This window comes from Phragmites australis, chromosome 6 (assembly GCF_958298935.1).
Source record: "Phragmites australis chromosome 6, lpPhrAust1.1, whole genome shotgun sequence".
Lineage (NCBI taxonomy): Eukaryota > Viridiplantae > Streptophyta > Magnoliopsida > Poales > Poaceae > Phragmites > Phragmites australis.
Window position 1 is genome coordinate 484,167 of NC_084926.1, and position 263,930 is coordinate 748,096.

The following is a 263,930-nucleotide window of genomic DNA, read 5'->3' on the forward strand; positions in this document are numbered from 1 at the left end:
TCGCGTCGCGTGCGCGTTCGTGCCGTAAAACTAGGGCAAGGAAAGGCAGAGGCGGGCGGGAAGGGGGCGATGGGAGAGGAGGGAGCAACCGTTTCCTTACCTTTGAGACGTCGTGGTTGATCGCTTCCCGTCAATTTGAGAGATGGGGAGCTTTCTCGTCTGATTGGAGAGTGGAGATTCCACTCCAGAGCACGGTTCAAAAAACCGACGGTAACCCCTCAAAAACTGCGATAACCGAACTTCTCGGTCCGGTCCGGTTTCAGAAACCGAACGATAACTGAATTTGAATTCAAAATTCAAAAAAAATCTTTAAAAAAACTAGACACAATTCTAAGACCTTTTGTGAATTTTTTTTTTCAAAAATAATGTCGTTTGCATCATATTCTATAGGGAGGAAGTTTGAAAAAAAATGAAAAAAATTGAAGCGTGCGGCTTAGTTATTAACTCATGTTAAGGAAAAGTGTAACATGCAAACACATATTTTTCTTGTGTAAAACGTATTTTAAGAGAATCTTTAAAATTGATTTCACTTTATTTAGAGTTTTATTAATTTCTCTATGATTTTTACAAAGTTTACAAGCATAAAGTGAATATGTTAAGAAACAGCACTATAATTAACTTTTTCATGTCTACTATTATTTTTACTACGTAAATCATAGTATAAATAAGCTAATGAAAGTGATTTCACTAATTTTTTAGGTGTGATGGGTCAGTTATGAATTAATCTAGTCGCAACACATTTACACAATCATACATGTTACAATAACTAATTCATGAGTTCATGTATTTTTAAAATACATAATATCATGTAAGAAGACTAAAAAAAATTAGTTTTAGGATTTTTGAATTAGCAAAGAGTAAACTATGCATTTAACTTGGTTTAAAAAAAATACAATTTCTCACAGAAAATTTTGAACTTTTTTATGAATATAAATACTTTTATCATGTAGATCATGTTACAAGAAAACCAACAAAAAAATGTTTCACTTGATTTGAAGCTCAGATGAATTAGTTATTGATTTTACAAGATTGAGATAATTTTTAGGTTTTTTTGTTGAACTTCACTGAAAATCGAGAAAGCCGCTCGATAAATCGAGAAAACCGAGTGGTTACCGACAATGCGGAAAATTTGATAAAACAGCTCGATAAATCGCAAAAACCGCTCGGTAACCGGTCCAAACCGACTAGTTACCGAACGGCTAAAATCGCGAATTTTTTTCCAAATTTCAAATTTTGTCAAATGAATTTTGTCCGATCTTTTTTTGAATTTTTGACCAATTACTATGATAACTGTGAATTTTTGTTACCGTCGGAACTCGATAACCCAGCTCTGATCGGTAAGGTTAATCCTGCTCCGTTTTGCATTGGGCGGCGGTGGGGTGGGCCATCTTGTCGGAGGCCCAAACGAGGTTTCATTTTCATCTTTACTCTCACCTGCATCACTGCTCTCTCTCTCTCACCTGCGGACGTGGATCTTCTGCCGTAACGACACGCTCACTGCATAGGGGCTCAGCCCCGTGTGTTAGCGGCCGAGAGGAACTACAGAGGATCCATGCCCCTCACCTGCACTCCCTGCACCTGCTCTCTGCACCAGGCGTCCAGGCCACAAGTTGACGATCGACGAGTGCAGAACCACTCAAGTCAAGTAAACGCACCAGACCACAACATATATGTAAAGGTGGTGGTGGCGCCTATGTGTTTGACTGTCTGAGGCCACAAGTGATTGCTTTCGAGTGCACAAGATGCATCCATGCTGATGCTATTATACGTGTACGCAGACAGCAGAGGCCAGAGAGACGGCTCAAGTGAAGTAGAGCAGCTTCTCAAAAGTGGTTTGAGAGAGTGAGTGAGTGTAAGGGATCGGTTGCAGCGTCGCCGTCAGGTCAGGATCCAAACGCTCTGCTCTGGTGTCGCCACCGAATTCACAGGCGAGGCGGCCTTCGTCCCAGCATCAGCTCTCTGAAAATAATAATAATAGTAAAAAGGCTTCCTTTTCCTTTCCGTTCCCTCCCCAAGCTGCTCGATGATCGCTGGCTCACTCCAGTCCTCTCCACAGCTACGCTGCCTCTGCTACCTTTTTTTTGAAGCCCTGGCCTCTGCTACCTGTTGCTGTCCTTTGCTGCATTCCTTTGCTCGCTACTTATCGACAGGTAGCAGTTGCTGCTACTACTAGTGGCACACAGACACAGCCACTTTATTTCAGTCTTCAGTGCGTGCCACTCCAGTCCAGTCCAGTACCTGCCTCACTATGTATGTGTGGCCATATGACACTCTATGCTTTCTCTGTGGCCACCAAAATGGAGACACATACTTGTGGATATTTGAATTTCCCTGTCTCACCACGTCGAGGTCTCGTTATAATAATTCTAGTAATATGTTTGATAGCTATGAGTGGAAGGATAAAGACATGGATTTTCTCTTTTACTTGCGACGACGAAGATAGTACTGCACTACTGCTACTTTCGGTTGGCAGATTTCTAGATATGAACGAGCGGCATATGATAAGCGTGTGACGAATAGGGACTGGATAGCTACCACACTTGCTAATTTTGGAAGCATCGTTTAGGTCGGAGCTGAAAGTAGGCCATGGATGAGGATGATGCCCCCAATCACCAGTCGTTTTCAGTGAGCAATAGCGATTAACCAACTTGCCTGACAGTGGCCAGTTACTGAACTAAGTATAGTCTGGCTAGTTAGGCATGAAACTTGGTGAAAATCTGGATTTAATCTTCATCGTAAGATATATAAAGATATTCACTGTGTCAACCTTTGAAGAATGCTATATCAGTGTGGTTTTGAGATCACGCATGGGGACTGATCTAGCCAACTTGTATATATACTCAAAAAGGGTATATGAATGGTCGTTTTAACAAAATCTCGATCCTACCTTTCCAGAAAGAAGAAAGTAAGAAAAAGAAAGGCCATGGATTTTTCATCTGGTTATATATTTAGCAGATTATACATCTGGTACTCATTTCTCGTGTCGTAATCAGGGGCCCAGTGTCGAGGGAGAGAGATCTAGGTAGGTTCTTTTTGTGGAATCTGTTTCTCGATGTTCTTGGATAAGAGACGCACTGAGCAGGGATACCTACTATTAGATAGGAATTTATTTTTCAAAGATCTTTTACTGGTTGGTTATTTTGGAGTTAGTAAGCTCTCTCTATACTTTGTCTTGTGGGCATCATATATCCTGCTCTCTCTCTCTAACATCTTTTTTATTCTCTTTCCCCGTTCTCTCTATTGAGTTTTACCTGTCTCGTATAGGTAGGAGAATGTTGACATGTGGTTAACATTTGTCCACTACTTATCGGTGGTTACATGATCAAGTCCATTTTGATATAAGATTGTTTTTGGAGCTGCTGATCTCCTCTACCAATAGGAGTATCTTTAGAAGATGGAGAACCTCATCAACTAATAGTAAGTTGACTAAAGCAAAGTATTATTGGGCGGAGAAGCATTCACAAGTTTGGTACGTGTCACCACTAGGCAGTTCCCTGAACTGATCACCAGCAACTTGTATGAAGCAAATCTTGTTTAGACGTGTGAAGTTTGTGAACGTGAGTGTGTGCGTGTCGGACTTGTCCTTAATAAACATGCAGGAAACAAATTAAGAGGGATGCATGACTTGAGAAGGAACAAAAGATGATTCTAGCACATGGCATGGCAGTGCAGGAATAACAAGCTAGGTTGCCCACCAATCAGTGAGAGTTGTGTGCAGACTGAGCCAGCCAGGGATCGAGAGGGTGGTTGGCTGCCTGCCCATGAGCAAAACCAAACACTCGCCGCACTCTTCCTCAAGGTGGCAGGCCGCTAAGCTGCTGATGAAGCACGCATGCATTCCCAGCATCCACACTCTCCCTCCACTCCACGCCACTACTTCTGGACTAGTGACGAGAATGCAACTCCTTCAGAAAGGCAAGGCATAATCTCTCAGCAAGCTAGGCTTATTATTCCTAGCATTATCCTAGCCACTATGTATGTACAAGTGTCGCTGCGTAGAGAAGGGATCTTTAACTTTACAAAGTCTTTGTTGCAAACCCCAAATATATATTATATAATATAATGGTGCATGGACCAGGTTGGCTTACTGATGCTTATGCTAGGAGGACATGCCTGTCAAGTAAGGCATGCATCGTGATTAACGGCGGAAACGTGTCCCTCTCTGAGCATGACAGCATGATACAGGCTGCTTCAATCCTTAATCTCGGAGCAAGCACAATACTTGTCGAGTTGCTGTGAACTGTAATCATGTCATGTGAATCCCCTCTCGCGATTCTGTTAATTTGCTGAGTTTTTCTCATCCTAATTTCTGGACAATATTTTACGCAAAACTTTCTCTAGGATTAAGATAGGTGATTAGAGTGGTTAAATATATGTGTTATAAATTTCTTACGAAATAGATTACTTACCTTTTTTTTTTCATTCAACGTACCTCAAAAAGAAATTACTATAAAGAGCAATGCAGCAGAAATTCAGTCTCAATCCGGAAGTTTCAATTCAAAAATCAAATTTAAAAATCCAACAAAAGTTGGATCTCATGGTTGAACTCGAACCCTAGGTTCCACAATAAACCTATCCATTACTTAACCCCACACAAAAATTAGATTTTTAGGAGAAATACCAAAAACTCAAGAAGATAATTATCGAGTGAAGAAAAACCTCAAGTTGATGGATTAGAAGCAAAAGAATTCAATATCCAATTGTGTATCTTTGTACATAAATTTTATATTTCTAGCAACTAGAAGAATAATTCCAACCAGGTGAAAAATTTAGTTGAAGCACAAAAACGAATATCGCAACCGATATCAAAAACTTGTAAAAAAAAAGGAAATTAATAGAGAGTAACTAGAAGAATAAGAATTCAAGCATATCCAAAAATATAAACTTCATTGCTCAAAGAGGTTAACCCTATTGTAAATAAATTATAAATATTTTTCTCTCAAAACTTACACCTATTATATAGGTTAAGCACTCATTCTTTCTCTCCTCTAAAACTCTAGCACAAGATTCTTAAATGGATGGCACAAGAGGCTTAAGTAGCTGATTCAAACTCTGTCACAGCCATGTCCCTCTATTTATAGACTTAGGAAACTTGACCTCTAAATTTCCTAAGTTGTTAACAAGATACTTCTCTCTTATAGTACACTCCTACCTACCACTAATAATACTTTGTCAATTTTTTGCTCTGCCTATCGAACGGCCACAACGCCTTCATGACTTAGCTTCGTCTCAACGCAAGATTCACGATGGTGACACATACTCCTCCAATCCTCTCACGTTTTTAAAGCTAACAGTGAAATCATTTGCACGCTTCTCAAAGCATGACTTGCCACTTGCTTACACCTTAAGCAAGCGCTCTGACGTTGACACGTGTACTCTGTCTTGCAATCCTAATTGTCGGTAAGTCTCTCTCGCTCTCGATCCATCGGGCCGCCTTATCACTTGCACCGGCATCCACTTATACCGAGAAATACAAGTATTAAGAACTAGCCAAGTTCAATCTCAAACTAGGCAAACAAGCATATGACAGTAGGTTTTGCAAACGCTCACATATAAAATCAAGACTTAGTTAAATCAAGTGATTAAAATAAAATTGATCTTTTAGGCATATTTCTTTCATTTTTATCCTCGAGTTGCCTCTTATCCAAATGAAGTGTCGCGCAACTGAGTACGACAAACACCTCGAGGCTTTAAGACAACCGTATTGGATCATATTTTTACACAAGGAACTTTATTTTTACAAGATTATTTAAATTTCACAAGTTACCAAATTTTCACAAGATCAAGTCAAGTAGTGTCTTTATGACACAAGGAACACATGTTCCCCTAAGGTTACATCATGAGCTAAACATTTGATAAAGATAGAAAATATAGTATAATATTCTCCAATCCACTGACTTAGACCAAGAAGCCTAGAGTAAGATATTCATCAAACTAGTCTTAACACAAGCATTGACTAAACCAAAGCAATTACGAACATAGTATTCAAGAATGTAGCATTTTATCTTAAGAAAAGCTAGCTTACTTGAAATGCTTCGTGTCAAAGCATCAAAAAGAACCTAAGATTAAAAGCTTGCTCTGCATAACTTCTCAACTTAATCCAAATTCAAGTCTAGCAATCCAAAGTGCATCTAGCCACTAGGTGTGATTTTGGTAATTAATTATAATACCTATGGACTAACATTGCTGTTAAATGTTTTTAGTATTTTGTTCCATAAGTGATGCATGGAGAAGAGATATGTATCAAGATGATGAGCTCTAAGTGATGCTTGGGTAAGTAAATGATAATACCTATAGACTAACAATTATGTTGAAAATTGTTATTAGGTTATTTATAGGAGATGCATAAATAATGGAGGATGGATTAGCTGAGAAATATCATGAGTTTAAAGAATTGCATCAAAGCCATTGAGATATTAGTGATGCTCGCAAGAAGAAATAAAAGCTCATTTAAGATTGGTGATAAGCATGAATGCTAAGTTACTTGTGGAAATCAAGTAACTAAAGGTTTGCCATTATCAATTGAGTTTATGGACTAACCCATGTGCTTTTTGCTTGAGAGCGAGTTAGTGTTATAATCCATAAGAAACATAAGTTAAATAGAAATCATATATGCCAAGAGCGAAGAATAATATTAGACTCTATTTATGATAAAGTGAATTTATTGAAGATATCGGATACAAAATGGTTTTCTATAGCAAGATGGTGAAGGGCAAACAAGATTTGGCTGCGATCCTGTGGTGAAGGGAAAGCAAATGGCTTGGAGCCGAAGGACTAAGGCGGTGATGAAGAGTGAGTGAAGGCTTTGCGCCAATACCGTGCGAGGCCATGGGAAGCTACGGGTGATTCATATTAATCACATGAAGAATCAAGAAGAGATGAAGTGATGACGATATAAAAGTTGGCAACCCTCTAAAGTTTGAAGGAAATAAATAATACTTAAAGGTATTAAAAGGCTTAAAGTGATTCAAATGTGTTTTATCTTTGAAGTTGAGTATAGGTATGCCACACTATTAAGAGAGATGCAACGTTGAACAACTTATCATGTCTCAGTGTTCAAGAGTTTCTAACCAAACCCAAAGTGTGGAAGTGCCCGAATTGGGTTCTAGAGATTTCCTAGTTTGATCCTATGGGTTTAATATCGTGAACTCAATTGGGATGTGTAGTCCTCTGAATAAGCGCTATGCTCTCCAATAGATGATATAAAGGGCTCAAGTGGTTGGTTTAAACTCTCCTATAACCATACATCTCTATTTATAGGGTTAGAAAATTTGACCCCTAAGTTTTCTAATTTGTTACCAAAATACTCCTCTATTATAGTATACTCCTACTGTAGGTGACATGGGAACCAGGGGTCCCCGAGTCCCGAGGCCAGGACAGCAGAATGCCACGTGGCGCCTTCCCTCGGGGACCATCTCCCCGAGGGCCGAGAAGAGCGAGTTCCGGGAGGGGTGCTCGGGGCCATGAACAGTGGTCCCCGAGTACCTGTAGTTCCCCGAGGACCCAAGAAGAGCCAGTTCCAGGAGGGGTGCTCGGGGCCATGAACAGTGGTCCCCTAGTAACCGTAGTTCCCTGAGGACCCGAGAGGAGCTAGTTTCGGAAGGTGTGCTCGGGGCCATGAACAGTTGGCCCCCAAGCACCGAAGTTCCCCGAGGATACGAGAAGCCCCTTGCTGGTGGACCCCACAAGGGCTCAACGGTGAGGTGTCAATTGGTGAGAGGCCTGATGCTGCATTTAAGGGGGAGCGTGGCCTATCACTTCCAACCACTCCCCCCCCCCACGCCTGTCATACTGAGTACGTCAGGCCCTGCCACCGCCTGGCTGAAAAGCGTGGGGACATTTAATGCAACGGGTCCCATCGCGCGTCACTCTGCGGGGCCCGTAAAGGAAACGGCTTGGAGATATCATCGCTGGGCTCGAGACGTATCGCCTGCCCCCCTGCTGTGTTAGACCTGCTCTGACCGAGCCAGCATTTGGGGCTGTTCGGCGGCTGCCCGGTGGGCCCCCTGCACCTGCTAAAGTTGGGCGTAATGAGCGACAGGACCGGTCGAAGGCGCATTTTCAACCCCCTGTAACATCAACTGCAGCCTCATGACGGTTGCTTTCCATTTATGGCTTATGGGAACTCGTGCCCCCGTTCTGGGCACGCCGAGCCGCCCCCGACAGGATAAAAGGGGACTGCACTCCGAAGAAGGACGGGTCTGAGAAGTCTGAGAAGCTTTCTGAGAAGTCAACCCGGAAGCAAGGAGCAAGACCGGAGTTTAGGACTTAGACAAAAAAAACCTTGTAACATAGAGATCCAGAGATAAGCATTCCAAGAGCATTAATAGCATACACACAAGATTAGGGTATTACGCTCCGTGCGGTCCGAACCTGTCTAAAATCCCTTGAGCATTTACTCTCACTAGCCGACGATCATCCGTCCCTCCTAGATCTCACATATTCGCATTAAATTCACGTACGAGGTAGATCCAGAATCAACCTTCCGGCCGAATCTCAAAGGGGGTCCCTCAGGATCCCCGCTTGCGGTGTTCATCCACCGACACCTACCTAATACCGAGGGTATTTTTCAATTTCTTGCTCTGTCCATTGAATGGTCACGACGCATTTACGATTTAGCGTCGTCTCGATGCAAGTTTCGCGATGGTGCCATATATTCCTCTAGTCCTCCCACAATTATGAGACTTAACCGTGAAACCCTCTACACGCTTCTCAAAGCGTGACTCGCCACTTGCTTACACCGGTAAATCTCTCCCGCTTCCGATCTCTCGGGCCGCCTTGTCACTTGCACCAGCATCTCTTTCGCTTGGCCTTGTCAATACGTTGTCTTCATCCTCCGTTTCATGATTTACTTGACCTTCACATATACAGTTAGGATCGTCCTTGACTCCCCCGGGCCTCATTGATCGTCTGACACTAAGCACCCGTTTAGCCTTGATCACCCGATGTCGATCACCAAGTTATATACGTCGCTTGCACACCATAAAACAAGCAAATACATTTTTCCAACTCCAATTAGTCCATAATCAAAATGCTCAAACCAAGCTCAAGCAATCTAAAATTTGACAAACCAAATCGACAACCTTATCAACCACTCATTACATATAAACCAAGGTACAAAGATGACCAAATGGGCCAATCGGGCCGGCCTGGCACGGGCCCAACTCGGCACGGCCCGAAATCGGCACGGCCCGATTGGCCCATTTACTGTTACGGGCCGTGCCGTGCTGGCCCGCGTGCCGAGTCGTCGGCCCACGGCACGGCCCAACGGTCACCGTGCCGTGCCGGGTCGGCCCACGGCACGGTCGGCACGACGGGCCCGACCGGCACGACGGGCCCAGTCGGCACGATGGAGGCACGATGGGTCCGACCGGCACGATGGAGGCACGACGGGCCAGGTCGGCACGGGAAGGCACGACGGGCCCAGCTAGCACGGTGGAGGCACGTTCGGCCCGTCAGCACTCCGAAAAATGGGAAAAAATAAAAAATAATAGCTAAAAAAATCCAAAAAATAAAAATATAGAAAATAAATACATAAGATCTTTATTGATTGGTTGCCTCATTAAAAACCTTTCTACTAGAAGGAAAAAAGAGTACAACCTATGATTATGCTCCGAAAATTACATGGTTTCATTAGATACCCTAGAATTTTGCTTGCAATATTTAATATGCTTCCTCAAGTGTCCCGTTCCATTTGGAGATCTGGCACCTATTTCTTTGCTGCATATATTACACTTAGCAAATCTTACCTGTTCCCTGTTAATTTCTCTGAAGACCTTTTCAAATGTTGCCACACCCATGACCATGCACGCGAGTTCTCGGCGTCCTGATCCATGAATTGAAATATGGAATTGGTTTCTTGATGTGAAGTGGCTACTGGCTACTTGGCTAGCAACTAGGAAAAGAGAGATGGGTGGCCGATGAGATCACATGGATTTTGAGATGGAGTAGATGGTATTTATAGGCCACGATGAGAGGAGAGGTGGGTGGGGGTGGGGCCGTGGGGGTTATTTTAAAAAAATAAACAAAAAATATGAATAAAAATAAAAAAAAAACTTAGAAATAATAGGGGCACATGATTAATTCTAAAAATGAGCTTTATTGATAGGTTGCCTCATTAAAAACCTTTCTAGCAAAGGAAAAAAGAGTACAACCTAGCTTAGAAAATTTGAAATTACACGTTCTCATCAGCATCTAGATACAAATTTTGGAATGATTCTTCAATCTCAGTATTTTCTGCAGTGTGTTACATTCGTGCTTCAGCTTGTTCCCAATCCTTTACTATGGTGAGTATTTCAACCATCTCACTTGACAGATTTGTTCTTCTCTCTTCGATTATCCTTCCTGTCAGACTGAAGACAACCTCAGAAGAAACTGTAGATATAGGAACCGTTAACAAATCTCGCACTAACAGTGAAAGCACTGGATAATTTGTCTTGTGCTCATGCCACCATTGCAGTATGTTGAAGTTTTCTTGTTCGTGGCTGATAACGTCACTGTCGATGAAGGTAGTTAGCTCCCCTCCGGATGTTAAAATTCCGGTGCCCGTAGACGATCGTGACGAAGAGTCTGAACTTCTTGATGAAGAACCTGCACCAAATATTTTCCCCCATGTTGTCGTCTTCTTACTTGTTGTGGGTGCTAGTGGAGGTCGTTGTAGGCGAACTTCGCCATACTTTGTTTCATATTTACTATAAACTTCGAATAACTTAGAACAAATATTAGTATAATAATTAGAATAATCGTGGTCGTGGCCAGGAGCATCACCTAGAATTGCGAGAACTCTACAGAAAGCTGTAATTTTAGCTCTAGGATCTAAAATAAAGGCAAAGGCGTACAACAAAGGAATTTCTTTCCAATACTTTAAGAATTTAGATTTCATAGGAACTACATAATCTCTTAGAAGATTGTCATTTTCATAGTTGTTTAAATGAGTAGCAATTTCAACAATATTATGCACTACTAAACAAGATGTTGGATAATAAACTCCTGATAAACTCACAGTTGAATCATAAAAAAATTCAAGATAATCCTCTCTAGCCCTACTGCCCATATATCCGAGGTCAAAGCAACTAAAAATGTCCATATTTGCAATATTTCTTTAAGCTTGTTACAACACGTATTGTAGTATTTTTACCATATCCCTACTATTTGTCTGTCTAAAAATATGCGTGAACCTAGGATTATGAGCTTGCTTAATGTAATCTTCAAATGCAGCAGACTCACCGATATTGAGTGGTACATCCGCTCTTGCAATGAAGCAACATAGCTCTTTTCGAGCATTGGCAGAGTCGTACTCCCAATGACGAACAGAGCCGTCGGGGTTGTACTGCAACACCGTCTGCTTTATGGCTGCTCCACTCTTTTGCTTGCAACTTGTGACGTGCCTCTTCAAGTGCCCCGTTCCACCCGAGGGCTTTGCAGATAATTCATATTTACAAATATAACACCTAGCATACCTGACACTTACCCCATCTTCCTCTTTGTAGAACCTTTCAAAGTCTTGCCAAACTTCGGAAGTACCAGCTCTTGATCTTTTAGACCCGGTGTTTGCTAATGTGTGCGTACTTGTAGAGCCTGACGATGGAACTGCTGCTGCATCACCTGCATGTAAACCAACCGGAGGTTCACCGTTGGGTCCATCATCACCTGCAGCACTGGTATCAAATGGGTCGTAGTCCCCTGTGAGTCCTTGGAGAAAAAAATCATGATCTATGAATGTATTATGATCACCGGCATCCATGATCAATGTCGAATGACACTAAAAAATTGCAAATATTCAGAGTTAGAAATAATCAAGTAATAAAACTAATAATAAAAAAAGACTCAACAACGATGCAAAAAAAATCACCAAGATTTCTTCAACTTCAAGATAGCAAGTCAGCAGGATGACGGTTTTGGAATTGCTCGGATTTTTTTTGCAACAATTCAAACTAATTTTGCCAAATTATCGCTAATTCTCAAGAACTTTGAGACAAGAATGAGAAAAGGAAACAAGAGAGAAAATGGTGTTGCTGGTGTGAAATGGAAGGGCAGGGTGCTCCTATATTTATAGGTGAAAAATGGTGATTTTTGCATTTTTTTTCGAATTTTTTGGAGCTCAAACGGCCCGTTTAACCCGTTAACCCGCGTGCCCCCACGTGCCGGCCGGGCCGTGCCCCCCGCGGTGGGCCGTGCCGTGCCGTGCCGTGACGGGCCGGCCGTGCCGTGATGGGCCGGCCGTGCCGTGCGGGCCGCCGCGTTCCCGGGCCGTGTCGTGCCGGCCCGGCCCGGCCGTGCCTCCTGGGCCGCTCGTGCCCGTGCCAGCCCGACTCGGCTGGGCCGTGCTGTGCCGGCCCGCCGTGCCGCGCGCTCGGCCCAGGCACGGCCCATGACCTCATGCCGTGCCGACCCGGCCCATCTCGGCTAGGGCCGAGTCGTGCCTGGGTTGTGCCTACAGTGCCGTGCCTCGGGCCGGCCCAGTAGACACGGCCCATATGGACATCTTTACCAAGGTACATTTCAATTTATTTTTTCACTCTAATATATTTAGTATGAGTATGAACTTAGGAGTGGTGGCCCACTCACTAATCTATGAGTACCGGTCGAATACTGATCTACCTTGCACATTATGAGAGTAATGGTAGTACCTACTATAGTGTCTCACTCTTTCACTCATCTAATTACTCTTCGATCATAAATATTTACTACTTTATCTAAAAATATTTTTATAATATTATATTTTTATTAGGTAATATAACTATATTCTAATAAAAATAATAGTCAAAATTACATGTCAAATATTATAGAAAATTAAAAGTCACAAATATTTATTATGAGTATATTTGAGGCAACTCCCTCCTAACATATATCGTTGAATGATCAAAATCAAACACAGGCCACCACTCTCGCTGGCACAGAGACAGATGCATCAGGCATGGTGGGTTGGGTGTCCATGAACTGCTACGCCACATGTTCTCTCCCAATAATATTGTCCCGTCCAAACAATCGCACACCACCACCCCACGCCAAAAAAAAATTCTCTTTCTTTCTTTCTTTCTCTCAACAAGCAGATTCCCTACCTAGCTTGCCCCCTGTTAACTGGATTGTGCAATTTCTGTTCCTTCTAATTGGCGCTTGTCCCAAATCATGATTATCTTTAAAAACATACATTTCTCTCCCTTTTTCTTCAATAAACTGAAGAGACCACGATAAATCAAAAAAAAAAAATCAATATGTCTGAATTTAGCTAGTTAAAATCTGGCCAATGCGCAGCTTGTTTTTGCCAGTATCTTATATATAATTGCGTAGCTGGCTACGTGCTAGCATGCACAAGCTTTAATTTGTTCGTTTGTAACTGAGTGGCGAAACAGAGGGCCGGCCGGCCAAATCTTGGCTAAAGAAAGCTTGCTGAGTGGAGTAGCATACACTTTCAACTCGACCGATGATGGGTATATAACTTGATGAAGCAATGACATCGATCAGTCCGTAATCCTCACATCTACATCTACACTCGTTGATCACATTTTTTATGTGGACTCTAGAGATGGTGCCTTGGCATGTAGATGGTCTAGTACTGGGGGTTATTAGGGTACAAAAACATTTCTTAATTGTCTTTGGATTGGTTAATAATGATCTGATCACATTCAGCAGGGTATATGCATGTTCTAGCTGCCTAGTGTGATGAATTGGACGCGCCAATAAAATATATGGTTAATAGGGTAGGATCCATCCTTAAAGCTAATCAATCATAGGCAGGATCATGCAATGTCAGCCTCAAGGGCTCTCATCTTTTGTGCGAGTGATGAGTGAGCATCCAGTGTGTACATGTGTCATGTGTGTGTTGGGGATGAGAGATCTCATTTAGTAGCTAGCCTAGAGAGAGAGGAATCCAAGTGGCTTAATTAGATAGAGAAAGGTACTTAGGAAGCAGCAATTCCTCACGTCAAGAATCATTAGCCACCACCCCTCTTGTACTCCTAGCTCCTCTTGATAGTTCGTTGACTTATCTCTTACCAATAGGGTTTAACTTATCAACTGTTATCGTTCAAAAATTATAATAATTGAACTTATCGCTCCACATCGATAATAGAAACTGACCGATTTTCAAATTTAAATTCAAAAAAAATAAAAATAAAAAAATCATAAAAAACTAGAGACAATTCTGAGACATTCTGTAATAGGGAGGGAGTTTGAAAAAAAAGTTAAAGTGTGCATCTCATTTATTAACTTATGTTAAAGAAAATCTTAACATATAATTTTTTTTATTATCTTAAAAGGATCTTTAAAATTGGTTTCACTTTATTTAGAGTTTTATTAATTTTTTCATAGTTTTTACAAAGTTCACAAGTATAAAGTGAATATGTTAAGAAACAATACTGTAATTAACTTTTTCATGTCTACCATTATTTTTTCTACATAAAACATAGTACAAATAAACTAATAAAAGTGATTTAACTAATTTTAGAGGTGTAATGGGTTAGTTATGAATTAATCTAGTTGCAACAAATTTACACAATCCTGCATATAACAATAACTATTTCATAAGTTTTCATGATTTTTGGATTAGCATAGAGTAAACTATGCATTTAACTAGATTTAGCAAATACATTTTCTCACAGAAAATATTCAACTTTTTTATGAATATAAATATTTTTATCATGTAGATCATCTTACAAGGAAACTAGAAAATTTTGGTTCACTGATTTGAAGCTCAGATGAACCAGTTATTGATTTTATAAGATTGAGCCATTTTTTAGTTTTTTTTGCTGAACTTCACTAAAATTAGAGAAAACCGCTCGATAAATCGCTAAAACCGAACGATTACCAACAAATTTGAATGGTTACTGACAATTCGAAAAGTACGGAAAACCCGCTCGATAAATCGCTAAATGCAGTCAGTAATTGTAGCAAACCGATCGGTTACTGTTTAGTTAATTCGGTCTGAATTCTTGTCGAATTTCAAAATTGACCGAGTGAGTTTTGAACGAATTCTCGCCGTTTTACCCGGTTATCACAATCACTATGATTTTCTGGTAACCATCGGCTAGCGAGTTTTGAGATCCAAACGGTTTTATGAACCTTGCTCACAAGTCGCAACACATCGCTTCTTCAACTTAGTTCCCCTTTTGCACGTCATGGAATGATTAATTAATTAATTGTTTTGCTCTGACATATAGACCTATTCTGAAATTTGAAATGTGGGAATTTTGCGTGATTCTTGAAGGAATATTAGCTTTTTTATGAACAATTATGCTATTACATTACTGATCTAGAATTAATTTTTACTAGAATTTCGCATCAGATGTGTGTATGGTACTAAGTGATCGATACATCGTGTATACGTACGTACGTACGGGAGCGGTGGTTGAGGTGTGACCCGATTCATTAATTTTAAGAAGATGACACCCATTTGATTGAGACCGACAGTGTAGCCATAGCATAGCAGCTTCGATCTACAAGCATCACCAAACCCAAGTCCAGTGTGATCATATCAGACTTCGAAATAGTAATAAAAACAAACAAAATGCGACCACTAACTAATTATTAGTGTCAGTGAGAACGAAGAGAGAACGAAGTGGCACTATACGAAATGCATGGGAGGGTTTAGCTTAGAAGGCAATTAACTATTATTATTATAATTATTAGCAATGCAGTAACAGGTGATCGGTGAGAGAGAAACATGCATTTGTAGGCTCGAGACTGAACAAATTGCATGTATTTTTGCCAGGCTAGCCACTGGCTATTAGCTAGGCACACCTGCACCACCACTACCTCACTACCTCCTCCTAATTTTAGTTGCCAACCGCCAAGCAAGCTAGCTGTTCATGATCAATCAGTACTTCAAAAGGGAGAAAAAAAGAAGCTGTTCATGATCAATGGAAATTGCTAAAGACAACTGTCTAAGATTTCACTACTATTAAATTAGTAGTGGAAACAAGACCCCCATCACAGAATACGTCAAATTGGTTAAACTAGGAGATGGAAATATATATACCAAACAAACATAAGTTTACTATTAACTGGAATAATTATTGTGGAAACAAGAAGCCATCACGAAATGCGTAAAATTAATTAAACTATGAGCTGAACATGTATCAAATATAATGTTCAGTTGAACATACATACGGTGCAGTGTAGTATGCATGCATAGTAAGAGTAAACATGCAGCAGCTCAAAATTGAAGTGGAGAAAAGCAGAGAAGGAATATAATAGACCGGAGGGCATTTTTTTTCCTGTGGTTCCAGCCTTGCAGCGTAACACTATCACCCCAAGAATCTACTCTATCACATAATGCATGGAGTGGACGGACACACCATCATACTCCCAGGGAATATTGAGCTTCCTTCCTTTCCTTTCTCTCTTGGCTTCTTCTTGCTGCCTGCTACTATTACTCGCTCGCCACTCCTGCCCCTAGATCCCTTTCTCCCACACACACACAAACTCCAAACAATTTGCAGAAATTTTATTTGTTAGTGCACCTTGCTTCATCAGGGGTAAAAATGGTGGGAGTCCTCACAGTCACAGCATTAATCCACAATTAAATTTAAAGTTAATTTGTTAAGCAATTGGAAATTAGGAAATGCCTAAATTAAGGCTACCTATTGATGAAGTAATTAGCACACATGTTTTACACATTTTGGTAGCCAGAATTGAGAGTTCCAGCCACGCATGGCCATTAATTGTCCACAAGTTATATTAAGAGAGGAATTAGCTAGGCAGGCAGGCAGCTTTAACACACCCGGCCGGTAATCCTATTTTTCACCTGGCAGCGTGCGCCTTCCTTGGCCACCAATTAACCGTCCCGGCCACTATTACTATTGCTATCTAGCTTTAGCTTCCCCTCTCTCTCTCTCTAACAATAGTACTGCTAGTAATTAACCACCAAAACACCTTTCTCTCTCTCTCCAACAAGGAGGAGGTTATAAGAGTTGGAAGCAGGCAGGTGTCAAAGATTGGAGGCATCCAAGAGAGACAGGTAGAGAAAGCAAGCCGGCAAGGTTTTGCCATACATACTACTACTAGCTAGTACACATTTCTCTCTCTCCTCTTTCTCTCTCTATCTTGATATATGGTGTATTAATAAACCAAAGGAAACTTCCATCCTTTACATTGATTACAGTAGTCGATCGATCCAGCTAGGCAATTGTACATGCAAAAGCAAAACGCCCCCCCCCCCCCCACTCCTCCCTCCCAATAAAAAGGTAGCCTAGCACACACAACATACTCCTCCTCAAGCCACTCTCTCTCTCTCTCTCTCTCTCTCTCTCTCTCCCCGCCTTTCTTGCTTCGGCGACATGCAAGCGGAGGTGACCCACAGAGAGAGCAAGCCGAAGCTGGCGCTCATGGTGCCCACGTCCTCCACGGAGCACTCCGGCAAGGTGGACAGGCACCAGCCCCTCGTCGGTGCCGGCGCCGTCGTGAAGCGCAAGCGCACCAAGAGGCCGCGCCACCACCCGCCGGCGTCGTCCGCGTCGTCATCGGAGAGCACGACCACCGAGGAGGAGGACATGGCCCACTGCCTTATCCTCCTGGCCCAGAGCGGCGCTGGGACCCAAGCCGCCGTCGACTCCAGGCCACCGCCGGCGACGCAGCCGCCGGCGGTGTTAACGGTGAAGCAGCAGGCACAGCCATCGCTGGCGACCGCCGCTGCTCCGGCGGTGGTTAAGAGCGAGAGGTACACGAGCCGAAAGTACACGGAGGCGGCGACCACAGCGGACGGAGTCAAGGCCGGGTTCTACGTGTACGAGTGCAAGACGTGCAACAAGTGCTTCCCCACCTTCCAAGCGCTCGGCGGCCACCGCGCCAGCCACAAGAAGCCACGCGTCGTCGGCCCCGACGAGGAGAACACCATCGCCAGCAACGTCATCACCACCACAAAGCAGAAGCCACCGATTGCGACAGCGTCGCCACTGCCTCCGCCGCCTCCCCCTCAGGTCGACGTCGTCGCCGTCTTCCCGGATGTCACCACGGCGCTGAGCCTCAACAACGTTATTGGCGCCGGAAGCAGCAGCAAGCTGAGGGTGCACGAGTGCTCGATATGCGGCGCCGAGTTCGCATCGGGGCAGGCGCTGGGCGGGCACATGCGGCGCCACCGGCCGCTGAACGCACCGGAGCGCGCGGTGACGGCGATCACCACGGACACGAAGAAAGAGGCGAGCGCAAGCATCAACCTGGAGCTCGACCTCAACCTGCCGGCGCCGTCCGACGAGGAGGCCGTGTCGCTTCCGCCACCGCCGCCGGTGGTGCTCGGTCTCGGGCAGTTCAACGACGGCAAGAAGGCTGGCCTTATGCTGACAGCGTCAGCACTGGTGGATTGCCATTATTGACATGAGCGCCCCGGCCTAGCTCATGAATTCTTTTCTTAACACTGATTGATCCTTTCTTTTTCTTCTGGGAGATTTGATCGAGCATATACACACAATTTCTTACTTACAGTACAATTTATTCTTATTCTTATTGGAATATGTCAAGGAAGCTGTAACATATATACAATACAATTGATTCTTTCAATTCTTTGGTGTAACATACATACTGTACGTACGTAGTTATTAACATTTACTACATATATATTGGTGATGGAATTGGAATTAAAATTCCATATTTGCTTGAGGGAGAAAGTTTGGCCACTTGGAGTGAGTGTGTACATGTGTGGGAGTGGCTAGTGAGTGGTGGGTGTTGCCTGAAATGTGATGAAAAGGAGGTGGAGGGGTGACAATGCCATCTTCTCAACGAAGAAATTAAGGGAGTGGGTGCAATGTTATGGCCTGCTGCTATCCACCTTTTCTGCATGTCCTAGTGTAGTACTTCAGTTCAGTGGCAATCCATGATTTGTATATATGTGTAAAAAATATATTAATCGAATTCCCTTCATGACTTTCTCTCTTTTTTAAAAAAGAAGAAGAAGAAGAAGAAGAAGTTAAATTATTACCCGGCCCGGAGATTGTTACTGTGTGAGATAAATAGCAAGTGATTTAATTTTCTATATGCAGTTTGGTGTGAGTGAATTAGTTGTATTCTACATCGAGATAGCCGATTCTGGTTGACAAATAAATCGCACTGTTCGCTATCAGTTTTAGAGTCAGCTTTTATGAACTTTGTTGTTTCAAGTGGTGTGTACGTTTCCTTTTGAGCTAGCTTGGCTTGTGGCTGCATTAATAAATAAAGTCGGATAGATGGTGAAGTGGGCAAAGTTGGGTTGCCAGCATGGGATCGGAATTGAGAGGGTTCGTTGCAAGCAAGAAAGACAATTGGAAGATATAGCTGAAGCTGCTGCTACTGCGTTCTACTCCATTCAGTAGTAGAGTAGTGATGCCTGCATGCATCAGTAGTAGAGAGGACGTTGTTTGTTGCCTAGCCTCCAATCCAATATATCTTGCTTAATTTGGATGTTTTGGTGGTTTGGTTTCTCCACCACCAAGTAAATTAAGCAGGCTAATATAAGGGCAATCCATCCAGATATGCATGCATGGCCGGGTAGAGATGAGCTTCCTTCAATTTTGTGCTAGCTAGCTGATGGAGCTTGTTTTGTTTGCAAGCTAGCTACCTCGCTACCCAGAGCCTGTCCCTGCCAAGGAAGAGCTAATATAAGGAAGGAGTTTACTAGGCAATAAGCCTAGCTAATAAACCTCTCAAGCTCCAATCAGAATTAGCCTCCTGCTTTGCTCTGCTGTCTACCAACTCATTTGTTTGAGACCCTCAGCCAGCTGGAGCTGCATGCTAGCACCTGAGATCGATAGGACAACCAGCATTAGCAATCTTTTAGTAGACATTAAAATTATTGTACCTTACACCGATAACAACTTCCCTCCCATTATCTGCATAAATCAACCCTATATATATGGTTTCTCTTAATTTCTTCTTGGCATGCATGGTTATCATGGTCCTCCTATATTTTGAGAGAGATCCATGCAAGAAAGATTTTTGAAAATGCACAATATATATAGTCCTTCCTCGAAGGCTATCTTTGACCTAGCTGTAACATGAACCGAGCTGCAGGTGTACTCCATGAACATATGCGCCTACTTTTTTCCCCCTGACGGTACGTGTGCACGCACGCACGTACCAGCTAGGTAGCTGCTGCAGCAGGGAAGAAGAAAAGGTAGGCAGGCAGGCAGGCAATACTTTCCGTGACTAGATGCATGCACTTAGCTTTGACGGCAGATAGATCGAGGTGAGAGGAGAATACATAACATGATCGGCATGGCATCTGGGCTGCCGATCGATCGTATCGCCCTCACCTGCAGTGGTCGGCATGACATGCTTCCCAATTAGTAATTTGTATCGATCGGCCGATATATCATGGATCCATCGATGGGACCGGCCGGCCGGTGTGATCGGTCGAATTGCTTGATTGCTTGCTTCATATATAAATAATTGTATATAAGTCAGTCAAGTGATGATGCATGTCGATCGGTGATGTATGCATATGTATATGATCGATGAACGTGAGTATATATAGTTGTTGCGTTGTGATATGTTAATGTACGTCTTGTGCTGCATGACTCGACCCATCCATCGGCCAACGACTTGTTTGTGAGGTGTCAGTGCAGTGCACGTATGCGCGCAATGACCAATAGGCCGTGATAACAATCAATTTGTACGGCCGCCCAACTCCTAGTTGGAGACTTGCAGCTGCCATTGCCTTCCATTGATCACACTCAACACTCGAATATGCATCTACAAATACTTCACAAATGACCATATAAAACGCACGTGTCAAATCGCGCTTCTATTCCACTGTCAAAGAGATTGAATATTGTTAGGAAATGGAAGAGCTAGTATTTGAAATTATATATTTTACAATAATCCTAAGATTCTGCATCATCGATAGCTATCTTGCAAGAAATCGGAAATCAACCTAACTCCTGAAGCTCTTGAAGTAAAAAAAAAAAAACTCGATCCGATCATTTTCATAGTACATGATCAGCTGAGAGAGATTACGTGTGCGCTATGGAGAATGTCTCCGTCGGAAAAGCAGGTACGAAAGAGCTTTGCTGCGTACTTGGTTTACTTTCAACTTTTCAAACCAAGATGAAGCGTATCATGTTGCCGTAAGCATATTACTAGTACACCGATGATTTTTCTCTCTTATGCGCGTCAAAAAATACGGATGTATATATCCGTAGCAGTTACGCAATAAATTAAGGTGGAGGTTTCTTGTGAGATCATACTAGTCAAGCCTCTGACAGAGTACTTAGGGTCTGAATATAAACACTAGTGCTAAGCCGAGGCAAGGATACACGTGAACACTGCCTGCCTGCCGGCCTAATCCATGAGCAGAGATATTTTTGTAGTTGTTGGCACACTGTGTGAAGCATATGATATCTGCATATGTATCAGGAGGGGGTACAGTACAAGAGCTGTAGCCAAGCTCGACATCACATCTGAGCCTGGTTGCCCTGGATTCAGGGTCTTGCATCATCATCATCACATGCTCGTCTTGTGCGACTACGAGACATGACAACATATGAAAGAAAACTCAGGTCAGATCATGTGACAAGAGCCCAACTCTCTCATCAGATCATACACTGGACTGGATCCATGCTTTTGATCTCAGCCGTTGATTATTTGGATACTTAGCCACAAGGCCCTGAAGCTGCTCCATACATACATGACAGGGCACATCAAACCTACCGAATAAATAGAGAACAGGTACTTACCAACAAAACAGTTGTTGAGATCAGAGTTTCCTGCAGGAGGAAGGAAGGAAGGGCTCTCCTCTCCGGACTGTTACCATCAGCTGCTTGCACTTACTTGGAATGTTGGTGCCTGAACCAATCAGCTGCATGCATTTACTGTGACTTTCATCAATCCGGTAGGGGAGAGTTCAAGTTCAAGTCCAAGTCAGTTATCGACGAGGCAAAGATTAGGTAGAACAGCACAGCTGCTTGTCCAACCAGCCGGTACTTCACTGATTGGACAATGGAGAAACACACAAGAAAGAGTGATGAGTTAACCAACGTGTCAGGCTTGGAACAGCTGAGTGAATGCCATTCTGGAATGATTCAGATCACGTGGAAACGCTTGTTTTGCAGGTGAAAAAAAGGCAGACTTGGACGCACCATCAGCACAAGAGGCTCGCTGTGATCTCATCACCTTTTGGCGACTTTACACATGTCAAACAGGAGTTGTTCATGCGTTTCCTTCCAGGTTCAACATTCTCGAGTTTCCAGGCTACCAGAAGCAGCCGCTGCTGCCAACCGGGAGCTTCCACATTCCAACAAAAGTTTGATATGAGAAAAAAAAATCGGTTATCGATTCACTTTTCAAACCCATCCTTTTTCCAAGGCTGCAAGAAATTCCTGTACGGCGTACAAGGGATACAGGTAAATCAGTCAAGATTAAGAAAAGTACAAAATCATTCCAAGCAACAACTTTCTATAATACATCATTCAGAAATTCCTTTTCTTGATCTATAATCCAAGGTAAGATTTCCTAACATGCCTAGCAATAAGACAACACTTCAGCTGTCTAAAACATAGCACAGCTGACCTCGGCTAATTATTGGTACAAAAATTTCCAGTGCAAAAGCAATAAGTCAAGGAATCTGATTTATCCATCGATCCTCAAGAAAATAAAGCCGACGTCACCAGCTATACTTTACCTGGCACCTATTAATGTACAGGACACGCACTGTATGATTACCTGCATCAATAACACATATTGTGGTTAGTAATGAACTAGCTATACCATACACTGCGGCATAAAACTAAAACGGTGAAAAATACAGAACTATCAATTAGTACCTGTGCGTCTGTCTCCCTCTGGGCAGCATTCATATGGTCATCAGGCAAACTTCCATTTCCCAAAGCATGAAGCACAGTGAAAGGAAACTAAAGTTATATCAGCAGCTTGGCAGCATAAGTCTGGGTGTAGAAGCAAAACCTCAGTCAGGAATGTAACCACCCTGCGTAAATTTCACCAACAAGAGAACAGAAATTCAATACTTGAGTGCTGCAAACTAAGGAAACAGAAGTGAGTAAATTTTGTAGTGAAGAGAATGGAAAAAGGCAAAAAGCAATAATTATCATCTCACCGAAAGCACATCACTGAATGTCTGAATGTGAATATAATACACTTGAACCGACAAAGATTTAGATCCCATTTTTTCCTCACACAGTATTGGTCTCTTTCTCAGTGATATTCCCTACTGATACAATTTGCAAAGCTGTGCCTCCAACGAGCCATGCTGTGAGCTCTGGTTGTTGCTCAAAGTGTTTGAGGGGAAATATACTCCCCTCTCTTGTCTCAACACCATAGACAAATGGAAGCCTCATGGTAAGAAAGCTCTCAGGTGGGAGGATAACTCGATATCCAATACTGAATAATCCTTGTCGTTCATGATCAGCGACATTTGATGGTAAACATGACCCCTGATGTCAAAAAAAAGGAGAAAATAGATGAGTAATTTATATATGCTTGATGCTAAATATAGAGGATATAGCAGAAGTAGTGAATCACTGTGCTTGCCTCAAACTGTATAATTGGGCAGCTTGCCAACAGGACAGGGAAATCAGGTGTCACCTACATTAGAGAGAACCCATACATTAGTGGAAAGACGATATAAAATCTTATTTCCTGCTGTGGAAGACTGAAGAATGATCCTTCATCATATCTAACTATGACATAAAACTTTAGTTCGGACATAATAACTTACAATAAAAATCCGTTGAAGTTGTGACACGGCACCAGCAAACTTTACATCTTGATGTCCCTTCCTTTCTGAGCTCTTGCAATGTGGGCAGTGCATATATATTGGCAAGTTTCTGTTCATGAGTGAAAATGCTTCTCCACCGTCATCAATTGTAATACATCGAAAAGAATGCTCTACCTTTTTATCATTATGTGGATCTGAAAGCCAAGGAGAAGGCTGCGAGATCTCTGAATCAAGCCTGAGCTGCACCGGTTGTTGCTGGCTGTTTCTCCCTGATGACTCCAATGGCTTACTGTTTTTCCTTCCATTGTTTACATCCACTATAGTTGCTGTTAAACCAGATGCATTTTGGAGCAACTTTTGTGCATGCTTGCTTTCTGCTTCTTTCTTAAGAAAAGGTCTTTGATACTGCGAACATGATGAATCAATCTCCTTCAGATGTTTCTCTGACAGTAAAAAACGATGCCCATAGGAACACTCATGCTCAAATCCAACATACACAACAAACTGCTGAATGGGTTGATTAGTTCCTCTAGTTTCGTTTCCAACAATCATTGGTACTATATTACTCCCTATCTGTAAAAGGGGCTTCCCATCAGCATTTTCACTACTCCTGTTTCTGCTCACTTTCTCAGGTTCACTTTCAGCTAGAGGCCCTTGACTGAAGGCTGCATGACCTCGGCCATTAGTCTGGTCTGCTATACTTATATGCCGCTCATCCTTTCGACCACCAGGTTTCGGTGGTCTTGTCTGCTGAAGAGCAGGAAACTCGGAATCTTTGGTTGTGGTCCCAGCAACAACTTCAGCAAACGGCTTCTTCATAGTAAAATTTGGAAGACCTTTGCCGAAACTAATACCTGAGTTGTTCATTGGATCCATTTCAGGTGGTTTTCTAGAATTTTCAAGCTTTGAGGATTTAATTTGTGGCGCGCCTTGGCTTGCGGCAGACTTTACTTCATTAGCAACTACTGGGGGAGTCTGAGGGTCCATATTAGATCTTGTGGATGAACTTATAGTATTAGAACAGATGCCATTTTTAACTTGACCCTTACCAACAGATATCGTCCACCTTAAAAGATACTTCTCTCTGGAGCTAAAACCACTTTGGAGCAAACCTTTTGTTGGCTTGTAATATCTTGCTCCTCCAAGTCGCACCAAACGCCAAGAGGATTCTGAAAATGAACCAGTATTGCTTCCTCTCGGAAGCACAAGGGTAGGCAGTAGATCTTCACAATTAGAGAAACAACTGAAAGATATGTTGGCTGCCTGAAAGTCAAAAGGATCGTCTCTAAGGTGACGTGACCGGCCACAGGCACACGCATGGAGGAAGACATATCCACTAGAATGCTGCTCCACTGCAGCTGATGAAGAGAAATCAGCATGCCTCCGGTGCTTGCATGGTCTGCCAGTAAGACTGACAGCATCGCACTGCTGCCTTCCAGATTCCCAGATTGTCCGGCACTCATCTTCCAGCTTCTTTGAGAATACCTGGACAGCTGGTCCTTTAACCATCGAGTGAAAGGATTGCAATGCCTTTTGTAGCTGCATTCCATGCATGCTGGTTGGGTAAAAGGCAGGTAAACCTTTCAAATACACCTCTTTAGCAGCCGGAAGCACCCTTTGGCACCATGATGAAGAAAATTTCATGTTTAGCCCCTTGCTGCTTTCCAAGCAAGATAAAGCAATCTCAATAGCATTAGATCCTGCAGCAAGAAGTTGATCATTCTTCTCACTTGGACTTGTATGAGTCTTGCTTTCAGACTGACCACTCAGCACATTTCTTTCACTAAGCATTGCAGCTAGAATAGAAGTACTTATGGACAACCATTTATCAAAACTAGGCAAATCAGGAGTGTTAACTGGCTTCCCAGATGCTGCTGACGCTGCTGCTGCTGCTGCAGCAGCAGCTACCATGCCGACACCAGCAACAGACCCAGCAGTTGCATTGCTAGAATATCCTCCTCTCCCTCTCAGGGCATCAGACTGCCGAAATATAAAATCCTTGATTAACTGAACATCGTCATGGTTTGTTGGGTGGCAGTTGTTTTCCAGTGAAAGAATATCCAATGATGATTTGGAGTTCAAAGAATCTTCAAATAATCCTGCAATGATATCCAATGGCTCCCGTTTCTTGTTAATAGACCGATTCAACAGTGCGACAGCCTTTGAGGTATCAAGTGAGAACAGAGGAACATGATGACTCACATTACTGACACCCCTTGGACCAATATGCCCTGGCTCCATGCCAGCAAGTACCCTACACTTCTTAAGCAAGATACGAATCTGTCCCTCTAAAGAGGAGTGCAGCTTTTTGCCTGAAACACCCTCGGATTTGTTTGCTGCCCGGGCAAGCATAACCACTGAACCAGAACCTTTTGTAGCTAAGCTCTGTTTTGACAAGCCATCAGTGCTAGAAGCCTGATTTGATGAAGATGCATCGACCGTATCATCTGAACTTGTCGCAGCACTTGAAACATCAACTACATCATCCTCGAAGACAAAGAGCAAAACAGGAACGCATTGTCCTGGCAACACAGAAGGATGTGAACCAGTTCCTGACATAAGTGAGATAGCCGAGGACTGGCGACCAGAGTGACCTCCACGACGCGCTGGAGGGGAGATGGAAGAAGCCCTGCGGGTTGCTCGTGTTGGGCTGTCAGAGGGAACAGCTTTGGGAGGCATTGCAGGTGCTACCAATGACCTCACAAATGGTGCAAAAGCATGCTTTGAAGATTGCAGCAGTCGAAATTTCTTCAAGGTTTGCGTGTCGAATCTGAAGCCTTCTTGGAGAAATATTATTATGTTGCAGACCTAGAATTTTCCCAAAGGAAACCCAAATTAATCCTCATTGTCAAAATTCAAAGCAAACCAACAAACAGAACAGTAGCCATTTGTGCACCCAAAGGCATCCATTGTTAGCAAGGTAACGACAGAATAATAGTCTAGTAAATATGGCACTGAACTCTATGATGTCTGATCAGAGCACCAGACCTTAGTCACATTTAAACACAGGCAAGCAACACCGTTACAAATTGAGCTGTAAGATGGCATCTCAACATGTGCTGATAGATGTCTAAAAGAAAAGGAGCAGATAAAGCAGAGAACGTTATAGGCTAGGTTCTGGAATCTAACCGCAAACATAGAGAAGGAAGAAAAACCCTTAACAGCGAGATTACCATCTAACCTAATCGGCAAAAGCACAGTAAGAATCTGGACTCACGGAGAACATGAAGAGCATCTCCGGGAGGTCGCCGCCGACGCTACCTCCTTCCGCCTCCAGCGGCGTGAGCGGCGGCGTGAGGTGCAGGAACACCATCCTCTTCTCCCTGTCGCGGTGGTACCTGACACTCCCGGCGAGGATCCTCGCCGAGCCGCCGGGGGAGAACACGTGGGCGTCGAGGATCCGGTCGGCGAGGCGGGCGCTCCCCGCGCCGCCCACGAAACCGACGGTGACGACGCCGTCATTGGAGGGCGTCGCCGCGCCGGCGCCGGGGCCGGTGGCGGGCGCAGGAGAGGGGGATTTGGGAGGAAGAGCGCGGGAGAGGACTCGGACGGCGGGCGAGGGGGTCGCCTGAGGCGGTGGCTCCATCGCCGGCGGCGAGGAGGTCGTCCTTGTAGACTTTCTCTAGGAGGTGGTTTCGTTTGGTACTGCGTTTGGGGTTGGAGGCTTTGAGGAAGTGGAATTAGTGGGCTTTTTTCTTGGGCCGAATTTGTGCTGGATGATTGAGTTCGGCCCAATTCCAGCTGCGAATCACATGCTCCTAGGACTGGAAAAAAGCTCAAACTCACGAGTTAGCCTACCTTGTGTCTAGCTCGACTCAACTTAGCTTGGGTCGTTTACAAATCTAACGAGTTAAATCAGAGTTTTAACTTATTTAAATAATAAGCCAGTACGTGGGTTAAATGAGTTAGGATCATCGTCTATATCGCATCGCTCTCTTTTACTGTGATCATCAATTTGCTCATTAGTCATCTTCATCTTCAATGAAGAGGCTCCTCGCCAGTCTACTTGGATTTTTATTGGTCAGCTCCTCATTACGATATAGCTCTTATCTTTTTCCTTCTTCCGTCGATTATTCCTTCAGGCTTTGCATGTATAAACGGATGTGTGGGGAATTTATTTCATTTTTTTAAGGAATATTTTTGTTTTGAAAGTGCATCTAGCCTTTATATATAGTTTTGGTAATTAATAATAATACATAAGGACTACCAATATCGTTGAGTTTGTTAGTAAGTTATTCTATAGGTGATGTATGAAGGAGACATATGCATCAAAATGAATGAGCTCTTATTGATGCTTAGAAGAAAAACTTATCTAAGATTGACGATAAGCGTGAATGATAAATTACTTATAGAGATCAAGTAACTGAAGGTATGATATTATCAATAGAGTTTATAGACTAACTTGTGTGATTTATGCTTAAGAGTGAATAGAGTTAGAATACATAAGAAGAAATAAGTTGAATTAAAATTCAATATACCAAGGGTGAAGAACAAGATTAGACTCTATATATGATAAAATAAATTTATTAAAGATATCGGATACAAAATCTCTTACTAGTCTCAATCCCGTCGCATTAACATGAACCGTTGGATATGTATCAAATGTCTAGAATGAGCCGTCTCCCTCCCTCCCTCCACTCAACGGCGTTGCCGCTCTCTGCCCTGTCCCCTCCACCTCCCTACCTCTCCTCTCCCCTATTTGCGACTGCCGCGCCCGACAGCATGATGACTTTGTGCAGAGGAGGAGAACAACCTTGTGTGTGGAGCTAGCCCGCGCCGTCCTCCTCGGCCATGCCCACAACAGATTCATCGCCGCCAAGTTCGTCCGCTACTTCGCAGGCCACGGCCACCTCCGCCGCCTGGTGGAGCGCAGGAGCTCCGGCACCGGCGCCGGGTGGCCGGTGGTGGAGGAGGAGGGCACGGCTACGGCGCTAGAGAAATGGAGATTGGGTGGCCCACTGACATCCGCCATGTCACCAACATCACCTTCGACCACTTCCATGGCTTCCTCGGCCTCCCCGTCGAGTTCGAGGTCGAGATGCCCTAGCGTGTCCCCAGCGCCAGGTGAGCAACCACGGCCACCACCAGCCTCCCCTTCCTCCTCCTTGAGATTCCAGTTGAAGCTTCCATGCAGAATCGGGTTTCGGAGCCCAAATCATGGTGAAAGTTTTGAACTTTTTGTTAAGAGATGGTTGCTGACTTTCAGTGGTCCCAATTTTGAGCAGCTCCTTGATCTGAGGATGCAGTTTCTTCAGATAACTCACTCAAGCAGCTTCATTTTCTGTAGCAATATGCCTATATTTGAATTTTGATATGCTTAATTTGAATTTTCCTCTGAGCTTCCACTAATATATTGTTGATATGCTTAATTGTATTTTACTCTAAGCTTCCACTGCTATCGCAAAACATTGATGAATTAACAAAACAAACCAAAAAAATCCAAAAAACTTATATTAATTCCTCTGTCCAACTATGCTATATAATCTCAAATGATAGTTACTCTTCAATTTTTGTTCTTACGAACCACATAACATCACTTATTAATATGATCTGATATGTGTATTGAAAATTCTTTTATAACTCATGGTGCACTGGAATGACACTCGACCTGGACTTTGCCTCTGGGAAGGCAAATTGATGTCTCATCATATAGTGGAAAGCACGTACCTTTAATGTTATTTTGTAGAACTGTGCCTTTAATGTAGATAGAATTGCTCCGTAATTATATGTAGTATTATGCTACTGAATCCTTTTTTATGTTCATAGAAAAAAGAGTGTGTGTATTTCACATGTTTCGCCATTTTTTTTGTTTTGGTAGGTTATCCCAAGAGAGTGCTTTTTACCTTGCAGTAGATTGATTCAACGGGGAAGAAAAATTGGGAGAGAAAGATGCCTAAGGTCAAGAATATGAAAGTTGCAGGTATGGTACACATTGCATGCTTACCATGATCTGTGTATCTAGAGCATGCTTACATCTGAATATGTGATATCTATCTGAGTCAAATTTGTTGTAAAGATAAGTTATAAAGACAATTACATGTAAATTGTGATACTTATACACCTTAAGTGCCAAGGCTTCAGATGTATGTCCGGTTGATGCTTACAAAAATGGTTGATTCTCAATTACTACTACCTGCTGCACTAATCTTCAACACTTCCTATTTTAGCTAACCTATTTTGCTAATTTTACAGGTGTCACACTATTCTGTTGAATTTGTACATTGATAGCTCCAGATCTATACAATGATCTCATATAAATTCAGACATCCATCAGCATTTTTCACATTAGCTTATTAGGCATCACTGTAATCATTGAATATGTTAGCTGATCTTCATGTCAGTTCCATGGCTTTATGAACTCATCAATTTTATATGCTGTGTGTGAGAGGCTGCTCAAATGCTCAACAAAGTGTATCAAGGTATTGCTATTTTTATTTCCATACCCAAACCTAAATTGGTAGCATATTGGTGAAAAGCAGCTGCATCTCCACTGTCGGTGTATCAAGAACCAGGGGTCCCTGAGTCCCGAGACCGGGCCGGCCATCCACCACGTGTCACCATCCCGCGAGGACCCCCCTACACGATGAGAAGAACTTAAGTTCCGGGAGAAGGCGCTCGGGGCCGCAGCCTCCGGTTTCCGAGCACCCCAGTCCCCCGATGACCCACAGAGTCCAAGTACCGGGAAGAAAGTGCTCGGGAGAGGGTGCTCGGGGCTGCACGTGGCAGCCCCCGAGGACTCGGTTCCCCGAAGGTCTCACCGGAGTGCTCGGGAGAGGGTGCTCGGGGCTGCACGTGGCAGCCCCCGAGGACTCGGTTCCCCGAAGGTCTCACCGGAGTGCTCGGAAGAGGGTGCTCGGGGGCTGCACGTGGCAGCCCCCGAGCGCCTGGTTCCCCGAAGGTTCACGCAAGATCGCCCGACGACCCGAAGGGTCCCATCGGCGGGGTGTCAGCCAGTCAAAGGTCCAATACCGCATTCAATAGTCACGCGCGGCCTGACATCCTGACATCCTGACATTCTCAGCTGCCCACGCCATAGTGTCAGACCCTGCCATGCTTTGGCAGAGGGGCGTGGGTCCATTAAATGCACGGGTCCCGTCCCGTTTCATCCGGGTGCCTCGGGATAACATTGCCAGAATCGAAGCGCTCCGCCTGCCACCCTGCCCCGGCAGAAGAACAAGACAGGGTGGGCGCACCGGGCACCTCTATGGCTGCCCGATGGGCCCTCTTAATGGCGCCGGAGGACATCCACAGTGGCGGGTGGTCAGATGCACGCCACATTTTTCCACCGCCCCTGTCACTTCGTCAAGACAGAATGATGGCACCTTTCTCCGTAGCACCTTGGCACTCGCGCCCCCTCTTTCCCATTCAGGATAAGTCGAGGTCGGCGCGCCTATAAAAGGAAAGGATGGAGAACACATAAAGAACACATCAGACAAGACAGCATAAACAGGAGACATAGAAGAAGCGCGACGAACACGATAGAACAAGAACATCGCAGACAAGCTCGAGCAGAGCTAGAACACGGGAGCCTCAAGCTCTCTGTAGACAACACACCCTTGTAACCAGGCACATCCTTGAAGAATTCCCTTCAAGGAAAGATATTGCACTCACACAGGAGTAGGGTGTTATGCCCCCGTGCGGCCCGAACCTGTCTAAACCCCGGTGCATCTATCTCTTTTGCACTAGGTCGATCTTCCCCCACCACCAGCCGCTGCATTTATTTTTGTTTTCATTTATTTCCCCGACGAGCTCGTTCAGGATCATCCCCCCGGCCGAATCTTTAAAAAGGGGTCTCTCGGGATCCCTGCGACAGGAGTTCACTCTCCGACAGCTGGCGCGCCAGGTAGGGGGGAATATCCCTGGATTTGTTTATTTGCTTTTTTCCACAGGAAAAGATGGCTGGTGGGCACCGTCTCCAGCGTTCCGGCTCCACTTCCAGTGACGGAGTGCTGCCCGACGCTCGGGAGAGCCCAGTCGCTGCTGCGTTCCATCTGCAGCCGCTATCCACGTGCGCGGTTTTTCCCGCTCAAGGGGATCAAGGCGCTGGGCCCAGCAGGGCCACTGCCGCCGCTGCTGATGCACTTTCCGACCCCTAGCAAGAGGTCGGGACCCCGGCCGCTAGGTCCGCCTCTGGACTGCGTCGGGTGCCATCCCGGCGCAGGCTCGCGTTCAGCGAGGCCGGCCCGGGGAGCGCGCTGCTTGCAGCGCATGCTCTCCTCAGGCACCCGCCCGTTCAGGCCACGCCGAATACTCCGGAAGGTCGGTGGATCCGAGATGTCGTCACTTTGGTTGGCACTACTCGTCGCCAGGTGCAGGTCGGGAGTCCTCGCACCACCTCTCAGGGTGGCGCCGCCAGAGCTGGCTCCTCAACGGGCAACGTCCACACGGGCCGAGGGGCCTCCAGGCGGAGTGCCATCCCCCTGGCCGTGTCCGAAGCCCGGGACCTCCGCTTGCGTCTTGACGAGCGGAGAGGCCACGAGGATGCCCGAGTTACTCTCGAGCGCCAGCGGGAGACCCGGTAGGAGGTCGGGGCAGAGGACCAGGCTTCTTCTCTCCCGGCCCAAGGCCACCGGGAATCCCCGGCTCGCCGCCACTCGCCACCAAGGACCCCCGCTCGCGCTGCAGGGTACGGCACCGACTGCCGTGCCTTCACCGCTGAGCTCCGCCGGGTCAGGTGGCTTTTCAAGTTCCGTCCCGAGCTGCCGGAGAAGTACGACAGGTCCATCGACCCCGTCGAGTTCCTCCAGATCTACACAACGGCCGTCCAAGCGGCCGGAGGCAGCGAAAAGGTGATGGCAAACTACTTTCATGTTGCCTTGAGGGGCTCTGCCCGCTCTTGGCTTATAAACTTACCCCTAGGGTCTATTAGCTCCTGGGATGACCTTTGCCACCAGTTCGTGGCCAATTTTCAGGGCACGTTTACGCGCCCCTGGCTTGGAGTGCGACCTCCACGCCGTCCAACAGCAGGAAGGGGAGACGCTGCGGCGCTTTATACAGCGTTTCAGCCAGGTTCGCAACACTATTCCGCGAGTAGCCCCCCATGCTGTTATTGTTGCTTTCCGGCAGGGCGTCCGCGATGAGCGGATGCTCGAAAAGCTGGGTACGCACGAGATCGAGACCACTGCGGAGCTCTTCGCACTGGCCGATAAGTGCGCCAAGGCTGCGGAGGCCAGGGCGTGGCATGCTCCTCGCCCCGCCACCGACCAGCCAAGTTCTTCCCGCTCCGACAAGCGGGAAAAGAAGAAGAGAAGAAAGCGCGAGGCCGCTCCTGTCGAGCCGACCCAGGGCCCCGCCCATAGGGCGCCGCAAGAGCCCGACCGCCGGCAAGAGCGCCGGCCGGGCGTCGACCGACGTCCCGCAAGGGCCCCTGCTAGGGCTCCTCCTCGGGCCTCCGGGCCCACGAGGGCCTCGGCACCAGCTAGGGCATCGACTCCCGCAAGAGCCCCGGCCCCCGGCCGGGCTCCTGTTCCAGCAAGGGCCCCCGCTCCCGCGGGGCCCGAGCCAGGTAAATGGTGTCCCATACACCAGACCAGATGGCACGACCTCACGGAGTGTCGTACGGTCAAAGGACTCGTGGAGCAGCGCCAGAGGGAGTGCGACGAGTCCCGCGGAGGAGGCGATGCTGAGGTCGCCCCCGACAACGCCGAGCTCGGTTTCCAGGAGCCCGAGCACGCCGTCGCCTTCATTGACGGAGGCGCGTACACGCCTTCCTCGCGCCGTGGCATCAAGGTCATACGACGCGAGGTGTGCTCGGCAACCCCGAGCGAGGAGGCCGCAAGGCCCCTGAGGTGGTCGGACGCTCCGATCACGTTCAGCATGGCTGATCACCCCGCCAGTACTGCAGCCGTGGGGCGACTACCTCTGGTAGTGTCCCCCACTGTCTGCAATGTTAAGGTCGGTAAAGTGCTGATCGACGGTGGTGTCGGCCTCAACCTCCTTTCCAAGGAGGCCTTTGAGAAGCTGCAGGTGTCCTCCAGGCGCCTAAAGCCGTCGCTCCCCTTCTGCGGAGTGACCCCTGGGCACTCCCTGCCCCTCGGGCAGGTCGAGTTGCCCGTGACGTTCGGGAGCCGGGATAACTTCCGCACAGAGTGCGTCCTCTTCGACGTCGCGGAGCTCCCTCTCCCCTACAACGCCATCCTCGGGCGTCCGGCGCTCGCCAAGTTTATGATGGCCGTGCACTACGCATACCTCACGGTTAAGATGCCGAGTCCCGCGGGCCCCATCTCCGCGCAGTCATACATGGCTCTGGTCTCAGCGCAGGCCGAGGTCGATGGCTCTCCAGGGGGCCCGGGACCCTCTCCATCCAAACCCCGACTCGCTGCCGACGCCTCTGTTCCGACGAAGGAGGTCGTGGTGGGCGAAGGCGCTACCCAGGTCGTCCGAATCAGCGGTGACCTGGGCAGCAAATAGGAAAGCGCGCTCGTCGCCTTCCTCCGGGCTAACGCAGACGTGTTTGCCTGGCAACCGTCCGACATGCCCGGGATCCCTAGGGAGGTGATCGAGCATCACTTGGCGGTGCGTCCGGACGCCCGCCCGGTGAAGCAGAAGGTCCGGCGGCAGGCGCCTGAGCGCCAGGAATTTATCCGCGAGCAGGTCAGCAAGCTCCTCGACGCCGGATTTATCCGAGAAGTCCTCCACCCCGACTGGCTAGCAAACCCAGTCATCGTCCCGAAGGCCAACGGCAAGCTCCGCATGTGCGTGGACTACACCGACCTAAATAAGGCTTGCCCTAAAGATCCCTTCCCCTTACCTCGCATTGATCAAATTGTAGATGCAACTGCGGGATGCGATCTTTTATGCTTTTTAGATGCAAACTCTGGGTATCACCAGATTCGCATGGCCGTAGGGGACGAGGAAAAAACTGCTTTTACCACTCCGGTGGGGACTTATTGCTACATGTCAATGCCTTTTGGCCTGCGCAACGCTGGATCCTCCTTCCAGCGCGCTATTCGTATTACCCTTGACTCGCAGGTTGGCCGCAACGTCGAAGCTTACATCGACGATCTCGTGGTCAAAACCCGAGACCGCGCCACCCTACTCGAGGACCTTGCCGAGACTTTCAACAGTCTCTGCTCTACCCGCCTCAAGCTCAACCCAGAGAAGTGTGTCTTCGGGGTGCCGGCGGGCAAGCTCCTTGGTTTCTTGGTTTCTGGCCGAGGAATCGAGGTCAATCCAGAGAAGATCCGGGCCATCGAGCAGATGCAACCCCCGGCTCGACTCAAGGAAGTCCAGCGTCTCGCCAGCTGCATGGCAGCCCTCGGGCGCTTCATCTCTAAGCTCGGGGAGCGAGGGCTCCCCCTCTTCAAGCTTCTGAAGAAATCCGATCGTTTCGACTGGACGCCGGAGGCCGAGCAGGCCTTCCGCGATCTAAAGAAGTACCTCACTTCGCCACCCGTGCTGGTGGCTCCCTCTCAAGGTGAGCCCCTGCTGCTCTACGTTTCGGCCACACCTCAGGTCGTGAGCATAGTGCTGGTGGTGGAGCGCGACGAGTGTTCAGGGCCGGGTGCTGGGTCCCAGCTCCCAGAGGCCCCCGCCACTCACCTGTCCTCGCGACTCCCCCTGGGCAGGGGGTCGAGCCCGAGCACACTGTTCCTCCCGACCAGGGAGTCGAGCCCGAGTGCCCGGCCAGCCCCAACCGTGCCGCCGAGAATGGGGGCTGCGGCAGCCCCCCGGGTGGAGCCGCCGTCCGGGCCCGCCGGGTGCAGCGACCGGTGTACTTCGTCAGTGAAGTCCTCCGGGAAGCCAAGACAAGATATCCCCAGGCTCAGAAGCTGCTCTATGCCATGCTCGTTGCTTCCCGAAAGCTGCGCCACTAGTTCCAGGCGCACAAGGTCTCGGTGGTTACCACGTATCCACTGGGACCCATTCTCCGGAACCGGGAAGGCACTGGGCACGTCGTCAAATGGGCAGTTGAGCTGGCGGAGTTCGACCTACACTTCGTCAGTCGCCAGGCAGTCAAGAGCCAGGCACTCTCTGACTTCTTGGCAGAGTGGACGCCCGTCCCCTACATCATCCCAGAAGAGATCTCTGCCTATCCCGGGCACGACGCGCCCGGGTACTGGGTCATGTACTTCGACGGCTCCCTCTCCCTGAAAGGCGCAGGGGCCGGAGTGGTTCTCACCTCCCCAACAGGTGAAGAGCTCCGGTACATCGTGCAGTTGCAGTTCCGCGCATCCAACAACATGGTTGTCAACCAGGTGTCCAAGGAGTACCAGTGCACGGATCCTCAAATGGCGGCGTACGTGGCTGCGGTCAGGAAGCTCGAGAGGCGCTTCGATGGCCTGGAGTTGCGGCACATTCCTCGCCGCGACAACACTCTGGCCGACGGGCTCTCCCGCCTGGCCTCCTCACGTGCGCGCGTTCCTACCGGGGTCTTTGAAGAAAGACTCACACGGCCTTCCGTCCTGCCTGCCGAACAGGATGAAGGGGAAACCTCGAACTCAATTCAGGGGACCCCGGCGGTGCCCTCAGTGAGAAGCCCCATCAGGGCGCCGCCGTCCGGCGAGTGTGCTGCGCTCGCCGAATGTTCTCAAGATGCCTCGTGGATGTCTGACATACGAGGGTACTTGAAAGAAAAGTTCCTACCCGGGGATGAGGCGTCTGCCGAAAGAGTTGCTCGGCAGTCCAGACGCTATTCCATAGTAGATGGGGATTTCTACCGGCGTAGCACAGGAGGTGTACTCCTGAAATGCATCTCCCGGGCAGAAGGCGGCGATCTTCTCACTGAGGTCCACGAGGGCGAGTGCGGTGGCCATTCATCGTTCCGCACGCTGGTCGGGAAGGCCTTCCGGCAAGGTTTCTACTGGCCTACAGCTTTCCAGGATGCTTCCGAGCTGGTTCGGCGCTGCAGGGCGTGCCAGTTCCATGCAAAGCAGATTCACCAGCCAGCTCAGGCTCTTCATTCTATTCCCCTGTCATGGCCTTTCGCGGTCTAGGGTCTGGACTTTCTGGGTCCATTCCCCCGAGCAATCGGGGGCTATGCATACCTATATGTCGCCATCGACAAGTTCACCAAGTGGCCGGAGGCGGTCCCCGTCATCAAGGTGACCAAAAACACGGCGCTCCAGTTTATCCGCGGTATCACCAGCCGCTTTGGCGTCCCGAACCGGATCATCACCGACAACGGCACCCAATTCTCCTTGGCAGCCCGCAGCTGCGCCTCAAGTCCCTGGTCCCCGGCTGGACCAGAAGAACCGCCAACTGCTGCGGGGCCGGCAGCCTGCTTCGTCTTGGACACCATCTCGGATAAGGCGCGTTCACGGGCGGTCAGTTCCGCCTCGTGCTTCGCGTTCTCCTCCGCCCTGGTAGCAGCGGCCGCTCCCGCCGCAGCAGTCTCGCCCTCTCGACGACTCAGCTCGCCCTCCCGCCGGGCCAGCGCGTCCTCCTGTTGGGCCACCGAATCCTCCCGGGCGCCAAGGTCTGCTGCCGACAACCCATTGTCCACCTCCCGAAGGGAGACATCCTCCTCCCAGCGGCAGATCTCTTCTCTGATTTTCCGGAGGTCGTCTTCCCAATGCTGGAGGTCAGCGCGCGTCTTCTCGGCCGCGCCCTCCCGGCGGGTCAGCTCGGCTCGCAGCACCTCCGCCGCCTGCTCGCGAGCTGCGACCGCCGCCTCCCTCTCCTGCGCCTGCCCCATCCTGGCAAGGGCCTCGGCAGCCTGCTGCCTCGACGCCTCAGCCAGGCGGGCGGCGTCTTCTCTTTCCCGCTCGGCTTCTGCCCGTGCGGCCTTCAAAATTTCTTGTTCCCGCACGACATCCGCGCGGGTGTCTTCTAGGAGCTTCTGCTCCCGCGCGGCCGCCGCGCGGGCCTCCTCCTGGGCGCCCGCCAGCTGCGTCTTCTCCAATGCCAGGCGGGTGCGCTCGGCCTCAAGCTCCTCCTTGGCGGCCAAGAAGCGATCGACGGGCTGGTCGGGCGCCGGTGGGGTCCAGGCCTCCCCACAGGTTGCCTCCGGGGGGTCCGAGCTCTCCGCGGGGCCCCGCACCACCAACCGCCCCGGGCACTGCCTGCCCGGGGTAGGCTCTGCCGGCGCCGAAGACTCGGACGGCGGTCGTATTCCTGCATCGGCCGCCACGTCCGCCGGCCCCGGCAAAACTTCCACCTCCACCGTCGTCCGCCTCGGGCTCTCCGCGCCCGGGGTAGGTTCCGCCGGCGCCAAGGGTTCGGACGGTTGCTCCGTCCTCCTCTCGGCCGCCGCCTCCGCCTCTCTCCCAGTGGCCGCCATGACAGTTGGCGCCTCCGTCGTTCCTGTGCCCGCCTCCGTCGACGCGGCCAGCAGGCTCGGCTCTGGCCTTGGCGCCCGCGCCTTTTCCGTCGCAGTAGCGCCCGCAGCCGGCCTACGGGAGATAGATAAAGAATGTCAAAGCCCAGTTCAGGCAAGAAACGCCCGGAAAGAGCAAGAAAAGAGACTCACCGGTACTGCCACTTGGCCGCTGGGAGCCTGAAGTCCGGGTCCGGTGGCGCCGGCCCGGATTCCTCCCGCCGCCTCTTTCGCTGGGGGTTCGGTGGGGCCACTGCGCGGGTCTCAGGTGCCGCTGCGCGGGTCTCAGGCGCCGGCGCAGGCCCCATCCGCACCAGCCGCGGCTCCAGCACCGGGAATGCCGCCGCTGCCGTCGGTGACGGCGGAGAATCCGGCACTAGAATGAGGGCTCGGGGACGCTTTCCCCGGTCCCCCGGTGCCACCTCCACGGCAATTTCGGAGGCGCCCTCCTTTCTGGCACGGCGGCTGCTGCATGCGGCGGCCCCGTCGCCAGCCCGCGCCGAGCTGATTGTGGCCTCCTCGCCGAGCAGCTCCTCCAATCCGGGGAGTTCGGAGGCCTCGGGACTCCGGCTCCTCGGCTGGTCCACGGGCCCCTGGGCGTCGAACTCCGGCAGCCGCGCCATGATTGCCACACGGTCGGGATTGGCGCAGAGCGCCATCTCCGGCCACGGGAGTTCCGCCCGGCCCATGTCCTCCACTCCGGCGATCACCCGCGTCATTCCCCGCAGCTCCGCCGGGCCCAGGTCCCAGCTCGCGCCGATCTGGGTCCTGGTGATGTCCTCCAGCCCGGTGTAGAACCAACTCGGTCGGGCCCGTTCTCGCAGAGGCGCCAGCCGACGGCGCAGGAAGTCCACCACCACCATGACAGAAGTCAGCCCGGACTCGCGCAGCTCCTGGATGCGCTCCAGCACCGTCTTCATCCTCGCGTCTTCTGAAGGCGGCGCCTCTCACGTCGACCTCCGGGGTTCCGTCGCCACCTCTGGCAGTTCGAGACGCTCGTGGGGGTCGACGTCGACGAAGAACCAGTCCCGTCGCCACTCCTCCCACTTGCTGCGCAGCACCTGGGGAATGTAATGATCCCCCAGGCCGTCTCGAAGCCGAAGGTTGCAGCACCCCGCGACGTCCACCGTGGAATGCCCCCTCTTCTTACCCACCGGCCGAAGGACGAAGAAATAGCGAAGCAGCGTTGCCGAAGGCGCCATCCCCACGAACATCTCGCAGAGGTGCACGAAGATCGCCAACACCACCACGGAGTTGGGGCTTAGGTGCACCAATTGAATGCCGTACGTCTCCAGCACTTGCAAGAAGAAGGTGGAGAACGGCGGCACCAACCCCGCCGCCACAAAAGATGTGAAGAGGACGATCCGCCCAGGGACGGTCGTCGCCGGCGTCAGGCTCGCTGGCGTCACTACCACAGCTCCTGCTTGCCCCTCCGGCACCAGCAGTTTCCTGATCTTGTCCGCCGCCTCCTCGTTCCTCAGACGAGACTCCGGCAAGATGCTGTCCAAAGTATTGTCCCGACGTCCTCCTCCAACCCTCGTCATCTCGGCAAGAATAGAAGGTGTTTTGGTGGTGGAGAGAGAGAGAAGGAAGAATGCTCTGATCGTCTGAGAATTTCCTAAGGGGCTTCGGAGCACGAAGAAAGCAAGAGCAGGAGTGCAAGAAGGCGTAAAGAGGGAGACGGGCCGATCCCTTCCCCCTTTTATATCTCAAAATTCAAAAATTGCCGCCCAACGGTTCGCTCGGCGAAGCGTCGCCTCGATCGACGCAAACGCCAGGCGAATCTCCCGTCGATCGTGCGGCATCAGCAACTGCCAGGCGTATTTTCCTCGATCTGCGCGACGGCCGTGCGTGCCGCCCGTACGGTCTTCATACCCTTCGGAAGTTGTATGGACACGCGTCCACTCGTTTTCCCGCTGGGTCGTACCTGAGGTCTGGGTCCGCAAGGGCCACCTCTTGAAAGCCTGCCATGTGGAGTCTGCACCAGCCTCGGCCTCGGCCGCGACGAAGGGCCCATCTGCAGTCTCCATCCCGTCTCCTACCAATGGGCCCGGGGGCTACTGTCGGTGTATCAGGAACCAGGGGTCCCTGAGTCCCGAGACCGGGCCGGCCATCCGCCACGTGTCACCATCCCGCGAGGACCCCCCTACACGATGAGAAGAACTTAAGTTCCGGGAGAAGGCGCTCGGGGCCGCAGCCTCCGGTTTCCGAGCACCCCAGTCCCCCGATGACCCACAGAGTCTAAGTACCGGGAAGCACGTGGCAGCCCCCGAGCGCCTGGTTCCCCGAAGGTTCATGCAAGATCGCCCGACGACCCGAAGGGTCCTATCGGCGGGGTGTCAGCCAGTCAAAGGTCCAATACCGCATTCAATAGTCACGCGCGGCCTGACATCCTGACATTCTCAGCTGCCCACGCCCTAGTGTCAGACCCTGCCATGCTTTGGCAGGGGGGCGTGGGTCCATTAAATGCACGGGTCCCGTCCCGTTTTATCCGGGTGCCTCGGGATAACGTTGCCAGAATCGAAGCGCTCCGCCTGCCACCCTGCCCCGGCAGAAGAACAAGACAGGGTGGGCGCACCGGGCACCTCTATGGCTGCCCGGTGGGCCCTCTTAATGGCGCCGGAGGACATCCACAGTGGCGGGTGGTCAGATGCACGCCGCATTTTTCCACCGCCCCTGTCACTTCACCAAGACAGAATGATGGCACCTTTCTCCGTGGCACCTTGGCACTCGCGCCCCCTCTTTCCCATTCAGGATAAGTCGAGGTCGGCGCGCCTATAAAAGGAAAGGATGGAGAACACATAAAGAACACGTCAGACAAGACAGCATAAACAGGAGACATAGAAGAAGCGCGACGAACACGATAGAACAAGAACATCGCAGACAAGCTCGAGCAGAGCTAGAACACGGGAGCCTCAAGCTTTCTGTAGACAACACACCCTTGTAACCAGGCACATCCTTGAAGAATTCCCTTCAAGGAAAGATATTGCACTCACACAGGAGTAGGGTGTTATGCCCCCGTGCGGCCCGAATCTGTCTAAACCCAGGTGCATCTATCTCTTTTGCACTAGGTCGATCTTCCCCCACCACCAGCCGCTGCATTTATTTCCGTTTTCATTTATTTCCCCGACGAGCTCGTTCAGGATCATCCCTCCGGCCGAATCTATAAAAAGGGGTCTCTCGGAATCCCTGCGACAGGAGTTCACTCTCCGACATCCACCTTATGCAACCATCATATTTGGATAGCTTACCTTTATTAGAGGCTACAGAGCAATATTAGGTACTAGATTTTGGACATCAACCCAATTGATGACGAGCATAAGACTATTTCATGTCTTCTTTTCAAAGCACACTAATAGATGGGAAATTTTAGCCATTTTCATGCATGCTGCTAAAGTATTTGGTTCTCCATTGCCACTGAAGGATAGCAGCAACAAAATTCTAATGTTTTTGAGCAGCCTCTGCTGCCTAGCTGTTCGATATTTGTGCCCATCCATAAGTCATAACACTTACCAGTCTTTCAATCTCAAATAAGAATACACAATTATAAATCAATTGATCAGTAGATATTAAGAGCATTAGTGCCTAGTGGTGTGCTCTAATTTATTTGCTTTTGTGGTTATGATACAAGAGTTGCTACTTTGTAGCAACTTTATACTTCTCTAATTGATTTGTAATAGATTTTTTTATGAAGACTTCAGAACTTGTATAGACTTCTTTACCTATGCATTTTTAAATGTTGAATTTACAAAAATAATATACTGCATCGATGACGGGTCATAGGGCGCGCCAATGGCGTGCCATTTTTCTAGTAGTTTTCTATGGCAAGACAATGAAGGGTAAGTAAGACTCGGCTGCAGTGGCCCATCTGGTGGTAAAGAGCGAGCAAATGGTTTAACGTCGAAGGACCAAGACAGTGGTGAAGAGCGAGTGAAGGGTTTGCGCCAATATCGTGTGAGCAATGGGTAGTTATGAGTGATTCGTATCAATAACATGAAAAATCAAGAAGAGATGGAACGAATACGATATAGAAGTTGGCAACCCCCATGTTTGAAAGAAAGAAACGGTAGTTGAAGGTATTCAAAGGCTCAAATTGGTACAAATGAGTTTACTTTTGAATTTAAGTATAGGTATACCACACTATTAAAAGGGAAGCAACGTAGAGCTATTTGTCGTGTCTCAGTGCTCAAGAGTTTCTAATCAACCCAAAGTGAGAGTTCGTTTTTAGAAATTCGGTGCGGGAAGTATGGAAGTGTCTAAATTAGGTTTTGAAATATTCCTAGTAGTTGATCAAATGTGATTGGGATCATGAATTCAGTTGAGATGTGTAGCCCTCTGAATAAGCTTTTCGTAGAGTCCAAAATCGTCGAAATTGAACTTCGGGATCAAAAGTTATCGCCGTTTTTAGATGATGAACTGTGCTAAACTCGGATGTTTCAGACTAACCTGGATACTCCAGGTTGGTCGGAGTCCCTGGGTTTAGCTCCTAGTCGGGTGGTTTGTTATTGCCTAAGTGTTTTATCCGGATGTTACGGGTTAACCCAGATACTTTAGGTTGCCAGAGTCTCCGAACTTTCCCTCCGACTAAGGATGCTTGGTTAAAGTCTAAATGTTTTAACCAGAAATTCTGGGTTGAACGCGGAGTATCCGGGTTATGCCAGACAAGCCTGTAATGGCTAGTTTTTTGGAAAGGTATAAATACACCCTCACTCCACCCTTGTTTGTTGCTGCTTAGGTATGAAAGAAAAATATTCTAGAGCCAAAAGAACTTCTATCTGCTCTATTTTAGTGAGATTTGAGAAGAAAAGTGAGTTGGGTTGAGAGATTGAAAGATTGAGTGCAAGTAAGCTATCCCATCTTAAGCGCTCGAGTTCATCGGCAAGAAGTTCACGAAATGTTTATTGCTCTTATAGATTCAACCTCCTAGACATCTTGGCGTCGCTGGCAAGTACCCAAGGTCGTGGTGTGCTGCGAAAAGTTTGTGAAAAAATCGATTTCGCCTCCGAAAGGGAAGAAATCAGAAGTGAAAACCTAAGCTCCAAGTGTGACCGAGCTTAGAGAAGAAAAAGGTTGAGAGACCCAGCTCAAGTGTGTGAACTTTGGGAAACCTCTAGAGGAGGTGTCTAAACTTCAAAAAACAAATTTTGCGTCTCCCCTCTTGTATCCATGTTCTTGAGTTCTTGCTTAACATTTATACATATTGCTCGATCTACTTGCTCGGGTGAAATTGATTATAGGTTCTCAGTGGATCTACTTTGAATCATCATTAGGAACATATGACTTCACTTAGTTTTAACTAGAACTCCTTAGACATCCTTTAATTTCAGTTTCAAGTTAATTCTCTGCTGAACCCAGAAGATCTAGATTTAACACGGAAACTCCGAATTATGTATAATCATATCTGAACTCAGAGGTTCTGGATTGAACCCGGAACCTCCGGTGAACAGTGTTTTCAGGATTTCCAACTAGAGCTTTTTTCATATTTTTTGCTAGTTTAGAATAATATTTGTCATCATCAGATTGTAACTTTTACACTTATTTAGCATGATTGTGCACTAGTTGGGTCTAGCATATTTAGGATTTTCATTTATGAAAAATCCGTTAGTTTATTTTCTGCTGTAAGTTTAGGTCAATGGTAAAAAGAGACAAATTTCTATAAAAATACCGATTCACTACCCTCTAGGTGACATCATTGTCTTTTCAATGGATATCAGAGATAAGTCTCTCTTTTAGGGCTTCACCGTCTAGAAAGTAAAAATATTGACTAGTGGATTAGTGCATATAAAACCACTCGTATTAGATGGATCTAATTATATTGAGTGGAGTACTCGCATGCTTCATAATTTTAGGACTATGGATCCTCAAATAGAGCGAGTTGTAGATGTAAAAATTTCTCTTCCTAGTGGCATCTTGCTAACACCTGAAGAGGAAGATAAATGTCTACATCTCAATGCTCAAGCCACTAATATTTTATTTAATACTTTGAGTATAAATATGGTTGAATCCATCATGCTGCTCGAGGACGCTCATCTCATTTGGACTACTATCAAAGAAAGATATAACAAGTCCAAATGTGATGGAGAAAATTTCTTCCGGAAATATAATTCGAGAAATGCTCTACTTCATCATCACATAATGAAGAACACCAAATGACTTCCTCACTTGTCTAAAAAGATGTCACTTTGTCATCCACCTCACAAAATATCAAATTCGAGCAAGGTAATGATATGATGAGTGGGATTAGTAAGTATTCAAACCTTCATTTGGACTTTAACAACACTACAAGTGAAAATTTTCATATCCACTTGTCTTGTTAACCCTTGCTTATCATCTAGTGTAACATTGCCTTATCATGATGATATGGTTAATTATCCTCATTGTAATGAATTTATTTCTATTAGTATTTATGAAGCTAATATTTTGAAGAAAATAGAAACTTACTTGAGACAAAGTTTAGTGGAAGAGCCTCAAGAAAAATCAAGAATAAAGGTCCATCCAATAGAAGATCAAGGAGGACATGCTATATATGTCATTGATATGGAAATTATAACATGGATAGTTCTCAACTTAGAATTGAAGCATCCACTTCTCCAAGATGCGCATCCTCTTGCTCCGATACTACATTATGTCTTATGATAAAAGATAACAAAATACGGTAAGTAAGGTTAATAATATCAATACTAGTTTTAATGCTAGTAATAGTGATGAGCTCGAGGTTGATCTTTTGAGGAAAAATGATATGTTTAAAAAGTTAAAATCATACGACTTTAATCTACTCCTTAAATCATCTATAATGACAAAATATCGATCTTTTCTCTAATTTATATCGATATTGGAGCTCTTGCTCATTCCAAAATTCAATACCAAGGAATAACCACCTAAATTCAAACTCTAGATTCTGTATAATCAGATCTAAACCTGGAGCCTCCGGTGAATAGTGTTTTTCAGGATTTTTAACTAGATTTTATTGCACATCTTTTGCTAGTTTTGAATAATCTTTATCACATTAGAATAGTAGCTTTTATACTTATTTAAGTGATTGTGCATTAGTTGAGCTTAGTATATTTAGGATTTTCACTTGTAAAAAATCCGTTAGTTTATTTTTTGCTACAAGTTTAGACAATGGTAAAAAGAATGATATTTTTTAAAAAACCTATTCACTCTTCTCTAAACGATATTATTGTCATTTCATATTTCTATAACAGAACATATATAGATAAAACTATTTGCTACTATACTACGTATGAATTTAAAAAACATTCAAAAGAGATACAGCTGACAGCAATTACACCTCTAATTAAACCATACAAACTTTACCGCACTGGATCGACATGTCAAGGTGTGATGTTTGGGCACCGACACAGGGCTATATGTGTCATACGCGTGTGAAAGCAAGCACCGTCACCACTACTTGTTAGTGCGCTGCAACTGCAAGAGGTCGTCGCCCCGGCCGATCCACTGCAAGGGATATGATGACATCGATGGCCCGCCCAGATCCACCCTTTTTCACCTGACCACCAATAAACCAACCATCATGGAATGAAAATTAAGTGCATGTGCAATTCGCTCTCAAAATTAAGAACCCAGCCTCCACAAATCACACCACCTTTTAGCATCATAGTACAACTTCACCACCCACTAAATTTAAATTCTAATATCTATGATTTACTTTTACATGAGTACTTTTAACGGTTTTATTTGTAGAGACGTATGATGATGCATGCATAGCGAGGTGTGCGTGGGTGTGGGATCTTGTAATCAGCTGAGGGGCTTGCCCTGCTGCCGGCCATCTATTTATCCCAAACCCACGGGTCACAGAGCTCGAAGAAACAAAGCTGCAGTCCGTGTCACACACTCATTGGCAATAATCCAGCTAGTCCCATCTAACATTGCAGCAGCTAGCGATGGCTGCTGGTACTCTGGCCTGCTTTGCTCGGCATGCACTATTGCTTCTAGCTGTGGTGCTGCAGCCGCTGCTTCCATGCTCCGTCGTGGTCGACGCGCAGCCCTCGCCGGGGTTCTACCCGAGCAAGAGGTTCCAGGCGCGGCCCTTTTACCGTGACTTCCGCAACCTATGGGGCGCGCAGCACCAGTCCGTGTCCGGCGGCGGCGACGTCACCATCTGGCTGGACTCCACCTCGGGGAGCGGCTTCAAGTCGCGCCGCGCCTTCCGCTCCGGCTACTTCGGCGCCTCCGTGAAGCTGCAGCCCGGGTACACCGCCGGCGTCATCACCGCTTTCTATGTGTGTACTCCGCCCTTGTTTCTTGTCATCAACACACTGCATATATTGAAGCAATGCTTGATGACGACTGGTCCTGGTGGCTCGATCGATGATGCAGCTGTCCAACAGCGAGGCGCACCCGGGGTTCCACGACGAGGTGGACATGGAGTTTCTGGGGACGACGCCGGGCCGGCCGTACACGCTGCAGACCAACGTGTACATCCGCGGCAGCGGCGACGGCGGCCCCGGCCGGGTCGTCGGCCGCGAGGTCAAGTTCCACCTCGACTGGTTCGACCCCACCGCCGACTTCCACCACTACGCCGTCCTCTGGAACCCCTCGCAGATCATGTACGTACCTACTAACATATGCCAGAAATTTAGGACGTCGGTGTGAAATCATGCACCGGAGCTGTTTACTGTTTTGCGCGTCATCTAGTAGTACAATCGTCCAAGAACGAGTAGGAGTACCATGCGATGACAGTGCAAATGCTTATTAACCTCTCCGTCATCATTATCCGGCTTTTTTTTCCATCGTAAACAGAGCTCCTAGCTACTCTTTGAAGAAAACTAGTGTAGGAGGATCGAAGGATTATTGCTCTTTGAAGCTTGAAGAAGTAAGCAAAATACAAATGATGGATGGTCCCTCCCAGATATATATCTGGAGCGTCGGCATATATTCCTGCCTAGATTGTTGCTACTTGTGTGCATCAACAGTGGCACACGGGTACGTACACGCCGCTACAGCATGCCGTACTACGACTGCTGCTTTGAACTGACACTTGCACGAGGTCCTCACTGACAATCCAGCAGTCGCATCTAATCATTCAGCTACCGGACCCAACCAACCGAGTCTTCATCCATCATTTATAATGGGCAAGCCGTAATACGTACATATATACATACGTGGTGAATATACATACAGTGTTGCCCATGTAATTTCGCAAGCTAGACGTACACGATTGTATTGTACGCACACCTGACTGAATAATGTATATATATTTGCGTGTACGTGGGCGCATCATGCAGCTTCTACGTGGACGACGTGCCGATCCGGCGGTACCCTCGTCGGAGCGCGGCGACGTTCCCGCGGCGGCCGATGTGGGTGTACGGCTCCATCTGGGACGCCTCCTCCTGGGCCACCGACGACGGCAGGTACAAGGCCGACTACCGGTTCAGCCCCTTCGTCGCCCGCTTCTCCGGCCTCATCCTCCGCGCCTGCTCCGTGCGCTCCCCGCCGCAGTGCCGCTCGCCCAGCCCCGGGCCGTCGGTCGACGACGCGCTGAGCCCGCGGCAGGAGGCGGCGATGCGGTGGGTGCAGCGCAACCACATGGTGTACAACTACTGCCTCGACCCCAAGAGAGACCACGCACGCACGCCAGAATGCATCCATCATGCAGGCGATAGCCAATAAATAAAGCTACCACAACAAATAATGTATATGCATCGTCATATATATACTCATATATCTATATATAATGTAGTTAATTTCAACCCCCACCCCCCATTTAGTGACTAAACAGTACTTAATAATCAAGCAGGCAAAATAGTAAGTACTGCTATGAAGGACAAGGATTGTTTGCAGCTGGTATTTTAATTTGTGAACACGGCGTCTGGATCATTGCTAGTAGAGCTTAGCTTGTCATTCGTGGTCGTCTGTCGTGTAGCTAGCTGGCTTTTTACATGCAGTGAGACTCTCTGTGTGTGCGCGTGCGCGTCATGCCTATTCTGTACGTGTTGCTGTGTATGTGGATTTCAGTTACGTTCTTTGAAGCGGTGAAGAATATACTAGAGTAATAAGTTGACCGAGTTTACTTTATTGCACACATGATGATATATATATAAGTCAAATCGATGATGGATGCATGAACGCATGGTGTATCTTATCTCTCTCCATCTACCGATCGAAACATGAACTCATGTGGTCAAGCATGCAGCTGCATCGATCCTCATTAATTTATTCTAGTCAGCTACTACATCGAGATCCAGTGCAGCTATCTACCGAGTGTTCCGTTTGATGCGAAGGATTGAGCAGCTGTTTGATTATCTGCAGCATGCAATAACTTGGTAGCTGCTGTTCCTATCGATTTTCCTTTTCAAGTAGTACTTGTATATATGTACAGTATGCATACGTACACCAGCTAGCTGCACTACTATGTGAATCTTGCGTTGCGCTCGTACGGACGGACGGTGAATTAATGGATGCTACTGTAACGCTAACGGCCTTCATTGTAGAGTGCTGTCTACATGCATGCATGCGCAGCACGATCCAACAGAAAGGCTCACCGGTCGCGGTGCTTGCAGACAGTCACCTTTTATTTTATTTTATTTTATTTTACATGGATTACAGTAAAATTATCTTAGTTGATATATCGAAGTTTTATCTTTTATAATACTATTATAGTATCTCCTAACACTATTATAACACCTTCTGTTTTTCATCTTTTAACAACTACCTTATTTTATATCTTCTATTCTCCTCTTTTTAAGTCCATGTTTATTCATGTATGAACAGCAATGCAGCCTCCTTCATCTGCCGCATTTTTTTCCATCCACAGTCTCCTCCTCGTTTCCCTGTAGCGCACATGCCCGAGCTGTTGGAGAGTGATACGGGGCGTTCGAGAAATCAAATGACGTTTGAACATAGATACAACAGGCTTTGTGGTCTCCGTTGGAGCTGCCCTAAGCAACTAGGACTGGATCGAGATTGCTGCGGCCGATCGAAGCATCAATCAGCAGCTGCTGCTGCTGCCCGGGGCCCGGAACGATGTGTCAAATATGACTCACGCGGTTCCTTCATTCATTTCATTTCTTGGATCCTAATATGGCACCGACACAACAGGTAAGTTGTGTGATACATGAGATGCATGTGAGTCCAAAGACAACTGTTTTGACTACAGCATGTGATGTCGTACTTACTTAGTAGTAGTATACCGTCGGTCGTATTCTAGTTTAAGCACTTAACGAGTCCGACTGATGCTTCTGTCGATACTACTCAGGGTATGTTTGTTTTACTTCACCTATATGGATCTTATATACAGGCTAAAAAGAACTGACTGAGCAGAGTCATATTTATTGAAAAGAAAAATATTAGTTGGTCGTATCTATCTGAATAGACTAAATTGAATTTATGTTTGGTTGGTAGAATCTAAAACCGCATAAAAAGATACTAGAGTTGATAATGTGATTAATTGTTCATATAAAGATGATTTTGTGATATTAATAAGTGTGTATGTTTGTATGTATATATTCACGGGGTAAGGATGAAGACATATATTTATATCCACTAATCAGACTGGAATAGTAGATGCGTCAATCAAACAAACTTTTTCTTAAAATTATACATATCAATAAAAACAGATCGAGACAAATTCAGACAATCGAAACACATCCTCACGCTACCGTGCGTGCATACATGTGAGTGACTTGCGGTAACATTCTAGGCTTTTTGGAATAGCAAGGTAGAGTCCAGTATAAGCGGGCCGGCACACCAAAAAGAGCCCACAAGCGGGCCGCGCAGTGTGTTATATGGGCTAGCTCGGAAGACAACCATCATCGTCTCCGTGTGTGCGCGTCTTCTCTTTTCCCCAATCGCATCGCACGCGCTTCAGATCGGCGACCTCCACACGACGACGAGGAGGAGACGAGGCAAGCAAGTGCAATCAAGGCGGCCGATTCTCTCTACTCCCGATCTCACGACATGGTGAGCTTTTACCCTATCTTCCGATTCCAACCGAGTCGCCTGTTGCTCGGCAAATTCTGATCCTAATGACCTCATGGCTGTATGTTGATTAGGTCTGCATCGCGTGCTTCCTGCCCCTGTTCTTGATCCCTGTGGTCAACGCCCTCCCTTACCTCTTCGACCTCATCCTCGTATGACTCTATCCCCGCTCTCCCTTTTCTTCCAGTCAGGTACTTTTCATTCTTGTAATGACTCCTCAGTTTTAATAAGATCCATCCATGGTTGGTATGATTCTTTCTATCGAGTGAATGGTGGGTTTTGGGGTTAATCTATCTAGTCTGCTACCCTGATGGACCGCAACCACACAATTTATTTACGACTTATGGATTCGTTGGAGCACGAAATCAGATACTCTAGGAACACCTGGTTGCCAACTGTTGATCGATTCGTGTGATTTGTTTGAGCCCGACGATTTGGTTAGGATTATTATAATTTATGATAAAGTTACTTACCAGCAGTTCGTGCCCTCCCAAATTCCCAGTCATAGCAAGTAGAGAATCCGATAAATTTGCCAATTGATGCCGGGTCCACAAGGATAACAAGACCTTGAAAATTATCACTCTCACAACTCACGAGGATGACAAAGCCACAGTGGTGATCCCGATTGTCATATGTGTTATGTTTCTCATGGCCATAGAATCAGCTCCTTGAACCAACTGACAGAATGAGATTAGCTAAAGAAGATACCCTCCTTCTGATAATTTATAACACTAGTGAAGTAACTTATGAGATTGTATCGGTCTTGATATGCAAGCATTGGACAGCATGGCTTCAAACTGTTTTTGCTTTCCCCAAGTGAGTAAACCGCTTCCCATTTCTCAAAGGAAGCATGTTTTTTAGTTAGATAGGGAACACGCCAGATTGTTAATATTTATGGGAAGTAATTTGTATCTTTACAAGATGATGGTTCGGTGTTGTAGGTCAGGTCTCACCATGCACTCATGCCTTAATCATGAAAAATAAGACATCTTTCAAACCCTGTTGTGAACCACTGAACCATAGCAAATTACCAATCTATCTCAATTCTAACTGACATAGTGGTGACCTTGCTAACTGCTTATAGCGCTGTAAGGCCTACATGGTTATACTACCATCCTGGGGATCACTTGCTTTTTCTTTCTACTACATTTTGTTACTCATATTATGGAAATTGATTCGTGTTTTGAATGATATTCCAGAGAAAGGTGTATCAGCTACTTGGATGGGAGTACAGGAGACCTGAAAGAGTCCCACCTGCTTGTCCTTATAAGCCTGCAGCAAAGAAGAAAGATGAAGTAAGCCTAAATCTTCACGCTACTTTTTCTGCCCTTGCGCTGTTGCACAATGCAGGTTCCCAACAATTACATGGCCTCCGGATTATTCAAGGAGTTAATAAAGTATAGCTAAAAACCTAAATATTTTATTGCTCTGCACCTAGTCAACACCTGCCTCATTTACTTGACACGTCATAAGTAGACTCATAGATAGTTTCACAGCTGCTCATTTATCCTTGACTGTAATATAATTTGTTTGGATTTAGCTCCAAAGGGCTTATGTTGCTCTGTCTCTCCAGGGTGCAAGTGAATCAAAACCCCTTGTTGAAGACCAAGGCGCTGCAGCAACCGCTGCAGAAGACAAGAAAGAGGAATGATGCATGCGTTCACTCAATCGATGTTAGCCGACCCTGAAAATAGGCACTTCCTCGCTATCTTGTGATCATATCATAACTAAGAAATAATTGTTGTCATGAAAATATGTTTGGATGATGGGTTGATGAATGTACTTCTAATTCTACTGCCAATCCTTACCAACTGCATGATTGTGATCTATCTTTACCGTTGGAGTTGAACTCGCAAATTGCAAATAGCTAAAGTGCATTGTGTTGTCAAAAAGTTTGTTAGAATGCTTGAAAGAGATGTTCTGGTTTCAGAAACTGAAGTACTTCCAACTTGAACTTCAACTCGGGCATTATTGTATGTTGTTATTCAACTCAATGGTCACAAGAGAGACACAATCTTTCACTCGAGAACTTGAGATCATTTCTTGTACTCCAGAAGAGCATAGAACGGGTCCGGGTAGATGGCACGGAAGCCGGTGAACCCTGCGGCGAGGCCGAGCTGCCGGAACTCCTCCTCGGACCGCTCCCTCCCTTGGGTCCGGTAGGTGGTCATGACGAAGATGTCGTTCTCCAGTAGCGCCCTCGTCCTCACGCTGGTGTCCGTCTTCTCCGGCACCACAGGTTCGCAGGCGATCAGCTTCCCTCCGTCCGGCAGTGCATTGTAGCAGTTGTTGAGGATCGCCGTGCACTCGTCGTTCGTCCATGTCGTCAGAACCCACTGCACGGGATAAGAAAAGGAAGGATGATGAAACTTGCTCGATTGGTTCCAACAATTTGGTGAAAATGGTGTGATCCTGATCACCTTCATAAAGATGGCGTCACCGGAGGGGATGGACTTGAACATGTCTCCACCAACATGCCTTACTCCTGTATTTGATTTGTTTGCAGGCATTTCCATCAGTATGGTCTTGTTGAATTTAATGACAAACAGATTGTGCCTGTGCTTGGCAATGTGTATGTATGGGGCAGGTAAGAATATAACTTTTTGTATAAATTGGGTCGATCTAAAACTTGAAAAAATAAATTTAAGATTCGCTCTCATCTAACTAAATTAAGAAAAAAATTAAACTAAATATTGACACAGAAACTATGCATTCCCGTAACCACTTGCATCACTAGCGGCAGGCAATCGAATAAACATCGAAAACCATTTCTCACGAGATCCAAGATTAGTTAACAAGTTTATCGAGACTTTGAGCATCTCTTTCCAGTCAACTTTTTTGCAAAGAGATTCGTGCAGAGTAAACGTACCCTCCCTGACAAAGTACCCAATCACGGAAAGATTATGAAGACGAAAGAGATACGACAGGGCGTGTTAGGGTCCGTCTGACTCACCGGCGATGGGCGGCGCGGCGGCGACGACGTCGGGCAGGTCGAAGTTGAGCCCCTCCTTGATGGTGCCGACCCTCCGCATTATCATCTCGAGGCACGCCCCGGAGCTGCCCCCGACGTCCACCAGCGTGCCCACGCCGTCGAAGCCGCCCGCGTAGCCGTCCAGCAGCGCCTCCATGAAGGGCTCCGACACCCCCCTCATCGCCCGGAGCATCACCTCGTTCGCCTCCCTGCCATCCCTCGACTGATAATTAATTGAGACGATTAACTAAGATCTGTTGAACTGAATTGAAACGCACCTGTCCTTGCCGTAGTAGGCGTATGCGGGGACGCCGCCATTGGCGCGTGCGAATGGCTCGGGGCCGGCAGGGTAGAGCACGGCCTCGTGGAGGCGCGGCCACGCCGCCACCAGCGCGTCCTGGTGGTGCTGCAGCACGTAGTCCGCGTACGACGCGCCCGAGGGGCCGGGCACCAGGGTGCGCCCCACCGCTGTCAGCGCGAACCGGCGCGGGGAGCCGGCGTGCTCGGAGAAGACGCCGCGGGAGGCGAGCAGGCGAAGGAGGCGCTCGAGGACGGAGGGGTCCGGGTGGTCCGCGGGGAGGATCTCGGCCGCTGAGAGCGGTGCGTTGGCTCCGCCGGCCCAGACGGTGGAGGGGACGCCGAGGCGGATGACGGCGGTGAGAGCCATGGGGACGGAAATCATGTTAGCGAGCTCCATCATGGCCAGGCGCGCCTCCGCCGGGGAGACGTCCCCGGCTGCGGCAGAGGCGGGGTCGTCCTTGGCGGTGGCCGGCGACATTTTTGTTGCGGTTTGGAGGAAACGGCGTGGGCGAGAGTGTGTATGGTACTGTAAGTCTTCTCTCTTTTTTTTTCCTCCTAGATTAAATAATATATAATTTGATTAAGATCTCAAGAAAATCTTTTATTCTAAATTCTTACAGAATTTATTTCCGGTGTCGATAGCCTCACCTCGCCTTGACTGCTAGTGACATTATTTGATTACAGAAACACGTGATGCTGACATGTAGGGGGCCCAAAGTAAGAATGGGACCACTTGTCATTGGTGGAGAAGGTACTGTGTCGACCGTGAGTAAATAGGAGTAAGGTTCCAGACCTAGAGAGAAACCGGGATTGGATCACCGATAAGCAGCAGCCATGATGATGAGGAGGTCGACAACTGGAATCTCCTGTGCCTTCCCCAAATCTCCGACCAAGCCTCCTGCGCCCCAAAGCCTATGCGCGTAGCTGCAGGGGCTCGTCCAATTAGAGCACCTCCAGTGTGATTCGAATAGAATCTTGTATCGATACAATCGAACCGAGTACAGAGCAGTCGATCGAAGGTGATAGGCTATCTATAACAGCTATTTTAAATTTTTATTCTTAAAACACTATTATAACATCCATATCACTATTACAGTATTTCTTTTTTTTTTTATCTTTAACAGCTACTCTATTTCTTACATTCTACTACTTTTTTTTCTTCTCTCCAGATCCAACGGCATCCTCTGTCTGCAGTATTCCTACAGTACTGGTACAGTAATCCGTCAGTGTTTTCCTCCCTTGGATCCACTGACAGTCTCTGTAAACAGTAATGCTACAGTATTTGCGGCTGCTGCAGTACTTCAGCAAATTCACAACCCTATATTCTCTCTCCGTGACACTCGAATCTGCAAATTACAGTAAAACCGTGCTGAATAAAAAATTATTTCCTATACATGGTTGTTGGCTGGTTGGCCGGCTTCACGCTACCCAAGTGAATGAGGACAATGAGAGAGGAGAAATTTTTTTACTGGCCTGTAAAACTCACACACATTATAGCAAACGAACTGTAAAACAATCGAACCGAACGTTCCCTCTCAAATCGAACATACACTGGAGGTGCTCTTAGTGACACTGACAAGTTGCAAGAAAAGCCAAAATCTGATATCATAGATTCTTATCGTGCTTTGGTGAGGGAGAGATGTTGGGTATATTTAGTTCTTTTCCACCCTTGTTATAGCCTTGCAGGCGAGCTTAAAGATAAACAAGCATGTTTTATTTTTTTATTTTGGTTTGAACTCAGGAAAGATGGTCAATAATTTTCTTGCTTTCAAGAGAGTTAAATAATTGACTCTTCTCTTCTAGCAAGATTTGTCTCGACTAACCTTCTAAGCAAGGCTAGTGAGTAAAGAAACTAAACATATCCGTTCTTGTATTCTTCTTTTAATCTTTGCCATATAAACTGAGGGAAAGCAGATTGAGCGGAGTTATATATTTTTTTAAAAAGATTGTTTGCTTGCTTGTATCTATCTAGACAGGCTGACATAAGTTTCTGTTTAGTTAATCAATTTTGAGGCCATATAAGTGAATGCATGAGTTAACATTGTGATTAGTTACTCGTATCAAGATAATTTTGTAACACTAATAAGTGGATCTGACTGTATCTGTCGGGCTGGACTGAAACAGTATATACAGACAATCAAACACTTTTTCTCTGAGATTATGTTATCAACTGAGATCAACAACTGATCAAGTTGTTTGGCAACTACCAACGGTTAGAGCATCTCTAACCGACTCTCTAAATCTCACTCCTTATATCTTCATATAGAGAGTCTCTACATAAGATTCTCTCTATTTCTCTCCGTGCTCCAACCGACTCACTGAATCTCGCTCTCCAAATTCCACTCACTTATATTTTATTAGTATTCTATAAACAGAAAATATTTACAACAGCTATATTTTCAATGACTAAATTTTTTATATGCTTGAATTTTATTTGAATTCAAATTGAATTAAAAGAAGAATATCACATTAAATGATAAAAATGTATATAAATGGATCATAACAAAGGAACTTGTTTCTCACCATATAACCTAGGACTGAAAATAATTTTATAAATTAGTCCATCACATAAGAAAAATATTATTGATTTTTTTTCAGATTTTCTGAGAATTTATTTGAGGCCCTAACAATGGTTAGAAATTATAAAAGTAGCTATTTGTTGAAGAATTTTAGTTCAAATTTTATATAGGATTTTTAGTGAATCCAATTAAAATGGGTTACACGTGGATTATAAAATACATATAAAAAGTTCTATAATTTTTTGAAGCAACAAAAGATTACTATTTTGAATAGAGAAGGTGAAAGGAAGATTGGGGCTGGCGAGTATCGTTCACAGCGGGTCTATAGGTCATGGTCTCTTCCTTCTTCAGAACGCGGAGTCAGCCCACTCTGGAGATGGCGAGCTGGTTTGCGGTCGATAAAAATAGCGAGCATCGGAAGGAGATGATGAGCCGAAAAATATAACGAGGAGAGAAGAAAGCCGGTTGGAGTCGTCCATCTGGGCCAATCGCTAAATCTAGCGACGCAGAGCGGGATGGCCAGTCGGTTGAAGATGCTCTTATCAATAATATATACTACGCGTGGAAGAAACGGCGAGCTATGAGCATGCTTGGGTACTGTGCACTGTACCTCCTTCAGCTCCGCCTATGACAGGAGGGTCCTGATGCCAGCGCCAGCTCCTGTCCGGCCTATGTCCAGAAAGGTCCAGTGTCTCCGTCCACTAACTCCAGCCACCGGCGGAAAAATCGTCGCTTGCACCTGCTCCCGCGTTTCGCTCGCCTCCTCACACCGCCCACGAGCTCCTCCATCGCCTCCCTGCCTTTCCCGAGCCGCTTCCCCAGCCGGAACTCCCACACGCCGACCGATTCTCCCACTCGATCCCGCGGCCAAGCACGCCGGCCGCGGCTGCCTTCGTCGCTTCTGGCCCCGACTTAGCCGTCAGGAACCTCGATATCGATCTCCCGGCTGCCAGACCCTTCCCTCAATCCTGAGCCACGGTGAGCTACGCCGTGCCCCCATCGAACCTCCCGCATGCGTCCCCTTCCTTCCTCCCTCGCCACAGCGCTCCACCGCCGTGCACCGAGCGGTTCCGCCCGCCATGGCCGCTGCCGAGCTAGCTCCCGCCTCTCCATGTTGCCTTCTCCATTGCAAACCGATTCCCCATCGTGGGCTGAAAGCTCCTGGTACCCACCGCTGGCCAAACCGTGGCTCAACTCACCATCGGGGAGCTCCCAAATACTGGCCTCCTTCGCTGTCTCTCTGTCTCTCTTTGCATGGAGGAAATGACGAGCTCGATCTTCTTCTTGCTTTAGTCGATTGTCCTCTAGGCGCTTCATGAATTGGTTGAGTTGGGAAAGTTGGGAATCCATGGATTCCATCTGATTTTGCTGAGTCGATTACAGCGGGGTTTGAGATACGGCTTTGCGTCGATCTCTTGGAGGACAATAGCTTAGGGAAAACTTTCGATGGATTGGTCCATTGATTTGGTTTGGGAAGTGGATTGAGATCTGGTGGAATTGATCAGAATGGGAGGAGGGCAAGGAGTCTCTCTCTCTATTTCGACTTGGTTACTACATCCAGGCTGGGATGCGCTGTCTTTTTTCCCTCCTCTACTTGCCGCTCGATGCAGTATCTCGCCGCCGGTCAGCATCTCCCACAAAAAAATAAAATAAAATAAAAATAGCAAAACCGGTTGCCCATAGCCTCCTCTTCTCTCCAGTGCTCTTTATTTTACTTATTTGTTGTCAAACCTCGATATTATTTTCCAGAGATTGGCTATATCGCTAATATGGAACTGTTTCTCTAGGCCAAGATTGCTCAAGCGTATGAGAAGACTAGGAGCTCCATGTTTGAACATCGTAACTGATGAGAAGCATTTTCAGTTGACTTTGGGATGTCTTCTCAGTGTTTATTGCGAGATGCTTAGCTCAATTTCTTGCACTGTATAGGAAGTTTTCAGTAACCTTGATGCTGGGACTAATGAATTATTTGTTCCCTGTTTTGTTGTTCCATCTTGAAATGAACCTGCTAATATTTGCATGGTACATTTGATCATTTTGCCTGTCATGTTGATTGTTGACCATCAGATGTAAGCGCCGCCCTCACTAAAGATTGTGTAACTCTCAGCAAACAAATAGTGTCAGCATTCTTGCACCATATAAGTGTAGAGATTATTAGTAAATAATAACATATACTATATCTTTGCAGGAGCTCTTCAACTTAGCTGTAACAAAAACAAAAGATTGGACAGAGGGAAAAAAGATAAGAACAAGGTAGTAACTCTTTAACATATCATAAATATATATTTGTGTGTTTCAGAGTAATACAGTTTTTGTAACTAATTGATCTATTTGATTTTTCCATGTTAAAGTGACCACTATTTTCCACCGAGACATCACAAGTTGCAAATTGGTATAAAAAAATGTTCGTAATAGAGATTCTGGTTTATTATTTTATTTTCCTTGAACAACTTAACATATATTATATATATCATACCTAAGTGTTCTAGAGCAATGCAATACCTATACTAACCAAAACGATTTCACTAGATAAATGATGCACATATTTAAAGATTTCTGGCTGTTTTTTAATGATAAATGTGCAAGTTATTGTTCATAGCTAAGGTACGTTGTGCTTCGCTCTAACTTTTGCTAGCAGAAAATATGCTGCTGACCACTATTCTTACAATATATCCAAATACATGTATCTTTACTTCAATATGATTTAGATTAATGTTTTGTGTGTGCAGGAGTTTACAGTTCGGAATTTGTGATTAATTTAATAGTTGATAGATGTTATGTGCGTATGGATATCGAGAACCATACCTTAAATATTGCAGAACATAACAAAATTTTCCTTTATGTTCCAAACTTAAGTTTCAAGTAATTATTTATTTTTGTTCTATGATACTTAGTTATATACATGTCATCAAGTCGTAGACCTCACATGCGAAGGCATGTGCGAAGCCACTCCCTTTCGCCTTCAATGAATGTACTAGCTATTGACAATCTAGGTATGATCTGATTACATTTTACACGCTACTAAATTATTTTTATGATTTGTACCCTCTAACATAAATCAATAATATATATAATTTATATATGCTAAAGCATATTCCTAAAAAAAAGACCAAATATATTTATGTAATAATGAAACAAGGAATGTATCAGTATATATTTGCTCAAACCTAATATCCAAAATCACAAGTGCCTGAAATCCTATGGTCTCTGCTACTGAACTCTAACATCTGCCTTACAACATCACTCTTGATTGCTCTATTCTACCCAAAAAATCCAAAATCACAAGTGCCTGAAATCCTATGGTCTCTGCTACTGAACTCTAACATCTGCCTTACAACATCACTCTTGATTGCTCTATTCTACCCAAAAAATATTTATAATGGCACATTCGTACATGTGTACATGCACATGTGTACATGTGTATCACTATGGTCGACATTGACCTAGCTAATTTTGATGAAGAGGACCCAAAAAACATTGAGATTGTTTTCTCAATGTTTTTTGGTGCCACTGGAGAAGAACTGACGGGTGTTCCAGCTTTAACACTCGCAGCATCTTCAGCAATAAATCCAGAGATAATACCTTCAGAAATTACACAATTATACGGAAACAAGTACACTTTGAAGATTAGTGTCCCTTTTTCCTCCATGCAGCGGGCAGATATATCATTTCAAGTAAAGTTCATAATAAATATAAGTGGCTCAATTGTTCCTGCGCTACTTACAACAAGCCAAGTACCACGTACATGCTAAGACATGAATAGTCTTTAAAAAGCCAGATAAACCGCTGATCTTTTCTCTTTCCCTCCCTACTTGACAAATATATACATTACTAAATTAGGAAATAGAACCAATGTATATCTACATCAATACTTACTAATCATACTTATGGTTTCACAGAAACTACCTTAGCTCAGGCATACAGTTCAGCACTTACAATTCCACAGGTACCATAAATTTCCTATTTCCATATTATATGTCCATAGAATAGATGTCAGAGGGAGTATAAATAACTGTAAGAACATGAAAAGGAAACAGAGAGCCCATTGTCTTTAGGTGAAACAACACGAGCAAAACACAGTGTAAGTATTATCATATATTCATTCCAACAATATTACCAAAAGCAAAAAAACCATAACAAACTAACTTTTTTTTTTGCATTATACAGGCTTTAGCCACAAATGTGAAAGAATCAGGTAAACACCACTTCACTGAACAAGACCCAGAGTCATCTGATCCTAAAAACATAATCAGGTTACAAATTTTTTTCTCACGGCACTGTTGCATTTCCTATTTCTAAACCCTGTAAAACACATGAATCATCTCATGCACTTAAACTCAATATACTTCACAGTAAAAGATCTGATGCAAAGAAACAACGGTTCAAAGACTAAGCTTTTCCCAAATGAACTTTTGATGAGGTAAGACCTTTACCAATGAATATACACATGTATTTCTTTTCAGTTCCTCCAAATACAAAAAAAAAAAAGAACAAATCCTAACTATTGCCCTCTTGCATCTTTTTTTTCGATATCAAGTATCACCGTCAATTACCAGCACCGGTTGTTTATCTAAGTCTTACTTTCCATGTACCTTCAAGCTCACAAATACGTAAACATAGCGTCTTGCTAAACAAATCGCACTACCAGAAAACCAACTACTACGTAGCATGTTACTATATACAGTTACTGTATACTTTGCCTTTTTAACTACGGAATCCAATTTCATGAAATACTGTTAAGTAGTTACTAATGCATCTCATCTATCAATACCTCTTCTGTAACCATCAAATTATACCCCTCATATGTTCCTTCATCAATATCCCTATACTATCTTTACAACTCCTATCTAATAAATATTTCACATATGTTTGTTACTATAAGTAACTCCAACATATATATTCAAAACAGGCGCAGCAACGCACGCAACACTGTCTAGTACATGCCTATTTACGGAAGGTTGCCCGTTCAAAAGTATGCCTTCCAAACGGGCACCAACGTTTCTCCTCATCCTGTATATATTTGTTAAAAAATCAATGGAATGGAATGTATCTCTCAATTCTTTGTTCTCTCAATCTCTGTTTACATTTTATACCAACAGATTATATGCATGCATCGAATAACCAACACACATACGAACCAACTCCACTGTTTGAAGACACTCTTAGTTTATTGAACCAGCACGAGCAGGCCCACCAAACGCGGTGCACGGCATCATGCATGCAAAGGTCGGTGTTAGCTCCGACTATTTTGTTGCGCCTGTAAAGTGCAAACGGCAACAAACTCACAAACCTAATAATACAACATATTCGACATTTTCATTCTCCGTGTAACAGATCACTCGTGATAGACCATCTGGTAATTAGTAATTAACTTCTCTCTCTCGTATTCTTTCTCAGATGTGAACAATGCAAGTTGATATGCATGCGTATGCCATTCGTGGCATGCCCATGCCTCGGCGAGAGGAAAAAAATAAAAACAAACTCGAGGAGCATGCGTGACTTTGGGCTCATTAATCGTAGCCATTTCCTGATGTGTGCATCCCGTAGCGTAGACCAGTAGTCAGTTGAACACAGCACCGAGCGTGGAGAAAGAAAAGGAACAAGCCATGGACCGGCGAAGCAGAAAGGCGACTCGATGGGAGTTGAAAGACAGACACGACTGATGTGATGACGAGTCAGCCTTGATGCATATGTAACGCACACGTGTTGGTCCGCATCGAACAGTAGTCATCACAGCTCAACTCTACCGCATCCCAAGTGCAAGTGCAGCCGCTCAACAGAGCCATACCCAGATCACAAGAGACACGAGTTCAGTCAGAAAGGGGAAAAGGATTGGGTTATGAACGAACCTTACATTGGATATCTCGTCGCTGCTACCCAACGCAAACTCTTTCAAAAATCAATGGCACGCCCTTAGCTGCTCGCCGCATCCGCAAGCAGCAAGGCAAAAAATATGCACGTAACCCTGTATACATAAGAAGAGAGAAGAGAGCGAAGAGAAAAGAGAGTTTTCTTTTCTGAACAAGCTTCTTGCAGCAAAACTTCACTTGCCGTTAACTTATTCCCTTTCCTAGTGTATATCCACCACTTCACATCACCGAATATGCACGAACCACCTCCACGATCGGAGCCCGGCAAAGCGGGCACTTGCCACCACTGCGCACTAGCTCATTTGCACATTTTGAGCAAGTACACATGTGCCCACATCTGCCACCATCACCAGAAGAGTTTAAGAGCATTCATCAGATATCATATAGAACATCTTGTTTAGGTATATCATACAAGGAACCCCGGATGCTAAACGTGGCCTCACCTGTACAATAGAGAATCGATTTGCGCATCGCAGCATACGCAGCAGGTTCCCTTCCTCACTTGATTCCATTTTGATCCATCATCAGACAGATCCATCGCAAATCCTAAGAAAATACAAAAGCAAACAATCAATACAAAGCATGCATACTTACACAATGAATGGCAACCACAAAAATTATTACAATACAAAACATGAAAACCCAACCAAACTGGAAACAAGAAAATTTCTGCCAATAGTAATGGTCACCTTGAATAGATACAGCACAAATACATAAAAGAATTTGACGATAGTAATGTCTGCCAGCGGGAATGGGAGTAATGAGAATACAACCTTCAGCTCCTGCAAATCGATTCAAGGCCGCTGACACCTCTTGTCTCACCGAACGTTGCAGCTCCAGCTGCATGTCCATGCATGCCTCCAACGTCCTCTGCATGCTGCTCAACCCTTGTTGAAGTTTACCCGTGTCAGCTCTCAAATCATTAATAGCATCCCATTCCTGCAAGAATACAGAGTCAAATGGATTCCTCCCCCATGAACTTCTATTTAACGTAAAGAACATAAGTTATTCAAGCAATTTTAGAGTTATGGTATGACAGAAAATATGATCCCACAGCTCATTAGTCACAGGATTGCATCATTTTTCACACAAAACACTCATGCAAGAGATGAAATAAAAAATTGAAACACAAACCAAAATTTTCCTTTCTATACAAAAGCTCCAAACATTCAATGAGAAGGTAACACACGAGATCTGCATGATGTACCCTGTGTCTAATGCTCCAGTTGCTATGACGCAGTTCTCTGTGCCATAGTGGCTGTCGCGGTGGCAAAGGCGGCGGAGGGATAACAAGGGCAGGTCTGTTGACAGGAACCTGGAATTGGCGAGTTTCAGTATTTCTTTCTTGTTCCTGATTTTCATTAGGTGAGTTGGAAGGGGGCATGCCCGTATCAAGATTCCAGTTGAGGGGACCATGACCACGCCGTTGAACATATGACCTTATTAATTGCTCCAAACTTTCACCAAATCCATTACTAAGAAGGTTGGACACACTTCGCCTGGCAAGTCGAATTGAAATAGCTTAAGAATAAGACAAGATAAAATTAAGAATAAAAACATTAAGAAAAGTTTCCACACTGAAGGCAAAATACCTGCTAAGTAGTTCTCTTAGTTCCATGCTGTACACGTTGTCATCATCAGGTGGGATAAACCTATTTTCGGTCCTAGGAATGGGACCTGTATCAAGTCTGGAATCTTGATAATCATCTCGCCAGTTCTCCACGGTACCATGAGACTCATCATCGTGCCATTCATCATGCTCTTCTTGGAGATGATCATGCTCCCTGTCATCATCCTCCAGAGTTTCACTGTGTAACTCCTCTGCGTTATCTTCCCAACTTCTTTCAGCACCCTCTTCAATCTCATCGGGCCACCTATCAAGCCTGCCTTCCAAAGATGGCTGCCAGAATCTTGAGTCATCTTCTGCGTCACCTTGCTGCCTAGTATCACCTTGAGCTAGAGACTCTTGCATCTCAACCATTCCATCCAATGTTATACTTGGTGAGTGTGCCTCAGCACGATCTACATCAGCCTCCTGTAAACCCACATCCTCGAGCGTAGTTTGGGCTGTATCCTCGCTACCAGTAAAAGCATTGACCTCAGCCCCTCGTTGAGATTCATCATTACCTAGTAACCTAACAATTTCAGCAACAGAATCATCAGATTGGCTAACATCTTGACTACTTACAACACTCTCTGACCTGAAACAAGCGCAACAGTTGACCTTCTATTAGTTTTATACAATATCCGAATCTACAAAGAGGTATCATATAACAAGAGCTTTAGTGGATAAGAAATTAAGGAAAGAACAAGCAACAAGGGATCTAAATTGTAAGGCAGTGGGCAATCTAAACAGGCAGACACATGTTGCCAATTTTCTGCTGTTCATGTTATTTGACCTCATTGAATTTTCACAGCACTCATGACGCAAGTTTGACCACTGATTTGTATAATACTACTATGTTAGCTAAATATTATATAATTACATAAAGTGGAAACAATTTTGAGGCCATATAGCATTCACATTTTAATGTTATTAAAATCATCGATGTTTCATGTATTAGCAGAAATAACTAACACTGCATACTACAAGAGTCAAAGATTTTGATTCTCAGATCTACTGTTGTCAAACCAACAGCAGTACAACCACAAACATATTATATTAGTCTTGTAGTCTTGAAGAAATAACAAGTCATAGGAACTGAGCCTAACTCAGTTGGTGGGAGGTGTGGGTGTACACCCCCCACCATCCAGGTTCAAGTCCTCTTCAACTCGAATTTGGATACCTATTTCTTCTTATATACAATGCCACCTAGTTCCTCCTAGGTTGGTTGAGTTTTTTGTAAGAAATAACAAGTCATGAGAATATAAACACCAAATGTAACTTCTGTCACCATTACTGATACAAATTATTTTTATATATTTCCATTTGTAACAATAGAAAAATATTCCCTCCAGCCACAGAAAAGTTCGACATGGGATGCAGCAGTAAAAAATTTACAACTTTAACCAATTACATCCTTGTAAATATCCAGATGAGCCAGATGAAAATGTCAAGTCGATTTCTCATCAAAAGATACTATCATAACATTACAATTTTGTAGATATTACACAGTGTCGTAATACAAACATAATGTCAAGATTGATTCTTTACGACCATGAAAATAAAGAAATGACACTTTCTTGTAGCAGGACTCTGGAAGCAGCAAGAAGTGAAGAATAACATGGGCAAGGAATCGGAGAACCGAATTAATATATATGGAACTGATATATGAGGATTGAGATCTGAAGTAATGAAAGACATGGCATCCCTTGTTTGCCTGAGTCAATTGCTTATCTTTTAAAAGCATGTTGCAATGAAAAGATGAACAGCTCTACTATTATAAATAAGGGCCATATCATCATGTAATGCTATCCATATTCTGAATAAAAGGAGTTTTTCAGCAGCAAAAGAAGGTAACTAAAACAGAACAAGAGATCTTGATGAGTGGGCATGATAGGTACAAAATAGTTGGTATCACCACAATAACTGCTAGAAGACATGAAGAGGTTGGATTCAATTCAGGGACCCTAACTTCCAGCGCATGCTAACCAATATCATCAATACATTTTGCAGTACCATTTAGGACCTACTTGGTTGGTGAACAGTCAATAACGTGTAGAACAAGAATGGCTTGCTATTGAAAGGACCAGAATACTTAGCAGCACTGGCACCTGAAACTTCGCCTTCAATCTTCCTTACGAGAACCATACTAAACGCTGAGCGGTTGATAAAGTTTCAATATTGCTGGTTACAGTACTTTTGTTGGACATGCATATAGCAAGTTAAGAGTTATTCGACCATGCGATATGTGCAGAGTTTCATAGTATTGTCAAACAAAAGTACTGTAACCAGCAATATTGAAACTTTATCAACTCTGCACATATCGCATGGTCGAATAACTCTTAACTTGATAAACTTGGATGCAAATCAATACTAGATCTCTGGTTTCTCTTTCACGATATTGAAATGGTTTGACCTACTCCCTTCCTCCCCAAAAGAGCGAACTCATGGCCATTGCCCTGAATTCAGACTTGACTCCTAAAAAATAGAGACATTCGCTAAAACAAACAATTCCTAATCCTCACTTTTCAAGACTTTGCTCAATATATGGTGTATACCGTTTCCTCAAAAAGAATATGGTGGTGCCATCAAAGAGCTATTTTTAGGAACAGCACTAATCTGGTTACTACACTACTAAAGATGCTTCAGACAAATGAAAACAAAGCTTCACATTTGCAAGAAATAGGTTCAGCAAATCAAAGGAAAGCTATGTTTCTGCCCTGGTAACACACATTTGCCACTTAAGATTAAAAAGGAAAAATGAGGCAAGCGAGCAATGTGCCTGTGGATTAATGGATGAAACACATAGAGACACACCAGAACGTTAAGGGACCACAAACACAGATGAAGCTGTACACGTGGGGTCGTAGGCAACATTATAATGGAAGAAAGCAGCAAGTAGTAACTGTTCTCTCTTCCAAATTTCATACATCAGAGTTATCAAAATATCATTAATAATGCTGTGCTTTCTCTCCCAACATTCTGCATTACATAACGGTGGAAAAGATGCCGTCGAACTATCCAACCAAGAGTTCCATTGGCATTGAAAGGATACATGGAGCACATACTAGCATGCATGTAGGTGATATAAATCAGATTATAGCTACTAGCCTACTATTACCATACAGAGTTGCAATTGAAACATCTGCTCACCTCAAGGTGGGCATACGATGGCTCTGCCTCAACTGCCCGAGCTCCATCGCTACCACAGATGGTGGTCGCTCCTCCTCAACCGGAAGCGCCACGTTCCTCAAGAACCTCCCCCTAAGCAATCCCTGCTAAACCACATATTTCAGTCATCAGCACGAACGACTTCACAGATAACTGGTTCCTGCAACGCAATACCATCGGTATCCCACCTGGATGCGGTTGTGACTGTGGCGAGGGAACTCTGACACAATGTGGTACCCTGATATCCCTTGCAGCTCGCGCTGGCGTTCCCGAGCCATCTGGGTGATGACATCCAAGCGCGCCTGTCGGCCGCGGAGCCGAGGAGGCTCCCCTCGCCTCTCCCTCTCGCCACCGCCAGGCTCATCCCTGCGGGAGCCTGCACGGGAGTCGCGCGGCTGGCTGGCCATCTGCACCCACTCTCTTACGAGTCTGACCCTCTGCCTCTCCGTCTCGCCGAGCCACTCCCCGGTGGCCGCTGCTGCGGCGGCGGTTGCACCGTCATTGGGGTCCGTGAGGCGGCGCGCGATCTGACGCACGCGCTCGCGGTCACGGTCGGCGGTATCCGGGGAGGGCTCGCGGTCGAAGGGCTGGTCGGCGTCGGTGCGGCGGTGCTCGAGCTCGCGCCACATCTGCAGGAGCGAGGGCGGCGCGGTGGGGGAGGGCGCCTGCGGGCGCGGCGGCGGGGTGGTTGGCGAGGTGAGGAGGAAGGAGGAGGGGTCGAGGGTGGACACGGGGTGGAGGCGCGCGAGCGCGAGGAGCTCGGTCTCGCGGTTCCGGCGCTCGACCTCGCGCTCCATGGAGGAGAGCACCTCCTCGGCCTGGCGCGCGACCCAGCGGCTGAGCAGGCGCGACTCCCGCCTCCGCCTCCGCGCCGCCGACGACTCCGCCTCGTCGGGCTCATGGCCCGCTCCCCCTCCTCCCCCCGAGGCGGAGCATGAGGAAGAGGAGGAGGGCGGGGAGAAGCAACCGCCGAGGTGGTCGCAGACGAGGTCCTCGAGGTCGCGGCGGAAGTCGGCGGCGGCGCCCATGCGGTGGCGGTACTCGTTCATGGCCTCCGGCGGGGGCTAATGCTAATATATTGGTAGCCCTAACCCTAAAAATGCCAAAAACTATGTGCAATCAGAGATTGAATGGGAAATGGTGGTGGAGGCTAATGCGGAGGGGATGGGGTGGGGATTAGGGCGGGATTGGGGACGCGATTAGGAGGCATTCGGGAGCAATTAGCAATTGGATTAGGAGAGCCTCCTCTTGGGAGGAGGACGGGAGGGGATTGGATTGGATAGGATTGGACTGGATTGGATGGGGAGGAGGAGACGCAACTCACGGAGGAAAGGAGGGAAGAAGAAGCAAGAAGAAGAAGAAGAAGCGGCGGCGGCGGCGGCGGGCGATTTATGGGATTTTATTATTTTTCTGAGTCGTTGCAATTTTGGTTTTGGTGCGAAAGGAAAAGGAGAGATTTATTTTTTCTTAAATATTATCGCGATTATTAAATATTCTGGTGAATTTTGAATTGGAACCATGAACCAACCAACGGGAACCCAACCGGATCAACCTTTCAGTCGTGACGTCACGTCACGACACGTGGAATTGTCTCTTGCTTCCGGAAAATCTCGCGCCAATTTCACACAACTCTGCCACTCCTTTTTCTTCTTGGCAGAAAATTCTCGAGCTTTTTCTTTCCTCCTAACTCCCTAGCCTCAACAAACGTACGTACGTACGGTTCAGTGAAATTAACAGGGTTTCTCTCCCTTGTTCATCGTAGATAAACCACATTATTACCGCAATGAAATATCTACAATGTTTGGTGATTAGCTCAAAGTTAAAAGCCACACCACCTAAAGAAAGAAAGCTCTTCTCTTACTCCTTTTTGGAGGGGGTTGAAATGGCCATTTCAGATGAGGTGCAACCACATATTGCACTCTTCTATAATCACATAATTTCAATGCAAAAAGATCCAGATTTGTATTTTATAACTATATTGGAATTTATTAGTTAATATCAAGCTCTTAAAATGAAGAAGCTTTAGTTGCGAAACCTCTCTTATTTTAATAAATACATGTTAGCATTTGCCACATTGCTGATCCATGCAATTTTCAACTTCGCCAAACGATCATTTTTTTTAAAAAAAAAAGGAACATTGGATAAATACTTGTGTATTTACCACAAAGTGATGCGCCATTTATTTGTCCTCCTGCTCGTGCATATTTTTCCCAACCGAAAGAACAGTAAGCACACATGCAGGAGCAGCAGGCTGCAATTTTCAGAGTTGCTAAATAATAATATTTATTATTCCTACTGTGCAAGACTGCCACCACTTATGTACATTTCATAAGCTTTTGTTTTCCCAAATCATCAACGATGTTGTCCTCTCGAAAACTTGCATTATGTTGCCCTGTATTGACCAAACAATCCGTACAATTGCTCATCATAATATCTACTAGAACTTAACTGCATTTTTCATACTTAATTACCCGTCTGCATCGTGCAGCAGTGGTGTCATGCGTCGAAGTACACGTACTCACAAACCTCTTATTCTTTTAGGTTGCCCCATCGTCACTTTATCTGCCTTCAGCTCAAGAAAGAAATGTACCACCGACATCAACTCAAAGGATACGTAGGGAGTACTTTCTCTTTAGGACTTGAGTATTAGTAAAACGATAATATAATATTTATATGGGTAAAGATTACCAGGTCGGCACTATAGATCTAGATCGGAATAAGAGATATATGAGTACATTTCGGCTGAAATAATAGTATTTATTATTCCTACTAAGAAATAATAGTCTTGTATCATATGTGTTGCTTTGAATCTTATATTAACTCAAAAAATCATATTACAATATGAGGTATATTTAAACTCTAATATATTCAGCGAGTCCTTCAAGCTTGTCTAGCTCTTCTCCTAAGCTTGAAGGTCTAGAAATTTGGATCTGCTACTCAATTGAGTTGAGTTGCGTTAGTTGTATCCTATACCCCGGGTTTAAAAAACCGATGCTAACCAAACAAAAATCACGATAACCGATCATCTCGGTCCGGTTCGGTTTCAGAAACCGAATGGTAACCGAATTTGAATTCAAAAAATTTAAAAAAATTAAACAAATTACAAAAATTCCAAAAATAATCTTAAAAAAACTAGACACAATTCTAAGACCTTCTGTGAAAAAAAAATTCAAAAAAAAAATCGTTTGCATCATATTCTATAGGGAGGAAGTTTGAAAAAAAAGAAAAAAATTGAAGCTTACAGCTCAGTTATTAACTCATGTTAAAAAAAAGTTTAACATGTAAACATATATTTTTCTTGTGAAAAATGTATCAAGCTTGTCTAGCTCTTCTCCTAAGCTTTGAATCTTGTATTAACTCAAGAAATCATATTACAATATGAGGTTTATCTTAAACTCTAATATATTCGGCGAGTCCTTCAAGCTTGTCTAGCTCTTCTCCTAAGCTTGAAGGTCTAGAAATTTGAATCTGCTTGTACTCGATTGAGTTGAGTTGCGTTAGTTGTATCCTATACCTTGGTTTATATAGTTGGGTAGAGAGAGGTCATATCAGAGTATTGAGTAAGGGGGCATCCTGGCTAACGGGCCCCACGAGGAATGTGATGACCGACGAGGAAATTTCCTAAACCCTAACACATCGCGTGACCAACCCTTGTCTTGCATGATCAGGGTGAGCCTTGCGCGACTAGTCTCCATGTGATATAATATGGTCCCGTGATCATCCTTTGTTGGTCACGGAACGCCCATGTCTAACTTATTTAATCGTATTTATTGATATCTACTAAAGTATTTTCCTTCCCAAAGTATCTTCTCTAGCAAATAAAGTTGTGACCGACGTAGATGGGTAGTGTCTCGTCTCGTAGCATTAATTGCTACGGAGTGGGGTGTTACGGACCGACTTACGCCACGCAACGGATGGGACAGTGCAGAACGTCAAGATAACTGGATGATTTTGCAAGTAGACTCACGGAGCTCAGGGACGAGATGGTTTGACAGACGAACTTGCAGCACACGACGAGGTGACAAGTCGGGCAACCGGGGGAGGCAGGTGCGGCGGCATTCCGCAGATAGGGCGAACATGCAAAGCTCTCAGAGCAAGTTGGGTTCACCCAGTTCTTCATGATGATGATCCAAGAGTAAAATATCTGGTCAGACATAGTCTGCTAAGCAGGACCCACTTATAATTTCTTCTTCTCTCTAGTATATAAAGAGATGAGGACTCGGTAGGTAAAGGGACGGAGAAGGAGTCGTGAAAACTCATATGTATTCAGTTCACAAACTCTGGTAACAAAATATATATGATGTAGGAGTGTTATCCTTGGAGAAGTCTAAAACTGGATAACACCTATATTCTTTAGTTCATCACAAACACATGCACACCGTAAGTGTTGGTCACGTGCGCACCCATCGATATACCTAAAATTATTATCAATAATTAACCCTCGATATGTCGTGTCTTACTCAGAGTTATGAGTCAGACCGCCTAAAGTCCTGCCTCCCATGGTATTTGTTTTCTTTTCTAGACATTCTTTTAAAGTACGTATAGATCTGGTACTAAAGAGCAAGATTATGTCTACATACTAAGGAGGCTTCTATGAATCTACAACATGATAATCGGACACGTGCATAATAGATATTCCATCCTTAGAATATATTATATTTTTAGTAATCTCAAATTATTAATTATCTATTTCTCGTCAGGACTAATGTAGGAGTCCTTCAAATTTAGATAGGAGAAAGCTGGACAAGGGCATTTGACTTGACACAACCCTTTAATACTGCCATATGAACGAGCATATGATCTGAATTTTCAGACCGTGTAAGAAAATATCTAGTGATTTTATAATTGGGGCTAAATTAAAAAAAAATATGCTGCACTCATATATGCAGTTAACAACACAAAAGCTTCAATATGTTTTTTGACGAAAAAAATGCTTCAACATTGCAGTGATAGTTTCTGCTGCTACTGTTTTTAGATCAGTTTTCTCATTACTTAATTCATAAAAAAAGGCAATTAGAGAACTAAGGCGGACAGGGAGCAGTATGAGGGATACGCCATTGCTTTGCACCCAAGAATGCCTCTGAATTCATTTATAAACTAGTCATTTGGAATATCTAAGGAATGCCTCGAAAGACACTTGTGTTTATCTTGTTTAATGTCCCCAAATAAACGAATCATGAGCACTGATGAAAAGCAGGGCAATCTCTTGTCTTGAGAAAGAAAGGTTCTGTTGTTAGACCCTAATCCTCTCTTGTCCGACCCCCAACTTTTTCAACAAAGCGAAATGATGCATTGGACTTTCTGCGATATCTATGAAAAGGAGCTGCTATACTACTAGGCTCGGCAAGCGACAAGAGCGTGACAAGAATGCCGTAGATACCCTACTAGCTTATTTAATATGGTATTTGCTTAATCAATACTATTTTGTAACTAAAAGATTTCAAGCTTTCTTTTTCTAAAAAAAAAAAGAGTCCAAAATTTAGTTACATTATACTATTGTAGTGTATGTGCCGTAACACTGATGCTGCACGGCACACAGATTTATATATATATGGTCCTTTCATTCCTTTTCTGTACGTAACAGATCAAAACTGCGAAGTGTTGGTGCAAGAGTTCTTATCTGGCGATACATTTCCGTAACTGACATCAAGCGATACAATTCTTTATCTTATACACAGAATTCTCGCAATATTATCGGCTACATTTGTATGGTATAGTAGTCTCGCATACAAAGAAGGTAGTTTCACCACTAGTGATACAATTGTTTATCTTATAAGCGCATCCCTCTCCTATACATAAAAAATAGGAGATGTTTCGATGAGAAATTTGTGATGCTATTACCTTTCAACATTATCCATAATCTACTAATTAACCATCAATGGTTCGATAGACCACGTACTTCTTCTCGGTTTTAAGGACACATTATATAAATTATTACCCATAAGGTGACTCGGTTTTAGACGGGGAAAAGCTGCAAATATATGCAGTTGTGGTCAAGAAAGTATGAAAATATGTTGCAAATAGGTAAAGTAGCTTAAGTACCTATTCATCCAAAAGCATAAAAATGAATTGTTGTGATTCTGGGCGATCGCGGCCGAGTCACACATTGAATCGCAACTCAAGCACTATACACTAATTTGGAATAATACGGCCTATTTGGGAGACTTCTTGTACACATGAGAACTCAACATTTTATTCATCAACACTATTTTTATACAATAGACATACACTTGTTGCTATATTATATTACTAGAATCGTTTGGGGTTGGTGGTTCTCATAAATGGATTTGTTGCTATGTGGCAACATTTATTCCCTGTAACTAATATCTCATCTCTAGACAACTCTACAAAAATAATCTAATTCTATATTTTTCCTTGTTTTGGTTTAGCTTCTTCAATAGCAAATATCTAAGTCCATCACAACAAAATATCTAGTTCTTCTTTTCTCATAAATTCTCCAAAATTGTCAAGTATGCATTGCACTCGTCCAATTGCACTATCATTTGTATCAATTAATCATTGGCGGTTGCGTCCATATTTCAAATTATCTATGTATCAAAAGGCTAATGTTAGTGGCAACTTACAGCATTTTAGAGGTAGTTAACGTCAATTTTCTCAGTTTTTGAGATGTGGATGCTCAGATACTCTTTTCATTTCATATCAAAAGAGTTTTTTTTAGAAAATTTACCGGCATGATTTTGAGGGACATGATGGTGGTGCATATAAAGGGAGATGAAAATGATGGCAGGTAGTGCATTTCTCCATTATTATTTTTTGCATCCTGAATATGATGGCTTCGGATTAAAGGGGTGAACCGACTGGTCAATGGCAAATCATGTGCCCGTGCCATGGAAAAGTGATAATTAGCAGGCCAAAAGATGGACATTAGAAACATGTTTTGGGCACAAAGATTTGCCATGACCACGAGAGAAGATATTGGAGCTTCTTTTTTAGAGTAAAATTTAAAAACCTACAACTATTTTGATATATGTTAAAAAAGCTACAACTTCTAATGTTAATTTCAAAAATCTACAGCTATTTTGACACATGTTGTAAAAAACTATAACCTTCTTACCATGCGCCTATCTGTCGTCCTCTGGCGATATATAGGCCCACGGTTAATCCTCTTATTACATGTTATAGAGAATGATATGTGGGTCCACGGTGAAAAGTTGTAGTTTTTTTTAACATGTGTCAAAAGAGTTAGTTTTTTAAAATAGACATAAAAAGTTGTATTTTTATGTAACATATGTTAAAATAGTTGTAGATTTTTGAAATTTACTCTATTTTTAGGAGCTTGCAGCCTTGCATGGTGAGCGGATGGATGAGAGCATGCTGCCTGCATGCCATGTCTGCTTGCTCGTTCCTCAGAATAACTCGCATGGCAATTCAGCAACTCACTCACTAATGATCCAACCATTGCTAGTACCACTCAGAGATACATCACTTGCTTATTTAAGTTTTGCACAGGACAAAACACTCAATCATCTACGCTTGAATATTCTTTGAAGTCATATTTCATACCAGTTGATCCAAGAAACGCCTCAAACATCATACTAATTCAGTTCTGAAAGGAAGAGTCAGTTAAATTTGGGGCAAACATGGCTACGCAACGCCGCGTTCTACCTAGTAAATGCATGGGCCAATTGTTCCCACTTATGGGCTTACCCATAAGGTGGTCCTACTGCAGTAACTGGGCTCAAAATAAACGGGCCTTTCACCGGGGAGGAGAGAAGACTGGCTGCATAACAGAGCACGGGGTCTCAAGTGACAACATCAGAAAAAAGATGGAAATCCCTGTGGGGTATCAAGCTGACATCTCCCTAGGTCACAAATAAATGTTGTTTTGGATTATGTACAGTTAATTTTTTTTTTTAATTTTAACTATAAATTATTTTTTTATGTCAAGTTTTGATATTTGAAAATGATACGGATATATTTATATTAAAAAATAGTTTCATAATAATATAATTTTGATATATTCTATAAACAAATTGTACGAAAAATAGTAGTTAAAGATGTATTTTAGGGATAGTGTCAATATCCAAAACAAAACGATATTTATTTGTGATCAGAGGGAGTACGTATGTTTGCATGGATGCTCGCTCTCAATTCGGTTCCGACCGGTGTTGTGCTGCATGGCCGTCATTTGTCAACGACACCGGTATGTAAGATTTGTGTGGGATCACGCTTTGTTGCACTGCACTGTGGCTAGATGTGTGTGGGCTCTTTTGGACGAGAACCTGACGGAGTTGATTGCAACAACAAGTATCAGAAATCCAAAGGAGTGGCTTATGTATATATATGCTGGGAAAACTCTCAGCTGATGACCACAGTATATGGTGATACGAGCATGCCAAAGTGCCAGGACAGGAAGAGTACGTGCATCCAAAGCAAAAGACGCAGTCTGTAGGATGCTCGAGGGGAGGGGAGCCATTGCTATGCCCTACTCTGAAAGAGACCTCCCACGGACCTTTTTTTCATAGATACTGTAAACTACTACTAATCTCAGCTATAACAAAATGATCATCCACCAAAACGGTTCTACGCAAATTTCAAATGGCCAAATATAAACATGTATGCATCCAGTGTTCCGAATGGATTAGTGGTGTATATATTATGTGCGTGGCTAGCATAACATATGATAGTACGTCTAATTATTGGCTCCATTACTAATCACATCATGCATTGGGGTGACTAAATTTAGTTATCCAACCTTATCCACCATTAGAGAGATTTAGAGAAAGAAAAAAAAAGACAAGCAAACGCAATTGATTAATTATGGGCCCGTCAAATCAAAGAGATGGACACTGCATACAGCGCATGCATGCATGTGGATCTTGGGCGCTTCATAATATTCTTCGTCTTAATTATTCTCATATAGGCAAAGCATAGCAGGACACGACTAGTTTACTCGCATCCTAATTACTTGATGATCAAACTCAAAGGAAAAGGAACTAAATCACAACTGGGGAATGCAAGTTGCTTTTAGCTGAAGGCGCAATAATCAAGAACCACTAGCTAGCCTCCGCATCACACACGAATTAACATGGCCATGGAGGCATGGATAGATACATACATAGATAATTACAGTGGATAAATTAAACCGAGAAGTGACGGACGAGCGAGCGCATCGCCACATAAACATAGTAAAATGACACGATATTTGGGGTAGGGGTACTGATTAAGCTTGCTTGGTTGCTTAGTCGCGGCTCTTGAATGGGATGGCCCTGATGATCACCACATGGTACATGGCCGCCAGAGCAGCACCGATGAATGGGCCAACCCAGAAGATCCACTGCAAACCAAATTACTTATTGTTAACGGCCAGTCGTGATGGAAGTGGTCCAATCATGCACAGAATGAGTAGCTACTTACGTGGTCGTTCCATGCGTGGGACCTGTTGTAGACGATGGCGGCGCCGAGGCTGCGGGCGGGGTTGATGCCGGTGCCGGTGATGGGAATGGTGGCCAGGTGCACCAGGAACACCGCGAACCCGATGGGGAGCGGCGCCAGGATGGGCACGTGCGAGTCGCGCGCGTTCCGCTTCGCGTCGGTGGCGGAGAAGACGGTGTACACGAGCACGAAGGTGCCCACGATCTCGGCGCCGAGGCCGTCGCCCTTGGTGTAGCCCGGGTTGACGGAGTTGGCGCCGCCGCCAGCGCTCATGTAGAGGCCCTGCTGGAACCCCTTGACTACGCCGGCGCCGCAGATGGCGCCCAGGCACTGCATCACCATGTAGAAGAGCGCGCGCGTCAGCGACAGCTTCCGCGCCAGGAAGAGCCCGAAGGTCACCGCCGGGTTGATGTGACCTCCGGAGATGCCGGCGGTGCAGTACACGAGCGCGAAGATCATGCCACCGAACGCCCACGCGATGCCCTGGATGCCCACGGTGCCGCACTTACTGGACGACTTGCTCACGCCCATCACCGTGAGGATGCTGATGTACAGGAACAGGAACGTGGCCACGAACTCGGCGATGCCGGCGCGGTAAAAGGACCACGACGTCAGCTCCTCCGCCTCGAACAGTGGCGCCGGGGGAGGCTCCATGTAGTCCTTGTCCTCGCCACCGCCCTGCGCCGCCGTGCCGATCGGCTGGCGCTCAGTGTAGCGGTTCGCGCCCACACGAACATCCTCATCCTTGCCCTCCATTGATTATATTCTTGCTTGCTTCCTAGCTACTACCACGCTTGCTCCTCTCCGGTTGATTTGCTTGGTGTGTGAGCTAGCGGAGATGGCTGTGTGAGGTGAGGGAGGGAGTGGCTGTCAAGAGCTTTTTATAGCGGGAAGAGAAGGAAGGGGCCATCATTCAGGTCATCTTCTGGTGTGATAGCTTTTTCTTGTTTCTTTTTTCCGCCATTTCTCAATTAGTTTAGTGGATGATAGGGATTTGTTTTCTTAATTAGTGCTGATCTCTCTTAATTACTATGCGCAGAGTCTATATGTTTGTTTTCTATTGGTCTCTGCCAACTCATCTGCACAAGAGGTCCATGGCACACCTAGCAATTTAGTAGTTTCATCAGTTGATAATAGCAACTAGTTTTTTAGATGGGGATAAGGTTGGATTAGGGTCTAACAAAAATGAAATGATGGGCCGTGAGGCAGGGCGGCTTTGGGACGTAGCACCCTTTTAGTTTAAGTTGGTAGACACGGACAGAGTGGTCAGTTCGGGGCTTTATCCTTTCTGAGCTCATCTAGCTGTCTCGAGTTGTGTCAGTATTAGTATGTTAATCCCCCGATCAATCATAGCCAAAAACACAGCCAGGAGCTCAATAATATGATCGTTAACACTAACCACACATGTTCTTAATGAGCCCTAGGTTTAGTTTATTGTCTAGCAGTAATCCCTGTTTCAGAAAAACTTTTCCTCACTCAATTCAACAGCACAAGAAAGGTAAATGCACACTATCAATTTATTGCATCATAGCAAGACAATTTGAAATCATAGTAGCATATGTCAAGGCCGACTAATGCTGACTAATGGGGGGAAACAGCCACTATGGTAACAGCACCACACCCAGTTATTCAGACATCACCACATCATGCATGATCATGGATGGAATCCGAGGCACTAGACAACAAAGGCGACCAAACATTAGGCTATCCTTTACAAGGCAGGCACAACCGCCACTCGGATCACTAGCACGATGAAATGAATCAACGTAAGCGAGCAAACAGAAAAACAGGAGATACAACAGGGCCTGGACAAGGACAGCGATGGCATGGGACGGCAGCCGCTCCTTCATCGCTGGCCGCACACCGCGCCACCCCCAACTCCGACCTTACCTGAACCCCCCCCCCCCCCCCAAAAAAAAAAACAGACTAGAAGAGGCATGGATTTAGAAAACTCGTCTCATGAGTCATGCATCACTACTTTCATACAGTATATAAAAGAAAATGGCCATGGAAAACCCTGTATCAGTTCACAAATGATGATGATGATGCACTGATGCATCCCCCAAACCGACAAAACCAGTAACCGCCTGCCACGTGTCCACCGGCAAGAGGAAGAATAGGTCCAGAGAAAACTGCAAAGTCCATATAGTGAACTGTGCATAAATCGACATCCACACAAGAGGCATGCCCCGGAGATACAGCAACCATACAGCAAGATATGCCGGTTCCAGAACAAGAATGTAAACACCAGTACATTCAAAAAATGCAAAGACCAGTATATGCTACTCGTGAAAGGAGTCATGCTCATCTTTGTATTCAGATCATCAGGCACACACTTCTGGGAAATACCGAGCTAATCCTACATTTCCCGCATTTACATATCTCAGTACTACTACAAAATGGACTGCTACTTTTTGATATTACGGAACCGCATTACAACGAGGTTCACAATATCGGAGCCTACTAAAGGTACACTCGAAATCAGTAGTCTTGGGCTTACGGCGAAGACCGTTACCGAATACAATTTACATAAGGGGTATCAGCAGCATTCTTCAGGCCCAAGCCCATGCTTACGATGATGAGCTTACTGGAACACCGGAGTTCTTGGGGGATGGATGAGTAATTGAGTATGCGTACAGACTCTCTCTGGCTGTCCTCTTGTCCAGAGGTTTCTGAGTTCACCTCTTTTCCTGCCAAGTGCTAAGAAGGTACCTGCAGCAATTTGGTGGTTTATTAAAACACAAGTACATAACCAGAAGAAGCTGTGAAACTATCATCACGCACAAAGTATTACTTACCAATTGTGAAAGGCACAATGTAAAGAAGAGCTGGCTGGCCATGGCCATCCATAAGATTCAAGGCAACATATGTAATTAGGAGACCTAAAAAGGGCAAACACGGTATGTTAAACTATGGTGAAAAAACATCATGATATAATCAGCACAAGTTCTTCAAAAATGTTCAGATCCACATATAGGAAATTTTCAGTCATTTTAATGAGGCAGCACAAACAGAAACCATAGCCCCTTCACTGTGCATGTGCATCATGTCCTCCATGTTATGTTGATTCATAAGATATCACATGCTTTCACATAATTGACATGATAAAATCTATATATCAAATCAAGGTGGATTTGGTAAAATAATGAAAGTATATGCATCCCAAGCATTAACAGAACATGTTGCAATGATACAAACCAAACCTTTTTTCGCAGCTTTCATTTATGCAAAGGAAGCCATTTCAGTTAGATGCATTTTAGATAATGAGAAAATCAGAAAGTAGCAGGTGCAGCAACCAGCATCCAAGAACGGGGGGAGTAGTACGGTCCCCTTCGCAAGTCAGAGATTGTTAAGATGTAACCATATGCCAACAAGGTTAAATAATGATCGAAGTATTGTATCATTTGCAACAGTACCATGTGATTGTTCTTTGTTTTCTAATTTCCACATTTCAACTATCAAGCAAAACATGATTGTCACTCTATGAGCATAAGCATAGCATTTGAATGTGGTCTTACACAAAAGACCTCATTTAGAATTACTTTTATCTCTACCATCAAAAGTATCACATTCTTCCACATAGCATGACTTTTTGAATTCAAGATGGATGTGCCGGTACACAGTGCTTAAAAGTAGAAATGGAAGTAAAGATATATTACCAGAACCATAGGCCACCATTGACCACAAAAAGTAGCCAGATTGCAAGGTCTTCTTGGCAGCCCAATCATACCTAAACAGAGGGGGATAAAAGGTAACTTCAGAGTTCAACAACCTTATATACTTGATAAATAGTGCCAGATAAGTACTTAAAGAGGATATGACAAAAGCTGATTATTATCCAGCCTCTGCTGGCTGAAATTCGCATCTGACATACCCAGTAGTACTGACAGATGAATGCATGGCAAAAAAATTGCATACTAACCTTAATGCAAAAGCAATTAGCAGCCCAGGAAGAAGGATATCACCAAAGCCTATGATGCTATATCCACCCCATGGATCAAACATCCGTGGGATCTTTAACAGCATGGGTACACCATCTTCGTCGGTCTTATCACCACGAGCAACCTGCAAGCGGATCACAAGCATAACTAGATGTCTAGCAGATGGCAAATAGCAAAACACAAAGGTCATTTGTACGTACCACAATCATCACACTCTCACGGAACAACATCTTGGAGATAAAAACCCAGAAGATGTCATATAAGAAGGCACAACTCAGGAGGACAGAACCCACCTGACAGTAACCAGCAAGAACTGGTATCAGTACCAAACCCTTAACTGAAGGGAAAACATACACCAAGAGAAGAATAATTACCTTGAGGTTAGGTATTCTAACAATTTGGATTACAGTAACAATCAACGTAATACCCTAAAGGCCACAAAACAAGATATTAATGTGCACAGAATAAACTCAACAAAAGACATTGAAAACAAAGCTACACTTACAAGAACATCTTGCCCAATCCAAGCATAGGGCACATGGCGATAGACAGCCCACAAAACAGCAAATACAATGCAAAATGGGCAAACTGCCAATGTTAGGTATGAAACAGCTCCGAAAAATGGCACTTTCACAGATGATTCTGCAGCAGGTTTAAACCATCTGAAAGGTACCATGGCTTCCAGTCAGCAACAATAACAACAGCCTTTGTCCCAAGCAAGTTAGGGTAAACTAGAGATGAACCCACAAGATCCAACTAAATAGATGATGAGAAAACAATAATGATAATAAAGGTACTAGTAATAGTAAAAAAATAAAAGTAATAATGTTACAAAGAGACGGATGCATAAGTTATGGTTCTGTCACATGGATTGCTAACTTCCACATGCTTCCAGTCAACAACAGTAACAAAAATTCACATAGGTGTAAAGTCTAAAACTAAAGAGACAGCTAAGAAATGTCTATAATATGCATCTTGACTCAGAAAAATATAACGAACCTTGACAATAAGGCTACCAAGCATGTTTGCAGACCCTGCACAAAAGAAAAGAACATCACAGGAGCGCAAGAAATGGAAGAACAACAAACTACTATGAGTACCAATCAACAGAATCAAGGATGATCCATACTACTAGCTACACATTATCACACTTGGTCATTCAACAACCACCATAAAGCTCTTTGCTCAATTTTTGATAATTCCTACATGTGCAATGTTACAAATCACAGATAAAGATGGAAGTGAAAGCGAATTTTCAAAGCACATCAAGGGCTGACTAGTAACTATCCAGCAACACTCCATTTCAAACTGTGCTGCTTTGCGATTTGGGCAGTTTAGCTTTTGAGAGCACATAAGCACCGCCCTAATTTTATAAATTAAACGGTATCAAAATCCTATAGGGAATTCAGGCAAACAGTTGAAACAAACGTACGTAATAACAGAAAGAAAGATGAAATGATACACACCTCTACACCACCTATGCAAAAGATAACCACCAGAAGCTCCACAAACCAATGAGACATCAGCTTGTAGAGTGTTATCAAGAAGCATGATGCGATCACAACAAATAGTATTGCTGATACCATGTTGATATCTACCATACCACTAGAACTTCCAGCATCAAAGTTTGGTGGAATTTCATGGCCATCCTATACAAATACCGTATCGGTCAGTTCCTCTTTTCAAGTAGACAACACCAAGAATGAGAAATCAAACAAGATTGGCTTAGAACCTTCAGAAGCTTCTCTTGTTCAATATCTGCTTCTCGAGCACTCCATGCTGACCAGTATGATGCACACAGAATGGTACCGACTGCCATAAGCCATAGAAAAACCTCGGCCGTATCAACCAGAGGGCGATCAGGAGAATATAGCTGCACGGAAACTGAGAAATTGGAAAAGGGAAATGCACACCGGTTAGCTGTCTTACACTGAAACAAATACCCACTCTCAAGTCTCCAAGTTAGTGCATAAATAAAAAATTAGACAAGACGTAGTCACAAGGAATGGCAAAAGACATCAAACAATAGAAGACCTAAATTTTACCTTGACCATGTGAGAGATGCCCTTGTAAAATGGAGCCTGCATCTTTTGGCAGAAGAACTGCGGGTATACTAATATCTAGATCTGTTTCATTGTGATCACATACCATCTTGTATAACTCTGCAAGTGGATGAATGGCATGTGTTAACACTTAACACCAACAATATGTGTCAGAACATAGAAGACAAGTAAAGAACCATAGATGTGCTCATCTATATGCACATGCACATGGACTGCTAAATGTGTGTACATACAGCATAAATAACAAGTATCCTTGACATGGATAAAGGTAACAAATCAAACAAGGCATGAGTTCGGTCTGCATAGGAACCAAACGATTTAGGTTTTGCTGGGAGACAAGTCTGTCAAAGGCAAAAGGACCAAACAAAAGAGACTCGAAAATAGAAACTGCAACTTTGTAAAACCAAGTTTTTTTTAAAAAAAAAAGCAGAAATGAGAAAACACAGATGTTTGATCTCACTGTGTTGAGTCAGGCCACCGGAGCCTAATCTTACGGAATATGACTATGGACCTTAGGAGAAAGAGAGAGAAACACCAAAAAGGGCTCTGACAAGATTATAAGGGTAATAAAAAACCATTCTAGTGGTGAAAAAAGGTATATGCATGGTAAGAACAAATCACTGAGCTGATCCCATCCCTCACTTCATCTGCTGCTTACATGGTACTTCAACACAGGCCATAAGCAGAAAGAGTTGTATGTAGAACTTTACATGAAGCCATGAAGGAATTTCGTATACAATGCATACCGCGCTTATCATTGATGATTATAATGGCAGAAGCACCAGCAGATTCAGCAACCTTAGCTTTTGTAGTGAACTTACAGTTTCCCCTCTCCACTAACAAAACATCTCCAGCAACCTAATAAAGGAATAGGCAATCACTGGGTATAAAACACAATGAAAGAATGCCAAACAGCTAAATCATCATTTCCAGGAAGGCAACCTTCTCTCTGGGATGGGTGCAGCAATCAAAAGGGTCTGCTAGCAACAGTCTTGTTCGGTTAGCATGCTTTTCCTTCGACTCTATCGTGGGGCCAAACCGAGCACCAACACCAACAAATTCATCATTCTCTCTTTTGTTGACCCAGGTCTGCACTTTTACCTGATAACAATATGAGAGAAACCTGTGATTGTAGAGAAATAAAGCCAAAACAAATACAATGGGCAGCATAATTTTAAATGATAAAATCTACATAGCATTGCAACTTGCAAGACAAGAAGCATCAAAAAGTTGCCATGTGCCAAAGAAACCAAACATTCACCACTTCTTTCAGATATTCAAACTTCCGAAGTGCCAATAGCAACTGAACTTCAAGTAAATGTGCTTAACTTGTGGCTCTAGCTAATTACTAGGTTATCAACAAACCAATCATCTTAATCCTGGAAAGTGCAATGGGTCCTGGAACCAAGTTAACTAGCTAAACATAATGGACCTCAGATGTGGGAATACTGATCCGGATGGAGCACCATGATAAACATCTAATCATGATAACTAATCAGATTGGAGCAAGAAAAAGATAGCTAGACAGGTGCCAATTTATGAGTTCCAATGGATTTACAGAATTATATAAAGTAATCATAGCAATTCAATAGGACTGCAGGCTGCAGCAAGAAATGCAATGACCATGGATCAAAGTCTTTGAGGAGTTCGCAGCAGTTCTCATGTGGTCCCAAGCCATTAATATCTTGATGTGACACTAAATTTAGGGCATGCATGAGTAGCAAACATACCGTCTATGCGCCGCGCCTGCCTCCTCTCGCTCCCATGAGCCAAAGCGAGAGCCACCACTCAAAACCGCATGGACCCGAGCCCCAAATCGAGTCCCTGTCCTATCCCAAACCAAATCCCGAATCTATCTAGAGCGAAAATCGATCTGTATCTTTCTAACCGAATTGGATAGGGTCCGGCAAGCCGAATTCATGGCAATCACAACTGATTCGAGGTTTATCGCTTCACCCCACCTCCTCAAGCTGGCCTATATATATGTGGGAGGGCCCTAAGTCAAGGGGGATCGAATTTTGGCTCTTGTGCGGAAGCCCTGCTGCACTGAGTCCGTCGAAGCACGCACGTCATGAGCTTGCCATCGCCGGATTTGTGTCGCCACCGCCCGTCGGGTTCAGCTCGACCTACTATCCACCTTCGTTTGGTCAAACTGGGGAACCTCATGTGCTCACCTTCGGCCCGTGCCATCTTCACCGCCCCTCTGTTGTCTTTGCCACCAATGGACCCTCACCAGAGTTGTGCCGTTGGTGAGTCCTCAACCACGATCTCCTCTCCTCTCCTAAAGGTGATTGGCCACTGTTTATGTTTTGTGCCGCCACCAGTTCAGCTTGCCCTCTGGACATCTCTCGGGTGGTGGCCAAGGTAGGGAGACATGCGCGTGCGTGCTTGTTGTTATGCTGCTGCTCTGGATGCTTGTACCTGGCCATCGCACCATGGTGCTACCGCACGTTTCTATCGCGCGTCGTTGTGCTGATTCATGCTCGGTCGTCCGTCTATGTGCCTGTCATCATGCCAATCGTTGTTGCACCATGCTCAGCTTGACCTCTTGCTTGCTCTTGGGCAGCCAAGTCGGGGAGCTACTGGCAGTGCCGCTATCGTGCCGTGTAGGTCGTATTTGTGCTTGGCTATCGTGTCATGAGCCGTTGAAGTCAACACTTCGGGAGTGTCATTGAAGCCAGTGCTCCAACCGCGCCGTTGAAGCTTACGCTTTGGCCGCGTCGTTGAAGCCAGCACTCTAGACGTTCCGTTGAAGTGGTGTGCTCCGACTGCGACGGTGGATTGGCATGGTCGTGTTCTGTTGACTAGCTAGTGTGCCATCAGTTCAATGTTGCAGTTCATTGATTTGATATCAGTTGTGTGGCTGATTTGGTATTGTTCCCCATCAGTACTTCCTCCCTATTGTTGGCCTAGGCGGTTATGCTCTTCCTGCTAATATAGATGTTGTGGTTTGCATTGTTTATGCTAACCCAGTCTTGCAAAGATAGGTTCATTTTGGTTGGATTGGGCACGTTGCTTCGCGAGGCACGGTTGGTCAATGCTTCGTTTATCACAAGCTGTTATTGCCCGTCTTGCTATGGCTCTTATGTTCTTGGCTTCCTTCTGGTAAGCTGATAGAAGGGTGATGTCTATGTTGTTGTCGACTGGATTATACTACTGTTGTGGGAGATGATTTATATCTTCCTTCCTTGTTATTTGTGAGCCCTCATGCTATCTTATTGCATAAAATGCAAGGCCTTTGTGGCCCACTGTGATCACCTTTGCCTTTGTGGCTACAACATGTGTGGTCGTCTGATAATGCTTATCACAGAGAATATGGTGCCCTTGCAGCTGATGCCTTCGTGGCTCGTTAAGTCGTTAGTGATTGCCCCGCATGCGTGGCTTTTTCCTTTGTGGCTAAGTTGCATGTCGCCTTCGGAGATGGCCGATGACGAAACATTCCGAGGCCCGAGGGAGTTAGTGTGCTAAGCACGGCGCTAAGCTCCTGGCCGCGGCCTAGCTGCCGCTACCGGTAAAAGCTACGCATCGTGCTGTGCTCCTAGCCCACCTCTTCCACTTACACTATACTGGGGCCGGTGATACGAGGCCAATGATGACGCAGTATGCATAAACAATCAATGAAGCAAAGCTAGACTGTCTTCCCGTCTTCCTTTCTTTTATTTCTAATGCTATTACTTTGCTTGATCTTTGTTGCATGTGCCTACAGTTTTTAGATTCGGAGACGACCTCGATATGACAACCGCCAGCGCAGCTTAATAGGAGGTAGCCTGAAGACGGGCGTAATTAACCGAAGATGCTTCACAAAGCCCCAGGAACCAAGACGAAACAATTGCTAGATGATGTATTATACAGTCAAATTAGCGTGTGCGTTGTGGAGTAACACATTGTGATAAAAGAAGTTGTACTTTATGAATTCGACATGAATGAATAAAGTTTACATGTTTCTGTTACATTGTCCTCATGTCTTCCGTATACTTTCTATATTGGCACGCCCGCATATTATCATATTCAATGTTAAACATATTCGACGCAAGTTTCTCGAATGCGCAAAACACCATTTACCGACCAGCACAACAGGAAAATCTTCAATGTGAGAATTCCAGCCGCTTATAGTCATTTTTCTAGTCGAATAAGTTCAAAATAAAGGTGGACTCTACCTTCAATCAGATAACAGAGACAAACCAACAAATCAAGCAATGTAAGAACTATAATTCCCAGGAGTGAAAAATCAAAGTTCTAAAACCCACCATTTCTGAAACATATAAAAACAATTAGCCTATATTATAGCATCCGGGCAATTTTTCATGTGGCTCGCGTTACACAAGCGTTTATGGAATCAGAGTGCCAACACAAACGAGGGGGGCATCCTGTCATGGATCGGGCTCTCACACCATCTCCCGCAAAATCAACCGCCGCTGGTCGACTGGTGGATGTTGCTTCGAGGCAACCCAAGCAAGGATCAAAAGAGAGGCTTCAGCTCTCTGTTTCTGCTGGTGTCTTGGACCATCTGAAAGAGCGCAATGGTTGAGTCTTCAGGAGCGCATCGTCTTTGACTGCGCAGCTAACTACCGCAATCAAGCTCGAGGTGGAACATTGGATCGCTGCTGGTGCAAGGCACCTAGGTTGTCTATTTATGCGATAGTAGGCTTAGAGTTAATCCTAGCTACTAGATTGCACGCCTCATTGTATAATCTATCAACCTGTAGCATGGGTCCTGCAGACATCTTGTACATTTCGCATTGCAATGGTCCTTGACCAAAACTTTCTTTCTTAATATAAAGATACACAGCTCTCCTGCATATTCTAGGTGGGCGGAGGGGGGAGAAGCATCCGGACAACCGATAAACCTGAGTGCTACCTTGATCAACTCAAAAATACGTTAATAGACTATAATCCCAGAATAAACAGCACTCTCAACGGAACTGCTCGAGCAAATTAATAATGAGAGCAACTCAACTAGACAGCAACCATACAACCATCCAACCGAAGCCTCCAAGCAGCTTGCACTCCGTAGCGGGATAGCCTACTCTAACAGATTTACTGATTCCGAACTCCTGTATGCAACACAGTACCGCGACCTAATCACCTCTTCCAGTCTCAGCAAAAGACGTTGCTGAGGTCCCATTCCACAAATCAAGAAACCGCCCTAATTTCCGAGATTCTAAACCCCCCGAATGCACTACTCCTAACCCTAGCTTCGCCCTAAACGCCCAAATCGAGACTCCCCCAACTTGTAACCCAAAATTTGGGTGCGCCAAACCCAAACCCTCGCCACCGATCAAGCTAATGGAAGCAGTGAAATGAACTGAACAAGCGAGCCAATCGATTACAGGAGGGCTGTACCAGCACGAAGTCGTTGGAGCAGCCGGGGATCTTCGGGGCCTCGTCGTCCTGGTGGACGATGTCGCCGGCGGCCGCCACGCCCGCGAGAGCCGCCAGCACGACCAGGACCGCCGCGGCCGCCGGCTCCGGCGACTTGCGGCCCATCAGCACCACCACGGCGACTGCGATTCAGTTTCGCGCGGATGTGTCTGCGTGCGAATGCTATGCGCCTCCCCCTCGCTTTTTCTTGGTCGTTTAAGCGCGCCTTGGTCTTACCGGCGGCTGCGCTACTGTTTGTGCTTCAGGCTCTGCACGTGAGCCCAGGCAAATGGATTTGCGGTAGGACCCAGCCGTCAGTGGCCTGTCCTCTTCGTGAGTTGCGTGTGTTCATGCGATACGGCACTGGCCAGGCACAGTTACGTTTTAATGAAAAACTGTGTTTATCCTTATCTAAAAAGTTGTTTTTAAAATAGTTTATCAGTTCCTACAATATTTTTTTACCTTCTTAGCATATAACTTCTCATAAAAATGTTCCTTACCGAGCTTCTCAGTTTTAATTTATTTTCTTTAAAAGTAGATTTTTTATTTCTCCAGAAGATACTTCTCTAGAACCTCATTTGTTTTGACTTCTGACAACAGTAGAAGCAGAATTATAAGTAAAAAAAAACACCGAGCAGAGCAGAGCACGCACACGCACGTCGCCACCCAAATGCACCGCGCTCGTGGCCATTCCAGTCATGCCTGAACCCCATGGAGCACGGAGGGGAAATTCAGGACCTTCTTGGTGCGGTTTTTCACGCGAAGCCATCTCTTCCTCGCTAGATTTAAGCTCCCCACGCCATTTTCCTCTTCTCCAACAGTTTCCTCCGTCACTCCACTGTTGACCTGCCATCACACCGCCACTCCGGCCCACCCGAGAGCTCGGTAAGCTTCCCTGATCTCCTCTCTCCCTTCCGCACGCGTAAATTGGTATTTGGCTCGTCGCTGACGCACATGTCCGCGTAAGCCGCCCGCCCGCCATCGCCTCGGCGCATGTCGTCGGCCGAGCCGTAGCTAGCCCCATTGGCAACTAGGCATGCCTTTGCATCCACATATCTGCGTAGATTCTGTAGGCGTACTCAGTCAAGTCGATTAGGTCGCCGTTCACTGCCGATGAGCCAAACCGAGCCTCTGCCGTCCAATTGCTACCGGGTGCACGTCGCTGGCCGCTTTCCACTCATCGCTAACCGCCACGGGTGACACCAACGTGATCCTAGCGTCATGCTGGTTCTGGGGGTGTTCTCGGTTAGCCGGTTTCCACTATCGCTCGCCACCAGTGAGGTCCAGCCGAGCCCCCGTCGCTGTGCGCCATGGCCTTGGGTCAATTTTGACCCGAGTCAAATAAGCCCAGGACCACAGTCAGCAACTCCGACTAGCCAGCTGCCAGTACAAAAAGGATTAGGGTCATTTAATAATCCGATTATTTAGAAAATGGCGAAATCAATTTATTGTTGCATTGTAAATTCAGTTGAAAACTTGTAAAATACATAGAAAATTAAATATAGCTCTAAAAATTGTGAAACAAATTTTTTTAGCTTTTTTATTCATATCTACATGTTAAAAATACTAGGAGCCATGAAATACGTGTTGGTATTTCTTTGATTAATAAAATGTTTTTAAGCTTCATTAATTCATAATGGTTTATTGGTAACTCCAAAATTGATTTAATCAATTTTTTAAATATTATTAATTGATAACATGTTCATTAAAAATAATCACACTCATGTTAAGTATAAATTAAATTTCTATTTTGGTATAAGCTTTGAGCTAGGTTAATTAATCCATGAAAATATTAAATGATTAACGATAATCCAAATTTAAGGAAATCCTTAATGATTTAAACTCGCGTTGTGAAGCATTGCATCTTCACTTTTTGTCATATACTGTGGAACCTCTTTCATTGCATGTCACCATACTCATTACAATGCACTGTCATCTTTATTTATTTAGAAACTGACGTTTCGGAGTGTCGCGTGATGGAAACCACAAACGAACAAACGGAGTTCTATAAGTGTTACGCATGAAGCATCAGGCAAGCACCAGACAAGCATCTATCATATTTCTCCTATTTTTTGGTGAATTACTGATTAATTTGTTAGATTTTACTATATTTCGTATATGCATGTGATGATGAGTCGATATCGGGAATCGGATAGATCCTATTTGTTGCATAGCACCTATCTTGATGGAGTTGTTAATCCTAGTCTTTATAACTTAGGTATTTTCATGACATGATCCAACTTAAAAGTGATACGGTGATTGTTTAGACTTGCATAGGTTCTTGGTAGAAATCGAGCGATGGGTGTTACTGTTGTTCACGAGTTACAGGAATTTCAACTACAGTTACAAAGGAATGATAACTTGGGATTGTGAGTTAGAAAAGTTAAGACGAGATATGAGCGGGTGCTAGGGGCAGTTCAGGAGAGAAGAAGCGGATGCCATAGACCACTTTGCATCATTTAAGCACCGATCTAATGGTGAGATAAACTGATTATCGTATGTCATGCTGTCGCTTGACTTGCGACCCTATGACATGAAGAAAAAGTACGAGGAGATGCAAGGTGGCGGGGAGCCAAAGGTGTCTGGGACATGCTCACGATAACCCCGGTGCCATAGAGGTATGTGCAAGTGGGTAGTTCTAAGTATGAGAAATGTTGTCTTAGGGGCTAAGAGTATGGACTTGAGTTACGTGGGTAAAGATGTACCCCTGTAGGATTTAAGATCAATTCGAATTGTCGTGATCTCGGTCATGAACATGCTCAAGTTTCATTAGACATTAATCGTAGAGTTTCGTTCAGTTTAGGAAAAAGAAAGGAAAAGTATGTGGGTGTCGGAGGATGAACTCCTGTCGCAGGGATCCCGAGAGATCCCTTTTTAAAGATTCGGCCGGGGGGATGATCCTGAACGAGCTCGTCGGGGAAATAAATGGAAACGGAAACAAATGCAATGGCTGGTGGTGGGGGATGATTGACCTAGTGCAAAAAAGAGATAGATGCACCGGGGTTTAGACATGTTCGGGCCGCACAGGGGCGTAACACCCTACTCCTGTGTGAGTGCAATATCTTTCCTTGAAGGGAATTCTTCAAGGATGTGTCTGGTTACAAGGGTGTGTTGTCTACAGAGAGCTTGAGGCTCCCGTGTTCTAGCTCTGCTCGAGCTTGTTCGTGATGTTCTTCGTTTCTTGATCTGGGCTTGGCTTAGTTGAACTGGACTTGGTTCCGCTTGGGATCAGTTGTCGACTTCGGTTGAACTTAGTCTTCTGCTAGACTTCGCGTGTCTTCATGTGTTCTCCATCCTTTCCTTTTATACACACGCCGACCTAGACTTATCCTGAATGGGAAAGAGGGGGCGCGAGTGCCAAGGCGCCACGGAAAAAGGCGTCATCATTCTGTCTTGGCGAAGTGACAGGGGCGGTGGAAAAATACGGCGCGCATCCGACCACCCGCCACCGTGGACGTCCTCCGGCGCCATTGAGAGGGCCCACCGGGCGGTCACAGAGGCGCCCGGTGCGTCCACCCTGTCTTGTTCTTCTGTCAGGGCAGGGTGGCAGGCGAAATACTTTGATCCTGGTAACGTTATCCCGAGGCACCCGGATGATACGGGACGGGACCCGTGCAATTAATGGACACATGCCCCCCTGCCAAAGCATGGCAGGGACTGACACTAGGGCGTGAGTAGCTGAGAATATCAGGATGTCAGGATGTCAGGCCGCGTGTGCCTATTAAATGCGGCATTGGACCTTTGACTGGCTAACACCCTGCCGACGGGACCCTTCGGTTCGTCAGGCGATCTTGCGCGAACCTTCGAGGAACCAAGTCCTCGGGGGCTGCCACGTGCAGCCCCGAGCACTTCGATAGGACCCTCGAGGAACCGAGTCCTCGGGGGCTGCCACGTGCAGCCCCGCGCACTCTCTCCCGAGTACTTCGGTAAGACCTTCGGGGAACCGAGTCCTCGGGGGCTGCCACATGCAGCCCCGAGCACTCTCTCCTGAGCACTTGGCTGTTCGAACCATCGAGGGACTATGGTACTCGGGGGGTGAGTGGGAACCCTTCCGAGCACTTTCTTCCCGGTACTTGGACTCTGCGGGTTATCGGGAAACTGGGGTGCTCGGGGACCAGAGGCTGTGGCCCCGAGCACCTTCTCCCGAAACTTAGATTCTTCTCATCCTGCAGGGGGGACCTCGCGGGATGGTGGCACGTGGCTGCCGGCCGGCCTAGTCTCGGGACTCAGGGACCCCTGGTTCCCGATACACCGATAGTGGGTTTTTCGGAGAAGCATGAGCTGATACTTATTTAAGATGAACAAGTTTACTTTATTGAACAGATGTTTATTATCAGTTGATGCTAGTCGTTCATATCCGTATACTGGTTAAAGTATTTTTCGCTGAGTACACTTAACTTTATGGCTATTCCTTGCTATTTAACTCAGTACATTATACTTCGAGTCAGGAATATATATATATATATATATATATATATATATATATATGCTCGTATTGTGTAAGTCTTGCGAGTACTTTTGTATTCAAGGTGGTGTTCTTAAGTTGATGTAGTCAACGACGAACTCATATACGAGTAGTTTTATCCCGCCGATGCTGGAGATGGCCATGAGTAGAGATCAAATGTGTGAGCTAGTTCCGTTTGTGTCTTATAGGCAATGGTGTCACTGATCTTTTATTTTATTAATATCTTTTCACTGCGTTTGAAAACCCTATTACTAAGTAGACAAGGTAGTCGGAACAAGGTTTGTAATAAAATTTAAAACTTTTGTACTCTGTTCGTATCTTACGATGAAACTATGTTGCAACAGTATATGTTATGATCTTGGATTTTGTTTAGCGGATATCGGGATTGCCAGAATTACTTCTATTTTAATCGACTTAATTGTTGATTAAGCTAGGTGTAATTTAGTCGGATCACATATTATAGTGGTTAAATATGTGTCATAATTCACAATCGAAAAAATAGTTTTTCTCTAGATTATGGATTATAGCATAATCGGTCTAAAAAATATGGAATTTGGATCGTAGAATCGACCTGTTTATTTTCAATTCTAATTTTAAAATTAGAATTCTGAAATCATAATAAAAAAAACATACCTAAACCCATACCTTTTATAATAATTTTTCATACGAGCAACCAAACACTTTCTAAAGCAACATGAAATACTTAGAACACCATCCTTTAATAATTATATCGCAAAAATGTACTATGAAGGAAAAATGTCATATATTGCAAAAATGTTATACACGCAGACGATCAGATCGTTTGGAGAGAGAGAGAGGAAAATAACCTCTAGTTAACTACCCGACGTCAAAATCTCGCCTTTTAGAATTATCAGCATGTTCGATCGTTCGTCTGCACACTAGTGATTAGTGAATGAACAGATATAGATCAGTGTCCACAGACTAGTGACTAGTGAAGCCGATCGAGTTGGGGGCGCGGCGCTCGGCCGTGGCGCCACTCGTGGATGGCGGAGCGGAGCGCGTGGTTGGGGATCAGCTCCCGCGTCGGGAGCTTCAGGTTGGTCATCGGCGACGTGTCGTGCCCGCTGCCCAGCCACTCTCTGATCGCCTCCGCCTCGTACGTGAACCCGTCGCCGGCGATCTGCGGGTCCCTCATCACCTCCTGCAACACGCAACGCCAAGCAACGACGGATGAGACCACTCCGTGCGCGTTTGTAGATCATACTCTCGGCGTGCGCGACCATGTACACGAATGCTGACCTTGGATATTGGGCAGAGGAAGTAGGATGGGGCGCCCTCGCCGTCCGACAGGGACGACGCCGACCTGCTCGGCGCAGCGCTCATCGCGGCCTCGAGAACGCCCCGGACCTCCTCTAGCAGCTCACCCGGGCGACACGGCCTCCGCTTCACGTCGCAGCATTTCAGACCGAGCAGCGCCACCTCCCTGGCGCACTCCGTCGGCCAGCCTCCCGCGCTCGCGTCCACCACCTCGTGCCACGCCTTACTGCCGCCCGCGGCCTCCTGCGCCGCCTTCTTGGCCAGGAACGCTGGCCTCCCGGTCACCAGCCGCAGGAGCACCACGCCCAGCGAGTACACATCGCACTGCGGGGTCAGCTCCCCCGTGGCCAGGTAGTGCGGGTCCGTGTACGCCAGAGCCGGCCTCGCCAGCGCCATGCCGCCGCGGTGCTCCACGAGCACGTGCGTGCCGAGACCGGCCAGCTTGCACGAGGTGTACCGCTCGTCCAGGAGGATGTTCGCCGGCCTCACGTCGCCATGCACCGTTACCCGCGGAAGCGTGGAGTGGAGGAACGCCAGAGCGGAGCACGTCCGGTACGCGATGCCACAGCGCGCGTGCCACAGGAGTGGCGGCGCGCCGCTCTCACCGTCGAGTCGGTCCTCCAGGCTCCCGCCTGGCACAAACTCGTACACGACGGCACGCGCCTCCGGGCACGCGCCGACGAGCGAGACGAGGTTTGGGTGCCTCACCCTGCTGATGGCCTCCACCGCACGGGTGAACTGGACCTCGTCTACGGCGACATCGGGGCTGAACACCTTGACGGCGACGGCCATGTTGCGCAGGTCCCCTCTGTACACGCTGCCCCGGCCACCGGCACCGCCATCAATCCTGAAAGACTCGTAGAAATGGTTGGTTGCCTTATTCACCTCCGAGTAACCGAACCGCGAGAAGGTCACTCTCTGTTCACCATTTAGGGCTTCGCTTTCCACTGCCGATTCCCTCGCAGTCGCAGGCTCTCCTTGCCGGCGCTCCTGCCGGAGCGTGTCGAGGAGGTTGTACGACTCCGAGAGCCTGACCTCGAGGTTGCTCATCGCGCGCTCCGAGTTTGTGATCTGGAGCTCCAGATCGGCGCTCCGATCGTTCACCTTCTGTATCTGCTCGAGTATGTCTTCGAGTTCTCGCCTGTCCCGCTCCATCTCGGCGCGTTCTCTCGCCAGCATTTCCTCGACCTCCTTACGGTGCTTCGCCTCTCTCCGGTACGAGCTCTCTGCGTCATCGGCCTGCGTCGGTCAGATCATAAATGGTGAGCTACATATGGTTCAAGCATATATTTGACATATAGAAGCGATCAAATTTCGTTTCTTTGATTTGCTTACCATCTTGGATGCGTCGGCGAGATCGCGCTCGGCCATCTGACGCCGGCGAGTCTCTTCGTACGCCTCATGCTTGAGGTTCTCGGCCTCCATAAGAGCGTCCTTCAGTTTCTCGTATAAGGCATCGTCCATCTCACCAGCATCCTGGCAAAAGCGGAAGGGACTGTTCACTATCCGAAAAGCATGTATCTGACTGATGCAGCCATTGGACAAAATGCAGGACAATCTTATGAAGCGTGTCGATTCTATTATTCTCAAATCAAATGCATACGAAAGTCAACTTTCCGATTCTTTCTATGATTAGTTAGGACTGCATGTCTGGGCTACCACAATTGGTACTATCCTGAAAAACAAGTCCATACTGCTTACTAAAAATGTGGACTAGTCTAGACACCAGAACGTGTCTGACAATTTTCGATTCTGTTAATTTCTTATCACACCAATATTATCCCAATATTTCATAAAGCCAGAAGTTGGCATTTCCCCCCAGGAATTGCACATACCGAATCATCTGGTGAAGGTGCTTCTCGGACCTCTTCAATTTCTTGCAGCGACTGCACAGCGGCTGGTTCCCCTTCAGGCCCCACGAATTCAGATATTGACACCGTTGAGGATCCAGCAATACCAGTTGCTTGAAGATTTAAATTCTGCATGTTGCGGTCCATGGCATTGTCCTCTCTTGCAGGAGTCTGATCAACTGATAATGTTGTCGCGTCGTGTGATTCTTGACTACTGAATGTCTCGCTGTGCAAGCACGGTGAGGATTTCGACCTCGAGTAGTCAGAAGTGCTTGACCTGGAACTTGTGCTAGTTGTGGATGATTCTGCTCTATGCAGTCCCTCGGTAGCCTCCCTATGTCAGATTAGTTAAATCGGAAAACAGGAAATATGTTACTGCTTTGCTAATCGTTTTTACAGTAAAAAGTTATCTTGCATTAAGTCGGGCATTACATGAGTCCTGCTACTGTTCGTAGCCTCACTCAGTTACTCTTGATATGAAATCAGCAAGACAGCTCATAGAGGAATGTCAAATTTTCAGACTGATAGGTCACAAGCTAACGATGCTCAGTTGTTCTTGTCAACGCTATCACAGGTTTAATTCTGCTTCAATTCCAGGCAAAGCAATCTACAAATGTCTGCCCCATTTTGAGTAGACAGGGAGAGGAAAAGGACGACTTTTGCGATTTACATTGTTGGAGCGAGGACTTTTGAGGCATCCATACCTGGTGCAGATAAGATTTCCCTTGCAGACAAACCAGATCTTGCAAGAGGGATTCGCCTTGCGCTGCACTGTCAGTGCTTTCTTAGACTTTGGCGCCCGCATCTTCCTAACATCACATTGCATCTAGACAGATTATTACCTTTGAATTCAGGCACACTGAACATACTAACCGACATCGAGCAAGCGAGAACGAAGATGAACAGCACAAGCTGTGACATCAAGACCTGAGTTTGTATGTATCCAAAGCATGGAGGCATGGAGCCATACCTGGTGTACGCCCGGTCAGATGCAGCGCCCATGACGAGCTCGGTAACCCCATGATCATCAACAAGCTGGACAAGACCCCTAGCGGTATCGTCGCTCGCGATGATGGCCTTGCTCGCAGTGACCTGCGGGTTTCAGTAACTTGTTAGCAATCCATTCCAATCCAATCCAGATAGCGAACAGCAGGGACAATCATCCGCTCTAGACAAGTTTGGTTAGGGTTATCGTCAGAACACGGCCAATCAAGGCTGCTGAAGGGCTCATATTGACATTGACGGGATGGGGGTCAAAATAAACAATGATTATCATGACAAAAAAAGGAAACAAAAGGGGGCAGATTTCAACCTTTTGACTTCTGCAAATGCCCAAGAGATCGTCTAAGACTTTGCCCATCTTCTCCTCCTCCAGCTTCCTGTATGCAGTCACCTCCTCCTCTGCAAGCTGGCTCACTGGGACCCACGCCCCCACTGCAAACCATGGGCCCAAATGTTTAAGACTTTCAAAAACCACAAGAACTACTAGTCCTGCAGAACCGGCAGTAAGGTAAAGGGGATTGAATAGTTAACTCAAATAAATTTTTATAGCAACAAGTTGGATGATCATGGCCAACATTTTGATTCCATAAAAAAAGAAGTGCAAAAAAAAGTACAAGGAAATTATAACTTGATAAAGATCAATGGCCCTCTGAAACTCCTGGAGGCAAAATGCCAATGGTGTGGAACAGAATATGCGGATGATTAGCATAGCAGCCATGGATAGTAAAGCAGAGGGGCTGTGAAAAAGTTACACTACTGTCAAGTTGGGAGGGATGCATTTGTTTAAGTATTTTTTTTTAGTATTTTTTAGGAGTGATTTGTCTGAGATCTTGATGTCGTTACAAATTAGAAAAGAAAATCAGCAAACACTGCACCATGCCAGCAGCAGCATCGAAGCCTTTCAGTTTCCAGGAAGGAGACAGCAGTTTGGGTTCTCAATAATTCTTAAGAACAAAGTGCGCTCTACCAAATACGGCGACACTTTGCAGTTTAAAATAAGCTAGAAAGAAGTATGACTACTGAACTGATATTTGTAGCAACAAGCCACAACCTGCACTATTATTGGATAAAAGTTGGATTGTTGAGAAAGAGAACATGCTCCAATGTTGAGAGTAAGATGGCGGCATTCAACCAGAAGCTAAATTTCAAGAAGCAATTTTAGGCAATGCGATAAAGAAAAACCCAAACAACTGAACAGAACCATTTCTGAACTCGAAAAAAGAATAAGAATCAAGAGAAGGAGCAACACTTGGCGCCGTTACGAGGACCAAACGAATAAACGACCCCTATCAACGAACGCATTACAACTCAGAAACACGGAGCAATGGAAGAAAGACTCGTACTCATGTTGATCCGCGAGGCCGGGCGGTGCAGGTGCGCGAGGACGATGCGCTTGCTCCGGGGGACGTTGGCGAGCACCCACTGCAGGTTGGCCTTCCATTCCTTGGCCGCCTCCTTCCCCACGGCGCAGTACACCACCTGCTCCTCCTGCCGTTGCTCTGCGTAGATGCGGTCCTCCAACTCCTCCAACTCCCACTCCTCGCGACCAATGGCTCCTACCTCCATATCGGCCGGCCTTGGTTGCTGCCTAGAATCGGGCCCGCCTCTCGTCTCGAAAGGTTAAAGTAATCAGCTCGTGGCGATTATGCTTGGAAAACGCGAAGATGCTGGCGGCGATTGAGGGTACTGTCACCGGCCGCAAGCAGCAGCGATCCGTGTGAAGATGGCAGGCGCGAAAGGTGCGGCCTCTGGGTTCCTCGTCGCGTTCAACTGCTCCGCTCCGCTTTTGAAACTCTTTCTCCTGTTTTGCCTGCTTTTCTTGTGGGCTCCTCCCACCATTCACCGGGGAGGCGAGAGAAGAAGTTCTAGGCTTGTTTTCTTTCTTGGAGCGCGACTCGGTGACTGGATGGATGCCAACTGCTGCTGCTGCGGTGGCGGCGGCGGGAGGGGAGATAGGAGCAGGAGGAAGGGGAGGAGGAGGAGGAGACTGGCCGGGTTGGTTTGGAAGTTGGAGCAAGAGCGGACCGGGGATGCGGGGCCCACATGACCCGACGGCTGCTGACTCGTGGGACCGTGGGGACGGATATTCCTGGTACCTTTCTAGGGACGGATCCAGTGTGGCCAAGCTTGTGCGGCATGTGCTATGCCGTCTCTTTCTTTCGGTTTCTTTTTCCCTTTTTTGAGGACGCCATCTCTATCTGTCGACCTGCAAATTACAAATGCGTAGCTTTTGCATCGAACTCATAACCCAAACTGTAAATTTGGCAAAACATTATACTGTACTAGATCGGATCGTAGTTTTGTTTTGAGGCTCCATTTCTTACTTAGCTGGAGGTGTGTGTAGAGGATAAATTTTGATAGTGATTCTGAGTATGCTGAACAGTGGCTGTGTCGGTGAATCAGGAATTAGGGGTCCTCGAATCCCGATGTCAGGTCAGTAATTCGTTATGTGGCACCCTCCTGCGGGGATCATCTCCGCGAGGTACGAAAAGACTAAGTCTCGGGAGGGGATGCTCGGGGTCATGAACAGTAGTCCCCGAGTGCCCAAGTTCCCCGATGATCTGCGAAGACCAAGTGCCGGGAAGAGAGTGTTCGGGGTTATGAACAGTGGCCCTCGAGCACCCGAGTACCCAAGGAAGGTAGTTCCGGGAGAGAGTGCTCGGGGCTGCGAACAGCGACCCCCGAGCACTCGGTTTCCCGAGGATCCGAACAGTCGATTCCGGGAGAGAGTGCTCGGGGCCGTGAACAGTGACCCCCCGAGCACTCGGTTCCCCAAGGATCAAGAGAGGGAGTTTCCGGAAGAGAGTGCTCGGGGATGTGAACAGTGACCCCCGAGCACTCGGTTCCCCGACGGTCTAAGAAGTCCTTCGTCGGTAGCCTCCACAGGGGTCCATCGGTGAGGTGTCAGCTAGTGAAAGGCCCGAAGCCGCATTTAAGAGGGCGCGTGGCCTGTCACCTCCAACTACTCCTGCCACGCTCGGTGTCAGTCCCTGCCACATCCTGGTAGGAGGGTGTGAGAACATTTAATACACGGATCCCATCCCGCGTCATCCGGCGCGCCTCGGGATAGCATTGCAAGGCTCAAGGCGCCCCGTTTGCCGCCCTGCTGTGTCAGACGAACAAGATCGGGCGGGCACGCGCGGGCTGCTCTGCGGCTGCCCGGTGAGCCCTCTTCACGGCGCCCGTTGCCAACGCCATCATGAAGATCGAGACCGGGCGGGGGCGCATTTTCAACCCCGCTGTCACTTCGCGCAGCAGCCCATAATGACCGCTTTTCCATTTATGGCGTCTTGGAACTCGTGCTCTCCCTTTCGGAGCACGCTACCGCCGGCGAGTATTTAAGAGAGCCGACAGGCACGGACAAGAGGGGGATTTTGAGAACTCTCAGACACACACTCTCAGAGATTGAGGAACTCTGAACGCAGACACCAAGACTCGAAGAACCCTCAGTACAAGCACAGAAGCTGAGACCACCGAAGAACAAGGAGCTCGAAGCTCTAGGATAGACAAACATTCTTGTAAACAGCAACATCCCTGAGAGACATTCCCAGGGCATTTATAGCATCTACACAGGAGTAGGGTATTACGCTCAGTGCGGCCCGAACCTGTCTAAAAGTCCCTCCAGTGCATTTACTACATTCTGTATTCGATCGTTCCATCCCACCTGCCATCGCATTTGCACCCATTTATTTCTCCCGCAAACATATTCAGAATCATCCCCCCGGCCGAATCTCAAAAATGGGTCCCTCCGGATCCCTGCGATAGGAGTTCACCCTCCGACAGGCTGTATGAACGGTGTTTCAGGGATTGGGTGTGTGTAGATGGTGAATTCGGGAACAACAGGGGTTATACAGGCTCGAGTCTCCCGAAGGATAATAACCCTATGTCATGTGTTTGTATTATTGTAGATCTCACTTTGTTACAAATGGTGTTCTAACAATTTGCCAGAATTAATTTTTCTACCTTACAAACGGGGTCCTTGTCCCTTTATATAGTAGGGAGGGGAAGAACTTACATGCGGTCCCTACACAGATGGTATCTACTCATTCTAATATCTAACTCAATCATCATTACGAAGGACCAGGCATACCAACTTACTCTGACGGTATTATATGCCGTACCGCCGTGCGCCATCGTGTTTAGCCCGTAGAGCCCTACCTCACCGCATTTAATGCGACGGGACAGAACGGTGCCATTCTACACCGCCCCTGTCCGTTTGCCTCTCCACGCCGTCCCCGTCCACTTGCCCTTTCGGGTGGCTGACAACGTCCATCTGTCGCGCAGCTCGATGCTGGCCTGTAAAGTCTCACCCCTTAGCTTTTAATGCCATAGGACGTGACAATGTCCCCCTTACCGTCCACAACTTTATCCGCCGGAGCCGGTGCCTGGTGAAGAGAAGTGTTCGAACGGGTACCAATAAAGACTCTTCGGATAGGTTGCATCCAATTCGATCCCGCAATCAGTGAGGCTAGTCACGAGTTTATATGAAGGTGTAGTGAGATTGGTCGCTGGAGGGCTTGCACCGGTCGCGGTAACTCTACCCTGGTCGCGCGACTGATCAACTTTTTAGGAGATATGTTCCTCTGGCTGTGTTCACCCTTCGTGGGGCCTGATAGCTGGGTACCCTTTTACTCAATATACCGACAGTGTGTGTCCACCTTACCTCTATGTGTCACATCTAATATGCGGTTGGACCGCTCAAGAGTGAAACCTAAAGTATGCATGTCATGTTGCTCGTCCAATCGGACGTTCAAGACTTTGAGCGGTTACACAGAGACATACGAGCTTGAAATAATGGTAGGTCGGTACCGATTGAGACTATATCACATATTCTCATGAAGTTTGAGATATGAGTGATGTTTAAGCTTGAATTATAATTTGTATTGTGATTTGTGAGGTTTAATCTCAATTGAAAAAAATAAAAAAAATCAATTAAAAGTAGAATACCGATAATATGATGAAAAACAGTAAAACCGTTTCTGTCTCGTTTTTCGTTAAAACCTGAAAATACAAAAACGGTTAAAAAAATATATAGAAAACAGATAGGAACAATCCCTTTTGATGCCTAGCGGACACAGATGAAGTCAGTCACGGTCGAGCCGTCTTCTGTGACTTCTCTGGATTTCAATGGTACCCCGTCAGGCCACAAGACTGTGCAGAAAGTGCATGCATGTGAATCATCCATGCAACGAGTCCTACTCCTGCCCGCGTGTGGAATGCAGGTTTCCCTAGCTATTTCGTCTTGTACGGAGATCTCTGAAACTTGTCTGTGCCGCATGTTTGCAGAACAGTACCAACAGTACCGTACCTACGGCGAATTAGGTGCATGATGCAATACCGACCAGGACGGGTGCCATTTTCATACATGGCGCTGACTAACCGATATGATGCTTCCATAATAGGAATATCCCATGAACACATGTGGATATTCTCTCGTTCGCACGATAAAAAACATTAACAAGCGTCGCAACTAGACGTTTCTTATAGAGCTGTACACATCCCCGCACGATACGAAGTCTCAGGGACTAGTTGTTTAGGCATTGCCTTCTGACAAGAAGTCAGTAGAAATCCAAATAAATAAGAGTTGTTAAAAATGATTTTTGCAGAAGTTAAAATGTTGTTTATGAGAAAATAAATTAGAAGCTGAGAAACTAATTGAGAGCTATTTTTTAATTTTTTTTTAAAAGTTAAAAATTTATTATAAAAATCAACCGCTAAAATCCAAAAATAATTTTTTAGCTAAAAAGATAGAAACAGAAGTACAAGTAAACAAGTTATTAGTGTAATGCTAGCTTAATCATCTGTCGCCGCATTTGACCCAATCATCAAGATTCTTGATCTGGCTGCAAACTAAGATTGGTTGTCAGGCCACAAACATCGGAGGGGAAAAAAGAATTAAGACAGCTGGGGGTTTAAGTAATATAACTACACCTGATGTCAGTGATGAGCTGATCACGATCAGTTTTAATGACTCACGGGAGAGGAGGGGATAAGAGTTCTTGATATATTAACGTTTACTGATTATATATTTCTAAAACAGTTGAGCTACTTTTTTCTTTCTTTCTTGGGTTTTAATGGAAAAAGTCTAGAATGACGAACAATCCTACCGCGTTGACGAAAGATATTATCTGGTAATGAATCTTGGAGATGGAGCAGGCAACAGGTGAACACATGACACATGCATGTGAAGACGGAACGTAGCATGGAAACAACAGTTAGTTGGGAAAAAGGGTCTTGGCTGCTGTATGCACACTCAACAACTCTCAACTGTTCTCACCTCTTGCTAACACTTTTCTCACATCCTGATGCTCTCATGATCAAAAGAGAACTTCCTTGCAGCCTGCTAAAAGCTCATTGTTTAATCACGCATCTCATCTAGTGACTACTAGTCTCTTTCTTGTTTCTTCAGAACACGTACGCCAATCGATCGCCACCGGCCAATCAGTGCAAATGCGGTTTGGACTTGGATCATGCTATCTCTGTCTCTCAGAACCGAATGGACATTTCGTCTGCCTTTGCTGATCCATAGTTTCAAAGCGCACGCATCATGCCGGACCAAATCCACTTAAACAAACTCATCTGCTGATGACCATAAAGGTCACCGTGCCTTTGGAACTTAGCGGAGATCATCTGATTGGCTAGCTGTCGGCGTCAGGCAAAATTCTTCGGTTACTTCTCGTGGTCTGCTTCTCGTCACCTGCAGATAAGATAGAAACTATGATAGCGAGTTAAACATTTTCATGGCCCCAAGTTTCAAACTCGCATCACTTTGCATAGTATTAGATTAATCAAGCTTGATACCTAATCTGTGCTATTTTAATTTCAATCAGAGAGGATGGCCTGTCGACTTCAGCTAATTCTTCTGGATGGCATATGCGTTTGCCGGTCGTCGCATATGGCTCGTAGATTTATAGTACTAGCTGTGTCAAGAAAATATAAATATTGAACATGTTAATATTAAATATAAATTTAAGTTATATAGATGTGGATGTGTCACAGGAACACCGTCGAACGAGTACGTCGAGAGTGATATCATATTTTAATTTTCGATGAGATAAAAAAGACAGCAGATTATCAACTATTTTTTCTCCTAATTTATTAATTTATTTTATTAGTAAAACGGGTAACATGTTCTAGCCGGTAACCAGGCGGGAATAATGGAGGAGGGTGAGTGATAAAAGTGGATAAATTATTCAAATTTTAAGGATTTTATTAGATGATATAAGAATTGACAAGAAAACCAACTCATGTTTTATTTTGTACAGAAGAGATTTGTGAACTTTTTTTATACATACATATGCTCATCTAACCTTGTTTTTTTTAAAAAAAATTTTGTTTGAACAACTAACCTGGCTATACATGGGTAAGTAGAAAGCACTGTTCACTCCTCGCCATGGTGAGATTGATACACCTCCAGGAACTAATTGTTCACGTCAAACGGTACAAGTTACGCCACCAAACATAGAATTCGTCTCCTAAAGCTACTCACGCAGTTCACGTGGCGCTTACGCGTTTGTTTTGGGAAAGGACGTGATACGCGGGAAAGGACGTGATACGCACGCGCAGTCATGGCAAGCAGCCAACGCCCTGACACCCAAGCAAATTCTCTCCCGGCCCTCTCCGTTCCAAGCCAAGGAATCCCGCATCGGAAGCTTCCACCCACAGATTCCCAGACCCCAATCGTCCCATTTCATAGCGGCTTCGATCCGGTGCAGATTCATTCGAGGTGGGAATGGGGGAGGGGATCAACGGCGAGGCCACCGTACGACCAGTGGGTGCTGCTCGGCCCCTCCCAGGGGTCCTCGCGCCCGTCCGCGCGCTACAAGGTACGCGATTCTGCGCAGTTTAAGGCTTCCTTATCTAATTTCACCTTCTGTGCTCAGTTGCGGTTGCTGCGGTGATTCAGTTATTTTTGATTTAGTTGTTAGTGTACCATGTGGGAGAATTGGTTAGTTCGAAACGAATGAGCGCAAAATGTGGCAAAACTCAGCCTTAATGTGGCTTTGGAGGTACATATGTATGTTTTGGCTGGTACTTTTTACCTAACGAGGGACACTAAAGTAGTTATTTTGATGTGTCTTTTGTGAAAAGGCTGACGAGGTGACATAATCTGTTTGATAAATTCCATTCTGCCCTGGTGTCAACCCACCGTTTCTTCATTACTGTGAACTTCGACCTTTTACGAGTCGATGGATGTGAAATCGACATATTGTTAATGTATTCTGCTCTCAATTTAGACATTGTGAGAGCAAATCTTCGGTGAAAACATACGCTAAGGTCTTGTAAAAAAATCCTAAGGATCATGTGCATGATGCCATGAGTCATATTTCTGTGAAAATCGCTTATAACCCTGATTTGGTTATCCTCTTACTCCTAAATTGCTAATACATGACAGCATGCTGCGGAAGTGGTTCAAGATAAGCTGTATGTGGTAGGAGGAAGTCGCAATGGTAGTTCTCTATCAGATGTCCAGGTTTGGCAATGTTGCATTTTACCTAATCTTGTCTCTCATGTGGTTCCTCCTTTACCTATATTCAAACACACACTTTGGCAGGTTTTTGATTTTAGGACATTCATGTGGTCAGCGTTAAGTCCTACTAGAGACGCCAATCAGTTGAATTCTGAAAATAATGCCACAGACCAAACATTTCCAGCATTAGCAGGACATAGTTTGGTAAACCTATTCTCTTTCTTTTGTATGGAAACTTTACTCTTTTGTAGCCTCTTTCACTCTTTCACAAAGAGCTGTTATATGCTAGGCTCACCGGTGTTTTCACTCAGGTCAAGTGGAAAAATAATATTGTGGTTGTAGCTGGGAACACCAGATCATCATCAAATAAGGTTTCAGGTATTTGTTTGAGGAAGCCCTACATTTTTTGGTAGATACCAAACAGAGCAGAAAAATGTTCTATCGCGGATTTGCTTGAACATATATCGGAAGGGGCCTAACCTACTGTTATCCTAAAGAAGTATATGGTACTCAGTAATTCAGTTGCAGCACTATTGTTTTGCCACACCTACTACGATTACGTCACGCTTGCGCCTTTACATATTGTATGGAACTATGGATGTGACAAGTGAATTGATCTGTAAGGATATTTCACTCTGTAATGGACCTATATGTTGCTCAGATTCAGGATAATCTCTAGCAGAGCTTCGAATTATTGGTGCCATGGGAACTTTTAAAATTACATTGTAATCAAGCCTTCTGCATTTCAAGCCAAAATGAGAAGGCTTGAATATGTAGTAGCATCCTTTCCTTACCCTCAAGTTGATATAGTACTAGCGCACTAAATTTGTCTCACATCATATATTAATAATGGATATAGGTCGTCTAAGTGAATAATTTCTATGCGTAGTACTTTGTTTGAAATGATTCATACCTAGAACTCTCTTTTAGATGTAAGATTTTTTTACTTAAGTTATTGTGGTTACACGTTTTTTTTTCCTGAAACATTTGGGGAATGCTGTACAGAAATGCTGTTACACTGACAGGATGAAATTGCGTTTGCAGATATTTGTTTTGAAACTCAAGCCAAGGAATTTACTTCAACCTCGTCTTCTCCAATCACCAGATGCTGCTGCAGCTGCTGCTTCTGTGACAGCTGCCTATGCTGTAATAACTGCTACAGACAAGAAAACCAGAGATATTATTGCAACAGATGATATAGATGTGAAGAGAACACAACCTGCTAGCTCTTCCAAAAGTTTGTTGCTGAAATTGATGCATTTAAAGGAGAGAAAGGTAAACTAGAGATGGCAAACTTGTCCAGGCTGTCAGAAGTTCGCGATGAAAACTCAAAACTAAAGGATAAACTAGACATGGCAAACTTGTCATACGGTGAATTAGCAAAGGTAAAACTTTCTTACATTCTGCAAAACGGAATAATTGATTCATCTTTGATGATTCCTGCTCTTTTTCCCCCTTCCGAAGGAACTTAAATCAGTTCAAAGTCAACTAGCAGCAGAGGATTCAAGATGCTAGAAACTGCAGGTTTTGAACTTACACATTCCAATTGATTCTCTGAGTCTGAACATATTTATTTTCAAGTTTGCTTTTTAGGCTTCTGATTGCTTGCCTTTTCTCTTAATCTCTGGTCAACTTTAGTCCCAAATTGCTGCCACACGTAAAAGGTTGGAATCTGCTGGTTCTTTGGAGAATGAACTGGAAGTATTGCGGCAACAAATATCTCAGGTGGAGCAACCATGGCTACTGCTCAGAGACAGAAACTGGGGGCGTGTGGAACTGGGTGGCAGGAAGTGCAGCAGTCTCTGACGACGAATAGTAAGTCTTATGTGCAACATCCATGGATGTAACAATGCTTGATGCACTCATGCTGAAGTTCAGCTATTGTACTCATTTTATGGGTTTCATTTCACATAATTTCTCTGGTAGATACTTGTTTTAATAATGTTGTAACTTGTGAATTCTCGAGGGTACAATGCATCATGGCGTTCCTAGATTATACTAAAACATTGAAGCAAAATAGCAAATATCCAGTGTAGAATAATCTGGTGAAATTGACATTGAAGGGCTATTATCTTGGAGCTTATATATATATATTTAGTTTACGAAGGAAAAAAACCATCTGGATGGTATAGCCTTTCTGACTAACATTTGTTGGCACACATAATCATACTAAATCACTTGATGAATTTTTTTTGCGGAGAATTATGTGATTACCTGATCTCGCACACACGGAGGTCATGTGTGTTAGGACTTTTTATTTGTTTTATACCTATGGAATCAAAAACCTGTCACTTCTGGACGTACAGAATTGTAAGTGCTAGGTTAATACTGCATTTTCTCTCTCTTTCAGATCATAAACTCATGCATTGATTCCCATTCATTACAACAGCGGAGTCCATACAAATTGATTCAAGCTTTTAAAATTCTCAGTTTCTTTTTCCTCCCATCCAACCTACCATATAGCGCAATATTTGATACTACGGCTTTTGAGTGTGCTTGTAACTTTTGAGGCATTCTTCATCAGGTTGACAAAGCAGCTTCCGAACAAAAAATGACACCAGGGGATCTGCTACAGTTTTGAGACAGCTTGTCTGTTGCAAGTGACTGGGTGCTTCCTCAAAATCTTGCTCGTGGTTGATCTTGAGAAAATGTCTCCCAGGATGATATTTTGGATCTTCTTAAGTGGCGGCACCTGTTAGAAAATTTTTCCGTAGGCAGGCTTAGGCATTCAATAGTAAGAGCATAACATCATATAAGTATACCAAATATTGTATCACATAGGACATATGGCACTGCTTATTAGCTCATGTTTCGTTTTCAGCATCCCATACTTATTTTCCTTTTTGTGACGGGTATTACAAGCTAAAGCAGTACAAAAGTATTCATTGGTTGTGGCAACCGGAAGAAACACATTATTTATGCAAATTTAATGTCTGTTTTTTTACACATGTCTTAAGATATGTCGGTGCCATTCTTTGTTTTTGTACCAAAAGAAAAATTGCCCTGGCAGTGTTGTACTCTATAGTATATGATCATGAATCATGATTTGTTCATTGCATTGAATGGAGAGTTTTACCGGGAAAGCAGCCTGGTTAGCCGATTGGCTGTTCTGCCTGAAAAAGTTAGCATGTTAAGGTTGTGAGCTGCTGAGGCTTGGACCTCGGAGCCATTGTTTATTAGAGTAGTTCAGGTAAGACCCCCTTACTGTATCACTGCAGCGTCGGGTTGTGTGAGCACCCGAGCTCCCATCTCTGCATGAGCCACCTGCACCTGCTCTGAAGCTGGCTCCGTTTCCATCAGCTCGACCCACGGCAGCCTCCTGTGGAAGTCCTGCCGTGCCTCCGGAGCGAGTGGCACCGGCGCCACGGTCACCCTCCTTAGCATGGAGAGCTTCCCATCTTGTGCTATGGGTGCTGCAAGCGCTACTGCTACCTCAGGCGTTGCCACGACGTCGGTGGCGATGTGCGCGGCCACCGCCTCGCTCGCAGCCCGTGGATCAGATGACAGCGACATGAGCACCGTGGTCACTCCGGCAGCAGGAAGCCCGAGGGCGACCAGCGGCAAGCCGTGGGCGCTGCAGATCGGAAGAGACGCCAGGCAAACCCGGTCCTCGCCCGGCAAGCCAGCTTCAGTCAAGGCGGCGACGAGTTCGGCGTGCGTCATCGCCACCGTCCTGCTCGCCGACGAGCAGGCCACGAAAGCTACGTCTGACGGGCGTGGCCGCTCCGCGGCCACCTTAAGGTCAGCCAGCGCCGTTGGGTCACTACCGTCGATCAGCTCCTCTGCCGAGAGCGTCCGGGGATCCAGCGATCGCGACGTCAGCAGCAGCGGTACGCCGATGCCGGCGACCTTGCTAACCACCTCCTGCGTGGCAACAATAATCACCGCGCCCGAGCTGTGCGCCGCAGCGGCTATCTCGGCGGCCGTGGCGTCCGGGTCGGCGGTGGCCACCACTCCACCGGCCGCGAGGACGCCGAGAACTATTTGCGGGAGCAGGAGCGAGTTGGGCGAGAGGATCAGAACGGCGTCCCCGCGCTGGAGGCCGAGGCCGAGACGGAGGCCGGAGGCGAGGGAGAGAGCGGCCCGGCGGAGGGCGACGAAAGAGAGGCTACCGCCCGTGGCGGCGTCGACGAAGGCGGCAGCATCGCCGGCCGCGGTGTCGGGTTGGGGCAAGCAGGAGAGCACGAAGGCCGCCGCGTCGCCGGCCCCGGCCGGCGGGTGCTCATGGTGGGCGGGCTGGAGGGGCTCCATTTGGTCTCCGACTTGGGCAGGTGAGGACTTTTAAAGGAAGCGAGAGCTCAGTTGGCGCGCTTCCGCTTCGTGGAGTCCGCGGGAGGGAGGGGAGCTGCCTTGCTTCTTGTTTGTCCGGTGGCGTGACGGCCAACCCCCTGGACGGCTACTACGATGCAGCGCCTAGTTCATTTTTTTAAAAAACATCAATACAACAAACACTCACACCACTACACATCTACTATATAAACCACTACAATATATAGTCCTTTTCGTAAATGAATTTATTAATTATTTGTTCTCTTCTTACCTTTGCTTTCTAACTATGAAAAACGCTGCGATCGCAATCCGCTTGTACAAGAGTATTTTCATTTCATCTTCTCCAGACTACTAGTACTACTTCTTCCCCCCAAAAATAAAAATAAAAACGACAAGACGAAAGAAGAGAGGCAGAAATAATAGTAGCCCATTGTATTGTATAGATGGACGGAGAATTTTATTTTATCGGAAAAGAGTAAGGCCGACAGTATTTGAGGCCTATCCTAAAGCCCGGCCCAGGAAGAGAGCACCAAATCCAGTCCCCACGTGGATAAGATAGCGTGCGAGCCAAACAGCCGAGCACTCTGCGCTACGCCAAGCGAGAGCAATGACGACGCCGTCGTGCGCCTCCACGCTCGCTTGGAGCTCCGCCTTCTGCTCCTCCTCCTCCCCCTCCTCGCGGCTGGCTCCTCGCCTCCAGACGTATAGCCGGGCCCCATCGCTGGTCATCGTCGCCCAGGGCAAGGTCAAGAAGTATCGCCAGGTCGGCTCCCTCCATTCCTGTTGTAATCTCTGCGTTCATTTGCTTGCATGCCAGTTTAGGGTTGTCGAATTGCGCTTATTGCTTGCATAAATCGCACCGAATCGTTCTTAACACGTTTGCTTGTAATTTCTTGTACAAACTATGGCCATTTCATTCGTACCACCAATGAGTGCAGAGCACATGAATTTCGAGTCCGCGTTCTTGTGGCATAAGTGCCCACCTCTAGGGACAGATCTCTATACACTGTAATTCTCTGCTCGAAATCAGGGGTTGGAGTTGTACATTCTGACTGAGAACTGATAAGTACAAGTTAATTCTGATTCATAAATAGAGAAAATAGGGAAACTTTTAGCTGCCTCAGCCCAGTGTCAACTGGCACGATTCATTTCGACAGTGCTTCTACTTACTACTCATTAGAAATATGAAGAATTGTTATAAGCAGTCTTTTAAGTAATCCCGAATTTGGCTGGAGGAAATTTAGTGCCTTAGTAGTTGGATTCAAGCCATATGTCGTTACTTTTTGTAGTGATTCTTGATTGTACAAGAATGCAACGAGGTTAAGCTCTGCACCCAATTAACACTGAAAACGCGATACCGCACACGCTCTACTTCATGTGGATGCCTATCATGGCTACATACCTTTAGCATTATATGTAATTTATGTTCCTTGATTTTTCTTCCCCATAGGTCATACTGACAGACGACATAATAGAGGTGGGGAAGAAAGGGGATACATTGAAGGTGAGAGCTGGATTCTACCGCAACTTCCTCCTCCCTAAGGGCAAGGCTACACTGCTCACCCCAGAAGTCCTCAAGTAACCTCACCCTCTCGCTACATTATAGCCCTTTGCCATCTCACATTCTTCATGAACTCATGCTTCATTTTTGTTTATGTTTGTTGATTGTTGACTTTCACATATCTCTTACCTGCGAATTCCACTCTTCATCAAATGATTCAGTGGCTAATTGTAATGTAACCTTGTAAGAACCTTATGGACTTCTTTGTGGTATGCTTGTTTTGAGGGAATCTGTGCACCTTTTAATGCATTTGAGAGATCAAGCGATTTGTCTTGTGGATTACTCTCTGAGGTTTGGTTTGGTCCCCTAGCAGTTTAGATTGAGATAGGAATCTGTGCACCTTTCTGATGAGAATTCTGAAACAAATTTTAACTCACATATGTTAAGTGGTCAACGCACACAGAGTTCGATTGGATGTTTAAATAGAAGGTGAAGAAACTTCTTTCCTCTACTCCTCTTTGCAGGGAAATGCAACTAGAACAGGAGAGAATAGAAGCTGAAAAGAAGCGGGTAAGAAAATATTGCACTCAGTAAGAAATATAGTTGCAGTTTAACTGTAGTGTCCTTAATGTCTGGAAAGGAAAGTATAGTTGCAGTTTACCTTAGTGTCCTTATTGTCTGAAAAAAGAAAATATAATTACAGTTTAACCATGGTGTCGAAAAGATAAGTCTTAAGCATGATACATTCATGTAGATCCTGTCAATGCCATTTGTGAATGAGTACTTATCAACTGGTGTTGATATAACTCCCAGAATTTCTGTACCTACATTAGGTAAAAGAAGAGGCACAACAACTTGCCCGAGTTTTTGAAACTATTGGGGCTTTCAAGATTCCACGCAAAGGTGGAAAAGGAAAGCAAATATTTGGGAGGCAAGTTCTAAATTGACTGTAATCCTTTATCTATCTTCTCTTTTCTTACTTACATTTTTGTGACAAAATCCTTTATTCTGCACAGCGTCACGGCACAGGATCTTGTTGACATAATAAAGTCACAACTTAACAGGTACATCCTCCTAAGCAGGCTTAATATCATTTTCATTGTTAGTACTTTGCTTACTGCTGGCAACCTGTCTTATGTAGGGATGTCGACAAGCGTCTCGTGACAGTTCCAGAAATTCGTGAAATTGGAGAGTATGTTGCAGAGATTAAGCTTCACCCTGATGTCACAGCTCGAGTAAGGCTGAATGTTTATGCAAAATGAGCTCTGCAGTTAGAGAAGCTTCAGTGGATGGCGACTTTGGTGAAGCCTGATTTCGCCAGGTGAGGTCATCTGCAAGCCTTTTGCAATTGCCCTGCTTGTAAGTGTTTTTTTAGATAGTATGTCTGTAAGATTTAGCTTTTAGTTTACTAAGTTCTGGCGGTCTTACTCTTACATAGTTGCTTTTCTTTGGTGTAGAGATTTTGCTGAAACTGCCAGGTGCTGTGGCAGAATATGTGGGCCTGGTTTTCGTCCATTGACTGCCCATCTTACCTGTAAAGTCATTTTCTTGTGTCTTGTTGACAAATTTGTCTGTTGATTTTGTGAGATAAAAATAGAGAGGGCTGTAAAGCACAATTTGGTTAACGTTGTAGCTGCCAAGCATTACTTTGTGTGTTAATCTTGTTTGAAGGCCCACCTTCTCTGAGTGGATATCACAATCTCTGTTAGACATGTGCAGGCAGCCTGTACCAAAAACGATTGCGATCTAAGAACAGGCCAAACTATCATAGGAGCAGTGCACTTGGTACTCCATAAGGATCAAGAGTAAAACTTGTTGCTATGGTAGATTCGGCCCAAAGGCACGGAGTCCATGGTGATGCCTAATCTTTCTTTCCTCCACCGATTTGGGTACTGATGCCCCGCTTTTGGGAGTCTGGAAAGGTTGTTCGGCATACACTGACGAACATATATATATATATATGTAGGTGATCGCTGTCATGAACCTGACGCAGAGGTTTTAGGACACTAACTTTGATTTTTTGGAAAAGTCATCACATGATAGTACTTGTCATGAACTAGTGGTGGACAAGAATACCTCACCCTCCTCGAATGGACTGTGAGAGGGGATGGAATATGCACGTGTTGTTTAGTAGTTGGCTTCAAGAGAGTACATGAGAATAATATCCAGACCTTATGATAACTATCTGGGCTATACATCTCGTTCTTTTTTCAGTGGCATCTGTGATGCGATGCGATGCTACTTCGATTGGACCGGCGGAAAAAGGGGTGAGTGTAAATTATGTATGAAATGGAAGAGGAGGAAAGAAAAACGCACGGTCGGCCGTGTTGTCAGCAAAACGAAAGATTAGTAGCAGTAGGTGTTAGAATCATGCATGCGTTAGATGGTGATGAGGTGGTGCAAAATCTCAAGTGCGGTGCCGTCCGACGAACTCAATCCACAACTTTTATGTTTATCTGACTCCGTCTGTCCCCATGTTTGTTGGCTCATGTATTCTCTTCTGATATCCACAGTATACGCACCTTTGCTATTTGCACCAAGTCCATCTCATTCACTACGTACATAAAACCGTCTGAATAATACAGTATCCTCCAGGAGGTTTTGAACGCAGGCCACCTCTCTGTTTTCCGTTCACAAAAAAAGAAAAAGAATAGTACTAGTTAGTTGCATGCGCTCACCACCAACCGAACACCTTCTGCGTGCCTTCTTGAGATCGAACCTTCCATTCCACATTTCCACTACTGTCTTTCTAAAAGAAGGTACTCCATATAGCAGGTGATGAGAATCAGATACTCCATCCATCGGCTGTGCCTGTGCGTAGCAATCACGAAAAGTAGAACATCGGCTCGCCTGACAAGAAAAGAAAAGCTGCACCTAGCTACCTGCCTTTCCATTCTCCACTATGTACTGCTGCCAAGATCTTTGCATAATTGTCTTCGGTTTGATCCTAGCTTTTCCCTTCAAATTAAATATAGTAGACACACTAAGTCTACGTTATGTAGTACAAGTGGCAGATAACAAGTTACTTAAACAAGTGATTGGTATGTCACTGTCGCTACGGTGGGTTTAATTTGCACTTGGTTGTTTTCTGTGGTAGAGCGGTGCCATCCATCAGATTCAGAGGAGAAGACCATCCATGCACTCTCAGCATGGCATGGATGCATACGTACAGAGACACATGAACAACCGATGGATCGATCAGAAGCAGCTGCTAATTCCAAATTCCAAATTGATGATGATGATGGTGGTGCCATGAAACTAAAACGACCAGTTGGTTGCATCCGATTTAGTATTTGGGCCGGCGGGCGGCACACCCGAAAGCGACCTGCTTTGCTTTCTTTAATTATTATTTTTACTGTAGGAAGTACTCCAGCTAGTAATGATTTGTTTAACCTCGATCACTTGCTGAGGTACTAACCATCTTGCTAATTTAATTAATCCATCGATTAATTAATGAGGTACTTCCTAATCATGCAACGCTACGGCTATGATAGCACTAGTAGTAGAGTAATTAGCTCCGCCCGATCGAGAGCTAGATGAGATCGAGATCTAACCTAGCTTGTTAATCTAATCTAATCTGGTTGCAAGTATTAATTAATAATAATCTAATCTCCGTAGCCTGTGATGTGGACACATGCATGCGTGCTTAATTACAGCTAACTGGTAGCTAGGAAACACGTAGTCACGTATATTAGCGTGCCGTGCCTGTTGTTTGACACGCTAATTGATATTATTAGTATATATCACGTACGTGCATTAATTAACAAGTTAAGTCTAGCCTAGCTAGATATAACGAAAAGCCAAACAAATGAAATCCAAGACACCACTCACTCATCTCATGCTACTATATCCGGCTTTGTGTAGGTTAGAATATAGGATGGATACGTAGTTTAGGTTACTAAGCACTTATTATGTATTTTTTCATGTACTCTGTATATTAATTTTAGAGTTACTATTGAATATAAATTGTTATTTTTAATATGGTATCATAACTAGATTTTTTTTATATTGCAACTCGTCCCGATCTAGATCTATTTCATCCATCGCTGCTGGCTCTCTCTCCTTGGCCGACTCCCCCCCCCTCTCTCTTTGCGTTGATATTTTCTTCCGTTCACCAGCTTGTCGTACGACGACTCTCCTCCCCGCGTGCTCCTACACTCCCGCATACCTCTACCCGTGCACAATCACACCTTGACTCATCACCGCATCTCTTCTCTAGCCCGTGTGCTCGAGACAGATCGAAACTTGATCATCCATTTCGTGAGCCGAGGAGGGCGCCATGGGCATGGAGGATGCCACGCGATGCCCCGAGATCCCCAGGCACTGCCACCACCACACCAGCTCTCCTACTACTACTGGCTACTCGATCGAATCCACCTTGCATTGAGCCACTTCACCCGCGCCAGCCCTTCCGCAGCCTTGCAAACACCTTGCATCAAAAGGGGTGGAGATGTCGAGGCCCGCACTGGTGACCTTAACGATGCGGACAAGGGCGAGCTCTACCATGAAATACAGGTGCAACTCAGCCTAGTTCCTCCCCACCACTTTACCACTCAATTCATATAGCAAAAGAGGATCTATGTTCAAATTGTTGGACTTGCAAGGAGGAGGACGAGGGAGAAGGGGAGGAGGGCGAGGATGAGAGGAGGGAGGAGGAGCTCTCACCATTGTGCAGCAACCGCCAGCACGCCATTACGGTGTGACTCGATCACATGCACGCACGCAAGACAAAGAGAGGTAGCATTGCATCGTCGCCTTATGAGAGGAGCGACGCGAGGCACAACGTGAAAATCATTCCTAGCTTCGGCTGATGGTGCTTCTTTCTCCCGTGAATTGGTAGGGATTAGACCATTATCTTTTCAATCCCCACCTAATCAAATGCAATTTTTATCTATATCGGGACCATTTGTCACCTATGGATTCTCTACCTTGGGAGGCTGGCATCGAGTCATTATCCCTACAGACCCCGGCCTATCCAAACCAAGCCTCAATTAGCTTTTCCCGGTCGGCGAGCGAGTTTCCGTCCAACGCTAACACCAAATCCAAATCCTGAGATTATAAATACTAGAGGAAGAGCATATGTCCGTGTGGCTGTTTTCAATATTTAAAATATCTCTAATTTTATTTAGATATATATTAAACTATCTACACACAAATGTGCTGATTCTGATATTTAATTATTTATCAGTGTTATCAAATGTCAATTCAAATTATCTCCGAGACTGAGATCACCTCAGCTGACGTGTAGGCGTGAGAATGATATGCGTGGCTAAGTGATTGTGTGCGTCGGAAAAAAAAAAATCCAAATCCAATCGCATCGCAGGCAGGAGCGAAGCAGAGCCAGACCGGATCGAACAACAACCAACACTCCCCGCTCCTCCTCCTCCTCCTCCTCCTCGTTGCTGCGTCGCGTCGTCGGCGTGGTCTTCCTCCTCTCAAAAATCCCCCACATCCACTTTGACCCCAGAGCACTTCACTTCGCACTTCCATCGCAACCGCGTCGCGTCCAATCCCCCACCAGCCAAGCCAACCACTGCTCTTCTCTTCTCCGCTCCCCTCTACAGTAATCCATCCCGCTCCTCTGGCCTGTTTGATTTATTCGTTCCGTTCGGATGCGATTCTACTCAGTTTTGTTTTTCTCAACATTTCTGGAGCTCCGGTTAGGTTGTCGCATGTGCTGGTGGACCGTGGAGTTCAGATTTTTTTATTTTTTTGCAGGATTTCTATTACAGTTTTTTTTTTCATTATCTGCTTTTGATCGAATCCGCGCTCAGTCGGGATTCGGGGTCAGCTCGAGCCTGCGATTTCGTGCCATGTAGGACCGTCAGTTCTCGTACGCGCTTGCGCGTGCGCGTGCTTGCTTTCAACGCTTGAATCCTGTAGGAAGCGCGAGTAGCACTTGATGATCTGCTATGCTGCTCCTTGCCCAAGGACCAAGGAGTGGTTAATCCTATTGCTTTGTTTCGAGATTTTCTTCAGTTCTTAATCCTCAATGTTCTGCCCATCCTATTACAGGATGCTTTTGATTTATTATTATTATTTGACTTGTTCGTTCCCGTGTACGTATGCATGTAACCACTCAATACTTTGTTGTTGTGGTAACATTTTGGAAACCCGATGGGTTAGACTTCCCCTGAGGGTTAACCGCCCGAGGCCATTCTCCAATGTGTTCATTTTCAGATATTGCTGTGGCTTCACATAGTAGAGGAAACGCCTGAACATTCAGATAATGATGTGGTGACCAACAAAAGGATAATAACAGCCATGACCAGATTTTAGCATATGTAGCACTTCAATTTCCAGCGCGAGTTGAAGGCGTGTTCTCTTCCAATGTTCTTTACAACTAATCTCTATTGCTGCCCTTTTCAAAATTAAAACCGCATAACTGATCATGGTATATTTTTTCTTTTAGTGTGTTCCTTTCGATATGACTGATTGTTCATTGTAACTATTTCTGGAGAAGAGGCTCTATAAGTATCACTGTTCATAATCTTGTTTGTTCTATTGGCTCTTGTAAATATGACTCTGTATCTCATGTGATCCTTCACAGGTTGTGCCTTGGATATCTCTTCCTCATTGTGGGTCAGTTCTCCTAAGAGGTATGCATGACAGCCCCTGTGGCTCTTCCAAATGAGCTAGAAGGGGTCTCCCATTCTGCAAGGGTTGAGCTTTTCCGAGACGTTAGTTGCAATATTGAAACGGAGGTGTTAGCCACTTTATCAAATGGCCAAGATTCACACGCTTCTGGAACAAATCCTGGATTCAGAGTTGGAGAGATTAGGCTTCCCAATGGAGATATTTATTCCGGCACATTATTGGGAAACACACCAGAGGGTTCAGGTCGGTATCTCTGGTCAGATGGTTGCATATATGAGGGTGAGTGGAGGAGAGGGATGAGGCATGGGCAGGGGAAGACGCTATGGCCATCCGGAGCCACCTATGCGGGCGAGTATTCTGGTGGCTACATATATGGTGAAGGCACCTATACTGGACAGGATAACATCATTTACAAGGGACGGTGGAAGTTGAATCGTAAGCATGGGCTAGGATGTCAGACGTATCCAAATGGAGACATGTTTGAAGGTTCGTGGATTCAGGGACAAATAGAAGGTCATGGGAAGTACACATGGGCAAATGGGGACACTTATGTTGGCAATATGAAAAATGGCAAGATGTCAGGGAAAGGAACTCTTACTTGGAAAAATGGGGACTCATATGAAGGTAACTGGTTAGATGGTATGATGCACGGTTATGGAATCTATACATGGAATGAATGCGGGTATTATGTTGGAACATGGACCAGGGGACTGAAGGATGGGAAAGGCACATTCTATCCGAAAGGTTGCAGAGTTCCTGTTAATGATGAGCTATATATCAATAGTCTAAGAAATCGAGGTGTGCTGCCTGATATTAGAAGGCAGAATCATGGTTCGCGAATACTTTACTCTTCCTCAGTTGACATGGGTAACATGAAGGTTGGCATGGATAGGCAATCTTCAGATGTTTCAGTTTCATCTAAAATGAACTCAAGTGACCAACCCCATTTGAAGAATGTGTCTTTGGAAAGACGGTGGAGTCTTGAGGTGGCTATTGAAAAATTCATTGGTCATGAATCAAGTGAAAGCTCTGGTCTAGAAAGCTTTGAAAACTTGGATGATTCTCGTTTGCCTATACTGGAAAGGGAATACATGCAAGGTGTTCTAATCAGCGAGGTAGTACTTGATAGGAGTTTTTCAGACTCGTCAAAGAAGGCAAAACGCCGTCAGAAGAAAATTGTGAGAGACACAAAAAAGCCTGGAGAGACAATAATCAAGGGGCACATAAGCTATGATCTGATGCTCAGTCTGCAGCTTGGAATCAGGTAGTGCCTCCTGACATCTTGGTTTTGAGTTTGCTTTATGTTGGTCCTGTTCTTTCTTTGCCCAGCTATAACTGGCCAAGCTACTCCCTGCTTGCAACCTGTAGTCTTTCTTCCCTGTTAGGTACTGCTGCAAGATAAATATTTTTAATTGATAGCAGAGTGTGATGATTTTTGGAAAAGGGAAGCTTTATTAGCTCTCATCGTTACATCAAAATGATACAACTGCACAAGCGCCTACCCTCGGCTTCTGCATAACAAAGAGTATGATGTTTAAAGATCTCATTTAAGTTTATTCTGAAAATGGTCAGCATGTTATTTTGCTTAGGTACACGGTTGGGAAGATTACACCCATTCAAAAACGTGAAGTTCGTGCTTCAGATTTTGGACCAAGAGCAAGTTTCTGGATGAACTTCCCAAAAGAAGGATCTCGACTTACTCCTTCACATTCGGCGGAAGATTTTAAATGGAAGGACTACTGTCCCATGGTTTTCAGGTTTGTGTACTGACATTTATGCCAATATGTTATATGTGTCTGGAAAGTGACAGTGTCCTTATCACTTTCAGATTCGTGTGGTCCTTAGATTTTGCACACCTAGTGAACATAATTTTCTTTATTAGGACCTCTCTTCGACATATTGTTGCTGTTTTTCCTGACTTATGATCTTCTTTCTTTTTCAGACTCATACTTTACAACATGACGCCATTCCATTTTTTGTAGGAATTTGAGAGAGATGTTCAAGATTGATGCTGCCGATTATATGATTTCTATATGCGGAAATTCTGCTCTTAGGGAGCTATCTTCTCCTGGAAAGAGTGGAAGCGTCTTTTTCCTGTCACAAGATGATAGATTCATGATCAAAACTCTCCGGAAATCTGAAGTGCAGGTTCCATTTTCTATTTAGACTACAAAGATCATATTTCTTAGCTGTCATGATTTGTTGGATAATTCGTGCATAAATAGTAACTAACGTCTGCTTAAGAAGCGAAAGTTGAACCTTTCTTATCCTGTAGGTTCTCTTACGAATGCTTCCAAACTATTATCATCATGTCCGTACATATGAGAACACCCTCATAACTAAGTTTTTTGGCCTCCACAGGGTGAAACCTTCTAGTGGTCAAAAGGTAATGGTTAACTTCTGTACAAATTTCTTTTGAGATTTCTTTAGTTTTTCTTTTTTTTGGCGGAGTAATGATCCTTGTTTACTATTTGTGAATTGCAGTTCCGGTTTGTTGTAATGGGGAACATGTTCTGTACCGAATTGAGAATTCACCGGAGGTTTGACTTGAAAGGCTCGTCTTTAGGCCGCTCTACTGACAAAATCGAAATTGATGAGAACACAACTCTGAAGGATTTGGATCTTAACTATTCCTTTTATCTTGAACCTTCCTGGCGTGAGGCTTTACTTAAGTGAGCATATTTCTCTAGAAATAATCTTTTATACGCTTTTGTTATGTAATTGGGTTATCCTTATCTTAAATTCAGCATATATATGTATTGAATTGTTGATTATTGTTATTCTCTCCAGGCAGATCAAAACAGACAGCGAATTTCTAAGGACACAGCGGATAATGGATTACAGCCTATTGCTTGGTGTCCATTATAGAGCTCCCCAGCACTTACGGACACGTGCATCCTATAGCCGGAGTATGGCAGCAGATAGATTGACTGTTGTTTCAGAAGAAGGTAAAGAACACCTTTCAGAAAATGTCGCTTCCTACAATATTAGTTTCACATCTCCATGAGTGTAAGAAAAAAACACGTGGATTGTTTTTGGACTGCATGAAATAAATCTACTCTTTGTGTCCAGCTGGAGCCGATAGTTGCCAAGTTGTTGATGATCTTACTTGATTTTTGTCTTGTGTTTTTCTTCAAAAGAAACTTCAACTGTGCATCCCAACATCCAAAGTTAGCTGACTATCCTGTGATTAGTCTTAGTTTTCTTAATTGCCAAATCATGTTGGGTTAGGCAGCCTTAAGTTGTCTTCAAGGGATACTTGGTGAGGCGCACAAACTTGTCTGACAGTTGTCATTGGATTGCAATACCACTTTTCTTATTGCCATAACATGTTTACTGCATGCAATTCAACGTTCAGTTCTCATTAAGATTGGTGGGCTAATGTTCATGGTCAATAATGGTTTTGCACAGATGCTCAGGAAGATGATGCCTTTAACTATCCAGAAGGATTAGTGTTGGTTCAAAGCAGTGGTGAAAACAGTGTGGTTGTTGGTCCTCACATAAGGGGCAGCCGTTTGCGAGCATCAGCTGCTGGATTTGGGGAAGTAGATCTCCTACTTCCTGGTACAGCCAGGTAAGACGTCCTTTTTTCTTTCTAACCACCCCTGTGACGGCCATTTCTTTGAATAGTTTATACTTCAGATATTCAGTGACTTGCAAAAATTGTCTCTCACTGATCATATTTTCGAAGTTGGAGGATTACAACTGGGGTTTGTTGTTGCCTTATAAACGTTTGGCAGGCTTCAGATCCAGCTAGGAGTTAACATGCCAGCAAGGGCAGAACAAATCCCTAAAGCAGACGAAAGCAAATCATTTGGCGAGGTGTACGACGTCGTCCTCTACCTAGGCATCATCGACATTTTGCAAGAGTACAACATGACGAAGAAAATTGAGCATGCTGTCAAGTCAATGCAGTACGACTCCGTCTCTATCTCCGCTGTTGACCCCCAGTTCTACTCGGAGCGTTTTCTCAAGTTCATCCAGACTGTATTCCCTAAAAATTCATAGCGTATCAACCATTATTTGCTCGAGAGATGCCCCACTTCCTGCCGTTTCGTTAATGAGATGTTGGCCAAGCAAATGAAGCGACAGTTCTAAACTGGACCTTGGAAGCATCCCAACTGCATTCTGTTCTCTTCAGCGTGTGCCGTCGGTATTGTCGTCATGCCTGTTCCTTTTTAGATGAACTGGCAGGAAGCAAGTAGCAAATGCCCAATAACGTGGGATTCTGCTGGGCAAATCTTCTCCGTCTTCGCCCCAGCCAGGGGTGATCGGCTGACTTCCCAGAATGGAGACGGCACTACACGCACAAGAAATCAGGAGCCAAAGCACCGGAATGTGAGAAATAGATTCGTTGCGTTTAGAAAAGTGTTTTGTTTTGTTTTGTTTGATACATGCTTTTGCCCGACATGGTCTATATATTTTGGAAGCAAATACTGCAAGTTGATGTCTAGCCGTCTAGGTCACACAAGAACCGAACCCTTCTTTCACCGGGATAAATGCAATTGCTACTCCGTCCGTTTCTGGCATGCAAGCTTTTCTTCATTGTGTGCAACAAATATCTGGACCTAATGTCTGGCTACGGAAGGAACATCTAGCGTTAAACGAAAATCTTTTTGTTTCCCTACCATCACATGAGATTCATATCCATCTTGGCGTTTGAATTGATTTTGCAAGCACACCAGTATTGAAGCATGTAGCTCACATGTCCGCCCTCTGTACGATAGCACTTCAGAAAAGTAATAGACGCGTAAGCGATAGGTGCACCGCTGCTGCACAGGTGAGAAGTGAGAGAACCGCGACCAACTACTAGTATCAAACAAGACATTAACAGACACACAATAAGGGAAACTTCTGATAATCGACTGGGTACCCTCCCTGCGTGAGGGGCTTATTAACAATGGTGGTCTTCCAAACTAGAGAAGGAGAAGGCATCGCTGTTAAATTAGGTTACAATAATAAGGGCCCCCAACCTCCCAGTGTAACAGAAAAATAGTTACAGTACATGTCCCAGATGAAGCACAAGGTCTCCGCATCAAATGCGTCCATCGCTAACTTCTCCAGTCCAAGAATTTATTGCTGTAGGTTTGACAGAGTCAGTGGAAAGTGAACTAAATGTGCAAAACGAAACCGTTTGAACTGTTGTTCCCTCATCGTCGAGGGATCCATGTATGATTTCTGCAAATCGAATAAACAATACTCCGCCAGAGGCACACTAACTTACCTGCTGTAGATACACGACCCTATTTTGTAGCTCAACATGAGAATCATGGCTGAGACAAAGAAGAGATAGAAGCCGCTGCGCAGCACCATCGGGACTGTGCTTATCTGTGTAGCCTGCTCGAAATCAACAGGCTTGGATGACACGTCGCTCTCCATGGTGAAAGACAGAAGCAAACTCAAGTCTCCATTCTTCTGCAAGGGGCAGCGCTCGGAACTGCCAGTAAAGGTGAGGCCACCAAGTTGGATGATGCCGGCGGTAACGCGAATCGAGCTCGGGTTGGCACCAGAGAGTGGGCCAACAGATTTTCCCGTGGTTGGAGGGAATTCTGAAGCCATTGCAGGTGGAGCTGGGATTGAGCCCAACATGTTGGCAAGACGCTTTCCAAAAGTTTTGTCAGCGGCGTCATCCATTAGCGCATCTGGAGCAAAGAAAGTTTCATATATATGAGTTTATTTATGGTTAAACCCAAGAATAGTCACCAATTGTCTAAGTGAAGATTTTCAGTATGACGATAAGTATCCATAAATCAAACTGAAGTGTAACAAATGTACCTGGTACTGCAGTATCTGGATACAGATCCTCATGGGAACCAGATGAAGATGCACCGTATTGTGCAACTGAAGCCTTGGAGATACCATCAAATGTAAACTTATCCTTGTTATCACCCTGTAGAGAAGTAACACCATAGTTTATCACAAGAAAGACAAGAAAGGCGAGCATATTGATCACCAAATAGTTCTCTACCCTACACTTTAACAGAACTAGGAAAGAAATGCAAATATATAACAGTTCCTAGGCACACCTTTTGGGCAAAGTTCGACATGTCTGTAAGTTGATAATTAGAATTCTCAGGGGGACCCAAAATGTCATACTTGAAATCATTTTCCGTGGCATCAAAATAAGCCATCAAATCATCTCCATCAAAGAGTGATTGATTTCCAAGTGGCTCATTGAGGAGGTCGTTCAAATATACAAAGTCGTCATTTCCATCCACCCACTTGTGATCAGATGTAGCATCGTGAAACACCATATTGCCATCCACTTGCTGAGGTGCTGGAAAACCATCAGATTGCGAGTCCAGGTTCTGGTACTCCTGATGGCAATTTTGCTGCTGATCTGAATATGCATTCCCAATGTTATCATTCCCTGTGTCGAATAACTCCTCAGCACTAAGAGTCCCATTGACATAGTTCTGATTACTATATGCTCTCAAAGGCCAACAAGTGTCATCACCATTTGCTGGGTCACTCCAATTCATAGTGCCATTCTGACCTACATAGCCATCATCTTTCCTGGGGTATCCTGATAAATCAGCAACACTGAAGTTATCATCGATAGCATTCTGCGCTTCAGATGTGCATATATTCTCCGCACTAACAGTTGACAAAGGTTCCTGCAAGATTTCTTCGAGAGAAATAACACCATCAGCGTAGCCTCCGTCACTGGTCTCTTCAAAACCTTGAGCTTGGAGTGGAGGCATCTCTGGTGGGTTGAGCACTTTACGGGCCTGGATTATGGCAAACAATAACAGAAATAAATATCATTGCATTTAACTGGAGTTACAAGGCAATGTTCACCGATGTGCTTGCACGCCAGGAAATACGAGTGATGTAGTTATCGCTGGAAGAGTAAAATATTAAGAGCACATTTCCAATTCCAGCAAATAAACATTTAGTGAAGGCAAACAAGATGGTGCTACTCACTTGAGCAAGCTCATTGGTTTTACAATATCCATTCTCATCCTCCTCATTCGACTCCTCGTCTGCAGTATCTGTGAGTGCAGCCACTTCTGCCGACGCACCACTGGCAGGTTCATTCTCAATTGCATCATCTTCTTCTTCCCATTCCTCTTCCATGTAAGGTGCACCATACTGCGCTCCGTTCATTGGTCCAGACCCAACTTTCTGGAAGATTCTACACACCACATGCAGATCCTACACACTCAGCAGAAAATTAACATCAGAACATCAGAGGAGTATCATCGAGCAAATAACGGGGCAAGTCATTACAGACTATGCCAAAGCAGCATACAAAAATATCATGAGGAACGTGTAGACAAAGAGAATCATCCTGCTTGGAGTCCTTTCCATTTTCCTCCCCTTTTCTCTTTTAGATCAAGCACACAGAATTTCTGGAATTAAATTCTCATATGGGAACTAGTAGCAACTAATAACTATTATAGCACCCTAACTTTGTTTGATAGAAAATTCATATGACAAGAAAAAATAGTTTCCCACCAAAAGGGCTATGTACTGTGTTGTCATATCATACTAAAGCTCCTATCACGATGCTGTAGAAGTAGCACTAGCACACAGTATGCACTGAGTGTGATTGCATAGTTCAGGTTACAAAAATGTTACAAAAATAGAAAGTAAATCAATTAACTCGACCCCTTTTTTCGCATGGTACCCTTCCCTAAATGAGTAGTAAGCTACGATCCTCCAGTGGCTGACTAGATGCCCTGCAGATGATCCTTAATTAAGAAACCATGAGTAGATCTGTGCACGAATTAGACTAGATTACACATGCGCGTCGGTTGGGGGGATCGTCCATGAATCGGGGCACACAAGTAGAAATCAAACAAGGTCGATCTGTTTGGGGGGATCAGAATCAAAGCATCAAACAACCTGTGGTCCGTCTGCGTCGAGGAGTCGGTACTCGTGCATGACCCAGTTGGTCCTCTCCCCCTTGGGCGCCCTCCCGGCATGGAACACGAGCGTCTTCTTCATCCCCGCCGGCTTCCCGCGGTGGTACACCTCGCGGTCCTTTCCCGTGGTCTTCCAGTAGCCCCGCGGCGTGGCGCGGTTGGTCCTGTTCCCCGGGCCGCCGCGGCCCCCCGCACCGGCCCCGGTTAGCTTGCGGTCGAGGCGGGCGAAGAAGTACCACTGGGCGTCGCGGCTGCGGATGCGGGAGAGGGAGGGGAGGTCCCAGGGCTCGAGGCGGTAGAGGTCGATCTCGGCGATGGCGTCGACGCGGAGGCGGCGGCCGAGGACGCGGCGGCGGAGGTAGTAGGAGACGAGCTCCTCATCGGTGGGGTGGAAGCGGAAGCCCGGGGCGAGCGGGACCTCCGCCGCCGCCGGCGAGGAGGAGTCGAGCGGCGATAGGCTCATCTCTTGTCCGGGGGTTGGGTTGGAGTGATCTGCTAGGTTTGGGTTAGGATCTCGGGGAATTTCGCATAGTTTTGGGGTGCCAATTTTGGTGGGCAGCTTGGTTTTGATTCGATCGGGTTGTCAGGGTTTGGGTGGAGGGGGCGGCGGCGAACACGATGATCTGCTAGCAAGTGAAAGGTCGACGCTGGTAGGCTTTGGCGGAGGCGTGAGGGAGACGACGACCAGCAAAGCAAAGCAGGGCGGCAACTTGGGAACGTGCACCGACCGCATCCGCGTCCCTGGCTGGGCTGGGCTGGGCTTCAATCTTCTAGAAGCCTCGGGCGATACGCGTAATCGCGTGCGTATACCCGGCGGTATTTGTGAATCGATCGAGAGTAGGTCGATTCTTGGTTGGCAAGACATGGATATGGTTCCAAAAACACATATTTGATTATCTTTTTTGCAATATGTTTATAGACTGATATAGTAAAATTATATTATTATTATTATTATGAAATAGTTTTTATCATTTTTAAATATCCAAATTCAACACATCCAAAGTTTAAAAATATATTGACTACACATAATCTAAAATGACATTTATCTAGAGGGAGTATAAGTATATAACTGATAATGCCCACGTGGTGGATACGCATTACTGTATCTAATTATTTTATTTATGCAAGAATCCTAGGTATAGACCTCTTTGCTTCATATCGTAGTGCGTGGCTGCCGATGGTCATCATACGTTGCATCACATGAGCCATATCATTTGTGGATTATGAATTATACGAAACTTGCATCACTAGTAGCAAAGCTGGGCTATAATTAATATAGCATTATCTAGCACATACAGTGGACGCTCGACACATAATCTGCCTTTCTTCCGCATGTATGTAATGTAATGTAATGTAACGCTGTAAAGAGAAAGCGGAGGAATAAGGTGGTGGCATCCACGCTTTCGCTCGGGACTTTCCACGCAGAATAGGAAAGAGCTTTCGCTCTCGTCCCATCAGGCACCACGTCGTTCGCGCCTCCTGCATGGTTTCAGTGACTCTGTCCATCTGACCGCTCCGAGAACTTGCTTGTTCACTGTCCATCTGACCGCTCCGAGAACTTGCTTGTTTCTCATCATCGGTCCAAACTGAAATGCAGCTGCAACACACATCTACCGAACGAGGTCGAAAATTCATCAACAGCAAAGGCAGGCAAACCGATCGCCACATTTTTCTCTATCGATGGTCTTCTGTCCTCGAGCAATTGTCAAACTACAAACAGGCAGCACTAGTACACAAGCGTCTTGTTATGGAAATAGTCAAACCTGATGAAATATAGCTCTATTTAGAAATTAATTCAAACGGTGCAGCTAATCAACTACAGTTTACTAGCATAACACAACCGATCGGACACAATAAACAACAATTATAACAACTTAAACTTCTCGAGCTTTGCTAGGGGAAAAAACATCTAATATCTTGGCATCAAACATGAGCTCGGTGGCATTCGGATGCATCGATGGCCTTCTTCGACACGGTTTTATCACCTCTCTGAATTGGCTGACACCCTCTGCATGATCATGGACTCTGCAGTCTGAATGGCTTCCGATGTTCCGGTAATTGTCACTTTCCTGCACCAGTAAGTAAAATTAGCAAAACAAGACTTTTAAAAGCATGTTACAAGTGCCACAGGAAGGGGGTAGATACCTGTCAGATGTCCCATCTAGGAAGTCACCCCTATCTGATATCTTGATCCTAGCACCACTAGCCTACATTTGCAACAAATAGCAAGCGGTCATTAGATGAAAACAATGAACCTGACTGATTCTAGTGCATCAACACCAAAGGCAGCAGCGGTTTATTCCAAAAATCTTAGTAATATGGAAAATATTTTGTTTTTAAAGTAAAAAATGACAGCATAGAATATTTACTTTATTTAACACAATTACTTCTCGTAAGGAAAACTATTTGACCAAATGAGCTTTGAGAGGGCAACAGTGATATGTAATATACAGTGAGATACGTCACAATGTTGCTCATCTGGTCACCTAAGATGCTGCAGAAATAATATACCTTTTTCGTAAACCCAAATACCCAAATGCGGTCATATGTACGGTACCTGAATGATCTCTGTTATGTTCCTTCCGGCACGACCTACAACAGCACCAATGTGTTCATCGGCAACACCAATGGTGAGTGATTCTTGACCATCATTATTAGCAGGTGATCTCATAGGTGTACTGGGCTGCAAAATTTCAACAGAAAATCATTAGAATTCAGATTGATCCACTGATGTAGATATTTCAAAAATATGTAATAATTCAATTGTAACATTGAGTGCACTTGTGTTATGCTTTCCACCAAAAGCCACACTTTTCACAACATGTACAACATCAATGAACAAAATGTAACATGACATTCACAGAAACCACAATAGTAATTCAAATAACTCAGCATACAAGCAGTCTTACCAAGTTATAAAATACATTGATATAACTCTATGGCGTAAAAACATTAGAAAGAAGGGTAATCAAACTGGAGGAAAATAACACATTGAAATTAAATAACATCAATAGTGTATCGCGTCAACATCATTTTAGAATTCCGTCGCAATCTGTAATCATGACAAAGACTAATAGCGCCACGAAAAATCTAGCAAGATATCACCTTAAATTTATGAGATCTCCAACTTGTACAATAATAGTTTTCCTTCTTGGAATTTCACTGAGTTGGTTCGAAATAGAGGTTTTAAATACTTACAGACACATGATATGGTGGCAGTGGCACTGGCCAGAGAACAGTATTTCTGTTAGATAGTATGACACGCATCACCCCCTCCAACTTCTCCTCTAGTGCATGACAAAAGAAAACGCAGGCACAGGCCAGAGAACAGTATTTCTATTAGATAGTATGACACAAATATCAACCCGCTCCAACCTCCCTCCCTCTCTAGAGCATGACAAAAGAAAACACAGGGTAGCTCAGTTTCAACACAGATTGACTGAATGCAATCATCACGTATATTGCAATGCTGATATGGAATAAAAAAAGCTCACACGAGTGAGATGCAGTTATAATTCAGAGCAATCACTAACCTTGTTTTGGTACCTTCCTCCAAACCCATTAGGTCCATAGTTCACAGTGTTATTGTATGGTACCTGTGGAATCATATACCCAACAGGAACAGCAGGGTAGCTTGGGAAAGCAAGACCTAACATTTTGCAAAGAAGGAAATCAGTCACGGTGAAAATGATTACACAATAGCTTAATGGAAAATTCATGCTAAAAGACCCTGACTGGCAAATGGTATGCCTAATCCCACATGTCAATATACACAAGCATGCTCTGCTGTAACTATTTTTTTAAAGAAATGCATGAGACCAGCCAGTGTGAAATGCAGTATATAAATTCCTCAAGACTGATTCAAGAAAGACATCATGATGAGACATTTTCAAATAAGCAAACCCAGTTGGCTTGTGGTAAGATCATGTAGAGCGAAATGCTAGGATTTACCTGCATATGGAAATGGGGAACTCAAATTAGGTGGGTAGTGAACATCCTCAGATAGTTTCTTCAATATCAAATCTATTGCATTCATCTGATTTTCGAAGGTTCCTGTGACAGTAACAAGCCTATCATGCAAACCAACATAGTTGTTATCCTGTGGTGAAATCTTAATTCCAGCGTGTGATTCTTCAATAAAAGACCTGAAGAGGAAAGAGAACACAACAACTTTCAGCATCCAAAATACCATAAAAACAAAGAAATATAAATACATAATAGGATATTTGGGACTATGGAGAACAAAATTTACCATTCAAACAACCAGAAGAGTATTAGGAAAGGAATATGTTTTCTACTAGAGTCGTATGGTTAGTTTGTCCATATATGCTTTACGGTATCCTTAGATTTGACCAACTTGTGAAATCAACAACCATAATGGGAATAGAACTACAGATAGCATAACAAATTACAGCAAGTATATGATGAGGCATACTTGATTGTTGCTCCACCTTTACCAATTATTCCACCACAAGTGCTGTTAGGAACTACAAGTCTAACTTTAGGTCTAACTTCAGCTTCATTGAATTCTTCGCCCTGAGAAAGTAACTGAAGAATATCAATTATCAATAATCAAACAACCATTTGCAAAATAAATGTTCTACCTCAGCTAAAAGTTTCTCAAGAATCAGCTCCATGGCCTTCATCACTTCATCAAACAGTCCAGAAACCATGATGATTCTGTCATTTGTACCAGGAAAAAACTCATTGTTACGTGATAACTGAATACGAGCTCCAGACTGGGACTGAAACTCATTAATAGTTGATCCACCCTTGCCAATAATACATCCTGCTGCCGTATTAGACACCAGAAACCTCAAATGTGTTGGTTTCTCCTTGTCATCTGAGGAGAAACATCATTTGCAAGTTCAGAATTGTATGCAAGGAAGACAAATGTCAATAACTATGCCACTATGAGTTTATTCATTAAAATTTTAAGTAAAATAGCAGAAGTGTGGCATGATGCATACTTAAAACTAGTAATCACTACGTATTCCAAACAACCTTTGCTGCGGTCAACTAATTGAACGAATTTTCAGTACAAAAGCATGCCTGTAGACCTAAAAGTATTTAGAGAATGAGCTTGTTTCACATGTTTCCATGCGAATGCTATTATTTATGTGCAAGCATAAAAACTGTACGAGACCTATGCATCGCATTTCCTTCAGTATACTTGGTGTTTGATACGTATGTTATAAAAAAAGGTTACTTCTGTTAAACTTCAACAATTATAATGGCATGAAACATTGAGCAAGTAACCTCAAATCACTCATGAAACAATGGATTGATGCAATCCCACGCTGTACTGTACCCTCAAACTGTATTTACCTAATATATTTTCAGAGAATCAATGTACACTGCAAACTAAGTAGTATCGCACAGAACTTTTAGCTGACGAAATTATTCCATATAGATGGGAAGAAAAGAGTGAGACTTCCAGCTAACTCTCCTTCTGGTGGGTTGGTATAGGCTACCTGAAACACTTAACTCCCTATGGACAAGTGGACAGGGCACATTCAACAAGAGTACTATATGACCATAGAAGCAGTCCCAACTACTGCATGTTCACAGACACCCCAAGTACCAAGGTGTAAGCATCACTAATTACCATGCCTCACACACGTGTCTATTGCCCAAAGTACTTCCACTGTGGAATAAATTAGCTCCCCTTTATTTCTTAATATTAGTTATTCAAGCTAGCGGGTTGGTTCAGCATTGTAGATTATTCCATCGTTACAAGATGAATTTGGCAATCTTCCCATCCAATGACTTTGACGTAATTGCAACAGGACCATAACCGAAACTTTTCCTTGAGCAACGAACTCAAATAGTTTACAACATGAAGCATATATTCATACCGACTCTTAGTGTTTAGAAGATATATATGAATCGCGCCCAACCGTTACCGTCCTACCTGAAGCTGCAATGCCAATAAAATTAACCGCACCACAACACATGAGATACATATACTGCTACCGCATCAGTCACCAAAACTGGGGCCATACACATAACATAAACCAGCAGTGAATCAAACGTCCCATGCAGTTCCAGTGAGGTTAATTAGAGACGGCGAAACAAACTGATGCTAGGGCAAACCCGTAAGACCGACCCTTGGAACTCTATCTCCATTACACAGCGCTGCGCACAGCCCAAATCGTCGTCCACTGCTAGCGATGTCACATTATCATATCGACAAAACAAACAAGTGCTCGCAGATCTCCGGGTGCGGATGCCCAGATCTCGCGGATCCGGACGCAATACATGTGGGCACGCGTGCGCAGGATCCATTTTCAGATGCGGAAGGGCTAAGCTGTGCGTGTGACAGAGATAGATGGCTCGGTTACCTCCTTCCTCGGAGGGTTGCTGCTGGGGAGGGGAGCGTGGGGCGCGCTTGGGGGCGGATTCCGGCGAGGAGGCGTAGGGGGAGCCCGGGGCTTCCATCCTTCCTTCCTTCCTGCGGCGGCGGGGGGCGGAGGCGGAGACGAGGCAAACTGGATCGCTCTGGGCCTACGCCATTGATTCCAAGGGTTCGGCCGCGAGGGGTGGGCTTTTGTGTTGTGACCATCCATCCATCCATCCATCCATTGGCCAGGCCGCAACAACGAGATACTCGCTGCCCACTACTCAGGGGGAAACAAAGTTTGAAACATGTAAATTTCGTAAACAGCAGTCTAAATATTGCGCAAATTAGAAAAAAATTGTGTTTAAATGGGTCTTACTTCTTAAGTTCTCCGACTATATAAGGCAGGGACACAGATATGACCGGATCAAGTCAACAAGAGCAGCAGAAAACGAAATAAAGTACAGTAATTAGCGTGTTTGCCTTAGCAACTTGCGCCTTCAGATATCTAAAGTCGTGAACCCAAGTCTAGTTGGATAAAAACATCTATTGAAGATCCGCAATTATAATAATCTCTTACCCGACAAGATTTTCAGTAGTAGATACATATAAATTCACCTTATTTTTAGGATTAGATCTATCCACATCACTGTACTTTGTGGTTCTAAGAATAATCAAGGTAAAAAATAATATAGCGATATTATCTAACTCGGAGATCTAAACCTGTGTAACTATACGTCTCTTTGTGATACTCTTAGATAACTACCCTCGTGTATCTCTATTTTCATTTATATATTACCGATAATCAAGTATAAATTCTCAACACATACTATTGGACCCGCACCTTGACTAGATTACCGACAAAGAATAAACACCTAGTCGAATTTAGATGGCTAGATTGTATCACTAGAGCACAGGATACCACGCATCACACAAGTCGACGACTAGTTGAATACAGGGAAAGAGAGATTTGGATTTGATTACTCTCAGTCACAGCAACACAAAGATCAAACTCCTAGCACAAGCAGTCTAGGCAAGCTAGGACTGCTCACCAACAGAAGAAGGAATCGACCCAAGCCCGGATGGATCTCCACTCCGTCCAGTAGATAGCGGGGAAGAGGAGGGTGACGACTCTCGACGAGTCAGTACTTCCACGGAACGAAGCTTGGTTTCTTGTGTTTCGTCACCAGCTGCGAGGTCACCGACAGTGAGGCGGAACAGATTAAAACATCAAGAGAGTAAACCCTCGAGTCGAGTCCCTTCCTTTCTCAAGTTTGCAGCTTTTCAATTTTGCATCTAGGTCCACGACAGAATGAAAATTTTACAAAGAGTCCTACGGGTCAATGACAATACGGGTTTAAGCAAGGGGTATTCCAAAAGTCTTGTCCAATTTGTTTGGAAAAGGGTTCTTGGACATACAAATCTTTGTGATTTCAGTATAAATTTCAATTAAATTCTAAAAAAAATCCCCTTCTTCCAAACGGGTCTGTAAATATGTGGCCTGTACTGAATTAGATTATTTAGATTTCAAAGACACTACAATGAATTCCCTGTCCCCGACACTACCATCATGCTCGCCGACGAGGTGGAGGTACTAGCCATTCAGTAGGAATGGGGCGTGGAACACCAATAAATATTTGTGGATCGACACTAATACAATTTAATTAACTAATTACTCATTTTGATCTAATCAAAGTAACTAATTATTTAACTGGGTTAAAGTAAAATAGATCTATAGATCGCTGCACACCCATTCCACCATTCAGACAGACAGAGGAAACACACAATTTCCTGATTTCGAAACGTTGCAAAATAACTACTCCATCCAAGGTGGCATGCTCCCTCCCGATCAAAGAAGAAAGACAATGGCATGCACTTCACTCGATTCCCTAGCTGTAACATTATTCGACATCGACATATCGGACTTACACGTAGGATGCTGAACATATAATTTACACCTTTTTATGATATGATACCTGCTACTCCAACATGTACAACCTTTTTCAATACTAAAATGTACAACTCAAAATGCCGCCAAGCAAGCACCCTGATATCTGTGCTTCGTCATTAGGAGGCAACAGAAAGATAATCCCACAACGAATCTTGTACAAATCCAAACGACCTGTGACGACGAAAATTCACAAAATTTTTCTAGACATATACATATTGGCACGCTCTTCTTTGCTCCATTTTTCAGTAGCTTCTGATGAGCAGCAGCCCGATTCCTGTGACAATGAGCGTTGCCGGGAACCCGAACTGGAGGTGGCTGAAGAAGGAGAGGGTGTACCCGTACTGTTCGGACCTGCGCGCTTGCTCGCAAACGATCAGGTTGGCGGCCGAGCCCAGGAGGGAGAGGTTTCCGGCCACCGTGCTCGTCCAGGCCAGGGTGAGCCAGGCGTTGGTCTCTGCCGCAGGGGATATTGCCGCTGCCGAGGCCGCCACACGCGCGCCGAGCAGGAGAACTGGAGGAAGCACAATGCAGGCTGTCAGATATATTCTGGTGCAGGGAAATGATACGAATGAATCATGAAATGTACAAATTGTTATTTAGAATGATGGACCACCGAAAGAATTTAGCACCGGATATGCAGTGCATGGAGTAAAATCTGCAAGTGTTCACCAGATGTTTTAAGTCACAACTCACGAGTCTGAAGGTCTGGCAAGCAGCTCATAGTTCAGAGTTCAGACTTGGTCACAGAAATTGCCCCAGCTGACAACCAAGTCATGTTGTTGTTTCATGTCAGTCTACGTTGAATTAGTTGAATGCAGACATTGTGTATTTGGAACTAGCCCAAAAAAATGTGTTGGAAGCGTGAAACCAGTGCAGGAAAACAGATAGTAATATTAACCCATCAATTTTCGGATGTTGATTCAGAATTTAGACATTACGTTCATGTAGTTCCACACTGTTATTGCATTGGGAGGTTCGAGGAAAAGATGCAATCTTTTGTAAGCATTGATGGAACCTTAGGGAAAGCTCAAAGCTAATTTATTTTGAATAATTTTACACTCCTCCCATGGCTACTTGTAATTGATCAGTCATAAGTATGAAACAAGTATAAATATCTTTTCAATTGTATTGCTACTTCCTTGATATTACAACATGTGAAGTTGTGCTTGTTAAATTTCTGAATGCATTTAAGCAGGTAAACTTCAATGGAACATGCATACTTGCAGGTAATGGAAAGGGGAGGACATACCGGTTGGAACATTTGACGCCACATTAGAGAGGAAAAGAATGACCAGGGCAAGAATGGCTGTTCCGCTCGGTGTATCGATTCGTGCATAGGGTTCCATGAATTCCCACAATGCGCTAGGAATGCCGGTCTTGTTGAAGCCATCCACAGTAATGAACATTCCACAGAAGAAGAGCAACAGTGGATAGGAAACCTGAATTTTATTTCAGCAACACCACAATAAGCATTAAGCAATAGTCTGGTATACACAACCAACACTGAACTGTAACAGCATGACCATTGTGTGGTCAAGGTAGTCATGCATATACTTTGCAAACTGTAACAGTATGGTATCCAAGATGAACACCAAACTACTATCACTCTGATTTGACAGCCACGGTTGCGAGACAGGTATCAGTATGCTACACAAGGAGGTCAAGAAACCAACAGAAATAGTGTATGAATTGGTTTAAAGAAATCAATGCCAAACTAGTTTGCTACTCATATAAAGAAGAACAAGAACTAGTATAAGAGTGGACTGGCTGTAACAAATGCACTGGAAAAGGTATCAAGTTTCTATTTTTCACATATCTGGCAACAGTTCAGCTTCAGACAATTACATGGAGTTTAGTGTCAAAGATAGCATGTAATCTCTATTTTTGGTACATAGGATATGTATGGTATGCCATCCTATCACCTTCCATACTTTGTAACCTTTCCCAGTTATTCCATCCGGGAGTCCTATATATTTATTTGGCCAGGCACCATTTGTGCCATGCGCTGCACATTACCTCTCCTCTGTACTTCCACATTTGCATGGTGTCAGAGCTTCTCTGCTCCTCTCCCTTCCCTTCCTGCTTCCGTTGCCTTTCATGGCTACTCACTCCGACGAGATCGGCCAGAGCGCCCAGGCTGATGACGCCATGCGTGCAACACAAACTGCTGTTGTGACAGGCACGTTGATGGCCCCCATGCATGCACCTACCATCCAAACTTCTTCCGCTCCGGTGGCCGCCGCCCTCAGCGTCGCAAGCGTTAAGATGCACGTACCGGTCACCCTTGACATGAAGAATCCCAACTACACCAAGTGGCGGACCTTCTTCGTCGCCTTCCTCGGGAAGTTCGATCTGCTGCCCCACGTGCTCGGCCCCGTTCCCTCCGACGCCAGCATAGGGACGTGGACACAAGACGACTTCGCCGCCCTCACTGCCCTCTACTGCTCCATCTCCAGCGACGTCCTCGATATCGTCATGGAGCCGGATCAGTCGGCGCACGAGCTCTGGCTTGCTGTCGAGGCTGTCTTCCGCGACAACAAAGAGACGGGGATCATCTACCTCGAGACGGAATTTCGGAGCCTCAATTAGGGCGACTTGTCTGTGATAGAGTACTATCGCCGCCTCAAGAATCTCGCCGATGCCCTCCGCGATCTCGGTGAACCGCTCTCCGACCGCACGCTCGTTCTCAACATGATCCGCGGCCTCAGCCCAAGCTTCTCCAACCAGGTCGAGCTTCTTCCTCTGCAGGTCCCTTTTCCCAGTTTTGCTCGAGCCCGATCTTCTCTCCTTCTTGCCGAGATGCGACACCCTGTCGCCACCGCCGGGGACACCGTCCTCCTCACCAGCTCACCTGCTGTTGTCGGCTCCCAGACCCACTCAACCAACACCCAAGTCTCTGGCCGTGGCAGGGGAGGAGGACGCGGCGGCGGCCGTGGTGGACGTGACGGACGGTGGCGCGGCTGCGACGACTCCTTCGGCAACAACGGCGATCGCAACACTCCGAGCGCCGCACGCCCGGGCGGAGAATGACCGGCCACCGAACGCGCGCCACCTACGGGGCCGCGTGCGTCTCCACTGACCGGCCCCTGGATGCTCTACAATTCGTGGGCCGCTGCACCATGGGTTGCTCCCCAGCCCTGGACCGCTTCCTGGCGGCCTGCTAGTGGGCAGGGCCTGCTCGGACCTTGACCTAATTTTCTGCCTCAGCAGGCCCTCACAGCTGGTCCGTCTGTTGACACGGCCAGCCAGGCGTCATGGGATCAAGCCGGCCTCATTAGTGCCATGAACAATCTATCCATGCAAGCTCAGGCTAATGGTGGATCGGTAATGGATTTGGGTGCAACCTCTCACATGGCTTCGAATGATGGTATCCTCTTTTCTTCCCATCCCATTGATTCAGCCACCCATGTCACCGTTGGTAACGGTACCTCCATTCCTGTTTCTCATATCGGCCGTACTATATTACCCTCTTCATCTACTCCCTTTGCTATTAATGATGTTCTCATTGTTCCCTCTCTTATCAAAAATCTTCTTTCCATCCGTAAATTTACTCGTGATAATAATTGCTCCATCGAATTTGACCCTCTTGGTTTTTCTGTGAAGAATCTACGTTCATGGACCATGATACTTCGCTCCAATAGTGACGAGGACCTATAAACCATTCCGGCCGCCGCCCGTCCACACCTCCTCTTCTCGGCCACTTCATCCTTTGACATTTGGCATCGCCGCCTTGGACATCCTGGTCGTGACGTCATCCACCACCTCTCCAATAATTTACCTATCTCTTTTCGCCATTCGGACTTTTCCACTTGTCATACTTGTCGCCTAGGGAAACATGTTAAATTACCCTTTAGTTGGTCTTCTACACTACTACTGCACCGTTTCAGTTACTTCATTGTGATTTGTGGACATCCCCTATTCTTAGTAATTCTGGTTTTCGCTATTATCTTGTCACAGTTGATTTTTCTCATTATTATTGGTCTTTTCCCCTGCGGCACAAATATGATGTGTTCAATATTTTTCAGACTTTTGTTCCCTACGTCCACACCCAATATCAATTTCCTATCAAATGTTTCCAAACCGACAATGGCCGAGAGTTCATCAACACCGCCCTCCTCTCCTTCCTTCAGGCCCACGGCATCCTTATGCGCACCTCCTGTCCTTACACCTCGCAACAAAATGGTAAAGCCGAACGTTCCATTCGCACAATTAATGATATTATTTGTTGTCTCCTCTTTCAAGCATCCATGCCTCCTTCCTATTGGGCTGAAGCTTCCGTCGCCACATATCTTCTCAACTGACGGCCATCCCAACCTATTGCCTTCCTCTCCCCTCACGAGAAGCTATTTGGTATAGCCCCCGATCTCACACATCTTCGTGTTTTCGGTTGTCTCTGTTATCCCAACCTATCCGCCACCACCAAACACAAACTAGCTCCTCGCTCATCTGCCTGCATCTTCCTAGGCTACCCCAACTTGCAAAAGGGATACCGTTGTCTCGATCCATGCACTATCAAGGTTATTGTCTCACGGCATGTTTTATTTGATGAAGCTATATTTTCCTTTGCTACAGCATCAGCGGCGCCGTCTCCAGCTGATTTTGGCTTCTTGGGTGACCCCATTGACGACGACGCATGCGTGGCTCCCATTGTGCCATGTGCACGACAAGTTTCTGCGGTCCCGACGGCGACTCCTGGGGCTGGCCCCGTGCGGCTCCCTCCTGTTGGGTCGAGTCCTCCCAGCCCACCTGCCCCACCTTGGCTCACTTAGGCCAACCTTGGGCGCTGGGGCGCCATCCAGGCTGGCTGCGACTGGGTTGACCCCATCATCTCCGTGGTCTCCGCGGTTCCCTGTCTTGGCTAGGCCACCACTGCCGACCGCTGGTCCACTTCTTGCACCACATAGGCTTGGATCGCCTGGGGCACCTGGGTCCCCGCGACGGATGCCCTACTCACCTCCCTGGTGTGCGCCAGGCTCGCCTCCGACTCCCTCCAGTGCATCACCAACCCGGCCGCCCACTCCGTCTGCATGCCCGGCTCCCAGTCCCCATCACATGGTGACTCGCGCAAAGGCCGACATTGTCAAGCCTATTGAGCGGCTTAATCTCTCTGTCTCTTGTGATGCAGCCTCCCCGGTGCCTAAGACGTACAGAGTCGCCCTTGCCGACCCTCATTGTATCGTGCCATGCGCGAGGAATATGAGGCCCTTGTGCACAACAAAACTTGGTCTCTCGTTCCGCACCCGTCCGGTGCGAACATCGTCACCCGCAAGTGGATCTTCAAGCACAAGTTCCATGCCGATGGGTCCCTCGCTCGTCACAAGGCCCGTTGGGTGGTTCGTGGCTACTCCCAGCAGCCCGGTGTTGATTACGACGAGACATTTAGTCCCGTTGTCAAGCCAGCTACCATTCTGTCATCCTCAGCATCGCCGCCTCCAAGTCTTGGCCTATTCACCAGCTTGATGTGAAGAATGCCTTCCTTCATGGTCATCTTCAGGAGACCGTCTACTATCAGCAGCCGTCCGGCTTTGTCGACTCCACCCAACCCGACTACGTCTGTCGTCTCCACAAGTCACTCTACGGCCTCAAGCAGGCTCCGCGGGCGTAGTATCAGCGTTTTGCCACCCATGCCTGTTCTCTCATCTTCACTGCAGCTGTCTCTGACCTGTTTGTCTACTGTGACGGGGCGAACATCGCATATCTGCTCCTCTACGTCGACGACATCATCGTGACGGCATCCTTGACACGCCTCCTCCGCCTTCTCTCCGACATACTCCACCACGAGTTTGCCATGACTGACCTCAGCGACTTGCACTACTTCCTCGGCATCTCCGTTCAGCGTACCATGGCTGGTCTCCATCTCTCTCAGCGCCAGTACACAATTGATCTCCTTCATCGTGCTGGCATGGTCGAGTGCCACCCGACGAAAACACCAGTGGACACCAAGGCCAAGCTCTCCTCTTCGTCCGACGAGCTACTTACCGACGCCACCGAGTACCGGAGCCTTGCTGGGGCGCTCCAGTACCTCACTCTCACACGGTCTGACATCACTTACGCCGTTCAGCAGGTGTGCCTTCATATGCACGCCCCGCGGGATGCTCACATGTCTTTGATCAAGCGGATTCTCCGCTATGTCAAGGGCACCTTGGACCAGGACCTCTTCATTCAGGCGTCCCCTGCCTCCTCCCTCATGGCTTACACCGACGTTGATTGGGCTGGCTGCCCGGACACTCGCCGATCCACTTCGGGCTACTGCATCTTCTACGACGACAACCTTGTGTCTTGGTCGTCCAAACGCCAAGCCACTGTCTCCCGCTCTAGTGCTGAGGCAGAATATCGTGCTATTGCTCATGCCGTCGCCGAATCTTGCTGGCTACAACAGCTCCTTGGCGAGCTGCATGCTCCCCTGCGCTCAGCAACTGTGGTCTTCTGTGACAATGTGAGTGCTGTCTACTTGTCCTCCAACCCCGTGCAGCACAAACGTACGAAGCACATCGAGATCGACATTCACTTCGTTCGGGAGAAGGTCACCCTCAGCCACGTTCGAGTTCTCCATGTGCCATCCTCTCATCAGTTTGCCGACATCATGACAAAGGGGCTACCGGTTCAGCTTTTTGCAGATTTTCGGTCCAGTCTTTGCGTTCGGCAATCCGACGCTTCAACTGCCCGGGGGGAGGGGGGTGTCAAAGATAGCATGTAATCTCTATTTTTGGTACATAGGATATGTATGGTGTCAAATCCCTAAATTCCCCCCCCCCTTTCCTCTCTCCTCTCTCTCTCTTTCTCTCTTCTCTCTCTCTCCCCGTGACTCGCTGTCCCATCGCCGCGTGCAGCGCCGCTCGCCGTCCCGTCGCCGAACCGTCAGACCTCGCGCCCCGTGCCCGAGCCTCGCGCCCCGCGTCGCTCCGAGCTCCGCGCTGCCTCGCCCCGCGCGCCGCTCCGAGCCCCGCCGGCCGCTATAAAGGCCGGTGAACAGTGCCTTCTTCCCCGAGCCATCTCGCACACCCTCTCTCGCATCATCTCTCTCTCCCGAGCTCTCTGTGCCGCCGCCCTATCTCTGTGCGCCCCGCCGCCGGTGAGCCCCCCCGGTTCCCTCCTCTCTCTTCCTCTCCCCGAGCGTACCTGGGCCCCCTTTTCGTCGCCGGTCGCCGCCGTTCTCCGTCGCCCGGCCGCCACTGCCTCTCCGCGTCGAGCCGCTCTCCCTCCGGTTGCCGCCGCCCTCGGCCGGTGCCCTGCCGCCGCTCTCCGTCGGCACGGCCCGCCGCCGCCCCGTCACCAGCCCGTCGTCGCGCCGCCGCCGCACCAGCGCCGCCGTCGCCCCTCTCTCTCTCCCTCTCGATCCTCTCTGTGCCCGAGCCGGCTCTCCGCCCCTCTCTGCTCTCTCTCTCTCTCTCTCTCTCTCTCTCTCTCTCTCTCTCTCTCTTATATTCCTTCCCCCGGTGCAACTGACATGTGGGTCCGATTAGAGCTGAGCCGACTCCACCGAACCGAGCCGCGAGCCGAGAAACCGAGCCCACCGACAGCAGCCGAGCCGAGCCCGAGCCAAGCCGAGCCGCGAGCCGAGTCTAGTCCGAGCCGACTCAGCCGAATATTCCTGGAATATTCCCCCCTTTTCTTTTTCTGAATTTTTCTCCCGGCAAAACTTCCAAAGCCCGTTTCTCCTCCGTCATAACTCCGTTTTCGTCGATTCTTCCACCGATATTCATCTAAATTCGAGATCTATCCAATCATGTCAATTTCATAATTTTTGTAAATTGTTTGGTCATTATTTTAATTGTTTGATTGATTGTGCCTTTGTCGTTGTTGCGACTTTTAGAGGAAGGAGCATTCGAGGACGACCCCGAGGACCCGGAGTTTGAAGGAGCAGGCGAGGACTTCAACGAAGGCAAGTCCTACAACCGTTGACCATATTGATCCTATGTTTTTAAACACAACCCGTAGAGCCATTGTTTCAAATAATAGGAGTATGCATGTTTAGATTAATAGTTATGATTCTTAAAGAAATGCTAGAATAGTTATAACCCAGCTTGTTTATCCCATGCCTTGTCATTGTTACCATTATTCAGTTGAAACCCTAGAAGATTCCCAACATCAACTATAATGATTGTTTGGAAGATTGCTTGTTTACTAGTATGCTTAGGATTGCTTGCTCAAAAGAAAGAACTAGATCATTTACATATGATAATCATGCTTTACAATGTGAAGTGGTGTGTGCTTGGTGCTTGGTGTGTGTAAAACTTGTGTTCTTGGGAAAACTCTAGAGTAGTGTTGACGAGGGTGAGTAAGGTGCCCCACAAAGGTGGGAGCCACCTTGGAGCAAGGTTCGCCTTTGTGGTGTTCTTGCTGGGAGACTCTTACCTCGGTCATATAAGGACCGGTTCGCTGTGACATCTCACCTAGTATCCACTCGTACAACCACATGGCCTGTATGGGCAGGACTTGACCTAACCCCTCTGACTTAGTGCGGTACCCACCCGGAGGCCGGTAGTGGCAATGGGGACCAGGAGAAGACTTGGGTAGTGTGTAGCTCAAGATCCGGCTGGTGATATTGTTGAGGCTAAGTCAAGCCTTGGGATTGCTAAGTGATCTTTCCCGTAATTCTTCTAAAGCCCCTGGTATCTTAGTGCCCCATGGGTGGATATTGTGGCTTCGTTGTGAGGTCGTTACGTCTCGTTATGACGGCTTCACCAGTTGCTAAGGTGAGAGCCTGTGCATATCTTGTGGGTAAAGTGTACAACCTTTGCAGAGTGTTAAACCTATCCGGATAGCCGTATCCTCGGTCAAGGACATGCTATGATTTGGTCACAATGATTAGCTTTTTGGCGTGAGTAACTCCTTGGCGTGTGAGTGGGCTGTGTGCCCATGTTTTCTAAAAGAATAGTTTTGGCTTTGTGCCCTAAGCCTCCTGGACTGTGTGTCCGCTGGCAAAGTCTTGTGGGAACTGGCGGGACGGGTGTACTTCCCCCAGGGCCGTCAACTCTCATAAGCTCAACTTACGTATTTCTCTTGAAAGTGTTTTTATTAAAAGTTAGTCTTTGCAAAATGAACCCTACACCAATAAAACTAGCTTTCCGCAAAATCTAAAAGACTCTACAGCCTTACCCTTGAACTACCCTTAAGCATCTAATTTCTCCCCTTGAGGTAGGACTTGCTGAGTACCTTATGTACTCATACTTGCTAATTGTGGATCCAGATGATCCAGAGGCCGACTTCGCCGAAGAAGGAGATGAAGATTAGAGAAGTCGGTTTCGTCTGCACTCAAGCTACCTGTAGGGCTTGGGTCGCTTTTGTGTGTTTCCGCTGTGTTTTGAGGGTTTGTAAGATTATGCCTTCGGGCTTCTATTGTAATGAACTCTGTATTATGCTTTATTATCGTATTTATCCGATGTATGAATATGATGTCTACTTCTGTTGGAGTTCGTGCGTAACAGCTACTGATCCAAGGACTGGTATGAGTTACACGAGATGACACCAAAAGAAGGGTCCGACATATGGTATGCCATCCTATCACCTTCCATTCTTTGTAACCTTTCCCAGTTATTCCATCCGGGAGTCCTATATATTTATTTGGCCAGGCACCATTTGTGCCATGCGCTGCACATTACCTCTCCTCTTTACTTCCACATTTGCATTCAGGACTAATACAGTAAGTGGATCATGATCGAGTAATAACTGCGAATGTTTACCTTCTCGAGGCAGGGGCGGGCATCCTTGAAGTCGAGCACGATGAGCGCGAGGGCGGCGGTGATGGCGCTCCACGACATGTTGAGTCCGAGCAGCAGCGCGACGAGCATGCCGAGGGTGATGACGTAGACGCACGTCTTCCAGAGCTTGCTCTTCCATGGCTCCATGGGCACCTCCTTCTCCTCCAACGACCAGAAGGAGTGGCCGTCCTTCCCCGCCCCGTTCACCGCTCCGACTGCCGCGGCGCCACCGCGCCTGTGGTGGATGCCCTCGGTCAAGGCAGGCAGCTGCTGCTGCTGCTTGGCGGAGTCGTCGTGGTAGCCATTGCCGTTGGTAGCTGCGTCCGGCTTGACGGGCTCGTGATAGTGATTCACCTCACTGCCCACGGCGTCGGAGCCCAAAGATGAGGTTCCCGGGCGGTGGGAGCGGGGGTGCGACATGGTGGCGGGCGAGAAGCGGTGCGAGGTGACGTCCTCCTCCTCGACGACCTCGGTGGGCACGGCGACGACCACTTCGGTGGGCTTGCCGCCGTCAAGCTGATTCCAGTAGAGGCAGAGCAGGATGGCGGCGTTGACGACGGAGCCGATGAGCGTGGCGGGGAGGATGCCGAAGACGAACTGGCCGAAGGAGATGCCGCTCTGGACGGCGATGACGAGGTTCTGCGGGTTGCCGATGGGCGTGGCGGCGGAGCCGATGTTGGCGCTGGAGGCGAGCGCGAGGAGGAAGGGCTTGGGCGGCAGGTTGTTCTGCCGCGCGATCTTGAGGATGAACTCGGTGAGCACCACGCAGCAGGTGTCGTTGGTGAAGAGCGCCGACGCCAGCGCCGACACCGCGCAGGTGCGCACCAGCAGGTCGCGGCCGCCCTGGCTCCGCCACGAGAGCAGGTGGCCCAGGTGCCGGAACATGTCGGCACGCTCCAGGTAGACGCTCACCACCATCGTGCCGAAGAGCAGGCCCAGGATCGGCAGGTCCACCGCCGCGTACGCCTGGTCGGCGCTCATCACGCCCAGCAGCACCATCAGCATCGCGCCCAGCAGCGAGCCCGCCGTGCGGCCGATCGGAAGGAACGGCACCGCCGGGAACACCGCGAGCACCCAGAAGATGGCGAACGCCGCAGAACCCAGCGCAACCTTCACCGCAGGCTCCATCGCCATTGCTGTGCTGCTGGTTGATTTCAGGTCAACCGAAATGGAATTGCTTGCAAGCTAAACGTTCGACTGCAATTCTTGCCCAAGAGGAATCTGAGGAAGCACAGGGTGGGTGGATGGATGGATGGATATACCTCTGAAGATTCTTGCCGCTCTATGTCCTGAAACCGAATGTTAGATCTAGCTACGAATTCTCCAACAACAAATCTGGAAAACCGTAACTACGCTCTGTAGCCTAAGCTCCGTGTACTGCTCACTGAGCTAGTAATTGGATTGATGAACAGCAACAAGAACAAGAGGAAGAATCTGGAGGAATTGGAGCTTGCTAGTTACCTAGTAGCCGCATAGCATACATGAGTACACATACCTCTATTCTCTCCAGGAGCTTCCAAGAAATCTACAAGAATGAAACAAAGAAACTACGAACAATTGGAGCAATTCTTTGATGGGGGGACTGCGTTTGGGCAGAAGAGAACAGCCAGGTAGGATTATTTGTTGAAGGAACACATGACATGGGATTCTTCCAAAGAGGCAAATCACACACTTGGCAAGCTCCACATGGCCTCCCTCCCTCCCAGTAGGTTGGGTTGCCCGGTTCGATATTTTGGCTCTCCTCTCCCTACCCCAATGATGGGAACCGGATGATGTCTACACCGAGAGGGGAAAAAATGCAATTTTTATTCTGTTTGCAGAAAATTGGTTGGCGCATGCAGGCTCGCCTGGCCGCGGTGTGCTCACCACTTTACATGGCCATGAATGATCACATGAAGAGAAGCACTGCTGCAATGGAGGTCGATAGGTCTTGGACCATCTGTTGGATCCTAGTCACAGCTGGAATATTTGTAATTTTATCTTAATCTTGCAACTTATCTGTGAGTTTTTGACAGAGAGTTGATGTCGAAAGAGGTTAATTATGCTCTTATATGAAAGACTGTGACTTGGCAGCGATGATCTACTACCACATACTTCAACTCTACAAGGATTCAATCCTCAATTTTTCATATCATTGCCACATGCTATTATTGAAGGTAATCCACATGCAAGGTTCATATAATCAGATGCTTTGACAGAATAGCATGTCTAGAGAGAGAGAGGTCAATTATGCCGTGACAGAGATTGGCTCTTACCGATGAGTTTTTTTCTTTCAAAACATGATGTACTGATGTCTACAGTGGTAAATAAATTACGCTCTTACCTGAAATACTTTGACTTGGTAAGGATGATCCACTGCCACAAACTACAACTACAAGGATGTCACGTTCGTATCACTAATATTTTGACAGATTAACCAGGTATAGAAATAGAAGGTACTCCATTCACATGCCAAGGTTCTAAATACTAGTATAATCAGACGCTTCACCGATTGGACTGTCGAGTATTATTCTACTACCGATGTGTGGCATCGGATTGGAGGTTGATCAGTGCTGTCCGGTGAGCCTCTCAGTTTCTTAGAACTCGTCATGTTTTAGCTGCTAATATCGGCATGCAATGATTGATCAACGAGAAAAAATAACACCAAGGTGGGGCCCTACGACAGAGATGGAGACGGAGACAGAGGAGCGAGGTCGGATTAAAAGCTCACCGGCGGTGAGGCGAGAGGGGGCTTAAATTATTGATGGGAGGTGAGGGGTTTGGTGACGGATCAACGTTACCCGCCCACGGCTCAGCTTGTCTCATCGCCTCTCCAAATTTCTTGTTCCCTTAATCACGCTCAGCTCGTTTTGTTTATGTATATGCTTATTTTTTTAGACTAATCATTTATTCTATAATCGCTTATTTATTGGGAGAGATAGAGAGCTCATGGACAATACTATGATCTTCCCTGTTTCCTGTTGCATGCGTTCCTCGCTTTCAGCTGTACATTGATTGATGCCGACTCCACAAACAAAATATCACAACAAAATCTTGCTACTTTAACTTATACTACTTGAACAAGTATAATTTAAGCTCGAACTATGCATAATCTTGTTGCGATTGGCCTTCCTAGCATACAACCTGACACGAGTCTAGAAAGATTTCTTTGTTATCTCTGCATTACTCATTCTGATGCGTCCCTTTACAAGCATCGGGGTCACGAACTCATGATATTTAGCAGCATTATTGCCCGTCAGCCTTTGCCAAATACGTACTCAACTACTCGTGACCTTGATGTAATCCCTGGTGGGGTCATCTCCCTGTCATCTTGAGCTCCTGACTGCACAATGTTCAGCTCTGCTGGGCCCTCCCGTCAGGATTTTTTATTTTCTTTTTCTCTGGTTCCTAATTCTGCATCTAGAATAGCTACTGTACAATGTAAAACTACAACGACGCACAGCAGTGATCTAGACGCATGATACAGTCATGAGCTTCACCACAAAGAATAGCTCAAGATGGCAGGTTACTGAATTATCATAAGGGTAACATATGTGAAAGCAAAATGAAGAAACAAAACCACCAAGGATTATCACAGGATAGTATCAACAATTTCATTTGATTGCTAGCAGCAGAGAAAATAAGGGGCGGAGGGTAATCGCTGACAGCCTCTGGCAATACCGATGAAAGGAAGAGTTCTACCCTTTTCACTAGTTTATTATGTACAAAAACAGCACCGGTTTCAAGATACAACCGACCGGACACCACGAGAAGTTTTGCGGTTCATAACCAGAGACTTCAGAATCCTGCGGTTCATACCATGATATTAGCTGGGCATTGAATTACTATCTAATTTCGAATTACCACTAAGAATCACAAGTTTATCATAAGTTTGCATCTCACACAGTTATATCTGCGAAACTGAGCATTGTAGAAGAAGCAAAAGCTCATTCCTTCGTCTTGTAAGGTTATGGTCAGTGCAAAGGTTAGCTGACCCCTGGCTGTGCTACTGGGAAGAAGGACCAGCTCTTTTTTGGCTCCGCTGTGATCCCAGCAACTTTCTCATTTGCCCACCAGTCAGACCCGACGGTTGGTTCCACATTGGTAGCATCAATGTTGTTGAAATTGAATTCTTTGGCCATGCGAAGGGACAGCGAGCGCCTTGCTTTCTCAGGCAAGTCATGGTATGTTTCGTCAACGTATAGCCCTGCCCTTGTATCACCAGATTCTCTGTGGAGACCACCATTATTGGTGGGTGCAAGACGAAAAGATGATGCGTTAGGCTCCCCAGAAATAGCAGTTTTCTTCTCTAGGCAGCGCGCGACATCTTCTACAGTCAACTCAAATGACACCCGATGATCCATAGCATGATCATTGTGTTGAAGTCGGGCAGAGAAGTCTACAACTGGTACAGCTGCTGTAATATGGCCATCCAAAAGGGAACCACCATTGCGCATATGGCGAGGTATCAACTTCTGTGTTGCAACGCCCTCACCATCCAATATCTTTGGTGGCTCACAAATTGGGAATGAGGGGAAAGCGCAATATGGGGAAGCCTGCGTCTCAGGGTCAGGGAATGGGGAGGAAGTGCCAGAACAACCCGGGCTTGGCGATATCAGACGCCCTATTGGGCTATCTGGGTAATTTGGGTACGACTGAAGATCACCCCTTTCACCATTCTTGCTGTTGTTGATCGAAGTCAAAAGCTTTGCATATGGAACCTCTGGAGAGGAAGGGGTGGTCAGATGGACAGATTCCGGTGGAGGAGTGAAAGGAGCAGTTGATGGTTCAGTTGTGAAGGCTGAGAAGACTGGAGGAGAGACTAGCTGTGTCTCATGTGCATATGGCCCAATAGCAAAGATGGATGGTGGCCCTGTGGGGGATGGAGAATTTGGTGAGAGTGACGAAAAAGTCGGAGTGCCGACCCTTGGTGATTGTGCAATAGATGTGGGTTCTGACTGGAGGAAAGAAGCAGGAGAGGGTGGAGGAGCAACAAAGGGGAACACCAGAGGCGGTGGGTGGTTTGGAATTTCTGCTGCAGGTGCATCTGTCCTCTGAGGTGCAGGTTCCGGGACAAGGGCAGCATGGTTGATGCGCCGGCCATTCTTCTGAGCTCCAAAGCAGAAGTACATGCTCAACCGATCAGACCATTTCCTTCGCTGCAAACAAACAACAGCAGTCAACACAGAAAGAAAGAATAATTCTGGTGATAATGTGCAATCAGGATTAAAAATGATACGATTGTGCTTTGTGGTGTAAAAGTCCATAAATGAACATGGAAATTAACAAGTATGAATTGAAGAGAATCAAATGAACGTGTGTAATCATTTTTCAGAGTGCAGTACAATGTGTTCAACTCGTCTCAGACATATAATTTCTTGGCAAGCAAATCAAACGCATATGTGCTATTTAGTTGCAGCTAACCTTAAAAGAAAAGCAAGTGTAATCACCACAGCTATTCAGCTGCAGAGAAAGAAACAAGAGGGAAACTGTACTTGTGGCAAAAAAAAGAGATAGAAACCACAGGTTTTTTTAAAGAAGTTCTAAAATCCACCATTGAGCATCAATTGCTATTACTTAAAAAGGAAGGTTAAGAGATACTTTATTATTTGTAATGTACAATCCATGAAATGATTGTCAGTTCTGCAGCGCCTTATTTTTCACGAGTATGAATCGCAGCGCCTTATTTTTCAAAAACAGACAAGCTGGAAGAGGGGATGAAGGCCCAAACAACAGCATGTATTAAAATAAACAAGAGTAGTTAAGGTTGGAGATTAAAAATAGAAAGAAATAACTGGTGGCATGTGGCCAGCAAAGAAAGATTCTTTTTTGTCCCATCTAGTCCTCCAAATAACTCAATTTGGATGTTTCAACTATTCACATTTCTTTCTTAAGGATTCTCTTGTTCTTTACAATGCCATTTCCATGCATAGTTTCAGTGCTGATACTATACAAAGATGGAACTCTTTACATGTCAAATGTAGTACTCATCATATAAAGATTTTTCTCTAGGAAAAAACAGAGCATGAGTTGAATTTCGAAGAAAACACTAATCAAGGACTAAACTTGGTTTCATTTCTGTAGTATTTTTAAAGAGAGGTGCTTGTGCTTTCTCGTATATTAAAAAAAAATAACAAAAGAATACAAACAAGTCAACTAAGTGAAGAAGAAAACTTCCAGATTTTCCTTCATCGATATATTAAACGTGTTTTTCTCTTAGAGTGGATGTAGAGATGATTATATCAACATTTTATAATAAAGCTGCATCTATATCACCAAAGATATAACAAGAACACAAATACTATCGCTTCACTTTCTAGGAAGAATCCTGAGACTATAAAAACTACCATTCGGATGCAGAAAACTAAATCCTAGCTAATATGTGTTAAAATTTGTTTCCCGTCTAAATCCAAGTTTCTATTGAAAAAAAATTTATGGAAAAGGCACTAATTACTCAATCTAGTCGCACAAAACTGTTGTTTCGGACATTGACATGATCCCCAAAACACAGCTTTGACCACTGTGATATATGTATAAAACTAACCTAGTAGAAGTATAATATTATGCAAGTACTATTGTAGAAAATCTACACATCGATGTTATCTGTCCAATCTATATGATCAACAGTTTATTGATAACCAAAGTTTAGAAAGTCTAACTGCACGTATCACAAAATGACATTCTTCAGTTACTAGATATTCCGAACTGCCACAATGCAATAAAAAGCCTATCGAAAAATACATGCAAGAAATGCTAGCGACACGTGCTGCATGAGATGTAATTTTCTTACAGCACATGCAAAGCCACACAAATAAGCCGCCAAGGATGGTTAAACATAAATGTGCAATGCATCTACGAAGCTATCACAGCTACACAATCACTAAGGGAAGCTGCGTATGTTATCCATGCAAGAAAATCATGCAGGACATGATTAATATTGATGAAAAACCATGCAGTTGGGTTTTGAAGCACAAACCGGCTCTGCGGGAGGTTGTGTGCGGCTCTCCGCCGTGACAATGGCGGCGGCGGCCGCGTTCACTGTATCGACAGTGTTGTGCACAGGCCTCATCTCGCCCGTACTCTGCATCTAGCAACAAGGAGCAAGCACACGATCCTTTCCACTCGAAAAATCAAATCACACCTGACCTATGAGATCTAAACTTGTATATGAAAGAAACATGGTTCAGTCTGCTTAATCGATGTAACCCCGGAGTCTGGATCACTTCCACCAAACCAAAGAGATCAAATCAGCCTGCAAGGTAGGAAGCTTGTGCTTTAATCAAAGAGGAACCATCCAGGAAATAGATAACCACAAATCCAAATCTTGCACAACTTGGACAACAAAATTCCCACGGAGCGGCAGGGGCGAACCCCCGCAATTTATGAAAAAAATACGGCATCCTCACCTTGGGTTTCAAGTCGTGTGGTGTGAACCGAGGTGGATGGACCTTTCACGCTGAAGAAGAAGAACCTGATCGGAGCGTGGAAGGATCGGTTACAATTCAGATTAGTAGGGTACGGAGCAGCAAACAAAACCAAAGATTTGGAATCGATGGCTCGCAATCACATCAAATAAAGGGAGAAGGCCTTCTCCCCCGGACAAAACAAAACCAACTCCAAGCAAGCAAGGAAGCAAAGTAGGGTTACTACAAGCAAGCAAGGAAGCAAGGAAGGAAGAGCCGAGAGGGGGAGATGAGAGAAAGGAAAGGTGAGAGGAGGGAGGAAGGAAGGGGAATTTCTTGTCCGTCGTTACAGCGAGTAAGCAAGCAACCAGTGGTGGAGGGCAAGAAAGACGGACACACCCTCTGCCTCTGCCTCTGCCTCTGCCTTCTCGGTACAGTTAACCTCTCACTAACTAGAGTTACCATCTATTCTGCTAATACGTGGCTAGAAAGAAAAATTTATAATACTCTTTACAGAAATTTGTTTATAAGATCTCAATTTATATCGTATTTTTTCTGATAACATATGTATGAGATAAGAAAAAGAATATGGGTCTTGATAAGTGAGAGGTTTTTGAAAGATCCAATCTTATAAACTTTCCTTTCCTGTGTCTCCACATATGCATGTACGGTAGACTTAACTAACTAGAGTTACTATAGTTAACCTCTCACTAACTAGAGTTACTATCTATTCAGCTAGTATATTGTAAACTTTCGTATACAGTTAACCTTTTGTCTTCCTCTCTCTCCACTCACCACCTACATTCATCTGGGGCAGGCAGCATAGGCTTTTAGAGAGTTCACCATACGGTACAGCTTTGCAGAAAAAGAGTTGGCTCTTCTTTTTCTGTTTTGTTCCGTGAGAAGAGATAGATGATAGTATTTTATTTATGAGATGTTTGTTTCAGTTAACATCGTGAAAAATAATATATAAATTTTGGATTGTAAAAAGCTAAGATTATACAATTTATAGAAATTAGTGTAATTTAGATTGCTAAATTATTACAATATAAATTATAGTCTAAAATATTTATTTCAACTTACAGATTATAAAATACAATCTAACTATTGCAAGCTAAAACATAGGAAGCCTTAGACCAGTCAGATGGCATGATTGACATTTATTTATTGACCCGTGAGAGTGGCTGGGCAGGTGAATGAAAATACTTCAACTCTATAGACACAAGGGCAAATTAGTAAAACCTCAAGGGGCACTATCCCACGTGTCATGTGGCGTGGGGAGTAATCCACACATCTAAAACAAAAGTAATATCTCCATTTCAATTTACTTATCACCATTTTTACTATAGCAAATTTAATAGTGTATTTTTAAAAAGAATTTATGAGTACTTAAAACTTTTATATTATTAGATTTATTACGAAAAAACTTTACTAGTATCATATTCAAGTATTTATGAATACTTTTAGAAAAAAACGTTTAGTTAAATTTGTTACAGTAAAATAATGATAAGTAAACTGGAATCGATAGAGTAATCAGTAATCGAATCGTGCCCGTTCGTCCGTACCCATCCGATCCATCCGATAGATACAGAGGCACCGGGCGGGCCCACGCTTCAGGACACGGATGGGAGGCAACCTCTTTGGGTTTGGTGGCTTGGTTGTCCGTCCGCATGAGGCCATGAGCATTGAGCAGCATCACCTGCTGCAGCAGGGGATCCTTGAGATGATATGCTGCCTGCTGCTTATCTATCACTTGTAACTCTGGTTGTCTCAGTCTGCATGTGAGATCGGAGGGAGTAGCTACACTTAGAACAAACCTAAATGGACCTACCTGTGAGATCGAAAGGAGTAGCTAAGAACAGGAAAATTAAACAAAAATCATAGAGAATCTATGTGTCCATGCACTGCTTGCAGGCACCGCTTTGGCTGGCTTTCCTGTTTTTGTTTCTTGTCTCCAGCGCCGACTGCAACCTATAACCTCAAGCTGCAGCATACTATCACTGCAACTTGTTAATATTTATTCCACCTCCATGGGATTGGGATGGAATCATAATTAATTAGTTTAGGCATTGCCAACCAAGTAAAAATAACCTACTATACTGTTCCAGAGTGAGACCCCTATAGGATTACATTGGGGATTATCCTGTAATGTAAAAACCACATAATTGGTTCCGAGAAAAGACACACCATCGCGCCTTGTTTACTTGATTTAACAAGGTTTTGGTGTATTACGCAAAGCCATGGAGACGAAATCGCCTGTTTGTTATCATTACTAAGAGATTACTCATCATGGGTATTTAAAACTTGAAACTGGGTGATGAAGATTCCTGTTCACGCATCATCATCATCACAACTCCTTGGCCTCACATATACTTAAAAGGAGCACTGTACTTAGAAACTCTACCTCGCAACACAAAAATAAAAGAGATTCTAGAGACCACAAAGGAAATGGACTAGGATCCTCTAACTTCGGCGGTTCAGCATTGGTGATCGCAGGAACAAATGGTAGATTGTGGTCTCAAATCACCCATTAGGGATGTTAATAGGACCCAATTCCTGATTCTCCGCAGAAAATTCACTTATTAGGAGACGAAAATGAGGAGATTTTATCCTCTACGAGGATACAAATGGTAGAAATTATATCCTCATCGGGTGTAAAGGGAACATGTATGAGAAAATATTCTCCGTCCTTCTTTCCTCATGAGGACCCGTTTCGACCCGACGGTGATAGCCCAGACGGGAGCTAGGCATGTGACCCCCAGTCTAGGTGGGCGGTTGGCTCTTCAATTATTAGCGAAGGTAGGTTCTTCGTCGGTCCCTATTCCCCGTGTAGGGATGAAAATAAGGAGAAAATAATCCCCGTAAGTGGTAAGCGAGGATAAGGATGAATATTTTTTCTTAGTTAGGGATAGGAATAAAAAACCATTCCCGAACTGATAATTCACCGTTAACATTCCTATCACCCATGAAGTAAGAGATCTCAATCCAAAGGAAAGGAGGGGGAGGTGGGCGGTCCGTCCATCCAATGGGCCCATGCCGCCAAAACATCACATGCTTCGCTAACTTGCTTACGTAGGAGGTTGACCTTTTGTGCAAGCCAAGGGCCAGAAACAATTTGACCAGGCTGGGCCACAGAGATGACTATGGATGAATTAGAAATAAGTGCAAACATACATATGTTTTTTCTCGCTCTCCAGGTATCGTCTGGATTTCGCTGAGAAAACGATCCCAGGCTTCACATGAGCTCTACTGCAGATCAACAAGATGCAAGAGAGCCAACGCACCAACCCTTCGTTTCTATTGCGGGGATTGTATTCAACTCACTGTTCCAGCACAAAGGCTCCTGAAACGCCAACAGAAATGGTGAAATTAACGCACATAGCAACCAGAACATAGCACAGTCATACTCATGTTTCTTCAGCAACCCCAAACATGACACCATGAATCAGTTACCATAGGTACAGAAGTTGATTTCAGCACTACACGGAAAACCAGAGGAGGTTTGATGAAATTAAAATAATAATAAGAGCCAATCACACTAAACTCGTATATTTACATATCCAAAAGGATTTTTGGAATTCACACATACTTGCATAAACATCCTCAAACCTTGACTGACTGCTCGAATTTTGCCCCCACTATCTTCATTTTGAGCCAATGTCTCGAGCGGATACATAATATCTTGTGGATTGAGGATTTCGAAGGCTTTAAGGATTCATTACATTCAGCTCAGTCAGGCATGTCCATGCACACCGGGACTTTGGTAATTGCCGGCAACAAGAATGTCCTTGATACGGTTTAAAGGTCCAACCGCATGATTAATTTTCTGAAACGCAAACAAGATTTTGATGTTTATTAGCATTCAACAGCCCAGTTGCCACTGCAAAAACCAGTAAAATGCATAGCTACCACAACAAAAAGCCAATAATTGCTAGCAGGAGATCCAGAAATCAACGTATCTGGAAGTTCCAGAACAATACAATGATCTTGAAAAATTATAAGAGAACAAATAAACGATCAGTAGGAAAAGAAAGGGGCTCATTTGCAGTGTATTTTTCTTTGCTTGTACGTATGACATAAGGACAAAACTTTCAAATTGGACATATGCTACAACTACTTGGTAACTTGTGAGAAATAAAAAAATGATATATGTTGGACCTATCAAAACAAACAGATATTCACATTTAAGTTAAAAATTACATGTTTACACCTAGAACATTGCCAGGCACCTGGTTATATAAGGAACAGTGCATATTGTAGGCGTAACCGGATGAGCATAAAACAAGTTTTTCCACACTTTCAGAAAAAAATTACTAGTAACAAATTTTAGTTGTTATAGGCACCCCTGGAGAATAGCTGGCATGCTTCTCATCATCAAACACCCCAAAAGATGCATTTGTTCAAAAGAAAGGTGCTTGGCAATTACCTCCTTGCTGCTAGAAGGTTGCAATTTGACAGGCTGAAGCTGCAACTTGCCCTTTTGCCAGCGCCGCCCAAAATACGCCATGCCAATCAAAGCAGCAGCAGCCGCAACTATAGGCCAGAACTTATTACTTTCCTTTGCATTCTTGTACAGTGATAAAAGTTGCTTCTTCAACCAGGCATCACGTGGGAATCCAGAACCATCAGGTTTGTTCTGTTCACCAGATGCAACAGCCTTTGATGAACCAGTGATGGGGTTCACTTTGTGCAAAGTTGACTCCTCAGTTTTCTTCTCATTTTTACTCTCAGTAGCTGACCAGCTTAAATCCTTTTCAGCATCGATGGCGCTGTAACCAGGTGGTGAAAACCCAACAGGCTCTTCCCCAACCAAACTCATGCCTTGCAATGTTTTGCCATCATCAAACTCCATATCAACCAAGGAAAGGCTTTTCCCTTTGTCGAAGGATGGAATCCTGGGAAGGTCATCCTTCAACTTATGCTTGCAGGTTTCTTGGTACTTCTCATCATTACACTCGTCAGAAACTGCATCTTGGCTGCAAAGCTCCTTCTGTCGCTCCTTGCTGTCTGTGCCTATGAGGAGGCTCTCAACTTCATTCCGAGACACCGAGAAATGGCCAGACATCAACAGTGCAGCCGCTGAATCATCATCCCCTTTTGGGCCATACTTCTTAGCTTCAGCCTCCTCAGAAGGTTCAAGTCTTCTTGAAGCAGGTGCAGATGCGTATGCTGATGCAGTCAGTTGCACAACTTCCCAATCGTTCCCGCGTGGAGAGCTCTGCTCGTTACCACTCTGGTCAGGCTCCATCGTTCTGTGATCAAAATTGAAACCCAATTGAAGAAGGTCATAAATTCATGATATATAGTAAGTGATTTAAGTTAGAGAGTGCAATGTGCACAGTCAATTCGCAGTATAGATATTAGAAAACTTAAAAAATGGGAGATTGCCCAAGATTGGGGTTGTGAAACAGTTGATAGATATAGCAAAAGCACTAATGTTTCAAAAGAACTAAAGTAGCAGGCAAGCTTTTACTATAGGAATAGAACTTCAATTCCAATTCCAATATGTGATTCCAACGAGTGATTAAACAACACCATAAACAAACTTATGCTACAATTAAAAAAAACGCTGGAAAAGGTAATTTCTCATACAGCGCCAACAATTAACAACATGAGAGAAGCCCACATAATTAAAAGTAGTGGTTACAGACAGACTTTCCATTCAGTATCTATATGTATGAAGAAAAAAAAATCTAGAATCGTCACTGCCACTGAGTTTCAACGGAGGCACATCCTAGGTACAGATGGAAATCATAATGACAGATGGTTGCTGCTTGTTTGTCCATCCAGCATGATAAGAACGAGCACGAGCTGGACGGCTCACTGGCGCTAGACTTACTTGTAGCAGGTGAAACAACAACAGCACAGACAAACTATAATATTCGACTGAAATCTCATGACCGCTACAGTTACCCACTGAACACAGTAGAGGCACAACAGAAAACCGATAGTCGCAGTAAAAACTGAGATCGCAACCAACTAAAGCTACAAAGCTAGTGCGATACAACTGATGCAGAGCCCGGATAACCCATACTAGCAAGGTGAGTGCTAGCACGAAGCAACAGTCAGTACACAAAATATGCAGGCAAGGACAGCAAGCCTCCTCGGTCCTAAACAGAGAGAAACTGTCACCACGGCAACCTTGACCAGCGGAGGAATCAAAAGCCAATATGAAGGCAAGTCCGGATCATCCCGATGTAAAAGCTGATCCGGTGGCATACCCTAGCCTACCCACACCTCTCGTGTTTGTGCAGGAGGGAGGGGGAATTCTACAGTCGCCGAGACGTGGGGGAAGGGAGGGCGGGGGGATCGGAGCAGCAAGGGAGGATGGAGTGGAAGCCGGGAAGGGATGAGCCGTACCAGCGAGGAGGGGACGGTTGCTTCTTCAGTCGAGTCGTAGCGATGGATCGCAGACGGGAGGGGAAAGGGAGCAACGGAGAGGAAGCGAGGTCAGGTCAGGTGCGGAGATTTTTCTCCTCCTCTTTTGTTTGCCTTTCTTTATTCGGCCGTGACCGTGAGGCCCATTGTTTTCCGCTTTGGGCCTGGCTTACTGCCGTACTGCTATACGGAGGATTTTTATTTTTTATTCTTTAATCCAAAGATTACAGATAGATAAGTACGTTTTGAATATAGTTTTTTGCAATTCTATATGGGCGACAGGAGTAGAAATTACAAAATTTCAAAACGGATACATATATTTGCAATTTTAGATTTAAAAAATATAAAAACTCATATACGGTGTTCACTTTGTTCACAAAAGACGGTGGCGAGTGGAGTGGATAACCGCAAGAGCTATGGGCGTTTAGTCTCAAACCGGGAAAGAAGAGATCAAAAAAGCAGTGGAGCCTTGCAAGCAACAAACACGACAATCCAAGTGTGCTACAGGCTCAGATACAGAGGGAGGAACAAGTGACAGTGGAGTTCACTGCACACAAGCAATCCAACACAAAACGTTAATGCCCCGTCATTTTCATTGCCTGGTAAAAAACCGAGCACGCAATCAACCAAGATCCTACACGTTTCAAGTTTCTAAGAGCATTGAGAAAACAGCAGCATCATACGAAGATCATGATTCAAGTCTACTCAATCAAAATTTAGTTGTAAAACCAGCACCGGTTCCATATAGGTGCTACAAAAGTTCCCAGACACTTGCACAAAAAGTTGTCTCCACGATATAACATATCACCATAGATTGCGCGCAAAAAACACCATTTCTTAAGACGTAGCCTTTTGCTTCTTGGGCATCCTGTAACCACCAACGACGCATGCGTGGTCACGCTCGAAGGGCTCCAGGGTCACCTGCTCCGACGGCTTGAACTGATCGGCCTTCAGCTTGTCCACTTCACTGGCAAAGACAGCCTCAGCAGGCATGGTGGAGTCGATACAATTCGCCTGAAGAAATGAAAGACAGATCTCAACACAACATTCAAGCAGGTCGCTTTGGCATAATTGATTCTGAAGCTGGCAAGTACCTTGATCGAAATGACAAAATGACCACCATTCTTCAAGAAGTACGAGGCATTAAGGGCTAAGATCCTAGCCTGCAGGATAGAATATCCATTCAACGTTTAAAGGTTGCTTATCAGTCAGTCAGTTTTCCCAGAGGCCCAATGCAAGGCAAGGCTAGCTTGAGAATCTTCTAGTATTTCCTAGATACATATATAGCTCAAAACGGTCCTACTTGTTCAAACTGAACAGAAGAATTTGGATGATGAGACCCGAGTTTCGAATTGAGACGGATCGCTTGAAATTCCAGCCAGAGATACAGACAGTCAGATACACATACTAAGGCATTGACAGTTGGCTACTAAATGGCAGGTACAAATTAAATAGGCATGACAAAACACAGGTTTGCCCAGTAGAAAATCTCAAGAATAGATTGCCAAAAGGTAGGCAAGTTTATGCCTCCATAAAAATAAAAATTTAAGAAACTACCAAATGCCACCAAAAAAATTATTCACATCAAGAAGATTCAAATATGAAAGGCCACAGTGCCAAATTCCAACAAAGAAGCGAGCAATTATATGTATATGTAAGGAAGGAAACCTCAGAGCAAATAAACTGGCAACAAAAAGAGTATAAACAATTTATTTGCCAAATTCTAAATTTGTATTACAGTCTGAATTCCAGAAAAGAAACAAGGCTGTACATTTATTTGACATGGACCATGTTCATAGGGTCACACGATCCAGTAAGACATAATCAAGAACTCAAAATGAGGCAAAGCAAACAGCAAAAGAAAGAGAAAGATTGGCATTGGGCATAAGTGCATCAGAAACTCGAATTGCATCATCCATTTGATGTCCTGAAGGGGAATCCGAGTATGCTCATCATTTGCTAAGCACAACATAGCCACAAAACGACATCAAAGCAGAGCACGAAGATAAACAACAACATTCAATTGTACACTACTGACAGTCCAAAGATTCAGAAGACAGTCATAAGCACGGGACAAATACAACGAAATGCAAGAAAGGTATACCTGGTCTGGCTGTGCAACATCAGAGAAGATAACATCAACCATGCCAACCAACATCCGGTACCTAGCAGGGTGCCTAGCATCCTCAATAATGGGGATCACATTGGTCCTCTTCTTAGCCATGTTGACAAGGTCCCTTCCACTCCTGTGTGAGAACTCAACAGCATAGACCAACCCAGTCTGCAAATCAAGCGAAATCATCAAGACTACACACGAAGACAAAAGCCATGGACAACAGGATAGGTGCTGCAATAGGTGACAGAGATCTCACCGGTCCAACGATATCAGACACATGAGATACAGTTGTACCTGAGGCAGCGCCAAGATACAGCACACGTGTACCAGGAGCCTACATAATGAACACATAATTTTCTACTTGTACTAAAATGGCTAAAGACATTCAGATTCAATAAGAGGGCTTACAATCCAGATGTTGTCAACACCACCAAGCACGGCAGCAGCCAGCTTGGAACGAAAGGGGTTCCACACCCTGTACTCAACCTTTGTCCCATCCTCATTCTGAAATACCCAAACAAATAAGCAATACAAATTGAATCAAGAGTATTAATCATACGGCATTGCAGTAGAAAAGAGCTAGGGAAACTATAGGGCATGATTCCTCCCAATGGAAAGAATAAATTCTTCCCAATACATAAGCGCGTCAGAAACTCGAAGTTGCATCATCCAGCTTGATGTCCTGAAGGGGAATCCGAGTATGCTCATCATTTGCTGAGCCCCAGTATTGCCAACAGAAGACATCAAGCATTTTTAAATGGGAAAACACCAATATTCAGTTAACCAAACTCTTCCCTATGGAAATCATAGATTGCTTTTCTGCCTTTGAATCGGGCTCTAACATACATGAAAGCATAAAAGATCATGAGCGTAGTATAACGGCAAATCCTAACTACTGAAATGAATCTTCGAGCTTTGGTACGCACAGAATTAAAAAGCTATTAGCAACTATGTACGGTATCTAAGTACATCCGTATTAGGAAACAACAGCAGCAAAGAGTGCTAACAAAAGTGGGACATGACGGGCTCCAGTAAGAACGAACCTGAACAGAGACGCGCTTCTCTCCGTAGACGGACTCGCCGGGGACCATGTTCTTGGTGCAGAGAGCGTCCTCCTTGGATTTGGAGATGAAGACGCCGTCGTGCTTGTGCGGCACCACCACCGCCTTGCTCCCGCCCCTCATGCCAACACCGCGGCCACCGCGACCACCGCGGCCTCTGGGCGTCCTGCCACCGCCTCCACCTCTCCCGCCTCTGTCTCCTCTCCCGCCTCTACCCCCGAATCCCCTGCCACCACCGCCGCGGCCGCCGCCATCGCCTCTGCCCCCGAAACCCCTGCCGCCACCGCCGCGTCCTACGGGAAGCAAACACTAAGTCAGACTGCTGCAAAGACTAGAGCGAGAAGGCTAAGGTTTCGGCTAAATACCTCGAGGTGGCCTCATGCTGCCGAGTCGACGAGGAGCTTGCCGCCGGCGCCGCCGCCGAGGAGGAGAGGGTTTAGGGTTTTGGTAGGGGTTAGGGTTTGAGAGTGTGATGGGAGGAAGGTAGATTTTATAGAGGGAGAGTAGGGTTTGTGTTTGATCCGGACCGTTGGTGTCGGAGATGCTGAGTGGACGGCTAGATCGAACAGCGTCGCTTAATAAATAAGTAACTATACATTATTGAAATATATCAGCATCCGGGTCAGGATGGCCGAGTGGTCTAAGGCGCCAGACTCAAGTTCTGGTCCTCTAACGAGGGCGTGGGTTCAAATCCCACTTCTGACATCTACTTTTTCCTTTTTAAATTTTCAGTATTAGTATTTCTCTCCTTTTTTCCTAATTTATTATTATTTTGTATATTGATATTTTCTTACTCAAAGTTATTTTTTTTCCACAAAATTGAACTTGGTGGGCGCATCGCTGTTTTTGGAATCAAAATTTGGGCGATGGGATTATGGGTTTATGTTATAGCTAGTTTAATAAATTGAACTAGTTTTTTGAAAATCTGCTTAATTTTAAAAAAAATAGTACTCTTAGGTTTGTTCGAGTGAAAGTTTAAAGAGAGACAGATTGAGAGAGCAAACTGAGAAATTGATTTCATTCCATTGATCTATATACATATTTATACACCATGAAGGGTCACGTTGGATTGATTTCATTCCATTGATCTATATACATATTTATACGTAATGAGGGGTCATGTCGGTGTCTATTCGAAAGTCATCTCTTCTGAACAAACAACCCTACGTGAATAGGTATGCACAATAAGATTCGCCAATTTGTACCCCTAGTTATGGCCACTTTTCTCCGCTGACTAATGCATAGCGCGGGAAAATGATAAGGCGCTAAACAGGTGATTCACTTTTACCTTTGATGGTCTCGGAAGAAATAAACAAGCTCGAGCATGATCGGAGACAAAGTGAAATGTTTGAATAATTATCATGCTCCTAGGCTATCCATGTATACACACTGTCACTACGTTAACAATGCTGCTGATCATTACTCTGGGAGAACCAGGAAAATGCATGATCAAGTGTTTCCGTCTAAATTTTTTACCCCCTTATATGGTCCAGGAACTCAACTAACAGACCATATCAATCTAGCACAAGCTAAGTTATCACAAAGAGTGACAGGGAGAGGAAAACCCGAAACTAGAAGCAATATTGTTCCTGAATTTTCAGCGATCTAGATAACCACATCCTGATCTGATGTAGGAAGCTTTTCGTGCTGTCCACCCCATAATCTCACTCTCTCCAACGCCTGTGACGCCTGAAATCAAGATCACCCAACTCTTAGGACATTCTATTACCCTACGATGGCGTACTATGCATTAGCCTTGCCATTCTTGCTTTATTATTGTTCAGTTGTACGCTAGCTGGAAGAGGCACATACCTCAGCTTTCCAGTCAGTTTTCCAGACCATGCAGGTGAGAATGGCTGTCTGCAACGCTGTCCCGCACAGCATGCCCGCCCAAATGCCCTGCAACCAAATGGAATCAGATGAAGCTACCAATGTGGTCGAAAGTTTAATTAGATGAAGCCATGAAGGTGTGTTGGTTGACCTGCACGCCCAATCTGAAGAGGTAGCCAAAGATGAAGCCCAGCGGGAGGCCGAAGGCGTAGTAGCAACCAAGGTTAATGTACGCCACTACGGCCTGCCATCCGCCGCCAACCGCAACGCCTGACGAGCAAACAAGGTTACAGGGATAGGATAAATCAAACAAGAACATATATGGATGATTCTTGCATTTACAAACTACTGCAGCACGTACTAGCTAGTTCAATCACGGTTGGAGAATGCTTGTCGTACCAGAGATGACGGGCTGGATGCTGTTGAGCACCATGGTGACGGCGAGCAGGTAGGCGATGTTGGCGACGGCCTTCTGCAGGTGGCGGTCACCGGTGAAGATCACCGGGAACTTCTCCCGTGTCGCCAGGATGAGGAACATGGCGATGAGGCCGAACGCCAGCGACTGCGCCAGCACCACCATCACCGCGTACATGGTAGCCCGGGGCCGCCCCGATCCCAGCTCATTCGACACGCGGACACTGCACGTCGATGGCAATGGCAGAGCAACAAGTGCAACGAGATTAATGCGTGCATGGATCCAAGGGAGAGGTTTCAGAAAGAATTCTTCTTGTCGAGAATTTTCTACCCGATGGCAGCGCTGAGGCCGATGAACAGCATCCCCTCCCACCCATTTATGTTCATGCTATTTGCACAGACAAATGAATTTTAGTTTCACTCACCAATAATCACTTCACCCAAAAAAACACAAGCATCTCTTGGCACTTGCAATGCTAATGACAACAATGTGGCATGTGAGAAGAGAGAGGTTCGTGCATGCTGACCAGATGGATATGGAATCGACAGCGATCTCGGCGTCGTCGAGGTGGCCCGTGAGGACGACGAGCACCATCATGTACCATATCTCGAGGCAGAGCATGACGGCGGAGGCAAGCGAGAGCTTGACGAACGCCCAGAGCTCCGTGAACGCCGCCCGGGACAGCCCCGTCCACCCGTCCCTGCACCACCCCACCACGTAGGCCACCTGCGCGAGCGAGGTGAACCACGAGGACACGTCGTACGCCGCGGCGGCGCCGGCCACGCCCCATCCGAGCACGGAGACGAAGAGCGCGAGGAGTCCCACGTGCGCGACGAGCGCGGCGAAGCCGATCCACGCGAGCACCCCGACCTTGCTCTGCGCCTGGAGGAACTTCTGCGTGGGGAAGTTGATGGCGAGAGCGAACATCTGCGGGACGATGCGGAGCGTGAAGTCCCCCGCGGCGGCGGCGATGTCGTCCTCCTGGCCGAGCAGCCGCAGGATGGGCGCCGCGTAGATGTAGAGCGGCGAGAGCAGCGCGGCGGAGGCGGTGAGGATGATCCACGAGCGCTGCATGTACACGCCCAGCATCGCCACCTGCCCCGCCCCGAACGCCTGCCCGCACAGCGTCTCCAGCGCGCTCCCCATCCCCAGCTGCATTGAACCCGCCATTAATTGCCAAATCATATTTGCATGCAACGCTCGTCACGACGCGATCGATTCAAGAAGGAACGGATAATGGGGAGTGACAGACGCACGAGGAAGCCGAAGGAGAAGTTGGAGACGACGGAGAGGCCGATGGCGACGGCGGAGAGCTCGCGGTTGCCGATGTGCCCCGCGAAGATCTGCGTGGTGGAGTTGGTACCGTAGAGGCAGATGATATTGAACACGATGGGCGCGCCGATCGCCCACAGCCGGCGCGACTCCTCCAGAAACACCGCCCACGCCTCGCGCGCCGACCGCACCGGCGGCGCGTCCTGGCCATCGTCAGCGACGACGAGCGCGCCGGTCTCGTCGTCGTGCACCGCTACTACCATGGCGTCGGCGGTGGTGGGCGTCGGCGGCGGGTTCTTGAGGGTGGTGGGGTCGTGGCTGGCAATGCGGTAGTGGCGTGGACTGCTGCGGCTGGTGTGGGGGTTGGTGAAGAGCAGGGGCTCCGTGTAGCCCATGGCGGAGGTAGGGAGGAGGTGCCGGTGGTGGTGCTGTTCCTGGCGGCCGGCCTCCGTTTGCCTTTCTTGGCGTGTTTGCTTTTCTTAGGGCGGATCGATAGATGGCTGAGGAGGAGGACGCCCCTCTCTCTCTCTCTCTCTCTCTCTCTCTCTCTCTCTCTCTCTCTCTCTCTCTCTCTCTCTAGATCTCTGTCTCTGTGTGTGTTTTCCTTGTGTTTAGCGTGATCGATCCCTATGTATATGTATGTACTCCTAGTTTGGTTTGTTACATCTCGTGATTCTCTCAAAGATCAATCTTTTTCTTAGTGTTAGATTAGATTTTCCTTTTCCATGAGCGCATGCATGCACGCTGCATGGATCTGCAACTGCACCCGCGTGAAAATATCTAGGGACGTTACTGATGATATTGTGTTGCGAGTTGCGATCACAAGATGAGAGTACCTGATTTTGTTCGCTGATGAGCTGATCAATGCTTTCTTATTCCTTCAGTTGGCATGCAGCATGGAAAGAGTAACCGGCAGATGGATATCTTGTATATAGCTTGTCTTCTGTTGTGTATGTACGTTACGTGTGCAGGCGACGACGATGCATGTCAGGCGCGCGTACGTGGAGGGAGAAGGAGATGGACGAAAAAGAGGTCGGTGGCCCAACCTCAACTAACTAGCTCCTGCCTTCCCTTAATTTGGAGACCTAATTGGATTTTTTTCTTGCATAAAAAGTCTTTTTAGATTTCTTTACAAATTAAGCTTTGTAAATTAATTATTAAATCCTGCCGGCTTCTTAAGCATACAGTAGAATGAGATGCATGCAGTTAATCAAATTAAACTTTTGTACATGGGGTTCTCGCTAGCTCCACAATCAAATCACGATCGAGTTGATTAATAAATCAGTCAATTAACCTCCGTCACCGTTACGCATCCTAGCTAGTGATATCAACGTGCCGTCTTATGCATTCCTTCATACTAGCTAGTTAAAAGCCACGTTGCAATGGATGTTAAATATTTTCACAAGATTATATTATTGATTTGGTGAAACACATGCAAAACAACTGGTCCGACAATATTAAAAAAGGTCACATAAGTTGTATTTCTTAAGTAACAAGTTGACATGATTCTCAACACATGACCAGATGCGCCCTTATTAATTAAGTGCAACTATTTGCATGTACTGGGAGCTTTAGAGCCAACAGATGATGACTCCGGGAACAGGATTGGGAGGCCCGTCGATATCAGCAATTTACACACGGTAAGTAAACAAAGTACAAAAACCTCAAGGAGATTGTACCATGCACATACGATTATAAAATAACTACTTCAAATTAATTATGCAAATAAACTTAAGCCAATTTGCATGAACCATCACCCATCCACTTCCTGTCTCTTACTCATGGAGACTTTGTCCCACATAATCAATGACGTCATCTGCAGAAGCTTGATCATCATACTTTGTTTTGTGAAACTATAGAACACAATTAAAAAATTACATCATGTATTTTATTATAAAGTATCAGACGAGATCTTTAGATAGTAGTTGATTAACATTACTTGTATTGTTGGTGTTGGTTAGAATCTTGAATGGAGTGTGACCCGTCTCGTTTTGAAGATGCCATATGCAAGAAAGACAACCAGCGATTTGTCACACATTATAACTAACAAACATGGTACGTTAAATTGAACAACATGTAAACATTATCAAGAAACTGATATCAACATCATCATAATATTCAAAACAAAAAAAAATCACCAGTACACCAGACATAAGGTTGTTAGACTGATCTCTCACTAATTAAGCCCAACGGCTTAATTAGTGGGCTTAATTAGAACCTTGACCCGCGCCCTGATCGGGGGCGTCCAGCCCATTATGGCTGGTGGGCCCCCGTCGCCAGCGCTATAAAAAGAGGTGGGGGCCGGGGCGCTCGGTACGAGGTTCACCGCGCCGCTAGTCACCCCACCGACACCTAAACCCTAACCGATCTAGAGGAGGGGGGCGCTGTGCCGACGGGAAGCTTCACCTGGCCCTCTGCGTCACGCCCTGGACTACGTGCGCCTACGTCACCATCGTCGGACGCCGGCGAGCCCTTCTGCCCCGACCGTCGCTGCCCTAGCGCAGAGCTCCACCGACGAAGCAGAGATGGCGGGTTCTAGCAACCTTACTCCAACCACTGGAGTCTCAGGTATGAACCCATCCATCTCCCCCCTCTCTCCCTTCTACTCTCGGTAGTGCGGTCATCAGATTGTTGAAGATGAACATCACATGTTCTAACAATGGTATCAGAGCCCACAACCAAACCCTAACCCTAACAGTTCATCTTCGACTCAGGGGGGGGATCTCTCACCTCTTCTGGCCGTAGATCACCGCCGTGGGCGGTAGAGAACTCGCACCGCCGCTCGACGGCGTGCGGCACAGAGCCGAGCCCCGAGCGCCTCCTCCGCGGGCTCAAGGGGTCAGGCACCACCGTGAAGCCACTCGACGGCGGCGCGCTCACCTCTAGGGGAGCGCGCACGCCGGCGAGGAGCCTCGCGGCGGCACCGTCTCTCCTCTCCGGCGCCGGTCGCCGCGGAGCGCCCCGGCCACCGTGTCGCCGCTCGGTCTCGCGAGAGAGAGAGAGGAGATTGAATAGGTTAGGGTTAGGGCGAGGGGCGCGGCGACGTCGGGTTTTGTTCGGCCGAGATCGCCGCTGCGCCGTCCGATCCAAATGAATGGTTGAGATCGACGCGGGCGGGCGGGGGGGCGCGCTGATGGGCCGAATTGGCGACCCAGGCCCAGGTTGCGGCCTGGGCGCGCGTCGGCCGTCGCGGGCGCGTCCGCCGCGGGCCGCTAGCGGGCCAAATCTCCGGCTGGGCCCAACAGTAACGGGCCGAAAGTGAAATGGATGGGCTGTCAAGGCCGAAATGGCGTTTTCAACAGTATAAAAGTATCTATACTGTTTAGCATTTTCCAGAAAGTATTTAAATTGAATTATTGGTGTGATTTTTATGCAAAAAAATTATCCAACGATAATTTTGCCCAGAAAATTATAAAGTCTAGAAATAATTCTGGAAAAATAGTATAAAGTATTTAAAATTGTTTTCCGCTGCGTATTTTCATTATTAAATTCAAACCAACGGGAGAATTTAATTCTGGAAATGAAAATGATGATTATTATTATAATTTTGTTATTATTCTGACCAACGTTGATTAATAGCAATATTATAATAATATTAATGTATAATCTCATGTATTAATTCTATTTTGCCCAACGGTGATATAGAATTAGTGCAGGGAACAGTTGTATGTTTTGATTTTAACCAACGTTGCAATCAAGGCATGCAATTGTGGTGTCATTTCATGTTCTCACATTATTTGAATTGTATTTTCAGGAGGGTACAACTTGATGGGTTGTATCAATGAGATTCCAACTCTGAAAGGTGACAACTATTCAGAGTGAAAAAAGAAGATCGACCTAGCCTTCATCTTGGCTGAGGTTGATTGGGTAGTCACCACACCGTGTCCTACAGATCCTGTGGCACTGGTGAGGGAGACAAACGAGGCTGATGCCGCTTGGGCAACCAGAGATAGGGATTATCAATCCCAAAAGATGGCCTATGACCTTGAGCATAGGAAGTGGGTCACTGCCAACAAGAAATGTTTGGCAGTGATAAAGAACACGATTGAGCCTGCTATTGTGGGTTCGATCTCAGAGTGTGACACTGTCACTGAGTACCTGAACAGAATAAAGAGTCAGTTTACTGGCTCTTCAAAGACTTATGCTACCCAGCTGATAAAGCAGCTGGTAACAGAAAGATACTCAGGTGGAGGCAGTGGCATAAGAGAGCACATACTGAGGATGAGCAACTTGGCATCCAAGCTCAAACCAATGGATCTGGCTCTAAAGGATGAGTTCCTTATCCATTTGATTTTTGCTTCTTTGCCAAAAGAGTTTGATACATTTGTTGTAAACTACAACATACAGCCCGAGAAGTGGGATTTAGAGAAGCTCATTGCTATGTGTGTGCAAGAAGAGGAAAGGATAAAAGCTTCACATGGTGGTTTCATCAACTATGTGAAAGAGAATAACAAGAAAAAGAATTTCGATGCCAACTCTCCAAAGGGAAAGGGCAAAGGCCCCATGCAGCATCAACAAAAGAAATTCACAGTGGAGAAAGATCAGTGTCTTCATTGCAAGAAGACGGGGCATTACAAGAAAGACTGTCCCGAATTCTTGAAAATGATAATGGCAAAGAAAGGTGAGAACATTATTACGTTCATAAATGAAATCCTGTATGTGAGTTATTCGAAATCTACATGGTGGATTGACTCAGGAGCAACTGTTCATGTTGCAAACTCATTACAGGGATTCCGTTCGACGAGGACTACGCAAAGAAGCGAAAGACACGTTAAAGTCGCAAATGGAGTCCAAGCAGATGTTGAAGCCATTGGCGATCTTCCTCTGGAGCTTGCTGATGGATTCACATTAATTCTTAGAGATGTGCTTTATGTTCCCTCTTTACAGAGGAATTTGATTAGTGTTTCATGTTTGGACAATGATGGATATGATTGCCATTTTGGAAATGGCAAATGTAAGATAACATTCAATAATGCATGTGTTGGGATTGCTATCTTACAAAATGAGTTATATTTGTTATCACTACGTGATGAAGTAAATGTTATATGTGATAGTGAAAACGTATCCTCGTCTGCGGATGTAAACAGAAAACGAAAGCGAACTCAAGATGCGTCGTCGAAATTATGGCACTGTCGTTTAGGCCATATTTCGAGGGGGAGAATAGAGAGACTAGTAAAGAATGATATTCTTCCTCCATTAGAGTTCGCAGACTTAGAGCAATGCAGAGATTGCATAAAAGGAAAATATGTAAAGAAAATTAAGAAAAATGCCAAACGAAGCACAGGAATATTAGAAATAATCCACACAGACATATGTGGTCCATTTCCTGTGAAAAGTGTGGATGGTTTTGACTCGTTCATAACATTCACAGATGATTACTCCCGTTTTGGCTATATTTATCCAATTAAAGAAAGAACAGAAGCATTGGATAAATTTAAGATATTCAAAGCAGAAGTTGAGAACCAACACAGTTTAAAGATTAAGATAGTCAGATCTGACCGTGGAGGGGAGTACTACGGTCGTCATACCCCGTATGGACAGATTCCTGGACCTTTTGCAAGGTTCTTACAAGAAAATGGAATAGTAGCCCAGTATTCGACACCGGGCGAGCCTCAGCAAAATGGAGTAGCTGAAAAGCGTAACCGTACCCTGATGGATATGGTGCGTAGTATGATGAGTTACTCATCCCTACCATTGGGTCTATGGATAGAAGCATTAAAGACAGCAATCCATATTCTCAATAGAGTACCAAGTAAATCGGTGCCCAAGACACCGTATGAGTTGTGGACAGGGAGAGTACCCTCACTAAAGCATTTACGTGTGTGGGGGAGCCCAGCTGAGGCCAAGGTGTTTAACCCAAACATTGGGAAGCTAGATCCCAAAACAGTTAGTTGCCATTTCATTGGCTATCCTGAAAGATCGAAAGGTTATCGTTTCTACTGCCCTGATAGACATACAAAGTTTGTGGAAACGAGACACGCAATCTTCCTAGAAGATGAGATGATGAGGGGGAGCGTGGTAGCTCGAGAGTTTGACCTTGAGGAGAAGCGGGAATATGTGCCCACTCCGTTGACTCATGAGCCATTCTTCTCACTACCCGTTGTAGCTGCACCGACAGTGGAAGACACTGTGATGCAAGCACCTGTGGTTGTCCCTCGTGTGGCAACAACGAATGAAGATGTGGAACCTGTGCTTCAGGAACCCATGGAAGCTATTGCCACAGATCAAGGGGAGCAACAACAGCCTCAACTTGAAAATGTTCCAAATGTAGAGGCTCCTAGAAGGTCTCAAAGAGTGAGAAGATCAGCTATCCCTGACGATTATAAAGTGTATAACATTGAAGAGTTTCAAATGGAAGGTGATCCTACCTCGTTTGAAGAAGCCATGAGAAGCGAACACTCATCCAAGTGGCTTGAGGCCATGGAAGATGAGATAAGATCAATGAGTGCCAACGAGGTTTGGGACTTAGAGGTAATTCCTAAAGGAGCCAAAACAGTGGGCTGCAAATGGGTCTACAAAATAAAATATGACTCCCAAGGGAATATAGAAAAGTATAAAGCGCGACTTGTGGCAAAAGGCTTTACGCAAAGAGAAGGGATTGATTACAATGAGACCTTTTCTCCAGTCTCATGTAAAGATTCCTTCAGAATCATAATGGCGCTGGTAGCCCACTATGATTTAGACTTGCATCAAATGGATGTAAAGACAGCATTCCTTAACGGGGATTTAGACGAGAGTGTCTATATGGCACAACCGAAAGGCTTTGTCGTAAAAGGAAAAGAACGTCTGGGATGCCGCTTAAAGAAATCCATTTATGGGTTGAAACAGGCTTCAAGGCAGTGGTACTTGAAGTTTGATAAGACAATAAGACAGTTTGGGTTCAAAGAAAATGTAGAGGACAATTGTGTATATTCAAAGTTTAAAAGTGGAAAGTATATCTTTCTGATCTTATATGTGGATGACATCTTGCTTGCGAGTAGTGATGTCAGCCTAATGAAAGAAACAAAGAAGTTCTTGTCCTCGAACTTTGATATGAAAGATCTCGGTGAAGCTGCATATGTTCTGGGAATTGAAATACACCGAGATAGAAGCAAAGGGGTATTAGGACTGTCACAAAAGGCATACATAGAAAAGGTCTTGAAAAAGTTCAGTATGCATAAGAGTAGTGCCTCACCTGCACCCATAGTCAAGGGCGATAGATATGGGGATTTTCAATGCCCAAAGAATCAATACGAGATCGATCAAATGAAAGTGGTACCATATGCTTCAGCTGTCGGAAGCTTACAGTATGCGCAAGTTTGTACACGCCCTGACATAGCTTTTGTCATCGGGTTACTTGGCAGATTTCAAAGTAATCCAGGACCAGAACACTGGAAATTGGTAAAGAAGGTCTTGCGTTATTTGCAAGGCACAAAAGGCCTCATGCTAACGTACAGAAAATCAGATTCCTTGCACATAGTAGGGTACTCGGATTCTGATTATGCGGGAGATGATAGAAAGTCCACGTCAGGGTACGTGTTTACTCTCGCAGGAGGAGCAATATCATGGAAAAGCTCCAAACAAACCGTCACTACATCGTCCACAATGTATGCCGAGTTTGTAGCATGTTACGAGGCAACGGGGCAGGTGAACTGGCTAAAAAAGTTCGTACCCGGTTTAAAGGTGGTTGACGACATCTATAGACCACTAAAGTTATACTGCGATAATTATCCGGCAGTACAGTACGCTCACAACAATAAGTCAAGTGGTGCTGCCAAACACATTGACATAAAGTATTACGTTGTGAAGGATAAAGTCCGGGATCAAATCATAAGTCTCGAGCATATAAGTGCAGCAAGGATGCTCGCGGATCCGCTAACGAAAGGCTTACCACCCAACGTGTTCAAGGAACATGTAGCCGGCATGGGGTTAAGGGATAGCCTGTGATTCCTGGACTTCTAGGGCCCAAAAGTCAAAGAATCTGTTTCAAAACAGAGACGTGCTTGTAGCTACCAAATCTATCGGCGATTGACCGTGACGATGAAGTATGCTCTATGCAACTATCTGTGATGGAATGGGATAAAAGTAAAAGTTTAAAAGTAAAAGTGTAGAGTGAGATCAAGGGGGAGAATGTTAGACTGATCTCTCACTAATTAAGCCCAACGGCTTAATTAGAACCTTGACCCGCGCCCTGATCGGGGGCGTCCAGCCTATTATGGCTGGTGGGCCCCCGTCGCCAGCGCTATAAAAAGAGGTGGGGGCCGGGGCGCTCGGTACGAGGTTCACCGCGCCGCTAGTCACCCCACCGACACCTAAACCCTAACCGATCTAGAGGAGGGGGGCGCTGTGCCGACGGGAAGCTTCACCTGGCCCTCTGCGTCACGCCCTGGACTACGTGCGCCTACGTCACCATCGTCGGACGCCGGCGAGCCCTTCTGCCCCGACCGTCGCTGCCCTAGCGCAGAGCTCCACCGACGAAGCAGAGATGGCGGGTTCTAGCAACCTTACTCCAACCACTGGAGTCTCAGGTATGAACCCATCCATCTCCCCTCTCTCTCCCTTCTACTCTCGGTAGTGCGGTCATCAGATTGTTGAAGATGAACATCACATGTTCTAACAAAGGTATCATGTGCTTATTCTATGTACTTGTTTCTAAACATCTTGCAGACATGTAATTTGGAATTCGCTATTGTCACGCGTAGAAAATGGATACCTGTATGTTAGAATTTCTAACAAGTGATCACTCGAATGTGTTATCCGGTTCGATTGGAGCACACAGATTTCGCTTAAAGTGACGCCTTCATTCAACAGCTTATTCTGTGATTCAGGCTTGTACCACCTTACTATTACATATGCTCTAATACATAATGTAATTAGATTCTCCTCTAAGAACGTAATCTAATTACGTTTTCAATTGTCAGAAGATATGATTTCTGTAATACTTTTCTATTATAATATGATGGAAAAAACAATAGTAAAATAATTCAAGGTATTGCACACGCACAGGTATTAAGGTAATCTATTTTGTTCATCCAGATAGCACAGTTTATCTACCATGACATCACTATTAGGTTAAAAAAGTCAAAGCCACATCGGCTTTGTTAGCATCACAAAGACCAACCAGCTTGTGAGGCAAAAGGGCAACAAAAACTGACGACTTGAAGTTGACAGCCTCATCATGATTTCCCTTTAAGTAAGAGAGCTCCACTATTAACGAACTGACTAGTTCCACGTGTCCTGTCCTTTGGTATCTTAAGGTCTATTTAGTAAAGTTTTCAGAGCAGTTTTTCAGTTAAAATTAGAAAGAGTTCTGCCAAACAACAGCTTTTATCTTTTAGCTTTCTGAGTAGAATCCGTGAAAATGATTATCTGAAATAAACTAAAAACTGAGGGAGCTAAAAAAATAACTTCACCAGATTCACTTCGCACATAAAATCAGTTCATCGCTATAGTTTATTTTAGAGAATCAATTTTAGCTATAGAATCAATTTCTCAGATAATCACTCTACACAAATTTTTTAAGGAGATCTTTACCTAGTAGACTCTTAATAATTTCCATTCCGCTCTCACTATGCCTGTTCAAATGTCGATCAAACTTTAAAAAGCGCAATAAAAAACCGGTAGGTCTAAACCTGGCCTGAGCCCGATATGAGGCTGCCACTACGGGTGTGTTTTAAAGCCCGAGCTCCCACGGAGGAGAGAGAAGAAACAAACGAAAAGTTATTCCTTTTTCCCCCGAAAAAGAAAAGGCAAAGTGCAAGTCCCCATAAATAAACGTAAGTCCACAGGCAGAGAGGGGGGAAAGTTTCTTATAGAAAAAAGTTAGACGGGCGGTCTTATAGAAAAACCCCTGCAAATTCCTCGTATCCACGAGCACCATCTCGGAGAGGAGAGAGGTGGGCACCAGGGAGCCCAAGAGCTCACGACTCCCGAGGCGATCGAGGGAGCGCCGCGTTCCTGCTTCCCTTCCGTAATTCGTCCTCGGTACCAACTAATATCGTGCTTCCGGTTCGATTCTGGGCTGTTCAGTGCTAATTACTCACTAGTTCTTGGTTAATTTCTGGGATGATTTTGGTTACAGCATCTCTTGCTTGGTCCTGTAGATCGCTGCACAAAATCTTCTCCCCGTAGTGGCGATTGATTCGAACATGATCGTATTCAGCTTTTCTTTTGGGTTTCGGGTAGATATTTCGTCCAATTCTGGAGTGGTTTTGGCACTAGTAAAATTAGTCAGAGGGGCTGCTGAGTGCTGCTGACTTTGGAAGGTTTCTTGGATTGTTACCGAGTCTGTTGGGAAGTTTGATTCTTTGGTTGTTTTAATGGTCTTAAGATATCTCCAATCAGGAAACTGTGAAGTCCCAAAGGGATAGAAATCACGTAAGTAATGATGCCAGCCGTCACAGCATAATCAATTTAAGGATTGCAGTGTTTTATGTCAACTTAATGTAAATAAATCTGGGTTTTGTACAATTACTGGTTAATTCTTGTTTGTAGGAATTTTGCTAAAATTTCATCGGAGGTTCAGATCCTATGCGATCGCGAAAAGTTCCTCTGTATCACGGGACCTAATGGCGTCCCCACCGTTTATTGCCGTTCCTACTTCTGAATTATAGCTCAACTGGACCGCAGTTTAACGGGGAAAACCTGAATCCTGATACCCATTACAGTTAGCTTTCAAGAATATCTTAGCGACTACCTCTTAGATATTGCTGTATATTAAGCTTTCTGCACACTAAGTTTGGTTGTGTGTTAGTACCTTCTGTATCATCCTGCATACATGTGCATCATTTTCTATTTACCGCATGATTTCCTATCCTTCTTGCATAAACATAGGGCTGCTTCTTTGTAGGGCTATGGACGACAGAACTTTGGTTTTTTAACGACAGCTAGAGGATAGTTTGGAGTAAGCTTTTCATTCAGGATATAATGGGTGGTTGCTGCTGTTGTTCATCAAGGACATCGGAATCAGATACAGCACCAGTTCATGTTTATGTATGTAGGACCTTCTTTGAGTTCAGAGTGTTCTCTTTATGTATGCCATAATGCATTACCGAACAACACAAACTTACTGTTGGGGTGGCATCTACCATCTGTCATACTTTTCATGTCAAAAGACCCAGCTCAATTCTCAGCAAGTATTCTCGTCGCCCTTGTAATTAACTGCAATGATAATCTGGTTGCTACCATGCTCGCACGTATTTTTATTCTAGTTGCTGTATGCAATGTATTATGCTCATTAAATGTTCTGACGTGTGTGCAAGCCCCAGATTTTACTTGTGTCTCACTTGTACATTCTAACAATATCATGATGCTAGAAGTTTAACAGCTATACTGCAGTTTTTTGTGCAAGAGGAGGAATTGTTTTACTTTTAATGTGAATCTCCCAACTGTCGTTTTTAGTCCTTGATGATTTGGCTATACAAACTCTAAAAAAATTAACATGTTTTTTAGTGTAGCTTATGTGATGGTCATATTTTTCTTAAAAAAAAGATCATTGCTGAATCATAAGCTGACTCAGCGTTAGCTTCGTGTTTGCATCTAGTCTTTCCTGTTGTTAAATTAACTTTCTCTTGCATTATTCAGCATCAACAAAATCTAGAGGAGCGCGAACCATTGTCTTCAGCCTTTGATGGATCATCTCCAGCTTCTGCTATAGTTGCAGTTGACACAAATCTTGATACATCCACTCCTGACACTTATCAAGCACCACCTGCACCTTTGCCTTACAATGCTGGCTTGACAGTTGCAGAAAATCCTGGTAAATTTTGAGTGACGATAATTAACCTCTCATGTTACAGATGGAAGCTTAGAATTTCAGATTCATGTGCAGATTTGGAGAAGTCAGACATTAAGAGCAAAACTGATGAGCAGCAGTCTCTGAAGGTGGATGAGTTTGAGTCATGCAAAAAAGGTGCCCCTGAGGATAACCCTGATGAGGAGGATGTTTGTCCAATCTGTCTTGAAGGTTTTGTTTCTCTTGATCATGGGACCGTCGACTCTTTATATTGACAGGATTAGGACTGAAATATTGCTACTTGTTAAATACTATCTTTACTTGCTTGACTGTGGACTTGTGGAACTTGATGCACATGTTTTCGCTACCTTTACACTAGGCCTGCTATTTTCTTGTTATCAGGCTAAGAGTTTTTTGGATGTTGGTGCTCCTTTCAGTTGAAACATAACTATTCTTAATTCTCATCTGCATATATGCATTCAGTTGGATGAGGCATGAAGCAAAACTGCATTTCTGAGATAACTGCTGGTGCCGTGATTTTTCGCCCGAATTAGGTGTTATATGTATGAATTCTTTATTCATGTGTATGAATTTTCTGCATATATGATGGGCCTGAGTATTTCACTAGTTGGTAGATGCATACATAATGGAACCCATGCAAATGACCTTTTACCTGTTGAAGCATCTTTGTGCATTTTGTTGACTGTTGTACATTGTTAGCTATAATTGCTGAGGTGAATGGTACTCGACTATTTTTTTTTATTGATGCATCAATTGATAATATAAATCTAAGTTTGCTGAACTAGGAGATTCCTGTGATAAACTTTATTTGTCCTTCCACCAGAATATGATGACGAGAATCCCTGTTCTATAACCAAATGTGAGCATCACTTCCATCTCTGTTGCATACTTCAATGGATGGAGAGAAGTGACACATGCCCAGTATGTGACCAGGTTAGCACACCAAAGACAATTTATTTCAGTCAAAATACATTGCTAATGCAGCACATGGAAGTTATTCTGTTGTCATTTCCTGTATATATATATATTTTTGTTTTTTATCCATGATGGTCTGCTGTTGATGACTGTGCTGTTGATCTAAGGCCCCCCTCTATTCTATTTGCAAATATCAGATTTTCTGTATTAAGGCAAGTATGGTGTCGTTTTGTTTTCTGAAAGCTTCGTATACTATCTTGCAGATAACTCTGATAGATGAGATGTACGAATAGCATTGTTGATTGTGGACGGTGGTGGATCATTTCTTGGTGCCCGTGTCTGTTGAGTTGGCTTGATGCTCGGCTTTTTTTGGTGGGGAAGTACAACCAGCAACTTACTCTGCACTTTAAACTAGTCTGGTCTGGTGGAAATGGATTGAATTTTGGAAAAATATTTATAGAAGGAAATTACATAGAATGTGTTAAAATCATCTCTGTCCTGTATGTTTTGTGGCGAGCCTTGGCTGTTTATGGCAGCTGGAGGATTACAGAAGTCCTTGATCGCAGTATGTGTATGTGTATCCGCTGCTGGTTATTTAGTTCAAAGTTAAAACCCTGAAGTTTGCTCCCTATTTTTCTTTTGGTTCTTCTGAATTTGTGGTGTATGTTGGGTTTTTTTTAATCCAGTTAGCTCCGTGTAGATCATCACATATTTGGTAGGTGATAGGGTAAGACTGATTCTAGTTTAAGGTTCGTTTGTACAATCCAAAAAGGTGACAGGGAAAAACTGATTCTAGTATATGGTTCATTTGAGAAATCTGTGCGAGCTTCTCCTGTTATCCTTCGTCCATTCTGATTAGTCTGGAAAATTCAATTCTTCTCCTGTTCTTGGTTTCTTTTTGCTAATGTCTCCAAAGTGACACATGGCAGATAGTCTCATTTTGTCCCGGTTTCGCTGTTTTAAAGCGTGTTTTCTGTTCACGCTACACGCTTCTTGTTGAAACATGCGGCGCCGGGTGGGCATAGGTTGATCCGCTGGAGATGTATCGATTTTAGGCCTTTAGCTAATGTAGCATTCGTTGACTAGATGACAAGTGGAACTATCTATCTGGATGTGGTTGAGAAATACTATAAATCTATCGATGTTATTGTTGCGTGTATGCACTTTTGTTTGAATAGGTCAGGCTACGAATACGACTGTTCTCTGTTATAAAATCACAAGAATACAATATACAGCAGCTGCTGCAATATGATCTGCAGGCGGTTGAGAATTAAGAAGAAGATTACGGGGCTGTTTGGTTTGTGTCACTAGCGTGCCAAGTCAAAACTTTGGTCACGACCAAAATCAGGGCATGGTCAAAATTTTAGTGAAGTAGAGTTATTTGGATTGCAACAAGTCAAAAGATCTAAAATGTTGCCAAGTCTAACTAGTGACTATGACACGTAGGTCTCATATGATGCTAAAAATTTTATCACTAGAACATAGCTAATATCAGTCTTGTTTTGTTGATTAAATTGCAAGGAATACAATAATTCAAACGGGCTACAAATTAAAATCACAGTTTGAGAGAGATATTCATTTGAAGACTATGCTTCAACCATTAATGTGTTTTAGCGTGTGCTATGCTCTGCTGCAACTGTCCTTGCATGGGATTTGGCTGCCCATGGGCAGCTGGGGCGAGCAAATCCAGCGTCCAAATCTGGAGTTTTTTTATTTTTATATTTTTTAACATAAAAATTTATTTAAATATATCTCGAATAAAAAGATTTACGAAAATAGATGTCTACCGCCCTCTCATAGGACCATTAGATCCTTACCGTCCACTGAGGACAGTAAGCAGCCCAAAACTTTTACCGTCATCTCATGGGCGGGCAGGCCTTACAGCAGCGGTAGCCCCTGTGCATGAACTAATCCGCGGTGAACATTAATCCTAAGTTAAATTTCTTCTCCTATTTTTATGTTCAAAAAAATGATGTTTTGTTGCTCCAAAAATTCTAAATTTTTTGCACGTGTTCCATAATTCATGTGCAATCCATTTTAATTGAATTCACCCAAAAATCCTGTGTATAATTTAAACTAAAATTCTCCAAAAAAGACTACTTTTATAAATTCTAGCAATTGTTAGTACCTCAAATAAATTTCTAAAAATCTGGTGAAATTCATTAATATTCTTCTTATGTGATGTGATAATTTCTAAAATTATTTTCAACCCTAGATTATGTGGTAAAAAAGTGGGTTCCTTTGTAATGCCCTATTTATATGTAATTTTATAATTTCATGTGATATTCTTCTTTTAACTTAATTTGAATTCAAACATATATAAACCTAGTGCTAAAAATAATTTTAGAAAGTATCACATCATATAAGAAAAATATTAGTGAATTTTTTTAGATTTTTGGGAATTTATTTGAGGCCCTAACAATGGCTATAAGTTATAAAAGTAGTCTTTTTTGAGAATTTTAGTTTAAATTTTACATAGTATTTTTACGTAAATCTAATTAAAATGAGTTGCACATGGATTATGGAACACGTACAATTTTTTTTAGAATTTTAGAGCAACAGAACATCACTATTCTAAACAGAAATTGAACTTTAAAGTACTGTTCACTGTAGATTACTGTTTATACACTACCGCCCCTTCGGGTCCACCCGCCCTCGTGAAAGGGGCGTTAAGAGTTTGTGGCTGCGGGGGATGGCAAGGGCTTAACCGCTCCATGAGAGGACGGTAGGCACCTATTTTCGTAAATCTTTTCATCCGTGATATATTTAAATAATTTTTTATGTTAGAAAATATATAAAAAAAAACTCTCCAAATCTTGCCAGCAGTAGGAACCGGCCTGCTGGGCGTGCTAAAATTTTTATGGGCCTATCAAATTTTAGCTTAGAATGAAATGTTAGCCAAATTTCATGGATATAGCCAATTTTTAGCTTGTCACTCTACTGTCATGAACCAAACCGTTAAAGATCATCTCTAACCATATTCTCTTCATTTCGTTTCCTTCCCGATTCCCTTTCCCGTTCTCATTCCCTTTATTTTCTCTCATCTCCAACAGCTACCCCTCGAGGGGAATCGCGAAGGGAAAGTAGAGAGAATCCCGTTCTGAAGAGAATGACCCTGAGAATCCCGTCGTGACAGGAACCGTGAAGGAAAACTGTTGGAGCGCTGAAGGGAACGAAAATCCCGTCGTGAAGGGATTTTGGTCCCTAAAGGAAAACCGTTGAAGATGATCTTAGTAGCACTGCGATGTACAGGACAATATGTTAGTCGTCAACCCCTCTGTGTCATGTTTGAAAAACAAGAAAGAAAGAAAGAAACACTACTCCGGCACTTGACGATGGAATTTTCCAATAAAATGACTTTGCTATGATTGGTTGGTAGCACCACCACCACCTCTGCTCCAATGTACATACCATACAGGTACAGGTCGCGCGTCAGTCCGCAACGACGAAGAGGTCAGTCTACTCTCTACTGCCTCATCGAATTCCGAACGAGCTGGTCAGCTCAAGAACTCTTCCACTCTCTCGCCATCGTTAGCCAGGTCCAGGTCACCACACTGTCAGTGGGCCCCGGGACAGCTCCGGCGCCACCTGCGCTGTCCGGCCTTGGCCCTTGGACACCGTCGCGCCTCGATCTTGAACAATTATATAACGTAGCAGCAGCGCATCGCGACACGCGAGTGCCGATTCCGGCCGGCGAAGTGGAGCATGGCCGGACGCGACCGCCGCGGGAGCCTGGCCTCGTCGTCGTCGTCGTCTGGGAGGCGCACGCCGGAGCACGAGCGGTGGGCGTGGAGCCCCGCGTGGTCGCGCCCGCTCTCCGAGGGCGGAGGACGTAGCAGCAGGGCAGCCTCGGTGAGGTCCCTGTTCAGGTCCATCGGGATCTGGTTCAGCTCGCTCTCCACGTCGTCCACTACATCGGCCTCGGCCTCCAGCTCCAGGAAGAAGAAGAGCAAGGAGGAGGCCGCGCCGGCGCAGGCGGATGACGCGATCAAGAAGCCACCTTGTAAGTCTTCCTTGATGTTAATTGATCAAGCAACCACTTCTGCTGTATCCACTTGTATGGGAAACGAATTAGCTTCGGCTTAATAATCAGTTCCTCTTAATTATTCGATCCATCCAAGTGGCGGGACACACCGGGAGGCCGCCCATCCGGGGGCTGTACAGCAGCAGCGGGCACCGGAACGGTAGAGCGTGGCGGCAGTCGTTCCAAAGCTCGGTGTTCACAATGGAGGAGATCCTGACCGCCACCAAAAACTTCTCCCCGGCGCTAAAGATCGGCCAGGGCGGCTTCGGCGCCGTCTACAAGGGCGTCCTCCCCGACGGCACGGTCGTTGCCGTCAAGCGCGCCAAGATGGTCAGTCTCTTTCCTTTCTTCAATTCTTTCTGGCTCCTACGGGGTCTCTTGCTCTGACATCTGAATCATCTCGCGAATTGGACGGGGATCGCAGCGGATGCAGAACCCTCACGTGGACGTGGAGTTCCGGAGCGAGGTGAAGATCATGGCGCGCATCGAGCACCAGAGCCTGGTGCGCTTCTACGGCTACATGGTGTGCGGCGAGGAGCGGATCGTCGTCATCGAGTACGTCCCCAACGGCACCCTCCGAGAGCACCTCGACAGTAAGCATCATCGATCCCTTCCTGCTTAAATTCCATGGATGCAATGCGCAAGTTCGATAAAGCAAGCAATTGATCACAAGCGATTCAATTAACTAAGCAGGGTGTAATGGGCGGTTCTTGGACTTTGGGACGCGGCTGGACATCGCCATCGACGTCGCGCACGCGGTCACGTACCTGCACATGTACTCCGACCACCCCATCATCCACCGCGACATCAAGTCCTCCAACATCCTCCTCACCGACTCTCTGCGCGCCAAGGTGGCCGACTTCGGCTTCGCGCGGCTCGGCGCCGGCGAGGCCACGCACGTCACCACGCAGGTGAAGGGCACGGCGGGGTACCTGGACCCGGAGTACCTCAAGACGTGCCAGCTCACGGACCGCAGCGACGTCTACTCCTTCGGCGTGCTCCTCGTGGAGCTCGCCTCCGCGCGCCGCCCCATCGAGGCCAAGCGCGAGATGAAGGAGCGCCTCACCGCGCGCTGGGCCATGAGCAGGTTCATCGACGGCAGCGCTGCAGACGTGCTGGACCCGCACCTCGCGCGCACGATCGCGGCCGAGCGGGCGCTGGAGATGCTGCTGGAGCTCGTGTTCCGGTGCATGGGACCCATCAGGCAGGACAGACCCGCCATGAGCGAGTGCTGCAGAGCGCTCTGGGCCATCAGGAAGAAATACAGGGAAATGCTCGCGGCCGAAGTCACGTCCCAGTTCTCCGACCGAGCCACCGGCGCCGACAGGAGCGGCGACCTCTGGAGGATCTGATCCAACTAGACACCTGTCTCCCATACTTGCACTGATCATTCAAAGGCCATGCGTCCAGCTAATTGTTAACTTATTTGGTTTGGCATTGACTTTGCTGTAGATATAAATGAAACTTCATTTTATTTCACTTTTGATCATCGGGTGCTAGCGCGTGGGACTCTGTCTATGTGATTGTTGTTGTTTCCTTTATTCTTCTTCTCTTTTTGGGTTGGTAATAGAGTTACTGCTGCTATTATTTTTGAACTCTTTTTATAGTTGTTTTGTTTTATTTTCTCATATACGTATCTTTGTATTAAATAAGAATAAATAAGTTTAAAATACACAACATCCTTTACTGGACAGTGGGACGAGAAATAAAAAGAGGGACCTATTACAAGATAACAACAACAACCAGAAGCACCGAGAAAGCTTTAAGGTCCGTTTGTAGTAGTGAGTCAATTCTTAAATGTTTTTACTTGCAATATTGGTTACAAAACATATTTGCTTAATTTATCTACTAACTAGTTATACCCATGGGCATATGCAAACACTGAATCTAAAACAAGTTCAGCTGTTGCAGGTCCAACACATCCTTGAAACGACATGGAGATTTAAGCACGACCGCCGTGCCGACGTCCGACCGAGCTGGCTATGGCTGATCGAAACAAGCGAGACCTCCGCCGCAGATTAGCATCGGTCGGCCCTAATTACTGCTACGACTACGAGCAACTGGAACCTACCATGATGCGGAGGGTCCTGTGCGCGGCGGAGTCGCCGCCTTGTACCGGAAGAGGTCGGTGGCGGATCGGAGGGAGGCCGGACGGCGCCAATCTCCTCGCCGCTGGCGCGCGCGCGGCAGCTACATTGCTTTCTAGCATGCTTAAGAGATCTGTTACATTGCTTTCGATGTACAGCAGCAGCCTCGGGTGTCTTCGATTCCCTCGCCGCCTTCATCGTCACGCCGGATTTGCACCTCTGTTGCCACGGCCTGTTCATGGTGTACCTTGATGCGCAGGGTTCTGGGCGCGGCGGCATGGCGTTCTACAGGAAGAAGATGGCAGCGGGTCCAACAGCGAGCGTGAGCGGCCTTCTCCTCTCCCTCCTCACCGCTGCCGCGCGCGTCGCGGCGACTACCAAGCCGAGGCCGCCGGTCCTGTGGAGGGCGCGGGAGCTCTTCTCGACCAGAGGCCGAGGCCCTGGGCCTGGGTCAATCGCGGCCGCACAGATCAGATCCAACGGACCCAAGAGATCCCAGGTTGACCGGTATCTCGTTTACCGACCCCCGGCGAGGTTCGCTTTTTCCAATGGAGATCGCTGAAGCTCTTTCATCGCTGCTTCTGCCTCTCTGCATCTCTGCTTCTGTACGTTTCCTCAATCCATGGATCGATTTCGGCACAGTCCATGGATTTCCTTTACAGAGAAAAGAATGATGAGGCCATGTGGTGAGCCGTTGAGGCCAGGGAATAATAGATTATAAAGGGCATGCGTGCATGCAGGCAGGCAGATTTCTCGCCCGCTGATAGGATGTGCAGCTGCTCTACTTGTAATCCTGATGGGATGTGCAGGCTGTTTTCATTAATAATCTGTGTGCTTGATCTAATCCATCTCTATGCGAGACTGTCTACCTGAACCTCAAGTAAATGATGTGTCATGCGATGCGAGCTCCAACCACATGTTAGCAATTGTAGATACAGAATAGTTTGAGGAATAATCCATCACCCCTGGCACACTGTTCCCATGGAAACCCATGCACTACTAGCGCCGGCAACAAGTAGTAGCCCAACCAAACATTTCTGAAATCTCAACACAATAAATTCTTTTGGGTTCTTTTTTCGCGCATGCAGTCCAATATGCATGGCTGAGATCAATAATTTGCTCAACAGGGGATAAATACATCATTCTAGAGAATTTCTGTTTCCCGCATTGGATTGGGTATGTAATTCCCCACTTCCTACATACAATTTTGCAAAAAAAATTCTCACTCTTTTCTCCATCAATTCCTTACAACCAGGTCAGCTAAGTTACAAAACTTCAGTCTTATTGCCAGTTCTGATCATTACATAGTATTACCTAGGTGGCTATGAAGAATTTTAAGTGTTAGAAACACTTTCAAGTGCACTTCCCATCTACTGACGATGGCACATTGTCATCACCTTTGCACCAGTATTTACTGACGATAATCTCCAGTAAGCGTGCAATACTACAGCACACCAGAAATCCTCAATAGCCACTGTGTTATCGGCACCAGCATGGCCTTTTCGAGCAATCATCTTCTGTTATGCTGGACAGTGAGCTCGTATTCATCGTCAGTCACAGCAATGCCAGATTTCACCACTTCAGTGTTCAGAGCTCTCGACAAGAAGGCGAAAAAGAAACCTGCAAACATCATATTTTCTGAAGAATTCGTGTGAGCTCTTCCTTTACTTCATGCAGAACAAGCGGCTTCTTCAGGATGCCGTTGATCCCTAACTGAGCACACTTATACCAGACATTTTGCTCCGATGTCATGGCCATGACCAAAGGCCAGTGCGTGCTCCTGTACTGCCTGATCCTTGACACAACATCCAACGGATTTGCCATCGTCATTTCGAGGTTCACCGCGATGAGCTGGAATGAGGTAGAGGGTCCGACAGAGTTCAGGAATCCTGAACCTGAAGGGACCGAGGAAACTGTGCAGCCTAGCTTCTCCAGGAGTTTCCGAGCCACGACTAGGTTGATGTCATCGTCATCGATGAGCAGAACCTTCAGACCTGATATTTGGATTGATGGCGATGGGTATTGCAGTTCAAATGATCCTCCGACGCTGGAACTTGAGAGTGATGGTTGCAGCTGGAATCTCAGGACCAGGGTCATGCTCTCCGGAAGTCCTTGGCCGTCAAGAATTGCCCAGATGTTTCCTTGCATCATCTTTTGTAAGCATAAAAAAGGCAGACAACAATATTAGCGACTGAAACACAAGTGCATTATGTACTTCTGGTCTTCTACAATCTAAACTCACAACGTGAACTGAATTTGTATTTATACATCATAAGAAAAACATGTTCCAAACAAATATTTTTAACGAACGTATGATGGTTTTTTTTTTTTTTTTTTTTTGCTTGAAGGTAGTTGACTAATTCAGGTAAAATGCGAATGGCATGAATCATGATGGGGGGAGAGACTAGTTTCGAAGTACCTGCACAAGCTTCCTGCACATGCTGAAGCTGAGCCTGAGAGCAAACCCCTCAGCACTGGGCTTCCGCAAGAACTGCACAAGCGAGCTCGATGAGTCAGCACTCCGCTGCCTCTTCACCCCAAAAACAAACTTAACCGACGAGTGCCCACCGGAGTAGCTTGGCCTCCATGGATCCCACCTCTGGCTAAGACTGTCCTCATGCACTTCATCATCGGCACGGACCTGGAAGGTGACATAGCCCGCGTCAATCCGACCAATCAGATTGCCAACCATGTGCAGCAAGACATGAAAAATCCGTCGCTCGTCGCCAATGACAAGGTCAGGCAGCGCGTTCTCGATGTGCACTGCAAAACCAAACCCCCTGAAGTCACAGAGACACCTCGCGACGCAGGCGGCGTCCCTGATCATGGAGTGCAGGTGGAATGGCTGCATCTCCAGTGGGAAGCGCTCCTGGTTGACGGCAGACATCTCCATGACATCGTTGATGAGTGTCGAGACAACGGTAGCTGTCCGCGCCATTGTATCGACGATGAGCTTCTGCTCGGGCGTTAGGCCCTCCTCCTGCACCACTGACACCAGTCCCAGGATGGAGTGGACAGGCCTCCGCATTCCCTGGCTCATGACGCGCTGGAAAGCGTCTCTAGCCTCGTTCGCCATGAGCGCGTCCCGCCTTGCCTGCAGCAGCTCGCGGTTCTGCTCAGCCAGCCTCTCGCGCATCGCCTGCGACTCCTCAAGCAGCGAGGCGTGTGAGAGTGCGACGGCCACCTGATCAGCGACCACCTCCACGATCCCCAGCTCGTGAGGTGCCCAGTTCCTGTCACTGGGCGGCACCAGCACCAGCACGGCGTAGCTTGTCTGGATCACCTCCGGCGTCCCACCTTTGAAGTCCGCAACCTTGAGCATCGGCATTCGAATGGCCGCCACCGTGCCCGTGCCCTCCTTGCCGCCACCGCTGGCCGACCCAAGAACTGAATCCGGCGGGAGCAGCTTGACACCGTCGCTGCTCTTGACCTCGACGACGTCCGCGTCGTCTGCGCTGACGACAGCTTCGCCGCCGCTACCCCGCCGGAGCTCGTGGGTGAGGCACATTGCGGACTTGTCATCGGAGGGCATCCAGACGGCGCAGTTGTTGAGCGCGAGCACCCTTGAGAGCTCGATGAGCGTGGTGTAGAGCACGGTATGGCGGTCGAGCGAGCGGCGGATCTCCCGGGTGAGCATGCGGACGTGCCAGCTCGCCTCCTCCTGCCGCTTCATGAGCACCACCTCGCGATCGAGCTCGCGGGCCTTCATCCAGAGCAGGCTCTCGCGGACCTTGACGCGCAGCAGCTGCGGGATGAGCGTTAGTAGCGTGATGGCGGTGAGAAAGGACACCAGCGCCGTCAGGAACTTGGCGGCAGTGAGAAGCAGCACGACCATGAACGGGTGGGGCTCGTAGGTGAACGCCGCCAGGAGGTGGGTGAGCCCGCACAGCACGATGAAGGCGCCGAACTGGACCAGCACCCACCGGAGCGGGAGGAGGTGGCGGAGGCCGGTGACGAAGTAGAGGAGCTCGAGGGGGATGGAGAAGTAGGCCGCCGCGATGAGCAGGTCGCTCACCTTCTGCCACCGGAAGATGTTGTCTAGGCTCCAGAACCCGCCGCCGCCGCCGTCGCAGGCGCAATGTTCGTACCCCACGTCGGCGGCGGCGGGCACGGCGGCGAGCAAAAAGAGCAGGAGCCGGCGCATGGCGATGGGGAAAGAATAGCGTCCCGATGAGCATCTGTATCTTGGCCAAAGCATCGTCTGGTCCGGTTCAGCTGCGCTGATGCAAGAACGCAAATGGATGAGCTAATTGGCCCAAGTTGCCGAGTAAAAATGTAAAAAATTGCAAATTCCGCATAAATTTGAGGTCATACCATGTGATTAGCGCAATCTATAATCTTGGCCGCATTGTAGCGTCCAAGTGGAAAAGCAAGATTAGCGCCGCTTTGGTTAGTCCGAAATGGCGGCGATTCTGACCAAGAAAAAGATCAAAACTTGACGAACTGGTCCCCAAGTCTGCAAAGCATGAGCTGTATCTGCAAAGCAAAGCAATCTAGAATCTAAAACCACTTCGATTTCAAAACATTCTCAGAATTAGTCCCCAAGTCTGGAGCTTTCTTTCTGAACTTACCGGGAAAGATCAAAACTTTAGCTGCCTCTGCAGCATTGGGACGCAGGAATTAGAACCACCAGAACCTACTCAATCAGCGTAGGTTCCAAGTGAACTATTAAGATTAGAATTCGATGGATTAAGTTCGAATTGGACGCTATTATATATGACAAAAGTTGGGGGGATTGGGCTATCTCTGCAGCATTTCTATCCTTCAAAACCGGAGAAAATGTCGCAAATCCCACCAAATTCGAAACTGCAAACATCAAAACAGGCTAAGAGAAAGATTTGAAATACCTATAGGGGCTCGGTTCAGCACTTGTTCTTGCGCGGAATGGTGATCCTTGAGATATTTGATACCAGGAAGGGCGCCATCCGGATCTGCAGGAAACAATAGGCAACAGATTGCCTTGATTAGTGGAATGAAAAAAGAGATTAAGATAAACCGACGATCAGCTGGAGACTTGTGCTCCGACCAACCTGGCGACCCACGAGGAACATAGGCTACTGGAAGTGGAAGGCCTAGGCCAAGAGGAGGAAGAGGAGATGTCTGAGAGAGCAAGGGGAAGCATTGCCTAGTCGTCCAAGAAACCGAAGCATTCGGGTGCAAGTGGGAAAACAGGAAGGATCTGGTGGAGATTTTCCACCAATTAATCAGATGAGCGCTTTGCTTACTTGGACTGATCACTGCAACTGCCGAGAGAGAGAGAAGAGAACCCCACAAACCAGCGTACCCTTTTCACAAACAGAAGACCAGAGGTATCACGCCGACTTCAAGTAGAATGCTCAAATACACGTTTGGATAGGTTTTTTCTGAATTTTCTGTAAGAAAACCATTTAAGTGGTTGGTTTTTCATGGGTTTTAGTGATTTTTTTCTGAATTTTCTGTAAGAAAAAGTCAAAAACCATTTAAGTGGTTGGTTTTTCATGGTTTTTTTAGTGATTTTTGGTTAACTAAGGAAACAGATATGGCTGGAATAAACTAGAATTTAAGAAACAGGTTGGAAGAATCTTTTTTTGATTTTTAATACACTGAGAAGCTAAAAATTTATCATAAAAATCAAATACCAAAATTTAACATATACAATCGCTAACTCAGCTAATCAGAAACTTTAAAGCTATAATATATACAAACGGGTACTTAGAAGAGGTGCTGAGAGAAAAAAAATCTCACTACACTAACACCCATGTTTAAAGGGAGTGCAAAATGTTTATTTAAGTATCGTTATTACTAACAAAATAATTAACCATACTTAGTAACCTATAATCTTTATGTACATTAAAATTATATTTTTATGTAAATATTTAACCTTCTTTTTTCTGAAATTATAATCACGTAACAATGTTCATGCCGTTAAGCTGCAGCTACCGGAAGAACATCTTTGATGGCCGAGGTGAACATGGTCCCTGTTGTCAGTGAAACGGTGAGCTTAGAGTGACAGGAGGACCACCTGGACACGGGCCCTGTTGGCCACTGCCGTGCTCTTTTTTATTCCATTTTTTGCTCTCGAGTCAAAAACAGAAATTTTGTAGCCGTCCAACTTGGCAAAGAAAATAATAATCAGCAGTGTAAAGTAAAAGGCTTACAGCAATGTAAATCTGAAAAATAGTGCCTCCGAAAGGAAATCGAAATTTGCTGTCACGAACACAATTTGTACTTACAAATTATGCATGTCACACTTTCTTATACATGTTTCACCAACACTTACTGCAATTGTTGTGGCAAGAGGAAAAGTGTAATCACCAAATTCTTTTTTGCAGTAGTACTTATCATTTGTGAATAAGAAACCAAACCCTAACGGAATACTAAACAGATGGAAATAGGATCTTTGGCTTTGTTTTTTTTTTTTCTCTCAAGAAAGTGAGAGTATTTTGAGTTGAGAGGAGGTATCCATTGACCATTACAGCCAGAAAGCGTTGGTTGTATATGTCAGCGTTTCAGGTGAGGGGAGGCTTGCTGAGGTGGTATCTGAAAAATGGCAGCGGGAGATGTTGAAATGGAACACGTCAAGAGCAGCATTTCGTTGCCTTCATGCTGGGTTTTTAGATTTTTACCGAGGGATTAAGAAATTAGCTACTCCAATTGGATCATCCCAGCGAATCTCTTCGCGGATGAGAATTTTGTTACGAAGTGATATTCATTTCGTTCAGTGTTTTAACGATTTTACTTTACAGTTCTTATCACAAAGAGAATTTTAAAACCATTCAACTTAGAACGGAATTTTTTGTATTTTTACCTCACAAACCCCTTTGAATAAAAATTATTAAAAATAAGAGAAAATAAAGAAAAGGACGACGAGAATCAGAAAATGAACTAAACGAAAGCAGTACAGTTAGATGTCTTATTAAGCGGAAACTATGTACGTACTGATAAGGTTAATTAAGCGGCACTTGGTTTGCGGTGGTGGGGCCCACCGTCCTCTTCTCCTTTCCGTCCGCAACCCAAGGCAAGCAGGTGAGGAGAACCTAGACAGGGATCTTGTGCGGCGGCCGACAGGGACCAGTACTCTGTGCTGTCATCTGATACTCAAGTTTGTGTCCTTTGGAGTCCCTTCATCGGGACTAAAAAGGAACGGGGTGAGCACATAAACACCAGTGACAGTCGAGGCAGGTAACTAGGTAGGATCCCTCATCCACATTGCAAATGGGAAGCGTACGGATGGGCATGGGTATCCCTGTGGCTACTGTACTGTGAGTGGCTCTATGGAAGCTACCAATGACGAGTGGAGATAGGGATGGATAGGGGTTGAGGCGGAGACGACGACTGATTTGGGCTAAAGCTGTTTAAATGGGTTATATCTAATAGTTCGATCCGAGATTTGCTACTATAAATATGGTTTAAGCACAGTATAATCTGAGAACTAGGTGGGTGGGATCGACACGTCACGTCTCGTTGAGTTGTGCCTAAACCGACGTTGTGGCATGCTATGTCGGTACGTATATGACCAGATTTAGCTAGGCACGATCTGTGTTTGGAGTTATTAGTGTCGGCTAGCTCAACTAGGCACGTATGGGTATAATGGGTTGACGGATTGTGTTCGATCTGTTTAACCATATTCAATGAAAGGAATAATAGGATATGTTTAAGTGGGTCATTGATATTAGATCTGTTTAACCTGTTAATTTGAAATTTTTAAAATTTCTAATTGTTTTTTTACCACTTTAGCTAAAAAAATCAATTTTTATATAAAATTCACCATTTTTCATCTATAAATAGATCATCATCCAGCCATTCCATTCAACACCAGCAATAATATTTGCTATGTGGTTTTCTCATCTTATTCTACTCTCAAAATTCTCAAGAATCTAGATAATTTTTAAACTTAGGTTATACTATTTTTTCTTCAAGTAGAAAAGGTTTTTAATGAGGCAAACAATCAATAAATCTTTTTTTATTTATTTTTTATATTTTTTTAATTTTTTAGATACTATTTTAAAAAGTTTTCTATTTTTAGATGAATTTCTCACAGACGGGCAGCGCCAGCCCACCGTACCGCCATGACCGGGCTGGCCTGGTACGGCCTGGCCGCTCACGGGCCATGACATGAGCCACACCCATTCAAATAAGCGGACCTAATGGGCCATACCTAATCTGGCCTTTCTTTAATGGACATGGGACCCGCGTGTAGCGTCGTGTCACGTTGAGGGAGAGGCAGGTCGAGTCAGCGGCAGCCCATCACCTCCACTTTGGTCGCAGCAGGTAGTGTTGGGATTGGCCAAGATATGGTCATTCACGAAAATTCAAAGCATGCATGTTTTAATTTCATATTATTAGTTCAAGTAGGGTTGAACATACTTAAATATAAATAGTTGGTTCTCTTTTGTCTAAAATGAAAATAGATAGGAGAGATAAAGATAGGGACTTTGGCTATACAAACGCATGCGCATTTCACTCGTTTTTTCTGTGCAAATCACATGACTACCATCGCTTTTTGTTATGGTGGAGGTCATGGAGCCATCTTATGTATGTATGTCGATGATATACTTATTTAGGACTAGCACTGCTATTATTGATGAGGTCAAATCTTTCTTATCTTCATGACTAGCATTGTTATTATTGATGAGGTCAAATATTTTTTATCTCGATACTTTGATATGAAGGATATAGGAGAGACAAATATTATTTTGAATATTAAGTTGATAAGGAAAAATCAAGGTATCTTTCTAGTGCTACATGCCTCGATATTTCTTTTGTTGTGAGTCAATTCACATTTAACTTGAGAGATGATCGATGAGAGGCACTTGAGAAAGTGTTACTCTATTTGAGAGGCACAGTCTCGTGTGGAATTCACTATTTCGGTTACCCTTCTGTACTCGAAGGATATAGTAGTTCTAATTGGATCTGCGATACGGATGAGATCAAAGCCACGAGTGGCTATGTGTTTACTTTGGCTGATTCTGCAGTTTCGTGGAGGTCTTGTAAACAAACTATTTTGACACGATTAACCATGGAAGCTGGACTTGTAGCACTAGACACTGCCATTGTTGAGGCTAAGTGGCTTAGAGGGCTACTTATGAACTTATCATTGGTTGAGAAACCAACACCGGTGATCATAATGTACTATGATAACCAAACAATATAGTCTAAAGTTATGAGTACTAAGGATAACATGAAGTCCTTGAGACATGTGAAGCGGAGACTTAAATCGGTTAGAAAGTTGAAAAATGCTAGAGTAATTGTTGTGAATTACATTCGCACTGAGAAAAATCTAGCAGATTCCTTTACCAAGGGGCTTGCACGAAAAGCGATTTCTGTTGCATATATGAATATGGGGATGAGACCCACTTAAGTTATTGTATAATAGTAACCCGTTTCTCATTGATCAGAGATCCCATGAATCACTTAATAGGAAAAACAAGTTATTACTATAACCGAAGAGTACAAAATTAATTAAAACTTATACCCATGTACCTAGAGAATGTGCCCTTTACTGTATAAAAGATTGGTTTATAGCCTTAATATATTCTAGTGTCTAATGAGAAAAAAGATATCAGCCTACAAATACCTATTATGATACACCTATGTGAGCTTAACTATGCAATCACAATTCATGAGAATAGAGTTGTTCTCTAGAAAGCTCACAAGAAGATTGCGGAGCACAACCACTTAATGCTCCATTAAGACTTGGCTTTTTGACAGCCTAATACCAATTGGATTTTCAACAAAAATCTAATTATAAATGGCTGTGAATTCAAGGTATAGTCTATTCATCAGACGTTAGAAGATAGATCATATTAGTCTATGAGCAACTTCAACCTGTACGAGATTTACACCAAAACATTGATATATAAAAAAACTTTTCAGTGCACAACCTTTAATCTTTTCTGCTCACTGCTTTCGAATTGACGGGGGATTGTTGTAATTGGCTCGGTTACAGGCTATTCATAAAATTTCAAAACATACACACTTTAGTCCCATATTACTATTCTAAGGAGAATTAGACATGTTTAAATAGTTTACTCTCTCTTTTGTCTAAACCAGAAACACATAGGAGAGAGAAAGAGAGGGATTTTGGTTATACACACATGTGAATTTTGCATATTTTTACATGAAAAATCGTGTGACTTATGACTTATGACTTGTGACAAGCATGACTTATAAATGTGGCCGTCAATCATGCAATATCTTTTTTTATCCTGTCTTAATGTGATTAATCAGACGTTTGAATCATGTATTAATATATGACAATAATTATTTAGGTTAATGATATTTTAATAATATTGATACTACCAGTTGTAAACTGTCATAAACCGCATCAATTACTATTTTTTTTATGGGCTGTTACCGCTGCATGCAATGGTTATTTGAGAACCAGGAAACGTCCTAGTTGGGTTTCCTGTTTTTCTGTTTTCTCATTTTTTCTCATTCCTCTTCTCTTTTGCCAGCGCACTGACCTGTTACATTGTCAAGCCTTATCGTCCTCTCTCTCAGTGTGCAACGAGGAGGAGGAGAGCGCGATATCTGAGAAATCTATACGAGACAGCAATCAAGTTTTGGGGTAGCACCAGGTGTGACCGCTCGGTGACTTTAACGTCTACTGCGTTCTCGTTTTGACTACTTCCTCCATGTTATCGATGTCAACTACTTTCTCGATGTTAACTATGTTCGGGGTGCTGTTTCTGCGATATCAATCAGATCAACCTCGCGAAAGCTCGTCTTCATCACCCATGTTGTGCACTCAATTTTCTTAAAATTATGTTTGTTTATATGAAGTTCATAATAGATCTGCTAGTTTTAGTATTTACATCTTTCTTCTAATAAAATTTAGACTTAATATTTTTTCGAGGCGCGCGCGCGCAGGCAGCGCGGCACTGAAGTCTGCAACCAATGTCACATTTTTGTTTTTGTTTTGGTTTCAGCTTGCGATGAAGAGAGAGAGGTGCAATAAATGTGATAGCTAGAGATAGAGCGAGAGAGACGCATGCATCAGGTGCTGCTGCTGATCATGCATGAGCATGATCGATCGATCACTGTTTCTGTGGGCCGGAGAAAGTACAGGCCCAACTGCTCCAGTGGTGAAAAATAATAACAATAGGCCGGATTCTAGCTAGGTCGCACTTTGCACATTTCTCTCTTCCCAACAGCTTGCACTTTGTACCGTAATTCTTCTCTATCCCAGGCTCTAGGTCGACGAAACAAGTACGGAGAGTAGACAGACAAAAAAGTTAGAACATGAGATGATATTCAACGATCCCTCATCGATATTATCACTGGAAGAACTCGAAGAGAATATAAAATAAACATGCATGCGTTATTAAAAGAAAAACATGTAGCTAAAAATAGTGGCGCATCCAAAACCCTATAAGAGGCTCAATTTCTTCATCCTCTTCTTCCCTCTCCTCCTTTTCCCTTTTTCTTATTTCTTCTTTTTTTATTTCCTTCTTCTTCTTACTCTTCTCTACTACTTAAAAAGGAGCTAGAGAATTCGTCCGTCTGCCCCCCAGTCGGACGAACGGACACTCCATCGTCGTCCGATCTCGCCCGCTCGCATCCTGTTCCGCTCTCCGCCGTGGTCCATCGCCCCCTGCACCATTCCGTTGCCCCGCACCCAAGAGATCGATCCTAATCCCTCTCCTACGCCGCCGCAGTCGCCTCTCTTCCACGCCGCCACCATGGAGACGCTGGCCAGCGCCATGCGTCGCGAGAACCGCCGCGTCAAGCCTCCGTCCTCCACCTCCTCCACCGCTGCAGGCAGGGCCCCGCTCATCATGGCCTTCCTCTCCTCCCTCGCCTGGCTCTACGACGCCGGCCGATACGCCCCCCCCCCCCCCCGCACAGATCCCAATCCCGGACGCCCCAGGATTCCTGATCCCTCTCTTGGTTCCATCACAGGTTGTGGCAGGACGTGCAGACTCGGGCTATCCTGTCCGGCCTCCTTGAGAGGAACTCCGGCAACGTGTGGATCTCTCCTCTCCTCTCTTTTCCGCCTGCCTCACATTTCTCTCGGTTTGCCCTAAGGCGGCGCCTGATTGCAGCTCCCGAAGGTGCTCTCGGTGGAGGACAAGCTGCGGAATCTCAGATGCAATTGATGCGATCTGGTTCTCTTCCTCTGATCGTCGGGTCGCCTCAGAGCAGCGAGCAGCATGCGATGGTCGGTGGCGGTGACCTCCAGAACCCGAGGAAGCGCAAGCGCGAGCACGCGGAGGGAATCGCAAGCCACCTCCGTCGCATGGTAAGGCAGGAGGGGCCAGTGCAAAGCGGAAGAAGCACCCTGCCGGCCACGTGGTCCATGGCGGCACCGGTGAGGCTATGGCACTAAAGAAGCGGCCGGTTACCGCCAAGAAGAAGCGCTTGGTGGCCAAGGTATCGCTGCGTGCTTGCTTTGTATTAGAATCGTCAGAGTGTGGGCTTCGATTGAGGCTGTTGTGTTTGAGCTGAAATTGGATGGTGCGATTAATAACAGGACATGTCGGAGTCGAGGAAGATGAAAAGGAAGCCGAATTACAGCCTTGAGAAGGTACTGTAGTGCTGTTTTTTTAACCCTATCTTCGAGTTTGGGGTTTGCAGCAGCTTTTTTTAGGTTAGTGTACAATTCGAGTAGTAGCCCTTTTGCTGCGAACTGTAACATAACTTGCATTATAATCTATCAATCCATTGGTAGAATGGTATTTATCTCAACATGTCGACCTGTATATGTTTATATGTCTAGGAATTTCATTTCCAAAATCAGATTCTGGGTGACTACTCATTTGTTGAATAAGGAGATGCTACTCTTTGGACTATAATGTGTTATATCCAAACTTGAGTTTGATTGTTGGAATTGAGATGTTGCCTCCATAACCCTACTTGATCCCCAATATTCATGAGTGCTTGAACCTTGACTGATGTTTATGGTGACAGTAAAATCATAAATTTACCAACTCGATTATCTTTTTTACCGATTACACCTAAATACTGGCAGGAACTAACGAAACTGTGGGAGAAGATGAGATGTCATGATGTGAGCAAAGAGGAGAGATCCAAGTAAGCATTAGTATGAAAGTCTTGTATCTTATGTTTGTGTTCGTACATTGATAAAAACGTATAAGTGATTTTATAATGGAAGCATCACATTGTTTGCATTGAGGACCTAGATCAGTTTGGTGGTAAGTGGTGTTTCTAGCAATTCCAATTTCTCTTGTTAAGTACATGATAATTTGCAACATTACCATTTTCATAGACCTTTTTTAGCTCTTTCATAAAAAATCATTGTGTAGAGATTGTTGGGAGGTTTTCCTGGCTTGATCTTAATTAACAAGTAATGCCTGGTGATTGTATAACCTATGGTATGCTTTGATTTAAGCTAAGTATGATGCCCTTAAAGTTTTGTGATGTGTTGCACCGTCGATTGTGTGGTCCAATTGCCTCAACGCAAGTATTGTGTGGAAGTTGAATTAGATGTACTACATTTGATACTGAAATGGGAAATTATTGGGTAAACATGCTGCTACTTACATAGAAATGTTTCTTTTGGTGAAATTTGTGCTTGTGCCTTGTTCATACTTTGATGATACTTTTTTTTTGGTTGCATGGCATTGACTATTAATCTGTTCTACACATTGATTTTGAAGGAGCCATTGGATCCGAAGCCGTAGCGAAGATGGTCTCCTGCGCGCGGCCATAGAGACGAACATGCAGGAACAGATCAGCAGCATGTCTACAATGGTGTGTGTTTTTCCAAAAGCTTCCTTCTTCTATGCATAAAACTGGAATTGATTGGCCCATTATAAATTAAAAATTAGCTTGAACTGAAGTCAAGAAGTATCTAATATTGGTTTAGAACTCTTCTTTTTGGGGGAAACCGCTAAATGATATTTTTCCCCCATGGGCTATATGTAGGTCATGGGATATGCATATTCATGGGACACTGCGATCATCTTCCCACTGGTCAAACTGGTTTTATCTTTGTGGGAAAGGTATGTTAAAAATAAGCATACCATACTTTCCCTGAAATCAGTGACATTGAACTTCCTTGGATGATGTTTATGATAATGACTACCTGGGATATTATATTTAAAGAGAGAAAATTGAAATCAATCAATGTATAAGTTCTTAATGTTCTTGGACATCACTTACTTTACCGATCTGATATATGCACTCTCTTGTATTTTGATAGCAAGACTATTGTATCAGTTTGGTTATGTGTTTCTTGTTGAAAAGCTGACTATTAGAAGAGGAAAATGTATATACCATATCTCTGGTTTTGTTAACCTGTTTGCATCTTATGTCTTCTTTGAGGATCTTAAGCTGTTATTGAAGCATTGGAGAACAACAGGGATGCTTGATAGTTAGACTACAAAACAGCCGCAACGAAGCACTCTTTTTTCAAGAAATGATAAACTGGCTTTGAATATGCAGCAAATAGCTTGATCTGCTTCTGAAATCACTTCTCTGGTCATACTATGTGATGCTTCCATTGTGAAATCACTTACTGGCCATACAATGTGATGCTTCCATTATGAAATCACTTATGCGGTCACTCATTGCAACATATATTCATTGTGATATTCTTTGTGTTATGGTCATTTCAGATTTCATTCATATGTGTACTCATTGCAACATATATACATTTCAGGAAAAATTGCAAATTTTAGAAGACAACAGATGACCAAAGCATGCATCACACTATCCACTACAACAGGTTTGCACATACACATCCATGGCCAACATTTATGTCATATCCTTAAGGTTTGCAACTACCTAGGCATTGGCCCTGTTTGGCACAACTGAAACTTACGAGTTTTTTCTGAAAAGCTGCTTATGGTTTCTGAGAAAAGCGGTTAACTTATGAGTTTAATTTTTAGCTTCTCAGCACACCAGCTTTTCAGAAAAGCCGCCCTCAACCAGCTTATCAGCTGCTTATCAGCTTTTAATTCATTTCACCAGAAACCAGCTTATCAGAGAAGCCATAAGCCAACAATAAGTTTCGCGTTTGTTTCAGCTCATCAGCTTATCAGCTTTTCTGAGAAGCAGAAGCTAAAGGCTGTGTGCCAAACCGGGCCATGGCCAACATACTACTGCATGTATATTGCACTGATCAATACAAGAAATCCCATGGGACATACAACGCAAAAGATTTTCCCAGCTAAGCCACCATCTGGGTTCAAGTTCTCCCTTCTTTTGGTGATCCTTGCAGCTATGAGAAATTTCTGTATTTTTCCTTCTTACACATGGTATATCGTAAAAATATTCAGTTCCCATTGCAACGCACGGGCACGTAACTAGTCTATCAAAAAAATCTTAAAGGGGCTCTCTGGAGTGTTTTCAGGGTAGGGGCTCAAGCCCACACCCCTGGCTATATATATATATATTAACATGTACGTACGTTACGTATCGTTCGGCAAGTACAACTAACAACAATTGAGAAATAATTTTCATGGATGAATACAATTGTTGTACATTACAACGCGTAAGTGTTCAACTCCTAGCTTTAATTTGTCTGTGGTCGATTTCTTTGTGTTTTTTCTACTTGCTTTATATAAAACTTTAAATATTCATGCGTTGCAATTGGAGCTAAAAAAATTTCATAAAATAATACTCGTGTGGCAATGCCCTTCAACAGGCATGGCAACACACCCTTTAATCGGCGGTACATCTACCATCTCATCTTGTGACAAGTGGCACTACAACATACCAGGTTATTCTATTCATTGAATTGACTCAAGATTGTTGATTTTTATACCTCTCTATGATAAAACTCTTACAATCAGAAATTATGCGATGTTATTGAAATTAGAAACTCTATCTTCAATGCTCTTACAATTAGTAATCACATGGTGTTATTTTCATTTCATACAGGTTATCTGCGTCCCATGAACCATGGAAGAGCCCTCAAAGGACTTTTTAAGGGTGCTACTCTAGATAAACAAGCATCATGGAATAGTAATGTAGGCTGGCGGCATATGACATCAGGAGTGGCCTATTGAAGTAAGTGGGTGTAAAGCAACATGTCAACGGATCATCTCACTCCACAGGGTACTTGCCTGCTGGCTTCAAATAGGAAACCAGATAGTAATTGTGGAAAAGAGATACTTGTGCATGAAAAGATAGTTTTTCGTTCAATGTAATGGGGATGTTGCCATGTCCCTCTTCCGCTGAAGAAGAAAAACTTGATGCCTCGTGTCAATTACGACCATTTTGTCAATATAGATATGGTGAAAGATAAGTAGTTTTTCCATAATCCAAATGTGAAAGCCTGGCCCTCAATTCCGCAGCTTGAATATAGATTCTAGAATTCTAGATACCGACCTTGAAAACTCATAATTCAAAGTCACATATAGGAAACTATAATATTTGATAGACAACCAACTTCATCATTAGCACATAACAATTAAGTGTCATTAAATTAATAGAAATAAAGCCACTTAATTATATGTCATTGGAATGTTTTTACATCTACCGAATCACAACTATTAGTGATGCATCTCAGCAAACACATTGGTGATCACTCATCACTTTCGATAGACATCAACACATTATGGAATGCACCTGATTAGTTTGTTGTAGTGATGATTTTACCAGCTTCGTGGATTGGTCATGTGAGCTCCGATATGTACATCACCAAAATATCGCAGTTGACAATAAGTATCCTGCACATAAAAATTGTGGATCAATAAGTGCCGGTATATATATGTACATTATTTTGAAAATCTACAAGTTAGTACTACAAATGAATGAGCTCTGGCTAAATCGTATAGAAATATTTTGTTACCATTAAATGGTCAAGTTATTGGTATGCTAATTGCTATTCCTTGCCTTTCAAACTGATCTCAGTGGTCGTCGGCTAGGGCAGAGGCCTACCAAAAACCTCCAATGTTGGCAGTAGCATGTGTGGTGCCTGTTGTGCATGTCGTTTATTTGGTGGGGGAAGTCACAGATTGGGTGCCTAGCTGCACACAAACAGGTAGTACGCCAATTGCTTCTTCTTCTTCATCTGTGTCACCAACAACCACATGACCGCCTAAAACATCAACATCGTGTTACTCCAGATACTCCAGGTTGTGAAGGCAACAGGTCCTCCCTTCGTCAGCCGTGAGCAACTATAGTTCCTAATAGAAGTAACCACATTAATTAAACCTAAAAATATTCGCAGATTATTGATTTCTACCACTTCAATTGAGCCGCCATTGAAGCAATTCAATTGCATTTGCGTTACCTGTAGACAGGGAGGCTACCGCAGCCAGCATGCTCAATGCCCTCAATGCAGGAGTAAATGATGTTGTCCCTGTCACAGTATATATGGCTAGGGCTCATCTCGTGGTTATTAAAAACATGCAATTTCATCCCTAGTAAATGATTCCTCCTCGACCCAAACCGAGTTGAAGCAGTGAAAGCAAGCAATCATATTAACCTAATAAGAGAAGCTTTCAGGAGGTCTTGTGTAACACCCTGAATTTTAGCATATAAAGATATAGCAAAATTCGCTCTAAATTAAAACTTTTTCTAATTATTAAACCAGTATAAAATCAAGGAAGTATATATTTGATGTATATATACTTGTATGTATATATTCAAATATATTATTTTGGCTAAGTATTCCAAAGATCATTAAGTTAATTTCTGAATTAATCGTTGTATAAATTGAGCATATGCATTTTGGTTTATTGTTCTTATGGTTCTTTGTGTGGCGATTCGAATTTAAAGTTCCTCAATTCGAATACATTTTAGTTCTTCTCGTCAATTTCCTAACTCAAATCCCGAAGCTTCAAGTATGAATCTTTCTCCTAATTCAAATACCCTTATTTGAATTAATGCCAAACTCATATTCGAATACTCCTATTTGAGTTTAATCCTATATATCTCAAATCCATTTACAATTCAAACTCATTTTGAATTATCACCAATCCATTTCGATTCGATTGCATTCAAATTGAATCACTCAATCTCAATTTGAATATTTCCAAATCCTATTACCAATTCAAATTATTCAATTTGAATCCTTGCAAATACAAATACAATTCAAATACATCTATTTGAATTATCACATATTTCATTTACAAATTCAAATACATCTTTTGCAAATCAATATATTTATTTGAATCAATATTCATACACAAATATCTCTCTTTCTCTCATCTCACTGTTGTCTCTCTCTCATCTCTCCTTCTCTCTCAGCCCATCCCTCTGTCCTCTCTGTGTGATCACCGACCAAATTAGCAGCCCATGCTCTGCGCCGGGCATCAGCAGCCCATGCTCTGCACTGGCCATCTCTCCCTGATCTCCACCGAGCAAGCCAAAACCGAATTCCCCTCCTCCTCTCCTTGCTTCACCTGCAAGCAATCACACCTCCATACATACACCACACAGCAGCACACCGTCGGCGTTCTCCTCTCCCTGCAAGCACACGGAGCTCTCCTCCTCTTCCCCACACAGGCACAAGCATACATACACACAAACATGCATACATACACACAGGCACCCCACCGAGCTCCCTTCCCCTGCGCCCGCGCATTCCTCCGCCGTGGCACCGTCTTGCCACCGCTGCCGCTGAGCTGGTCCGCACATGCGCCGCCGTATACTCCACCGCGCCGTTGTTCATCCGCGCGCAGCCGTGCTGTCATCGCTACGCCGTGCCACTCAGCTGCGATGTCGCGCCGAGCCACCCTGCTAACCGTCGCCGTGCTCGTTGCTGAGCGAGCTGAGCCGTCGCCACCCAGCCGTGCGCGTGTCATCGAGCTGTCGCCCCGGCCCGCCTTCCTGTTCTGCCCGACCGCAAAGCCGCCGAACCGGGCCCGCCATGGCGTCGAGCCGCTCACACAGCGCCGCCACCTCCGGCCGTCGATGCACCGTGCAGTGCTCCCGGTGAGCAGCACCCCCTCTCCTCTTCTCTTTCCCCATCACAGTCGTGCTGTTGTGCCTGCCCGGCTCTGAGCCGTGGCCGAGCCGCCGCGCGCGCTGCCGCCTCGGCCGCGCCTCCCGCGTCGCACCTCCGTCGCACAGCCGCCGCCTGCGTGCGCCGTGCCGCCTCCTGCCTCGCCAAGCTCCGCCCCTCCTCCGCCGGCGAGTTCCACCGCCGCCTCCCTCTTCTCTCCGACCGACCACTTCCCTCCGGCGCTCTCCTTCGCGCCGTGCGCGCTATCCCGCCGCGCTCTCTCTCCTTTCTCCGGTCTCTCTCTCTTCTCTGAGTCTCACGCCCGCACAGGGGAAGCCCGGCTGGCCTTATCCTTTGGTGCCCCCCCTCTCACCGGTATGTGGGCCCCACGGGCCAGTCCACCCGAGCCGGTCCATGGTGGACCACACAGCCGCGCCCAACTCCGGTCCGCCGAGTCAACCGGCTCATGAACCGATCCCACCGCACCAGCCCACAGCCCGGTCTATGGTGCACCCACCTCACAACCGCCCTCCGGCCCACAAAGTCCATAGACCGAGTTCGCGAAATAGTGCTCCCTCTCTTTTTCCAGGAATTATCCTTTTCGGTAAATCTTCCGACGTCCGTAATTCATCCGTTTCAACTCCGATTTCAGCGATTCTTTTGCTGATATTCCTCTAAAATCATAATCTACCTCCATGCCAAATCTTGTAAATTTTGGAGTTCGTTTATTTTCTCATCCGGTATTTAATTCGTGTCGTCGTGTTTAATCTAGATTTAGATTTTCTCCTTTAACAAATAAAGTCGAGTTTAGATAATTCCATAAATGTGTTTGAGATATAATCATGTTTAAGTTGCTTATATTAATCTCGCTTAAGTGTAGATTAATCATCATATGAGTTAAAGGTAGTTTTTAGATTAATCTAATTATTTAATTAATTGCTTGTATGCTTTTATGATAGCATTAGAGTATAACTTAATTAGTGTGGTAATTAAACAACACTAGATAATTAAGGTTAGTTGCTAAACGACCATGTTTTAGTGCTATAGATTAGAATATTTAATCTCCACACTTAAGCATATATAATCGTCTAGAGTTATACTTACGTATATATGTATACATGCTCACATACATATAAACGTAAGTATTACACGTATATTCATGCATGTACACGTGCACTCACCTACACGTAGAATCCCTAGCTGTCGTCCTTCGACAGTTAATCTAATAAGAGTTCACCTAGTTAATCATGATTTGTTCAGGTTTTCTCTTAAGTTGATAAAACAACTAGGTTATCAGCTTATCCTAGCTTCGCTAGATTATCCTGTTTTTCTCTGTGTACTAGCTTCGTGTTGATTAGAGTTGCCGATCGTCTTCTGCTAGGTTTAGCTTCCGTCGTTTTCTCCGTTGTTTTTCTTCCATTTTGGCATTTCTTGGTTTTGTTCTGGTGTTCAATTGCTTAGTCGTTGTGCGCTTTTTGTCGTTAATATGCGTAGACTTGAAGTCAAGGTTCAAAGCAAGAACGTGAGGAAGGAACTGAAGGCAAGATCTAGCGATGAAGAAGAACCCCGGGAAACTCAAGAGACAAGACCAGTCGTGGATTGACCCTTCAAGAAGGCAAGTCCTATTTCCTTGATCATATTGAACCTATATTTTCAAATAATATACATGATCAACTAAAATCGAACTTATTATCGTATGTGCTATATATTGCATTTTCTTTCAAACTATTTGTAGTAGTTAACCCTATCAACACTGCCATGCCATACATGTCATCATCCAGAATACATATCACCCTAAGAATACCTGTTGTTTAATATATTAACGATGGACGACGTCTTGATATCTAGCATGCTTAGGATTGAATACATCTCCTCGGAGATGTCGCTTTTAAAATACGTCTCCTCGGAGATATTGCTTTTAAAACACTTCTCTTCGGAGACAAGATTTACTGTTATCAACAATAACTCATATACCATGATTCCTTGATGGTTGTGAATTCCGTGATTGTGGTGAAATCCTTGATGTCGGGTGGGACATGGAAGGTGATGTGTAAAAATGGGTGAAAACTGTTTTGGCGCGGACAGGTAGAGTGGTCCTCCGGGGAGGATGCTCTTGGGGGCTTGAGTTACATGGTGGTATTCATTGCCCAGGAAGATGCCTAGCCCGGCCGCTTAAGGACCGAGTCTTGCGCCGTCATGCTTAGCCACCCCGTGCAACAATACGTCATGTATGGGCAGGACTTGACTTCTCCCTTCACCAGACTGGGTTGGGCATAATACCAGGAGGCTGAGAGCAACGAGCAGTCAAGTGACTATCCTGTCGGCTGTTTGGAGTTTCAGGTACCGACTTAGGCTTAAAAAGGGATGCTGGCCTTCGGAACATACAGCTCTGGTCTTTGACGTGCGTCGTGGAAAAGCCCGGCAGGGAAGGTGTTGGAAAGGTCTCGGTATGATTCGCTCCTCCCCTTGCAACGGATGGAGGCTGAGCATATCGCATGGGTAAAGCTGTACAACCTCTGCAGAGTGTAAACCTATTCGAATAGCCGTGTCCGCGGTCATGGACATGCGAAGGCATGGTCACGCTTGACTAGACTCAGGGTGCGTGTGTCTTGATGCGTGAGTGTGTGGACTAGATGTCCGTGTGATGTGGTTCCTGGCGCACTCCGCCAGAAGCTGTGTGGTACTAGAGGTACACCAGATGTGATAAAAGGGACTGCGGAGTGAGGTATAGCCCCTCCCAGGACTGAAAACCCCCAGATACAACTTGTTACCTTGGTTTTGGTTTTAAAACTATTTCGACAGCTTTGCTATCAGGTCACCTTCTAATACGTTGGGGACTTGAGGTGATACTCAGTACCAACAGAGGATGCCTGAACCGTTTTACTTCTAAACCGTTTTAAAAGCTTTGTTATCAGGTCACCTTCTAATACGTTGGGGACTTGAGGTGATACTCAGTACCAACAGAAGATGCCTGAACTGTTTTACTTCTAAACCGTTTTGAAAGCTTTGTTATCAGGTTACCTTCTAATGCGTTGGGGACTTAAGGTGATACTCAGTACCAACAGAGGATGCCTGCAGTTGTTTTCAAAAGCTTTGCTACATTTATTTCAAAAGGTTAACGGTGGAGAATATAACTGGATACCTGCATAAAACCTGCTTTACGCTTAAAACTATGCCGTAAAGCCTTATCCTTGAAATATTCATTATGCATCTATCAACCCCCTTGAAGTAGTCTAGGACTTGTTGAGTACCTTCCGTACTCAGTCTTGTTGCTTTCAGATTGTTGCGTTGGAGATCAACCTCAACCCAGATGAAGTCGAAGAGAAGAAGTCTAAGGTCGCGTCTGCACCCGAGTTGCCTGTGGCATTGGGTTGCATCGTCGTTTCGCTCCGCTGCGCTGTAGGCTCTTCTGCCTGGCTGGTCTGCTATGGATTCTTGTCCATCAGACCATCTTTTCTCTTTTCAGGTATTTATTTTACTTATTTGTATTCGAAGTATGTATTTGATATCATTCTGTTGAATTCTGTGCGTATCAGCTACTTGATCCAGGGACTGATACAGGAGGCACAGGGGAACCCGGGTTCGGGGTCCTGACATCTTGGCACCAACTTGGCCAACGAACGCACAGAGCTCCATCATGTGGATCTTCTTGCCGCCAGTGGTGCAGAAACCAAGGGGCTCAATGAGCATAGCAGCGGTGGTGAAGGCCTAGTATTCCTAATAGCTTACGGGGACGTTGCGAGGCTCTCAAATTAGTATACCTTGAAGATGTCGGTGGTGGCATTGCAGCAGTAGATGACTCCCCAACGCGGCCTCGTTGCCTGCATCCATGACACCCATCGCAGTTGTGAAGCCAAGGTGCCAAGGAGTCGGTCCCACTGTCCAATGTGGAGGATGGCAAGGGTGATGATGCCGACGAGGAAAAGAAGTTGCGCGGAGCAACAACCAACTGTCACCCGTGTCGAGCCTCTTCACACGCTGGATGTGCTCGGTGCCCATCTTCCTAGCGTCCGTGCCACCAAGCTGGATCTGAAGACACCGCCACCTTCTTGATTCGTCTGGATCCGCTCATGCACTTCATCATGCTCAACGCCAGCACAACGCAATACATCTTTGGCCTCCTGGCGCGACAAGAAAGCGCGTGATGGTAGCAACATGGTGTCCCCCTCATTCTCCTAGGGCTCAGACGCACAGCCGCATGGGTTGGTGGATATGAACAAACCGAGTGACGAAATTGAGATTTGACAGTGAAAATGTAATTAGTTTCATGATTTCTAGACATGTTGGGGTCACGTGTAGAAAGATCGGGTAAGGGAGGGCGGCGTTGGCGGCACATGCAATGTGGAGAAGGACCGGTGAGGGGGACGATGACGCGTAGTTCAGCGCAATGGAAGAGGTAGTGCGACCGCTCGGGGATGCGTGGAGCAGCAGTAAGGGAGGGGGATGGGTGTGATCAGGCGAGCGGGTTTGTTACGACTAGCGAGGAATTATGAGAGGAGAGATCGTGCGTGGAGCAACGTTTGCAGGTAGAACGCGGAACGATTTGGGGTCCACCTATCGGCGTGGAATGGAACGGGAACGGGGGTAGCACGTGCACGAGAATGGAGAATTCAGGGGTGGGCATGGGACCGAGGATAGGTCTGGGATTTAAGTGGACATGGGATTCATTATAGACTTTTTAAGTTGTAGAGTTTGGTAGTAGTAACTTTAATTTTGACGTATACTTAGATTAGATAATGCATGTAGCACTTGAGTGGCGTGAGGAGTTTAAGTATAGCTGGAGATTCCATTGTCACATTGGGGTGCTGTGGCGTGCAACCATCAACGCTTGCAAAAATTATTCATGGTGCCCTGTGCAGTTATCATCGTCTTCAAGCAGCAGTGCTCGATTACTTATATAGCTAGCTTTAACGACTGATGACTCGCACTAAGTGTCATCAAGTTAAACTCGAATTAACATGCCATCTTTTGTATATACACACACACAAGCTATTATGTTCGTTATTAATATCACAAAATTACTATAGTCTTAGAAAAAATCAAATTATTATAAAAATCAGATATCTAAATAAATAGTTCATATAAAATTTAATTAATCAAAGATTATCGTGATAAAATATTAGAACGAGATTAACCACACTATTAATATAGACTATCTTACTAATTTGTCTGATAGTAAGTAGCAAGAGCTTAAAAGACTGATCATGCATCAAAGTACGTAGTACCACTACTAATAATGGAACTGAGACACTAAAACTAGGGAGTACAATCAGAACATGAATATGCATGCTTCCATCTTTGCAAGCTTATTAATAAAAAATATTGTGCATAATTAAGTGCTTAATTAAATCCAATTTATTTGTCTCCTCTATATATACTAGCTAGCGCTATCGATCATCAGTTTCCAGCAGAAAAATGTATGTGCATGCACTTATCTCTGATCTGAACCGCCAAATATAATGAACACTAGCTAATTCCATCCCTTCTCTTTTCCCTAGATTTCTCATCAATCACATTCGCACAATTCGCTATCAAGCTTCGATCGCTAAAAAATAATAATAAATAGATAAGGCAAGTATAACTAATTAGTATATATGCAAGATCACTCTACTATAGAAAAGATCATCACAATTAATTTTATAATCAGTAGTGATATTATGTGGTATCACTATCGGTTTTGGAACCGATATTAATAGAGTTATCATTATAAGTTTGTATTACGATTTGATAGTAATAGTCGGTTCTAAATTTGATATTTTTTGGACCGGAAGACACTCGACGAATGAATATATGCGGCTTTTGTGACTTGTGATGAACCCACCGTGGCTTCTGTGAGAGTTGATTCGTTGAACATAGTAAATTACACGCCTAAAAAGTTTGTGGGAGTCAAACCTACCACCTCACCTCTCACACGAAGCTTACTTGCCTTCTCACCTCACAATTTTACTTAATGGTTATAGGGTAATTTATTCTTTTAATTTTTTCCATATAAATATTTGGATGATTATTTGAGCATCTATATGACTTCAAATAAAAAAATATTAACTATAAAGTTGTAGGTCTCGTCAATAGCTATAATTTTTATATAAAGTTTGTCTCCATCTAACATCCTATGAAAAAGTTGTGAATTTTCAAAAATATGTTGTATTCTATTGTCAATACTGGTTAATATAACAAACCGACAGTGATAATACCTCCATTATCACTATCAGTTCATGGCTAGAACTGACAACGGGCATTTTATTATCATTTTCGATTTTTGTCGAATGGACTATTACTATCCGCATTTTTTTTAAGAATTGACAAACATGACCTTTTATTTACGTGTATCAACAAGATTAATCTCGATGGACACAATAGCTAGCTAATAAATCTAAACGACTAAGAGTGCAATTATTTATTTATACACATAAGGATCGAGCAACACTTCATCTACATGCTTATTGAACGCATTTACTTGTTGTAGGGAGCACTGATCAGTGAGACGGGCGATGCCGCTCAACCATTAAGGAAGACAAGCAAAAGAGAACATATGGAGGCTGTACATTTTAGGGTTGTATAATAAATACAAGGAAAAAGTTCACTTTATTTCTCCGAAATCGAGGCAAACTCTGAATACTGGATATGACCATATCAATAGTCTAGATAACCCTTGAACTTTCAAACAGTCTATTTTACTCATCCGAAATTTCAATACCGGATCACTTAACACCTAAAGTGATTCCAATAACGGTTTTAGTGATGTGAAAGCGGTTTTCAATAATATAGACTTCTCCACAACTATGTTGATTGTCACGTCACCTCCGATGACTAAGATGGGAAAAACTTCCCTGCTTGCCTCACGCCACTCGAAGCCCATAGCCACAAATTGGCTTTTGCACCACCGTGCGCGTCTCCTCCGACGAGCAGGAAAGTTTTTCCTATTTTGGTCGTCGGAGGTAACATGGAAATCCACATAATTGTGGATAAGTCCATGTCATCAAAAATCACTTTCACGTCACTAAAACCGCTATTGGAACTAGCTCAGGGGTTAAGTGATACGGTATTGAAACTTTGGGGGAGTAAAATAAACAGTTTGAAAGTTCAGGAGTTATGCGAACCACTGGCATAGTTCAGAGGAGTAAAACGGGCTTTTTCCTAAATACATTATATCGTCATTTGTAGCAACTATATACTGCCTCTATTTCTTTTTATGTGGCATGTTAGGATTTGAAAAATGTTTTTAAAATATACTTTGACCATGAATTTCTCTTAATATATACCTATTGCTACAAAATCAATATCATATTAAAAAAATGTGAAATACATATCTATCTGTACAAAATCTTCATTTTTGTCAAAAACATGCCATGAGAAGTTTCAAAATATATAAAATGGTGCACATTAGCATTCATGATCAACAAAACTCTGATGATGCATGGCTACAGATGTGGAACTTCGTTGGGGCCAAGGGGGCCCTGATATTTGTGCAGCTACTCAATAAAAATAGTAGTATTTAGGTAATTTTGCTTATTAAGTTTCAAAGTGATCACCCCTACCTTGCTTAATTTATTCATCATTAGTGTAGGTTCTTCTTAATTTTGTGCCCAAGCTCCACCACTGCATGGCTAAGCATATATATAGTTGCTCCACATTTTTCATCAAAAGGTAGAAAGCAGTACGTATGCGTACGTACGCCTTCTGAACTTAAATACATAAGTTTAGTTTCTGATTATTAGAATTCCACTATGTGCAATAACCACGCATATACACACAGCAAGAAACAAAAGGTACAAGTATGCAGAACAGTCGCTCAATTGCTTAATTACACACCACAAGTTCAGTTTATAAATCTGAGCTCGATCATCACTCCGCCTATCCGAGCATGCATATCGCATGCAACCTATCAATCTAACTAGTGCAAGTCATGCATACAAGTTTTAGATTAAATCCACACTATATGAACAGACTCCCAACCTCATTTGAAAAATTAATGCACAATTTCTTTCTGAAAGAAAAAATATATAGTTTGATATCCAGGCAGTGTCGATATATAAATGTTGGTAATATAACATATATGCACGGTGCAGTTTAGTGAAAATTCTTACTTACATTAAATGCAAACATTGTGCTAATGTGCACAGTGTGATTAAGCAACAGGCCGCTGCAGCTCTTAATAATCTGCCTCTTCTGGCATATATAACCACCATTAATGCACAATGTATATAATATATATATAACCAACATTAATGCACATATATAACCCTATATATATTTTTTCAAACGAGCTTGAGATGCTGTACGTACTGTGCACTTTTCTACCAGATTTAATTAGGATGTGTTTGGATAGGGATGATTGCTCGATAATAATTTGTTGGATTTTTAACTACATCCTAATGAAGGAGTTAGATCCCGGCCCATTCCCTATCGATCCAAAGAGATTCCATTAGAGAGATGAGCGAGAATAAGTGCATTTGCTAAGAACGATACATAGATGATACCCGATTTGGGACCAACTGACACTATGTTACTAAAGTATTTCAATGCAAACTATACTCCAAGTTGCACAACACAAATCGAAGAGATTAAAGAAGAAATTTAAGAACACAATGCTAGAGACAAATTAATAACCTCTGAAAATCAAACGTTAGCATGCAACACATCCGGGCAAGCATGCATTCTCAATTAAGTCTGATAAACACAACAGCAGTTGATTATTTGACAACAATAAAGTAGTAGTAGTACTCTAGCTAGTTACCACTTCGATCATCATATGTACTAACCTAATGGCGCCACTCCTTCTCCAATGGAACAGTGACCATGCACATCAGTGCCGCCATTTGCCTTGCTATTGCTTGCTTGCCATCGATGGATCAGTACGGTGGTCGCTGGTGCGCCCACGGGAAACCGTCGCCCCCGCCGAGCTGCCCGTTGTTCGGCGGCAAGTTGAACATCGGCAGCGCCGACGGGTCAGCAATCCCGTGGCCGCCGCCCATCAGGGGGTCGACCCCGCCAGGCATCGGCGGGGCTGGGCCTTCCTCCTCCTCGTCGAGCGGCAGGCGTTCGTAGGTGGCGTTGGCGAACGTGGACGCGATCACCATGACCGGCCCGGCGGCGATGAGCGAGCCGACGACGCTTCCGCCGACCACCTGCCCCTGGCCGCCGGCCAGGTACACGGTGAGCCCCGTGGACCCCGGCGGAGAGGGGCCCGGGAGGAAGGTGCCGGTGAGCGAGAGGATCTCGAAGCGGCCGTGGAGCGCGACGACGGCGCCGGGCGCGGATGGCTGGCGCAGCGCGACGTTGGCGACGGTCCCGGCGCCGCTGAGCACGCAGACGCCGCGCTGGCGGCGGCGCGAGAACTGCGCGATGGAGTCAGCCACGTCGGCGCCCCCCGCCACCTCCATGACGTGGCTGCGCAGCGCGTTGGGGCTGTCGCGCGTCACGAAGATGGGCGGCTTCGGCTTGTTCTTGGAGCCCGGCGGGCGGCCGCGGGGGCGCCGGTTCGGCGCCACGACCACCGCGCCCTCGCCTGGCTCGCCGCCACCGGATTCGTTGTTCTCGTCTACATGGTCGGCCCCCGCGCCCCCTGCCGGGCTTGACTCAGTGTCTTTGACGGCCGGGGGCTCGTTCTTGGGGCCCGACGAACCGGACGGCTGCTCCGGGAGGCCCAAATGGCCCGTCCACCACCGGTTCGCCAGCTTGACGGTTCTGAATTTGGTTAATTAGCACATGCAAATCAACAACAAACGAAACACAGAGAGATTATTGAGAGCTCACTAATTACATACACACAGGTGAGTCTGTGCATAATTCTATGAATGATACATATATTGCAAGGTTCGTATATCTCTGCAGAAGACAAGAAAGGAAGCCAGGAAGAAAAAGAAAAGATTTCTGCATGTGTATACCTGAGGAGATCTAGATGTAGAGTACATATATATTTGCATACCTTGGATGAGAGCAGCAGCTGCACTTGCTGTAGACTGATCTGTAAGGAGTTAGGAAAGCATATACATATGAACCCCGGCCCCTCTTAGGTTTCTCTCTGCTTCGCTTGCTCTAGATGTGAGTGGTATGTGCTGAGATAGAAAGAGCTCGGAGAGATCAAGGAGGAGAAGGAGGAGAAAAAGAAGAATAGCTTGGTCTCGGAACTTTGAGGAAGGCAAGGGGCAAGTGGGTATAAGAAAGATAGACATGTAAGGAGGAAGACTTGATAGAGGGAGAGAGGAGAGACTTTGGGTGCCACTATTAATCTATGTAATCTACTTGGCCTTTTTGCAAGGCGCACCCTACTCCTCACCCCCATATCTCCCCCCTACGTGCTCCTCCATAGGTTATTTGGTTTTTATTTTGACTGGTTACTGGTCCCGTATGCCATGTGAATTCAAATGAGACTAGCTATATATTTTATAAACTACGTTACATGTTAGCGTTCCACTTCAAAGAATTTTCTTTATTCTTTAAGGTCACACATATTCATATCGGTCCCTATTAAGATGATAGTGTGTTGTTTGGCATGCTGATAACAACCCAACAACGGTTAAAAACAATTAATAATAAAAGTTTTCTATGTAGTCGTGATTGAGAATTGGTATCAAAACATTGTAATTCATTTTCTAATGGTGATGGGTAAGAATCTAACATATCAATCTGTAGCACTGTATCTTACTCGATGAAAATTTGTGACGACCATTTTTCTCCCTCCCTCTCTTCATCTCGCTGATAGCCCGAGCCCACCTGTCAGCCCCTTCGATCCTCTTCGTTTTGCTAAAGTTTGGGTGTCTAGGGTAGAAATTCCTAGTCGTGTTGTCGAATCAGGTGGTTTAAATATTTATCTAATTAATGGTCTATGCAACATGAATCGATAATGGTAATTTTTGTAGCAACATGGAATTAAGGATTCTAACAGGATGGTTGACTTGATAATGGTGCGGGAATGTACAGTTTAGTTGTGGTTTGTACCTATATAGGATCCTAAGGACTGGTTCATGAACATGTAACCTGGTATAATAACGTAACCACGAGGTTTATATAGGTACGGACTAGCTCATTAATTAGCTATCCCTCTGATTCTCTAGGAACAAGTGGACATTTGAGTGCTACAAGAAGGGGTCTCTGCAGTGATAGAATCATTGTTAGCGGTAAAATTTTAGTGAGTGTTTACGGGTCTATGGGAGCTTTACAATGGTCTTGTAGTGATCTCTTGATGGCACATGATAGGAAGTGTGCAAGTGTTTGGCTGGCATAGCAACATAGAGACTGCCACCTGGTAATACGGGTGATAAAATCATGACTTATGGATAGAGTGTGCAACCTCTACAGATTGTAAAACTGGTATATCAGTCGTGTTCAGGGTCAAGAGTGGGAATCTTGGATTGTTGGTTCTAATAATCGAGTGGTGGTAACCCGATGAGTTGGTAGCCAAGTATGGAATATCTTGTGAGTTTAGTATTCGGATGGAATCTGATGAGCTGTTCTCGTGAAGTCAATATTGTCACACATAGTAAATATGACTGCTATATTTTTTTGAGTCCTAGATTAGGAAGACATAGATGTAGTAAACCTGAGTCAAGTCTTTCTTATCTTAAGCACTCATATCATATATTTTTTATACTTGCGGAGTACGATATGTACTCATACTTGCTATTTCTAATAATAAATATTGCTCAGTTGGAAAAGACTACGAGAAAATCAAGAATGTTGAAGACTATAATGAAGGCAAAGCGTCCTAGTTCATGTTGCCTCCAATCAATTTGAATGTGGTGTGCCATAAAGCTTTCATTGGAGTTTACTCTTATTCTTCTGCTACTGTTTAAAACGCTGTTATTTGTTTCAACAAAACTGATTTTATTCGATATAGTACTGTTTATCACTAATAACATCACTACATGTATAATAAAATTAATCCTGATATATACGTAGTTTACATCTAATTTGGTCTTATAAAATTGGATGTGACACCATTTTACCCATGATCTCTGGTCTTTCTTTTCCAAGCGAGAAAGTGATCTCTTTTCTTTCAAAGGACAAGAAACATTATAGATGTGATCCTACTGTTCCACCACCCTTTGAAGTTGCTGGTGTGACGTTGGTCCTGAATTAGGAAGGTGATAGAGTTGGATGGAATTAGTTTTGTTGTGGATGGTAATTAGGATTGATTACGATTAGGCCGGGTACGATGGACATGTCTAGTTGGGGGATTAGTGTTTTTGTGTGTCGGAATGTGTGCAGAAGGCAGGTGGGGTGCATGTCCTTTTCTCAAAACTCCGACATCCCAACTAAACAAAACCAGCCCTTTGGTGTTGCCACCTTTCTCAACACTTGCAGCCAATGAGACATCACTCATCCTCTAGCTTTCCTGTCCAATAATTTGCAGTTTCAATAGTGTTTTTCGCATGAATAAATTTGTGTCTCCATCTTTAATGGAGTCCTGTACTGTTTTACAATTTTTCATAAAAATGATAAATTGTCTAATCATATGATGGAATGTTTGTTTCTAAAAAGTAGAATGAAATCCAATGTGTTATATATGTTGCGCTTTTCCAAGTACCTACTTTTCTTACTAAATAGTGATGTCAATGCAGCTTTGGACTAAAAATCCCTACACAAATGGGATTCATCGAGAAATTGTCCTACTTGAGTACAACTTGATTTAATTACTCGTGTTCCTATCCGTACTACGGATATTGTTTCGTTTGCTTGTCACTTGCAAGGTTGTCATCTGACCACAAAACAAGGACGCATGCATCATGCAATTTATAATTAGTAAGCCACAATTTGTACGGTGTTGGCCTTTAATACAAGGTATTGTAACAAATAGATATGCCAATTGTACCAATGCATTCATGTTTTTTTAAGAAGAGATGTACTTCTACTTTCCTTTTTTGTACAATTGTACGTACCAATGCATCCAGTCATTAGTTTTCTTTTTTTGTTCTTGCTCTGGATAAGTTAGTGACAAAATTTTGAATATTCTCTTTATCCATTGCGAGCAATAGATTTTAGTTTTATAGTTTATGCTACCTGCACGAACCATCAAAAGAATTGTGCTACCATTGCTGCTGGTGTTTGCAGCTTGTAAGCTAATTAAGGTTTTTTTTTGCTACTATATATCGTGCTTTGATGTGCTTCTTTGCAGGCTGGTTAAGACCTAAGACTGCTTCAGAGTTCTCAGGCAGGGATGGAGTTGATATTATGTCGAAGAGAATAATACTGAAAGATTTTGGAGCTACAAGTAGGGATTGCTTTAAACAAATCAAGGCAATGTATAAACAATATGTATGCTTTTTATGTTAGATCTCTGTACAAAACAAACAAAAGGATGATGTCCTGTGACCTGAAGCATACATACGTTGTTAAAATTAATTAAGAAACTTTCTGACAGAAGATTCCCATTCATAGCATCTTTCGTTAGAATAACTATTACTCGATAGCCCCCACAATTGGTAACCTTAACTAGGCAGGCATTTGCTAATAGTCAAGTACGCTCATTCATTTTTTATCAATGATTCACAACATAATAATTTTATATATTTTTAAAGAAAATTAGTTGCTACACACTTATCTCTATGTTCTTGCTACGAAGATCACAGTATTGCAACTTGATAATGGCAATCATGTCCACATCTGGTTTTATTGTGAGAATCTTCAGAACCAAACCCACGAGGCTGAAGTTTAGAGACGGAAAAAAAAACTGTGCATATACCGAACTCTTGTGGTCCATGACAAATATGGCATCGCATTTGCAAAGTACAACAAAGGCACCCAAATAAAGATCATGCCATGCTCATGCCTCCACTCTAATCTAAAGAAGAAAGTAACAAAACAAAAGCTTACTGCATGCAGCCAATTAAGTACATTAACCGCTAAGCTTTTTTAATAAAGCATTTCCCACTAATTAAACTAGTGGCGCATCTCCCAGAGATGGATAGCCTAAGCTTTGTCAAACATTGATGGGGTGGTGTGCAACCAAAGTGATATATTAGTATACGCCAAATAAAAGAAAAGGAATAATAGGGAGGAGGAACTGGCTAGGTATCCGTATACCAAGGAGAGCGGAGTTTTGAACTCATGGCCTCAGCATAGCACGTAAAGCATACTAATATCTCCGGAAGCAGCTCCAATGATGAACAAAGATTATCACAATGCACCTCGATACCAAACAGAGCCTACATCTAGTCTAGTGCGATTTTGATGTTCATTTAGTTTTATGTGTATAGTAATACCTTAACTTTTGACATTCTAAGCCCATCCCTCTTACGATTTATTAGTACCGATATAAGCTAAGTATATGGTGGTAAAAGTTGCCCGTGAAAATTAAAGTTGAAATTCGATATGACAAATTCCAACTTAAAAATATGAAATCAAATTGGCAAAGCTGGTAAATTATTAGCAAGATAGTATAGAAATACCAGCCGTGTATAGAAATACATGTGATTAGGGCCGGTCGGTCGCTTCAATTATCTATGCTCGTTACAGGTGTTTGGTGCTTGTTCCCGCACGATTAGAGCATCTTCCCTCATTAATTGCATCCTTGATCATTGCAGGTTTAGGGTTAGGGTTTATGATTATAATTTCTGCGATTAAACACCCGCTGACCAAAGTCTGTAACACTGTAAGTATTATTATACCAGTTGATCATGATACAACAGCATTAATATTCCTTATTGTAAGTATTATTATACCAGTTGCTCATGATGCAACAGCATTATTCCGTCGATCTGGATTTTGTTTGCCTGATGCCGCGCGACGCGTGTCGACCTCACAACTGCCTGTACAAGCCTCTATGCTATACTAGTAAAACAAGTCCAGCTACAAAGGCAACCAACGAACATTCATACTGAACTGGATACATCTTTAGTAAGGATTACAGGTACTGCTTATATCATACAGATAGCATGACAAAGGAACAGACGACAAAGTAGAATCCATTTTCTGCAGTTACAGCAACAGAGCAAAAACTCGATCCAACAGGCTGTAACTGTTATATAGTGCAGAATTCGTGATACTCGGATCAACATACTTCGCTTTTAGGAAAGTGAGTTTGAGGTATATACTGCAACGTAACAGATCCGCACACAGAGTTCCAGCATGTTCTTGACCACACCAGCACACATAGCTTCATCGAGGATGCTTCTACCTGGTCAAGTAGTACACCAGCAGAAAAAGCGCAATGAATGATGCTACAAGGGTTCCCATCCTCCGACTTGATTTGGTCTCAAACACCTGTATCAAGTTCATTTATACATGAATCGTCTCAGAAGAATAGAAGGGGCAGATGAACTAGCATATTATTTGTTTCTCTTGTTGCTTACGATCTTGAATTTGTCCACGGTTCCAGAGAGGAAACCCCTTGATGTATCCATATCATTCCCCTGAATCAGGCATGATGGTAAGTATAGTAGACTGAGATCTTACAAGGAAGAAAAGGTTAGCAAGATAAATATAAAATACCATTCGGTCTAGCATACGGTTATGAGTATCCACCTCTTCATGGATATCACCTGACAACTACAGAAGGTAAAAGAACTTCAGTACTCAACAAATATAATTGTCTAGAGACCTCAAGAAATTGACAAATGGGGGAAATATTCCCATAACTGTAACAATTAAAACAAGCTCAAAGTAGTCAATGGAAAGGCTGCTAGAATATTCATAAATTTAAGCAAAGCGCCCTAAGTTCCGGAAGCGACTGCTACTCATCTTATTTGTTAATTTGGGGTGGCCCAACTATTAGAAATTTCTAGTTTCTAGAGCTGGGCATGTCTACACTGAGATTAGACAGCAAAACTCAGAGAGACAAGGCCCACAGTTACATCAAAATTATGTCACGTCCTATGTAAAAAATTCTTCACACTTTCCATTTTGCGGGCTACTTCCACTGCTTTCAAGCCACAAAAATACTAAAAAATCCTTCTACATTTCATCTGGTTGCTAACTTCTAAAGAGAGCTAAACCCGGTAGAGCTAAATGCATCCCTCACTTAAAAAGAAAATTTGATAGCATTAATGTTGCCACTGATATGCCATCACAAGGCCCATCAGATTAGTCAGATTCCTTCTTGGCCAAATTTAAGTGGAAAAATTACAGCATTAAAAAAACTAGTTTATTATCTTATCTATGGAACACAGCTTAAACAGGTACACCTAATAAAAATGAATTGTAAACACTACAATTCATTTACATAACAAAACAATGAACATCGAACATTAAGAAATTTGATTATTAAGTAGCACAATACCCGCTTAAGAATGCTGACACGATCCTGCAATCCATCAATAGCTCGATCATTTTCTTGCTCATCTATCTCATGTGAAGAATAGGATGTTGCTCGGATTCCACCCTCCTCAATGCCATCAAAGAGAGAAGTTCTGGCGCTACGGTAGCTGCTAAAAGTGCAGAAAATAACCACAAAAAGTCAGCACAGAATTGAAAGATGTATATCGAGGAATGATATGCAAAGAAAAAAGGACTCAGAATATGCACGTCAGCACATGCAAACTAAACTAAAGTACTCATATGAATACTAAATCTTGTCACAAAGGAGCATTTAAAATAGGATGTATGAATAAAAATGGGATTCCACATGGAAATATGGAATACAAACCTAAGTCCTAGCAAAGGATTCACAAATATGTAGAAGTACGAAGGGACTAACATTTCTATGTTTTCAAGTTCACAAATTCAATGATTATGAGTACATGATCACCTAGGCACGTCTACCAAGTGGATGAAGAAACACAGACAACATTATGCATTTGATAAAGAAGCTGAGCAAATACGTTGAAACAATCCAAACTATAAATTGCATATTAAATAAGTTGAAACAAATATGTTGCCCTAAAGGTTCATACCACTGATTCTATCTCTAACTTTGACAGAGCTCAACTCAGCTCTACAATATTCAATATCACAATGCGCTGCTCGCTCGTAGTTAAAAAATATATCTAACCCATAAGCGGACACAAGGAACTCACATGCTCTGATATGGACCAATAAATAACAGTTCTTCTAGACCCATAGCATGAAGCAAGTAAAAAAATCATTGTCTGCCGAAATGCTGCGGTACAACATAAAACTACTATAAACCAGTGATAGAATGAGAAAAGGCAGCGCGATAAGCACTAGGCATTGCCATAAGCAGTTCGTATTAGCCCATTTAACAATTTGCATTTGCAGTCAGTTAACCACAGACCATTCCTAGATGGTCTGGAAACTGATGCTCAAGTAAGAATATCGTCGCAGAAGTCACCATTAAAAAAAAACTTTAGAAAGCAAGACTTGATGGTTGCCACAGCTTATCCGACAAACCTAACTCCGAAAATTTCAACTTTGGAATTAAGTTATATCGCTCCAACAGGCCCTTTTTATTACCTTTCATTATTGGATTCTTTGTAAAGATGCATTGTTAGGCACATCTAAGAAGCTGGAGAGCTTGATATACAGAGAGACTGAAAGAAGGCTCAAGAGAAGGTTGTGGCCATGAGGCAGTGAGAATCTACCAGGACACCTAGTGCTTTGATCACCTTATATTCATCTCTAAAGCAAGATATCATTCAACTTCTTCGTTCTTCCTAAAAAGACTGGTGAAGTATTACCTACACACACTACCACAACCATTTAGGAATTTAGCAAGAAATTTCAAGCTGTCATAGCCCATAAATATCAGCAGGCAGAAATGAACAGAAGGTAGCTTTAGAATAGTAGCTCTCAAAGTCCAAGATACAAATTCATTGGTCTGATGGGATAGATAAGCAAAGTAACCACCATCCATGTTTAATAAACCTAAATTCATCACCCTCAAGCAATCAGATAAATGAGCTTCCACATGATAATTTGACGATAATGACAGACATAGAGCACCCCGACAAATTTAATGGAGCTGGAGAAATGAAACGGTCCTATACAAGAATCGGTTGAACTACACAACAGCACTAATCATTCATCTTAATCCTAACAAACGGAGTGTACCGATCGCACTAATGGCATGCCGTTATACCCTACAGCACTGTACCAAAACGCGAGTGACCCCTCCAGTTAGCCAGCTACATTCAGTCCTATAAACAAATCGCTAGCGCTCAACAACCCTAAATCGGATTAGCGTATTAAATCCAAAGATCTAAATAAGAAGCAGGCGCAGAATCTTACCCCCTCGGGTTCATGGCGCTCGCCTCGATCCGAATCGTCTCCCCTGCCAGCACGAATCAAACACAAAACCGATCAGAAACAAATCACCGTCAAAAACACGAAAACATCGAGTGAAAATCCGCAGAGAGACGAACGATTTCGCGGATCTGGGGAGAAATCCAACGAGCTTACCTCTAGATTCGCGTCGGATCGGCGCGGATTTGGGATTCGCAGCGTGGCGAGGAGTGGAAGCGGAGCCGCGAAGGGAAGAATGCTAAGGGCATCTCCCACGGTTTACTTCGTGAGTCATGTTCCCTGCCCGAATAATTTTCGTGCCTTTAATACTCTAATAATTTTCTTTCTGTTTGTGATTCTGTTTAAAATAAAATTATTAAAAATAAGAAGAATTAAAATATAAAATGAAGAAAATATGTCTGAAGATTTTTTATAAAAATCTAAAATTAGATAATATACGTGACCGTAGTTACTGAAATAGATAATATATCGTCGTATTTATAATTTTAATATTCGTATTCGATATTTTATTTACCGAAAATTAATTTTCAGTACACTGTATTCCTGCTATATTCGGCATTCGGCACACGTATGAACAGTAACATCGGGGTGTTTGAATTTCGTTTTCTCTGTTCTTCAAAACGGTGACCTTCTGTTACTCTAAAAAAATTTAAAACTTTTTTTACGTGTTTCATAATCCATGTGCAACTCATTTTAATTAAATTTACCGAAAAATATTTTATATATTTTAAACTAAAATTCTTAAAAAAACTACTTTTATACTTATAACAATGGTTATAACAATGGTTAGTGTCTCAAATAAATTTCCAAAAATTAAAAAAAAATCACTAATATTCTTCTTATGTGATGAATTAATTTCTAAAATTATTTTAAGTCATAAGTTATATGATAAAAAATAAGTTTCTTTATAATACTTTATTTATATAATAAATAATAAAAATATATATAAATGTAGCATGGAGAAGAAACTTACTTTTTCATCCTGTAAATATGACGACATATTATCTATTTCAGTAAATACAGTCACGTATATTATCTAATTTTGAATTTTTGACATATTTTTAGCAGGGACACGCTCCGCCGTCGCCGACGTGAGATTACAAACAGCCTCTAACTGCCACGTAGGCCGGGGTCAAAGGCATGGAGGCCAGTGGCAGTGACAAGAGCAAGTGGGGATCGTTCGTTCGTTCGTGTAGTGACGTGGCGTGTCTCGATCGGACGGCTGGCGTCGACTCAACGCGAATGCCCTTTTTTCTCTCTGGTTTCTCTGACGCGGGATTTTTCTTACAGGAGCTGCCGCCGCCAGTGACCACCTCGCCGCGTGAATCGTATGGAGTCGCCGGCAATGGCGGCTTCCTCCACGTTCGAGCCGTCCCCGGACATGGAGCGGTTCCTCTGCGAACGGCTGCTGGACGCGAAGCAGCCCATCGCCGAGCGCTTCCGGGCGCTCTTCTCCCTTCGCAACCTTCGCGGGGACGCCCCACGCTGTGCCCTCCTCCAAGGTCTTGTCCCATCGACTCATCTCCCTTTTATCACTGTTTAATCTTCGAAGCTTGTGAAGGCTCTAGTAGCTCTGCTTGTGGATTGGTCTCCGCGACTAATACAACAAATTATTAGCCCTAAGTGCTTTCGTGAACTGACTGAGAAGATCCTGTGGATAGTGTGCTGTAGTTCACTAATTAGCTGCCTTGCTGGTAACCTGGTAGTAGTAGTAGTCTAAGGTATAGCTCCGATGTAGCTCCAAGTTATAGTTGCCTCGTTGCAAATCAATGACCCTCAGTCCCAGTGTCTACTAGTGCTGAGGTGTTGATCCTAGAAAGATTTAGTCTTTTGGTAGGTTCTTCGCTACTCATTGAATAGATCGCAAGAGGCTGTATTAGTTAAATGTACACTAACACTGGTTTTCATATGGATCATCCATCATGACTAGTTGAGAAGTCTTGGCAGCTTTCACCTTTTCCATTTAATTTATGATGGTGTGTGACTAGTAATGTTGGATAATAGTAGTTATCGTTTGAGCTAATTAGTTGGTCTGGACTTTTGGAGTTTCTGTGTGTTAAATTTCTGCTGGCGCCAGTTATTTTGGGAATATCTCCAAGGGCTGTAAAGGTTAGCAGCTAGCTTTTGTAAGAATTAGTGAACATAGGGCCAATTAGGTTTCTTCTTGGAGTTTACCTATTGCCTTGTACATATTAATCTGCTGGAAGTTCTGATGATCAATACCACGTTAGGATTTTTATGTTAATAGAGGGTATAATTCCTCACATGCCACTGGCTAAAACTTAAATCCCTGATATGCCATTAGACCCTACACGTCATAGACACACGATGGCATATCAGAGATTTATGAGTTTTACCGGTGGCATATAACGAATTGCCCCTTAATAGAGTGTAGGCGTGAGATTATGTTTTATTTACTTTGGTCTACTGTGAGTAGTGGCTATAACCAATGTAGCTGCTAGCTCGTAGTGTCTGTCATTATTTTGTTATCACTACTGAAAAAACTGTGCTAGATGAGTAGCGCTTTTATGCTCTTCCTTGAAGTGAAAAAGACAAATATGGGCCTGATTTGCAACAACCCAATACACTAGTGTCGGGGGTTAATCCTAGATAATAATTCCGGGGTGTACCGGACGACGGGCGCGTGATCAACGTCTTGAACGGGTGTGTATCTGTTAGAACTCAAGAATACTATGGGTTATCCAGGTTCAAGCCTCCTAAAGGATAACAGTTTTACGTCATGTGTATTTTGTTATAAGTGTTTTCTGAACCAGTTACGGATGAGATCCTCGCTCGTTATATACTAGACTAGAGAGAAGTAGAACTTACAAATGAGCCCAAAAACAGTAGCTCCATGCCTAGTTAAACATTTCACCCATGGGCTATTATAACGGACAGTGCAGGTACCCTCTTGCCCTGTTGACCCTATCATATCTGTCACGCGGTGCCAAGTCGGTCTGCAAAACCTTACTCTGTAATATTTAATGCTACGGGATGGGACACTGCCCATCTGCACTGGCCACAACTTTGTTCGCTAAAGGAAGGTGCCTCGAGAAGGAAAACGTTTGAGTAGAGATCAATAAATGCGATTAGACAGGTTATATATGGACGTCCCGCGACCAGCCCTTGCTGGTCGCGGGATCACAATAGTATATCGCAAGGAGGCTGGTCGTGCAAGTCTCGCGCTGGTCGAGCGATGGGTCAGGGTTCATAAAATACCCCCCGCCGGTCTTCATACCCCTCGTGGGGCCCGTTAGCCAGGACGCCCTCTTACTCGATACTCCGACAACTAGTAACAGTGCTGCTTTAGATTTCTGCAACTTAGTGATTGACAGTGCATGGAAATGCCACTCGTACTATAATGGAAAGGGCTGAAGAAAACCTGACATATTTGTTACAATGCTCAGCCGCAAGGGATTCTTCAAACTTGCTTGCCCATGAGGCTGCATTTGCACTTGGGCAAATGCAGGATGCTGAGGCTATCCCTGCATTGGAGGCAGTTCTCAAAGATCTTTCACTACATCCAATTGTCCGCCATGAGGTAGTTAATGAATTTAATGTTATATATGCTGCTTCTAGTGCTTTCCTATCCACCTTGATTAAGTGTATATGTTTATTGATTAGGCTGCTGAAGCTCTTGGAGCTATTGGCCTGGAAAAGAGTGTTCCCCTGTTGAAGGAGAGTTTAGCCGCTGATCCTGCTGTGGAGGTACAAGAAACTTGTGAGTTGGCACTAAGACGGATAGAAGAGCAGAATAAAGTGAGTGGTGCTGAGAGTACAACCATTTCACCATTTCTCTCTGTTGATCCAGCACTGCCTACAATGCATGGACTTTCAGTAGATCAACTAAGGTAACTCTTTCAAGGCAGTCTTACGTGTGTTCGTTCTATTTTATATGCATGCCTTGCTGTTACCAACATGGTGGATATTTTTCAGGGATCTTCTCCTCAATGAGCAAGAAACAATGTATGAACGTTATGCTGCTCTTTTTGCACTTAGGAATGATGGTGGAGATGCTGCTATTTCTGCTATTGTTGCAGCTCTCGGTGTCAAAAGTGCTCTTCTACGCCACGAGGTTTCCTCAAAATTTAGCTAATCCTTGTTTGCACCTTTCTCCACAATCATGAATCAGGCAACATGGAATATGTACTTTAAGTTATATCCAAATTCTGAAGGGAATTTGTTCTTTTGTCCTCTTGGTTTGTGGCTCTAGCTTATTATTTGGTATTAAGAATAGTTCTTTGGAACAGGGAAATTGTAGAGCTATGAATTAGATTAATCAATTGTAAGAAGCCTTGCAACCTGAGTTTTCTTACAATACCAGTTAATCGTGATGGGTTGTACCTGTCTTGTTATGCTTGAGAAAGAAAAGCTATCCAGTTCCACCTTCTCAATTTGCTAGTAATTAGTATCACCAATAAATCATTTCTGTAAGAAACTAATATTTTAGTGATGGAAATTTGGGGCGTCCCTTATTCGAAAGAAGAAAAAGATCTAAGAGATCAGGGTATGATTGGTGGCATGAAACTGCTTCAGATTTTGGAGTGTATGTGTCCAAATATAATGAGGTCATATTCACTTTATGAGCATTAATCAATTCAATGAGTTCCTCGAGTTAATTAATTCTTGTGGTGTCTTATCATTCCAACTCCTACTGTTTCTCAAATGTAATCCCATTGTTCTCTGTATTATTCTGCAGGTTGCTTATGTGTTAGGTCAGCTGCAAAATAAAGCTGCTTCGGATGCACTCTCTACTGTCCTGAAGAATGTCTGTGAGCATCCAATGGTCAGGCATGAAGCTGCTGAAGCCCTTGGCTCGATCGCAGGTGACTACAATACTGCGAGTTTTGGCAGACTGCCATTTACCATCTCCAGTCCATGCAGACATTTTTTTAGTTTCCTAATATTTTGGTCGTGCTGTTCTGTAGATCAAGAAAGCGTTGCACTTTTGGAGGAATTTGCGAAGGACCCTGAGCCAATAGTCTCTCAGAGCTGTGAAGTAGCTCTCAGTATGCTTGAGTATGAGAGGTCAGGGAAGTCCTTTGAGGTACTTGTCTAGATCGACACAAAGAACTATTCGTGATATCATATGTGCATATTTTCATGTGAATTTTAACCAGCGTACACTTTCCATTCAGTTTCTTTTTCTGCAGACTCCTCGTGCGTAGTAGGAGTCGTCTCGTTGCAGCTTCCTGTTCATCGATCACCCAATGTGAAGCGACTGAAAGCTTGGCTAACGTGATCACACTAGGCATATTTCCACGGGCTTTGATGATACGCTTGTCCTGATAGAATCCTTTTTAAAAAAAATAATTACTCGTAAGGGGTACGAGCGTGCAAACACCGTATTAGAGTAAATAAATGTATATGTTGGAGTTACCGAAAAAAAAACATATGTTGGAGCTTAACAAATTGTGTGATGGCATGGATTTCCAATTGTTCACTTTTTCCTGCGCCTACAGAAACTTTTGACAGAGAGAGAGAGAGAGCGAAAAACCAACCAAATCTTTTCTAGCATTCTGCCTCTAGCCATGGCTCATGTGCTGCTTTTCCGAGCTAGCTCCGACGTGGAATCTGGCGTGGCCGTTTGCGTCGCCTCCGGAGCCATTCTTGGAGACGCTCCGGCAACTTTAACAACATTGTTGTGGTCTGCTCCACGGCAACCATCCACATAATTATGCCGCTTGTAACTTGCCGGCGCTGCATAAGGACCACCAGGCATTATTTTTCACTCTCGGATCGATCTTCATCGCCTTAAGCATGGCTGATCTGCGAAGGAAGATATGAAGTGCGAGCTCTACTTGATCCTTGTGACCAAAAGATCCGGTAATATAAGCTGGTGTCAGATGGGTGGTCGGTGTGTCGTGTGACTGCGAAGGCAGGCTTCTCAGCTCACCATGCCCTGTGCGATAAGGTTGGTGATGACAGTGCATCCACATCTGAAAACAACACAAATACGTTACTGCCGCTGTACTGCATAGCGCATCTACAATCGCCAAAGCACCAACTGCTAAACAGCAATGCAAAGGAACATATGTTGTCAGATTCATGCTTTTGTTGGTGTTGTTTACAATTTTAGATGTCTGCAGATGACTAACATGGATGATGGGAAGTTGGGCACTGCTGCTTTCCTCCAGACGGGCCGAACCGATGACAATTTTGTTGGTCTTGTTAGATTTTAAAACAAGACGGGCCGAACCGATCCAGACGCGAGATTCGAGCTTATCTCCACGTTGCAACCGAAAACAAAATGAAAGCCCAACACGAAATTGTCAAGCAGATCGCACGGCATAAAATTTCCGGCAAATTTCGGTGCAGCCCAGCCCACTGGCCTTACTTGTTCGGCTCGGTTATCCCGCACGCCACGGGGTTAAAAAAAACGAAAAAACAAAAAGCAGAAGAAAAGCCACCGTCTGTCTCCCCATGTCTTGCAACGACCTCTTCGAAGGCCTGCCTCCGCCCGCCGCCGCTGGCCGAGATCGCGCGGCCTCCCCCTCGCCGCCCCCTCCGCCGTTGAAGCCCGAGCTGAAGAGCTCCCTCAAGCGCAACAAGCCCTCCCCCTCCGACACTGCTACCTCCTCCCCACCGTCGCCCCCGCGGCTCAAGGCCATGGTGACATCTCTGCTACATCGCTTCTTGTAATTTTTCAACCGGATGCTCTGCTGCTGCTACTCCCGTTGCTTGGAATTGGAACCCCTTCTCGTTTACTTTGGATTTCAAATGCACGGTACATTAGGAAAATGACCGTAAGTGTTTGCTGCTGATATCGAATTACGTGTTTTCTTCATAGTAGGGTGGATTTCTAGGTCGGGATTAAAGAGCTCCCAATTCCCATATCCCAGAACAAGCTCAATCAGGGCACAACAGATTGCTTCAGTTGATGATGTTTGGATGGGTGTCTTGAGATTGGTTATTAAAGCAGCCAGAATAGCTTAGTGGAGCAAATTACTTGGACCATGGGAAACTAGGCACACAAGGAAGACCCAAAACAGATGAGATTCTTAGGCCTACTACTGCCCTAGGTCTCTCCTGTACGACTCAACTAGTAATAGCCTCCTCTCTTTTGTGCATCTGGATAACAACAGCCTATTCTCATTCTTTAGAATAACAACTGCGTAACCTGGAGTGGAATATGCTAACTTAATTCAACCAGAAGGTTCAGGACAGAGATGGGAATTTGCACCTGGTTTATATGAGTTATGTAGAGGTCCCTGTGTGCATTTTATCATTACCAATACCATACTTTGTTCACTGAATTTTTGGTGAGCAAATTACTCGGACCATGTGAAACTAGGCACACAAGGAAGGTCAACGACACATGCGATTCTTAGCCCTGCTACTGCCCTAGGGCTTCTGTAAGACTCAAGTAGTAATAACCTCACATTACATTTGCACCAGGATAATAACAGTCTTATATCATTCTTTAGAATAACAACGGTGTAACCTTGAGTAAAATACGCCTAACTTTGTTCAGTCAGAAGGTTCAGGACAATGATAGGAATTTGCACTCAGTTTATATGAGTTATGTAGAGATCCTTGTGTGAATTTTATGGTTACCAATACAAACTCAATTTTTTATGAGTTATTTTGCAAAAAGGCTCCTATTTATGATGCATTTCAAGTGAAGTAGGCTTCCTCGTTTCTATTTGGTGCTGGACATATTTGCATATTATGATGACAGTGTTGACCATTACATGATGACTGCCATGAGGTTACTTTTAACTCACATGTCTATCTGTAAGTGATTCTGCATCTTGGTTTCCATCCCAGTTCCATCAACTGTGCTAGCACCAAGTGCATAGCACTTTGCCTGTGGCATGTTTATGCACTAGAAGGAAAATTAGTCATGTCTCCACCCGCACAAAGATTGTGATTCTTCCTAGCTACCTTTACATACTGTTCTTGAGTGGGTACATGAAATGTCTGTAATATGTATGCTCTCGTCTCACAAATTGTTTGTGGTTGGACAAATAAACAAACTGGTTTTCCTTGGCACATGGTTATGTTCTATGATTCATATTTTCTTGCAGTTCCTGGGAAACGTCTTCGGTTCAGAACAACTGTTGATGCTTCAGAAACGCAAATAATTGAAGCCATGCTGAAGATAACTTCACACATAGGGAATCCTTTGAAATTCAGCAAGGCATCGAAACTAGCTCTGCCGCTTATTGAGGCTGGAAGTGTTAAGCCTGGGACAATCAATCATTTCTTTGCTATACTAGAGGCTGCAATGTCTTCACCAGGAGCATGTAATGATCCTTCTGTACGAGCTGATTACCACACACTATTCAGTGCTGCTCAGTGTGTAACAGAGGTGAAGTTTTTGTTGTCCCTGAAAAAAATAGTTTTTCAGTTATTTCTAGTCGGTAGTCACTATGTGATTTATTTACAATTTGTGATTAATGTGCAGTTGTTCGACCAACAACAGAAAATTCAATTCAGCGTATGGGTGCTGCATGCAGTGGTGTCTAATGACCTTTTTACTGATGACAGTTTTGTGGTGAGTATATTTTTCTGAAACACCCATGTTGCTTGTTTTCTCAATCCAATATTGATACTATAGTTGTATGTGGCCTCTGCTGTAATATGCAATCAGGCTAGCGACATCTTCCATAACACAATGCATCAACTGAGGGATACTTGATTGATATACTTGCTTTTATTTTGTAGTTCTCAAAGGCAGTAGGAAAGATCAAAGATGCCATCTCAGCCCTGCCAATGGCAACAGTAGATGATGACAATGATGAAGCTGCAGCTGCAAGCAAAACTTGCACAACAGAGAATAAAGCAGATGATAGCGTGCCAACTGCAGCTTCCAACTCTGTGCCAAATGATAGCACAGATGCTGCCGGCTCCAACTCAAAAGAGGAATCCTCTGATCCTTTTGGTTTAGATGTTCTCCTTAACAGAAGTCAAAGAAATCTGAAAGAGCTCGAGAGAAGACAGTTGCAGCTCTGAACAAAAAAAACAGATGAGGAGGAATCAAAGAGATTTCTGAAGTCACAGCGAGAGGCTCTTTTGAAATGTCTAGAAATAGCTGCTCGGCACTACAGAATTCCATGGTGAGTTCTCTGATAAATCATCATGTGTTACGGTGGAAGTAAGCATTTGCTAGAATTTCCGTATTGTGTTAAACCCTCTCTTGCTTGTCAGGACACAAACCACCATTGACATGTTCGCCAAGCACGCCTACGACAATGTGAACCGGTTCACAAGGCAGCAGAGGGACGCAAACAAGAAGCTGTGGAATTCGATCAAGGAGCAGCAGATCCGACGGAAGCAGGGGAAGTCAGTGAGCGGCAAGCTTGATGTGAACGCTTTCGAGTACCTCCAGGAGAAGTACTCCCACGAGAAGATCAGCATTCGCCATGCTGTGGGCGGTGGGGGTGAACGGCGCGTGACGCAGTGGCTCGGTTAAATTGGCAAGCTCCTGTCTGTTCCTGCTTATCTCTGGTGTATCTTGATGATCTGCACAATCTTTCCCCAGCAAAAGAACTGTAAGATCCTAAGATCTGATTCAACAACGACGGCCTTCACATAATGCATTGGCTCCACAGACTTCAGCGTAAGGTGCGATCAATACTAACGATGCAACGGCCTCCTTGGTTTGCGTCAGTGACAAGCATGCGATTTATACTCCGTTTTTCGTGTATGAGTTGCCATATCGATTCTCATGGTCTCATCTATGTTGTAATGTTGTCACTGAATGTGAAACCTCTTATCTGGATGCATCCCCACGAGTTCCGTGGTTGATGGCAACCGTGTGCGCGTGCGCGTGTGGTCGTGCTGCACGATTCTTTGCGTCGTCTCCTCGTGACTTGCAAGCTTGAGTGTTGACAATGTGCGTTTACTTGTAAACGTGTGATGATATTGGTAAGGTATCAGTGTAGCAGCAATCTTCTTTATTAGAATAACCTGTATGATCCATAAGCTGCGTGTTTTTCCCTTGAACCTTCCATGGCCCGTTTCTGCGTGCTTCTCTTTTTTAGGCTCGTGGTACCTGCTGTTTGTGTAGTAAAGAAACCAGACTGAGGCTAAGTACCCCTTTTCCTGTCTGGTTCCCTTTGTACTAAGCAGAATGGTACAGTGACAGTTGAGACAGCAGTGCACTGCCGGTGAACAAAGCCCTCGTTTTTTGGCACAGCACCTGCAGTTTTCAGTCACTGATCATACGCTCATTTTCTGAGTCTTGGGAGCAATAACTGCTTCGCAAAAAACCAGTCAAACTGTCACGAGTGCAGACAACGAGACGGCCAGAACAAGAGGAGAAGAGAGGCAAGTTTTAAGCAAGTTTTAAGAGAGCAAGCTGAAGTGAACAAGACGAGAAGAAGAAGAGGCCAAAATAGATGGGATGAGTCAAAGCCGAGGATTAAGCAATCAAGCATGCATGGGCTTCGTCATCAATCAGATGAGCTCGAGGCCGGATAAATCCAGCGGCAGGTGGGTGTAGGAGGAGGAGTCCGTGCGTGCAAAGTGCGGCCGTTCGGCGCGAAATGCTTTGTTTATGCCACCAGGACGTACGTGCACAATCACCTGCATTTTTATATCCATACGCGGATTGCTCTTGCGCTTGCACGTTCCTGTCGTCTTAGAACATGAATGCCTACAACTAATCTTTTAAAACCGTGATCACCAGCTACTGCACATTTACTGCATTTTTCACGTACAAATTCAATGATTTCGTTCGCTAGATTTCTCATTACACATGATGTATCAGCTAGAGACTATGTATATACACATACATGTGCTATTCTCGGTAGTTCAGTAGCTGCTCCCTGGTGTAGAATAGTCCCCGTACACATACATGGCAGGTTTATTCTGTGTATAGGCGAGCACTAAGATCAACCGAGCCAGCTTTTTACTACTCGTGCACTAGCTGAGTCTTCCTTGGGTTAACAAATCAAGAGAATCAATCTGTTGATACCACTTACACAGTTACACGTTCAACCCACCCATCAGAGCATGTATGCGGAGATTTTTTTGTTGATTCGAATCGTTAAAATGTAATATCTCTAGAACTATAAATCCGATTTTCGATCCGTTTAAAGCATATTGTTGAAAAAATATATGCTTAACAAAATGAGATTCATGAAGGCTATATTTTAATGAAGTTTTAGATTGTTATATACTTACAATATAGTAGACATCCTGGTGGGCGCTAAGCCACTTTGTTATAGGTTTGGGGGAGGTGAAGGTTGGGGGTTACGGTTTGTGCTATACTATAGTTACAATTTGGGTTGTAGTTATAATTTAGAAACAGTCGAGTTACAATATACTGAACAACATAGTTATAACATGATAGACACTCTAGTTAAGACAATATAGTTACAATATATTAGATACTCTAGTTACGATAATACATTATCGAGTGAGTACTAGTTACAACACGGTAGACACTCTAGTTATAACATGTTAAGCATTTTAGTTACAACATGGTAGTCGAGTGTAGACTAGTTACAACTTGATGGACACTCTAGTTACAACGTGCTTCAATATAGTTACAGCATTGCCGATCGCAACATGGTCGTCATAAGTTACAATTAGTCAGTCTGAACAGGTAAGTTGCAATCTCGCTATTTATATAGTTGTAACTGCTCTATGTCTATAGTTACAACATCTAGTCGGCCCACGTGGTAGGTGGGTGAGAGCGCGCTAGGTCAATGGGGCTAGCACGTGCGTCGAAGCTTGATTGTTGCTCGAGCGGGCGTGCACGACCTATGCTCATGCTATAGGCACTATATATATATATATATATATATATATATATATATATATATATATTCTTATTAGTGGCACACCATACCTACTCCATGACAGAAACCAAACATTATACAAATCGCAGGCCGTGTATACATATACATTAAGTATTAGTAGCAGGAGAGTACTAACTCCTATTTTAATCTAGGTAGCTGCAGGTGGGGTGGCTTAAGCTAAGCAAGCGGGGGTCCTTTTGTTCAACACAGCATTAACACGCTTGCTCCCTTCGAACCAGACACCCTGCCCTACCTGTCTACTATCCCTCCCCGGCTCCCCTTCGTCTTCTTCTTCGAGAGCCGTCTATAAATCCATGTCTGCATCTCAAGTTGCACCACTAGTCCAGCACCACTACCATCGATCGTACATAGTAGAGCACTAGTTGCACTAGCTAGGGAGACTACTGCTAGTGATCCACATGGCCGGAGCTACTGCTAACGGAGGAGGCGCGGCCGCCGCTGCTGGTGCGACGGGGGTGGGGTCGCCGTGCGGGGCGTGCAAGTTCCTGCGTCGGCGTTGCGTGCCGGAGTGCGTGTTCGCGCCATACTTCAGCAGCGACCAGGGCGCAGCGCGGTTCGCGGCCATCCACAAGGTGTTCGGCGCCAGCAACGCCTCCAAGCTGCTCTCGCACCTCCCCGTCGCCGACCGCTGCGAGGCCGTCGTCACCATCACCTACGAGGCGCAGGCGAGGCTCCGCGACCCCGTCTACGGGTGCGTCGCGCAGATCTTCGCCCTCCAGCAGCAGGTGACCGACATGCTGTTCGATCTTGCCTCATCTCTTGCATCCATGCTGAGACACATGCTGACATTCTGCTCCATCACTATACAGGTCGCCATCCTGCAAGCGCAGCTGATGCAGGCCAAGGCGCAGCTGGCGTGCGGCGTCCAGGGCAGCGCGCACTCGCCGGTGAGTCACCACCAGTGGCCGGATCACAACAGCATCAGCGCCCTGCTCCGGCAGGACAACCGCGCCGACTGCTTCCCCAGCGGAGCGCTGTTGCCGGAGCTCATGGCCGGCTTCAGGGACGACGTCGGCGTGCAGCATTGCGCCAAGGCGGACGCCGGGGAGCTCCACTACCTAGCCCAGGCCATGATGAGGAGCCCCAAGTACTCCATGTAGAATAAGACCATACATTTAGCTGCCATGCCGTCTCCACTTGCCTGATGCAAGCGCGAGAGCTAGAATGGATCGAAAAGGAAATTAACTTGTACTGAACTTTTTTTAATATCAGTGTTCTGATCTTAAGTAGTAGAAATAATTGTAGGCAAGTGTGCTTTGATGATCACTAGAATCTGTCTAATTGGATAAATAAGAACTTGTGTTATTGCAAGGACTTACAGATAAATCCATCTTCCTGTGACATCATTGGGCACTGGCGATGTGGAGGAACAAATTTTGCTCTGGGCATAATTGAGTGATAGGCTCCAAGAGGACTTTTTCTTTTTTTTTTTTAAAAGTTCAGTGTCTGTCATTAGTCAGATCAGACGATGGAGTCAAACTGCACTATAAACTTCTATACTATATAGCTGTTGTGGTCTTGAAAAACAGTTTCTGCTTCAGATTTTGTGCAAACATTCATTCATGTCTTCATGTCACTTGAAATGCTTTCCTGATTGATGCACCACAGAAAGTGATGATTGATGCTCCCTTGCAAACCAACAAGATAACACCGTGAGAAGTTTTTTTTAAGGGATGGTAACTAATTAATCTGCCACCAGAAGCTTCAGTAAGTATCAAAATGTTGAAGCAAGAGAGTTATTGCTCACCTTTGAGTTGGCACCAAGTTCTTACCCTCGATCAAGAGACCCTAAAAGGACTTGTATGTATTCATAGGCTGCTGCTGATAATCCTTGTTTTTCATGCCATGCACTACGACTGTCCCCCTGATTAAGGACAGGTATGAACTCCTCAGCCGCAGCACCGTTTACTTTTGGTTCCTAGCTACAACTGGAGTAGTATGTTTTACATAAATGTTGACCTTTGCACAGAAACAGAAACACGGTGAAACTAGGTGTCACTGATCCCAATGGTTAATTTCTTGGTAGGATTGATTGTGATTGGATGATTGACCAACTTAGCCATAGCAGTAAATTACTGCCCCTGCTACTACCAGTACATTAAGCTTGTTGGTATTTCAGAGAGAGAGAGAGAGAAACTCCAAAATGCAGATAGAATTGTGCTGCCATACTGAGCACACTAGAGAAATAGCCATGGGAAGTTTTGATAACCCAATGGTCATCGCATTGCAACAATTGAGACAGATGTAATCAAATACAGTGATTATTATTTTAGTCATCAGATAAGAACAGTACAAAAGTCTGGTACCTGGGAAGTTGGTACTCTACAATTTCATTCAGGCATGTTCTTACTGAATCCATTACAAAAGGCTAGTAATACGTTTAAGATCAGAAGCTAATAGCTAAAACAATTTCTTTTACAGCTACTACGCTAAGACTTTTTGACGCCATTGTACAGCTAACTGTTCAGATGTTCTAAAACTGCTGCATGCAAAACAAGCTAAGCAAGAACCTCGAAACCTTGGGTAATCTCCTTGAACACGACGAATGCGTAGCTGATTTAACAATAGGGATAGGTCAGTGACTTTTGTGATTCGCCCTCTTTATCGATCATAGCAAATCAAGCCGTAAATTTAACGCGTGATTAATGTGGGTTAATTTAAGAGGATCTGCACATGGTTAGGTAGCCTAGGATGCTAGCCTGTGATTAGGCGGCCCTAACAGTGTGTCAAGTTTGTTCTTATCAGTGTCTCAAAAGACAAGAAACTCGCCGCTACTATATTTCACAAGCTCAAACTTTGCGAACCAGATAAGGACGCAGAATTTGTGTGTTATGTTTCTCTCTTAAAAAGAATTGTGCTGTTTTATCTCTCCTTGCATATGGTTTGGTTTATGGCTTATAAAATGGCCTGAGAAACTGACCCTGAAGTTCAGATGGAGTTGTCTTTTAAAGTTGGATGCGGTTTCTTTACTTTTGTTTTCTTTGGCTCCTTGTGTCTTGTAAGTTTTAGATGGATTAGTATTTATTAGGATTGAGCTGGTCAAGAAGCTGGTCATCGGTCAAACAAAGCTAAGCGCACAAAGGCAAGCTTATTATGGCACTTGAGAGTAATTAGACCCCACTAATCAACCAACTTTGGCACAGATCCCTAACCATAAAGAACCAAATGGAAAGCAAAACTGATGTCTGTGTTGTGTGCAGTTGCTTTAGTGCAGTCTTGGAACAAAGGGACGTGCTGTCGTTGGCTCTTTGCAAGATGGTTTGTAATGGAGGAGTCAAAATATGCAAACTTTGGCCTCCAAACAAACTGTGATCACCATAATAACACTTGTTCCAAATAGGATAAAGCTTGAACAGCAAAGAGAGCAAAGCTAGGGTGATGCATTATATTATCGATGATAAACGGATGCCTTGGAAATTGTGCTTGTGGCGCCTCTCCATCATTTCTGCTCAAGAGCTTTCTGTTTTTTTCCTTATCTCCAAAGAGCTTGTTCTGCTTGGCCAGACTGCCGTTTTGTTTTTTTAATTTTTTTAGTGGAAAAAATATTCCACTAGACCTAAATCGCTGACCACACGACTAGTTATAAAATTCGAGAAATTATCTAGCCATAGATGAGGATCGTCTCTAACTAGACTAGCACCATACTTTGATAAAACATCTGCTATCAAACTAAAAAAAAAAAAGGAAGACTGACTGCTGTCATTATTATTTTGATTCTTTTTTTTTTTTTGGGTAGAGGAGGCTGCTTATTATTGCTTTAAAAAACAAAATACTTGAAGGGCTTTAGTACGTTTTAGGCCCAAAAAGTAATGGGCCTCCTGGGCCTAAAATACTGAAACACCAGAAAATGAATTTGCAATTTGCAGCCCAACGTTTTGCTAAGAAAGGTTTTCCCGGCCCAACCTTGAAGCAGCCACACTGATCGACCCCGCGCCGCTCAACTGCCACGAGCTGAGCCTTCCCGGTCGCAGTCAGGGAGGAGACGAAGGCGCGCTCGCCACGGACCAAGCTCACATGCCCGGCCTCGTGAGCTCGCCCGCGGCTGCTCGATCGCTTGCTGCGGGAGCAGAGCAGAGGAGTGGAGAGCTGGCTTGAGCGGGGGATCGGGCTTTGCTCTTCCGTCCGCGAAGGAAGGGTGGGGAGCGCGGCGGCCATGGGCGGCGGACAGGCGGGGGGAGAAGCTGGTAAGGGAGAAGAGAGCGAGGGCCAAACGAGTCGGCCGTCCAATTGATACCAGGGCTTTTATGCAAATATTCGGATCGCGATAAAAAAAAACAGGGTGTTTTCTGCAAGATATCGGATCGCAATTAATAATTACGATCCAACTTAGGGGTTTACTGCAAGATATCGGATCGCGGTTAACTATCGCGATCTGCGTTTTATGAAAAATATCAGGGCCAATATGTAAAGTTTCTTACCGGCGAGGCCGCGCCGCGGCTGCCGCTGCCGACTTCCGCTAGCCCGCCGCCATGCTTCCCGCGACATTATCCTTCAGGTTAACGGGACTAGGCGCTGCCTCCAGCCCCCGCGCGCCGCTCTCGGGCCTAGCTCCCCAAGAGATGCTCCCGCGGCAGCGCCGGCGCGCACGCGCGGACGGCGGTGGCGCGGGTTGGCGTCTGCCTGCTCCTAGCTCTAGCATTGAAGAGTGGACCAAGTTTTCGTTGTTTTGCCCACATGAATCTCTGCTGAGGAGTGTGGCCTCGCGGTTGGGACAAGTGCCACGAGCCCATGACGCGGACGCCGCCGACGAGCGGGGGTTCTCGGTTCCTCTCCGGCGCTGGGAAACCCTCCTCGTCATCACCCTCTCCTACTGATTACTGAACACGAGGCACAGGTTGAGCTACCCCCACACCGCCACCTCCTCCCTTGCTCTTGCGCGGTTCGATTTGTTGCCCTTTCAGATACGTCAAGTCTCTCTCATTTGGTGCGAGGATGAGATGACACTCGAGTAAACCCCTGATTTGATTTGGTGCTCTTTGGCCAAGGTGGTTCAGTTACGGTGAGCTTTGATTTGACTCCATGATCCAGTTCCAAACTATGCAAAAAAAAGAAAGAAAAGAAAAGGAAATGGCATGCATGTGATGCGTAAGACTATCTCCGGCAGCTACTCAAATTTTTATCCTCAAAAACACTATTGACGAAAGAGAGAAAATCATCTTTTGCTTCTTTGTTGATACCAACGTGAATATTCCGATGCTTAGTTTGTGGCTATGGTTTACTGATATCTGATTTATCTTTTTGCATTGTTTCTCTAGTTCTGAATATTCTGATGTTTTCAGTTAGATGCCAGTGTGCATAACTATTTTGTGGTTTTGTAGCGAGCGGAGAAACATAGACTTTTGCCAGGGTAATTTCAGTCTAGGAGCTAACCTTTCCTAATCTGTGTGCTTGTATTTGCGGTTCATTTTCAGTCACAACTCACAAGTGAGAAAAAACACTAGGAAGAAGGTAAACCTTTACGTTGTGATGCGTCTTTGTAAGCTTAGACTCGATTTGATGCGGTAGTGCTATAGTTGTCTATTTGTGTCATGAATGACGAGGTCATAGTATTCTTAAATGTGGTTATTATTATTTTTTCCTTAACGCCTAAAGAAAATGTCTCATGGTGTTGATAACTACATTTTTGTGCTGTGCATTTTGCTGTTTTTGGGTGAAAGTAGATAACAATGGTACTGTAATTTAGTTCCTGAGCAATGTAAGAGATCATGCTCGGTCATATCTCTGTTGTGATTTCCCGAATTGCATCTAGGTAGTTTAGGATGTTATGCTTCACACATACGGAGTAGCTCGTGTTCCTACGGTTAGCATGTCTGGCGTCAAGAAAGCACAATGAAAAAAATTGTAATTCGATGTTATGTGCTTATTATATCTTCTATGAAACCTTTTTGCCATTCTGATGCTACTACATTTTTTCGGAAATTCTGATACTACTACTTTATGAGTTATGACTACGATTAATGTCTGAATAGTTTTTCATTTTGAAATATGCCACTGGATTGCCGTAGCACTTGTATTATCTGATGAAACCCCATCAAGGACAGTTAACTGAGTGTATCTTTCCATTTTCATCTCTGTGCCTAAGTGATGCCCATGGTCGTCCTTCTGAAGAACTGCGTGCTCAAACTTTGGAGTACAAGCTCCTTCAGCAAAAGTAAATAATCATTTCACCATTTTCTGATTTGCTCTCTTAGATCAGCAAGACTATCTACGATCTTGAACTCATGATTTCCTTACAGATTTAGATATTTTTGTGACTTTTGAGTTGATACTGGCGTAGCCTTAATGAGGATTGGAGGGGCTCCATTCAGTTGGTTTGGTGCGCGTATGTTTGGTTGTTCATCCCTTCACGTCAAAGCAATTTCCTTTGTTGCTATCTACCACCAGTACTACTAACACAGTCTGGTACTGTTAAGTAACCATCATTCAAAGACCGTAGCAACTGCATTTGGTGCAACGTTTTCCTCTTTGCGATTGCTCCAACCACAACGGTGGCCTTGAATATCTTAAGGTTTGGGCGGTGTTTTCTTACCTACAGGATTTCTGTGTGCATTCAAGTTTAGGAACTATTTCCATGGTCTAACCTTATGCTAAACTATGTAATTAGCAGGATGTTGCTCTCTTGGGGCCCCTATTTTTTTCCTTCTAGAAAAATGAGATTAAGGACATGATCCAGATGAGAGAATCAAAGTGGAGCCATCCAAAGCCAAAGGCATCTTCCTTGATGGTAAGCACATGGCGCCGACACATATTGTCAACCTTTTTTCAATCAGAGACCTAACTCATCCCAAAATTTTCTGAATCTTCAGTCCTGAACATCTTTGAAAGGACATGTAATGACAAGCATTTGACAATGTTGCCATTGATTGCCTGTTTGCCTGACAGACACGAGTGCAACACCCCATCCCATCTGATTGGCTCAACACTACTGTAGCTTGTGCCTGTGCTTGTCAGTTTATTCTCTGGCCAGAATTTTCATTACTGTTACTGCAGCACTAATTGTCAGTCTGTCACTGACAATGTTTTTTGTGCTCTTGGATAGGGAGCCTGTCCTTCCTCAACATCTTGCAGAAAAGCAGTGAGACAAGAGAAGGCCATTGCCAGCTATTAACAATGGAAACAATCAGAAGGCAGCAGCAGGAGAGAGGGACAGATTTTGGTCACATTTCCAACTACCGTCAGAACTAAACAATTTGTTCTAGTGCTTGTGTTTGGTGGATCTGAATCACCCTTCTGATCTGGTCACCACTTCCCTCCCTTGTCTAGTTCTCTTCTCTTCTCCTCTCCCTGCTGCAGCTGCAGGCACAGGGGCTAACCGCACTAGTGCTACTCCACTACCACAGCAACAGCAGCAAGAAGCAGAGGGGCCTCCAATTCCCATGGCCACCAAGGTTCTCGACAAGATCACGGTGGCGGCCTCGCCTCCGGCCTCCGGCGGCGTGCTCCCCTTGACCTTCTTCGACGTACCCTGGCTCTTCACCGGCCCGATCGAGCGCGTCTTCTTCTACACCTACCCGCACCCGGTCGAGCAATTCACCGCCCACCTCCTGCCTTCCCTCGTTTCCTCCCTCTCCGCCGCCTTGCACAGCTTCTATCCTCTTCTTGGCTGCGTCCGGCCGTGCCCGGACGGGGGCGGCGGGTACGAGTTCTACTCTACGGGTGGGGATGGGGGCGGCGTCGAGCTCACCGTCGCCGAGAGCTCTGACGACTTCGAGGAGCTCTCCGGCGGCAGCCCGAGGGATGTTGCCCGGCTGTACGAGTTGGTGCCGCAGCTCCCGCGGACGGAGGACGGGAGCTTCGCTCTCGCGTCGGCGCAGGTCACGGTGTTCGCCGGCCAGGGCCTCGCCGTCGGCGTGTCCATCCACCATGTGGCCTGTGACGATTCCAGCTACATGCATTTCGTGAAGACCTGGGCCGGCCAGTGCCGAGTGGCTGCCGGCGAGGACGCCGCCGAGGTGCCACCACCGTTATTGGACCGTGACGTGGTCGCGGATCCCGAGGGCCTTGCCGCCAGGACGCTCGACGAAATGCGCCAATTGGCAGCCAAAGGCCCACCTCCGCCGCCGCCGCCAGGTCCGCCGCCGAAGCTGGTCATCGCGTCGTTCGTGCTCACCCGCGACTGCATTGACAAGCTCAAGCAGCGTGTGGTCGCCAAGGGCGCGGCGAGTGCCAACGGCGGTGGACGCGTCCACTGCTCGGCGTTCACGGTGGCGTGTGCGTTCGCGTGGGCCTGCCTGGCGAGAGTCGACGGCAGCTACACCTGCAAGAAGCGCGCGCACCTGCTGTTCTCGGTGGAATGCCGTCGCCGCCTCGCGCCGCCGATCCCCCAGGAGTACCTCGGCAACTGCCTCCGTCCGTGCTTCGTCGAGGTCGACATGGGGGACCTGCTTGGCGCCGACGGCGTCGTGACCGCGGCCGCAGCGATAGGCGCATCCATCAAAGGTCTCGACGGCGGCGTGCTGGACGGCGCCGACGGGTGGTTCCACAAGATCCTGTCACTAGTCCCGGAACACCCCATGTCAGTTGGTGGCTCGCCGCGCTACGGCGTGTATGACGCCGACTTCGGCCTGGGTCGGCCGAACAAGGTCGAGCTGGTGTCCATCGACAAGACGCCGGGCACGGTGTCGCTGGCGGAGGGCCGCGACACGCAGGCCGGGATCGAGATCGGCGTCGTGCTGCCGGAGGCCGAGATGGCGCAATTCAGCTCATGCTTCTCCGACGGATTGAAGCAGCTGTGAACACGAGATCCTGCTGGTGGTCAGTACATATTGGCCGGTTTGTCCAGTTCTGGTCAGTGCTCATGAGGTCGTTTATCGGCGCCCGAATTGCATTTTTAAGCGCATAAATTGGTTCTTACGAAGTACTGGTAATATAGATGACCGCAGGTGTATATTTGAGAGATGGAGGATACATATATTTTGGTAAATTCATATGTGAGACTTTGTTAATTGAGTATGATAAGAAATCAAAGTAGCAAATTGTTGGATGAACAGAAGTAGAGAACTGAATCTGGTTTGCTATACCAATGCGATAAGAAAACAAATTAGCAAATTATTGCGGTGAATACAATTCACTGATGAAAACGATGGTGAGGTGAGAAGCATCTATTGTTTTTCCTCTCCCAACCAAAATTTTTGCATACATTGAGGTCCCGCTGCGTGTTCGTTGGGCATTGACCTCTGATCGAATCAGTCGTTCTGAGCTTGGGCAACAACTTGTGATGTGGTTAGCCGTAATCAGTCGTTCTCTCTCGGGTCCTTTTCAGTTTGGGCAACAACTTGTCGGAGGACTTATCTAAGATCGCTTGTTCGTTCGTTAGGTGTCTGCATCATGCCATGAGCTTTTGCCGGTGGTGCAGCCAGCTAAGCAAACCACGATGGTATTGGTAGGTTGTTTGGTTTGGCAAGCTCAGGTGCTCTCCTTTGCCTCCTTTTTTGGTCGGACCCATTGTTGGCCTGTTAGTGATACTACAATAGAGCGCCTTCTCCGCGTTTGGGCATGCTAGTGTGATACTAAAATAGAGCATCTGTTAGTGGAGACGTAGGATACATACGTATATCATGGTGACGGTTCAGTAATAAAATTTGTGCTGGAACTATGTTAGCCATGGTTACGCGTTTGAGATTGTTACTTTATTTACCTGGTCTGTCCGGTTTTGAAAACAACTCTGTAATAATGAACGGCCGTGTGCATGTCTTGATGCGGAGGCTGGGATAATATTGGTTCCTTATTCTTAAAAAAATATATGAATGAGCACTAATTTTCAAGGATTAGATTAGAAACGCTTGCGGCGATATGGGCCGAATTGGAACCAAAATGGTAAATTTGATTTGATTAGCAGCCCAAGAGACGGCCCAGCCCATCTTCTCACGTGATCTAGTAAAACCGAAAGCCTAGCCCATCGTTAGCGTTCCTCCCTCCACTCTTCGCCCTCGCCGCCGGCCGCCGCCTCTGCCGTAACTAACCAGCAAGCGCTCGCCATGGCGCTGCGCCGAGCCGCCTCCCTCCTCCTCAGGCATCGCCTGCGGGCCCCCGTTCCGACTCCCACGCGCAAAACCCTAAGCCCTTTCCCCCCGCCACCCCGCCGCCACTTCTCCTCGCGACCACCGCCTCCCGTCCCTGCTTCCGCCGCCGCAATTGCGGACGCCGCCGAGGAGGTGTTCGAGGCGGCGAGGACAACGAACGACATGCTCGCGGCCTTCTCCCGCCTCGAGGCCGCCGTGCCCGCCTCCGACAAGCGCCTCGCCCTCGCCTGCCTCAAGCTCGGCCAGCACCTCGAGGCATCCGGCTCCGCGGACCCATCCCGCGTCCTCTCCCTTGCCCTTCGATGCCTAAACATCCTCGAGGCGAGCCCCAACGCCTCCGCCTCGGACGCCGTCTCGCTCGCCATGGCCCTCCACCTCGCCGGCTCCGCCTCCTTTGACCTCTCCCGCTTCCACGACTCGCTCTCCTTCCTCTCCCGCTCCCTCCGCTTCGTCTCCCCTCTCCTCCCCGATAAAGCCGCCGCCTTTGGGGAAGTATCCGAAGGGTTCGACGTCAGGCCCGTGGCGCACGCGGTGCGCCTGCAGCTGGCCAACGTGAAGACGGCGCTGGGGAGGCGGGAGGAGGCGCTCGCCGATATGCGCGCCTGCCTCGATCTCAAGGAGTCCATTCTGCCGCCGGGCAGCCGGGAGCTGGGCGCCGCGTACCGGGACCTCGCGGAGGCGCACGCCGCCGTTCTCGACTTCAAGCAGGCGCTGCCACTGTGCCAGAAGGCACTGGAGCTGCACGAGTCGACGCTCGGAAAGAACTCGGTGGAGGGTGCGCATGACAGGCGGCTGCTCGGGGTCATATACACTGGGCTGGAGCAGCATGAGCAGGCGCTGGAGCAGAATGAGATGTCGCAGAAGGTGATGAAGAGCTGGGGTTTGGCTGGCCCTGAGCTCCTGCATGCTGAAATTGATGCAGCGAACATCAAAATCGCATTGGGACAGTTCGATGAGGCTGTCAGGGTGTTGAAGAATGTCGCTAAGCAGGTGGAGAAGGATAGTGAGATACGAGCTCTGGTGTTCATATCCATGGCGAAGGCGCTCGCTAACCAGGAGAAGGCTGGGGACACAAAGAGGTGCTTGCAGATTGCTTGTGATATTCTAGAGAAGAAAGAATTGGCCGCACCCGACAATGTGGCAGAGGCGTATATTGAGGTATCCTCACTGTATGAGATGGTGAACGAGTTTGACAAGGCGATATCTTTGCTGAAGAGGAGCCTGGGGATGCTTGAGAGGATCCCTCAGGCACAGCACATGGAGGGCAATGTTGCAGCGAGGATTGGTTGGCTGCTTCTCTTGACCGGGAAGGTCTCTGAAGCTGTCCCGTACTTGGAGGATGCGGTGGAGAGGATGAAGGACAGCTTTGGTCCAAAGCATTATGGAGTAGGGTATGTGTATAACAACTTGGGTGCTGCGTACATGGAGATGGACCGACCACAGTCTGCTGCACAGATGTTTGCACTCGCAAAAGAAGTCATGGATGTTTCCTTGGGACCTCACCATTCAGATACTATCGAGGCCTGTCAGAGCCTCGCTAATGCATACAATGCAATGGGAAGGTAAGATTTCAGAAATGCATTACAATCAAAGATTTCAGTCAAAGATTTCTTTCTTTTTCTCATGAAACAATCCTGAGCATGATCTTAGATAGCTTCAAATCTAATATAACCAGGCACATAATTTGGACGTGCTAAGATAATTCACACGCCCCTCTGCAACTGAGATCTTTTTTGCAGCACATGTTCTGAAGCTATTGTGGATGGGTTAGCATATATTGGATACGGGTTATGATGTAGAATGTGCAGAGTATTCTAGCACACTCCATACTGTTGGGTGTTAGATACTGGGATTACAATTCAGTTATATATGCCTTTTGTCTCGTGTACACAAACTAGGTATGCAGCATAGTGGCTGGCTAATATTAATATCTATATCACAAGCACAGGGTTCAGATCTGACTTTCCAAAACTACACTGAATTCTTAATTTCAAATGCTAACATTTAAGGGAATTAACACGTCTCTTTTTCTTCACGATGCTTTAAGATGTTAAGTTCTGTTTACTGTAGTAATAGCAAGCTGCTTTGTCTTCGAACATTGAATTGATCTGAACTATCTCCTCTTGTTTCTGACTGCAGCTATGCCCTGGCTATGGAGTTCCAAAAGAGAGTGGTTGATTCATGGCGAAGCCATGGTCCTGATGCTAGGGATGAGCTCAAGGAAGCTATTCGACTCTACAACCAGATCAAGACAAAGGCTCTTGCATCCCTGTCACCTGAAGATTCAGCAAATGCATTGCCTGAACCTCAGGAGCAGGAAACAGATTCTGATTCTGCCAAAGCTGTGCAACATTAATATCTTAGTTCAGTATTGAGGCACTATCTTTTCTATTATTATAACATTTTGATGTTTAGTTCGTGGTAGAAGAAATTTTGTTTGTATATCTAGCGATTTCCATTAAGCAACCTTCTGTATCATCTAGAAGACTTAACAGTCTGTCTAAAATGTACCTATGTTCACATCATAAAGAATTAGGAGGTTGATGCAACTATTGGTTGAGGAATTTGAGTTTTCTTGTTACATGTAGTAGTACAGAACTACAGTTCTTTGGAGACCAGAAATCAATGTTTGGTGAACTGCCAGTTTCCTGCAACAAGGAAGACCTGATCTGTCAAGCTATGATGTATCTAAGACAGTAATTTCCACATGCTGTGCTTTTTAAGAAGTAAAAATAAGTGTTTGGTGAGACCTTTAGGTCTGGGGTTTAGATCAATATAGAAAGTAAATCTAAAAGGTTTCTCCTTTTGTCCTTTCTGTTTATATTTTCCTTGGTTCACATCTGAAGTCTGAAGTTTCAGCTTCTAGGCCGAGGCTCTGTTCTTCCATCATCAGATGATTTACTTTCTGTTATGCACTTAGTTGTCCTAGTTTCTTATGCATCACTTACTAAACCTGAAAGTTGAAAATTGTTGTCATCTTTTTCCTGTAGTTAGTGAGTCCTTGTTATGACCATATGATCATTCAGGGCTTGCACGTGTCTGCAACTTAAAGGCCATTGTCAGCCAAATGAAACTATAGTGATGCATTGTTTCATGGACTCAGAAGCAGGAAACGTCTCATATTTCTCTGATGGATAGTTTCAGTGAAAAGTTGTCCATCTTGAGTTAAACATTAAAACACATAAATCGTCATTAAGAACTCTCCAATTTCGATATATCTTGCATTTTGCTAAAAAAAAGGAAAAGAACATCTTGCATTTTGCTAAAAAAAAGGAAAAGAACATCACAAAAGAAAAACTTGCAAGCATAGTGGCCCAAGAAATATGTTTCCTCAGCAAAAGAATATTGAGCCAATTGATCAAACTAAAATCTCTACTCTACACTGAGCTGCCGCTGCTGCTGTCACGGTCATCCCCGTGGAAGTGAGTGTTCCTCTGCAGAACCTTCTGAATCTGCAGGTGAACCTCCCCACCACCCAGTGAGCCCATGGAGAAGGACCTCCTCAATGGAAGAACATCTCTATCCTTTCTCGCCGCAATGCACTCATCCCCCTTACTGCTGATATCGATTACATGCCTTGCATTGTTGCCCTTTCTCCTCTCACTGTCACTACTGACCTGTTGATCTGCAGCAGTATGTCCTGCAGATTCAACAGCCGCCATTGACATGCTGGCTTCTTGCTGCGGTGCCTGTGCGCCTTCTTCTTCTTCCTCAGTGCCGGTGGTGACCTGGATGACTAGCTCCTCGGGCCGCCGGAGCTGATTCAATGGAAGCAGGCAGTGGCTTGTGATGGCTGTTCTGCAGAGTGGGCAGTTGGCGTTGCCCTGGAGCCAAGTGTCAATGCAATCGACATGGAAGACGTGGAGGCAGCTGGGCAGCATCCTGACCCTCTCCTCCTCCTCGAACTCGCTGAGGCACACTGCACACTCGCTCGTGGGAGCTGAATCAGCAGCGTTCTTGATGGCCTTCCTGTATCTGAACGTCGGCAACGCCTGGATGGCCGACTCCTCGAGCCCACGCGCCTCGGCGGGCGTGCCAGAGACCGGGAGGTTGCTGCCACCGCGGCGGCGTCCGCGGCGCGCGATGAGGTTGGCGACGTCGGAGGAGCCGTGCCAGTTGAGGCAGCATCGGATGACGAGGACGTAGTAGGTGAGGAGGAGGACGGAGGTGGTGAGGATGCCGAGCACGGTGAGCACCAGGATCGGGAAGCTCGTGATGGGTGGATGGTGAGAAGTGGAAGAATAAGAATAAGAGTTAGAGTAAGACGGCAATGGCGGCGGCGGCGGTGGGAACAGCAGCGCTGGAATGACGATGCCCCTGCCCGCTGCCGCTGCATCCATGGATGATGAGCCAGACAGTTGGAATCTGCAACTTTGAGCCCTCAGCTCAGAAAGAAATAGTTACAGAAACTGGTAAAAGAAGGAACCTGCTATAACGGATTACGGATGAAGGGAAGGTTTATGCATGATGCTGATGCATATGTAGTGTGCTGCTCGAGCGAGGTGGGAGGGAAGAACGGATCGTCAGGTCGGAATAACGCGGTAAAGGCATGGAAGAAAGGGAATGGAAGGGAAGCGAAGGCTTGCGTCTAGAAGAGCAAGCGAGCAAGAATGCAAAAGCAGCACCCTACCAATCGAAGGCCAGACGCTGTGCATGACGAGTCCATTCTGCCTTAATTGCAGCAGCTTTGCAATGGCGTGCTTGTTGGGTCACCTGTGACGGGGCCGGGGGAGAGAAGAGGAGGAAGGAGATGGAGGAGCCGAGGAGGAGAGAGAGACACTGATGCGGCGCCCTTTTTCTTTCTTCCTGGACGTACGACGCCGGTGTTTCTGGCGAGACTTGTGCTCCCTCGCCTCACACGCTAATTCCTGCTGCTTCACAGTTGCCGTTGCTTGATTGATGGAGGCATGAATTGGATCGGATGGTTCCCTTTGTTCGCTAGTACTAACCTGTATCCTCGACCCCCTCGAGTAGTAGCGGTCAGCAAGTAGAGCTTGCTTTTGGTCTTGTCCTGACGAGCTTTCACGGTGACTGAACATCTCCGGCCTGGTGCTCAATTATTTGTTACAGTACTGCGGCTACTACCTGCAAATGGTAAAATTGTTCTAGTGTAGAAGAGGACGAAATGGAATGCTAATTCTAGCGGGACGAAATGGGATCCCTTTTCACTGGAATCAAATCTCAGTAATGTCTTAAAGTATGAGATTTTTTTACTGATGTATTTGTCGATAGCGAGACATCTAGATGATTTTATTAATTTTTAAGCCTTGCATCTTTAATTTTTATTAGATATTATATGAGTGTGTTTAAGAGTACATACGTGTGTCTACAAAATGTAGTAGTGTTTCTTAAAAAAAATAGCTAATCTTATTCTTAGGTGTCCATTTTGTGAGGCAAAATGTGTGTACTTTTGTAGCACAATTTAGGTGCAGAGGAGATAGCCTTGAGATTCCATTATGAAAAAGACCATGAAAAAGCCTAAGAACATGCTGCCAAAGCCACACTCACCAAAAGCCAAGCTTTTCCAGTAGGAGAAGAATGGAGAGTCAATTCTCAGACTGTTTATTCCCTAGCTAACGTTGTTCTCTTTACATATTCAGACGCATGCAGATTGCGAGTTCCAGTGCGCATCATCATGCTCGTAAGATGAGACGCGGGAAAGATTTGAGCTTAATGGCCTACAGGTCGTCTCGAGTCTCCGTCTCTGCAGTAGGCCTGATTGATGTTGGTGGTGCCTGAGATGCTGCTGTCCCCGGTCATCCAATTAACCTCTGCATCACATCAACTAGCGTGCCCTTGTAACACGACACGACCTCGTTTACGATGCTGACCTGCCACACTGGCTGACCGACGACCGATTGACTGACTCGGCGATCTCACGAAGGCGACGACGGCGGAGTTAACCATCCAACTGCAGCAGCAGGAGGAGGAAGGAGAGTAAAGCCGCCGCTTGATCTGGTAACGTGCCAGGACGGCATCTCTGTCCCCGGTAGCACGACTCTGCTACCATGATAAAAATGTAGTAGATGTGGTATATTGGACAATCGATTTGTAAATTACCTGAGCCTGGCTGGCTTTTCAGGCCATTGGTGTTTGAATTGCTCAAAAGGGTAGCAACCATAACCAAGCTTGAGGCAGTCCCTCCAGTACAGAACCTTACCCTGCTGGTTACCGATCCTCGTGTCGAACCGTGGAAGCTTCTTACTGTCCGTGTAGTAGTGCACCTAGTAAGATTTCAGCTAAAAAGAAAAAACGAAAATCAACACCAAAGAAAAAAAACTTGCACATAAATTAAAGTAAACTAAGAGAGAAAAACTAGAAAAATAAGAATTTAAACATATAAACAAAATAAACTTTATTACTTAAAAAAATTAGTCATATTTTAGACACTTATACTTCTCTACTTTAAAACCTTAGCATAATGCTCTCATACGAGTGTCACAAGGGACTCAAATAATGGGTTCCTTCTCTCTCATAGCTCTACATCTCTATTTATAGGTCTAGAAAATTTGATCCTAAGTTTTCTAACTTTTATCATTTTCATCCTACATACCATCAAAGATATTTTGATCCATTTTTTTCTCTATCATCGGACGGTCTCGGTGCCTTCACGACTTGGCTTCCTCTCAACGCAAACTTTACGATGATGTCACGTAATCCTCCAGTTCTCGTACGGTTTTAACACCAAACTGTAAAACCCTAGCACACTTCTCAAAGCGTGACTAGCCATCACTTGCTTCCACCTGAAGCAAGCACTCCGATGATGATGTGTGTCCTCCGTCTTACGATCTTGGCAGCTAGCAAGTCTCTTATGCTCCTGATCCCTCGGGTCGCCTTGTCACTTGCACCGGCGGACTCTTTGTTTGACTTTGTCAACACAACATTTTTATCATCTGTTTCATGCTTTGTTTGATCTTCATGTGTATAGCTAGAATCATTTTTGACAACCTTCGACCCTCCTTGATCGTCCGGCACCCAGCACCCGCTTAGCTCTAATCACCCGTCGTCGACCGCCAAGTTTCATTCGTCACCTACACACTCTAAAATAAACAAAACGCATTTCTCCATACTCCAAAACATCTCCAAATTAGCACAAAATAAAACATGAACAACAGATGTTCTGATGTGTTCTGCTTTGAACACCAGATCATCCGGTAAGTGTAACACTATCTACTTCTACTCTCTGCAAGAAAAGGTCCGGCAAAAACTTTCGGTGATCTTATATCCATCACCAGATAATCCGACGTATGCCAATCCACTTGTCTGTGTATCAGGAACCGGGGGTCCCCGAATCCCGAGGCCAGGTCAGCAATTCGCCACATGGCACCATCCCACAGAGTCTCCTCCGCAAGGTAAAAAAGATCAAGTCCCGAGAGGGGACGCTCGGGGCCACAACCGGTGGTCCCCGAGTGCCCCAGTTCCCCGATGATCCACGAAGTCTAAGTGCCGGGAAGAAAGTGCTCGGGGCTGCATGCGGTGGCCCCCGAGCACCCAAGTCCCCCGATGACCAGAAAGGCTAAAGTACCGGGAGAAGTGTGCCCGGGGCCGCGAGCGGTGGCCCCCTGGGCACCCAAGTATCCCGAGGACCCACTGAAGGAAGTTCCAGGAGAGAGTGCTCGGGGCTGCGTGCAGCAGCCCCCGAGCACTCGGTTCCCCGAGGATCCGTACAAATGTGCCCGGGAGAGAGTGCTCGGTGATGTGAACAGTACCCCCGAGCACTCGGTTCCCCAAGGACAAGAAAGGGCATTCTCGGGAGAGAGTGCTCGGAGAGGTGAACAGTGACCCCCGAGCACTTGGTTCCCCGACGACCCAGAGAGCCCCCTGACAGTGGCCCCCGAGGGACCCACTGATGAGGTGTCAGCCAGTCAAAGGCCCAAGGCCGCATTTAAGGAGTGTGCGTGGCCTGTCACCTCCAACTGCTCCCGCCACGCTCAGCATCAGTTCCTGCCACGTCCTGGCAGAAAGGCGTGGGGTCATTAATTGCACGGGTCCCATCCCGTGCCATCCGGCCCGTCTCGGGATAACGTCGTAAGGGCCGAGACGTTCCGTCTGCCGCGCTGCTGTGGCAGGGGAACAAGACAGGGCGGGCACGCCGGGCCGCTCTGCGGCTGCCCGAAGGGCCCCCTCCACGGCGCCCGTTGCCAGTGTATTTATGGTGACGGATGACCGGACATGGGACGCATTTTCCACCCCCGGTCACTTCGTCCAGAGGTGATGATGACACCCTTTCCATTTATGGTGTCTCGGAACTCGTGCCCCCCTCCCGTTCGGGGCACGCTACTGCCGGCGGGTATTTAAAGCAGCCGGCGGCATAAAAGAAAAGAAGGGTGAAAAGAGAGAGAGAGAGAGAGAGAGAGAGAGAGAGAGAGAGAGAGAGAGAGAGGCGTTAGAGAGTTGGTTCAGATAAGCAGAGAAGAGAAGATCAAGAGCACCCAAAGCCGATAGCTACACACGGGCCGAAGAACAAGGAGCACTACGCTCTAAGATAGATAAACACTCTTGTAACTAGCAACATCCTTGAGGAATTTTCTCAGGGTTTTTATAGTATTCATATAAGAGTAGGGTGTTACGCCTCCGTGTGGTCCGAACCTGTCTAAACACCAGTGCATTTACTCCGTTCCGCATTGGATCATTCCACCCCACCGGCCGTCGCATTCATACTCATTTATTTCTCTAGCGAACATATTCAGAATCATCTCCCCGGCCGAATTTCTAAAAAGAGGTCCCTCAGGATCCCTGCGACAGGAGTTACCCCTCCGACACCACTGAACCACCATTCTGCAATCTCTTCACAACAAAAGGTCTGATGCATTCTTCGATGTTCAAAATCTCAACACCAGACTATCTGGCGTACATAATCAAGCCTTGCGCCAAAATATCCTCTATGTATAAAATACTCTGGCGCTCTGAAAATCAATCAACAGATCATCTGGTGTTTACTTCTATTTTTGCTTCAGCACTAAAAATACTCAATTGCTCATTTCACTATAACACCAGACTATCTGGTGTGGTAAAAAATTCACACACTGGATGTTCGATTGAGGTATAATTTTATAGACCCTAAAATAATCTGCTTCAATTAAAACTTTAGTTAGCTATAAATAAGATCACATCTAAACAAGCTAATGCCAACTAAAATTATTTCAAATTCAACGTTATCAATAACTCATTATATACAAACTAAGACACATTTTAACTTCTTCTTATCCTTAGAGCCTCAAAGAGCTCCTCTGCACTGCTCATCGTCTTCGTCATCACCTGCTCTGGCACGCCATGGTTGATAACCTGTTACAGTATGTACTAAGGTTTCAGCCAATAACTCGTGATGCTTTCAGACTTCAGACTCCAAATGTTTATAGTGTCACACTTAACAACTTCCATGGGTTATCTTAAGAATTCATACTGTCAAGAATTTAAGATCCATATACTGCTGACATTGTGTTGTCGACACTCAAAGACCAGACCTTTCATATAGTGGCTGTCAATGCCACCGGCTCAGTCGGTGCACGCTTGGTGGTCCGTTATCGCTGAGTCCATTGGCATAAAAAAGCGGTGTGAAATCTATCTTGATGCTTGTTATCTAGATCCTGTGAAATAAGCGAAACACGTGATTTTTCAACCACAAGCTTACACCACGGCCACGACAATTGATAACATCCAAGACGACTTTAGGCGATTAGGAGAGCGAAACATCTCGCTCATATGAAACCGATGTAGCTTCCTTTATGTAAAATAGCCGCACCTTTTTTGTTCTTTAGTTTGTACCTTGATCGGTTTTGATCTCTTCTTCTTATTTAATATAATAGCTAGATCTCTTAGCTGTTCGTTTAAAAAAATCCAGAACTTTCTTTCTTTCAGATCAAAGGGTTACTAAGACTGAAAAGCTGCTGAAAATTCAGATACAAATTCACCTGAAAGATACCGAACTCTCTCCCTGGCTCCCTGCGTCGATTATCTGCTTAACAATCTTGTCAGGGTCATCGCCAACGAGGTCAACTACAGGTATCGCTGCTGCAGAAGATGGCGAACTGCCCAGTCTCTTGTGCACCGGGAATATGTAGGATTCAGGCACTGATTGGTAGGAAGCGCCATTGGAGAGAGGCTCTGCCATCTCCTTGCCTTTCTTTCTTGCTTGCTTGTTTCAGACGTGCCTCTGTGTTTCTGCACTTTTACGCAACAAGGAACGTAAACATCTTGGGAAAGGTCGCATGGAGACTGAAGGGTACTCTATCCGCGCAAGTTGACCCTTTTTTAAAATAAAATAAAAGAATCCGTGCGTGTTTATTTAGCCGGCCTGATGCCATTGCAAGCTAAATAATATTTCCTCTACTCATAAATACTCATCGTTTTGACTAAGATTCATTCAAAATTTTAAAACTTTAATATTAGTAGTTTCCAAAATATTTAATTTGAAAACATAAAAATCACACATGTAGATTTTTCTTGAAAAATATTTTCATAATATTATAATTCTATTAGGTATTATAACTATATTCTAATAAAAAATCATAGTCAAAAGTACACATCAAAAACCTAAAAAATAAAAATTATTATTATTTATGACTAGAGGGAGCAGTACGGGAATGTCTTGTCCTGATGCTGATTGGTTTTAGATTTTTCATATTAATCCAAAATAAAAGGATTTTTTTTTCTTAATGCTGGATGCTGACCACATCAAATGTTTTCATCAGATTGGTGAATTGTCTGCCTCACTTTGCCTAAACTAACGCTAGAATTAGTTACATTTAAACCAGTTAATGTGCCAAATAATTTATTTGTGCGATTAGTTCCTGCCACGATCATGTATTTTGTTATACTTGGCGAGGGGGAAACTGAAAAGAATAAGGACTAAGAATCTTAAGAGAAGCAAGATAAATCATGAATAATGCATCTTGGTGGTGGCCAACAAAATTTCAGTATCCTACTTATCATGTCAAATTGAAGCAGCTAATGAAAATTGTGCATCCGGGAACCATGCAGATCTTGCTGGAAGATGCATAACAACACAAAACTTGGCATGTTCATGATACCTGCTTCGTGTGGATATATATGTTTTAGCACATATTGACATGTTTGATTGCTCACTAAGTTTGCCACACCTAGGTTAGGAAAAGCGTGGCTTGTTAAAAAAGATGGCTAATAAACTTTTAATCATAAATGTAATAAAGTTAGTCAAGAACTTGAGTGATATGTGTGGCAAGATACTAATCAAGTGTAGCTTGCTTATGATAACCAATCAAGTAGTTACCTATAAAGCCATGACATGGTTAAAGTTGGAAGTGGCAAGTTAAGATACGAACCAAACAGGCCTAGCCTCTACCCCTTTTTTTTTTGAAATTTAGAGAAGTCAAGCAATATTAATAATGCAACGATCATTATAAAAATCCAGTCCCCCTTTTGCATTGCTCACTCTTCTAACATGCTCTTACCTAAGCTCGAAGTATCTTCGCTCTTCAAAGACGCTCTTGTTGTTCCATGTCCATGGCAGAGGGCATGAACAGCATTTTGATATAGTGAGAACTATACATATCTCCTATAATATTTTTTAAGGGACTGGGATTTAATACTCCGTTTATTATTGTTTTTTTTTAAACTCATATGGTCTAAGTGTTTCTAGTTATGGGTTTAGTACTATTGGTAATTTAAATAGATTGTGACCAGTTTATAAGACTTCGCGCTTCAAACATAGCATATTTAGATTAACTATTTTACACAAAGCAATAACAAATGTGTAAGAGATATATTATGTGTATAGACTGTAAGCGAATTTTAAGGACAACATGTTACAAATGATATTAGTGTTAACTCTTGCTATACGAGTGCATACGTGTTGGTCCGATAGAGGACATTACATGCATATGGTATCGAGGGGAGACTCTGTGTATTTATTTGTCGTTGTCGGAGGATGAACTCCTGTCGCAGGGATCCTGAGAGACCCCTTTTTAGAGATTCGGCCGGGGGGATAATCCTGAACGAGCTTGTCGGGGAAATAAATGGGAACGGAAATAAATGCAGTGGCTGGTGGTGGGAGATGATCGACCTAGTGCAAGAAAGATGGGTGCACTGGGGTTTAGACAAGTTCGGGCCGCACGGAGGTGTAACACCCTACTCCTGTGTGAGTGCTATATATTTCCTTGAAGGGAATTCTTCAAGGATGTATCTGGTTACAGGGGTGAGCCGCTTACAGAGAGCTTGAGGCTCTCTGTTCTAGCTCGGCTTGAGCTTGTTTGTGATGTTCTTCGTCTTTTGATCTGGGCTTCCTTGCCTTGTTCACCTTATTTTTCCGTCTGTCTCTTCTTTTTATCTTGTCCTCTCTCGCTTCCTTTTATAGGCGCGCCGACCTCGACTTATCCAGAAATGGGAAAGAGGGGGCGCGGATGCCAAGGCGCCACGGAGAAAGGCGTCATCATTCCGTTTTGGCGAAGTGACAGGGGCGGTGGAAAAATGCGACGTGCATCCGACCACCCGCCACTGCGGATATCCTCCGGCGCCATTAAGAGGACTCACCGGGCAGCCACAGAGGTGCCCGGTGCGCCCACCCTGTCTTGTTCTTGTGTCAGGGCAGGGTGGCAGGCGGAGCGCTTCGATTTTGGCAACGCTATCCCGAGGCACCCGGGTGAAATCGGACGGGACCTGTGCATTTAATGGACCCACGCCCCCCTGCCAGAGCATGGCAGGATCTGACACTAGGGCGTGGGCAGCTGAGAATGTCAGGATATCAGGATGTCAGGCCGCGCGTGCCTATTAAATGCGGTATTAGGCCTTTGACTGGCTGACACCTCGACGATGGGATCCCTTGGGTCGTCGGACGATCTTGCGCGAACCTTCGGGGAACCGAGTCCTCGGGGGCTGCCACGTGCAGCCCCGAGCACTCTCTCCCGAGCACTTGGGGGAGACCTTCGGGGAACCGAGTCCTCGGGGGCTGCCACGTGCAGCCCCGAGCACTCTCTCCCGAGCACTTGGGGGAGACCTTCGGGGAACTGAGTCCTCGGGGGCTGCCACGTGCAGCCCCGAGCACTCTCTCCCGAGCACTTGGGGGAGACCTTCGGGGAACTGAGTCCTCGGGGGCTGCCACGTGCAGCCCCGAGCACTCTCTCCCGAGCACTTGGGGGAGACCTTCGGGGAACTGAGTCCTCGGGGGCTGCTACGTGCAGCCCCGAGTACTCTCTCCCGAGCACTTGGCTGTTTGAATCATCGGGGGACTACCGTACTCGGGGGTAGGCGAGAACCCTTCCGAGCACTTTCTTCCCGGTACTTGGACTCCGCGGATCATCGGGGAATTGGGGTGCTCGGGAACCAGAGGCGGCGGCCCCGAGCACCTTCTCCCGGGACTTTGCTTCTTCTTATCTCGCAGGGCGGACCTCGCGGGATGGTGACGCGTGGCGGATGGCCGGCCTGGTCTCGGGACTCAGGGACCCCTGGTTCTTGATACACCGACAGTAGCCCCCGGGCCCATTGGTAGGCGATGGGACGGAGACGGCGGATGGGCCCTTCGTCGCGGCCGAGGCCGAGGCTAGTGCAGACGCCATGTGACAGGCTTTCGAGAGGTGGTTTTTACGGACCCAAACCTCAAGTATCTCCCAACAGGAAAATGAATGGATGCGTGGCCACACAACTTCCGAAGGGTATGATGACCGTATGGATAGCACGCGCGGTCGCCGTGCGGATCGAGGAAAATACGCCTAGCAACCGCTGACATCGCGCGATCGGCGGGAGATTCGCCTGGCGGTTGCGCCGAACGAGGCGACGCTTCGCCGAGCGAACCGTTTGGGTGGCAGTTTCTGAACTTTCGAGATATAAAAGGGGGATACGATCGGTCCGTCCCCCTCTTTACGCTTTCTTGCTCTTGCGCTCTTGCCTTCTGTGTGCCCCGAAGCCCTTAGGAAATTCTCAGGCGACCGGAGCACTCTTCCTTCCCTCTCTTTCCACCGCCAAAACACCTTTCATTCTTATCGAGATGGCGAGGGTTGGAGGAGGACGCCGGAACAAGGCTTCGGACAGCGTCTTGCCGGAGTCTCGTCTGAGGAACGAGGAGGCGGCAGACAAGATCAGGAAATTGCTGGTGCCGGAGGGGCAAGAAGGTGCTGTGGTGGTGACGCCGGCGACAACCGTCCCAGGGCGGATCGTCCTCTTCACCTCCTTTGTGGCGGCGGGGTTGGTGCCGCCGTTCTCTACCTTCTTCCTGCAAGTGCTGGAGACATACGGCATTCAACTGGTGCACCTAAGCCCCAACTCCGTGGTGGTATTGGCGGTCTTCGCGCATCTCTGCGAAATGTTCGTGGGGGTGGCGCCGTCGGCGTCGCTGCTTCGCCATTTCTTCGTCCTTCGGCCGGTGGGGAAGAAGAGGGGGCACTCCACGGCGGACGTCGCGGGGTGCTGCAACCTTCGGCTCCGGGACGGCCTGGGGGATCATTACATTCCCCAGGTGCTGCGCAGCAAGTGGGAGGAGTGGCGACGGGACTGGTTCTTCGTCGACGTCGACCCCCACGAGCCCCTCGAGCTACCAGAGGTGGCGGCGGAACCTCGGCGATCGACGTGGGAGGCGCCGCCGCCAGAAGACGCGAGGCTGGAGCCGGTGTTGGAGCGCATCCTGGAACTGCGCGAGTCCGGGCTGACCTCCGTCATGGTGGTCGTGGACTTCCTGCACCGTCGGTTGGCTCCTCTGCGAGAGCGGGCCCGGCCGAGCTGGTTCTATACTGGGCCGGAGGACATCACCAGGACCCAGATTGGCGCGAGCTGGGATCTGGGGCCGGTGGAACTGCGGGGGATGACAAGGGTGATCACCGGAACGGAGGACATGGGCTGGGCGGAACTCCCGTGGCCGGAGATGGCACTCTGCGCCAACCCCGACCGGGTGGCCATCATGGCGAGGCTGCCGGAGTTCGACGCCCAGGGGCCCGTGGACCAGCCGAGGAGCCGGAGTCCCGAAGCCTCCGAACTCCCCGGATTGGAGGAGCTGCTCGGTGAGGAGGCAACAAACAGCTCGGAGGGGGGCCGGCGACGGGGCCACCGCATGCAGCAGCCGCCGTGCCAGAGAGGAGGGCGCCTCCGAAATTGCCGTGGAGGTGGCACCGGGAGACCGGGGAAAACATCCCCGGGCCCTGATTCTAGTGCTGGACTCTCCGCCGTCGCCAACGGCAGCGGCGGTATTCCCGGTGCTGGAGCCGCGGCTGGTGCGGATGGGGCCTGCGTCGGCGCCCGCGACCCGCGCGGCGATACCTGAGACCCGCGCAGCGGCACCCGAGGCCCGCGCAGCGGCCCCACCGAGCCCCCAGCGGAAGAGGCGGCGGGAGGAATCAGGACCGACGGCGCCGGACCCGGACTTCAGGCTCCCAGCGGCCAAGTGGCAGTATCGGTGAGTCTCCTTTCTTGCTTTTTCCTGGGCGTTTCTGGCCCGAACTAAGCTTTAACATTTTTCATCTGTCTCCCGTAGGCCGGCCGCGGGCGCCACTACGACGGAGAAGGCGCGCGCGCCAAGGCCAGGGCCGAGCCCGCCGGCTGCGTCGACGGAGGCGGGCACAGGGACGGCGGAGGCGCCAATTGTCGTGGCGGCCACTGGGAGAGAGGCGGAGGCGGCGGCCGAGAGGAGGACGGAGCAACCGTCCGAATCCTTGGCGCCGGCGGAACCTACCCCGGGTGCGGAGAACCCGGGGCGGAGGACGGTGGAGGTGGATGTTTTGCCGGGGCCGGCGGACAGGGCGGCCGATGCTGGAACGCGGCCGCCGTCCGAGTCTTTGGCGCCGGCGGAGCCTACCCCGTGCGCGGAGAGCCCGGGGCGGATGACGGTAGAGGGCCCTACAGAGAGCTCGAACCCCCCGGAGGCACTCTGCGGAGAGGCCTGGGCCCCACCGGCGCCCGGCCAGCCCGCCGACCCCTTCCTGGCCGCCATTGAAGGCGTCCAGGTGGCGGTTGGGCGGCTGGGCGACTGGGCGCAGCGGTGAACGCCAAGGAGGGGGAGCTCGAGGCCGAGCGCGCCCGCCTGGTATTGGAGAAGGCGCAGCTGGCGGGCGCCCAGGAGGAGGCCCGTGCGGCGACCGCGCGGGAGCAGAAGCTCCTAGAAGACATCCGCGCGGGAGCCGCGCGGGAACAAGAAATTTTGAACACCGTGCGGGCAGAAGTCGCGTGGGAACGAGAAGACGCCGCCCGCCTGGCTGAGGCGTCGAAGCAGCAAGCTGCCGAGGCCCTTGCCAAGATGGGGCAGGCGCAAGAGAGGGAGGTAGCAGTCGCAGCTCGGGAGCAGGCGGCGGAGGAGCGGCAAGCCGAGCTGATCCGCCGGGAGGGCGTGATCGAGAAGACGCGCGCCGACCTCCAGCGCTGGGAAGACGACCTCCGGAAGATCAGGGAAGAGATCCGCCGCTGGGAGGAGGACGTCTCCCTTCGGGAGGTGGACAACGAGCTGTCGGCGTCGGATCTTGGTGCTCGGGAGGATTCGGTGGCCCAGCAGGAGGAGGTGCTGGCCCGACGGGAGGGCGAGCTGAGTCGCCGAGAAGACGAACTGAGTCGTCGAGAGGGCGAGGCTGCTGCGGCGGCAGCGGCCACTGCTACCAGGGCGGAGGAGAACGCGAAGCACGAGGCGGAACTAACCGCCCGTGAACGCGCCTTATCCGAGATGGTGGCCAAGACGAAGCAGGCTGCCGGCTCCGCAGCAGTCGGCGGTTCTTCCGGTCCAGTCGGGGACCAGGGACTTGAGACGCAGCTGCGGGCCGCCAAGGAGAAGCTCGAGACCGCTTTTGTCTCGCGGGTCAACCTGCAGCATATGCTGGAAGACATACTCCGGTGGATGCAGCGGGCCGTAGAGAAGGGTGGTCTCGGACGGCTCGTCGAAGACAAGAAGGGTGACGGCCCCGCACGACAAGTGTTGGGGCTGCAGCAGGTCTGCGAGCGCCTTGAGGCCCTGCCTTGGGCGGTCCAGGAACTTGCCGCCCGGGAGGGACGTGGCTTGGCGCATGCAGTGGCCGAGCACGTCCTGGCCTGCTACCGAAGCAGGGACCCGAACTTCCCGCTGGAGCCGGCGCGGGAGGGAGTGGTCGAGGCTGAGGGAGAGGCCGCCCGGGTAGTGGTCCGGAGTACCGCCGCCGTGGTGGCGGCCGGCTTCAGGCGAGAGGTGCCGCCACCGCCAGCCCCCGGGGACGACTCAGAGGATTCAGCCGACGCCTCCGCCGCCGACTAGATCTTTTGTAGCTTTTTTCTTTCTTTTGTTGTCTTGACGAATGTAAATATAGGAGTGAACCCTTAGAAAATGCCTTATATATGTCTTGTGAACATAATGGCAGCTTTTCCTTGGGCTCGCAACTCCAATTTCTCTGAGTGCTTGATGTTTCTTCTGATGTTTTGCCTGGAAGTCCCGAGGAGTACTCAGTCGGGCCATTCCCGACCTTCCCGTCCCCGAGAATGAAGTTGTCCTGATCGCTGTTGCCGGCGTAGTCGGCCTTCGAGCTCTCGCGAGTCCGCATTGCCTAAGTTAAGAAACAAAGACGCAGACTTCCTTGCCCCGGAGATAGATCGATCCCGCTCGGAACACGTCGTGCCTAGTGAACACTTTTTCACTTTGCGACCACTCAGTTAGTAGAAGGGAGACGCGTGCGGGCGAGAATGTGACCAAGAGTCCTCGTGGTCCGGTGGTGCCCGGGCTTAAAACGGGTCGAACCGAGCACTGACAGCCCGCCCCCCAGGCCTGAGCTCCGGACTACTCGAGTAGCTCGAGCGATAGGATAACCCAGGGCACCCGAGGACTCGGTAGTGCTCAGGGTCCTTAAAAGCGGACCGAACACCACGACCACCACGAAGGGCTCCGGTTAGACATTGCCGTACGCGCGGTACTCCTTTCTACAAACCGCTCTGTCGTTCTGGGAAAAAGTAGACACGCGGCAGGGTTTTTGCGTGCGAGGAGACCACCTCGCCTGAACAGATTAAAGCGCGAGAGCCCCCGAGAATGACTCGGGAACATAAATTTACTGAAAGCAGACTTGTCTGAATATAACCACTCACCGGACAGATGTCGGCCTTTCGGCCAACCGATCCAGGAGGGGTGCGCTTCCGAGCTCGGGTGCCCGGGGACTTGATTCTTTCAACGGAGCGCCCGAGTGCCCAGAGGCATACGAGGCTCCTGGGGTCGGGTGATCTCGACCACCCAAGGACCCTTGGGGCCGACCAGAGACCGGGGCAGTGAAGCCCTCGCGGCCGAACTGCTCGTGATTGCCAGCCTGTGACTTAAGAGAGAATATAGAATTTCTTTGTCTGGTGCGCTCTGTTAGTGCGGTACTTGCTATAGACTGCTCTCGCTTTCGACCCGAGACCTCTCGAATACCCAAACCGGCGGACAAGAGCGGACAGAGGCATAACCCAGAGGTCCTATGGTTCGGTGGCGCCCGGGTATGACAGACCAGACCGAGCACCGACAGCCCGCTCCGGGGGCCCGAGCTCCGGACTACTCGAGCAGCTCGAGCGATGGGATTACCCAGAGCACCCCGAAACTTGGTAGTGCCCGGGAGCCTGTCACGACACCGAACACCACAGCCTACCATGCCGGACGTAAGTCAGCGGCGACTGCTCGCATGCATACCGATTTGGATTCTTTTATCAGCGGGGAAAGAGAGAGAGCGAACTTTTTCTCGCACAACCGAGCACCTCACCAGACAGATTAAACATACGGAATCCAGGAAAATATTTTGGTATAGTGATTGCTTATTAAAATACTGAATATGCAATATTTACAAGGTTGGGTGACAGCAACTTACCCAAGAGGCAGAGCCCTCGGACTGTTTTGGGCGGGGAGAAGCCCCCGGCCTTGCTGACCTGAGCCGCGAGCACAACCATCTATGGGTAAAAGTGTCGGAGATGCTCGATGTTCCACGGATTCGGGAGTGACTGTCCTTCCTCCGTCGCCAACCTGAAAGAACCTGCCCGCGGGACCGCGATCACGGTGAAGGGACCTTCCCACACAGGGGACAGCTTATTCATTCCTTCGCGCGACTGGACGCGTCGGAGAACTAGGTCCCCCACCTCGAGAGACCGGGCCCGGACATGGCGCAGATGATAACGTCGCAAACTCTGTTGGTACCGAGCCGCCCGGACGGCGGCACGCCGCCGGCGCTCTTCCAGGTAGTCCACGTCGTCGCGCCTTTGCTGCTCCTGCTCACCCTCAGAGTATGCATGAACTCGAGGGGAGCCCAGAGTGAGCTCGGAGGGGAGGACTGCCTCGGCGCCATAGACGAGGAAGAACGGAGTCTCCCCGGTGGCGCGGCTTGGCATAGTCCGGTTAGCCCACAGCACGGCTGGCAGCTCGTCCACCCATCCCTTCCCGTGCTTAGCGAGCACGTTATAGGTCCGGGTTTTGAGGCCTTTCAGTATCTCCGCGTTGGCGCGCTCGACCTGCCCGTTACTCCGAGGATGAGCGACGGAGGCGAAGCAGAGCTTGATGCCGAGGTCTTCGCAATAGTCCCCGAACAGGGCACTTGTGAATTGGGTGCCGTTGTCGGTGATGATCCGGTTCGGGACGCCAAAGCGGCTGGTGATACCGCGGATAAACTGGAGCGCCGTGTTTTTGGTCACCTTGATGACTGGGACCGCCTCCGGCCACTTGGTGAACTTGTTGATGGCGACATATAGGTATGCATAGCCCCCGATTGCTTGGGAGAATAGACCCAGAATGTCCAAACCCCAGACCGCGAAAGGCCATGACAGGGGAATGGTATGAAGAGCCTGAGCTGGCTGGTGAATCTGCTTTGCGTGGAACTGGCACGCCCTGCAGCGCCGAACCAGCTCGGAAGCATCCTGGAGAGCTGTAGGCCAGTAGAAACCTTGCCGGAAGGCCTTCCCGACCAGCGTGCGGAACGATGAATAGCCACCGCACTCGCCCTCGTGGACCTCAGCGAGAAGATCGCCGCCTTCTGCCCGGTGAAAGTGCATCTAGCCCCTATGTGTGGTTTTGGTAATTAATGACAATACATATGGACTAACAATGTTGTTGAGATTGTTAGTAGGTTGTTGAATAGGTGAAGCCTAGGTGAAGAGACATGCATGAACTCTAGGTGAATGGGAAGATTGAAAGTACATCGAGATGAACGAGCTCTAGGTGATGCTCGGATGTGATGCATGGAGGAGAAATATGCATCTAAATAAAGGAGCTCTTGGTGATGCTCATAAGAAGAAGAAGCTCAATAAGATTAGCAATAAGCTTGAAGGCTAAGTTACTTGTGGAGATCAAGTAACTAAAGGTATGACTTGTCAATAGAGTTTTATGGATTAACTCGTGTGCTATGTGTTTAAGAATGAGTGGGGTTAGGTTCTATATGAAGATTGACAATATGCATGAAGGCTAATAAGTTACTTGTGGAGATCAAGTAACTTAAGGTATAAATGTTGTCATTTAGGTTTTATGGACTAACCCATGTGCTTTGTGCTTGAGAGTGAGTTGGGGTTAGGATCTATAAGAAGGCATAAGTTGAATTGAAATCACATATGCCAAGAGTGAAGAACAAAAGTGGACTCCATATATGAAAAAGTGAATTCCTTGAAGATGTCGAATACAAAGTGGTTTTCTATGGCAAAACGGTGAAGGGCAAGCAAGACTCGGCTGCGATGGACCATCCGTGGTGAAGGGCAAGCAAATGGCTTGGCGCCGAAGGACCAAGGCGGTGGTGAAGAGCGAGTGGAGGCTTTGCGCCGATGGACCGTGCGAGGCTATGGGAAGCTATGGATGATTCACATCAATCATATGAAGAATCAAGAAGAGATGGAGTGAAGAATATATGGAAGTTGGCAACCCTCAAGGTTTGAAAGAAAAAGAAGCGGTACTTGAAAGTTTTTTCAAAAGCTCAAAGTGGTTCAAACGAGTTTTATCCTTGAATTTGAGTATATGTATGCCGCACTATTAAGAGGGATGCAACGTGAGCTAATTGTCGCGTCTCAGTGCTCAAGAGTTCCCAACCAAACCCAAAGTGAGAGTTTGTTGTTAAGAGTCCGGAGCGGAAAGTGGGGAAGTGTCCAAAATGGGTTTTGGAGTGTTCCTAATTTCATCCTAGAGTCATGAATTCAGTTGGGATGTGTAGCCCTCTGAATAAGCTTTCCATAGAGTCCAAAATCGTCGAAATCGGACTCCGGAATCAAAAGTTATCGCCGTTTTTCGGAGGTCAGTTGTGTTGTGGCCGGAGACTCCGGTGTAGGTCGGATACTCCGGTACCTGGAAAGGCCGGAGACTCCGGTGAAGTCCGGATACTCCGGTACCTGGAGTGGCCGGAGACTCGGGAAGTCTCCGGGGCTGTTTTCTGGGTTAAGTGCCGACCGGAGACTCCGGTGTAGGCCGGATACTCCGGTAAAAGTCCAGAAAAGAGCGTAACGGCTAGTTCTGACACATTCTGTGACCGTTCTGACGCCGTATTTGGATTTAGGGCCGGATACTCCGGTGTTCACCGGATACTCCGGTCAGTTCTGTCAAAAACAGTAACGGCTAGTTGTTTGGAGTGGGCTATTTATACCTCACTCACCCCATCCTTTGAGGCTGCTGGAAGGGCACGAAAAGAACACATTTTTAGAGCCAAAAGAACCTCTCCCACTCCATTTTAGTGTGTGATTTGAGAAGAAAAGTGAGTTGGGTTGAGAGATTGGAAGATTGAGTGCAAGTGAGCTAAATCCATTCTTGAGCACTTGAGTTCTTGACAAGAAGTTCGATTGCGTTTGTTACTCTTGGAGGTGAAGCCTCCTAGCCGGCTAGGTGTTGCCCGGTGAGCTCCCGCGCATGTGGTGAGCCGCGGGAAAGTTTGTGAAGGTCGATCTCGCCTCTGAAAGGGAAGAGATAAAGCTAGTGGATCGAGGAAAGCGGTTGAAAGAGACCCGGCTTGTTGGAGCTTCCTCAACGGAGACGTAGGATTCACGGTGGTGAATTCGAACTTCGGGAAACAAATCTTTGTGTCTCCTCTCTTGTTTCCTTTCATTTATGTTCTTACTCAAATCTTTATGCATATTGCTCGATCTACTTGTTTGTGTGTATTTGAGTGTAGGTTCTTCGTGAATCTACTTGAAATCATCTCCGGGAACACACGACATCACTTGGTTTGAGCTAGAACTCTCTACTCATTTATTTCATTCAGTTTCGGGCCTAGTTCTGTACAGAACCCGGAGAATCCGGCCTTTACCGGAGTTTCCGGACCTGTACACACCGGAGTATCTGGACTACACCGGAGACTCCGGGGTGAACAGTAATTCCAGGCATATGAACAGTATTTTCAGCCTTTTTCAATTTAAGTTTTATTGCATATCTCTTGCTAGAATTGAGTAATTTTTGTCACCTTAGGATTGTAATTTCCACACTTATTTAGGGTGATTGTGCACTAGTTGAGCCTAGCATATTTAGGTTTTTCTCTTGAGAAAAACTCGTTAGTTTATATTTCGCTGCAAGTTTAGGCCAACGGTAGAAAGGGTTGAATTTTTGTAAAAACGCCTATTCACCCCCCCTCTAGGCGACATCATTGTCCTTTCACCCGGGAGATGTATTTCAGGAGTACACCTCCTGCTCTACGCCGGTAGAGATCCCCATCTACTATGGCATAGCGTCTGGACTGCCGAGCAACTCTTTCGGCAGACGCCTCATCCCCGGGTAGGAACTTTTCTTTCAAGTACCCTCGAATGTCAGACATCCACGAGGCATCTTGAGAACATTCGGCGAGCGCAGCACACACGCCGGACGGCGGCGCCCTGACGGGGCTTCCCACTGAGGGCACCGCCGGGGTCCCCTGAATTGAGTTCGAGGTTTCCCCTTCATCCTGTTCGGCAGGCAGGACGGAAGGCCGTGCGAGTCTTTCTTCAAAGACTCCGGCAAGGACGCGCGCATGTGAGGAGGCCAGGCGAGAGAGTTCGTCAGCCAGAGTGTTGTCGCGGCGAGGAATGTGCCGCAACTCCAGGCCATCGAAGCGCCTCTCGAGCTTCCTGACCGCAACCACGTACGCCGCTATTTGAGGATCCGTGCACTGGTACTCCTTAGACACCTGGTTGACGACCAGTTGGGAGTCCCCTTTGACCAGGAGGCGACGAATCCCGAGCCTCACCGCAGCCCGGAGGCCGGCGATGAGACCTTCATACTCCGCCATGTTGTTGGATGCGCGGAACTGCAACTGCACGACGTACCGGAGCTCTTCACCCGTTGGGGAGGTGAGAACCACTCCGGCACCTGCCCCTTTCAGCGAGAGGGAGCTGTCGAAGTGCATGACCCAGTACCCGGGCGCGTCGTGCCCGGGATAGGCAGAGATCTGGGACGATGTAGGGGACGGGCATCCATTCTGCCAAGAAGTCGGAGAGCGCCTGGCTTTTGATTGCCTGGCGACTAACGAAGTGTAGGTCGAACTCCGCCAGCTCTACTGCCCATTTGACAACGCGCCCGGTGCCTTCCCGGTTCCGGAGAATGGGCCCCAGTGGATAAGTGGTAACCACCGAGACCTTGTGCGCCTGGAAGTAGTGGCGCAGCTTCCGGGAAGCGACGAGCATGGCATAGAGCAGCTTCTGCGCCTGGGGATATCTTGTCTTGGCTTCCCGGAGGACTTCACTGACAAAGTACACCGGCCGTTGCACCCGGCGAGCCCGGACGGCTGCTCCACCCGGGGGGCTGCCACAGCCCCCAGG

The 263,930-nt window shown here is 45.7% G+C and overlaps 28 protein-coding genes, 2 long non-coding RNA genes, 3 other non-coding genes and 3 pseudogenes across 62 annotated transcripts; 16 read left to right on the forward strand and 20 right to left on the reverse strand.

Annotated features, from left to right (window-relative positions):
* The first annotated feature begins 17,202 nt into the window (after nt 1-17,202).
* Nucleotides 17,203-18,492, forward strand: LOC133920874 (zinc finger protein ZAT5-like). Its single transcript, XM_062365470.1, has one exon. The coding sequence runs from the start codon at nt 17,277-17,279 to the stop codon at nt 18,306-18,308; it is 1,032 nt and encodes a 343-aa protein (XP_062221454.1). The 5' UTR covers nt 17,203-17,276; the 3' UTR covers nt 18,309-18,492.
* Nucleotides 18,493-22,232: 3,740 nt separating this feature from the next.
* Nucleotides 22,233-27,276, reverse strand: LOC133920875 (uncharacterized). The gene is made up of 6 exons (XM_062365471.1): nt 26,856-27,276; nt 23,639-26,446; nt 23,452-23,505; nt 23,018-23,354; nt 22,728-22,888; nt 22,233-22,626 (listed from the first exon to the last, which is right to left on the reverse strand). The coding sequence occupies exons 1-4, from the start codon at nt 27,222-27,224 to the stop codon at nt 23,094-23,096; spliced, it is 3,492 nt and encodes a 1,163-aa protein (XP_062221455.1). The 5' UTR covers nt 27,225-27,276; the 3' UTR covers nt 22,233-22,626; nt 22,728-22,888; nt 23,018-23,093.
* Nucleotides 27,277-45,733: 18,457 nt separating this feature from the next.
* LOC133920313 (xyloglucan endotransglucosylase/hydrolase protein 31-like) lies at nt 45,734-47,736 on the forward strand. The gene is made up of 3 exons (XM_062364924.1): nt 45,734-46,138; nt 46,236-46,465; nt 47,144-47,736. Exons 1-3 carry the CDS (start codon nt 45,800-45,802, stop codon nt 47,526-47,528), a joined length of 954 nt encoding a protein of 317 aa, XP_062220908.1. The 5' UTR covers nt 45,734-45,799; the 3' UTR covers nt 47,529-47,736.
* Nucleotides 47,737-49,656: 1,920 nt separating this feature from the next.
* Nucleotides 49,657-51,636, forward strand: LOC133920877 (uncharacterized). The gene is made up of 4 exons (XM_062365473.1): nt 49,657-49,817; nt 49,910-49,987; nt 51,035-51,130; nt 51,409-51,636. Exons 1-4 carry the CDS (start codon nt 49,815-49,817, stop codon nt 51,484-51,486), a joined length of 255 nt encoding a protein of 84 aa, XP_062221457.1. The 5' UTR covers nt 49,657-49,814; the 3' UTR covers nt 51,487-51,636.
* A 130-nt stretch (nt 51,637-51,766) lies between these two features.
* Nucleotides 51,767-53,632, reverse strand: LOC133920876 (nicotinate N-methyltransferase 1). The gene is made up of 4 exons (XM_062365472.1): nt 53,085-53,632; nt 52,789-53,015; nt 52,256-52,320; nt 51,767-52,171 (listed from the first exon to the last, which is right to left on the reverse strand). Exons 1-4 carry the CDS (start codon nt 53,582-53,584, stop codon nt 51,872-51,874), a joined length of 1,092 nt encoding a protein of 363 aa, XP_062221456.1. The 5' UTR covers nt 53,585-53,632; the 3' UTR covers nt 51,767-51,871.
* A 7,788-nt stretch (nt 53,633-61,420) lies between these two features.
* LOC133920879 (uncharacterized) lies at nt 61,421-67,683 on the reverse strand. Of its 4 annotated transcripts, none has more exons than XM_062365474.1 (7): nt 66,458-67,683; nt 66,252-66,376; nt 63,088-63,696; nt 62,703-62,994; nt 62,269-62,434; nt 61,939-62,041; nt 61,421-61,832 (listed from the first exon to the last, which is right to left on the reverse strand). In XM_062365474.1, the coding sequence occupies exons 1-7, from the start codon at nt 67,316-67,318 to the stop codon at nt 61,715-61,717; spliced, it is 2,274 nt and encodes a 757-aa protein (XP_062221458.1). In that variant the 5' UTR covers nt 67,319-67,683; the 3' UTR covers nt 61,421-61,714. The 4 variants fall into 4 exon arrangements, with proteins under 4 accessions (XP_062221458.1, XP_062221460.1, XP_062221461.1 ...); XM_062365476.1 differs by having other exon boundaries at nt 63,088-63,630; nt 66,458-67,682; XM_062365477.1 differs by having other exon boundaries at nt 63,088-63,630; nt 66,252-66,373; nt 66,458-67,681.
* Nucleotides 67,684-75,313: 7,630 nt separating this feature from the next.
* On the reverse strand, nt 75,314-76,529 carry LOC133920882 (aquaporin PIP1-5-like). The gene is made up of 2 exons (XM_062365483.1): nt 75,648-76,529; nt 75,314-75,567 (listed from the first exon to the last, which is right to left on the reverse strand). Exons 1-2 carry the CDS (start codon nt 76,419-76,421, stop codon nt 75,472-75,474), a joined length of 870 nt encoding a protein of 289 aa, XP_062221467.1. The 5' UTR covers nt 76,422-76,529; the 3' UTR covers nt 75,314-75,471.
* A 1,391-nt stretch (nt 76,530-77,920) lies between these two features.
* On the reverse strand, nt 77,921-87,288 carry LOC133920881 (signal peptide peptidase-like 4; annotated as a pseudogene).
* Nucleotides 87,289-92,236: 4,948 nt separating this feature from the next.
* On the reverse strand, nt 92,237-97,606 carry LOC133920880 (U-box domain-containing protein 33-like). 4 transcript variants are annotated; one of them, XM_062365479.1, is made up of 8 exons: nt 96,969-97,606; nt 95,936-96,114; nt 95,594-95,715; nt 95,328-95,432; nt 94,609-94,957; nt 94,109-94,249; nt 92,756-94,012; nt 92,237-92,657 (listed from the first exon to the last, which is right to left on the reverse strand). In XM_062365479.1, the coding sequence occupies exons 1-8, from the start codon at nt 97,189-97,191 to the stop codon at nt 92,445-92,447; spliced, it is 2,589 nt and encodes an 862-aa protein (XP_062221463.1). In that variant the 5' UTR covers nt 97,192-97,606; the 3' UTR covers nt 92,237-92,444. The 4 variants fall into 4 exon arrangements, with proteins under 4 accessions (XP_062221463.1, XP_062221464.1, XP_062221465.1 ...); XM_062365480.1 differs by having other exon boundaries at nt 95,936-96,057; nt 96,969-97,605; XM_062365481.1 differs by lacking the exons at nt 95,936-96,114; nt 96,969-97,606 and having other exon boundaries at nt 95,328-95,449; nt 95,594-95,717.
* Nucleotides 97,607-103,187: 5,581 nt separating this feature from the next.
* Nucleotides 103,188-105,911, forward strand: LOC133920885 (acyl-CoA-binding domain-containing protein 4-like; annotated as a pseudogene).
* Nucleotides 105,912-107,296: 1,385 nt separating this feature from the next.
* LOC133920759 (4-coumarate--CoA ligase-like 3) lies at nt 107,297-108,346 on the reverse strand. The gene has a single exon (XM_062365352.1). It carries the CDS (start codon nt 108,344-108,346, stop codon nt 107,297-107,299), a length of 1,050 nt encoding a protein of 349 aa, XP_062221336.1.
* A 576-nt stretch (nt 108,347-108,922) lies between these two features.
* LOC133920886 (large ribosomal subunit protein bL9c) lies at nt 108,923-111,524 on the forward strand. 2 transcript variants are annotated; one of them, XM_062365488.1, is made up of 7 exons: nt 108,923-109,127; nt 109,815-109,942; nt 110,390-110,435; nt 110,699-110,796; nt 110,882-110,929; nt 111,007-111,224; nt 111,323-111,524. In XM_062365488.1, the coding sequence occupies exons 1-6, from the start codon at nt 108,972-108,974 to the stop codon at nt 111,125-111,127; spliced, it is 597 nt and encodes a 198-aa protein (XP_062221472.1). In that variant the 5' UTR covers nt 108,923-108,971; the 3' UTR covers nt 111,128-111,224; nt 111,323-111,524. The 2 variants fall into 2 exon arrangements, with proteins under 2 accessions (XP_062221472.1, XP_062221471.1); XM_062365487.1 differs by having other exon boundaries at nt 108,924-109,127; nt 111,007-111,186.
* Nucleotides 111,525-115,156: 3,632 nt separating this feature from the next.
* LOC133920883 (phosphatidylinositol 4-phosphate 5-kinase 9-like) lies at nt 115,157-121,015 on the forward strand. Its single transcript, XM_062365484.1, has 9 exons — nt 115,157-115,428; nt 116,416-117,726; nt 118,052-118,219; nt 118,445-118,610; nt 118,738-118,848; nt 118,947-119,134; nt 119,253-119,410; nt 119,874-120,036; nt 120,203-121,015. Exons 2-9 carry the CDS (start codon nt 116,471-116,473, stop codon nt 120,468-120,470), a joined length of 2,478 nt encoding a protein of 825 aa, XP_062221468.1. The 5' UTR covers nt 115,157-115,428; nt 116,416-116,470; the 3' UTR covers nt 120,471-121,015.
* A 283-nt stretch (nt 121,016-121,298) lies between these two features.
* On the reverse strand, nt 121,299-125,086 carry LOC133920884 (NAC domain-containing protein 78-like). Its single transcript, XM_062365485.1, has 6 exons — nt 124,314-125,086; nt 123,390-123,620; nt 122,489-123,193; nt 122,238-122,352; nt 121,687-122,104; nt 121,299-121,541 (listed from the first exon to the last, which is right to left on the reverse strand). The coding sequence occupies exons 1-6, from the start codon at nt 124,794-124,796 to the stop codon at nt 121,514-121,516; spliced, it is 1,980 nt and encodes a 659-aa protein (XP_062221469.1). The 5' UTR covers nt 124,797-125,086; the 3' UTR covers nt 121,299-121,513.
* Nucleotides 125,087-126,060: 974 nt separating this feature from the next.
* On the reverse strand, nt 126,061-130,918 carry LOC133920887 (protein BTR1-like). 2 transcript variants are annotated; one of them, XM_062365489.1, is made up of 8 exons: nt 130,678-130,918; nt 128,938-129,176; nt 128,769-128,881; nt 128,285-128,478; nt 127,867-127,982; nt 126,891-127,016; nt 126,479-126,540; nt 126,061-126,402 (listed from the first exon to the last, which is right to left on the reverse strand). In XM_062365489.1, exons 1-8 carry the CDS (start codon nt 130,772-130,774, stop codon nt 126,315-126,317), a joined length of 1,035 nt encoding a protein of 344 aa, XP_062221473.1. In that variant the 5' UTR covers nt 130,775-130,918; the 3' UTR covers nt 126,061-126,314. The 2 variants fall into 2 exon arrangements, with proteins under 2 accessions (XP_062221473.1, XP_062221474.1); XM_062365490.1 differs by having other exon boundaries at nt 128,769-128,869; nt 130,678-130,915.
* Nucleotides 130,919-132,524: 1,606 nt separating this feature from the next.
* LOC133920888 (silicon efflux transporter LSI2-like) lies at nt 132,525-144,224 on the reverse strand. Of its 4 annotated transcripts, none has more exons than XM_062365492.1 (4): nt 143,821-144,218; nt 142,308-143,614; nt 133,874-134,063; nt 132,525-133,135 (listed from the first exon to the last, which is right to left on the reverse strand). In XM_062365492.1, exons 2-4 carry the CDS (start codon nt 143,457-143,459, stop codon nt 132,867-132,869), a joined length of 1,611 nt encoding a protein of 536 aa, XP_062221476.1. In that variant the 5' UTR covers nt 143,460-143,614; nt 143,821-144,218; the 3' UTR covers nt 132,525-132,866. The 4 variants fall into 4 exon arrangements, 3 of the variants coding, with proteins under 3 accessions (XP_062221476.1, XP_062221475.1, XP_062221478.1); XR_009910175.1 differs by adding an exon at nt 133,294-133,383 and having other exon boundaries at nt 133,049-133,135; nt 142,308-144,224; XM_062365494.1 differs by adding an exon at nt 133,318-133,383 and having other exon boundaries at nt 133,049-133,135; nt 142,308-144,224.
* Nucleotides 144,225-145,904: 1,680 nt separating this feature from the next.
* LOC133920889 (uncharacterized) lies at nt 145,905-150,129 on the reverse strand. The gene is made up of 3 exons (XM_062365495.1): nt 149,711-150,129; nt 149,281-149,556; nt 145,905-147,463 (listed from the first exon to the last, which is right to left on the reverse strand). Exons 2-3 carry the CDS (start codon nt 149,389-149,391, stop codon nt 146,291-146,293), a joined length of 1,284 nt encoding a protein of 427 aa, XP_062221479.1. The 5' UTR covers nt 149,392-149,556; nt 149,711-150,129; the 3' UTR covers nt 145,905-146,290.
* A 2,971-nt stretch (nt 150,130-153,100) lies between these two features.
* Nucleotides 153,101-156,208, reverse strand: LOC133920890 (ATG8-interacting protein 1-like). Its single transcript, XM_062365496.1, has 3 exons — nt 156,068-156,208; nt 154,134-154,959; nt 153,101-153,533 (listed from the first exon to the last, which is right to left on the reverse strand). Exons 2-3 carry the CDS (start codon nt 154,953-154,955, stop codon nt 153,441-153,443), a joined length of 915 nt encoding a protein of 304 aa, XP_062221480.1. The 5' UTR covers nt 154,956-154,959; nt 156,068-156,208; the 3' UTR covers nt 153,101-153,440.
* A 537-nt stretch (nt 156,209-156,745) lies between these two features.
* LOC133920891 (rRNA 2'-O-methyltransferase fibrillarin 2-like) lies at nt 156,746-159,710 on the reverse strand. Its single transcript, XM_062365497.1, has 7 exons — nt 159,628-159,710; nt 159,245-159,555; nt 158,610-158,705; nt 158,458-158,535; nt 158,190-158,366; nt 157,180-157,248; nt 156,746-157,099 (listed from the first exon to the last, which is right to left on the reverse strand). The coding sequence occupies exons 1-7, from the start codon at nt 159,641-159,643 to the stop codon at nt 156,923-156,925; spliced, it is 924 nt and encodes a 307-aa protein (XP_062221481.1). The 5' UTR covers nt 159,644-159,710; the 3' UTR covers nt 156,746-156,922.
* Nucleotides 157,975-158,047, reverse strand: LOC133923342 (small nucleolar RNA snoR60). The gene has a single exon (XR_009910598.1). It is a non-coding gene; the product is annotated as a small nucleolar RNA snoR60 (small nucleolar RNA).
* On the reverse strand, nt 158,844-158,918 carry LOC133923343 (small nucleolar RNA snoR60). The gene has a single exon (XR_009910599.1). It is a non-coding gene; the product is annotated as a small nucleolar RNA snoR60 (small nucleolar RNA).
* A 173-nt stretch (nt 159,711-159,883) lies between the features above and the next one.
* On the forward strand, nt 159,884-159,967 carry TRNAL-CAA (transfer RNA leucine (anticodon CAA)). Its single transcript has one exon. It is a non-coding gene; the product is annotated as a tRNA-Leu (tRNA).
* Nucleotides 159,968-160,867: 900 nt separating this feature from the next.
* LOC133920314 (protein DETOXIFICATION 35-like) lies at nt 160,868-163,315 on the reverse strand. The gene is made up of 7 exons (XM_062364925.1): nt 162,764-163,315; nt 162,034-162,659; nt 161,838-161,894; nt 161,492-161,730; nt 161,244-161,362; nt 161,075-161,161; nt 160,868-160,951 (listed from the first exon to the last, which is right to left on the reverse strand). The coding sequence occupies exons 1-7, from the start codon at nt 163,172-163,174 to the stop codon at nt 160,868-160,870; spliced, it is 1,623 nt and encodes a 540-aa protein (XP_062220909.1). The 5' UTR covers nt 163,175-163,315.
* Nucleotides 163,316-172,555: 9,240 nt separating this feature from the next.
* LOC133920892 (probable E3 ubiquitin-protein ligase RHB1A) lies at nt 172,556-176,057 on the forward strand. 2 transcript variants are annotated; one of them, XM_062365498.1, is made up of 6 exons: nt 172,564-172,742; nt 173,608-173,750; nt 174,342-174,516; nt 174,589-174,723; nt 175,337-175,446; nt 175,692-176,057. In XM_062365498.1, the coding sequence occupies exons 2-6, from the start codon at nt 173,685-173,687 to the stop codon at nt 175,719-175,721; spliced, it is 516 nt and encodes a 171-aa protein (XP_062221482.1). In that variant the 5' UTR covers nt 172,564-172,742; nt 173,608-173,684; the 3' UTR covers nt 175,722-176,057. The 2 variants fall into 2 exon arrangements, with proteins under 2 accessions (XP_062221483.1, XP_062221482.1); XM_062365499.1 differs by lacking the exon at nt 175,692-176,057 and having other exon boundaries at nt 172,556-172,742; nt 175,299-175,435.
* Nucleotides 176,058-179,060: 3,003 nt separating this feature from the next.
* Nucleotides 179,061-180,993, forward strand: LOC133920893 (calmodulin-binding receptor-like cytoplasmic kinase 2). Its single transcript, XM_062365502.1, has 4 exons — nt 179,061-179,431; nt 179,550-179,782; nt 179,877-180,045; nt 180,146-180,993. The coding sequence occupies exons 1-4, from the start codon at nt 179,134-179,136 to the stop codon at nt 180,802-180,804; spliced, it is 1,359 nt and encodes a 452-aa protein (XP_062221486.1). The 5' UTR covers nt 179,061-179,133; the 3' UTR covers nt 180,805-180,993.
* Nucleotides 180,994-182,577: 1,584 nt separating this feature from the next.
* Nucleotides 182,578-186,840, reverse strand: LOC133920894 (ethylene receptor 3-like). 8 transcript variants are annotated; one of them, XM_062365509.1, is made up of 6 exons: nt 186,570-186,840; nt 186,387-186,470; nt 186,111-186,175; nt 185,854-185,951; nt 183,959-185,759; nt 182,580-183,690 (listed from the first exon to the last, which is right to left on the reverse strand). In XM_062365509.1, exons 5-6 carry the CDS (start codon nt 185,735-185,737, stop codon nt 183,169-183,171), a joined length of 2,301 nt encoding a protein of 766 aa, XP_062221493.1. In that variant the 5' UTR covers nt 185,738-185,759; nt 185,854-185,951; nt 186,111-186,175; nt 186,387-186,470; nt 186,570-186,840; the 3' UTR covers nt 182,580-183,168. The 8 variants fall into 8 exon arrangements, with proteins under 8 accessions (XP_062221494.1, XP_062221492.1, XP_062221493.1 ...); XM_062365505.1 differs by having other exon boundaries at nt 185,854-186,015; XM_062365507.1 differs by having other exon boundaries at nt 186,111-186,204.
* A 6,206-nt stretch (nt 186,841-193,046) lies between these two features.
* On the forward strand, nt 193,047-195,117 carry LOC133920315 (uncharacterized). Its single transcript, XR_009910085.1, has 4 exons — nt 193,047-193,486; nt 193,566-193,893; nt 193,994-194,047; nt 194,492-195,117. It is a non-coding gene; the product is annotated as an uncharacterized LOC133920315 (long non-coding RNA).
* Nucleotides 195,118-195,119: 2 nt separating this feature from the next.
* LOC133920317 (uncharacterized) lies at nt 195,120-196,343 on the forward strand. The gene is made up of 3 exons (XR_009910086.1): nt 195,120-195,234; nt 195,409-195,485; nt 196,145-196,343. It is a non-coding gene; the product is annotated as an uncharacterized LOC133920317 (long non-coding RNA).
* Nucleotides 196,344-208,986: 12,643 nt separating this feature from the next.
* Nucleotides 208,987-214,610, reverse strand: LOC133920760 (AT-hook motif nuclear-localized protein 20-like). The gene is made up of 2 exons (XM_062365353.1): nt 214,585-214,610; nt 208,987-210,067 (listed from the first exon to the last, which is right to left on the reverse strand). The coding sequence occupies exons 1-2, from the start codon at nt 214,608-214,610 to the stop codon at nt 209,233-209,235; spliced, it is 861 nt and encodes a 286-aa protein (XP_062221337.1). The 3' UTR covers nt 208,987-209,232.
* A 561-nt stretch (nt 214,611-215,171) lies between these two features.
* On the reverse strand, nt 215,172-218,836 carry LOC133920895 (bet1-like SNARE 1-1). 4 transcript variants are annotated; one of them, XM_062365515.1, is made up of 6 exons: nt 218,678-218,836; nt 218,507-218,549; nt 216,600-216,744; nt 215,813-215,869; nt 215,674-215,733; nt 215,172-215,584 (listed from the first exon to the last, which is right to left on the reverse strand). In XM_062365515.1, the coding sequence occupies exons 2-6, from the start codon at nt 218,518-218,520 to the stop codon at nt 215,495-215,497; spliced, it is 366 nt and encodes a 121-aa protein (XP_062221499.1). In that variant the 5' UTR covers nt 218,521-218,549; nt 218,678-218,836; the 3' UTR covers nt 215,172-215,494. The 4 variants fall into 4 exon arrangements, with proteins under 4 accessions (XP_062221499.1, XP_062221497.1, XP_062221498.1 ...); XM_062365513.1 differs by having other exon boundaries at nt 216,600-216,747; XM_062365514.1 differs by having other exon boundaries at nt 218,507-218,552; nt 218,677-218,836.
* A 923-nt stretch (nt 218,837-219,759) lies between these two features.
* On the forward strand, nt 219,760-223,964 carry LOC133920896 (deoxyhypusine hydroxylase-B-like). The gene is made up of 7 exons (XM_062365516.1): nt 219,760-220,023; nt 221,929-222,062; nt 222,146-222,372; nt 222,458-222,596; nt 223,221-223,347; nt 223,450-223,568; nt 223,660-223,964. The coding sequence occupies exons 1-7, from the start codon at nt 219,852-219,854 to the stop codon at nt 223,687-223,689; spliced, it is 948 nt and encodes a 315-aa protein (XP_062221500.1). The 5' UTR covers nt 219,760-219,851; the 3' UTR covers nt 223,690-223,964.
* A 925-nt stretch (nt 223,965-224,889) lies between these two features.
* LOC133920897 (uncharacterized) lies at nt 224,890-228,402 on the forward strand (annotated as a pseudogene).
* Nucleotides 228,403-230,457: 2,055 nt separating this feature from the next.
* Nucleotides 230,458-231,621, forward strand: LOC133920318 (LOB domain-containing protein 16-like). Its single transcript, XM_062364926.1, has 2 exons — nt 230,458-231,020; nt 231,105-231,621. Exons 1-2 carry the CDS (start codon nt 230,694-230,696, stop codon nt 231,393-231,395), a joined length of 618 nt encoding a protein of 205 aa, XP_062220910.1. The 5' UTR covers nt 230,458-230,693; the 3' UTR covers nt 231,396-231,621.
* Nucleotides 231,622-234,247: 2,626 nt separating this feature from the next.
* Nucleotides 234,248-239,244, forward strand: LOC133920898 (coumaroyl-CoA:anthocyanidin 3-O-glucoside-6''-O-coumaroyltransferase 2-like). 8 transcript variants are annotated; one of them, XM_062365521.1, is made up of 6 exons: nt 234,248-235,294; nt 236,378-236,446; nt 236,532-236,803; nt 236,900-237,019; nt 237,102-237,241; nt 237,335-239,244. In XM_062365521.1, the coding sequence occupies exon 6, from the start codon at nt 237,672-237,674 to the stop codon at nt 239,028-239,030; it is 1,359 nt and encodes a 452-aa protein (XP_062221505.1). In that variant the 5' UTR covers nt 234,248-235,294; nt 236,378-236,446; nt 236,532-236,803; nt 236,900-237,019; nt 237,102-237,241; nt 237,335-237,671; the 3' UTR covers nt 239,031-239,244. The 8 variants fall into 8 exon arrangements, with proteins under 8 accessions (XP_062221505.1, XP_062221503.1, XP_062221502.1 ...); XM_062365519.1 differs by having other exon boundaries at nt 237,178-237,241; XM_062365518.1 differs by having other exon boundaries at nt 236,903-237,019.
* Nucleotides 239,245-240,181: 937 nt separating this feature from the next.
* On the forward strand, nt 240,182-242,866 carry LOC133920899 (protein KINESIN LIGHT CHAIN-RELATED 2-like). Its single transcript, XM_062365526.1, has 2 exons — nt 240,182-241,879; nt 242,457-242,866. The coding sequence occupies exons 1-2, from the start codon at nt 240,273-240,275 to the stop codon at nt 242,671-242,673; spliced, it is 1,824 nt and encodes a 607-aa protein (XP_062221510.1). The 5' UTR covers nt 240,182-240,272; the 3' UTR covers nt 242,674-242,866.
* A 645-nt stretch (nt 242,867-243,511) lies between these two features.
* Nucleotides 243,512-245,116, reverse strand: LOC133920319 (RING-H2 finger protein ATL1-like). Its single transcript, XM_062364927.1, has one exon. The coding sequence runs from the start codon at nt 244,655-244,657 to the stop codon at nt 243,695-243,697; it is 963 nt and encodes a 320-aa protein (XP_062220911.1). The 5' UTR covers nt 244,658-245,116; the 3' UTR covers nt 243,512-243,694.
* Nucleotides 245,117-263,930: the final 18,814 nt, after the last annotated feature.

Excerpts from the sequence above, each read along its gene's own strand:
- LOC133920879 (XM_062365474.1), bottom strand. The coding sequence starts at position 67,318 with ATGAACGAGTACCGCCACCGCATGGGCGCCGCCGCCGACTTCCGCCGC. Across the intron at positions 63,697-66,251 it reads CATCGTATGCCCACCTTGAG|GTCAGAGAGTGTTGTAAGTA; the intron begins GTGAGCAGATGT and ends CGCTTGTTTCAG. Across the intron at positions 62,042-62,268 it reads TCGATTTGCAGGAGCTGAAG|GATTTGCGATGGATCTGTCT; the intron begins GTTGTATTCTCA and ends GTATTTTCTTAG.
- LOC133920896 (XM_062365516.1), top strand. The coding sequence starts at position 219,852 with ATGGAGTCGCCGGCAATGGCGGCTTCCTCCACGTTCGAGCCGTCCCCG. Across the intron at positions 222,063-222,145 it reads ATCCAATTGTCCGCCATGAG|GCTGCTGAAGCTCTTGGAGC; the intron begins GTAGTTAATGAA and ends TTTATTGATTAG. Across the intron at positions 223,348-223,449 it reads AGCCCTTGGCTCGATCGCAG|ATCAAGAAAGCGTTGCACTT; the intron begins GTGACTACAATA and ends GCTGTTCTGTAG.
- LOC133920318 (XM_062364926.1), top strand. The coding sequence starts at position 230,694 with ATGGCCGGAGCTACTGCTAACGGAGGAGGCGCGGCCGCCGCTGCTGGT. Across the intron at positions 231,021-231,104 it reads TCTTCGCCCTCCAGCAGCAG|GTCGCCATCCTGCAAGCGCA; the intron begins GTGACCGACATG and ends ATCACTATACAG.
- LOC133920898 (XM_062365521.1), top strand. The coding sequence starts at position 237,672 with ATGGCCACCAAGGTTCTCGACAAGATCACGGTGGCGGCCTCGCCTCCG.
- LOC133920760 (XM_062365353.1), bottom strand. The coding sequence starts at position 214,610 with ATGGGCTTAGAATGTCAAAAGTTAAG. Across the intron at positions 210,068-214,584 it reads TTAGAATGTCAAAAGTTAAG|AACCGTCAAGCTGGCGAACC; the intron begins GTATTACTATAC and ends AACCAAATTCAG.
- LOC133920889 (XM_062365495.1), bottom strand. The coding sequence starts at position 149,391 with ATGCAGAGTACGGGCGAGATGAGGCCTGTGCACAACACTGTCGATACA. Across the intron at positions 147,464-149,280 it reads CACAACCTCCCGCAGAGCCG|CGAAGGAAATGGTCTGATCG; the intron begins GTTTGTGCTTCA and ends GTTTGTTTGCAG.
- LOC133920883 (XM_062365484.1), top strand. The coding sequence starts at position 116,471 with ATGACAGCCCCTGTGGCTCTTCCAAATGAGCTAGAAGGGGTCTCCCAT. Across the intron at positions 117,727-118,051 it reads AGTCTGCAGCTTGGAATCAG|GTACACGGTTGGGAAGATTA; the intron begins GTAGTGCCTCCT and ends TATTTTGCTTAG. Across the intron at positions 118,849-118,946 it reads AACCTTCTAGTGGTCAAAAG|TTCCGGTTTGTTGTAATGGG; the intron begins GTAATGGTTAAC and ends TGTGAATTGCAG.
- LOC133920882 (XM_062365483.1), bottom strand. The coding sequence starts at position 76,421 with ATGGAGGGCAAGGATGAGGATGTTCGTGTGGGCGCGAACCGCTACACT. Across the intron at positions 75,568-75,647 it reads CCCACGCATGGAACGACCAC|TGGATCTTCTGGGTTGGCCC; the intron begins GTAAGTAGCTAC and ends TTTGGTTTGCAG.
- LOC133920886 (XM_062365488.1), top strand. The coding sequence starts at position 108,972 with ATGACGACGCCGTCGTGCGCCTCCACGCTCGCTTGGAGCTCCGCCTTC. Across the intron at positions 109,943-110,389 it reads CTCACCCCAGAAGTCCTCAA|GGAAATGCAACTAGAACAGG; the intron begins GTAACCTCACCC and ends TCCTCTTTGCAG. Across the intron at positions 110,797-110,881 it reads GGAAAGCAAATATTTGGGAG|CGTCACGGCACAGGATCTTG; the intron begins GCAAGTTCTAAA and ends TATTCTGCACAG.
- LOC133920891 (XM_062365497.1), bottom strand. Across the intron at positions 158,706-159,244 it reads AGAAGCGCGTCTCTGTTCAG|AATGAGGATGGGACAAAGGT; the intron begins GTTCGTTCTTAC and ends TGGGTATTTCAG. Across the intron at positions 157,249-158,189 it reads ATGTTGCACAGCCAGACCAG|GCTAGGATCTTAGCCCTTAA; the intron begins GTATACCTTTCT and ends TCTATCCTGCAG.
- LOC133920899 (XM_062365526.1), top strand. The coding sequence starts at position 240,273 with ATGGCGCTGCGCCGAGCCGCCTCCCTCCTCCTCAGGCATCGCCTGCGG. Across the intron at positions 241,880-242,456 it reads GCATACAATGCAATGGGAAG|CTATGCCCTGGCTATGGAGT; the intron begins GTAAGATTTCAG and ends TTCTGACTGCAG.
- LOC133920880 (XM_062365479.1), bottom strand. The coding sequence starts at position 97,191 with ATGGAGGTAGGAGCCATTGGTCGCGAGGAGTGGGAGTTGGAGGAGTTG. Across the intron at positions 94,958-95,327 it reads GGAAATCTTATCTGCACCAG|GGAGGCTACCGAGGGACTGC; the intron begins GTATGGATGCCT and ends AATCTGACATAG. Across the intron at positions 94,250-94,608 it reads CACCTTCACCAGATGATTCG|GATGCTGGTGAGATGGACGA; the intron begins GTATGTGCAATT and ends CGCTTTTGCCAG.
- LOC133920319 (XM_062364927.1), bottom strand. The coding sequence starts at position 244,657 with ATGGATGCAGCGGCAGCGGGCAGGGGCATCGTCATTCCAGCGCTGCTG.
- LOC133920893 (XM_062365502.1), top strand. The coding sequence starts at position 179,134 with ATGGCCGGACGCGACCGCCGCGGGAGCCTGGCCTCGTCGTCGTCGTCG. Across the intron at positions 179,432-179,549 it reads CGCGATCAAGAAGCCACCTT|TGGCGGGACACACCGGGAGG; the intron begins GTAAGTCTTCCT and ends GATCCATCCAAG. Across the intron at positions 180,046-180,145 it reads CCTCCGAGAGCACCTCGACA|GGTGTAATGGGCGGTTCTTG; the intron begins GTAAGCATCATC and ends TTAACTAAGCAG.
- LOC133920875 (XM_062365471.1), bottom strand. The coding sequence starts at position 27,224 with ATGGAGCCACCGCCTCAGGCGACCCCCTCGCCCGCCGTCCGAGTCCTC. Across the intron at positions 23,506-23,638 it reads AACTTCAACGGATTTTTATT|GTGACACCTGATTTCCCTGT; the intron begins GTAAGTTATTAT and ends TCTCTAATGTAG. Across the intron at positions 23,355-23,451 it reads GCCCAATTATACAGTTTGAG|GGGTCATGTTTACCATCAAA; the intron begins GCAAGCACAGTG and ends TTTTGACATCAG.
- LOC133920877 (XM_062365473.1), top strand. Across the intron at positions 49,988-51,034 it reads ACCTCTTCGACCTCATCCTC|AGAAAGGTGTATCAGCTACT; the intron begins GTATGACTCTAT and ends ATGATATTCCAG. Across the intron at positions 51,131-51,408 it reads CAGCAAAGAAGAAAGATGAA|GGTGCAAGTGAATCAAAACC; the intron begins GTAAGCCTAAAT and ends CTGTCTCTCCAG.
- LOC133920759 (XM_062365352.1), bottom strand. The coding sequence starts at position 108,346 with ATGGAGCCCCTCCAGCCCGCCCACCATGAGCACCCGCCGGCCGGGGCC.
- LOC133920874 (XM_062365470.1), top strand. The coding sequence starts at position 17,277 with ATGCAAGCGGAGGTGACCCACAGAGAGAGCAAGCCGAAGCTGGCGCTC.
- LOC133920892 (XM_062365498.1), top strand. The coding sequence starts at position 173,685 with ATGGGTGGTTGCTGCTGTTGTTCATCAAGGACATCGGAATCAGATACA. Across the intron at positions 173,751-174,341 it reads CAGCACCAGTTCATGTTTAT|CATCAACAAAATCTAGAGGA; the intron begins GTATGTAGGACC and ends TGCATTATTCAG. Across the intron at positions 174,517-174,588 it reads GACAGTTGCAGAAAATCCTG|ATTTGGAGAAGTCAGACATT; the intron begins GTAAATTTTGAG and ends ATTCATGTGCAG.
- LOC133920895 (XM_062365513.1), bottom strand. Across the intron at positions 215,870-216,599 it reads GTGTCAGCATTCTTAAGCGG|TTGTCAGGTGATATCCATGA; the intron begins GTATTGTGCTAC and ends TACCTTCTGTAG. Across the intron at positions 215,734-215,812 it reads ACCGTATGCTAGACCGAATG|GGGAATGATATGGATACATC; the intron begins GTATTTTATATT and ends TGCCTGATTCAG.
- LOC133920894 (XM_062365510.1), bottom strand. The coding sequence starts at position 185,737 with ATGCTTTGGCCAAGATACAGATGCTCATCGGGACGCTATTCTTTCCCC. Across the intron at positions 183,691-183,958 it reads TGTGCAGGAAGCTTGTGCAG|ATGATGCAAGGAAACATCTG; the intron begins GTACTTCGAAAC and ends TGCTTACAAAAG.
- LOC133920314 (XM_062364925.1), bottom strand. The coding sequence starts at position 163,174 with ATGGGCTACACGGAGCCCCTGCTCTTCACCAACCCCCACACCAGCCGC. Across the intron at positions 161,162-161,243 it reads TCTTCAGATTGGGCGTGCAG|GGCATTTGGGCGGGCATGCT; the intron begins GTCAACCAACAC and ends ATTTGGTTGCAG. Across the intron at positions 160,952-161,074 it reads AAACTGACTGGAAAGCTGAG|GCGTCACAGGCGTTGGAGAG; the intron begins GTATGTGCCTCT and ends TCTTGATTTCAG.
- LOC133920313 (XM_062364924.1), top strand. The coding sequence starts at position 45,800 with ATGGCTGCTGGTACTCTGGCCTGCTTTGCTCGGCATGCACTATTGCTT. Across the intron at positions 46,139-46,235 it reads GCGTCATCACCGCTTTCTAT|CTGTCCAACAGCGAGGCGCA; the intron begins GTGTGTACTCCG and ends TCGATGATGCAG. Across the intron at positions 46,466-47,143 it reads TGGAACCCCTCGCAGATCAT|CTTCTACGTGGACGACGTGC; the intron begins GTACGTACCTAC and ends CGCATCATGCAG.
- LOC133920887 (XM_062365489.1), bottom strand. The coding sequence starts at position 130,774 with ATGGAAGCCCCGGGCTCCCCCTACGCCTCCTCGCCGGAATCCGCCCCC. Across the intron at positions 126,541-126,890 it reads ACATAACAGAGATCATTCAG|GCTAGTGGTGCTAGGATCAA; the intron begins GTACCGTACATA and ends TTGCAAATGTAG. Across the intron at positions 126,403-126,478 it reads CTAGATGGGACATCTGACAG|GAAAGTGACAATTACCGGAA; the intron begins GTATCTACCCCC and ends TTACTGGTGCAG.
- LOC133920888 (XM_062365492.1), bottom strand. The coding sequence starts at position 143,459 with ATGGCGATGGAGCCTGCGGTGAAGGTTGCGCTGGGTTCTGCGGCGTTC. Across the intron at positions 134,064-142,307 it reads CCCGCCCCTGCCTCGAGAAG|GTTTCCTATCCACTGTTGCT; the intron begins GTAAACATTCGC and ends AATAAAATTCAG. Across the intron at positions 133,136-133,873 it reads GGCGTCAAATGTTCCAACCG|TTCTCCTGCTCGGCGCGCGT; the intron begins GTATGTCCTCCC and ends TGCTTCCTCCAG.
- LOC133920876 (XM_062365472.1), bottom strand. The coding sequence starts at position 53,584 with ATGTCGCCGGCCACCGCCAAGGACGACCCCGCCTCTGCCGCAGCCGGG. Across the intron at positions 53,016-53,084 it reads GCCTACTACGGCAAGGACAG|GGAGGCGAACGAGGTGATGC; the intron begins GTGCGTTTCAAT and ends GAGGGATGGCAG. Across the intron at positions 52,321-52,788 it reads CGCCGCGCCGCCCATCGCCG|GAGTAAGGCATGTTGGTGGA; the intron begins GTGAGTCAGACG and ends AATCAAATACAG.
- LOC133920890 (XM_062365496.1), bottom strand. The coding sequence starts at position 154,955 with ATGGAGCCTGACCAGAGTGGTAACGAGCAGAGCTCTCCACGCGGGAAC. Across the intron at positions 153,534-154,133 it reads AACCTTCTAGCAGCAAGGAG|AAAATTAATCATGCGGTTGG; the intron begins GTAATTGCCAAG and ends TTTGCGTTTCAG.
- LOC133920884 (XM_062365485.1), bottom strand. The coding sequence starts at position 124,796 with ATGAGCCTATCGCCGCTCGACTCCTCCTCGCCGGCGGCGGCGGAGGTC. Across the intron at positions 123,621-124,313 it reads TCGACGCAGACGGACCACAG|GATCTGCATGTGGTGTGTAG; the intron begins GTTGTTTGATGC and ends CTGAGTGTGTAG. Across the intron at positions 121,542-121,686 it reads GGGTCGTGTATCTACAGCAG|CAATAAATTCTTGGACTGGA; the intron begins GTAAGTTAGTGT and ends TCAAACCTACAG.